Here is a 247,127-nt window from a genome sequence, read left to right as displayed (position 1 = left end):
ACCATCAGATCACATGTCTGTGGCCACAGAAATCATACATCCACTGTTTCATTCAGAATATTTTTTTTCTTGTTTTCCTCCTCTAAAAGCTATGTGCGTCTTATGGTCAGGTGCATCTTATGGAGCGAAAAATACGGTAATTTGTTCATTTAAATCGCCTTGCTTTACGTCAATCCGCTCCGACATGCTGCTGTCATACAGCAGATACTGCAATTGTAAATTCTGGTCTGGGCCCAACTTCAACCTTGAAGTCGGCGAGTTAGTGTTATACAGCGCTCTCTTCCGAGTCTCGCCTTCTATTGTCTATCCTATCCCATATTGTCAGTCTAGGATAGTCCAGACAATTTCCCCACAAGTTTTGTACTTATTTTGATGGTTTCCCCCTCCTTTGGTTTTGCTACGTATGACCCTTTCAAATCTAAGTTCCATCAGAAAGTTCTTTTGATGCAGCTGCCAAAGTTTGGGCTCATGAGGCTGTATTCCTGAACCACCCGCCCCACACCTGATGTCATACGTGACGTCAGGAGTGCGGCAGGTAGGGCAGATCTGCTGCATGACAAAAGTTCTCCATGATTCCTGCAAAAATCAGCTTTGCCAGCCCCAGGCTTGGCTGTTGGGCACTTGGGACAACTGGCCTGTCTATCGATTTCATGTATTTCCTTGCATGTGAACACATCTGTTGTATATAATGCAACTCCCTTCTTGTTTGGTCTGTTCCCTTTCAATAAATTGTAACTTCCAAACCCTACATTCACATAACGAGTCTTATTTCACTAGGTTTCGGTAATGCCTGTTAAATCTTATTCACCTTTCTCTATTAAGAGTTTAAGTTCATCCGGGTGGCGCTGTGGGTTAAACCACAGAACCTAGAACTTGCTGATCAGAAGGTTCGCAGTTCGAATTCCCGTGACGGGGTGAGCTCCCGTTGCTCAGTCTCTGCTCCTGGCAACCTAGCAGTTCGAAAGCACGTCAAAGTGCAAGTAGATAAATAGGTACCACTCCGGCGGGAAGGTAAACAGCGTTTCCGTGCGCTGCTCTGGTTCGCCAGAAGCGGCTTAGTCATGCTGGCCACATGACCCGGAAGCTGTACGCCAGCTCCCTTGGCCAATAAAGCAAGATGAGTGCTGCAACCCCAGAGACGGTCACGACTGGACCTAATGGTCAGGGGTCCCTTTACCTTTACCTTACTGTGTGAATTATAGAGGCATTGATAACGATAACCCTAGATTGAACAAAACCACAACCACATGCTTACTCTTTTTCTTGCACAGTCACCCCCCCTTTTTATCCATGCTCCTCTAAGTAACCAAAGAACTGAACAAAACTACCCCAAACGATCACAGCCTCTGATGTCTGTGCTGAAGTGTCGCTCACCAATTCATTGTAATGAGATTGGAGTTGAACTTCATGGGGTTTAGGGGTCCTCGAGCCCTGCAAAGCTGTTCATAAAACAAAGGTTCTTCTCTTCTTTCCCCCATTATTATTCCCTTCCGCATCTGAGCCTTCTCTCGCCTCCTCCCCGTTCAATCTAATGAGGTCGAACTGGAGGGTAACCATAGCCTGGCAGATTCTCTTTGGTTGCATAACTAAAGAGAGGGTCAAGTACAGGTGATGTTCTGCCACGGAAACTTAAAAAAAACTGGAGATCCTTCTGGAAGGCTGAATGCTTTCCTTCTCTCCCAACGCCTGCCAAGCTCGAGGTGATGTCATTAAAATGCCGCATGTGCAGTAGACCAGCAGTCTTGGAACTGGGTCTGAGAGGTAGAGAGGTCTGATTTGCGGTCAGTGAAAATCCAATACCATGGCATTAGTAGCCCCTGGAAACCTAATAGGGCAGCCCTATCTATTGGAGGTTAATGCGGTGAAGTTTTCATCTTATGCTCAAACCAGTGTACGTGCAAATCATAATCATAATAATTATTTATTATTTATACCCCGCCCATCTGGCTGGGTTTCCCCAGCCACTCTGGGCGGCTCTCAACAGAATATTAAAAGCACAATAAAACGTCAAAGATTAAAACCTTCCCTAAACAGGGCTGCCTTCAAACGTCTTCTAAAAGGCAGATTGTTGTTTATTTCCTTGACATCTGGCGGGAGGGTGTTCCACAGGGTGGGTGCCACCACTGAAAAGGCCCTCTGCCTGGTTCCCTGTAACCTCATTTCTCACAGGGAGGGAACCGCCAGAAGGCCCTCGGAGCTGGACCTCAGTGTCCAGGCTGAACGATGGAGGTGGAGACGCTCCTTCAGGTATACTGAGCTTTCTCTGGTGACCTTCAAAGGAAACCAAACTCAAGGTATGGGCAGGAACCCCTTAAACCATGGGTCAGCAACCTTTTTCAGCTGTGGGCCGGTCCACCATCCCTCAGACCATGTGGTGGGCCGGACTATATTTTGAAAGAATGAATTCCTATGCCCCACAAATAACCCAGAGATGCATTTTAAATAAAAGGAAACATTCTACTCATGTAAAAACACACTGATTCCCAGACCGTGCGCAGACCAGATTGAGAAGGTGATTGGGCCACATCCAGCCCCCAGGCCTTAGGTTGCCTAAAGGTAAAGGGACCCCTGATCATTAGGTCCAGTCATGACCGACTCTGGGATTGCGGCACTCATCTCGCTTTATTGGCCGAGGGAGCCGATGTACAGCTTCTGGGACATGTGGCCAGAATGACTAAGCCGCTTCTGGCGAACCAGAGCAGCGCACGGAAACACCGTTAACCTTCCTGCCGGAGCGGTACCTATTTATCTACTTGCACTTTGACGTGCTTTCGAACTGCTAGGTTGGCAGGAGCAGGGGCCGAGCAACAAGAGCTCACCCCGTCACGGGGATTCGAACTGCTGACCTTCTGATCGGCAAGTCCTAGGCTCTGTGGTTTAACCCACAGCGCCACCCACGTCCCTTTAGTTTGCCTACTCCTGCCTTTAACATTTCACTGCTCAGAGAGCGGCGTATAACATGTATAAGTTGAAACATTATTAACATTAGAAAACGTGACATTGCCAGACGGCAACATTGTGATTGATGGGTGATGGCGGGCTTCCTGCTCTGGAGGTGGCCATTAGCTCTGCTATTTCTTCTTTTTACTGGTATTGTTTTGGTTTTTACTTTGGTGTCATCGGTGCATAAACTGATGACTCCGTTTTGCTCATGTAGTGGGGGGTCTGAAAATCACCCTTTTCCGTCTCCCTAGAACACAGAGCCACAGGACTTTCTGCTTCTCCTTCTTGGGACTTCATGGTATTTCTTAATCCAAGGCTATCGTTCTCTCTCTTGGAGGGCAGCAGTGACTGAAACACCAAACCATGGTTTTGGAAAGGAAGACTCCTCCATGTCTTTGGATCTTATTTCTCCTAGGAAATTAATGCCCCCCTGTTGGTATTCCGTATGCCTTTTAGGGGTATCCTCTCACAGTCCGAAAGCCTGGGGTCTGGGGAATGAGAAAGCTCAGCAAAAGTTCAAAAGAAATCGGGCAGAGAGTTAAAAAACAACCACGGTCCAAAGCATTGCATATGCTGACGCAGGCAGCCCATGAAAGGTTACACTTCTCCCAAACGCTGAATGGAAACAAATGGAACGGCAGATGACATTAAGTGGGATGCTGTTTCATCCAAGCCAGTCGACATTCTTCTAGCAATCTCTGTCTTAAATAAAAAGCCATATCCCTTTCCCGACAAGGTATCAAGTATCTCTTGCATTCCAAGGCGTGGTGAAAAGCACGGCATCGCCCAGTACCACAACTTTGTGGCCCGTCAAAGCTTTTCAACACTTCTAACAATGCACTCGCTGTTCTACACCCACATTCTAGTGGAATACAAGCCTGGCTTCTGCGAGAGTCCGAAGTCCCTATAATTATGCTACCTGTTGTCCATTTAACTGAAGTGGGTTAATGAGTGAAGAACAATTTGCCCTGGCTGGGATGTAATTCACATTTTGTCACCTCCCCCCCAAAAAAAACAATGACATCTGTAATCACGAATGGTGACAGAAAATGTGAATGTTTGTAAGCAAGAAAGGCTGAATCATAGAATCATAGAGTTAGAAGGGACCCTGAGGATCATCTAGTCCAACCCCCTGCAAGGCAGGAATATATACGGGGATCGAACCTCCAACCTTGGCATTATCAGCACCATGCTCTAACTAATTGAGCTATCCAGGCACAGAGTTGGGTGATAAGCAACTCTGGAAAGCAGCTTCATAAAATCAGAGTTGTAGAGTTGGAAGAGGGTCTGAGGGTCATCTAGTCCAACCCCCTAGAATGCAAGCATCCATGACCTCTGCTTAAAAAGCTCCAAGGAAGGGGAGTCCACAACCTCCCAAGGGAGTCCGTTCCACTGTCAAACAGCTCTGTCAGAAAACTCTTCCTGATATTTAGCCAGAATCTCCTTTCTTGTAACTTGAAGCCATTGGTTGGAGTCCTACCCATCTTCCATGTGACAGCCGTTCAGATATTTGAAGATGGCTATCATATCTCCTCTCAGTCTCCTCTTTTCAAGGCTAAACATACCCAGCTCCTTCAACCGTTCCTCATAAGGCTTGGTTTCCAGACCCTTGATCATCTTGGTTGCCCTCCTCTGCACACATTCCAGTTTGTCAATATCCTTCTTAAATTGTGGGGCCCAGAACAGGACTGAAGTTGGGGAATTTGCTGGTTTCCTACCCCAAAGATCCCTTACAGGCCATGAGACAAGGTGAGGCAGTTGCCTCAAGGTGGTCTGCTTCGGAAAGCTGGGAGGGGCAGCACATTCAACCTGTGTGGAGGGCACCCTGCTCGATGGCTGTTGCCCCCCCCCTCCTCCTCCACTGTACCCCCCCATCGCCACCACTCGCTGTCCCTCTGCTGCTTTCCCTTTCCTCCCCCTCCCCATTTTCTTTCCCGGTTCATCCCTTTGTTTCCCCACAGCATTTATCCTCCCCATTTTACAGCATCTTCCTTTCCATAGTCCTTGTTGTTATTTAGTCATTTAGTCGTGTCCGACTCTTCGTGACCCCATGGACCAGAGCACGCCAGGCACTCCTGTCTTCCACTGCCTCCCGCAGTTTGGTCAAACTCATGCTGGTAGCTTCGAGGACACTATCCAACCATCTCGTCCTCTGTCGTCCCCTTCTCCTTGTGCCCTCCATCTTTCCCAACACCAGGGTTTTTTTCCAGTGAGTCTTCTCTTCTCATGAGGTGGCCAAAGTATTGGAGCCTCAGCTTCAGGATCTGTCCTTCCAGTGAGCACTCAGGCCTGATTTCCTCAGAATGGAGAGGTTTGATCTTCTTGCAGTCCATGGGACTCTCAAGAGTCTCCTCCAGCACCATAATTCAAAAGCATCCATTCTTCGGGGATCAGCCTTCTTTATGGTCCAGCTCTCACTTCCATACATCACTACTGGGAAACCATAGCTTTAACTATATGGACCTTTGTTGGCAAGGTGATGTCTCTGCTTTTTAAGGTGATGTCTCTGCTTTTTCATAGTCCTATGAAACCACTAACCCACAGAGTCCCACTCAAGAGCTGTGCTGCATGTGCAGTTGTCCCCGACAGGCAAGCTCACAGCTTTGCAAGAGAGCAGCGTCCGTCTTCAGCCAGTACGCCATGGTGCAAAGGCGAGAGAGAGGTCAGTTGGTGGAATGGAAAGGGGAAGCCAAGGAAGTGAGGTGAGATGAGACCCTCTCGCCACCACAGTTCCCTTTCTCCACCCACAGACACATTACAGTCAGAAAAAAAACCCCACGTCAAAGAGGGTGCAAAGCAGGATGGTCTAAACCCCAACAGAGAGGATTGGAGCGCCGCATTTGGTCTCTGAGCCTGATATTCCCTATCCAGCCCCCTTAAAGATAAAGGCACCCCTGTCCAGTCGTGGCCAACTCTGGCGTTGCGGCGCTCATCTCGCTTTACTGGCCGAGAGAGCCATGTGGCCAGCATGACGAAGCTGCTTCTGGCGAACCAGAGCAGCGTACGGAAACACCGTTTACCTTCCCGCCAGAGCGGTACCTATTTATCTACTTGCACTTTGATTTGCTTTCGAACTGCTAGGTTGGCAGGAGCAGGGACCGAGCAACGGGAGGTCACCCCGTCGCGGGGATTCGAACCGCCGTCCTTCTGATTGGCAAGTCCTAGGCTCTGTGGTTTAACCCACAGTGCCACCCACGTCCCTCCAGCCCCCTTAACAAACTACAATTCCCAGGCGGGGGACACACCGTTTTCTGGTTCAGGCAGAAAAATGTCTTGAGCTGGCCCTGTTCACTGCCTTTTGCACTTTTGCCACAAAACATAGTTTGGCTCTTTTAGGGAAGGGGAATATAGAAATCAAACCACCAGTTGCATGCATGCGTAGGAGAGTGAAGAGTAAGATCATTGAGAGGGAAATGAAGCAAAAAGAGAAAGGCCGGAATTATGTTTCGTTGAGATTCAGTTAGAGGAAGTGACATAAGAGAAGAGATAGTAGAGAGAAAATTAGAGACTTTAGTTGAGTGCAATTGTGAAACAGAGGGAAGAGAAAGATAAATGTTCAGCACAGATCTTATGAGACAAACTAAAGAATGGTATAAGTCAGAGAACTTTGAAGCAGATTAAGGAGAGAGAATAGATAGGGGGGGTGCAAAGAACAGATTTGGATGACGTGCAATGACCAAAGAATGAGAGAAGAAAATAATCGAGGGAAAGAGGGGATAAATACTGTAAATGCACATGTAAGAGTTGAACCAAGGATGGACACCACCCCCGCCCAGCCCCCCCCCCAAAAACACCCTCAGCTTTTTGCCCATGAAACAGCTAAAGACCAGAGGAAGTCAGGCAGACATGGTGTCAGAAAGCAAGAAACCATTGGTGAAGAATATATTTAAGGGGTGTGGGAAGGGCAAAATGTACCGTATTTTTCGCTCTACAGGACGCACCCGACCATAGGACGCACCTTGTTTTAGAGGGGGAGAACAAGAAATAAATTTTTCCCCCTTCTCTGCGCAGCGCCCCTTCAGCGAAGCGGCAGGAGAAACAGAGCCCCTTCCATTTCTCCTCCCGCTTAGCTGAAGGAGCGCTGCGCCTTAGCTGAAGGGGCACCTACCCTTCAGCGAAAGGAACCTGAAGCCTCTGGAATGCAGTGGGAGCTCCCGCTGCGCACCAGAGGCTTCAGGCGGCTATCTTTGAAGCCTGGAGAGCGAGAGGGGTCGGTGCGCACAGACCCCTCTCGCTCTCCAGGCTTCAGCAGAAGGCATCCTGAAGCCTCCGGAGCGTGGCGGGAACTCCCGCCGCACTCCGGAGGCTTCAGGCGGCTATCTGGAGAGCGAGAGGGGTCGGTGCGCACTGACCCCTCTCGTTCTCCAGATAGCCTCGGGTTCCTTTCGCTTGTGGGGCTGGCAGTGGGGAAAGCCGAGCTTCCCTTTTCGTTGCTCCCTGTGCTTGTGGGGCTGGCGGTGGGGAGCCGAGCTTCCCTCACTGCCAGCCCCGGGGAGCAGCAGGAAGGCTGCGTGCTGACCTGCTCTTTGGGGAAAGCCACCACCAGCCCCAAAGAGCAGGTCGGGGAGCAGCGGAAAGGCTGCACACAGCCTTCCCGCTGCTCCCAGAGCTTGGCGAAGCTGGCGAGGGAAGCCCAGGTTCCCCCCACCCCAGCCCTGGGAACCACACTTGGCTCCATAAGATGCACAGACATTTGCCCTTAGATTTTAAGAGGAAAAATGCGTCTTATGGAGCGAAAAATACGGTAGCTTGAAAAGGGTCTAGGTGGGAGTTGACAGAATTGGATTGCAAACATACTTTTGAGGAGTTTATGCTGCCCTGAGCTCTCTGGTGGAAGGACAAGATAATGAGAGAGATGGAATCAACCAAGGGAAGATAGCTGCAAAGGTAGGCTGGAAACCATAAAGGTGAAGGTAGGTGAAAGCTCATCAGCTGGAGAGTGAATAAAATTTTCATTGGTCTTGGTGGAGGGCAGCAAAAGCAGAAAACTGTGTGTGCAAATTTCTTTGACTGGCATAATTTGTACAGGCTGCAGAATTCAGTTTTTCTTAGTGTAAAGGTAAAGGGACCCCTGACCATTAGGTCCAGTCGTGGCCGACTCTGGGGTTGCGGCGCTCATCTCACTTTATTGGCCGAGGGAGCCGGCGTACAGATTCCGGGTCATGTGGCCAGCATGACTAAGCCTCTTCTGACGTACCGGAGCAGCGCACGGAAACGCCGTTTACCTTCCTGCCGGAGTGGTACCTATTTATCTACTTGCACTTTGATGTGCTTTCAAACTGCTAGGTTGGCAGGAGCAGGGACCGAGCAATGGGAGCTCACCCCGTCGCGGGGATTCAAACCGCCAACCTTCTGATTGGCAAGTCCTGGGCTCTGTGGTTTAACCCACAGCGCCACCAATATGGTGCAGAATTACTCAGCATTTCCCCTGCAAAGTACACACAAGGATAAGGGTAGGGAATAGGACACTCAGGTCAAAGTGGACGTGACTTGAGAAGGCTGTAGAGTCTCCAGGAGATGACAGTTCTGGGGAAAATGACAGTGTGGGGTAGGGGACAGTGTGGGAATAAACAAGGCTCCTGTTAACATATAAGGATTGCCTTTACTCCTATCCCTTATTAACAAAAACCAGAGCCAACAAAAACAGAAGCCAGCATGGTGTAGTGGTTAAGAGCGGTGGACTCGTAATCTGGTGAACTGGGTTCACTTCCCAGCTCCTCCTTGGGCTAGTCACACTTCTCTGAAGTCTCTCAGCCTCACTCACCTCACAGAGTGTTTGTTGTGGGGGAGGAAGGGAAAGGAGATTGTTAGCCACTTTGAAACTCCCTAAGGCATGGGTAGGCAAACTAAGGCCCAGGGGCTGGATCCGGCCCAATTGTCTTCTAAATCCGGCCTGCGGAAGGTCCGGGAATCAGCGTGTTTTTACATGAGTTGAATGTGTCCTTTTATTTAAAATGCATCTCTGGGTTACTTGTGGGGCAAAGGAATTTGCTCATTCCCCCTCCCCCCAAAAAATAGTCTGGCCCCCCACAAGGTCTGAGGAATAGTAGACCGGCCCCCTGCTGAAAAAGTTTGCTGACCCCTGCCCTAAGGGGAGTGAAAGGCGGGATATCAAGTCCAAACTCCTCCTCCTCCTTCTATCCCGCTTCCAAAAGAAACTCTTGCCTCAATTCAGAAGGATAAACTTTTAAGGTCTGCAAGGCTTGTGTTCTCTGTGGGCACTGCTCTCTTAACACTCCTCTGGGTCTGCCATGGGCTCCCTAAAGGGAACCTTGGTCTTAATTTCATAGCAGATGTTCCAAACCAAAGTACACCAAGGAGTTATTAAAGAGTGATATTTGCCCTTCCATCAAAGAGCAGTCCAATCTACACCAGACCAGCCACCAGGCTAGCGTGTGCACAACCTTCCCTCCACCTCAGGAAGTGATAAGAGGACTACTCCGAGGGTTATCTCACAAAGCTGCATGAGATCTTCAAGACATCTCGTTTCCTGTTTCCAGACTTCTTTGCAACAGTCAAAACTGGGACACACACCACCGTTGGCTTGGAAGGAATACACTCCCAGAACAACAACTCAACACATTTGATGTCATTGAATTTGATGTCAACAAATCAAGGCCACTTTCAAGGGCTCCATTATATCCTAGTGATAATTATACCAGCAGAATTAAGTGGTAAAACATTTCCAGGGTAGCACTAATGATCAGGGTGGGCTATGGTTATAACTAGAATAGTTTGAAAGGAAGATGAAATAAATGTTTCCATTGATTTGCATAAACTATGCAAATTAAGCAATCTGCAGAACGACGATTATACTGTTTTATAAGCATCAGACCAGGGGAAATAACTGACATGCAATGAAAGGCAAAAAAACTTTGGATGCTGATATTTTGAATTTTTGATAAATTTCAACCTGCAAGCACAACGCTCTGTTTACTTTTTAAGTGGATGAATTCAAAGGGGCTGCAGTCTTAGCAGAAGCAGTCTTTAAAAACTTACAACACAGAGGCCTGTGGCAACTTAAAAACTAATTTACTGCAGCGTCACAGAGCCTAGGACTTGCCGATCAGAAGGTCGGCGGTTCGAATCCCCACGACGGGGTGAGCTCCCGTTGCTCGGTCCCAGCTCCTGCCAACCTAGCAGTTCAAAAGCACATCAAAGTGCAAGTAGATAAATAGGTACCTCTCTGGCGGGAAGGTAAACGGCGTTTCCGTACGCTGCTCTGGTTCTCCAGAAGCGGCTTAGTCATGTTGGCCACATGACCCGGAAGCTGTACGCCGGCTCCCTTGGCCTGTAAAGCGAGATGAGCGCCGCAACCCCAGAGTCGGCCACGACTGGACCAACGATATGTTAGTCTTTCAGGTAACACAAGACTTTATTGCTTTTGCAGCAACAGACTAATGTGACCATTTCTCACGCTGGTAACTACAGAACTTGGAATACTGTTTTGAAAATCCATACTGTTGGAAAATCCTGCTAGCGTGATCCTAACTTGTTCCTAATCAAGGGGGCTGGAGACAGTCCCAGATTTCAGCCCAAATAACTCTTATTTATTACATTTATCTTCCAAAGTGGTGCACGCAGTTCCCCTCCTTCCCATTTCATCCTCACAACAACCTTGTTTTGCTAAGAGATGGTCACCCAGGGAGCTTCATGGCTGAGTGGAGATTCGAACCCTGGTCTCCCAGGTCATAGCCCAACACTCTTAATCATTACGCCACACTGGCTCGTTGGACACCCTGGACTTGGATTTCAGGTGATCTGAGTTAAAAAAATAAACAGCGAAGAGCTTCCTGCATTTAAAAAATACCGTATTTTTCGCTCTATAGGACGCACTTTTTCTCCTCCAAAAATTAAGAGGAAATGTGTGTGCGTCCTATAGAGTGAATGCAGGCTGCACGGCTAAGCCCAAAGCCAGAACAGGGAGACAGAGCACTGTGCAGTGCTCCGTCTCGCTGTTCTAGCTTGGGGACGGCTGCACAAAGCCTCCGCAGGGCAGCGGGGTGCCTTCACCCCGCTGCTCTGCGGAGGCTTCAAAGGCTGCGCTCCGGGGGCTTCAGGCAGCTATCCGCAAGCCTTCCGAGCGCAGCAGGAGTTCCCGCTGCACTCAGAAGGCTTGCGGACAACCACCTGAAGCCTGGAGAGTGAGAGGGGTTGGTGCACACCGATCCCTCTTGCTCTCCAGGCTTCGCTTCGCTGGAGAGGCGCTGCACAGTTTCCCCTCTCTGTGCAGTGCCCCTTCAGTGAAGCGGGAGGAGAAATGGAAGGGGCTCCGTTTCTCCTGCCACTTCGCTGAAGGGGCACTGAGCAGAGAGGGGGAGAATTATTTTTTTCCTGTTCTCCCCCTCCTATGGTCCGGTGCGTCCTATAGAGCGAAAAATACGGTAATAATCAAGAACTACACCTATTTGTGTCAAGTTTCTGCACCTGCCTCACAGTCGTGCGGTCAGTCACCATATTTTCTTTTTTTAAAAAAAAAGATCAAGCAGTTAGAACAGCTGCATGCAAGGCAGGACCCTTAGGGAATAGTTCTGAATGGCTTTCATTTTTTAAAGAAGTCAAATAAATAGGGATTCATTAGGAATTACTACTGATCCAATTGTTACCGTATTGGCTGAGAGGGCAGATATACCTATCTATATCAAGGGGTGCCAGCTTGAATAAAATATTGGGGGAGGGGGTATGTGTGGGGGATGTGATCCACGAAGAGCAGTCAAGTACAACATTCCTTGTAATGCTAGAGAAGACATGCGAGGGAATGTGTGGTCCAGTCAGTCAAAACTTCCTGTTCCTCCTGGCTGGAACATCCTTCCTTTTGTTGAAATATACATTTTTCAAAAAACCAGAAGCATTTTTACTTGGTATTATAGGTCAGGACATTAATAGGCAAGGTGTTAAATTGTTTTTATATGCAACAACTGCGGCAAGAGTATTGTTAGTCCAGAAATGGAAACAAGAAGAAATTCCGACGAAAGAAGAATGGCAGACGAAATTAATGGACTATGCAGAATTGGACAAAATGACAGGAAGGATTCGAAACCTGCGGGACCAGAGATTTACAGAAGATTGGAAGAAGTATATGAATTATTTGAAGAGCAACTGTAATCAACAAATTACACTAGTAGGACTACAAGAAGTTTTGTAAGGAGAAATATACGAAGTGTTACAAAGTAGGAAAAGATAGAGATATTGGTTATGAGTTTGAAATGTAATAGGGAAGATAAGAAATGCATACTGAGAGATTAGATTGGAAAATTTTCAGACAGGACTGATGGAAGTCAAAAATTTGAATAAGATGTAAAAGTATGTTTAATTACTGTTGAAAATGATATGTTAAAAAAACTAATAAAAAATATTTTAAAAAAAGAACATCCTTCCTTCTGCATATGATAGAAGGTGGGTGTGACTTTACCTGTCCAGGTAACAAAAGGATGAGGCGCGCAGCACTCTCTCTTTTTGGACTTCCTTTTACGTCTGACCAGCTTTTTAGCTAGGAATGCTCTGCTTGCTTTTCAGCTAGCAGAAGCACTGGGATTATTCCCCCATATGGGATAGACCCACATGAACATATTTGTAACTAAGTCTGCCTTCAGGAATCCAACTGTGAACTGATGTGAGTAAACTTCTTTTATTAACTCTGAATAAGAATGCGGTGTCTTTATTCAAGGGAATTTACCAGGAACTCACAATTCAATCTGAGACAGATTGAACTGTATAATAGTGAGAGGCTCACACAAGCCTGCAACCAGCTATCCACCGTGTAAAGGGGAATGCACTCTGTCTGCTAAGTAAAGGAACTTGCTGGTGCAAGTTAGGAAGGATATTAATAAACAATATATCCTCTCCTGCCACCCTGAACATCCCCACAGGGGGCAGATAAGCTCCGCCCTGCATAATTGATCACAAGAAGCGGCACACTCACATCACTGACCCATCAACTTTGGGGAGGCCCGGCCCCCTCAAATAATTGACTGGAGGTGGGGTGCTGAAGGGACCTTGGCCCCCGAGGACAGGCATAGGCAAACTCGGCCCTGAATGCACTTTGCTTGCAAGCAGACGCGCAGTGGATGTCGCCAAGAGTTAAGAGGAAGCTGTCATCCTTACTCTTTCACATCTAAAACATGGTTGTCCAGGTCTGATGGGACAGCACAAGCATTAGCAAAGGAGAAGCTTAAGAGAAATAAAGAGAGCTGAGTACCGTAGTTTTACAGTGGTATCTTGGGTTAAGAACTTAATTCGTTCTGGAGGTCCATTCTTAACCTGAAACTGCTCTTAACCTGAAGCACCACTTTAGCTAATGGGGCCTCCTGCTGCCGCCGTGCGATTTCTGTTTTCATCCTGAAACAAAGTTCTTAACACAAGGTACTATTTCTGTGTTAGCGGAGTCTGTAACCTGAAGCATCTGTAACCTGAGGTACCACTCTAATCACTAGCCCTTTTTGTTGTTGTTTAGTCGTGTCTGACTCTTCGTGACCCCATGGACCAGAGCACGCCAGGCACTCCTGTCTTCCGCTGCCTCCCACAGTTTAGTCAAACTCATGCTGATAGCTTTGAGAACACTGTCCAACAATCTTGTCCTCTGTCGTCCCCTTCTCCTTGTGCCCTCCATCTTTCCCAACATCAGGGTCTTTTCCAGGGAGTCTTCTCTTCTCATGAGGTGGCCAAAGTATTGGAGTCTCAGCTTCACGATCTGTCCTAGTGAGCACTCAGGGCTGATTTCCTTCAGAATGGAGAGGTCTGATCTTCTTGCATTCCATGGGGCACTCAAGAGTCTCCTCCAGCACCATAATTCAAAAGCATCAATTCTTCGGGGATCAGCCTTCTTTATGGTCCAGCTCTCACTGTCATACATCACTACTGGGAAAACCAGAGCTTTAACTATACGGACCTTTGTTGGCAAGGTGATGTCTCTGCCAATACTTTGGCCACCACATGAGAAGAGAAGACTCCCTGGAAAAGACCCTGATGTTGGGAAAGATGGAGGGCACAAGGAGAAGGGGACGACAGAGGACGAGATGGTTGGACAGTGTTCTCGAAGCTACCAGCATGAGTTTGAACAAACTGTGGGAGGCAGTGGAAGACAGGAGTGCCTGGCGTGCTCTGGTCCATGGGGTCACGAAGAGTCGGACACGACTAAACAACGACAAGCATCTTGGCAGCGCCCCCCCCCCCGCGCGCCAAGGCGCATGCTCCCCGCCCGGGGGGGGGGGAGGCGGCTTTCTGCCGCTCCTCCGCAAAGAAGCCGGCGCCCTCCCCACTCCACGCCCTCTCCCGCTGCAGCGCCGCATCCTCTCTAGGCAGGCGGCGGGGCTCGGGACCCCCACCAAAGCTGCGCATGCGCCTTGGCCTGCCAGCTGCAGGAGGGCGCGGGGGGAGACTCTCCATACCTGCAGCAGAAATAAAAGCCGGTTAAAGCAGGCGGCAGGTTGGGCTTCCAAGGGGCTGGGCGTTTTTTCGGACGTGCTCATAGGAGCCAGTTCCTAGGGGTCGAGGTCTCTTCGCCCCCCCCAATAAAATATTTGAGGGGGCTGCTAGCTCCTTCCCCCCACATCGATGGGCATCGTCATTCAAATGGAGCGTCTTGCGGTCGATAGCGCGGGGTGGGGCTTACCTTGCTCACCCCCCCCCCATATTTTATTCGAGTTGGCACCCCTGCGTCACCTGGAGTGGTACAGTCCTGCGGAGGGGGGCGACGCTTTGCCGCTGGATTTTGCGGCAGAAATAAAGTGGGCCACATACAAGAGGAGGGGGGGGCAAGGAAGGCGCAGGCAAAGCGACGGGGAAGAGGAGGCGGCTGGCGGAAGGAGGGGAGAAGAAAGAGACCCCCCCTCCCTCCCGAAGGAATGGCCCCTTCCGCGCTGGCGATTTTTGTTCTATTCCGTCCCCAAGGATGCTGGAAGGAAAGTGTGACGGGGGGGCGGCTCGGCGCCGCTGCCTGGGCTGTGGGGCGTTTCGCCGAGCAGAAAAATGTCGCTGCCTGAGGGAAAGGAGGAGATTCCGCTCGGCCCCCCCCTCCATGTACTAAGAGCTGACCGGCCGTCGAGTGTTTTTCTGCAGCCTCTGAGGGAAAGCAGGCGCGCTGGGGAGGCCGGTCCGCGCAACTCCGCGTCGCCTCAGCGCCTCGCCTCGCTCTCCCCGCGCCCTTTCCACCCCCGGCTCGCCTGCCCGTGGCCCCACCGCCCCGCGGGAGCGGAGAAATGGGTTCCCGAGCGAGGGGGAAAGCGGGCGAGGAAGAGCAGCCTCTTCTTATTTCGCTCCGGGGAGCGAAAACGCGGAAAGGGGAGCAGAAGCCCGCGCTTTGGAGAGCTGGTTTCGGGCGGGCGGGCGAGGAGGGTCCGGGATGCGTTTCCTGAGGAGACAAAGGGAGACGCGAGCTTCGCGTCGCCCCTGTGCCCGCAAAGGTCTCGGGCTCACCAAAAAGGGGTGACCCGGCGAGGTTTCTGCTGGGCAATAGAGGGGAAAGAAAGGCAATATGGTAACCTTTTTTTAAAATAAATAAAAACAACCCGCCCCCCTCTTTCTGAAGCCCGCCTTCGCCACGCGCGGAGAGGGTCTCCCGGTCTGCCTCTCCCCCGGCTCTCCGCAGCCTTGTGGAGCCTTGCGCATCAGCGACGAGCCCCGGGGATTTTTGCGCACAAGCGCAGGAAAGCGTGAACAGCCCCTTCCGAACTACCGCAGTGGTGAATGACTCATCCAATCACCGCCGAGCAGGAGGAGAGCAGCTGGGATCGGAGTCTCGGCGGAAGAGAATAGGCGATGTCACTTTCACTCGTGGGAACCCCACGGGGGTGGGGTTCATCATCCCTCAGAGGGGCGCGGATCCTAAAGGAACCCTTCAGACGAGGATCTGGCGTCTTCTGAAAGGCCGCCATCCCGGACGCGCGCTCACCTGAGATGGATTAACTTAACCAAGTGGACGCGAAGGGATCCGGGCTAGTCAAGGGCGCGCGCGGGGGTGGGGATTTGCTGCATGTGGAGTCTGGACCGGGGCAGCTCCAGATGTTGCTAGCGTGGCCGTTGATCGGTGGTGGTGGGCTTCAGACGCTACACCAAACGCTGACACCAAACCCTACATACATTAAGCAAAAGAGAAACATCTCCCCCCCCCCCAATGTCTCAACAATTGAAACTGATTTGCAAAAATGTTACACGGAAAAAATACGAGAGAGATTACACATACTTCTGTAAAACAAGAAAATCTTTAATAATAATAAAAAAAGAAGTAGTCCCATCACATCTGCAGAGCACCACTATCTGCTCTGGAATACCACCAATGTATCTTCTATATCCCCACGGCAGGAAATTAATTCAAAGCAAAAAATTTGCAAAAAAAAAAAAGGCTGCGGATCTGATTTCTATCTGAAGTGTGCATTCGAATAAATTGTCTCCCCCTCGTTCACAGAAACCAAAAGTCGCGCATGCATATATATGTATATGTATATGTGCATGTCCTCGCGCTGAAATGAAGAATGCAGTTCGTTTGCAGCATTCTGTTCCTAGATTCCCTTTTCCCTTTCTCGAGTGTCGTTTTAAGTGGAAACACGGCAAGCTGCTGGAAGTTGCAGCCCCCTCGACCCGCGAGCCTTCCCACCTTCCCCCCCCCCACCCCACCCCGGCAAGCGAAGTCAGTCGCCTTCTTCTCCCCCAGCGAGGCGCCACATCTAACAGCTTGGCACAGGATTTCTGTACGGCTCAGCAGGAAACTCGGAGCGCTGAAAGGTGACATCAAAGCGGGCGCGGGGGCAACGAAGCCTGTAGTAATTTGCCACCAAGAGCACCGGGAGAGGAGGCGTTTCCCCCGGCCCGCCACGCCCCCGGCCCCACCAGCCAGCGAACGAGCGCAACCAATGGGGAAAGGGCGCTAGGACCCGGGGGGGGGAAGACCCCCTTGCAAGCGGCAATCGGCTCTGCTGCATTATAAATACTTCTCCAAAATGCGGCGGAGCTCCTTTCTCCCTTCGCCACCGCCGCCTCCGCACCATTAAAAAAAAAAGCTGCAAGCGTAGAGCAGCCTCTTGGCAGGCGAGCTTCTCCCCCCCTTTTTTCTCCCCCCTTTTCCTTTTCTCCCCCCCCCACCCCATCCGACATTTCCTAAGCCCCCCTTTCCCCCCCTCCTCGGCCGGTTTGCATGCATTGTCTGTCTCCCAAAATGGTTTGTGAGACTAAGATAGTGGCGGAAGATCATGACTCGATTTCAGGAGCCAAAAAGGAGAGCTTGCTGGTCTCCTCGTCCGCTCAGATGTGGCCTTCCTCGCGGGCCGGATCCGGATCGCCCGCCGCGGGGCCGATGCAGCCGCAGCCTCCGCCGCCGAGCCCCGCGCCCGACGGCGAGGACAAGAAGGAGGGCGTCTGCATCAGGGAGTTTCACCCTTCCGAGCAGGAAGCGGTGCGCCGCATCTTCTACGAGGGCATCATGGAAAGGATCCCCAACACCGCCTTCCGAGGGCTCAAAGATCAGCCCTGGACGCAGATGGTCTACGGGACAATGGCCGGTAAGCGCGATCGCGGACACGGGGGGTGGGAAAGAACCGGAAGCGATCGCCTTAACTCCCCCCCCACGCATCTCCCGGTGCACAGCAGGGAGGATCGGGGGAGCCTGGATGCGCCTTCGCGGTACCGGCAGGAGGCGGCGGGTGCTCCGTTCGCCGCAGCACCGACGGCGCGCCCGGCTGCATCTCCCTCGCCGAGCCGGAGCGCGCAGCAGACGCGCACGAGAGAGGGAAGAGGGGCCCTCTGCGGGCCGGAGATGGGGCGCCTTTCCGGGCCAAGCCAAGCCGGCCTGATCGCCTCCAGATCGGGGGCTAGACTCCCCCTGCGCCGGGCACGTTCCTGCTTGCGGGTGGGAGAAAAGAGAGCATCTCCTCCGCAAGGTCCCTCCTGCGGAAGGTGCGCGCCTCCCTCTTTCCTCCTCGGCCAGCGATTCGGAGTCACTCCGCATCAGTGGCGGGGCAGGGAAACTTGGGCGAAGGGACCTTTGCGCGAGTTTCCTGCGGCTCGGCGCAGAACTCGGATTTCGCAAGTCCTTGCACCTCGAGACCTCGCGGGGCAGCGTTCACACGTGACGCGCGCCAGGCGAGCGTTGCCACTTTCCTACCGCCGGAAAGCCCAGCGAGCCTGCCTCGCTGCGCTTGGGGGGAGGGGGCAGCATGTCTGAAGAGCAGAGCAGCTGCCGGGCTGCTACTAGTCTACTAGTCTCGCATTTCCCAGGGACGTGGCTGGAGGCTGCAGACAGGGTCAGCCAAGCGGGGACTGTCGCAGGTTTCGCTTCGCGGAGGTGCAAAGTTGGCAAGCGGCCTCCGGGGGGGAGGAAGCTCCTGCAGCCAAGAGCATGCAAGCACTGCGGCCCCGAGTTAGCTTTTGCAATCGGAGCCAAATCCATGCACATTCCATTCTGGCAGGTGTGCTCAAACCGCTACATGCTCTGTGCAGCACACGCATCTTGTGGCAGGGAGGGGAGCTCTTTGGCTCTGCATGCCTCCTTTACATGTGCCCTGTGCATGCCTCCTATGGCAGGCGCCTCCCCCAGCTGGTGCAAGAGCTCAGAGAGAGGTGCTTTTTCAGCACAGACCTGAGAGGACACGCTACCAGCCAGGATGCCTGGACTATCTAGCAGTTATAAATGTCCATAGTGATCACTCAAAGTGTTATATGACCAGCAAGGCCAAGTGGTTGCTAGTTAAACAGATCAACCGTGCCCTGTTAAAGCTTATGCACACAAACTGCAGCAAGCACTAATTATCGTTGACTATTCCAGACAGTTTATCCTCTCCCCCCCCCCACCTGATTATGAACAGCAAATGAGCTTGGGTTGCTCATTTCCTTAGAAAATCCAGCCTTGCACGTTATAATTTGCAGGAAAGATCTTGAGAAATGGGACCTTCATGGTCCCATCATTCTGTAGGGGCTTTGGTGCAGTCCCCCGCCCCCAGCTGTCAATTAGTGTCCAGAACTTACTGGTTGCATTTTCAGTCTTTATTTTTCCCTCCGTTCTACCAGCAATCTTGCCTGCTTTTAATTTTAATAGACATATTTTTTTAAAGGAAAACCGAAGTTTGTAGCAAATGGCAAAACTGCTCTGAGGACTGTGGAGGGGGACAGAGGGAGAGAGGAGAATTTGTGATTGCACAGCCATTTGGCACTGACTTCCACTTCAAATTCACAGAAAATGTTTTCTCTGACCAAGGAGGGGAGATAACATTTGATAACACTGTTGTGAGGGGGAATTTCAAAACGGATCTACCCCAGCTCTGGCGCGTTCAATTCTGGGGGTGCAAAGATTTCAGATGCCTCTGATGACTGGGAAAGGATAAGTGTATTTGCATCAACCCTGAAACAAGTAAAAATGCCTCTGTCTCTGAATTACTCCCCAGCGCGTCAGTTCAGTTGTGGGCCAGGAAGATTGATTTCTTCTCATCTCTCCATAAAGAATAGTGGTAGTCTAATATTGTCATCCTTCTTGTCTGTAAAAATAAGAGGGAGCCTAGCGGATTTAACTTGGAAGAGAATAAATACCGCAACCCAGAAGACTGCATTTTTCTCCCCCATTTGCCTTAATTTCATGAGTTCATATGGGAGTTTCTGGGGGACGACAACACATTTTATTTCAAAAAACCCCATATGAACCAACCGGGCCTCTGTGAGGCCATTTAAGGCTTTAAAGGTCAGCCCCTGCATTCTAAATCAATGAAACAGATAGACAACCCCCTCCAGTTACGCTCCGGCTGCATCAGGAGTAGTGCAGTCCCGTTCAGAATAGGTAAAAATCTTCGCACAAATTTCCAATAGTGCCTCCATCTTATATGGTTCAAGTTCCGTTTGTTTATCTCGCTCATTCCTGAATTAATTGAGTGTTGCTTCTGTTACCTCCACACAATTTGTTGTTGTTGTTTAGTTGTTTAGTCGAGTCCGACTCTTCGTGACCCCATGGACCAGAGCACGCCAGGCACTCCTGTCTTCCACTGCCTCCCACAGTTTGTTCAAACTCATGCTGGTACCTTTGAGAACACTATCCAACCATCTCGTCCTCTGTCGTTCCCTTCTCCTTGTGCCCTCCATCTTTCCCAACATCAGGGTCTTTTCCAGGGAGTCTTCTCTTCTCATGAGGTAGCCAAAGTATTGGAGCCTCAGCTTCAGGATCTGTCCTTCCAGTGAGCACTCAGGGCTGATTTCCTTCAGAATGGAGAGATTTGATCTTCTTGCAGTCCATGGGACTCTCAAGAGTCTCCTCCAGCGCCATAATTCAAAAGCATCAATTCTTCGGTGATCAGCCTTCTTTATGGTCCAGCTTTCACTTCGATACATCACTACTGGGAAAACCATAGCATTTACTATACGGACCTCACCTTGCCAACAAAGGTCCGTATAGTAAAAGCTGTGGTTTTCCACACAATAGAAGATTTAAAAAAAAAAACCCTGAGAGGTACCACAAACGTATGGTTCTTCAGCCCAAACTTTCGGATAACTTCTCCCACTGTTTCCATGTAGATGTTGAAAAGCAAGGGAGACGAGATGGAACCTTGTGGCAACCTGGAAGCCAATGTCCATTGGGTGGAACATCAGGTCTCCCAGCACACCTTCTGGGACCAGCCTCCCAGGTACAATTGGAACCACTGCCAAACAGTGCCTCCTAATCTCACCCTTGCAAGGCATCCTAAAAGGATATCATATGGATAGTCAGTAGTCACGAAAGGCACTGAAAGCTCTAGGAGAATCCGACAGAGTCACATTTCTCTCCCCACACTATTCTCCCAAGTGATTGTCTAAAAATGTACCCTGACTAATTGAGCAACAATTAATTTCAAGGGTTTTATTTAATGCAAGTATCTGCAAAAGTTCCCTTTTGAGGAATTTCCCCCTTTCCTACAGAGGAGAAGACGTGTCTTCCAAAATGATGCCTGCTACAATGACAGAACATAAGAAGCCTGTTTTTGCTTTGGAACAATTCGCTTTTATTCAAGTGTCAAATTAGTCGAGTATTTAATCAGCTAAGATTTTGTTTGACTGAATGATGGATGTACTCGATTTCTTTCCAACTTCAGTTTAATATACTGTTTTCGTGTGGTAATCCTGTTACATGGAAGTAAGCCACTCTGAGTTAAACACCATTTGGACTTACTTCCAAGTAAATGTAAACAGGATTGTCCCAGAATGAACATGAAATGCATTGCGCATGTATAAACTTAGCGAGAAAATCATAATGTCTGAGGTTTTTTTTGTTTTTTGAAGTATAAGTATGATTACAAATATGCCCAGTATTAGAGATGAAGCTGCAAGTTCCCGAATAGGTAAAGGTAAAGGAACCCCTGACTGTTAAGTCCAGTCATGAACGACTCTGGGGTTGCGGCGCTCATCTCACTTTCTTGGCCAAGGGAGCTGGCGTACAGCTTCCGGGTCATGTGGCCAGCATGACTAAGCTGCTTCTGGCGAACCAGAGTAGCGCACGGAAACGCCGTTTACCTTCCCGCCGGAGTGGTACCTATTTATCTACCTGCACTTTGACGTGCTTTTGAACTGCTAGGTTGGCAGGAGCAGGGACCGAGCAACGGGAGCTCACCCCGTCGCGGGGATTCGAACCGCCAACCTTCTGATCGGCAAGCCCAAGAGGCTCAGTGGTTTAGACCACAGCGCCACCCGCGTCCACCCAAATAGATAATTGGGGCTAAACTGTACACAGAACTAATTGTAGGCCAGAATCGAAAGAGTTAAATTTATACGATAATGCTGAGGTTGCTCCTAAGGGCCTAACTATACTTGACACTAATTTCATTGCTTGCAGTCAGTTTTTCTTTGTTTAATTACAAGCATAGCCCTTCCCCCCCATCCCCATTTGATAGGCTTAGGGAAAGGCTCCCGTTGGCCCCAAAGACTTGCTGCATGCAAGCGGGAGCACTCTTCAAGATCCTGGCAAGGGAGAGGAGGGTTCAGGTTTCCTTCCCTACCAAGAGTAATCACGGGGGAGGAAGTAATAAATAATAGTGATATGTCATCATAATCAAGCAACGTATAATTAGCATCTCTTGGAAGTTAAGACCTAAAGCCCCATTGCTTTATATATCTTGGCTAGCTTTAGATGCAAAGGGATGTGTATGTGGGAGAGAGGGAGGTGGACAAATGTATGGAAAAGTGAGCTATTAATGGATACTAGGCGCAGGGGCTGTTTGCTCCCTCCCAAGTTCAGAGGCAGTGTGCCTTTGAATGTCAGTTGCCAGGGAACAAAGCAGAAAGTGCATTGCATTCACATCTTCCTTGTGGCTTCATATAGGCATCTGAAGAACTCTGGTTACAAACAAACAGTAGTTTGAACTTGGTAGGCTTAATCCAACAAGGATTTATATTCTTACTTAAGTTCTGCGTTTTAACAAGCAGATCTCTTCTCGTGTCTACTTTAGCCCTTAGCTTTTCTAGCTGGGAAAGCAGGTAAAGGTAAAGGTCCAGTTGTGGCCGACTCTGGGGTTGCGGCGCTCATCTCGCTTTACTGGCCGAGGGAGCCGGCGTACAGCTTCTGGGTCATGTGGCCAGCAGGACTAAGCCGCTTCTGGCGAACCAGAGCAGCGCACGGAAACGCTGTTTACCTTCCCGCTGGAGTGGTACCTATTTATCTACTTGCACTGGTGTGCTTTCGAACTGCTAGGTTGGCAGGAGCAGGGACCGAGCAATGGGAGCTCACCCCGTCACGGGGATTCGAACCGCCGACCTTCTGTTCAGCAAGTCCTAGGCTCTGTGGTTTAACCCATAGTGCCACCCGTGTGGGGAAAGCAGGTATTAAAAAAAATAAAATTGAAAATAGGAACTATCAACACGGTGGTTAGCAAGCCATGGCCTGTGGAACGGTATGAAGTTTGAGCCCTGGCCCGTTACCACACAGAGGCATGGGAAAGTCGTATTTTTAATTGCAAGAGTTGTCCAGGTTGTGCCAGAAAGCTAGTCCAGGTTCATCAAGTCCACGGACCACTTTCCCTTCCTGCTGAGGCACATGGGAACCAAATCTGCTTCTAGACGCGGTTTTGAATTTATTGCCAGCTACTGTGAGGTGTTTTAATCACTCCTTACTCTTGGGACACGGGTGGCGCTGTGGGTTAAACCACAGAGCCTAGGACTTGCCGAGCAGAATGTCGGCGGTTCGAATCCCCGTGACTGGGTGAGCTCCTGTTGCTTGGTCCCTGCTCCTGCCAACCTAGCAGTTCAAAAGCACGTCAAAGTGCAAGTAGATAAACAGGTACCACTCCGTCGGGAAGGTAAACGGCGTTTCCGTGCGCTGCTCTGGTTCGCCAGAAGCGGCTTAGTCCTGCTGGCCACATGACCCGGAAGCTGTACGCAGGCTCCCTCGGCCAATAAAGCGAGATGAGTGCCGCAACTCCAGAGTCGGCCACAACTGGACCTAATGGTCAGGTCCCTTTAGCTTTGCCTCTGGGGTATCAATGCTCAGGGAGAGAGAGAAGAATCTTTGAAGTGACTGGTGGCGCCATTGCAGAAGGTTTGACTCTTGGGTTCTTGGTCTTTTCTTCCATGATGAATGCCTTCTGGCCAGAGAGAGGCATATGTTTGGCAGAAGTCTTGCAAACCTGATCAGGAAGGCTTTAAACATTATCCTGAAGGGAAGGGCGATGCAATAGGCAATGTAATACTAGAAGATAGCGCGGCAACAGGTATAATAATAATAATAATAATAATAATAATAATTTATTATTTGTACCCGGCCCATCTTGCTGGGTTTCGCCAGCCACTCTGGGCGGCTTCCACAAAGACAAAAAATACACTAAGATGTCACACATTAAAAACTTCCCTGAACAGGCCTGCCTTAAGATGTCTTCTGAATGTCAGGTAGTTGTTTATCTCTTTGACATCTGATGGGAGGGTGTTCCACAGGGCGGGTGCCACCACCAAGAAGGCCCTCTGCCTGGTTCCCTGTAGCTTTGCTTCTCACAGTGAGGAAACCGCCAGAAGGCCCTTGGCACTGGACCTCAGCGTCCGGGCAGACCGATGGGGGTGGAGACGCTCCTTCAGGTATACTGGGCCGAGGCCGTTTAGGGCTTTAAAGGTCAACACCAACACTTTGAATTGTGCTCAGAAACGTACTGGTGAGTGACTGAAAACGGACACAGTGAGCTAGTGCATCTGGCTCTTAACCAGAAGGTGCGTTGCACGAGGTAAGGCTAGATGGCCCTCAGGGTTCCTTCCAGCTCTAAAGTTCTATGATTCCAGTATGTAAGGGAAAACAACCAGGTGGAGGCTGGAGTGTAGAAGCCATGGTTTGCAGTGTCTGTGCCAAAACACAGAATATGGGAGAGAAGCATATGTATACCCAGTATACCTGAAGGAGCGTCTCCACCCCCATCGTCCAGCCCAGACACTGAGGTCCAGCTCCGAGGGCCTTCTGGTGGTTCCCTCCCTGCGAGAAGTGAAGCTACAGGGAACCAGGCAGAGGGCCTTCTCGGTAGTGGCGCCTGCCCTGTGGAACACCCTCCCATCAGATGTCAAGGAAATAAGCTGTCTGATTTTTAGAAGACACATGAAGGCAGCACTGTTTAGGGAAGTTTTTAATGTTTGAATGATTTATTGTGTTTTTAATATTCTGTTGGGAGCTGCCCAGATTGGCTGGGGAAACCCAGCCAGATGGGCGGGGTATAAATATTATTATTATTATTATTATTATTATTATTATTATTACTACTACTACTCAATAGGAAGGCCATCATGATTCAGTAGGTGTTACTGAAACCTGATGGGATGAGACTCATGCTTGGAATGTAGAGAGTGAACGATACAGTGGGACCTTGGTTCCCGAACAGCTTAGTTGACGAACAAATCGGCGCCTGAACAGTGCAAACCTGGAAGTAGGTATTCTGAACGTTTTTCAGAAGGCAAATGTCTGTTTCAGCTGTCGGCACTGTTTCCGGGACCAGTCAGCCAATCAGAAGCCGCACCTTGGTTTTCGAACGTTTTGGAAGTTGAACGGACTTCCAGAACAGGTTGAGTTTGAGAGCCAAGGTACCACTGTATAACATATTCAAATAGAATAGACCCAACAGGAAGGGAGGAGAAATTGCATTATGTGGAAAAGATGTGTGTATACACACACACACACACACAGGATTCCATGGGTTTGAGAATGGAGAGTTGCTTGAGAGTATTTTGCTGCCATCCATCTGTGTGCCATTGGGGGTAAAGTCAATTCGATGGAGAGTCACAGCGCTTGATATGGATATAGATATGGGAAAGAGATGTTTTATTGCAGGTGGGGCAGATGAAAGCATCCAGTTTCACCATTACAGGTTCACCAAGGCGTTTCTTCTGTATGCACTCTGGCCATTGCTCTGGACGCACAACCCAACTGCCTGTCTCCAGGCACGGTGCTCACCTGCAATGGAATCCCACATAGCACACTTAATATTGCCCTCCTGCATGCCCCATTTGCGGGCATCTTTATAATGCAGAGTTGGTCAACCCATAGGCCTGAAGCCAGCTCCCCTTAAAGCACATTCTTCTTCCCCCCCCTTTTTTTTGGTTTTCACAATATTATAAAAAACAAACACACAAGACAAACAAACATAAATCACAGCCTTATTGAAAATTACACTTATTAACATTGTTAGGTGACTTCCTCGCTTCCCCTTGGTTGAATTTCATTGCATGTCCTTTTAACGGTCTTCCAAATCCCAATTCTTATGAAATTTAACTTAAACATTAACATCCTTAAATCTTCACATTATGGAATTAAACATATTAATTCGTCACTTAACATAAATAAAATCCTAAGCCAATCAAGTATCTGCAAGCTGTTTTCAGTTAATTTAACTTAACATATTTAACTAAATAATCATTAAATTTGATCCTCTCTTCCTGATACTCCTCCTCCTTCTGGTTGCGGACTCTTCTAGTTAGGTTGGCTAGCTCCGAAAAATCCATCATCTTCACCTGCCATTCTTCTATCGTTGGTAATTCTTGGGTTCTTAAAGCACATTCTTGTGGTTCCGGCCATCTTCCATTCTGCGTACATGACCAAGCCAGCGTAGACGTCACTGAGACATGCTGTGAACATGCTGGGAATGTAGGCTTGGAAGAGCACATCTTTGTCTGAGACTCTTCCTGCCACGTGATCCCCAAAATCTTCCTGACACAGCAAATATGGAAGACGTTCTCCCATATCCTTTTGGAGAGGCGCTCATTGCCATGGCTGGCTCAGTTACAAATACACTTGTCCACCTTGAGAGTATTTAAGGAAAAACAAAAAGAGAAGGAAATAATAGCAGCAGCATTGTGGGGATCTGCTGGAGACTGCCAAGCCGGTCAAAATACTTGGGTGGTGCCTTCCTAGATCAGATTGCCAATTTTTCAAAGAGGATAGAGATTTAAGACGTCAGTTAGATTCCTAACAGTCTGCCCAGAAACCTCAGCAGTCTCAGCAATTGCCATATACAGTGGTACCTCGGCTTACAGGTTACACACACTTCAGGTTACAGACTCCACTAACCCAGAAATAGTGCTTCAGGCTAAGAACTTTGCTTCAGGATGAGAACAGAAATCGTGCTCCGGCGGCACGGCAGCAGCAGGAGGCCCCATTAGCTAAAATGGTGCTTCAGGTTAAGAACAGTTTCAGGTTCAGAACGGACCTCCGGAACGAATTAAGTACTTAACCCGAGGTACCACTGTATCACTGATAGGGATTAGGAGTTTATATTTACCTTTCCATCCCCACATTCTATGGTAAAGTTGGGCTAAGAAATTGGAATCAGGGGAACTGTGCCTCAAAGAGTATGTCCCCCAGATCCTTAACCTAATTTTATTCCTCCAAGGTTCAAATCCCCAGTTAGCCTGAATCTTGGGCCAGTCACTACCCCAGCCTAAACTACCTCACAGGGTTGTTGTGAAGATAAAATGAGGAAACATACATGCCACCTTGAGCTCCTTGGAGGAAAAGTGGGATATATGGGAAACTGCAATTAATCCAGAATGTGGCAGCTAGACTGGTGACTGGGAGTGGCCACCGAGACCATATAACACCGGTCTTGAAAGACCTACATTGGCTCCCAGTACGTTTCCGAGCACAATTCAAAGTGCTGGTGTTGACCTTTAAAGCCCTAAACGGCCTCGGCCCAGTATACCTGAAGGAGCGTCTCCACTCCCATCGTTCTGCCCGGATGCTGAGGTCCAGCGCCAAGGGCCTTCTGGCGGTTCCCTCATTGCGAGAAGCAAAGCTACAGGGAACCAGGCAGAGGGCCTTCTTGGTGGTGGCGCCCGCCCTGTGGAACGCCCTCCCATCAGATGTCAAAGAGATAAACAACTACTTGACATTCAGAAGACATCTTAAGGCAGCCCTGTTCAGGGAAGTTTTTAATCTGTGATATTTTAGTGTATTTTTGGTTTTCTATGGAAGCCGCCCAGAGTGTTTCCGAGCACAATTCAAAGTGTTGGTGCTGACCTTGAAAGCCCTAAACGGCCTCGGTCCAGTATACCTGAAGGAGCGTCTCCACCCCCATCATTCAGCCCGGACAGTGAGGTCCAACTCTGAGGGCCTTCTGGCGGTTCCCTTGCAGCAAGAAGTGAGGCTACAGGGAACCAGGCAGAGGACCTTCTCGGTGGTGGTGCCCGCCCTGTGGAACGCCCTCCCGTCAGATGTCAAGGAAATAAACAACTACAGTGGTACCTCGGGTTACATACGCTTCAGGTTACATATGCTTCAGGTTACAGACTCCGCTAACCCAGAAATAGTGCTTCAGGTTAAGAACTTTGCTTCAGGATGAGAACAGAAATCATGCTCCGGTGGTGCGGCAGCAGCAGGAGGCCCATTATGTAAAGTGGTGCTTCAGGTTAAGAACAGTTTCTGGTTAAGAACGGACCTCCGGAACGAATTCAGTACTTAACCCGAGGTACCACTGTACCTGACTTTTAGAAGATATCTGAAGGCAGCCCTGTTTAGGGAAGTATTTAATGTTTGATGTTTTATCAAGTTTTTAATATTCTTTTGGGAGCCACTCAGAGTGACTGGGGAGACCCAGCCAGATGGCTGGGTATAAATAATAAATTATTATTGTTGTTGTTGTTGTTGTTGTTTTATTATATATGGGGTACTGATAGGATGAGATGGTGTCTTAACATTCACATACATTCTGGGAGAATGAAATAGGTAGAGCGTTCACAGGGAATATGAGGTCACTTGGGCAAGAACTAGGATCAGAGAGAGGTTTTAAAGAGGTTTTTGACCAGGTAGGCAGATTGAGACAAAGGTCTCGCTTCATACAGATTGTTGTTGTTGCCAATTGTTACTACAACTACTACTACTGCTGTTATAAAAACCATTGCATATAGAAAACTCGAATGGCAGCAAGTTTAGATTAGTAGCCTTCTCCCTAACACCTACTCTGCTGTGTGTGATGTTTTAGTGTGGTTTTATAATTTGTTGGAAGCAACCCAGTTAGATGGGTGGCATAATAATAATAATAATAATAATAATAATAATAATAATAATGTTCTTTTATTTGGTGGAGACTTTTGGGCCGCCTAATGCACTCTGAAATTGTACTCAGAAGACACAGTTAGTGTTAGCAACTCTCAGGAGATGGTGATGCCTAAGTTGCCAGTGAGGACGGGAAGTGACTTTCTCAAATTGATCTGAACTAAATGTTGCTGTTGTTGTTTAGTTGTTTAGTCGTGTCCAACTCTTCGTGACCCCCTGGACCAGAGCACGCCAGGCACTCCTGTCTTCCACTGCCTCCCGCAGTTTGGTCAAACTCATGCTGGTACCTTCAAGAACACTGTCCAACCATCTCGTCCTCTGCCGTCCCCTTCTCCTTATGCCCTCCATCTTTCCCAACATCAGGGTCTTTTCCAGGGAGTCTTCTCTTCTCATGAGGTGGCCAAAGTATTGGAGCCTCAGCTTCACGATCTGTCCTTCCAGTGAGCACTCAGGGCTGATTTCCTTCAGAATGGAGAGGTTTGATCTTCATGCAGTCCATGGGACTCTCAAGAGTCTCCTCCAGCACCAGAATTCAAAAGAGACAGTTAGTAGAGGAAGCCAAAATGATGCCTCTCAAAGACTTTCTGCAGGTGGTGGGTAGAAGAGGAGGTAGCAGAGGCAGCTAGGCATGTACCACCAAGTATCATTGTGATGTATCTTCGGAAACGGCTTGTCCTGTTGCGATGGATTTGTTTTATTTGGGATGTGGAAAACGGTTTCTGAAGGCCGGTGTCCCCAAAGCTTGCCAGTCTTGGCTGCGTAACGCAGTCAGAAGAGGGTGACTATTGCAAATTCTTGTTTCAGTGAAGTAGTGGTTAACGCCATTACTCCCTTGATCCCATCACACCAGAAACCTATGAAACCTATGTGCCATTTCTAGGTGAGCCATGAGTTGCAGCTACCCAGCTCCAGGCATTCCTGGATGAATCTGGTTATCTAGATGCCAATCCAGCAATAGAATCGTAACCTGTTTTGAAGAAGGTTGTACTACCTTTGAAAAACCAGGTTCCCAATGTTCTGCATCTGACTTGATTCTTGGATTCTCAGGTGGCAGCTGTGACCAGGAATGTTTCTGCACAGTTTCACTAACTGTGCCCGTTTCTAGGGATGGCAGACTTTGCCGCAGTCAAATGGCCTGGACCACTGTAACTTGGTCTCCTTTGTCAGAAACTGCTGCTAGGACAAAATGCTATTGCTGGACAATTGATTGGTGCTGGTTTGTTGGTGTGTGTGGCAAGTATTGATGTGATCCCACCGCTGCCACCACTTTTGCGACGATCACACAGGTCCGTGGACATTTGACGGTCTGTTGATCCCTGTGCCACCACTGTGATTGCTTTCCCGCTGCCAGCAACCCGTTTCTCTCGGGTACACACGGAGTCCAGACAGTTGTTAACATTAACAAATAATCAAGTTTATTTTTATAAGCATGAACAAGTTTAAGGTTTCAGTTAATTTTTCTTGTCAGTTTCTTAATCTTAGTTTCTTTACTGACCTATACGTTCCTAACAACTTCAAACTGACTATCCCAACTATCTGTCTCCACCTAACAGTTCCTTTCACTCTCTCACAATACAACTCGACCAACCCACAGACATATCCTCCCTCTTCCTTCTCCAACTCCCAACTCTCAACTGACTTACACACAACTCCAACTCTAACTCTAACTCCTCCCCTTGGGTTCCCACTGGCCAATCACTTCACACTCATTTAACCCTTTCCTTATGACCCACCTAGGAGGCAAATGCCACAGTGTGCCTTTGACTTCCTTTTTGCATCAATTGCACTGGCTGTTGGTCTGTTTGCAAATGCAGTTCAAAATTGCCCCCCCAAACTCCAAAGGAACCTTTAATGATGCTGCCCATTCACTGAGGTCATCTGCAGAAGATGTCCAGATGGAAAGGAACAGGGCCTTCTCAGTGGTGGCGCCCAGCCTTTGGAACCCTTCCCCAGTATATCATACCCCTATTATTGACATTCTGTAATATACTCAATATTATTTTATGTTAATAGGTTTTTTTTGCCTGCTGACACCCTTTCAGTTATTGTTGTTCTGTGTGTGTTTGTTTTAAAACATGTTTGTTTATTTTCAAATATAGAAACACATGGGCACAAATGCAGATTAATACAGTAAAGCAGACATTAAGTCAGAAGCCAAAAAAAAACCACCACCAAACATCTTTAATAGACAATTCCATGTGGCTGAATGATCCTGAAGCTAGGAGGGATATTTTCTCATATAAATATATATAAAGGCTGAGGTTATTTTTGTAGGGGAGTTGCTGTTTGCTACTCCATCTATCAGTTACTAATTATGACTCACGCTTTTATGTTTTTACACTTTTTTTTTTAGCTGCTCTGGGTGGTTCAAATTCTAAATCAGAAAGGCTGCATTTAAGTTCTTTTAATAAAAAATAATTAGGTTTTCAGAGGTGTTAACTCTCCTTCCCAGTTTTACAGATGACGTCAAACGGAGAGGGAAACATGTTGGAATAAATTAAGCGTTCAGGATAGAATGGAAAGCTGAGCTGAAACAAACAAAATCAAATCAAACAGAGAAATACAAACCTCTGTGTTATGGCAAAGCAAAACAGTTCAGTGCATGTGCATAGGATTGGGAGAGGACCTAGGTAGCTTCACAATAGTAAATTTGAACAGGATCTCAGTTTTGCAGCTGATCACAAGCTGAACATGAGTCAGCAGTGTGATGCAGCTGGGGGGGGGGAGGTTAATGCCATTTTAGGCTGTATTAATAGAACCAGGGTTTCCAAGACACATTACGCAATAGTTCCATTTTATTCCTCACTAGTCAGACCTCATTTTAATTGCTGTGCCCAATTCTTGGTGCTACACTCTAGGAGTGACCTTTGGATATCTAGAGAGCCAGAGATGTGCCTAATATAATAATAATAATAATTTATTATTTATACCCCGCCCATCTGGCTGAGTTTCCCCAGCCACTCTTGGCGGCTCCCAATCGAGTGTTAAAAACAATACAGCGTTAAATATTAAAAACTTCCCTGAACAGGGCTGCCTTCAGATGTCTTTTAAAGATAGGATAGCTGCTTATTTCCTTCACATCTGAAGGGAGGGTGTTCCACAGGGTGGGCGCCACTACCGAGAAGGCCCTCTGTCTGGTTCCCTGTAACCTCACTTCTCGCAGGGAGGGAACCACCAGAAGGCCCTCGGCGCTGGATCTCAGTGTCCGGGCTGAACGATGGGGGTGGAGACGCTCCTTCAGGTATACAGGACCGAGGCCGTTTAGGGCTTTAAAGGTCAGCAGCAACACTTTGAATTGTGCTCAGAAACGTACTGGGAGCCAATGCAGATCTCTCAGAACCGTGTTATGTGGTCCCGGCGGCCACTCCCAGTCACCAGTCTAGCTGCTGCATTCTGGATTAATTGCAGTTTCCGGGTCACCTTCAGAGGTAGCCCCACATAGAGCGCATTGCAGTAGTCCAAGCGGGAGATAACTAGAGCATGCACCACTCTGGCGAGACAGTCCGCGGGCAGGTAGGGTCTTAGCCTGCAGACCAGATGGAGCTGGTAGACAGCTGCCCTGGACACAGAATTAACCTGCGCCTCCATGGACAGCTGTGAGTCCAGAATGACTCCCATGCTGTGCACCTGATCCTTCAGGGGCACAGTTACCCCATTCAGGACAAGGGAATCCCCCACACCCGCCCGCCCCCTGTCCCCCCAAAACAGTACTTCTGTCTTGTCAGGATTCAACCTCAATCTGTTAGCCGCCATCCATCCTCCAACCGCCTCCAAGCACTCTAAGGAGAGTTCAGAGACGCTGAATGAATTACTTGCATCTCTCCCAACCATGGAAGGATATAGGGCAGACCCCAGTGTTGGCACTAACCTTTGCAGGAGGAACACGGGCAGGTGCTGGGGATGAGAGCTCAATGTGATCGGCCTATTAGGCAAAATAAAAACCGACAAATCACCAGGTCCAGATGACAACCAGATGTCCCTCAGATCAGCCCAAGAACTGGAAAGTAGCCATTGTCACACTGGTTTTCCAAAAGGGATCCAGGGGTGTGTGGAATCCTGGACATTACAGACCGATTAACTTAGCATCTGTCCTGGGATAACTGGTGGAAAGTATTTTTAAAGATAAAATAGCCACACACTTGGCTGAACCAGAGTCAACGTGGTTTCTACAGAGCATGTTCTCCTTCATGGTGGGGGCAAACAAGACATCCCTCTGTTGCTGGGCGGGTTAGTTTGGAGGGCCACGAATCTTATTGTGCACCTCTTGGTCGTTAGGGAGAATTTGATGTTGCAATTTATGATTGACAGGCCAAGGGGCTATTTATTCCCTGCACGCAGCGTTGAGCTGCCTCTTCTCGCTCTGGGCATCAGATCACCCGCCCACCCTCCCTATATTTAGGGCTGTTTGCGCTGACCTTGCTATGCCTGTCATGGGGTCGTCTGCTTTAGGGCAGGGGCCTGGTAGGAATTTTTCCATTTGGCTGATTGGCCGGGGCCATTTGGTTTTTGCCTACTGCGTAGCAAATTGTCACAACTTGCAAGGTTGTGGTTAGGCATTGGTTAAATTTGGTTGGCGGAGGGGGTATGGTTGGCTGTGCCTGCCCCTCCAGTGCTGCTGCTGCAAGCGTATTCCGTTAAAGCAGTGTTTCTCAACCTGTGGGTCCCCAGATGTTGTTGGACTACAACTCCCATCATTCCTAGCCAGCATGACCAGTGGTCAGGGATGATGGGAGTTGTAGTCCAACAAACACTTGGGGACCCACAAGTTGAGAACCGCTGCGTTAAAGGAATCCAGGAGCTTGCCATGCTCTTGTCCGAACCCCTGTCAAGGGGCTGGGGCCACGCAAGAGCCCCTGGGAGCATCTGGGGAGAGGTGAGGGTCTGGCACCCAGCTCTATTCTCTCCCCAAAATGTTTTCCCTTGACTTTCACATTTCGGATGTCAGTTCTGTTCCTACCTCTAGGTGGGAACAGAAAGTTGTGAACCAATTTTTTTTTTAAAGAAATATTTATTAAGATTTTACAAAGACAGATATACAAAAACACATAATAATAAAAATTAAAATTAAAAAAATAAGTAAAACGTACAGAAAAAAACAAAAAGAAATTAAAAACAATTATTTTTCATAACTTAAAACTCATTTGCTTGTTTCATTGACTTCCTCACACCTCCCCTTCTTGTATTACCGTTTAAATAATCAAATCAGCAAATCCTTACCCTCTTTCATTTATCTTATCTCTATAACTTAACATTTTATAACTCAGTATTTTCATCCATTATCAATTCATTTTTGCATATTCTTATTAACTTTGTTACTAATACCACTTATTTCCAATCCAACACCATTTTAGTTATTTTTTTTTAAAACCTATTTATGCCCTTCTTCCATATTCTTAAAGCATTACAGCTGGAAACCACTTAATTTCTATCCAACATCATTCTAACATTCATTAATTTTGCAATATTTCTGCAGATAGTCTTTAAATTTCTTCCAATCTTCTTCCACCGCCTCTTCTCCCTGGTCCCGGATTCTGCCAGTCATTTCTGCCAGTCCCATATAGTCCATCATCTTCATCTGCCATTCTTCCAAAGTGGGTAAATCTTGTGTCTTCCAATACTTTGCAATAAGTATTCTTGCTGCTGTTGTAGCGTACATAAAGAAAGTTGTGTCCTTCTTTGCTCACATTGTGTAATCAATAAAGTTGTGCCCAAAAATTATGCCAAAAACCAGAAACAAAAATTCTGTGTGAATTGTGTTTTATTTGAGGGTGGCTTGGGGACCTCAACACGCCAGGGCCAGTCCTGTTTCAAAAACCTATAAGAGTTCTTTGAGAGTGTCCACAAGCTGATAGCTAGAGGTGATCCAGTTGGCAGTGGAACTCCACTGAAAGGTGGTGGAATCTCCTTCCTTGGATGTTTTTGAAGCAGAGTTTGGATGGTAATCTGTCATGGATGCTTTAGCTGAGATTCCTGCATTGCAGGGGGTTCGACTAGATGACCCTTGGGGTCCCTTCCAACTTTATGATTCAATGATTTTAGAACACAATGGACTTGAGGCTTTCAAAAAGCTTTCAGCAAGGTACAGTGGTACCTCAGGTTACAGACTCCGCTTCAGGTTACAGACTCCGCTAACCCACAAATAGTACCTCAGGTTAAGAACTTTACCGCAGGATGAGAACAGAAATCGTGTGGCGGCGGCAGCGGGTGGCCCCATTAGCTAAAGTGGTGCTTCAGGTTAAGAACGGACCTCCTGAACGAATTAAGTTCTTAACCTGAGGTACCACTGTACCTTAGCAGTCAAGGAATAAGAGGAAAGTTCTTTTTGTGGATCAGGAATTGGTTAAGTTGCAGGAAGCGAAGACTAATGGACAGTAAGTTCTCTGAATGGAAAGTTGTAAAAGTGGAGTCTCCCAAGGATTGGTATATTATCAGGGGTCAGCAAACTTTTTCAGCAGGGGGCCGGTCCACTGTGCCTCAGATCTTGTGGGGGGCCGGCTATATTTTGAAAAAAAGCAGAAAAGAGAATAAATTCCTATGCCCCACCAGTAAGCCAGAGATGCATTTTAAATAAAAGCACACATTCTACTCACGTAAAAACACGCTGATTCCCGGACTGTCCGCGGGCCAGATTTAGAAGGTGATTGGGCCGGATCCGGATCTTAGTTTGCCTACCCTTTGTATATATGCTTTGTAACTTGCCCATGAATTATCTAGAGTTGGGAGTGAGCAGTGAGGTGGCCAAGTTTGCTGATGCTGCGAAGTATTTCAGGGGCGTTAAAACCAAAAGAGGTTGCGAAGAACTCTAAAGGGGCCTCCTCAAACGGAGGGAACAGGCGGCAAAATGGCAAATGCAACTCAGTGTAAACAAGTGTAGAAGCAGGCATGGTGGTGCCTAAAACCATTATTTCACATGTGCAGTCATGTGGGGTCTCAACTGACAGTGACAGGCCAGGAACAAGACCTTTGGGTTGTAGTGGATAGCTCCATGAATATGTCAACCCAGCTGTGAAAATGGCAGTTTAGCAGCGGTGGGCAACCCTTGTTCCATTGAAAACCTCAGGGTTGAGGGGGGTCACATTCTGGCACAAACAGAGCCATTGATGGGTGGATCTGGAGATTAAAGTCCTTCCAGTAGCACCTTTGTTGTTGTTTAGTTGTTTAGTCGTGTCCGACTCTTTGTGACCCCCTGGACCAGAGCACACCAGGCACTCCTGTCTTCCACTGCCTCCCGCAGTTTGGTCAAACTCATGCTGGTAGCTTCGACAACACTGTCCAACCATCTCGTCCTCTGTCGTCCCCTTCTTCTTGTGCCCTCCATCTTTCCCAACATCAAGATCTTTTCCAGGGAGTCTTCTCTTCTCATGAGGTGGCCAAAATATTGGAGCCTCAGCTTCAGGATCTGTCCTTCCAGTGAGCACTCAGGGCTGATTTCCTTAAGAATGGAGAGGTTTGATCTTCTTGCAGTCAGTAGCATCTTAGGGACCAGATAAGTTTGTTAGTGGTATGAGCTTTCGTGTGCATGCACACTTCTTCAGATACCTCCGAAAGCTCATACCAGTAACAAACTTAGTTGCTACTGGAAATATTTTTTTTATTTTGTTTCGACTACGGCAAACCAACACGGCTACCTACCTGTAACTGGAGATTAAAGTGTTCAGGACTGACTAATCTGTCATAAAGTCCACCCCGCTTCAGTTTCCCCCATAGCTCCCAGTTTGCTCTCAGACCCTTAGAGGGAAAGTCTTTGCCACAAGCTATACAACCACATTAAAAAAAATATATCCATGAATTTATTTTTATCCAGTTGTTTTGAAACTACATAGAAACGAGGGGTGGGGGGCTAGGTTAATCTAAAACAGAAGTGGAGGCTCCCAGATTCCTCCTCACAGCCATTCTGGGGGTGGGGGGCGGGAGGAATGTTCAGTTAAAGGGAGAAAGTTTTGTTTTTATAACCATTGAACAGGCCTCTGTTTTGAGATGATGCATTTTAAAAAGTAATTGAAGCTTAAGTGAACAAAGCGGCACATTTTTTTAAATGTTTAAAAGACCTCTTCTATAAGCAAAATGAAATACATTGTGCAAAGAATGTTTGCTGTATGATATCTGTGACTTTTGGGTTTGTGTTCCAAAATCAACACTGAATTCTCTTTTCTGACAGGTATCGTTTATTTCTCTTCCTTATCTCCATAGTAATGTGCTTTGTTGTGACCAAGTCCTTGCTGCTGACCTGCTGTTTGCCCTTCTTTCTAATGGGTATGAGGTACTACTTCAGTAGAAAAGTTATCCTCAGCTATCTGGAGTGCGCACTGAATACGGACATGTCTGATATTGAGCAATATTACATGAAATCGCCAGGTGAGTAATATGTCCATGGAAGGATCAGTAACTGAACATCTTTCATTGTGTCGTCATGACGGAGGGTTCTTTTAATTGCTAAGAATACGGCAGTTTCTTCTAAAGAAGAAAAGTGTTTATATTTAAACAGGATTCCAAAAATCAGTGGAAACGTCTCATCTGTTTTTTATTTGTACTTGGGTTCAAATGGAAGTTTGAAACCTCCTTGGTTTGTATTGTTGGAAAATATACATAGTTCTGTTTTATGGAACTTGACTTTCTCTCTCCTTTCAAGTGATTTGTACGTCTTTCATAACAGTAGCGCACAAAGTCTTTAAAGAAACTCTCGGGACACAGATCTATGGAAGAGCCACTCTGTGTTAGGCCTGGAAATTCCAGTAGTTAGTTCTTTTGTACATTATCTGTGTTCAGGTCAGCTTCCGCACATCTAAAAGGCATGTGAGCCAGACACAGGGAATATTTATCCATCTGTGGCACTATTCTTTGGAAATTCCTCAACTGTAATTGGGACAGATTTGTGCAACGAGTGTTCAGCTCTCATTCATTGTGGGGATAAAGGACTCCTTTGAGAAACTTGCTAGAGTAAGAACAGCTGAGTGCTTGGTTTTGAAAACATTGCTCCTCTTTTGAGAGTGCCGAATTATTTTAAAATCTCTCTCTGCTATCTATTCATGTATCTACCGATATATACCCGCTTGTATTCAGTAAGCACACTGAGCGTCTCAGGTAATTCTTGGAACACATTTGTGTGCAGAGCTATCAGCTCAAAGTCTAGTAATTTTGCTCAACCATGTTATGGATCAGGAATAAAAAAACCCTAACACTTGAATCTGTTTAATTAGTGACCAGCTCTCAAAGCATGTTCAGTTTTTCACCCTGGAAACAGCACGGACACTATCATGCGCGGAATCTGGGGGGATATGAGTTTCTTTCGCCACTAGTGAATGTTTTCAGCATCTAATTGTCGTGAACACTGATGACTGTGAATTGCTTTGCTCCCACCGAAGAGGAAAGAGATTTTGCCCTAGGGAAGGACTGCAGTACGAATGGGGATCGTGTGGTCCGGCAGATGATTTATTCCCCTAGACTACAAGGAAGGAGTGTGAATTTCTGTGGCGGGCTCTGCGTTTGATAACCATGGTTGGTAGGAAGTTAGTGTTACATCTCCAACAATGCAGCTTTTGCTTGGTCTACAGGAGTGGGATGTGGGAAAATAGTATTGTTAAGCTGTATTGTATTTAAGATATTTGGAAAAAAATAATAAAAATTATTGGGGGGGAGAGGAGTGGGATATCAGTGTAAATTCTAAACTGGAGGCAGTTTTGTCACTTGTACGTATTGTAGGGGTGTGGGGGGGTGTATATATAAAAAAATACACACACACCTACATATATATGTAGGTATATATTATAATTTTTTAAATAAATGCTTGCTGTTCCTGGAAGTGTGACTTTAACATTGCTTAGGATATAAGTTCGCTTTATTTCGGTAGAAAGGAAAGCTTGGGTTTTGTTGGCTGCAGTTTTCACTTTTGGAGGATATTTTTAATTTACAATACTTAATGTGTGAAGATTCTTATAGCATTGATTAGAATAATTCCCTGGAAAACAAATTTTATACTTCTGCTTTATCAGTACTGTATTCCGCCCCACCCACCCCCAACTTGAACTTGAATAAGGCAAAATATCTTCTAGCATAATGGACCAAATATACTAATGATCAGAACCCAATAACAATAACCCAAAAACTGCCTTTGCCCAGAATATTTGTTCTACATTACAGTTGGGGGTTGTTATGGCTCCACAAGGAGCTAATTACTTAGGGTCATTATTTATTCCAAAATATAGGAATGCATTTGCATGAAGTTGCTGTAATGTTCTTCCTCAACTATTTTGGAAGGAATGTGTAAGATTTCGGGAGGACATTTTAATGGCATTCCATGCGAAATCCTGTTTGCCAAAGTGCTAGGGAAGAGTTAGAAACTATACTGCATTTGTTACGGTTGTGTAATTTTTGTAGAGAAAAAACGAAGCGGATTTCTTTGCCCCTTGATTGCTTCCATCCCAGGATGGTCTTTAGAGTAGCATACAGCCTTCCGGGTCATGAAATTAACTGCTTAACTGAACGAGTTTTCAAAGTTTGTGTCTCAGGGTTGCATGATTCATAAAGCAACTTTTAGAGAATCCTTAAGAGTTTTTGATTTTAATTTTTACCTGCATTTTTTGACGAAGAAAAACGTGCTGCTTGCTCTTACACTTCCTTGCATTTTTTTGGTTCCTTGCCCCTTATTGTATGGAGTCCCGTCAGAGACAAGGCGGTGCATAAAAAATAAATAATAAAATCAATTTCTATTTTTTTACTTGAAGGTGTGTGGAGTATCAGTAAACTTGATCTGACAATTACTCATTAGCAAAATAAATATACCCATATTAAGCCATAACATATTGCATCTGGTCGTTACACCTTTAATCTGAGTCAGAAGACCTGGCTTTGACTGCTGGCTCCACCAAACGTGATCCAAAGCAAATCTTCATGATTTACCACATGCTTCCAACATTACAAGCCACTTACGTATACAGTGGTGCCCCGCAAGACGAACGCCTCGCAAGACGAAAAACCCGCTAGACGAAAGGGTTTTCCGTTTTTGGAGGCGCTTCGCAAAACAAATTTCCCTTTGGGCTTCCTTCGCAAGACGAAAGCCCATAGGGAAATCTCCAGGACAGCGGGGAAGCGCAGCGCGTCTTCCCCACTGTCCTCGGACCTCCTACGAAGGCTGGCGGTGGGGCGTAGAGACCTCCTCCTGCCGCCAGCCTTTGGAAAGCTGCTCCGAAGGCTGGCAGGGGGAGGAGGTCTCTCCGCCCCACCGCCAGCCTTCGGAAGGCTGCTCCGAAGGCTGGCGGCGGGAGGAGGTCTCTCCGCCCCACCGGCAGCCTTCGGAAGGCTGCTCCGAAGGCTGGCGGCGGGAGGAGGTCTCTCCGCCCCACCGGCAGCCTTCGGAAGGCTCCTCCGAAGGCTGGCGGTGGGGCGGTGAGACCTTCTCCCCGCGCCAGCCTTCGGATGGCTGTCCTGAAGACTTGCGGTGGGAGGAGGGTTTTCCTTCCCACCGCCAACATTCAGAACGCTGTTCTGAATCTTGGCGGTGGGGAGGAAAAACCCTCCTCCCACCGCAAGCCCCGGGAACAGAGGAGAAGCGCTGCGCGCCTTCCCCTCTGTTCCCGTACCTGTCCTGAAGGCTTGCGGTGGGGAGAAAAGCCCTTCTCCGCACCGCCAGCCTGGCAAGCGGTCTCCATAGGAACGCATTAATTGATTTTCAATGCATTCCTATGGGAAACCGTGCTTCGCAAGACGAAAAACTCGCAAGAAGAAAAAACTTGCGGAACGAATTAGTTTCGTCTTGCGAGGCACCACTGTACAAAGTATTCTGCTCATCCTTGGGGGCTGAACCATGGGGCACAAGGACATGGTGCCCCAGCAGCCTCCCCTGACTCCCTGCACCTTCTTTCCTTTTAACTTTTTACTATAGAGCAGATGTGCAGCTTTAGGCAGCCCCACCCCCTCCAGATGATTCTGGGGGAAGGAAAGCTAGCAAGGGTGACGGTTGTGCCTCGTGCCAACCGTAGCTCTGCGGTGAAAAGCTGAAAGAAAGTGGAATGCCGCCCTCTGCCTTGAAGCGGTGGGGGCCTCCACTCTTCGAGAACAGGAAGCAGAGGAGGATTGGGGAATGTTTTTCAGCTTGGGGTCTGATTTCCACAGGGCAAGGCAGGCCAGGCAATGTGTTGCAGCACCATGGAGAGCTCCTAAGTGAGGCACGTGCCCCAACAGAGGCTAGAGGTGGGCTGAGGCCCTTGGAGCCTCTGCCTCCAGTCCACCTATCCGTGGCTCTGTCTGCTGGGATGCGGGTGGTCTAAACCACCAAGCCTCTTGGGCTTGCTGATCAGAAGGTCGGTGGTTCGAATCCCCGCGATGGGGTGAGCTCCCATTGTTCTGTCCCAGCTCCTGCCAACCTAGCAGTGCGAAAGCACGCCAGTGCAAGTAGATAAATAGGTACTGCTGTGGCAGGAAGGTAAACAGCGTTTCCGAGCGCTCTGGTTTCCGTCACGGTGTCCTGTTGCGCCAGAAGCGGGAAGAAGCCGCATGACCCAGAAAGCTGTCTGTGGACAAACGCTGGCTCCCTCGGCCTGAAAACGAGATGAGCGCTGCAACCCCATAGTCGCCTTTTTGACTGGACTTAACCGTCCAGGGGCTCTGTCTACATAGCCTTGAAAGGCCAGCCCCTGGACTGCAGACAGGCTACTCTTCTGCAATCCCTGGCCTCCCACATGTTCGCTGTTGAACCAGCAAGGTATGTTAGGAGGCACTTGGCTCCTCGGGCTTGGGGAACGGTGGCCATGAAGGTTTCCAGCCCTGGCTCTGTGGACCTGAGTTGTGGTCCAAGGGACTTCTACTCACCAACCTCAGATCTAGTAGCCTCTTGTCGTCAGGCTCAGAGTCAGGTACCTTCTGCAACCTCTGATTCTGTGTCTTGATCATGGCTGGACCCCGGGGTCATGATTACAGTGGTACCTCGGGTTACATATGCTTCAGGTTACAGACGCTTCAGGTTACAGACTCTGCTAACCCAGAAATATTGCTTCAGGTTAAGAACTTTGCTTCGGGATGAGAACAGAAATCGTGCTGTGGCGGCTAGGCAGCAGCAGGAGGCCCCATTAGCTAAAGTGGTGCTTCAGGTTAAGAACAGTTTCAGGTTAAGTACGGACCTCTGGAACGAATTAAGTACTTAACCTGAGGTACTACTGTATTGCATTCCTTTCTGGCAGCCTTCCAGTGGTGGGCGGGACTTAGAGCAGTGAGTGTAACGTATCTTCTTCTTTTTGCTCTCACCACAGCGAATTTTTTATTGATGAGAAATACACTGGAAAACAAAAAGAAACAACTAACGGTGCTTGATTTATAACACAGAACGCAGCTACTTTATAGCATGACTATGGAACATCCACAAAGTACAAAACAGTGCAGCTGCATAAGAACATGAACCATTTCCAAAATATAAGTATAAACAACTCTGTTACATATGTACTTTAATTATGTATACAAACTCAATAAGTTTGATTTTGGTGGCTAATCTGATTTATATTAGGTCTAATTTGTTTTTTTGTTTTTTTGTATAAATTTATTTGGTTTTCAGATTAAAGTTTCACAACCACATATCCAACAAACAACATAAAGACAAGACTCTAAAAATCTCCTCCCCTTTGTGGGTCTTATTGTCAATCATTTCCTCCTGCGTTTCTTATGATAATCCAAATCTTTTACATCTCCGTTATATCATTATACTGTGGGCCACATTCTGGCATGCAAAAGTCATAATTCCACACATGCGCACACTCCCTCCAGGGAAGCAAAAATCATTACCGCAATTCAAGAAGACTTTCCAGCCAAACCAAGCATTGAGGGAAGGAGTTGGGCCCGTAATGGGTAAGTGAACTGGGGGAAGTCCCAGTGGCTTTATCAGGGAGAACAGAAGGCCAAATTTGGCACCTAGACCTAAGGATCCTCACCCCCCTATCCAAAAAAAGAAGAAAAAGGTAAAGGACCCCTGACAGTTAAGTCCAGTCACAGAAGACTCTAGGGAGATGTGTGCTCATCTCGCTTTACTGGCCAAGGGAGCCGGTGTTTGTCCACAGAGAGCTTTTCCGGGTCATGTGGCCAGCAGGACTAAGCCGCTTCTGGCGAACCAGAGCAGTGCACGGAAATGCCATTTACCTTCCCGCCGGAGCGGTACCTATTTATCTACTTGCACTTTGACGTGCTTTCAAACTGCTAGGTTGGCAGGAGCTGGGACTGAGCAACGGGAGCTCACCCCATCGTGGGGATTCGAACCACCAACCTTCTGATCAGCAAGCCCAAGAGGCTTAGTGGTTTAGTGGTTATAAACCCCTATCCTAAGGCCACCACAATAAACTTTGGCTGCCCTGATGGATAACCTTTGAGAGAGTGGAGCCATGTGCTCCTCTTGATTCTCCTTGATTTCTTGTCCACTTTTGATCCCATCAATCGCAGTATCTTGCTGAAGATGCAGTTGTAGAGCAGTTCCGCCTCAACCTGCAGGTCCAGTTCTCAAAAGGAGAATTTTGGGACCTGCTCAGCCCTGTGACATTGTTGTTCTGGGGTCTTGCAGTGTTCCATTACCTCCTCCTCTAATAAGAATATGCAGCTGCTACCGGAGGCTATTACAGGATCTGGAGCAAGATGTCAACGATGACCTTGAGCTCTTCTCAGCATCTGAGTCAGGTGAGGCTGTGCAAGTGCTGGATCAGTGCCTCCCTGACCATTGGTCATGCTAGCAGGGCTGACCAGGGTTTCAGTAAACCACAGAGCCCAGGACTTGCTGGTCAGAAGGTCGGCGGTTCGAATCCCTGCGACGGGATGAGCTCCCGTTGCTCGGTCCTTGCTCCTGCCAACCTAGCAGTTCGAAAGCATGCCAATGCAAGTAGATAAATAGGTACCGCTCCGGCGGGAAGGTAAATGGCGTTTCTGTGCGCTGCTCTGGTTTGCCAGAAGCGGCTTAATCATGCTGGCCACATGACCCGGAAGCTGTACGCTGGCTCCCTTGGCCAATAAAGCGAGATGAGCGCCGCAACCCCAGAGTCGGCCACGACTGGACCTAATGGTCAGGGGTCCCTTTACCTTTACATTAACAGAAACATACTTTTTTTGTTTTCGATTTTGTGCCTCCAAGGAAGGAATGTTGAATATCAAGTCTCTTTTACTTGCAGTCTCTCACATGTTCCCTTTTCAGTCCGAAAGCAAAATATATTGTAGGAATGCACAGGCCAATAGAGATCCAGTGTTCTTGTGTCCAATGCAAAGTTGTTAAAGCAGTTGAATTGTGGTTCTCCTAAAAGAAACAAAAAATGTTACTTCTATTAAAGGGAGTAAGGCTGTTTTGGATTATGTCGATTTGAGGGGGGGTTTTGCTGGCAATAGTCAGGATCACGGTACTGGGAAGTGAACTTGCAGCATATTAAAATGCGTTTTATAATTGATTTGACAGTGATTTCTTTCGACAAGTGCGTGAGCCCGTTTCCTGAACATAGCAAATTCCAGAAAAGGTTGTGGTTTTGAAAACAGTACTGCATTCCTGACTATATATATATATATATGGCATATAATGAAATAGTATGTGGATTTTCTTTAAAGATAGCCACCTCTAAAATGGCTTGTTCTTTTTAAAAACCATTTGCATATTTGCTCTGTTTGAGCACTTTCTCAAATTACGCGTATATGTATAGTTATCTGAAACTGCCATCTGCAACTGCTTTCAAGGTATAATTCTCCTGAGCTATTTCCTTAATGTATCTGGAATATGATTCTCTCTGCCCCCCCCCCCCCCCGTTCCAAGCCATGTTGCAACAAAACTGAGTTGATCGTTTGCACTGTATATAATGCAAGCAATCCAATTTGCTTCAGACTTGAACTTACTGTTACTGTGGTTTTATAGGCGAGTCATTAGGGGCCTTGGGCTGCGTGTGAGAGTGAGGCCCATAAGATTGCACTGCAAGATCAGGTTTTTCAGAAATCTAACAGTCTGCAGTTTTATAGTGATAATGTAAAAGGAGAAGAAGAAGTAGTAACTCGTGACCAGATACTATCCTTTCTTGCTTTCTCATACTTTCTTCCCATCTCAGTGCAAAAGCCACTGAGGTTTGCTTACTTCACTCTTTTCATGTCTCAGCCGATTGCCAAGTATTTGTATTTATTATACAGTGGTACCTTGGTTCGTTCCAAAACCAAAGTGTTCCAAAACCGAGGCGTGCTTTCCCATAGAAAGTAATGCAAAATGGATTAATTCGTTCCAGACAAAATAAATAGCAAAAACAGACAGACCTCAGCGTTTGCTTACTTCACTCTTTTCATGTCTCAGCCGATTGCCAAGTATTTGTATTTATTATACAGTGGTACCTAGGTTCGTTCCAAAACCAAAGTGTTCCAAAACCGAGGCGTGCTTTCCCATAGAAAGTAATGCAAAATGGATTAATTCGTTCCAGACAAAATAAATACCAAAAACAGACAGACTCAAAACGGAAGTGTGGCACTCAAATCGGAAGCGTAACACTCAAAATGGAGTACGTTCGGCTTCCAAAAAAAGTTCACAAACCAGAACATTTACTTCCGAGTTTGCAGTGTTTGGGTTCCAAGTTGTTTGAGTACCAAGGCGTTTCAGAACCAAGGTCCCACTGTAAATCTTTTTTTAAAAAACAACAACCCGTTTTTAAACCTTTCGCTTTAGAATTGTACATATTTGTGAAGCGTGTTTTAAAGCAAACCTAATCACGGTTGCCAACTTTTCGCCTAGAGTCGGTTGCCAACTTTTCATCTGTCCTGCTCCTGTGCCGCTTCCAGGTTGTCTATAGGCATCTGCCTAGGCAGGATGAGGGACTTTGATGGAGCTTTGGTCTTGATCCAGGAGGATCTTCTTAAATTCTTATGGCTGCTTTTCCATCTTCATCAGCCCCAGTTGTCTTCTGCGCCCTTAAACGAGTGCACCTGGTTTCTTCAGAGCCCGTTAATACCTGAACTAGATTTCGTATTTACTTGTATTTTAAATTTTTACTTATAAAATGCCTACAATTTCTAGACAGATTTGCCCACAGGCTTACAGTCTAAAAATAAACACAAGACACATCTAATTTTGTAGGGATGTGTATAGATGCAAGGAGAAGGATATACTTATTAGATGTTATTCTTCCTTCCTCATGTCTTTGAGTTCAGCAGAGTGCATCCTTTTCACAGCTTTAAAAGGGAAACTTTGAGGGGCTGGTTTTAGCCTTTTTGTTTAAGTAATCCAGGATGCTTTAACACAGATGGGATTCTCCTGGTATTTCCCCCTTAAATAACCACACAGAGAATCTTGTAAAAAGTACACAAACATTTACTCAATCAGAATACGTTTCTCTTTTGCTAGGATAGGATTTGAGAAAAAGGTCCTCCCGAGAACCTACCGTATTTTTTGCTCTATAAGACTCACTTTTTCCCCTCCTAAAAAGTAAGGGGAAATGTTTGTGTGTCTTATGGAGCGAATGCAGGCTGCGCAGTTATCCCAGAAGCCAGAACAGCAAGAGGGATTGCTGCTTTCACTGCGCAGCGATCCCTCTTGCTGCTCTGGCTTCTGAGATTCAGAATATTTTTTTTCTTGTTTTCCTCCTCCAAAAACTAGGTGCGTCTTGTGGTCTGGTGCGTCTTATAGAGCGAAAAATATGGTACTTTTTCCAAAAAAAAAAGAGAGAATACCTAGGTTCCCTTGTGCCCTTGGCAGGGAGCTATATCAGTGCCTCTGAATCTGTGAGGCACCATGAACCAGAAACCCAAAAGGTTTGCATTTGGTCACCTTTTGGGCTCCTCCTCAGCCACTGGGGTTGGGTCTACTCTACTCCCCCTTTCCTCATCCTCCTCTGTCTGCCTCCCTCTTTCTTCCCTCTGACCCGGCTCCGCTCACATTTCGAATGGCCCTGCTGGCGGACAGGAAGGGGCTGCTGCAATGCCCCACAGCCAGCGGCGGAGCAAGCCAATCGGGCGTCTGGGGTCACGTGTGTGCCCTGTGCCCAGGGGCGGGGCCAGCCGCCCGCAGGTGTGGGGCGATCCGGGGCGGGATGCTCCTCAGGGCCTCTGCGGAGTCTGCCGGCCTCCTCCCACTTAGCCGCCCTACAGCTGAGAGGGAGGAGGCAAGCAGACCTTTGGGGGCAGCGCGGAGCTTGCGTGCGCCCAAGCCACGGCGTCACTCCCAGGAGACACACGTGGCTCAGGTGCGCTGCAGGCCCCGCAGTGAGTGCCACCTGGCATTTTGTCACACTCCTCAGTGGTGACACCCCTTTCCTCCGCCCCTGCCCACACCAGTGATCGGATTTCCTCACTGAGGATCCCAGAGGAGCCTGTGCACCATGCCCAGACTTTGGTTGGATCCAAGATCTGCTACAAAGGGATCCCCACAAACTCTCCTACAAGTAATCCAGAATGCGGCAGCTAGACTGGTGACTGGGAACGGCTGCCGAGACCATATAACACCGGTCTTGAAAGACCTACATTGGCTCCCAGTACGTTTCCGAGCACAATTCAAAGTGTTGGTGCTGACCTTTAAAGCCCTAAATGGCCTCGGTCCAGTATACCTGAAGGAGCGTCTCCACCCCTACTGTTCTGCCCGGAGGTCCAGTGCCGAAGGCCTTCTGGCGGTTCCCTCACTGCGAGAAGCGAAGTTACAGGGAACCAGGCAGAGGGCCTTCTCGGTAGTGGCACCTGCCCTGTGGAACGCCCTCCCACCAGATGTCAAAGAGAAAAACACCCACCAGACTTTTAGAAGACATCTGAAGGCAGCCCTGTTTAGGGAAGCTTTTAATGTTTAATAGGTTATTGCATTTTAATATTTTGTTGGAAGCCACCCAGAGTGGCTGGGGAAACCCAGCCAGATGGGTGAGGTATAAATAATAAATTATTATTATTATTGCTCCTTCAAGAAAATACTGCTCCTTTCCACGTGGTTTCTTGGGTCCGGTTTATTTTTTAGTTCTGCTAACCTGTGAACACAACTCAGTGCTTTGAGGACCTTGTGAACCTCACTGTTCCGAGACGTGAATATTTTTTGTTCCGTGTACTATTCAAGTGGCAGAAACACGAAGCATTTCACACACACACCCCCCCCCCGTCTCTTCAGCCGGAAAATGTCTCCGGAGCCACTCACAAAGATCAGTAACAAAGCCAGACAGTCAAACTGTGGGTATCCCTCCGAGCGAGAAATTTAAAATCATATCCAAACACTTACATCAGAGAGGTGGGAGAGGAGAGTTAGGCTGCTATAGTTAGGTTGGTTGGAGGAGGTGAGAAAGTGTGGGAGCAGAGGGGAGGGTTGGTGGCTGGAAGAAGCAGAGAAAATGAGAGAAGGAGGAGGAGGAGGGTGGAAAGGGGGCAACGAAAAAAAGATGAGATGGAGAGAACAAGGAAGTGGATGGAGCTAAAGAGATGGGATGGGAAAGGCCTCTGGAGAATAGAGGGGCAGTCAGGAGGAGATACTTCCTCTCCAACCCTGCTCCAGGACCTGTGCAGGTAAACAGTAATAGTGATCATTATAATCACCATCATCCTTAATAGAACTTTGATAAATGCATCAATGGGTAAGGGTAAAGGGACCCCTGACGATTAGGTCCAGTTGTGTCCGACTCTGGGGTTGTGCTCATCTCGCTTTATTGGCCGAGGGAGCCGGCGTACAGCTTCCGGGCCATGTGGCCAGCATGACTAAGCCGCTTCTAGTGAACCAGAGCAGCGCACGGAAATGCCTTTTACCTTCCCGCCAGAGCAGTACCTATTTATCTACAGTGGTACCTCAGGTTACATACACTTCAGGTTACAGACTCCGCTAACCCAGAAATAGTGCTTCAGGTTAAGAACTTTGCTTCAGGATGAGAACAGAAATTGTGCTGCAGCGGCAGCGGGAGGCCCCATTAGCTAAAGTGGTGCTTCAGGTTAAGAACAGTTTCAGGTTAAGAACGGACCTCCGGAACGAATTAAGTACTTAACTCGAGGTACCACTGTACTTGCACTTTGACGTGCTTTCAAACTGCTAGGTTGGCAGGAGCAGGGACCGAGCAACGGGAGCTCACCCCGTCTTGGGGATTCAAACAGTCGACCTTCTGATTGGGAAGCCCTAGGCTCTGTGGTTTAACCCACAGCACCACCCGCGTCCCATCAATGTGTAAATAGGGATAAACAGTGCCAACCCTTGCGGGGGAGGCGAATTTCGGTCAGACATTTTCTTGCCCATTACAGTGTAACTCACAAAGACAAGCAAGGCACAGCCGTCTAATTTTGAAACTCCCCGACTAATCTATTCCCTAGCTGAGTTGTGTGAAGAATATGTAAAAAGAGGGCATGGTACAAATTGTCTTGGACCTGGCCCTGTTTACCTACGCAGGCAATCTTTTGTTGTTGTCACGTTAAATAGCTGCGTGCTCACAGTTTGCCATCTAAGCAGAGTAAAACCAGGTCTAAACAGAACAGGGGGTGTTATTTCCCATTGATAAGTAGTCCATTCACGGTCAGATTTAACGTTAATATACCAGATAGAGGACTTAGAATTCTTAAGAATCTTAAATCCATTTTGGCATGTTTTGTAAAAAAATTATGTAATGGAGGAAATTTAGTAACTCTGCTTTGAAAGTTACAACATTGTGCCCAAGCTTCTTTATTTGCAGGCCGGAAAACTAGAGTTTTGCTAAATATAAGTCTCACATTAGGCAGTTTTTGTTTTGTTTTTTAGTATATAATCATGGATTTATGAATGCATGCATTTAGAGAAGGGCAGCCTACTTCCGCTTAATTGTGAATTGGGTGCATTATTTGGGACTCAGCAGTGCATGTAAGATCTTAAAGGTAAAGGTAAAGGGACCCCTGACCATTAGGTCCACTCGTGGCCGACTCTGGGGTTGCGGTGCTCATCTCGCTTTATTGGCCAAGGGAGCCGGCGTACAGCTTCCGGCTCATGTGGTTAGCATGACTAAGCTGCTTCTGGAGAACCAGAGCAGCGCACGGAAACGACGTTTACCTTCCCGCCGGAGTGGTACCTATTTATCTACTTGCACTTTGACATGCTTTCGAACTGCTAGGTTGGCAGGAGCTGGGACCGAGCAACGGGAACTCACCCCGTCGCGGGGATTCGGACCGCCGACCTTCTGATCGGCAAGTCCTAGGCTCTGTGGTTTAACCCACAACGCCACCCATATCTCTTATGTAAGAACTTACTTTGGATTATATCCAGCTTGTCTCTTCTAGAGCTACCCCCAGATTGTTGCACCCAGCAAGTGGTTTAAACCTATTGCTTCTTCTAAAAAATGGTTCCCCTTGATATAATAGGATCGTGTCACCTGCATGAAGGGGAAAGCTCCTGAACGATGACATTTATGTTAGAGAATGGTTTGATTCGCACTGCATTTTAAGCCAAACTGATTACCACGAACAATCAAACATGTCCCTTGCAAAAGCTGCCTGGAGCTAGACCTGGCTGTCTTCAACCCCTTGGCCTAATTTACCTAAAAGGAAGTCACGTGCTGTATATATTTTTGGGGGAACATCAAGAAGTCTTCTTGGGCAATAGTCTTGGAGGAACATCTCAATTGCCTTTATTAAAGATGGGAACTAAAATACAAACTGTCCAGCCAGCTGGCAATATTCAAGTTGAATTTACTGTAATAAACGGAAGTGGCTCATTGGAGCCCACCAGGCTGGGTCAGTATGGAATAAAAAAACAACCACCAGGTAATGACTTGTCTCTCCCTGGTGCTTTGCCCAAGGGCAAATCTATTTAAAAGGCATTTTCCTTCTGTTTTGTTAACAGTGGTCAAATACCTGCTTCACGTCAAAACCTGCTCATAGTGTAGTGGTTAAGAGCGGTAGACTCGTAATCTGGTGAACTGGGTTCGCTTCCCCGCTCCTCCACATGCAGCTGCTGGGTGACCTTGGGCCAGTCACACTTCTCTGAAGTCTCTCAGCCCCACTCACCTCACAGAGTGTTTGTTGTGGGGAGGAAGGGAAAGGAGAATGTTAGCCGCTTTGAGACTCCTTAGGGTAGTGATAAAGCGGGATATCAAATCCAAACTCTTCTTCTTCTGTTCATTATGCAATGGATCTGAAAGATCAGGATTGTCAATTGTACATGGATAAAAGGTTCCTTGCTTCCACAGTTACCGTATTTTTCGCTCCATAAGACGCACTCCCCCCCCCCCTAAAAAGTAAGGGCAAATGTCTGTCTTATGGAGCGAATGTGTGGTTCCTGGAGGCGAATTGCCCAGGGGCGAAAAACAGATCATGCCTTTTTTTTTTTTTTTAGAAAGTGGGTAGGGGGTGTTGAAACAAAACCGCTGAGCAGCTGATCGGCAAGCGATTGGGAGGGATAAGGGACTCTAGATAATAAAGGAGGCTGCCTGGGAGCGGGGAGGTAAAAGCACATGGATCCTCAGGATTTTTGCACTGGGTCACCCCAAATTCACCATCAGATCACATAGCATGTCCATGGCTATAGCCTTCATCAAAAAATCACGCACCCACTGTTTTGTGGGGCCGCAATGGCACGGATCCACATGGATTCTCAGGATTTTTGCATTGGGCTACCCCAAACTCAACGTCAAATCACATATCATGTCTGTGGCCACAGCATAAACCACAAAAATCATACATCCACTGTTTCGTTCAGAATATATTTTTTCTTGTTTTCCTCCTCTAAAAACTATGTGCGTCTTATGGCGTGAAAAATACGGTATCTCTCAACATTAAGGGGTCTTCAGGGACTGTACAACCCTGGGGGTGGGCTCACACTCAGGGGGGAGGGGCAGCAGCTTCACACGACATTGATGCGATGCAACTGTCTCATCCGAAATGTGCAAATGTTTTCAACCCAGAACGTTGCGTAGTTGCGACCTGACTGATGGCGGAAACATTCATCAAAGGCAGAGGCACAGACTTGCCATATCAGCTCTACTCATTGTGCAGCAGATGGGCGCACCCCGTAGACATCCTCCTTTTCCAGCTTGACATAAATTTAACATGGCTGGTACGTCCCATTTCTCACTGGGAGCTGTAAAAATACACCCCCGAGCAGCAGTCGTGTTGACTGCCTTTGAAAACAAAGCAAAAAAACGAAAAGGTCAAAGCAGTTTGAAAAAGCGCCGCAGGAGCATCTAAGCATTGTGAGAGGAACTTTGGCCTTGCGACAAATGACTTGTTTGCTATGTTGCATCATTCTCTCTCTTCACACCTGGTAAAGGAGCCGTAGGAACTACCTGTGCAAAGCAGGAAAGAAATAGCCCCTACCTTTTGAGGCAGATGATTTTAGTGTGCATTGCTGATGTTGTGCAAAGCAGCAAAGGGCTATAAGCTCACTAGCTGAACGCATGCATGAATGCGGGAAACCTCTCCGGAACTTCACCTGAGTGAGCTAACAAAGAATTCCCTTGTAATTCCGAGAAAAGTGCTGTGCAGTGCTTTTCTGTTTTCGTCATTATTTGTATACTGTCCTATACTCCGCCCCCCCCCCAGGCCTCGCTGATGTGGTCCAAAGGAAAGCAGAGCAGTCCTTTTGGCACCAGCTTGGCTGTACAAGTTACTGGAAAGAGGCACCATGCAACCTTCTTGGAGCGTCTGCACCCCCATCGTCCAGCCCGGACACTGAGGTCCAGTGCCAAGGGCCTTCTGGTGGCTCCCTCCCTGCGAGAATTGAAGCTACAGGGAACCAGGCAGAGGGCCTTCTCGGTGGTGGCGCCCGCCCTGCGGAACGCCCTCCCATCAGACGTCAAGGAAATAAACAACTATCTGACTTTTAGAAGACATCTGAAGGCAGTCCTGTTTAGGGAAGTTTTTACTGTTTGATTTATTCTGTTTAATATTCAGTTGGGAGCCACCCAGAGTGGCTGGGGGAACCGAGCCAGATGGGTGGGAGGGAAAGAAAGAAAGAAAGAAAGAAAGAAAGAAAGAAAGAAAGAAAGATTATTACTGGGGCCTTCACTTGGGTTTTTTGTAGGGTTTAGGGTTTAGGGTTTCAGGTTAAGAACGGACCTCCAGAACGAATTAAGTACTTAACCTGAGATACTACTGTATTGATTACAGATGTGAAGGTTTTGCCTAAGGCATTGGGTATACCATTTTAACTCCAGCCCATCTGCTGGGAGTGTATTCTAGGGTCAACCCAACCTTGGGCGGGTCCTATGTCCTACATCAAATAGGGGTACCCCCCCCGAGGGGTCCCCATTTGAGGAGTGCTATGGCCCTAGGTCCCGCCTGGTCGTCTGGACCGAAGCAGCCCCTCAGGGATTCCTTTATCGGGATACGCTTTCCCATGGAGGGGCAGGCAGAAGCTACAACCTCCCCTCCATCCAAGACTCAGGCTTATCCAATGCCTAGCTGCACAAAGTTGTGGCGATTGTTATGAGACAGGCGAAAACCACAGGGCCAGAGCCCGTTTGCCAAGTGGAAAAATTCCTGCCCGGCCCCCAAAACAGTGGCCAACAATGTCCATAGCAAGGTCAAGCGCCAGCAAATAAGCCAGTATTGGAGGGTGGGAGAAGAGGCCTGGGTAGGCCTTCTGTTTATTCCCCGGGTGTGGACCCAAGTGAGGCCTGGGGGAGGTCCTGCACAGCAGCCGGCCTTTGATTGGCCAGTTTGCAGGCGATCCGACCAGGCCCCACACCTAGAACCACCACAGGATTGTGTGGGAGCGGGACAGCACCAGGCCGCAACACCACCTGCCCAATAGAGGCCAAGCGGACTTGTAGAACCTGCAAATCCACTACTCGGTCTCATGTTGATTCATGTAAACTAGGAACTCTTTGTTGATTTGCCATAGGTGATCCAGTGAGCTTGTGCATCCTATTGCTGTGATTCGCAACAAACGGTTCTTGAGGTTCTCCTTCAGCTTGCCATGTTTTTAAAGGTGGTTCCGATTGAAAGGGTCAATTGATCATGGGTGCTGTGACAGGGCCTCTTCTGTGGTGGCGCCCACACTTTGGAAATCTCCCCAAGAGGAGATTGCCTAGAACGTTCTCTTCTTCTGGAAGAAAGCCAGAATTGTTTCACTCGGTGAGGGAAGACTACAAGTTTGTTGGCTGGGGGTTTTTTTTTGCAAGGATATGACTCTGTTTCTGTCTTTCTGTGTGGACTTTGGCATTTCAAATCTCAGCGATGCCTCGGGCAAGGCCAAAATTTGGCAACCTCTCGCCTCCCGTTCGGCTCAGTTCACTGTGTCATAGTTGTGCCCCCTAAGCTCAGCGCCCATTGCTGTGGAACCGGTCTTAGTGCCCTACATCTGGCTAGGGGTGGTTGGGGCCTGGGGTCAGATTGGCAGAGCACACAGAGGGCTATGTCGGCTGAGTTCCTCTTGCTGAGACCATAATTGCAGCGTCAGTGAGATCAGCAAAAGAAATCTCGAGTAAATTCTGACGGGATTCAAGGACGCCATGCAGAAGGAGTACCGTATTTTTCGCTCTCTAAGACGCACTTTCCCCCTCCTAAAAAGTAAGGGGAAATGTGTGTGTGTGTTATGGAGCGAATGCAGGCTGCGCAGCTTTCGCTGAAGCCAGGAGAGCAAGAGGGATTGGTGCGCACCGAGGGATTGGTCTTCAGGGATAGCCACCCGCTCCTGCTGCACTCAGGAGGCTTCGCGTTGCTTTAGCTGAAGCCAGGAGAGCAGGAGGGATCGATCCCTCTTGCTCTCCTGGCTTCGCTGGAGAGTCAAGCCGCTGCGCAGCTTTCCCTCGCTGCGCGGCGCCCCTTCAGCAAAGTGGCAGGAGAAAAGGAGCCCCTTCTGTTTCTCCTGCCACTTCGCTGAAGGGGTGCTGCGCAGAGAGGGAGAGAACATTTTTTTTCTTGTTCTCCTCTAGAACTAGGTGCATCTTATGGTCGGGTGCGTCTTATAGAGCGAAAAATACGGAAAGGTGACTGAGAGGCAACACGATAGACGTTTGTAAAATTATGCGCAGCATGGAGGAAGCAGACAGAGAAGTTTCTCTCTCTCCAAAGACTAGAACTCATGCACCTTCAGCTGGGTGGGGGTGGGGGCAAAGGTTGGAAGATTTAGGACAGAGAAAAGAAAGTACACAGCGAATAGCCAAACTCTGGGACTCGCTCCCCCAGGAAGCAGTTTGGTGGGCACCAACTTGGTGTTGGGAGACGCTATTCCACCTTTTGTTGCAGACATGGGATTGTGGCGTGTCACATGTCTGTTTACTTTCCAGCACAGATTGCTGGGTCCCGTGAGCAGAACTTCCGCTCTGTGTATTACTTTTGTTTAGACTCTCTCTCTGAGAAGACAGCAAGGAGAGATGACATGTTTCTTTGTCCTGATTTATGTATAATAAATTCGTAGTTTTAGTATGTGTCTACAGTCTCAAGCCTCTTCTGTCATGCAGTTTACTCTGCTGAGTAAAGTGTGCTCAAGTCAGCAGGCTTGAGTCGCTGATTTACGTCGGAGCCAGAGGTCGATGTATCTCCTCAGTGGCGAAAGCTGAGAGGGAGATGATCCAGCTGGCCCATCGACCCCCAGATGCCGACACTTAGATGGCTTAAAGAAAGAATTGAACAAATTAATGTAGGAGAGGGCTGTCAGTGGCTACTAGTCATGATAGCAACAGGACCCCTATTTTCCAAAAGCAGTCACGGATTTACAGAAGCCGTCCCGGTTTCTGATTTGATCCCGGAATGTCCCGCTTTTCCTGTTTTCATTGGAGAAATGTCGGAGGGTGTGGAACTTTGCTCTTTCTCCACAGTTGGAGGTAGCAGTGCTTCTGAATACTAGCTACAGGAAACTGCAGGATGGGAGAGTGTTGGTCTTGCGTTCGAATCCTGCTTGCTGGTTTCCCAGATAGCCACTGTAGAACAGGATGCTGGCAATGGGACCTGACCCAGCAGATCTTTCTTAAGGTCTTACGTTGGCAGTGCTTCAAGTAGGTTGGCTGTCGCTGTGGGTCTGAAACAAACGACTCTAGACAAATTGCAGCAAATAACTGTCCTGATTGGCTAGATATTTCCAATCTCAAGGAGAGGGCCAGATTTAGGTTTGATGAGGCCCTAAGCTACTGAAGGTAATGGGGCCCTTTATATGTCCAGCTGTCCTTTGTCAACAACAAATTGTCGCTGTTTTTTGTGTTGAACATAGGCTATATGGTAATTTATGGACCTAATAGGTATCTAAAGCTATTTGCATGTGTTGCCATGCAACCCTACATATAAAGGTACCCCTGAACGTTAGGTCCAGTCGCAGATGACTCTGGGGTTGCGCGCTCATCTCGCTCTATAGGCCGAGGGAGCCGGTTTTTGTACGCATACAGCTTCCGGGTCTACTTGCACTTTGACGTGCTTTCGAACTGCTAGGTTGGCAGGAGCAGGGACCGAGCAACGGTAGCTCACCCTGTCGCAGGGATTCGAATCGCTGACCTTCCAATCGGCAAGCCCTAGGCTCAGTGGTTTAGACCACAGTGCCACCTGTGTCTCTACCCTACATATAGAAATGAGCAAACCAGTGATATTTTAGGGAGCAGGCTAGCATGCAGGGTCTATTACTTACATCATAGGAGCCTACACCACACAAAATACTGTTGCTGTATGTAGGTTTTATTTTATTTGTTTTTTACCTTATATTTTGGAAATGTACATCCTGTTGTTGTTTTTCCATTAAATTTTGTGCGGGACAATGTTTAATGTATCAGTGACCTCGGAGAGTTTTATAAGGTCCAGGGCCTTATAGATTTTGCACCTCTATAATAAAGTCCATCAAATAGCTTGCAAGGAGAGAGAAGAAGCAGGGTTAAACTTCACAGGGGTGTTTGACTCTTTGAGCATGCATTCATTTGTTTGCGAATATTATTACCAGTAATGTTTGCCTTCTGATTTAGCAGAAATAATATTTAAATGTACATGCATTTCTAGTTCCTGTGAATATTATTTCAAGGCCTAGCCTCAAATCTTGGGCTGTGACGATGAGAAGCGCTGGATTACTACGGCACAAGATAGCAAGAAACGGATGACAACTTTTTTTCCTGCCTTTCAAATCTATTCTAAGACAAAAATCAAATCAAATTGTGGAGTGATATCAAAGGGTCATGTTCACTCAGAGCTCTCAAAATATCATTTAGGTTGCAATGCTATCCCCACTTACCTGGGAGCAAGCCCTGTTATTTAATGACAATTACTTCTGAGTGAACATCAGTATAAGTATATTAGTTTCTGCAGCAGACCCAGAAGCGCTTAAGAAATATAAGAAATTGTATCATTCATTAGCTGAGTTCCAAAGTAACTTCTAGGAAAAGGCAAACAAACCTCAAAGCTTAAAAAAAAATTCAAACTGTGCTGTATGTACCATGATAACAGAAGGAAAACATACCTTGTGGTTTTTGTCATGGTGTACGTGGAAGTTCGTAATTCACCACTTGGTGCCATCTGTACCATCCTGCTAAGGTGTGCTGATCTCCCTTTGCTCTCCTAGATTTCTGATTATTGCAGAAGTATAGTCCTCACCAGTTTGCAGGACAGGAAAGACAACTGGTGATGACCAAGTGACTGGTTTCATCCTATGTTAAGTGAGCAATTGGATGAGGAAAAACAAACAAGGGCACCGGCCGGTCTGCCCAAAAGGACGTCTCGCTTTTGATGCCAGTTTGGCAAGTTAAATTTAAACAAAAACAAAAACAAATTTGTTGTCTCATTACAAATGAGGAACAGGAGCAAATTAATGGAAGGGAGGTCTGTCGTTCATAACAGCTAAATAGAAACAGACGATGAGGGTGTACTGTAGCGGAGGGCTGTCATCTTACGCTCTTAGCTGAAGATGAGAAAGTGGGAGCTTTGCAAACTCCACTGGACAGGAAAATACATTTTCCTGGCCTGCCGGGTCCATCATTGCAGCCCCAAGCCCCCACTGCATTATGTGAGTAAGACATTCATCAGGCCTTGCTAGAAAAAGGTTGAGGCTCTACTATACCGTAGTGAGAAAAAAACTGCAGTATACAGTGATACCTTGGTTCTCAAACTTAATCCGTTCTGGAAGTCCATTCCAAAACCAAGGCGCGCTTTCTCATAGCAAGTAATGCAAAATGGATTAATCCGTTCCAGACTTTTAAAAACAACCCCTAAAACAGCAATTTAACATGAATTTTACTGTCTAACGAGACCATTGATCCATAAAATGAAAGCAATAATCAATGTACTGTACTATAAAAGAAATAAGACAGTATTGTAGATGATCAAAATTAAAATTTTATTTATTTATTACCTGCACTGATGATAGTTGTTATTTGGATGGGGTGGGGGGCTTGTATCCATTTCCACAGTCATACAGTCAGTAGCTGAACTGGGTTCCACAGGGCCACAAAAACGAATTAACCGGAAAAGCCTCAAAAACGCAAAATAGCAAAAACAAAAGCGCCAAACTTAATCTGTTCCAGAAGTCCGCTTGACTTCCAAAATATTCGAAAACCAAGGCACAGCTTCCGATTGGTGCAGGCGCCCTGGAAACAGTAGCTGACAGCCACATCGGACGTTCGGCTTCCAAAAAGCGTTCAACAACTGGAACACTTACTTCTGGGTTTTCAGCATTTGGGAACCAAGGCGTTTGAGAACCAAGGCGTTTGAAAACCAAGGCACCACTGTAGAGGGATTCATAAGATTCTCAGGTAATGAGAGTCACACAGCCAATTTTCTAGTTCTTCAGGGTCACAGGTTTTTTTACACTAGGTAGAAAAGTGCCGCCTCCGCTTGGTTTTTGTTCTCGAGGACGAACTGTTTCGTATTGACTGTCCGTCTCTGAGCTCGGAAAGAAATAGGGAAAACGTCCGATAACCCCAGAGATGTGTATTTGAAGAAGCCTTTTGTGTTTTGTTTTCCAGATTCACATGTTGCTTTATACCTGCAGGTTCCTGCTTCTGGGTGGCCGTGTTGAACGGCAACGTGGTGGGCATCGTAGCCGCGAGGGGCAACGAGGAAGACAACACGGTGGAGCTGCGCCGCATGTCCGTCGACTCCAAATACCGCGGAAAAGGGATCGCCAAAGCTCTGGGTCGGAAGGTGGTTGAGTTTGCCATGGTCAATAACTACTCGTCGATTGTACTGGGAACCACGGCGGTCAAGGTGGCGGCTCACAAGTTGTACGAGTCTTTGGGATTCAAGCATGTGGGTGTCGCCGAAGACTACACGCTGCCTGGGATGACGCATTCTATTCTAGAGCGAATGTTTTTCCAGCTACGCTTCCACCGCTACTGCCTGCAGCTGCGCGAAGAATAATAATAATAATAAAACCCGCCCCGCGTTTATTTCGTTCCTCCCCAAAATCTTTTCTGCCTGTGTTTTGTGGGAGTTTCGCCATTGTTTATTTGCAGGTTGCCTTTTGTTTTGTTTTATTTTCCCCCCTGTTCCATCATTTCATCCCACCCCTCTTCATTTGCTTTGTACAGATGTACAAACAAAGGCTCCCTTCTTTTTCCCTGACATGCTTGTAGAGTGACGGGGCTAAATGCAGGAGGTTATGGCGGACTGCTCTAAAGGCGCGTACGTTTGCCCGACAGCCTAGGAGTTCAGGACGGACCACCCTCTCCCCTCCTGCCCTCTCTCTGTCTTGCCCAGGTTACCTACATAAGCGCAGGAACTTTAAACGCATAACAATATAGCTTGTCCGGTGTGTGTCGTAAATAGAATATCCGCGCCCCCCCTGCCCCGCTCCCCGAAATATTAACAAAAGTATAGTAATACTTCATGATACAGCTAAGTGCAGAAATTTTACTTGAACGCATTTCTCAGTATTTCATGGACAGGTATGCATTCGTTTTACCATGACATATTGATTAATAATACTGAAAGAAAAATGTGAAAAAAACCCTGCTTGCTATAATGCATGAAAAGGAAGTTTTTTGCATGCATACAAACACACAGCACTGCCAAGTAGGCTCTCTGATCTTGCACTTTTTCGATGTACCTCATTCTGTCAACTGTCTGAAAGAATCTCGGTGCATCTGATAACTATGACTTGTTCTTTTATCCTCATTTCCTTCTTAAGCCAGCAAAAAGACTTGAAGTATTTTGAACCCTGAGCCCAGTGTAATATATGTAAATTGTTGAAATATCATCTGCGCTGATGTATATATAACCTGCAGTTCTGTGCCAGACATCTGTATATGCAGTAGAAATCCTTCTGGTTTAATTTTATATTATTATTTTTTGGTCACCATGTATAGCTTTGTTTATTATTCTTTGCTTCCTTTATTCAAGCTCTAGCTTTTGCCGACTCGTTTCACAGAGGCAAAATGGAGGCTTCTATTTCTATGGCAACACACCTGTATGCTACTATGTGCACCAAAATCTATGCTTCAGAAAAGCAATATGCAAAAGACAGATAACTCTAAGTGGCAAGTTTGGCTGAAAGCAGCAGGGGAAACAAAAATGCTCCTTCAACCAACTGCTAGTGGCATAAATATAGACAGCCTGCCGTTAAAAGTAACCGCTGCTTTTTAAAGATGTCAGATTTGTGAACTGTACAGTACAATGCAAGCGGCAATGCAACACAGATTTGGCATGTGTCTGTAGCGCCCGTCACAAAAAAACAGCAACAACAACCAAGGTTACAGCTTCTTCTATAACTTACTTTAATAAACAGCAACTTTGCATGACGTATATCTCGAGGGAAATCAGAATGTTTTAAACTTTAAAATGTGATATATCAGAAATGATAAGTACATTTCTGGTTGCACTGAGTTTGGGTGGGCCAGAAGAGTCTGCTTTTTAGAGGGAAACCCCATTTAACGTATTTCCTCGTTTTGTTTTGTTTTTAAACCGCCTCGATAGAAATTAGGTAAAATGTTTGAGGGTACCGTTTCAAAGATGCGATAAGGGAAGAACTCAAAGGAGGAAGTGATTCTTTCTAGAACCAGAAATGCTCAAGGGCAAAAATTAGGTCTCTGCCCATTGACGCAAAGACGGGATGTTTTCTGTGTATGCAGAAAAATTGGTAGGGTCAAGATGAGAATGGCTGTTGCCCTCACTATTCCTCCAACCAACATGGAGAAGGCAGCTTCTACTTTCTCCGTATCCAAGAGAGGGTGTATTTCATGGAAGACAAATGTCACTGATAGGTCTCTACCAGACGACCTTTTTATTGATGTGTTTGCACAAATTCGCAGGGAGGTTAGACGTTGGTGATTTCACGGAGCATTCATTCTAATTTGTTTGTGGGGAAGTTGTACAAGATTGCATCAGGCAGTTGGCTATTCCACACTGAATTTCCCCATCACTTTCCTTACTGCAGAAAGGTTCAATCTGAGGGGAGGGGAGTTTATTGCGCAAGATCGCCAAATCAACTTTAATTGCACAACCCGAATTTGCAGGTATATGATTGAATCTCGCCCCCAAAATAGTGACATCCTGGAAGCATCCATAGTCCTATTCCTAGCACAGAGCAAGAGGAGCCATTACAACCTCCATGCACACGATAAGATCTCAGCCAAATAAAGTGGTAAGAATAATTCACAAAAGCCAAAATATTTTTATTTTTATTTTTAACTACTTAATGCCTTGTCAGTGTTGGTATTCTTCCTGCCTCAGACATTGCTATACCTAAGAATGGCAGCATCCAACTATGTCCCAGCAATAAAAACAAATTGATTAGTAATATAGATTAAATTTGATTTACAGAATGTACTTATTGGAACTGAGTGTGTGTGGACACGGAATGTATTTTTTAAAAATTTCTATGCTGTACATTTCTCCTGAAGCTAAAATGTGTATCGTGGGAAGGTGTAGAATAGAGGTGTAAAGTGTACAGAAATTGGTATAATATTTTCTAGCTGTTTTCAGTGATTTCATTAAACTGCATAACACAGAATAATATAAAGTATTAGGAAAAAAGTGAAAGAAAATGACTGCTTGTGCCTTTTAATCTTCTTTCCCCCCCCTTCTGTGTTGTCACTACGCTAAATGATTTCTGGAGAATTAAACCATGCTTTATAGCCCAATTTGAATGAGCAGGGGGTGTGGGGGTGGGAATGAGAGTGGCCCATAGTCTATAAAGTGAATATTATTTCCAACGTCATGTTAGACTAACAGCATGCTCCACATGTCATTCAGGAGAACCCATAAAAAAACACATTAAAGTCTTCAAAGACAAAAGGCCATCGGCGCCACCATTCATCTCACAGCACTCTTTTTGACGTAGTCTTCATCTGTGGTTTTGTTCATTGGCCTGATAGAAAACTGTTAACAATACCAAGCTCAGCTCACCATAACTGGAATGAAGTAGCAATGGGAGCCAGCACCTCCACAAGCAAACATTTACGTCTCAAAGGGCAAAAAGGTTCTCCTAGTGTCTTCTTCTTCGATGATGCCTCAGAGCCGAGTAAGATTGTCTTCCATAAACACGGTTTTAACAATGAGTCCGTAAGTGACTGTGGAGACCAATTCTGGACCCACACGTCCTTCCACAGTGGGGACATAGGTTTCCGGGCAGGAGTTGATCACGGTGTGGATTTGCCAAGCGTGCCTTCCTCTTAGCACGTTTCTCCCTTGCGTCCTGAGTTTGAGTGTCTTCAAAGCCCATGGCACCTTTGGTAAAGGCTGTTCTCCAGTTGGAGTGCTCGCAGGCCAGTGTTTCCCAATTGTTGGTGTTTATACAACATTTTTTTAAGATTTAAGATTTTTTTAAGATTTGCCTTGTTGACCACCAGCACTATGCTTTCCATTTTTAAGTTCTCCTAGTGTGGAACCCCTCTAATGACCCAATGGATTTTGTTCATAAAGTGCCTTCATTTTTGCATGTCTGTGTGTCATCACTGGAACAGGACCCAAATATGGGTGGCATAACAACCTCTGAACACATGCAATTCACAACTCAGCCTAGGAACCAAACCTTGCGCTTAGCTATCTCTGCTCATCCATAAGTTTGGTATAACCTCCCCCTACTTCTTCAAGAGGCAAATCTGGCCTGTAGATTCAGCAGTGTCTGCCTTATACTTCTTTAGTGTTCCGGCGATGAGCACTGCTTTTGGTTGCCATAGCCCTGGTCTACAGAAAGCGAGTGACACCCTAATAAGTCTGCCTAAATGTACGTTTGTGCCTATGGGCTTTCAGTAGTGTTCTTGACCTGACCTTGCCACTTCCACCACCATAGAACTCTAAATAATAATGTGGCTAAATTGCTGGTACTCTGAATACTTTGGCTGCGTATTGGTGGCAGAACCTCTCTCACACAATCAACTGTTGTCTCGCTAATGCCAAAGACGGTCGTGACAGCTGATGTGAGTTCTTTCTGTTGCATTGTATAGATGACATAGCCAACCAAACCCAAAGAGCCTCGTCTGGCCCTTATTTCAACCCTAAATCTGGGAATGAACGGGTTACTTACACTTACACAAGGTGTGGTGCCATGATTTGTGTAGGGCAAAAATTCTCTCTCTTTAAGAATAAATATTTTTATTGCTTTTCCAATATCATTCCAATAACAGCCTTGTTATAGCAATGCCAATTTTATCCAGTTAATACAATCATTAAAACCAATTGTTTATATACCAAATTCTACAATTTAGTTAAAGTGGCCTCCTCATGTGCTAGATTTGATGGCTTCCTCTTTGTTTTTTTTATTTTCTGCGTTCCAAGAGCTTAATAATTTCAATTACATTCCCTTCAAGATAATAATCCCTTATACCACAGCTACCATCTTATGGTTTCAATTCATGTTAATATATTAAGTACTTTATAAAGTGAGGTACTCCGACGGGATTGATGGTTCTTTCCTGAGTGTGGTAATTCTCTCCCCCCCCCCCCATGATGTTGTCCCAACATAAATGGTGTTGTGTTCTTCATTCTTCCAACTGTTGATCTTTCCCATCATGAATCGGGGGAAGCGGTTGTGTCACAGTTTTCCAAAAGCCTCTACATCGCTTTGTCCCATGATTCAGGATCTTGTCGAGACAAACTGTCCTCGCCATTATTATTTTTCAACCTAGGAAGAGTGGTCCTGATTCCGGAGGGCAAAAATTCCCATTCTCCCTGGTTGAACTTGTGAGGTCCTGTCTGGTCTGCCCCATCAAAGTTGTGATAAATGATGGTGCCTTAGAACAGTGAGCTGCCTTTGAACTGTCAGATCTGATCTGGTGCAGGATGTCAGTGCTGTCTAACCACTCAGAAACTATCACCACAGCACAATCAAACTGAACATGAGTGAGTAGAATGTTTACCAGAAATTATGAACTGAGTGGTTGGCTGCAGTGGACAGAAAAAAGCTTTTCAACCTCTTAGTATTAGAATTTAGGTCCTTCAGATTAAGTTGATTTGTGATAGGTTAAGGACTCAAAAAGAAGAGCTTCATGTGAAGCAGAATTGGCATACGGAAATCATAATCACAAAACATGGGGGTTGCCACTTGCTTAGATGGTTTCTAAACTTGGCCCTATCTTGCTTGCAAATATGTGCATGCCCAAATAACAAAACGGAAGGCTGAATCTTTCTACGAATGAGAGCTGGAACTGCCTTTCACAATCTCCCATCTTTACAGATTCCCCATAATACCATTCTTGCCATTCTTCCAAATCTCCAATACAACAACCTTTGCCAGACTATTCCTCTTTCATTATTGCTGAACCTCATTTCATAGTCCCTTGGGTCTACAGTTTTGATGCTCAGTTAGGAATAATTTTATATTTCTGCTTTAGGCAAATGGCGACTCCTATAATTGCACTGTCAATGAACAACTAGTGCATTGACTTCTAAAATCACAAAAACAAACATTTCAGGCTTGCAAGGACAACCTGTAGCAAATTGCCTCCTTTCGCACCTCATTCTTTCTTACTTAAACCTTTGAAGTCTTCCAGTGAGGGCCAAATGCATCTAACATCTTTGCCTGGATCATAGCTGTCAACTTACAGATTTGAAAATAAGGGACCAGCAGCCTCGAAAATAAGGGATCAGCAGCCAAAATAAGGGATTTTAGTCAACCAGCAGCCAAATGAAGCCTCAAGCGGTGGTTCCCACAGCGCAGCAACCCAGCAAAGGGGATGCAGCAAGGAAAACCACCGTCACCTCTCCGCTGGGAAGCGCTGAGCAAAGGCGAGTCCCCAGACAATGCGGCCGATTTGATCGGCACAAGGCATGCAAGCTCCACCCCCCCCAGTCGTTCTTAGACTCCTTATTGGGTGAGCAACGCAGCCAAGCAACGCAGTTGGAGCCTCCCTCCTCCCTGGCTGGCAGGGAGGGAGGGAGAGGAGCTGCTTCCTTTGAAACCCGGGAAATTTAAGGGACATCATCAGTCCGGGACAGCAGTGGGACACGGCGCTGGGATAAGGGACTTTCCTGCCAAATAAGGGACGGTTGGCAGCTATGGCCTGGATCTTCTGATATACTTTTCTGAAAAGCAGTCACAGATTGTCTGATTTGCATGGGGGTCATGGTATGTAACCTGTTCCCCATGCATTAGTTTCCCAAAGCAAATACATCCCCCAAGAGCTGCTATTATCACAACTCTTGAATGCACACCTGTTCACGCATTCTGGGGAGTAGTCAAAAAGAGCCCACATAGAAAAGGATCATGTCATTGTGTTTGAAGACAAAAAAAGGAGGGCAAGCATTGTTTTGATATTTTAAATCAGTAAAATTAGAGGGTTATACCAGAAATGCTTATGTTTTTCTATTCTGTATTAAGTCTGTTAGATATGTGATTTAACACATTTCCAGTAGTATTGTTCAGACCCAACTGGGAGTTCAACACAAACTTACGAAGAGATCCGCAATCAGATGATTAGTTGCAGGCAGAGGAGTTGCAAGAAAGACAGCTTATCCTCTTTTGCCAATGTTTCCTCTAGCATGCATTCTCAGTTTATGTTAACAGATCTTCCAAGCGTATTCCAAAACTGAGAATATGCTGAATTCAAAGGCTGCTGTCCTCCACCATCTGCGTTTCTCCAGTGATGTGTGGAGGGGACAATATTGGATGGATTTATGTCTGTTCTGTGCACCAGTGAAGGCGGTGAAGGTCCTGTGTGAGTGTCTGGAGGCGGAAGATGGATGGCGGCTAACAGATTGACGTTGAATCCTGACAACACAGAAGTACTGTTTTTGGGGGACAGGAGGCAGGCAGGTGTGGAGGACTCCCTGGTCCTGAATGGGGTAACTGTGCCCCTGAAGGACCAGGTGCGCTGCCTGGGAGTCATTCTGGACTCACAGCTGTCCATGGAGGCGCAGGTCAATTCTGTGTCCAGGGCAGCTGTTTATCAGCTCCATCTGGTATGCCAGCTGAGACCCTACCTGCCCGTGGACTGTCTCACCAGAGCAGTGCATGCTCTAGATATCTGTCGCTTGGACTACTGAAATGCGCTCTACATGGGGCTACCTTTGAAAGTGACCCGGAAACTACAACTAATCCACAATGTGGCAGCTAGACTGGTGACTGGGAGCGGCTGCCAAGACCACATAACACTGGTCTTGAAAGACCTACACTGGCTCCCAGTACTTTTCCGAGCACAATTCAAAGTGTTGGTGCTGACAATTAAAGCCCTAAATGGCCTCGGCCCAGTATACCTGAAGGAGCGTCTCCACCCCCATCATTCTGCCCAGACACTGAGGTCTAGCACCAAGGGCCTACTGGCGGTTCCCTCACTGTGAGAAGCCAAGTTACAGGGAACCAGGCAGAGGGCCTTCTCGGTAGTGGCACCCACCCTGTGGAACACCCTCCCACCAGGTGTCAAAGAGAACAACAACTACCAGACTTTCAGAAGACATCTGATGGCAGCCCTGTTTAATGTTTAATAGACTGTTGTATTTTAATATTTTGTTGGAAGCAGCCCAGAGTGGCTGGGGAAACCCAGCCTGATGGGCAGGGTATAAATAAATTATTATTATTATTATTATTATTATTATTATTAGCATAACATGTTCTCTTATTTTCTAGTAGGAAGACACATGCACATATTTGAGATAGCAATAATTGTAATGGTCAAGAAAACTGGTCTTGATTTTGTTTGTTTTTTACAAATGCTGGGTTCAGAAGCCAATGAAGGAAAGGATTAGAATGAAGGAAAGCTATAATCAAATGGTTGGTCTTGGTTTTATGAAAGCAGCCCAGTTATTGCCAAGAGCAACTGCGCTTCAAGGCTATAATTTCACAAGCGACGCTTACATTGGCTTTAGCTTTCCTCACACCAATAATTGAAATGTAAGATCTAGGGTTGTTAGAAAGTCCATTTGATTTTTGAACGCATCTTTGTCAACATCACATCTTCTATAATTGCGACATTCCAGGCAAAAGTCTTCCTCAGCATCACTTGTTAAAAAAACGTATTTCGTATTGTGGATTAAAACTGGCTTGCTGGCTCTGTTGTGTTTGAAATGCCTTCAAGCAATGAAGAATCTCCTCCTATAGAGCAAAAATTTGGGAGAACTTCCTGGCCATTTCACCAGGTGTCTAAGCACACAATCAAGGTACAAAAATGCCCTTTTAGCATTCTAATGTCAGGAAGGTGAATGCACTTGGAAACCTGTGTGCAAGAAACTCTTGATTTCTCAGGGTTCCCGACCAGAGGGAACATTTCTCAGTGCATTCAAGGGAACACACTTAAAGAAACCTCTTCTGTCCTTGGACCTAAAAGTACATGTGCCTAGGGATGTTGTCTCTGTTCACCGTTTCTATTCAGGCAAATGCCTGAATATAGTTTGCATCTCAACAATAAAATATCAACTGAATGTATTATTTCCTGTGGTGGAAGAGAAAGGGGGGAACTATTCTGGGAACATATTTGGACACTGAATACTGAGCAGGTATCAGTGCTATTCTGTTATTTCAGCCACTGTTCAACACGCAAGCTTTTAATCAATTTAGATGTTTGATACTTAGCTCTGAGCTGCTTCCCTCAGCAGCTGGTGGTCAGCGCTGAATCTTCCATTGCCACATTACTGAAATACTATATGTACATATGACTGAAATTATTGTTAATTTGCCTCAGCAAACATTGGGATAAATGAATTGCTTGGTACTTTTCAGTAGCCGCAATAAATGTGAAAATCAAGCAAGTTTTGCTGTGGTTAAAAATTGACTAAGGGTCATTTGGTTGCATTTTATTAAGTGGAACTGGGGAAAAATTAAAGAATTATACTTTCAAGTGCCACTTCTGTAAACAATGGGAGGGTGGAGTAGAAGAGATATCACTGATAATATTTTTTTAATAAAAATTCATTAATTGTGGCCTAAACATCTATTGCCTTCCCCCAAACAATTTAATATATATAATATATGATCTACTGATCCTTTAAATATATGTATTTAATAAAAATTGTGCCGCTGGTAAACTTCACACTCCTATATTTTGAAAACAGACAGACACTTGAGTCTTTCAGAGTTATAAAAGACGACAGTTGTCTTTGGCAAACGTATCCATAACTAAACATTAACGTTTGCTGTTTCATCATAACGGAAATTTAATTTCTTACATATTGTCCTATGGTTGAAGTGGACCACTTTCCAACTTCCTACAAAACTCAAATCTCTATATTCCTTGTGAGGCGCAGGATCTGTCAACGACAAATCTCCATCGCAGTGGGATTTCCCCACACAATCCCTTTGGGGGCCAATCCCCATCCTTTGTTGCCATCATTTTTAATGGAGCACCCGTTAGCCGTTTGCATTCCCATGTTTCCTGAACAATTTCCTGTTTTGTTCCAGATCTGATTTCTTGCAATATTTTTGTGACAAGTTCCATTGCGCAACCTGTGCATTGGTCTTAAAGCTGTATTATGGCTATTCGGGGCTCTTCCAGGGTCAAGACAGAGGAGACGATATAACAATGAAACTTGCAGAAAGCTCATGGAATATTGGTTATAATTTATCTTTAAGACTAGCTACCTCATTGTAGGAGGGACACGGGTGGCGCTGTGGGTTAAACCACAGAGACGAAGACTTGCCGATCAGAAGGTCGGCGGTTCGAATCCCCACAACAGGGTGAGCTCCCGTTGCTCGGTCCCTGCTCCTGCCAACCTAGCAGTTTGAAAGCACGTCAAAGTACAAGTAGATAAGTAGGTACCACTCCGGCGGGAAGGTAAGCGGCGTTTCCGTGCGCTGCTCTGGTTCGCCAGAAGCGGCTTAGTCATGCTGGCCACATGACCCGGAAGCTGTACACTGGCTCCCTCGGCCAATAAAGCGAGATGAGCGCCGCAACCCCAGAGTCAGCCACAACTGGACCTAATGGTCAGGGGTCCCTTTACCTTTACCTCATTGTAGGCCCATTATCTGGTGAAGTTTTGGTCTTAGTCCTGGAATGTGCACTGCATTTAAGAAGTTCAGCATCTTTCGTTAAATTGCATTCCAACCAGGGCTTTTTTTCAGCCAGAACTCACCGAAACTCAATTCCAGCACCTCTCAGGTGGGCATCATTGCCATTCCAAGAGAACAAGTTCCAGCACCTCTTTTTCTACAAAAATAACACTGATTCCAACTATTTTGAATGCACCACCAGACCATGAAGTACAGGTCCTGAGTGCAGTGGGGCAGCCAAGCACTTGGTACAGGCTTCCTCAACCTCGGCCGTCCAGATGTTTTTGGCCTACAACTCCCATGATCCCTAGCTAGCAGGACCAGTGGTCAGGGATGATGGGAATTGTATTCTCAAAACATCTGGAGGGCTGAGGTTGAGGAAGCCTGTCTTGGTGCTTTGACACTGGAAGAAGTAATGGTCTTCCATATAACAGTGAATTGATTATTCCTGTTAACTGTTCTTGTTTGAGCACAAAGAGGAATAGAACCTCAATTGGCTTTTCTTGAGAAATACGTAGCGTTGTCGGCCGTCCAGAATATGTGTACCAACAGTTTATATGGTCAAAAAACACATTTAACCCATGTTCCTCTTTCCTCTTTTGGCTGCCCCTTTATATATATTTTTGTTCATAAGTTACTTGAATTGTATTACTCAAAAACTGCCATAAAAAAAAACTTATGGAAAAGGAACAAAAAATAAATAACAACAAAGCCATAGGAAGGAACACAGCTACAGCAAAACTCTATGGAATTTGTATGCAGATGGTTGTTGGTTTAATTTTGGGGCATCTTCCATTCAATAGATAGAAGACTCCTGTCCATCACACATGGCTTGCTTGTAGGGAGCAAGGGGGGGGGACGGATGCTGGCCCCCCCAACATATCTTGCATGTGGTGCTCATGTGAAAAGTAAGCCGAACACACAAGCACTGGCATAATTGGGGGGGGGTGTTCCCCAATCACATGGACCTCCTAACCTCCACGTAGGAGAAAGGCAGCGCTCCCCCCCAATAATATTTATTGATTTTCATAAATAAACAGCATAAAAGAAAATATACAATAACAAGAGGGGGGGAGAAAAAGAAAGAATAAAGAGCTTAAAATACATCCAGCATCCCATATTCCATAACATCAAAAAAACAAAACTCAATTAGTTAATTGAAATCCATCTTCATAAACATATTGCTTGACTTCCTCTAATCTCATCCATCTGAATTTCCTTGTAATTAAATGTAGCAGTTTCCAATATCATTATTTCCTAAAACAACATTACAGTCATATTCCAATTTCCTGACTTTTCTTATCGTACATTTTCTTATTTATATATTTATTCCTAATTTAATCCTAGGCCTAATTAGTTCTTTCAAGTGATTACATATCTTTAATATTGCAATATTTATTCAAATAGTCTTTAAATTTCTTCCAATCTCCTTGGTATTCCTCTTCTTTTTGGTCGCAGATTCTCCCGGTGAGATCAGCCAGCTCCATAAATTCCATCATCTTCATCTGCCATTCTTCTACCCTTGGTAGTTCTTGTGTTTTCCATTTTTTGGCTAGTAAAATCCTTGCATTAGTTGTGGCATACGAAAGAAAGGCAGCACTTTTTGCTCTGCACACTTCAGACCTATGCAACTAAATCTAGATGCACGAGTGAGTGGGAATGGAAGTTTATCAGTCAATTATGTCTGCATATCAATTAAGCAAATAACTCTGCAGAAAATTTCCATTTCTTACATTTTGCGCACATTTTCCTGTTATCATCCATCTGCCTAATTTTGTCATAGGCATTCATGGGTCAGGAAAACCATCATAACGCCTGAGATGCGGCTCAGAGCATGCCCACATCAATGAAAGATTTATTTGACAAGCTCAATTAACGGTGTCAGAGCTACCCTAGGTCCCAGCTCACAAAGGACCAACGCTGCTTCGTTGTTAAGTATAAAAGTCTTTATTGAAGTTCAGTTTCACTTCCAGAGCCGCAGCGCGCAGCCCCACGTCTAAAGTGTCAGACCACTGATGCTCCGTCTGAGTCTCCTCCCCCTTGACACCAATTTAAGATTCTAGCCTTGCTCCACCTTCTCCGCTGCTCCTTCCTCCTCTGGGTCCGCCTGCCCGCCGGGGTTCCGCCCTTTCTAGCCTCTTCTCCCGCTGATTCCCCTGAGCCTTCTCCCTCCCTCCGGCGGGCTTTAGGAGCTGGTTCCCCATCCGGGTCTCCTGCTGTTCCGCGCGCCTGCACATTTGAACTTGGCGCGCGCGCCCAGCCAGCAGCTTTCCTCCTGACCGTTCCACTGCTGCTGTCACTGCTTCCCCCATCGGGGGGGCTAGCTGCAACTGACCTCCCCTCCGTTGGAGGCGTGGTCAGCCCTGACTCCCTCTCTGGAGGAGACACTGCCCCTGACACATGTGACTCTTCCCCCCCACTACGCTCTGGTGGGGAAACTGGTCCCGATCCTCCACTGCTGCTTTGGGGTTCCCCTCTGGCTCCTTGTTTCTGGTGCGTCCCCCCTGGGACCCCCCTTGCCCTGACCATCGGCGCCCCCTTCTGGGAATCTTCTGATTCGCTGGAGAAGCTCATGGAATCTCTCGGGCCACTGTCATACTCCCCTACGCTGCCCTCGGATTCTTCCCCTTCGCTCTCCCAATCCTCTCTCCCCAGTGCTCCTGCTCCTGATTCCCTGACAAACGGACATCGCTCTCTTTCGCCCAAATTGGTGTGCCCGTTCACATAAAGTAAATGTGCTGGTTTTCAGCACATTTTAACTGCTGGTGGTGGCGAATCTGATTAGGATTGGCTGGAAACTTAGCACACTCATAGACCACATCAATGCCAAATTAATAGTTCCACAGGTATAATGTTGAGATTCATATATCTGCTTTTCTTGCCGCTCGCTTGGCGGTTTGTGTGGCCTTTTCGTAAATGACCTAGAATAATAGAATGTTAACATTGTAGGGTCAGAGGGGGATCCTGAAGGACATCAGGGATCACATTCACCCAGTGCTTTACCAACTGCATTGGCTCCCGGTGGAGTACAGGGTCAGGTTTAAGGTTTTGACCTTTAAAGCCCAACGCGGCCTAGGACCCATGTACCTACGGGACCGCCTCTCCTGGTATGCCCCGCGGAGGACCTTAAGGTCCACAAATGACAACATTTTGGAGATCCCAAGTCGCAAGGTGGTTAGCTTGGTCTCAACTAGGGCCAGGGCCTTTTCAGTACTGGCCCCGACTTGGTGGAACGCTCTGTCACAAGAGACCAGGGTCCTGTGGGACTTGACATCTTTCCGCAGGGCCTACAAGACAGAGTTGTTCTGCCTGACCTTTGGTTTGGACTCAGTCTGACCCTTATGTTTCCCTCCCCTTATGGTTTTGATCTATGGGCTACTTTTAAAATTAGGCTGCATTTTAAATTGCATTTTAACTTGTATTTTAAATTGGTGTCCGTCCCCCCCCCATTATTTTTTTACTGTAATTTTACTGGTGTTAGCCGCCCTGAGCCCGGTTCTGGCCGGGGAGGCTGGGGTATAAATAAAAATTATTATTATTATTAATAATAATAATAATTTTTATTCATTTTAAAACATATTAATTGTCATACATACCACAAAATTTCACATCTTATACAATTTTTTTGACTTCCATCAGCACCTCTGATGATGCCCCATTTTTATGATTTCTTATGCATTTCTTAAATTCATATTGCTTTTAATAATCTTAACTAACGTCTTCCTTTTCATCCAATTATGCAATAATTCAAATTATTCACCTCACAAAACTTCCTGCAAACCTACAAATGTAATCTGATCATCACAATTACTTTTCAGATAGTCCGTAAATTTACGCCAATCTTCTGTGAATCTCTGGTCCCGCCGGTTTCGAATTCTTCCCGTTCGTTTATCTAATTCTGCATAGTCCATCAATTTCATCCTCCAATCTTCTTTCCTCGGTAATTTTTCTTGCTTCCATTTTTGTGCCAATAATATTCTTGCTGCTGTCATTGCGTATAAAAACAGCTTACAATCATTTCTATTTATATCATCCCCTACAATGCCCAATAAAAAAAGCTTCTGGTTTTTTAATAAATGTATATTTGAAATGTTGAAATATTATTATTATTATCTTGTCCAACGCCCAGCAACGCAGGAAATAGCTCACCCCTTTATTCTGATAAAGAACTGATCTCCCTTCTCTGCCTTCCCCCTCAGTCCCATCCCTGTGTGTTTTGTCTTCTTAATTTGCAAGCATCATGACAGATCTCCCCCCCTTCCCGGGGCATTCCACCATGTTTGTACTGAGCTTTTCAGCGCTATGGGGAAGAGGGGGAAACCCCATATATATTAAACAATGAGTAATAATTATTTTGCCCGGCTTGTTTCAGTATTGCCTTTCATTGAATGAAACAAGATATTGAGAAAGCTTAGGATCCTCAGGAAAGACGTGTCTTCAACCAGGGAGAAGAGGCGGTGGAAAAAGATTGGAAGAAATTTAAAGACTATTTACAGAAATATTGCAAAATTAATGAATGTTAGAATGATGTTGGATAGAAATTAAGTGGTTTCCAGCTGTAATGCTTTAAGAATATGGAAGAAGGGTATAATTAGGTAAAAAAACAAAACTAAAAAGGTGTTGGATTGGAAATAAGTGGTATTGGCAACAAAGTTAATAAGAATAAGCAAAAACGAATTGATAATGGATGAAAATACTAAGTTATAAAATGTTAAGTTATAGAGATAAGATAAATGAAAGAGGGTAAGGATTTGCTGATTTGATTATTTAAATGGGAATACAAGAAGGGGAGGTGTGAGGAAGTCAAAGAAACAAGCAAATGAGTTTTATGTTATGAAAAATAATTGTTTTTAATTTTTCTTGTTTTTTCTGTATGTTTTACTTATTTTTTAATTTTAATTTTTATTATTATGTGTTTTTGTATATTTGTCTTTGTAAAATCTTAATAAATATTTCTTTAAAAAAAAAAAAAGGAAAGACGTGTCTTCATGGCCATTCTACTCGGATTGGTTGTGTTGCCAAGGGGTCGATATGGTAATTTTTCATTTCTCGCTTGCTGTAATTCAGCCGCGTGAGGAAGCGGCTCCTTGCTAATTGCTCTGGCTGCAGCGAAATGCTACGACCTTTGGCTTGGAGCCAAGGGAAGTGGAATTAAGTTTGAAAATTCACATGCAGGGGATTATGGGTGCTGTAAGCGGTCCTGCCGAGAGCTGTTGCCTAGCGATTCGGTAAGGAATCAGCACCAGCCAATAAGGAAATTTATCTCTCCCTGAAGTACACCACCTTGATTTCCTAAGGCTTACACAAATGACGGTTGGGTTGGCTGGTCGAAATCAATATGTGAAATTCAGCTCCCTGAAACAGGGTGCTCATTCGCAGGGGAGGTGGGAAGAGAGGAATGCCAGACAGGCTGTCGAGGAGAACTGGGAGTTGAAGGAGACGGTTGTTCGGTTAGACTGCATGAAATATACTCGGAGTCGAGAGTGGATTTCATGTTCTTTTTTCAGCTCGTAGTGGTGAGGAGGAATGGAAGTTCCCCCACAATATCTGCTTTATATACATTATTTACGCAATGGGCTGCACATGACTGGCTAATTCCGGGATTCTCCTGTAGGCCAATCAGGTTGTGGATTCACTTCCACCGGGAGCTGGATTGGGTGGCTCCTGCGGACCATTCATACTGCTGCATTGTTCTAGGACCAATCAGACTGCTGCATTCTGAATCCTATTGTTCTAGGACCAATCAGACTGCTGCATTTTGGATCCTATTGTTCTAGGACCAATCAGACTGCTGCATTTTGGATCCTATTCAACTCAGTACATAACACTGCACATGTAGGAGAAACTGGCTGGGCAACAGCACTGCTGGGACCTGGACCAGCTCACCTATGAGGCAAGGTGAGGTAACTGCCTCAGGCGGCAGGATCCACAGGGGCAGCAGATCCTACTTCCACTGCTGCTGTTGCTGCCATATCTGCAGAGGGTTTTGGCGAAGAGGAGGTCCTGCTGGCCTCATTCCCTCCTTGTTTGTGGTGTAGATCTTCACTCACCCCTTATTCCCTGGCTAGGGGTGGGGTAGGGGATGCACCACTTTGTGGGGCACTAATAATAATAATAATAATAATAATAATAATAATAATAATAATACTTATACTTATACTCCGCCCATCTGGCCGGCCTCCCCAGCCACTCTGGTGGGCTTCCAACAGGATATTAAAAACACCAAGCATTAAAAACATCCCTAAACAGGGCTGCCTTCAGATGTCTTCTGAAAGTGTTTATTTCCTTGGCATCTGATGAGAGGGTGCCACTACCGAGAAGGCCCTCTGCCTGGTTCCCTGTAACCTCACTTCTCGCAGGAAGGGAACCGCCAGAAGGCCCTCGGCGCTGGACATCAGTGTCCGGACTGAATGATGGGGGTGGAGACGCTCCTTCAGGTATACAGGACCAAGGCCGTTTAGGGCTTTAAAGGTCAGCACCAACACTTTGAATTGTGCCCGGAAAAGTACTGGGAGCCAATGTAGGTCTTTCAAGACCGATGTTATGTGGTCTTGGCAGCCGCTCCCAGTCACCAGTCTAGCTGCCGCATTCTGGATTAGTTGTAGTTTCCGGGTCACCTTCAAAGGTAGCCCCACGTAGAGCGCATTGCAGTGGTCCATACTGATTTAGACTTCAGGTGCCAAAACATATTGGGTAAGCCCTGGCCAAAACCAGCAACTAAGGGAAATGGGCCAAAGAACCCGAGGGGAAAATGTGTGGTTGGGACAAAGATGGGGGAGACCTAAGGGGAAAGCAAAGCCAGGTCAGAACTTCATACTGGATAGACATGGGAGAAAGCGTGTTCTCACTAAAGGAGAGCACGTGTTGCGGATGGGGCCAGGCAAAGCACCCTGTAGTTGCCAGGCAGGATAGATTGAAGGGGCCTGGCTTGGATTGGTGGTTGGTGTTGCTGGGGTAAATTTGACGTTGCCAGTTTGGGGGTGGGAACAGAGGTTATTTAAACAAGGTTCACAGCAAGCTGCTTTCTCTTTCGCTGTGGGCACCGGATCACCCGCCCTCCCTCCCTTTTGGGCTTGTGCTTTGACCTTGCTATGCCTATCATGGGGTCGTCCGCCTTGGTGCGGGGGCCTGGTAGGATTTTTGTCCATTTGGCTGATTGGCTGGGGCCATTTGGTTTTTGCCTACTGTGTAGCAAATTGTCACAACTTGTAAGGTTGGCGGTTAGGCATTGGTTTAAATTGGTTGGTGGTGGGGTATGGATTTGGCTGTGCCTGACCCTCCAATGCTGCTGCTGCACGGGAATTCCGTTAAAGGAATTCAGGGGCTTACCATCCTTTCGTCCAAACCCCTGGAATCGGGTTTGGGCCGCGTAAGCCCCTGGGAGCATGCGGGGAGAAGCTGAGGGTCTGTGTCGCAGCTCCAGTTATCCCTGATCTTGTTCCTCCACACTGGCTCTCGCTGGAATCCGGGAGTCAGTGCTGTCCCCCAAGCCGGGGGGGGGGGGGACAGATAGTCATAACCAATGTAACTTGCTGTTGAAATGGAATACTCAGGATGAAACAGTTAAGTCAGCTATGATTAAATGGGCACAAGATGTTGGACATAACATTATGTTTGCTGACTGGGAACAGTTGTGGACCACAGGTTTGAAATTCACGGCATGTAATGCCTTAAGAGAGAATATTATGAAAATGATATACAGGTGGTACATGACACCAGTCAAGCACGCAAAAATATATCATTTGCCTGATAATAAATGTTGGAAATGTAAGGAGGTTGAAGGTACATTCTTTCACCTTTGGTGGACGTGCCCAAAGATTAAGGCTTTCTGGGAGATGATTTATAATGAAATGAAAAGGTATTTAAATATACCTTCCTGAAGAAACCAGAGGCCTTTCTCCTGGGCATAGTCGGCCATTTGGTGCCAAAGAAGGATAGAACTTTTTTTATGTATGCTACAACGGCAGCAAGAATACTTATAGCAAAGCACTGGAAGACGCAAGATCTACCCACTCTGGAAGAATGGCAGATGAAGTTGATTGACTGTATGGGACTGGCAGAAATGACTGGCAGAATCCGAGACCAGGGAGAAGAGTCGGCAGAAGAAGATTGGAAGAAATTTAAGGACTATTTACAGAAATATTGCAAAATTAATGAACTTTGAAAGATGCTGGATTGAATTTATGTGGTCTCTAGCTGTTATGGTAAAAAGAATTGGTATAAATATTGTTTAAGTTACAAAATTTAAGAAGTTGATTGGAAAATAAGGTGTTAGTTAAATGGAATGTTAAGAGATTAGGATTTGCTGGATAAACAATTTGAACTAGAAAACAAGAAGGGGAGGTAGGAGGAAGTCAAGGAAATATGTTATTGAAAATTGGTATTGAAATTGATTTGTTTTTAATATTTTTTTTCTTTTTCTTTTTTGTTTGTATAAAATTGAAAACTCTAATAAATATTTATTAAAAAAAAAAAGATAGTCATAACCAATGCCTAAGCAACCACTCACAATTTGCATGTTTAATAAAGTTGTGGCCAAAATTATGCCAAAAACCTTAAACAAAAATTTATGAGTGATGTGTGAGTTATTGGGGTAGGGGTGTTTTGGGGGACCTCAGCACGCAAGTAAAAAGACCATGGAAGTTTGGGAGACAGGGGTCTGTGGGTCAGGGAGACAAAAGGGGTTTAGGTCAAGGCTCCAAAAGGACTCATCAGCCTTGAAGTCACATGGAAGTGGTCTTTTGCTAGCTGTTGTTTATAAAGCACACAAAAGATTTCTAGAGATTTAAGTGCAACACCAGCCCTCTGCAGGCACTCTTATTTTAAATTAAGTAAACATGCAAGGGAGATGGTTTTCAGAGCTGCTGTCACAACCTCTATCGGCATGAAGAAATCCTGTTGAATTTGTGAAGCACCACTGCAATGCCTATATACCCTCAACCGTTTGGGAGAGGAAATTAATTTTGTTTCACATCTTAAGGCAGACTTGCCTAATCATCACTTTCCTGAACAAGAACCAAAACACAGCCATCCTTTGACATTTGAATTTTTGCAACCGTTTTCCAGCCATGTAAAATGCATGCATTGTTGAAGACATCCAAAAACGCACTGTTTTAGGGGAAATAAATGTGTATATTGGGGGAAATGGCACCACAGGAGAACTGCCATGAGGAGAAATTAACGCTAAGATGCTTTTGAGTTTTCATGAAGATTTCCTTTGAAAAATTCAGGAATCACAAGACAGAGAAACCAGTAGAACAATAACAATAACAATAATATTTTATTATTTATACCCCGCCCATCTGGCTGGGCTTCCCCAGCCACTCTGGGCGGCTTCCAAAAAAATATTAAAATACTATAATACATCAAACATTAAAAGCTTCCCTAAACAGGGCTGCCTTCAGAACACTTCAATCTCCCAGGACATTCTATACAAGATCTCAAAGTAGCTGTCTTATTACAAAATAATTTCAGAAATAGACTGGAAAGAGAAGTTGCTGAATTGCAACCTATTACCAAACTTAAAACCATGGAGAGACCTGGTCGGAATAGAAACATTGGATACTTATCTCATTATACACGATAAAGCTATTTTTAGCCATCTCACCCCTTGCTTTTTCCTGTAAGACCCAATGCAGTTGTTAACAGTCAACAGGTTTACCACACCTATCAGCCAATCACCCATTCCCACCACCCTTCAGAGTAATTCCCCTCCCCACCCTCTCACTATCTATAAGGGTCTGGTGACTTCTGTTTCAGTGTATGCATGCAGACGAAAGCTCATACCAATAACAAACTTAGTTGGTCTCTAAGGTGCTACTGGGACGCGAGTGGCGCTGTCACGACGCGGGTGGCGCTGTGGGTTAAACCACAGAGCCTAGGACTTGCCGATCAGAAGGTTGGCGGTTCGAATCCCCGCGATGGAGTGAGCTTCCGTTGTTCGGTCCCTGCTCCTGCCAACCTAGGAGTTCGAAAGCACGTCAAACTGCAAGTAGATAAATAGGTACTGCTCTGACGGGAAGGTAAACGGCATTTTTGTGCACTGCTCTGCTTCGCCAGAAGTGGCTTAGTCATGCTGGCCACATGACCCGGAAGCTGTATGCCGGCTTCCTCGGCCAGTAAAGCGAGATGAGCGCCACAACCCCAGTGTCGGCCACCACTGGACCTAATGGTCAGGGGTCCTTTTACCTTTACCTTAAGGTGCTACTGGAAGGATTTTTTTAAATTTTGTTTCAACTATGGCAGACCAACAGGCCTAAAGGTAAAGGTACCCCCGCCCGTACGGGCCAGTCGTGATCAACTCTGGGGTTGCGTGCTCATCTCGCTTAAGAGGCCGGGAGCCAGCGCTGTCCAAAGACACTTCCGGGTCACGTGGCCAGCGTGACGAAGCTGCTCTGGCAAGCCAGCACCAGCGCAGTGCATGGAAACGCCGTTTACCTTCCCGCTATAAAGCAGTACCTATTTATCTACTTGCACTTAGGGATGCTTTTGAACTGCTAGGTGGGCAGGAGCTGGGACCGAACAATGGGAACTCACCCCGCCGCGGGGATTCGAACCGCCGACTATACGATCGGCAAGTCCTAGGCACTGAGGTTTTACCCATAGCGCCACCCGCGTCCCAGTAACTTTGGGACTACCTACCTGTAACTTTGAAAAATTCGCACACTGATGTGGAAATGTCAAGAACAGAACTTTATAGTGACGTGGTGTTGAGACATAGTGAGAAACCAAAATGGACAAGATTCGCCTGCCCTTAGCAACCACAGGCCATGATGGTTGGGACTGATGCGAGTTGCGTATCAAAACATCTTGGGGAAGTGTTCCTTAGAAAATTCCACTTATGCGCGGAAGACTTTGCAACTCTGTGTCCTAAGTTAAGCTTTGCTACCTAAAAAGGTTTAGGGAGTTTCTCACGTTACCAATATGCCTTGGCTTAGCTAGAAGTTATCGCAGCAATGACTGAACAAGGAGAAACCAGGAAAACATTTTTATATGCAACTTAGAATACTGGAGTAATCTTTATTGAAAATATAAAAGATATACAAAGCCACTTATACCCAGCATGGAAGAGTTCATTAAATTGTACACATTCATTATTATTTTTAAAGAGTAGCATAAAGTCAACAATGTTTTACATGAGATCTCTTTTCCATTCGCTCAGATTTTTATGTTGGAAATGTTCTGTGCAAGAGCTGCTTTTTCATGAAAGCCAACATTTTACAAGCCATGAATCCATTCATTATATAGTAAAAGAAACACAACAACTCAACTGTTTTCCCCGGTAACAGTTAAAGTAAACTTCTAAAAAATATAGATCATGATTTTCAACATTAAATGCAATTAAGAGGAGCTAGTAATTAATGCTGCTTTCTACTACACACAATGCTTATATTGCTGTGTATCTTTTCTCACGAAAGGTTTTAATCATATGCAAAGTGTACAATGCAAGAGCATTAACAGAGGTTTATTTCCAATTTAGCTGCCGGTTTATAGCTTTAGGCGTCTCCCCCTGGTTAAAGGAGGGATGACTACAAAATAGGATTGCTGCTTTTGAAGCAGCATGGTTTGGTTAGCAAGTTCCAGGCTAACAAGGTCTGTAAGCTGCCAAAAGTATAGCCGACCTTTTGTTTCCTGCATTGTGAGCACCACGGGGAAAATAATACGCCGAGTATTAAAGGAAGCAGCAAAGGCTGCAATCTTAAGGTGTGTTTTGAAAATGCTTTGCCCTACATCCTGCTGGTGCTGGAGCTGGCAGAACGAAGAGCGGAACGCCAGCACGCCTGCCTCCGTCTATTCCTAGGCTGCCTGATTTAAAAAATATTAAAATTCCCACCAGTTTGAAAATAGTAGGAAGGAAAGGGGAAAGGTTTATTGATGCTCAGAAGCAGGAGCTGGCAGTGATGGGGGCAGGTCTTGCCCTACGGTGCCTCTGGGATGCGAGAAAGGCGCCCAAAATATTTTGTTTCATCCTTCTCACCAGTTCGTTGCCGTATAAAATTTAGTTCAATGCTAAAACCATTCAATTGCAGCCTTAGGTTGTAGCAGCTGACAGCATGGCCCTGATCCTGCAGTCTACTCAGTAGATCCTTGTCCCTAGAGCAAGTCTCCCAATTAATTTAAACGGAAAGAATAGTTTTCTCACAGAGTGACCCCTCTCCGTTTAAACCAGGAGCAGAAAATATCCTTATGTGCATCTGAACACATGGACTTCTGGAACAGAGTTTATATGGCTTTCTTGGAAGCCACTGATCAGAGACGCATGAATATTACACATTTTTAAAGTGGGGTTAAATTATTGGGTATAGGCATTGGAATGCTTATTTTCCCTGCACTAAAAGTGTCTTTTTTAAAAGAAAAAAAAAAGAGGTCTCAGAGCTTCACCTTCAGCAAGATGATCCACTCAAACATGCTGACTGGGGCTTCTGTAACCACATTAACGTTTAAAAAGGAAAGGAAAAGGAATAGATCAATGGTCACCAAGGCACAATTTGACTAAGGTGAAGAGTCCCTGAGACTCCGATTCAGGTATGTAACTATTCCCTTTCTCTATATGAGCAAATGGGAAGAGTTAGGAAAAATATAATACAGAGTATTTAATAGGAAATGTATTTACAGGCAATATAACATGTCTAAAGTCTATATAGCTTTTAATCTTTTTTATTTATTTAAAAAAGACCTTAAAGTAGCGATTGCAAAGATTGGTCCATTTTTAATTACCAGCAAGCCAAACTCTAATGACTTCACTAAGCTTAAAGTGTATTAAAAGGCAAGGTTGCAGTATTGCTACAATCGGGGTAATTATATTCTAAACATATTGATGAACGCTAACTAAACGGTGCAATTTTACAGCATTTTCTTTGCATTTTGTAAGGAATTCAAATTTCAATGATAGCATACAAAAGAAAGAAAGAAAAAGGTTTAATGTGAATACTGTAATTTAAAGCCATGCCTTCCATTTAAGTGTATTTGCAGCTGTAGAAAGCAATATAACATAAAAAAAAAAACTTAAGCAAACAGTTTTGCTTTCTTCTAAACAACTATTTGATAATCCAGCTCTGGTTCATTCGAGCTCTGAATCCTTCACGAAGAATACTGAAATATTGAATGGTAAACATTAAAATCATATAGGGAAAAAAGTGTGTGTTGGCCCCAATCCAGCTTGTCCCATCTGACTACATGAGACTTAAATGACCTGAATGGAGATGCATAATGCAATGTACACCTGACACTTCCATCACTTAAAATGGGAACTAGATAAGCATCATAATATATGATATGTATCAGCTGCAGACATGGGCCTCCTTTGCTGAATTGACATTCACTCGTTTGGATGTGGCACAATCATCAGAATCACGGTCTGAGAAGGCGGGAAGAATAAATGCAGATACAAAAAATGAAAATCCTGAGGCCGAGTGCTACATAACGACACGCAGTCAATGCATTTCATGGAGAGTAAAAACATGAGTACAATTAACAACCCTTGCTAAAAATCACCAAACGAGAGGCAACTAATCTTTGTGCACAATAATCCTGACCCTCAAAAGTTAGCAGAGTGTTTTGTTTTTTTTACATGTGCAAGCAAACACGATTTATTTTTTTCCGGAGTTAGTCACTATAAAAACATAGAAAGCTAGGGTCATTGCACATTAAGTCCTGATTAGAATCAGCTTTCCCCCCATCTTTTGAAGACGAACAGAACGCTTGATGATAAATCAAGAGAATATACGTTTTTTGTGTGTGTGTCTCAAAAATATCGAAAGAACTTCTCCTATAGGAATATTTGCTAACCAAAGTTGTTGGGGTTTTTTTGTAAAATGATAATGTACTTTAAAAAAAAGTATATCCTCCCCCCCTAAATTTTCAATCCTTGGTCCACTATAGCCAGAATCCAAAGAATGTGGATCACAAGCAAACCACGAGCAGAGATTTAGGGTTAAGGCTACGCTTCCATTTGACTTGTGCAAAGAAATGGTCTGAGCAGTTTTGCCTTTGCCATGCCACTTTCTCCTGGAAAACCCGCTCTTAATTCAGAGAAATCTCAATCAGATTCAGCGGTAAAAAGCAGGTTTTCCTGGGAAAGACTGTTGTGACAAGTGGAACTGTGGATGAACCTTTAACGTGCCGTTTTGGCTACAGAAGTTCCTATTGCCAAAGACAAACCCATTTTTGAGCGTCCAACAGAAAATCTCCATCTGCGTGTGTAGTTATTTGCTATGCCCACTTTGTATTTTAACATTTGGGGGGAAATCCCCTTTAAAAAAATATTTTTAAAAAGCACACACACCCAGAACTAACAGTGTGCACAATGTCTACAATAAAGGACTTTAAGCCGCAACTGTATCTAACCACATTTTGTAGAAAAAACAACATGATTTGCAATTTATTGAATATACCAATCGTCGTTCGGCGAACCCTGGGCACGAAACCTCCTTTCAGATTACTGTGGGCTGAGGTTTTCTGGAAGAATGGCAGTCCGGCATATTTCATGTAAGTGCTTTAGTCAGAACGTCCTGAGTTGAGCGGTGCCCTTCGACGCTACAGAAGCCTGGCATTGAGTCTGTGCGAATGTGTGTAGCCGCTGTCGCTCGAGCTCCCTTGCAAACTGTCTTCCACATCGCTGGGACTTCTGCTACTGTCCATTTCAGCTGGTGGGAATTCCATTCCTTCGATGTCTACTTCTAAATTGAAACGGGAGAGAAGACAGAAGTTTCAGAAGTTTTCTATTGGGAATAGTACCAGGAAGCCTAAAGGAAGAAGACAAGACATTATATTTATACGCAACAGTAGCCGCAAGGCTATTGATTGCGAAAAACTGGAAAAGTGGTATTATCCCAACAAAAACAGAGTGGCTTGCCAAATTATTGGAGTATTACAATATATCCAAAACAATGGGAGAAATTGGAAGGATCTCAAAAGAGAAGATAGACAGGGACTGGAAGGTGTATAAAGGTTACTTGCAAAACCATTTTGAAAAATCAGAACTCCTATTAGAATGAACAAGTTCCGTTTTAAATACTGAAATACTAAATAAGATGGATAACACTGTGTAATAGAAAAAGAAGCATGAAATTAGGTTAAAGGTGTGTGAAAGAAAGCAATAGAAGTGGAAAGAAATTGCAATTGAGTAGATTGGAAGTCTAACACAAAGGTGGGGTGAGGGGTGGTGGATGGTGATGCGAAAAGGAATTATCTGTGGGATTGAGTGTAGGTATGTTTGAACATTTTTAAGGATTGTATGAAATGTATGTTTGTATGCTTGTATATTCGCAATATGTGTGTATTAATGCGGAATTATTTTAATAATAAAAACTTTACAAAAAATAAAAATAGAGTGTTCAGAGGGCTTCCTACACAGTGGGACCTTGGTTCCTGAACGGCTTTGTTGTCGAACAAATTGGCCCCCGAATGCCGCAAACCCGGAAGTAAGTGTTCTGGTTTGCGAACCTTTTTCGGGAGCCGACCGTCCGCCGCGGCTTCCGCTTGAGAGCAAGAAGCTCCCGCAGCCAATCGGAAGCCGTGCCTTGGTTTTTGAACGGTTTTGGGAGTCGAACGGACTCCCGGAACAGATTAAGTTCGAGAAACAAGATACCACTGTAGCAATATTTACAACTTTGTAAGACGGGTCATTGCAGATGGTGACAGCAGCCACGAAATTAAAAGATGCCTGCTTCTTGGGAGAAAAGCAATGCAAACCTAGACAGCATCTTAAAAAGTAGAAACATCACCTTGCCAACAAAGGTCCGTATAGTAAAAACTATGGTTTTCCCAGTAGTGATGTATGGAAGTGAGAGCTGGACCATAAAGAAGGCGGATCGCCAAATAATTGATGCTTTTGAATTATGGTGTTGGAGGAGACTCTTGAGAGTCCCATGGACTGCAAGAAGTACAAACCTCTCCATTCTGAAGGAAATCAGCCCTGAGTGCTCACTGGAAGGACAGATCGTGAAGCTGAGGCTCCAATACTTTGGCCACCTCATGAGAAGAGAAGACTCCCTGGAAAAGACCCTGATGTTGGGAAAGATGGAGGGCACAAGGAGAAGGGGACAACAGAGGACGAGATGGTTGGACAGTGTTCTCAAAGCTACCAGCATGAGTTTGACCAAACTGCGGGAGGCAGTGGAAGACAGGAGGGCCTGGTGTGCTCTGGTCTATGGGGTCACAAAGAATCGGACACGACGAAACGACAAAGCAACAACAACAAGACGGGTCATTATTATTCCTATGATGCAAATGTGTGCACACATTTGCAAATGTGTGCACACATTTGCAGGGGCAGGGAGAAAACGGCTTGTGTAAGGAACCTTTCCAAATTCACAGGAAGAGCGAGATTCAAACCAGGGGCTTGCCAACCTCGGAGCTCAGTCTCTTAGCCACAGTCATATACCAGTCATATACCACAACTCTTTCCTGTGTTCATGTCTCCATTCAGATACTCAAATTACATTAGTCTAAGCACTTCTTTTTAAAACAAACAAGACCAAAAAGACACACCAAAGCTTATATAGGAAGGCAAGGCAAGTAAAAAACTGAGAAGGTGCAATAAAAATACAGTGGTACCTTGGTTCTCAAACTCCGAAAACCCAGAATCTTCCAGTTTTCGAACGTTTTTCTGGAAGCTGAATGTCCAATGCAGCTGCTGGCTATTGTTTCCAGCGCGCCTGCACCAATTAGAAGCTGCGCTTTGGTTTTCCAACATTTCAGAAGTCAAATGGACTTCTTGAACAGATTAAGTTCAAAAACTGTATTCGGCGCTTTTGTTTTTGCTATTTAATTTGTGTTTTGTGTTTTTGAGGCTTTTTCGGTTGATTTGTTTTTGTGACTGTGTGGAACCCAGTTCAGCTACTGATTGATTGATTGTGTGACTGCGGCAATGGATAAAAGCGATGACTATCATCAGTGCAGGTAAGAAAATTTTTTAGTTTTAATTTTATTATCTACAATACTGTCTTATTTATTTTATAGTACAGTACATTGATTATTGCTTTCATTTTCTAGTTCAATGGTCTTGTTAAATAGTAAATTTCATGTTAAATTGATGTTTTAGGGGTTGTTTTTAAAGGTCTGGAACGGATTAATCCGTTCTGCATTACTTTCTATGGGAAAGCGCACCTTGGTTTAGGAACGTTTTGGTTTTGGAATGGACTTCCGGAACGGATTAAGTTTGAGAACCAAGGTGCCACTGTATACAGAAATTTGCCAAATATGGAGGAGAAGTAGTGGTGGTGGTTGGTAAATCCTACCATGATATCAAGAATCTTGCTTACTGCCAGCTGGGATTCAGGTCTCTGTTTGTTGACTATTTGGGGCTGAAAAGCTTTGTTTGTAATTACAATGCAACTTGATATGTTATGTTAGAACCCAGGATCCAAATTTAAGCACTGTATATTTCATCTGCTGCATACAACCTCCCACGTATTTACTTTCGTTATGACTAACATCCTACACCAAATTGCTGACTGGCCCAAGCAAAATATAAAAGACAAAGTGACTGACAGTTTACTGGCAATCGTCTTCTGCCTGCTTAAAAGTGTTCCACAAAAAAAAAATTATTATTATTTTGAAGCCACATTGTTTTCATCTTACATCCTTAAATATTTGATTCTGGATTTTGACCAGTTCCACTTATAGGCCAGTTAATACAATGATTGCAAACTATACAGCAGTACCTTCCGAAATGGTTCGTTCCAAGTCCCTCTCAAAGCTCTGACTTCCCATGAACACCAAGAAACAACACTGTTCCAACCCCCCTCTGGTCCATAGCTGTCAACCGTCCCTTATTTGGTGGGAAACTCCCTTATCCCAGCGCCGTTTCCCGCTGCTGTCCCTTATTGATGATGTCCCTTAAATTTCCCGGGTTTCAAAGGAAGCAGCTCCTCCCCCTCCCTCCCTGCCGGCCAGGGAGGAGGGAGGCTCCAACTGTGTTGCTTGGCTGCGTTGCTCACCCAATAAGGAGTCTAAGAATGACTGGGGGGGTGGAGCTTGCATGCCTTGTGCCGATCAAATCGGCCGCGTTGCCTGGGGACTGGCCTTTGCTCAGCGCTTCCCAGCGGAGAGGTGACGGTGGTTTTCCTTGCTGCATCCCCTTTGCCGGGTTGCTGCGCTGTGGGAACCACCGCTTGAGGCTTCGTTTGGCTGCTGGCTGGGCTTTCTGCCTTTGGCTCGGAGGGGCTCAGAAGTTGAACATAGCTGTGCTCAGAATCGGATGGATACGTCATTGACATATATTGTAAAGTTGGAAGGGACCCTGAGGGTCATCTAGTCCAACTCCCTGCAGTGCAGGAATCTCAACTAAAGTGTTCATGATGGATGGCCATCCAACCTCTGCTGAGAAACCTCCAAGGAAGGAGAGTCCACCACTTCAAGAGGGGGTCTGTTGCATTGTCCAACTGCTCTTGCCACCAGAAAGTTCCTCCTGGCGTTTAGTTGGAATCTCTTCTTGTTCGGTTCGAGCCCAAGCCTCCAGAGCAGGAGAAAACAAGCTTGCTCCATTCTCCGTGTGACAGCCCTTTATGTATTTGCATATGCCTTAATGATGTATGGAAGATGTATGGAAGTGAGAGCTGGACCATAAAGAAGGCTGATCGCCAAAGAATTGATGCTTTTGAATTCTGGTGTTGCAGGAGACTCTTGAGAGTCCCATGAACTGCAAGAAGATCAAACCTATCCATTCTGAAGGGAATCAGCCCTGAGTGCTCACTGGAAGGACAGATTGTGAAGCTGAGGCTCCAATACTTTGGCCACCTCATGAGAAGAGAAGACTCCCTGGAAAAGACCCTGATGTTGGGAAAGATGGAGGGCACAAGGAGAAGGGGGCGACAGAGGACAAGATGGTTGGATAGTGTTCTCAAAGCTACCAGCATGAGTTTGACCAAACTGCCGGAGGCAGTGGAAGACAGAAGTGCCTGGCATGCTCTGGTCCATGGGGTCATGAAGAGTCGGACACGACTAAACGACTAAACAACAACAACAATATGCCTTAAAAGAAAATGTGATGAAAATGATGTATAGATGGTATATTACACCTATTAAATTAGCTAAAATGTATAAAGTGAGTAATAAATGTTGGAAATGTAAAGAAAAAGAAGGAACATTTTATCATATGTGGTGGGAATGTAAAAAAGTGAAAAACATCTGGGAAATGATATATAATGAGATGAAAAAAATGCTGAAATATACATTTATTAAGAAGCCAGAAGCATTTTTACTTGGCATTGTAGGAGATGATACAAATAGAAAGGATTGTAAATTATTTTTATATGCAATGACGGCAGCAAGAATATTATTGGCACAAAATTGGAAGCAAGAAGAAATACCGACAAAAGAAGAATGGAGGATGAAACTGATGGACTATGCAGAATTAGACAAATTAACAGGAAGAATTTGAAACCTGCGGGACCAGAGATTCACAGAAGACTGGTGTAAATTTACGGACTATTTGAAAAGGAATTGTGACAATCAGATTACGCTTGTAGGTTTGCAATAAGTTTTGTGAGGTGAATTATTAGAATTACTGCAAAAATGGTAAAGAGGAGGATTGTTAGTTAAGATAATTAAAGGCAATATGAATTTAAGAAATGCAGAAGAAATGATAAGAATGGTGGATCATCAGAGGTGATGATGGAAGTCCAAAAAGATTGTATAAGAAGTGAAGTTTTGTTGTATGTATGATAATCAATATGTTAAAATTATTAAAAAATTATATGGCTAGAGTATCTTCTTTCTGACCCCTAGATCCTTTTCACATGTACCACTGGCAATGCAGGTGTCTTCCATCTTACATTTGGCCGCTGGTTCTTCCTGCCTAAGTGCAGAACCTGTCACCTGTCCCTGCTGAAATTCATTTGTTTTGGCCCAGTAATCCAATCCGTGAAGGGAATCTTGAATCCCAATTCTGCCTTCTGCAGCATTAGCTACCCCTCCGAGTTTGGTGTCATCTGTGAATTTGATGAGCATCCCCCTCAATTCCTTCATCCAAGTCGTTTATAAAGTCGTTGAACAACAACAGGCCCAGGACAGAACCCTTGTCACGAGAAACCATTAATGGGTACTCTGTGGGTTCAGTCAGTCAACCAGCTACAAATCCACCTAACAGTTACCTCGTCCAGCCCACATTTTAGCAGCTTCTCTGCAAGAATATAATAGGAGATTTTTGTCAAAAGCCTTACTGCAATCAAGATATACTGCATTCCCGATTTATTGTTTTTTCAAGAATTGACTATTATGCTTTGAACTGTCTCTACTTCCGGCGCTGGACATTCTAACACACATGCTTGTTTTCAGATGCCCAGTATATACCCTAGAGAAATATACAGCCTAAGTTTAGTTAACAGTCCCATGGCGAGTTCTAGGCCCCACCACCTACCTTGCTCAGAATCCGTAGATATTGTTGATCCCAGGCTGTCTGTGCGAATTCGTTCCAGGCCCTGCATGGAGAGCTGTTCCAATCTGCGCTTGAGGTATCGATGTTCTCGCTGTAACTGTTCTTTAATATTTAGAGCTTTCCGGTCTTGTTCTTCCAATTTCTATGGAGTTAGAATAATTTTAACAGTAAAAACAGTGTTCTGGTTGCACTGATTATCCGGTGCTCTCATTAAAAAACTAAAACAAACAACTGTTTAAAAAGTGGAGACGTTCTCCATGTACTAAATTGTTTGGGTTTTAACCTACCACATCAGCATCGAAGACTGAAAAAATTATACCATTAAGTAAGAGCAGCACCTTTTAAATTAGGAAATCTGCAATCCCGCCCTCTCACAAAAAAAGGGGTGTGTGTGTGTCAGATTATTGTTTAAGTAAAACAAAATAAAAGGTAACTCTCTTTTTTTACCTTAATATGCATCTTGGCTCTTTTCAGCAGACTGAGTGTGGTGTGTCTAGTGCTATCTGCTCCCAAAGGGACAAGTTGTTTTAACTCTTCTAAATATAGTCGTAGTTTAGCTCGTCTGAAATTTAAAAAAAAACAAACACATTTAGTGTTGTTACAGTGCACTTTAGCTCACTAGAGTGCAATAGATAGCATATGAATTTAGGATTTCTGCACAATGCTACCTTCAAACAAGCAAAAAGGACATTCATCTCAGCACTAAAATGACAACCCTTGTAAAGATCTGAACAAAGTTCAAAGCATCAAACCCAATTTCTTGTCATTGTTCCCCCCCCCGCCCCCAATCATTGCACTCTTTGTTTTAACACATTTACCGTATTTTTTGCTCTATAAGACTCACTTTTTCCCTCCTAAAAAGTAAGGGGAAATGTGTGTGCGTCTTATGGAGCGAATGCAGGCTGCGCAGCTATCCCAGAAGCCAGAACAGCAAGAGGGATTGCTGCTTTCACTGCGCAGCGATCCCTCTTGCTGTTCTGGCTTCTGAGATTCAGAATATTTTTTTTCTTGTTTTCCTCCTCCAAAAACTAGGTGCGTCCTGTGGTCTGGTGCGTCTTATAGAGCGAAAAATACGGTATGCAGTGGTGCCTCGCAAGACGAAATTAATTCGTTCCGCGAGTCTTTTCGTCTTGCGATGTTTTTCGTCTTGCGAAGCACGGTCCGTCGCAACTGCGCCTCTTCAAGCGGCTTTAAGAAAAAAGCGAACGAACTCGCAAGACGTTTTCGTCTTGCGAAGCAAGCCTATAGGGAAAATCGTCTTGCGAAGCAACGCAAAAACCGAAAAACCCTTTCGTCTTGCGCGTTTTTCGTCTTGCGAGGCATTCGTCTTGCGAGGCACCACTGTATCCTGTTTTGATTTTCAGGGCAGCTGGCACCATGTAAAAGACTCAACACACTACAAGGACACAGAATGTTGAGAGGCAGAGGAGAAAATGCAACAAGGGCTCGGTTCCACGGCTAGGGCAGAGCCCAGGGGAAGATCGCTAAGCATTTACCCAAAATCTCAAAGTCACTCTCTCCTGCCCTTCCTACACTGATGCCAGGGCCGTCTTTACCAGGGGGTGCAAGGGGTGCAGGGCACCCGGGTGCCAAATTCTGGTGGGCGTCAATTGTATACCTACTGTATACTGGTCCCTCTCGATCGGCGGCAGTGAAAAGCAATGGAGCGAAGGTTCCCATTCCCCTCCTCTGGCGCTCTGTTACTTCATAGCATCAAATATCAAATTTTTCCGCAGCATCGTTATTAAAAGGGAAAGGTAAAGGGACTCCTGACCATTAGGTCCAGTAATGACCAACTCTGGGGTTGCGGCGCTCATCTCGCTTTATTGGCCGAGGGAGCTGGCGTACAGCTTCCGGGTCATGTGGCCAGCATGACTAAGCCGCTTCTGGCGAACCAGAGCAGCGCACGGAAATTGCGTTTACCTCCCCCCCGGAGTGGTACCTATTTATCTACTTGCACTTTGACGTGCTTTCGAACTGCTAGGCGGGCAGGAGCAGGGACCGAGCAACGGGAGCTTACCCCGTTGCGGGGATTCGAACCGCCGACCTTCTGATCAGCAAGTCCTAGGCTCTATGGTTTAACCCACAGCGCCACCCGCGTCCCTTGCGTCGTTATTACAGGTGAGCAATTCCCCCCCAAGTTAATTTGGGGGTGGCTAAACTACATTTGGAAGCGCATCTTTGCACCCCAGCAGCACATATGCTAAAGACGGCCCTGATCAATACCCTTCGATTTCCACCTAGAAACTCCCTATATCTGCCAATCAATCAATCAATCAATCACAGAACAATGTTATGGCCTGGTCCTTTCTACCCATCTCCAGGTGTATAGATGTTTTGCTTTTCAAAAATAGCGTTTGTCTAGGGCATCTGGACCCTACGATCTTGCAGACTTGCATTTCAAGCCCATCAGGATGCAAGGGTTAGCGTCTAAGATAGCCACACACTGAACATAGGGAACAGGGTGAGGGTCACGGCATTCCAATTAGCGGGCCATGCCTTTGGCTGTTGCTCCACTGAGCTTGCACAGACTGAAGCAGCAGGCTTTGAGATCCAGGTTGCTCTTGTTCGGAGCATGCCTTCTGTGTACTGTCTGCTGCTGCCTTTTGCCCTGCCTCCTGCTGAAACAGAAATAGTGGGAGTTACTGTGAGCGAGAGGGACAGCCAGCACACAAGCACCAGCCTACTGATGCCTATTTATTTGAGCTCCAGTGAACAGCAGGTCGGTTTATTTAATCTGGGACCTGTGTGTTTGTGGGGGGGGGCATGGGCATTAGCGCTAATTTGGAGGGGGAAATTAAGTTGCTGGAGCGAAATTCCATTCTCTACTGTATGTGCCCCTACAACCAGGAGCCCAGCACCAATATAGGGAGGCAATTTGTTGTACTGATTCTCTCCTTTTCTCCTCACTCCAGCCCTATTTCTCCAGCTCTATGTCTGCCCTTGCTGGAAGAATGCATTGCAAATGCCCTGTCTGCCTACCCTGTTAACTGCTCAAACTTTTTGGTGCTTCTATAGACACCCTTCAGGAGGTTCTGCTGTCAGAGGTGAGAAACCATGTGCAATTTCTCTCTCGGCTCTCTGTAGTCGCTAGGCACTGCCTTACTTTTCTAGTGTCTGTAGAAAGGTGCCATTTGTTTCTGATGCTCCAGCAAGCAACAGAGCTGCCAATTATTAGCCAGGAACGTGCCCCTTAAGAGCTACAGTAGACAAATTCAGAAATATGTTAATGTCACTGAAACCTTAAGTATAAACAGCATTATTCGCATAGTATAATTCAACGTTTAGATGCCTGTTTCTCAAAACGAGTGGTTGGAATTTGACAGCAAACACTTTCATTAACACGAGTTAAACAGATATAATTCCCTGTGATTTCCAATTTCTCTTGCAGGATTGTGCCATGGCAGAATAATAGCGTCCGTACTGGTTCTGTTTGATTCGTACTACTTACCTATGCTTTTCTAGTTCATTATGTGAAGACCTATAAAAACAACAACAGAAAGCATGATATATTATAGAGTTTTACTTGCTAATAACCCGAAGTTCAAATGAAACAATGCGCTTTCCATCAGTTCCTGTCAGAAATCCATTAAAAAAATATCTTAGGGACCTATTTTGACATGTCCAGAACACTATTAGCACATCTTATTTTCTCCCCCAAGGCTCAACCTTGAATCTGGTTGGGATTTTTATATTTCACACTTCACAAAATTAAATAACCCCTCCGCATACAAAAATAGTACAAAAAAAAGGAAGATGGTCTTGTAGGACTGAAGTCTGCACACATGTCTCTTAAACAGCACTACAGTGGTAAAAAAAAGGTAAAGGGACCCCTGACCATTAGGTTGTCGTGGCCGACTCTGGGGTTGTGGCGCTCATCTCGCTTTACTGGCCGAGGGAGCCAGCATCCAGCTTCCGGGTCATGTGGCCAGCATGACTAAGCCGCTTCTGGCGAACCAGAGCAGTGCACGGAAACGCCGTTTACCTTCCTGCCGGAGCGGTACCTATTTATCTACTTGCACTTTGACATGCTTTTGAACTGCTAGGTTGGACCGAGCAATGGGAGCTCACCCCGTCACGGGGGTTCGAACCGCTGACCTTCTGATCTGCAAGTCCTAGGCTCTGTGGTTTAACCCACAGCACCACCCGCGTCCCCACTACAGTGGTACCTCAGGTTAAGTACTTAATTCGTTCCGGAGGTCCGTACTTAACCTGAAACTGTTCTTAACCTGAAACACCACTTTAGCTAATGAGGCCTCCTGCTGCTGCTGCGCCACTGGAGCACGATTTCTGTTCTCATCCTGAAGCAAAGTTCTTAACCCGAGGTACTATTTCTGGGTTAGCGAAGTCTGTAACCTGAAGCGTATGTAACCCGAGGTACCACCGTATTGCTGATGGCAGTTAGCTATTGCAGGAGCAATGGTGCCCCCAGATGTTGTCCTGTATACCTGAAGGAGCATCTCCACCCCCATCGTTCAGCCCGGACACTGAGATTCAGCGCCAAGGGCCTTCTGGTGGTTCCCTCATTGCGAGAAGTGAGGCTACAGGGAACCAGGCAGAGGGCCTTCTCGGTAGTGGCGCCCGCCCTGTGGAACACCCTCCCTTCAGATGTGAAGGAAATAAGCAGCTATCCTATCTTTAAAAGACATCTGAAGGCAGCCCTGTTCAGGGAAGTTTTTAATATTTAACGCTGTACTGTTTTTAACACTTGATTGGGAGCTGCCCAGTGTGGCTGGGGAAACTCAGCCAGATGGGCAGGGTATAAATAAATTATTATTATTATTATTATTATTATTATTATTATTATTATTATTATTGGACCACAGCTGCCTTTGGACCCAGCCAGCGTGAACAATGTCAGAGCTGATGGAAGTTGCTTTCCAACAGCATTTGGAGGGCACCATGTTTTCTACAATAAATGCCAAATGTAGTACACTTAAGCCGTATGATCAGCAGAAGAACTCTCTCATGTTCCTTTGGGAACAGATGAACTAACGTCTGGCAATGTGAGCCTGTTATGCGGCAGATCCTACTTTGGACAAGAGGCACAAGACACAGCCTATGTCATTGCAACTGTTATCAGGAGAACATTTGCCCTGTTATGATGGAAAGGACCATCATTTCACAGTTCCAAAACCGGACAGTTTAAGAGAGAGGCTGGGAGAAGTCATCTACATGTTCTATCTTCCAAGGAATCGATCTTGGAGAAAGGGAACTGCAGCCTGGAAAAGGCCACTTGAGCGGAAGGTGTGGGAAGTTCTCGAGCCAGAAGGCTCCTGCTTTCGTAAAATATCCAGATAAGCTCCAATGGACAAGGAGGGAAGACTCAAGAACAGCAGTTGCGGACCTCAGAACACTCCAAGGTGGATTTGAAAGGCACAGCCTATAGAATGATTCCTCTGTCCTTCCTCGGCCATTTAATTCACTAGGATTGGGGTACAAGGATCCAACACAACTTACTGTTGCTCTAGGTATGTTCATACAGTTTTTAAGAACATGGATAAGGAGATAATGGCTTAGTTGAAAACTGACGTCAACGATCAGCACATATAACAACTCTCTGCACATAGGTCATGCCTGAGCTGTCTAGTTCCATCAACCGGAAGCCAGTGGCTGCTTTTGTGACCTGCCTAAAGAGTTCCCCCAGCAATGATGCTACCTGTGACCCTCACGGGCATAGCTGTGGACACAGCTTGGTAGATAAAGACAACTTGGCCGCTGGCGTGCGCCATCCTGATTTCGTTCACCAATCAGAGGGAGGCTGCTTGGCCCTCCGTAGATGAGACCAAGCCTAGGGTTTGCCCTGCGCTATTGAGTTCCAGAAAGACATCTACTTCTGCTTCATTGACTATGCAAAAGCCTTTGACTGTGTTGACCACAGCAAACTATGGCAAGTTCTTAAAGAAATGGGAGTGCCTGATCACCTCATCTGTCTCCTGAGAAATCTCTACATGGGACAAGAAGCTACAGTTAGAACTGGATATGGAACAACTGATTGGTTCAAAATTGGGAAAGGAGTACGACAAGGCTGTATATTGTCTCCCTGGTTATTTAACTTATATGCAGAATTCATCATGCGAAAGGCTGGGCTGGATGAATCCCTAGCCAGAATTAAGATTGCCGGAAGAAATATCAACAACCTCAGATATGCAGATGACACAACCTTGATGGCAGAAAGTGAGGAGGAATTAAAGAACCTTTTAATGAGGGTGAAAGAGGAGAGCGCAAAATATGGTCTGAAGCTCAACATCAAAAAAATGAAGATCATGGCCACTGGTCCCATCACCTCCGGGCAAAAAGAAGGGGAAGAAATGGAGGCAGTGAGAGATTTGACTTTCTTGGGCTCCATGATCACTGCAGATGGTGACAGCAGTCACGAAATTAAAAGACGCCTGCTTCTTGGGAGAAAAGCAATGACAAACCTAGACAGCATCTTAAAAAGTAGAGACATCACCTTGCCAACAAAGGTCCGTATAGTAAAAGCTATGGTTTTCCCCGTAGTGATGTATGGAAGTGAGAGCTGGACCATAAAGAAGGCTGATCGCCGAAGAATTGATGCTTTTGACTTATGGTGCTGGAGGAGACTCTTGAGAGTCCCATGGACTGCAAGAAGAACAAACCTATCCATTCTGAAGGAAATCAGCCCTGAGTGCTCACTGGAAGGACAGATCCTGAAGCTGAGGCTCCAATACTTTGGCCACCTCATGAGAAGAGAAGACTCCCTGGAAAAGACCCTGATGTTGGGAAAGATGGAGGGCACAAGGAGAAGGGGACGACAGAGGACGAGATGGTTGGACAGTGTTCTCGAAGCTACCAGCCTGAATTTGACCAAACTGTGGGAGGCAGTGGAAGACAGAAGTGCCTGGAGTGCTCTGGTCCATGGGGTCACGAAGAGTCGGACATGACTAAACGACTAAACAACAACAGCAACACTTAGTTCAGATCAATTTGAGAAAGTCACTTCCCGTCCTCACTGACAACTTAGGCATCACCATCTCCTGAGAGTTGCTAAGTCGAGATCTTGATGGGACTCCTGTGCTTCTAAGCTTTGCGGAGGCAAGAGTTTTGCAAGGTGTGGCTTTTCTCGCCGCCATCTTGAAAGACGTGAGAAGCAAACTTTTGGCCTATATGCATCTCTTCAAGGGGAGAGTCCTCAAATTTGGATCCAGCAACTCTATATAGCTCCTTTGCTCTGTGGTCCATGGATTCCAGACCCTTCCTGTTGTACAATGGCCACTCTTTAGTGGCCCTTCTCCTGCACCTTTAAAAACAGCCGGGCACAAAAGTCAACGGAAAAAAGCTCCCCACTTTCGCCTGTCACCTCAGAGAGGCTCATGGAGTGGCAAGGGGGGCAGGGGCTTTTGGGTTGTGGCCCCTCCACCAGTCTGTGGAATGCTCTCCCAGCAAAACCCACCATGTGTCTCTTCAGTACCAGGCATCCGAAGGCAAGTGATTGGGGTTGTTTTTAAAGACCATTAAATTTTTGTTTTGTTTTGGTTAACTGTATATTCTGCTGGTTTTGATTTTGTTAACTTTGATGGGGAAGTATCCTTTTAGTATCATATGGATTTGTTATTTTTACCGTTTGTGGTTTTAAACACTGCATGTTTTCAGGATTTTATCTTCCTGTAATTTGACCTTGGGTGGTTTCTGAGAAAGGTGGCTAAGAAATTTAAAAGGCAAATTCTTTGGGTCAGGCTGTTGTGAAGGACACAGGCAGCAGCAGAGCAGCTTTCAGCTTCTGCTGAGTACTATATGAAGCTTTTACTGGCACACAAGCCAAGCAGCGAAATCACTAAACCTAACCATGTGTAAGCTAGTCCCCATCTCACCTTTTCTTTGGCTACCTCTTTGACCCTGTCTAAGGGACGCGGGTGGCGCTGTGCTCTAAACCACTGACCCTAGGGCTTGCTGATCAGAAGGTTGGCGATTCGAATCCCCGCGATGGGGTGAGCTCCCGTTGCTCAGTCCCTGCTCCTGCCAACCTAGCAGTTCGAAAGCACGTCAAAGTGCAAGTAGATAAATAGGTACCGCTGTGGCGGGAAGGTAAACAGTGTTTCCATGCGCTGCTCTGGTTCGCAAGAAGCGGCTTAGTCATGCTGGCCACATGACCCAGAAGCTGTACGCTGGCTCCCTCGGCCAATAAAGTGAGATGAGCGCCGCAACTCCAGAGTCATCCGCAACTGGACCTAATGGTCAGGGGTCCCTTTACCTTTACCTTGGCCCTGTCAGCAAAACATCTATTTGCTCAAGTCCCAGATTTTGTCCCTACTCCTTTATCCATCCTGCTTTCTGCAGCCATCATCCTTCTCTGCCCCGAATTTTAAGTTCTTCCACGCTCCCTGTCGAAACATTTAGCTCTTCTCCTCAGACACTGCAAGAGCTTAGTCTAACCTGTCCACCATGCTTTCGTTAATCCTTTCTTCCCCCTCCACATCAACTCAGTAAACAGATGCCAGGAGGTTCTTTACGACCGCAGCTTGTGACAGTCACAAAATCTAGTGGCATATTCTTAGTATCGGCTAGTTACTAAGGCGGCCACTATCTGAAAATCTCAGCGGTCTGAAGACTGTTACTGATTCCACATGTTATTGCACACTTAGATCATTGCAGACCTAAATAAAAATAAAATAAAATAAAAGACCTCTCAAGTCACAATAAGGATTTGTTTTTTAATTTTAAAAATCACGGCATAAAAGTTGATACCACCCTTCGCCCGAAGATCACAGAGCAATTTCCAATATAAAAACACGGCTTTAGCCTCAAGGTCTCCGTTAGCAAGCCAGTGCCTTATTCTATTGGTGCAACTTTATAAGGCTGCTACCTATCAAGGGAGGAGAGTCAACAATGTAAATTTTGAAGGAAAATGCAGAAATGCCTGAGCTATATAGTCTGGAACATCAATGTATTATGAGACGGAGCATGAGTCCCACCAAAATGCGTTCAGCTGAGTGCTTTCCATAATAAATAAATAAATAAAATAATAATAATAATAATAGTATCTGCCTCTTTCTCCCTTGCTTGTTTTCCTGTGGTTAGCTTACTCTAAGGTAGGGGAAACCTTTTCAACCTGAGGGTTGAAACCTTCTCAGCAACCTTCCATGCCATTAAAGGTAAAGGTAAAGGGACCCCTGACCATTAGGTCCAGTGGTGGCCGACTCTGGGGTTGCAGCGCTCATCTTGCTTTATTGGCCGAGGGAGCCGGTGTACAGCTTCCGGGTCATGTGGCCAGCATGACTAAGCTGCTTCTGGCGAACCAGAGCAGCGCACGGAAACCTTCCCGCTGGAGCGGTACCTATTTATCTACTTGCAATTTGACGTGCTTTCGAACTGCTAGGTTGGCAGGAGCAGGGACCGAGCAACGGGAGCTCACCCCATTGTGGGGATTCGAACCACCGACCTTCTGATCAGCAAGTCCTAGGCTCTGTGGTTTAACCCACAGCACCAAAAATGGGCAGGGCAATGAATGCAGAAGGTTATCTTTGCAGAGTAAGCTTGTTTCTACACACGACCGCATACCCGTTTCTGTGAACTACCCAGGCAGAGAAGAGGTCCAAGGATGAAACCCAGCCAGGGGAGAACACTCAAAGAGGATGCAGAGCACGGCTGGGGAGGAGTGGGTTTCAGAAGGGTGAGTTCAGAGGGCCACACAGAGCGGCCTGGAGGGCCACACTTGGCCGCTGGATCTGAAGTCCCCTATTCCTACTCTGAGAAATGCCTCCTTTTTCTTGACAGCGCTCCTGCGTCTTTAAAAGCTCCATGGCTGGCAGAAATAAAACAAGCAAAGCTTGTTGTATGCTTTCCAGAGGGGTAGCCCTGTTAGGTTGCTGCAGCAAAAACAACAGTCTGGTGGTGCCAAATTTAACATGGCGCAAGCTTTTTTGAATTGAAGTCAGCTTCATCGGATGTGTGCACTGTGTTCGCCCAAGTTAGAAAGGCAGAAAAGCAAATCGTGTAAAACAATAGTGCTTAAGATGCTCAACCTACTGTCAATGAGGCCTTGCCTCTCCAATGACATTTCAATTTCTTTGATGCGTCAGGACTGGAATACCCAGCCCATGATTTGCTGCTTAACCCGCAACCCTCATCCTGTTGTTGTTGTTTAGTCATTTAGTCGTGTCCGACTCTTTGTGACCCCATGGACCAGAGCACGCCAGGCACTTCTGTCTTCCACTGCCTCCCGCAGTTTGGTCAAATTCAGGCTGGTAGCTTCGAGAACACTGTCCAACCATCTCGTCCTCTGTCGTCCCCTTCTCCTTGTGCCCTCCATCTTTCCCAATATCTGGGTCTTTTCCAGGGAGTCTTCTCTTCTCATGAGGTGGCCAAAGTCTTGGAGCCTCAGCTTCACAATCTGTCCTTCCAGTGAGCACTCAGGGCTGATTTCCTTAAGAATGGATCGGTTTGATCTTCTTGCAGTCCATGGGACTCTCAAGAGTCTCCTCCAGCACCATAATTCAAAAGCATCAATTCTTTGGCGATCAGCCTTCCAGCTCTCACTTCCATACATCACTAGGGGTTTAATTCAGATTTGTTTGTCATATACAGTGGTACCTCGGGTTAAGTACTTAATTCGTTCCGGAGGTCCGTACTTAACCTGAAAGTGTTCTTAACCTGAAGCACCACTTTAGCTAATGGGGCCTCCTGCTGCTGCTGCGCTGCCAGAGCACGATTTCTATTCTCATCCTGAAGCAAAGTTCTTAACCTGAAGCACTATTTCTGGGTTAGCGGAGTCTGTAGCCTGAAGCGTATGTAAACTGAGGTACCACTGTATAGCTTCTGTCTATGCTTCTATCCATGGTTGCTCTGCCTCTTCAGGTTTATTAGGTTGCAGACCATGAGGAGACCCTTGTACTCAGCGAGTTCCCAGGAGAAATTTCACAAGGTGAGGTTATTCCTACCCTAGTCTTCTACTTCTACAAAATGGTGTACGAAAGAAGCAAACTTGGCATTTGCAAATGAAGGACGAGGTTCTCAACCTTGCATTTCCTTGTGATGTTAGCTGCCTCGAGGTGTTTCGTGTTAGGAAACGAAAGGTAGGGCTTATTCTTCTTCAGTATTGCTAAATGAATAATATTGGCCGCCAAGCCACAATTTCTTGCATGCACCAGTGTCGAGCACCTGTTGGGGAAAGGAAATTTTAGGGGAAATTTCTTTCCCCACCCCTGCAAGCAATGCAGATTAATTAAGGGCTGGAAAGATTAATTTGAAGCAGGGAGAAGTGCACCCATTTTGTTCAGTCCCTCTCGTAGCAGTTTTTTCTTTTTATGAAGGTACATTGGGGCAACGTTTTACGGATCTATACGGAACATCTAAACTATGCGTTTGACATTATTACACCGTTACCGCTTTTATGAAGCACAAAAATGCAACAGATGCTTTTAAAACGGGGTATTTAACACTGAATATATTGAAAACCCTGCCTGCCGAGAATTCCACCCACCTCCCTAATCTGAAACGGTGACCCCACAATGCACAGAAGAGACTTTGAATTTCTTGAGGCTGTGCATACTATTTCTTGAAAGTGAAACAACTGGAGGAAGGTTGTCTATCAGGGTGACTGAAATGTTGTTGGACTACAACTGTTGACAACCCTGACCATTTGCCATGCTGGCTGCGGCTGAGGAGAGTTCGCTCCCAGGGTTCTTCCTTTAAAGTCTTCCAGCATCTACAAGGTGGACTTCCAGAAACAAAATTCAACATCAGATTTTTTGAGTTGATCCAACTACAAAGTAAAAAACAACGTTCCTTTCCGATGGCTAAAACTTCCATCTGCTGCTGTGTCTTTGAACCCAGACAGGGGAGCCGACTTGGGTCCCAGGTTACGGGTGCCCAGTGCGAGACTTTAGAAGTTGCGCGGGTAACCCTAAGGTGTGGGTACCTGAGCATCCACAACAAAAATTTTGTGGGGGCTCAGGCATCCAGAGTCCCCCATAGTTGGCACCCCTGAACCCAGAGATGGTTTGTGACAAGGTTAAGAAAACTGGGTACTTAACCCACTCTGGAAGAATGGCAAACCAAGTTGATTGACTTTATGGGACTGGCAGAAATGACTGGCAGAATCCGTGACCAGGGAGAAGAGTCGGCAGAAGAAGAATGGAAGTAGTTCAAGGACTATTTACAAAAATATTGCAATATTAATGAATGTTGAATGATGCAGGATTGAAATTAATTGGTTTCTAGCTGTAATGGTAATAAGATTATGAAAAAATGGTCCCTTTTTTCTTGGTAAATAACCAAGAGCTTAATATATAATATTATAAAAGGATGGTTAGAAAATAAGGGGTTTAATTGTAATGTTGGGAGATAAGGATTTGCTGGATAAACAATTCGAACTGGAATACAAGAAGGGGAGGTATGAGGAGGTCAGTGAAAGATGTTACTTAAAAATAAGTTTTGAACGTTATGTGGTTTTTTTTTACTATTTTTATTTTTAACTTTTTCTTTTTATTGTTTGTAAAAAATGGAAACTCCTAATAAAATATCTTATAAAAAAGAAAAAGAAAACTGGGTACTTAATTTTGATTCTGGGAGGGACAATAGTAGGGGACAGATCACTGCCTTGTCATGACGAAGGGGCTTGAATAACTCAGGGAAGCTATGAGCTATGCCGTGCAGGGCCACCCAAGACAGACAGGTCATAGCCGAGAGTTTAGACTAAATGTGATCCACATTTAAAGGAACTGGCAATCCACTCCAGTATTTTGCCAAGAAAACGCCATGGATATAAAAAAGGAGAAGCTTTGAGAAGAAAGTGAGAGTTTCCAAGGCATGATCTGGTCCATGGGGTCACAGAGAGTTGAACACGACTAAGATGACTAAACAACAACAAGGGCTTTCATGTTCTTTTTGTAGGCTTCTTAGAGTCATCTGGGTAGTTAATGTGAGAAACAGGATCTGGACCAGAGAGGCCTGTGATCTAATGCAACAGGGCTCATATGCGCTGGAAGGAGCCCTGCATTTAATTGTATATTAAATATTGTGGTGCCTTAAGTATCTAATTGGCTATAGTAATAAAAATGCATCGAAAAGTCACTAGACTCATTCCTGATTTCATTTATACTGCGACGTTTTGTTGGCTGCACTCAGGGATAGCAAGCGACTGAGAAGCTTGCCTGATATTGCGAGCGCTTGCGATTATTTCAGATTCCTTTGTAGGTAGTTTTTTCTCTCTCTCCAAGATGATATTTTGCATGAACAAAGAGAAGGATAAGCAAAGGAGGGCAACAAGAACAATGAATGGGTATTTCAGGAAGTCAAGGAAGAAGCAGGCACGTTCTTTAAAACACAGGGTGTCCTGGACTTTGTTTGGGGCAAGCCAGACAAATCTGCTGAGTCTGCAAAACAATTCTTAGCAGCTCATTCTGATCATCAGGACAGGAGTCCCTGCAAGGGGGGTGGGTTTGAAGGGTGTGTGTGTGTGTGTGTGTAGTTTGTGCTTCACAAGCTCCTGCTTCCAAGGCCTCCCTGGTGCTCTCTTCAACAACCAGTATAAACGGCCAGATGAAACTCCCTTTTCAAACACTTACTGTATATAGAACAAGCAAAGAATAAAGGCACCATCCCACACTATCCAGGCACACATCCAGTTAAGCAGAGCAGGAAACCTGAGGGTAAAGCATCCAGAGCCGGGGGGTGCACTTTTAACAATGTGTCATTATAAACCTGGATAGGGACGCGGGTGGCGCTGTGGGTTAAACCACAGAGCCTAGGACTTGCCGATCAGAAGGTTGGCGGTTCGAATCCCCGCAACGGGGCGAGTTCCTGTTGCTCGGTCCCTGCTCCTGCCAAACTAGCAGTTTGAAAGCACGTCAAAGTGCAAGTAGATAAATAGGTACCGCTCCGGCGGGAAGGTAAACGGCGTTTCCGTGCGCTGCTCTGGTTCGCCAGAAGCGGCTTAGTCATGCTGGCCACATGACCCGGAAGCTGTACGCCGGCTCCCTCGGCCAATAAAGCGAGATGAGCGCCGCAACCCCAGAGACGGCCACGACCGGACCTAATGGTCAGGGGTCCCTTTACCTTTATAAACCTGGACAAATATAAGGAGATGCAAGGAAATATTAAATAACTCCCTTTATGCCAGTCTTACAGCGTTCTGCCACCTTGCTACTCTCTTAGTGCATCCATTAAGTTGTACTTTTTATAGAGACCATGCAGAATCTCACCTGCAAGTCCCACTGAATCCAGTGGAAATCACTTCCAGGTTAAGCATGCAAAAAAAAGCAAAAACAAACAGACACAGAGGCTTACAAGTGTGGTATGTGGTAGGAACAGGGCTGGCATGATCATTAGGATGCAGACCTCAGAGGGATACAGAGGGATACAGCTTTATACAGATTAGTTTTTGTTATAAGTGCCTGATAACATTTTACTTTTTATTTTTAATGCAGCTTTTCAAAGCTCAAGCTTACATGCGATTGACAATCTTGCGAAACAGACCAGTCGGGGTGGCAACTAATTCAACCTGTATTATCAGCACTCGACCTGAAGGAACAGGTGACAAAATTTGCAAAGGAAAAGATGCACAAAGTGCAGTTTTGATGCGCCTGTAACTGATACTTTTAACACCAAGCAGTTCCCAAGATTGTTCAGAACGATCTGTGCGCCGAAACACCTTTTTGTATTTGAGAAAGATAATCAAAGATCGCTGCGCTGCTTATTCTTGCAATTTAAAACAAGTTCAGCAGGTTTGACTTTCATGCTTTTCATTCCACCCCCCCACAAGGCACCTGCTTTTGAAAACTGAAGTTGGCAGTTTTGGGGTGTTAGCAATGATCCTGCCCTCGCCGAAGTCGAAATCCCTGGAGCCAAAGAGCAAAAGGGGCCTGCGGGGTTTGGTGTTGGTAGCATCCAGTAGAGGTTGCTTGGGAGAAAGGAACCCCCGCTGTACGCGTGGCAGCTTCTCAAGGAGAGACCGAAGCATAAACCCAGCCCAGAAAAGAGGGGTCGGCAGAAGGAAATGGCGACCTCCTGCTTCTGTGCTGGTGCTGAAGTTGCTGCAAAATACCTTGTGCTAGTGCATCAACACGGCCTCTGGGTCCTATCAGGTGGTGGGCGGACTACAGCTCCCATCATCCTCAGCTAGCAGGAGCAGCGGCCAGGGATGATGGGAGTTGTAGTGCAGAAACATCTGCAGCCCAGCAATAAATAGGGCCGAGGGAAGAGCTGCATTTAACCAGAGGGCTCCTGGGTGGGGGGTAGGGGATCGCAGCCCCCCGCACTCACCGGCTGCTCTGGGGCTTCCCGGCCTTGCTTTTCCTCCTGGCGTAGCCGCTGTCGAAGGGCAGCACCGAGGCGTAGCCGTGCTCCGCTTCTGGTTGGGGGGAAGAGGCAAAAAGACACACACAAAAGCTGAGCTCGTGACAACTGCCGCGTATTGCTGCTGCTGCTGCCTGTGCAAACGTTGCAAGCAACTTATTGCAAAGGGAGGAAGCAGTTGCAAAGGGAGAGAAGGGAGCAAAGGCGGACCTGCAGCGCCACCAGACCAACGGTGGGGAGATTTCCCTTCTTTTCGTGGCTTTTGCTTTTTTTTTAAAGTCCTTTTTGCAACAAAACAAACCCATCTCCCCACCCCACCCCCACTCAAGGTGACTTTTTATTTTAAAAAAATAAATAAATCCGGGGTGCATCGCAGCCCTGGGGTGGGAGCCCCTCAACTTTTTTGCAGGGAATCTTGCTGTATGTACCTCTCTCTCGCCTTTCCAAGTATTCCGCAGCTTCCAGCAGCATCAGCAGGGAATTCCACTCCATTTTCACAGCCTTTTGCTTTTTTTGCAATTTAAGCAGCAAGGTAGGAAGGAAAAAAAAATAACAGCAAAAGTAGCAATTAGCAATGGTTTTGGTGTTGTTGTTTTTCCGCACCCGGGAGCTCACAAGCGCGCGCAGGGAGGCTCCTCCAAAGTGTTGCTCTCTGAGCCCAAGTCTACAAACCCCCACACATTGAGCATATTACTTTCCCAGCTGACGGACGGCTGGCTGGGCCAGTCGATAGCGTCACCCGCAGGGTCCTGAGACACCGCGGAGCCAATCAGAGGCGAGGTGGGTGGGAGGGGGAAGGAAGGAAGAGGGGAAAAACACGCACGCAACCCAACCAGCTGCCCGCCCTCCCTCCCTCCGGCGCAGAGAATGTTGACAGACCAAGAGCCTCGCCCCCTGATAGGCCGGCGACTATAGCAACAACTTCAGAAGCCGAAGCTTAGCAACAGCACGTGGTAGCCCGGCCCCCCGGCTCTGTGAGTGGCCGGCCGGGCTCCATGCAAAACAGGCGGCGGCCAGTGATTGGGCACGGGGAGCCCATGCAAATGAGCTTTGAAGTTGAACGCCTTCGCGGGAGGCGGCGCCTCAGTTTGGGATGGGAAAGGGCAGCGCCGGGAGCACAGCTGGGCGCGCTTGCGCAGTGAAGGAACCGTCGAGGCCGTGGCCGCCCTGATGGGGGAAAAATTAGCCTCGGGGATAACCAGCGTGCTCTGGTCTAATTGGTGCATGGAAGGGGTTAAAAGCGTAGAATAAACTATTTCATACTGATATAGGAACACAATAAAAATATATAGTGACATACAAAAAAACCCCGCATTTTAGTGGTACCTCAGGTTGCATACGCTTCAGGTTACAGACTCTGCTAACCCAGAAATAGTGCTTCAGGTTAAGAACTTTGCTTCAGGATAAGAACAGGAATCGGGCTCTGGCGGTGCATTGGCAGCGGGAGGCCCCATTAGCTAAAGTGGTGCTTCAGGTTAAGAACAGTTTCAGGTTAGTACGGACCTCTGGAACGAATTAAGTACTTAACCCGAGGTACCACTGTACTGTAAATATAAGTTAACATGAAGCCCTCTCCTCACCTTCAAGCCCATGGTCTTCCAGAAAATGACTGTGAAGAACAGCAAATCTTGAAACAAAAATTTTTTTTTCCTTCCAGTAGCACCTTAAAGACCAACTAAGTTAGTTCTTGGTATGAGCTTGCACAAGAAAGCTCATACCAAGAACTAACTTAGTTGGTCTTTAAGGTGCTACTGGAAGGAATTTTTTTTGTTTGTTTTGACTATGGCAGACCAACACGGCTACCTATCTGTAAGCAAATCTTGAGTTCCTATACGGCCAGTGGGCCCATCACCTCCTGGCAAATAGAAGGGGAAGAAATGGAGGCAGTGAGAGATTTTACTTTCTTGGGCTCCATGATCACTGCAGATGGTGACAGCAGCCACGAAATTAAAAGACGCCTGCTTCTTGGGAGAAAAGCAATGACAAACCTAGGCAGCATCTTAAAAAGCAGAGACATCACCTTGCCAACAAAGGTCCGTATAGTCAAAGCTATGGTTTTCCCAGTAGTGATGTATGGAAGTGAGAGCTGGACCATAAAGAAGGCTGATCGCCGAAGAATTGATGCTTTTGAATTATGGTGCTGGAGGAGACTCTTGAGAGTCCCATGGACTGCAAGAAGATCAAACGTATCCATTCTTAAGGAAATCAGCCCTGAGTGCTCACTGGAAGGACAGATTGTGAAGCTGAGGCTCCAATACTTTGGCCACCTCATGAGAAGAGAAGACTCCCTGGAAAAGACCCTGATGTTGGGAAAGATGAAAGGCCCAAGGAGCAGTGGCGTAGCATGGGTTGTCAGCACCCAGGGCAAGGCAAGTAATTTGTGCCCCCTAACCCGTGGATTTGCGCCCCCTAACCCGTGGATTTGCGCCCCCTAACCCTAACCCCCAGATGTTGCGCCCGATGCGGCCGGCCCCCCCTGCACCCCCCACGCTACGCCACTGCCAAGGAGAAGGGGACGACAGAGGATGAGATGGTGGGACAGTGTTCTCAAAGCTACCAGCATGAGTCTGACCAAACTGCGGGAGGCAGTGGAAGACAGGAGTGCCTGGTGTGCTCTGGTCCAGGGGGTCACGAAGAGTCGGACACAACTAAACGACTAAACAACAACATACCAATAATCTAGGGATTCACACCACTTTGGAACTAAACTGATTTTTTTTACTGTCTCTGCAGCCTTTCTGGCTCATGCACAGCAAAGCACATGAACCCCGACTTTTGAAAAGTTTGTAAGCAAGCCAATTTTCAACTAGCCAAACATCTTTTCCCTAAGAAAGAGGGACATTTTTGGACTGGCTTGGAAGGGCATATTTTAAACGTCTTAACAACCTATATTTCTACATTTTACTTTGCTGCGTATTTTGTGACTTTGAATCTCTGCTGGGGTTGTGCCACCAAAGAGTACTGGGATCTTGGAATCCAGGGAAAGAGGTGGATTCGCCCTGCCAGACCTTAAACTCTATTATGAATCAGCAGCATTCTGCTGGTTGAAAGAATGGCTGCTTCTTGAGAACATAGACACTTTGGATTTAGAAGGTTTTAATAACGTTTTTGGGTGGCATGCATATTTGTGGTATGACAAGGTTAAAGCACATAAAGCATTTAAAAACCATATTGTCAGGAAAGCATTGTTTAATGTCTGGATAAGATATAAGGACCTACTTGAAAATAAAACCCCAAGGTGGTTGTCACCGATGGAAGCAAAGGCCCAGAAAAAGCTCAATATGGAGGCCAAATGGCCGAAATATTGGGAAATTCTGGAACAAGAAGGAGATAAATTGAAATTGCAGAGTTTTGAGAAACTAAAAGATAAAGTGCGAGATTGGCTTCATTATTATCAAATAAGGGAGGCTTACAATTTGGATAAAAAAAATGGCTTCCAGGTGGAAAAATCAAAATTGGAAACAGAACTGTTAGATCCCAAAACTAAGATACTTTCAAGAATGTATAACTTGCTGTTGAAATGGAACACTCAGGATGAAACGGTTAAATCTGCTATGGTTAAATGGGCACAAGATGTTGGACATAACATTATGTTTGCTGACTGGGAACAGTTGTGGACCACAGGTATGAAATTCACGGCATGTAATGCCTTAAGAGAGAATATTATGAAAATGATATACAGGTGGTACATGACACCAGTCAAGCTTGCAAAAATCTATCATTTGCCCGATAATAAATGTTGGAAATGTAAAGAGACTGAAGGTACATTCTTTCACCTTTGGTGGACGTGCCCAAGGATTAAGGCTTTCTGGGAGATGATTTATAATGAAATGAAAAAGGTATTTAAATATACCCTCCTGAAGAAACCAGAGGCCTTTCTCCTGGGCATGGTCGGCCAATTGGTGTTAAAGAAGGATAGAACTTTCTTTATGTATGCTACAACAGCAGCAAGAATACTCATCGCAAAGTATTGAAAGACACAAGATCTACCCACCCTGGAAGAATGGCAGATGAAGGTGATAGACTATATGGAATTGGCGGAAATGACTGGCAGAATCCGAGACCAGGGAGAAGAGTCGGTGGAAGAAGATGGGAAGAAATTTAAGGACTATTTACAGAAACATTGCAAAATTAATGAATGTTAAAATGATGTCAGAATGAAATGAAGCGGTTTTAGCAACAATGTTAAAAAGGAGTATGTAAAAATGATTTGTTAATAGATGAAAATATAAGGTTATAATGTGATAAGATAAAGAAATAAGATAAAAACAAAGAGGGAAAGGATTTGCTGAATTAACCATTTGAAATGGAATACAAAAAAGGGAGGTGTGAGGAGGTCAGGGAAACAAGTGAATGAAAGGCAAGATATTGAAAGATGGACTTATTTTTTTTACTGTTTTTTTCTTTTTTCTTTCTTTTTTCTACTCTGTATTTTGTATTATTTGCTTTCTTTCTTTATTTTCTTATTATCTTTGTAATCTTTTTTTGAAACTTGAATAAAGTATCATTTAAAAATAAAAAAGGGATCTTGGAATCCAGGAATTCTCCTTTCTCTATCTATATTTGCAGCAACACAAGCCAGGAACCAGCAATTTTGGTGATTTAGTGCAGAAGGTACAGGGCAATGCACCAAATAAACACAAATATCCCGATTTGTTTAATAAATAAGGTATCTAATTGGTATTGAATATTTTGAACCATCAAATGTAATTTGGAAGCGTCTATTGCATCGCTCTTAAGTTATTCCAGTGCTTTTGACATTCACTCAACAGGACATTTCAAGGCATCGGAAAAGTTTATTTGTAGAGACCAGCTGGATATAAATGTTGCCTGCATGCTTTTACATTTCCATAAATAAAAGAGCTAGAGAGATTATTATTTTTTTAGAGAACAAAAAGCTGAAAATTAAGGCAAAGGCCTGAAATAGCTTAAGGAGATGGTAATGATGGAATATATGGAGCTGGCTGACCTTACTGGAAGAATCCGTGACCAGAAAGAAGAAGAACACCAAGAAGAGTGGAAGAAATTTAAAGACTATTTGAACAAATATTGTACCATTAAAAATTAGAAACTACTAAATAGGCCTAGGATGAAAGTAAGAGTTGTAAAATAATTGAGAATCAGAACTTCAAGAAAAGTTAAGAAATTAGAACTTAATTGGAACATTGTGTTTTAATAATGATATTAGAAAACCACTACATTTAAATACAAGGAAATTCAGATGGGAGGGCTCAGAGGAAGTCCAAACTATGTTAATGACGTTAGAAGTTTGAGCAGCTAATTAATTTGTACGGTCTGGGTGTTTGTCGATATGTATTTTTATTTTCTTATACTCTTTTTTGTTTATATTTGTGATTTTGTCTTTATTTTTTGTTGTAGTGTGTGGTATATTTGTAAGAAACTTAATAAACATTTTTTTTTTGAAAAATGAAATAGCTTAAGGAGGCCAGCAGAATTTTGGCTACAGGGGTGTAAAGGCTGGATCTACACCTGCAGCAGAATTAAGTGTCAATGCACTTGGGGGAAATGGGAGAGATGAATCAAGGATGGACAGGCTTCAGACTTGTGTGATCCACTTTAAACCACAACAGCAGCCCCACAACCTCAAGCTCTGCCAGGCAGAGTGAAGTGCAAAAAGACCTGAGCACATCTGAACCGTGGGAATTGGGTTTCCATGTTCAGAACTGAACTCCCTCCTTTTCTCCCTCCTGCCTCTGACCCGCTTTCCCTTCGGGAAGAAAAGCACGCGGCGTCTCCTTCGAACTCGGGTCTTCTTCCCTCACGCTCTCACACCCCATCCTCACGTTACATTATACACGCGAAGCGGGAAGAGCAGAGCCGGTGGGTGAACTGGGACCCGGGACCCTCTATTCCGCGGCAGCTCCCGGAGCAAGAGGGCGCGGGAGCATGGCAAGAGGGGTTGGGAAGCGGGAAGAAGCCAGCTTTCTAAATCCCGCGGCCGGGCGGCGTCGGGCTTCGTAGGCCGCCGCCGCCACCGGCTTCCATTGGTTGCCAGGCAACCGAGGCGGCGTCCGCGAGGGCGGCCATTTTCTCTCGCTCGGGACGGGGAAAGCGTCTCTCTCTCTCTGCGGAAGGTGAGAGAAGCGGCGTCTCCATCTCTCGGGTCGTCGCTCAGGTGAGTGCCAGATTCACCTGCTGGATCAGGCCGTTGGCCCAGCCAGCCCAGCCTCGCAGGAGCCCGTCGTGGGGAAGCAGCCCAGGCGGGAGAGCAGCATTTCTCCACATGAACTTCTATCAGGGCGCCAATTTGAATTTTAAATATATATATATATATATATATATATATATATATATATATATATATATATATATATAATTCAAAATATATTTTATATATATATATATATATATATATATATATATATATATATATATATATCAATGGCCATCAACCTTTTTTGGGGGGGGACAGCTTCCCCAAATATTTTATGGGGTGGGGGGAGGCAAAGGGACCTCGACCCATAGCTGTCAACTTTTCCCTTTTCTTGCGAGGAATCCTATTCGGAATAAGGAAATTTCCCTTAAAAAAAAGGAAAACGTTGACCCTTAGGTGTGGGCTCCGAGGACTTCTGTCCTGTTGCCTCTTCATCGCTTTTCTTAGTCGAAACCAAGTGGTTCCGATCCGAACATTTTTTTGGCCATGCCTCACCTAAGCATCTCTAAAATCCTGATGACTCCCCACCCCCCCGACATATAATTCTTATTATTCAAAAAGTGAACTCCTATTCACGTGGAGGAAGCCTAAAAGGCCATAAACTTGGTCTAAACAAGCCCCCCCTTAAAAATCAAATTGCCCCCCTTAAAAATTAAATTGCCCCCCTGTTGGGAAGCACATCTGCAACTGTTCCTTACAAGGGAGTCACTCCAGCCCCTTGATCATTTTGGTGGCCTTTTTTTTGAAGTTTCTCCAGCTCCTCCTTGAGATGAGGAGACCAGAACTGTACGCAGTACTCCAAATAGGTCACCCCACAGATTTGGATAATTGGCATTATGATATTGGCCGTCCCCATCCCATTTCTTTCTAGTGTGGAATTTGCCTTATTTTTTTTATAGCCACCTGACACTGGGTCAGCATCTTCATTGAGCTATCTAGTATGACCTGGCATCATGAATGTGGAGCCTCAACTTAATATTTAGTGTGTAAATATTAAGTTGGAACTTCTGCCATATTCTGAGCTCCCACGCCCCAGTTAACCTTTTCAGTGGCATCCAGACCCACAGTGGTTCTATGCACAAGGACACCCAGGCAAGGAAACTATTATACCCCATCCCCTGAAATCTGGGAGCAGGGGCTAGATACAACAGAGAGTCCATAGTTTAGGGCTTTTGAATTTTTATTTTTTTAACAATTGTGTTGTGAACTCAAGAGTACGTACTTCGAAATAAGCGAAATGGCATTAAAGAATCAAATGCAAATTTTTGAAAAGGAAGAAATTGAAATGTCACAAAATGTATTTTAATAGTAAGTGTAAAGAAACCTGGCATTTAGAATTCAACTCTGAAAGTTTCCCCCCTCATCTTTTCAAATACTACCTCCTCAGCATAAATCTCAGCATATACTAGTAGCAGCACTAGTGTATTCATGAAAAATAGTATTTATACTTAGATTAAACTGTAACTGATGACAATATATACCATACATTTAATGATTTACAGGAATCTTGCATGTGAAGATGGCCAGCCAGCTGAAGCACATTGAAATTGTAGTCCAACAGCTTAATCGTTTCAATCCTGAAAATGAGAGTGTTGGGCATTTCTTGGATGAAACAGCTGCTAAAGCATTCCAGGTATGCAGAATCCTACTTCATCCTGCACAGTTTTCACATTTTAAGTTGGCTTTCTTCCTTTCTTAGAACTAAACAAGATTAATCTTAATGTCACCAGATATCAAAATGCTTTAAGTGGATGGGGGGAGAAGTAGGAGCAAGCAAACTAGATCAAAATCCCATAGTGGTTGTGGTGGGGAATAATCTGAAATATCTAGCTTGGTATATTGTTAGACTAGTCCTCTGAAATATTAAGTGCAAGCACTTAAAGTTTGTTATTTTTAAGCCTCTAGATAAATGCATTAGTTATAGGTTGGATTTCCATTTAAACTAGTAAGAAGATCGTATGCCTGTACTTTAGAAGAAGGAAATTAATTTTAGGAATAGCACAAGAATATTGACATAAACAAGCCTGAGTGTGATGCATTAATGGATGCCTAGGTGTCAGTTGCTGGACTGTGGGTTTTATCTTAGAAGCTCCACTTGGTTTGGGATGTATGCCAACCATCCTTATCTTCATCTCTGCTACTTTATATGATGGGAAGATAAGCGGGGAGGCAGGAGCAGTGGGGGAGGAGATTCTTAAAAATAGAGTCCTCAGCCCTTTGTTGATCTTGCCATGGAATCCAGGAGAAGTGTGGATTCCAAAGTGGACCCACGTCAAATCTCATTAATCTTGGAAGTGTGGATCAAGTGAGTCTGCTTTGGAAGCTGAATTTGCCAAATTCCTTTCCTGTGCCTAATACGTTTACACAGAAATCTCATCCATTCACCTTGACAGAGCATTAATCAATCCTATTTTGTCCCCTCTCCCCACATCATCTCTGTCCACAACTGTCATCAAGTGGGTGAAAGGAATAATGCTTCTGTTTCTTATCCCAATTCCATTTTTTCACCTGCTCTTTCCCCATAAATCTCCGCCTCCTATTCTTCCCTGTTCCCCCTTTTCTGCCCATTAGCCTCCCTTCATCCTCTTCCAGGTCCTTAATATGCTTCAGAAGTGCTTCCTCCCTAGAACATGCGAGATCTTAATCCCAGACTGACTGACAACCTTCCCTCCACAGAAAGAGACTGGACTGCAAAGCTGGTTGTCAAACAAACCTTTGTTCCTTTAGCAGCTGGAACATTTGAGAGTTCAATGGCAACACATTAGCTCACCCATCCATTGTCAGAGGTTTCTGTGCCACAAGCACAGAATGTTTGCATTGTTATTTTCCACCACTGCAGATGTTGCTGCAACAGGTCAGGGGGCGATAAAAAGCTTGACCTGGCCCACAGGCCTGAGATCCGCTACCCTTCTCTAAACCCTGACTTGTTGTCTTGATAATTCCTATTAGGAAGTTCAGATTTTGCTGTGAGGAACTGTACTTCTTGATTAAATATCAAAATATATGTATTATTTGGGAACATGTATGTGTTGTTGTGCATGTGTAACAGTAAAATGCACCAGCTGTGGTTTCTTGCATTGGCACAGGGGTCAGCAAACTTTTTCAGCAGGGGGCCGGTCCACTGTCCCTCAGACTTTGTGGGGGGCCGGACTATATTTTGAGGGGAAAAATGAACAAATTCCTATGCCCCACAAATAACCCAGAGATGCATTTTAAATAAAAGCACACATTCTACTCATGTAAAAACACCAGGCAGGCCCCACAAATAACCCAGAGATGCATTTTAAATAAAAGGACACATTCTACTCATGTAAAAACAAGCTGATTCCTGAACCATCCGCAGGCTGGATTAAGAAGGCGATTGGGCTGGATCTGGCCCCCAGGCCTTAGTTTGCCTACCCATGCCTTAGCACTATGAGATGAAGGGCAACAGCACTTTGCAGAGATCTCACTTTGACAAACATGAAATAAAGTACACAGCAACTGACTTCAGAGAGCAGCACATCATGACAGACTTCACTGTAGATTTTGTTATGGGACGAAAGGAATTGTTTTTTTTAAATAATTTTTATTAACTGGCCAATCACATCAAATTAAATCACATCACATAAATTCCAAATTACAAAGCCAAATTTTTAAATTTTGTTGGGGGAACCCATGCTTCAAGATCCAAAGGGGGATTCAGATCATCTTCTTATTACTGCGTTAATGTCCAAATCAGTCCCAATCAATCCAGACAAAATTCATAATTCTATCCAGTCTTATCTTGGTGTTTCCACATCATATCTTGTTCATATAATTTCTATTTTTCCTTTACGATCTCTTCTGTTAGTCTCCTTAAGCTGATAAGCAAAATAATAATCCTGTGTGGATTTCCCGTTCCTCCACTAAGTCCAGATGGTTTCCATATATCTCCTTCGTAGATAGCATCGCTCTTTCCATCATAAATTTGGCATTTGTCGCTCTTAAGTCCCACCGAGAAGTTGATCTACGATATGTAAACAACTCTATTTCTCTCTTTCTCCTCCCAGACCCAAGAGCTCCAACAATGCCTCCCAAAATGGCGACGGCATTTTTAACTGCGTCATTCCAAAACTCTTAGCTTTCCAGCTTCATCTTGAAACATTGCTTTGGTTCGAAAGTTTATCTCCACACAGCCTTAAATCCACAGCTTAAGTCCTTAGTTTCTGACTCATTAGGGGAGGGGATTCTTGTTAAATCACATTTAAAAAAGAAAGGCAGGTTTTCCCCCCCTCCCCCCTCAGTCATTTGTAGTACCGTATCTTGACGTATCTTCTCATATTTTATTCTTGTCTTGTTATCAGAGATCTCTTCTGTCAGCAGTCTTTACTCCCCTTTTTCCTTGAAGCATGTGCAATTTATCTCGTCCAAATTGTTTCTTTTGAAGATGCTTGCAACTAGCGGCGCGAATCAGGGACGGCGTCCAGGAGTGCCGGAATCCCACAGGAGGGCTTTGTGCCTAGTGCCCCCACCCCCACAAATTCGGGGGTGGCATAGGGCACAGCAGGCAAGGGCCGTCCCCCCCACAATCCTGGGGGGGTTAAGGAGGCCAATTACCCCCATCATAGCCTCCAAATTACCTCGTGTGGGTCGGAGAGATGTTATTGTCAGCCATCTTCCGATGCGCCACCTAGTGGCCCCCCGAAAGGAATTGGTCCACCAGATGTTCCACTGTTACAGGAAATGGTTTAAAAAGAGCTGCAACATAGAGCACAAGGTATAATACAGGAAACACTCCTCTACACACAACATGTTTGTCCACTGCAAGAACGGGACTAACCTCTCTTTCAAAGTAATCTTGAACCAATGGCTGACCTCACCCAGAGTAGCTATGCTGGAGAAACTCACGAGCACAGTGCATAACAAGGAGCTTCCTTTTCCAGCAAATTATTTGTGGGCTTCATCTTGTCAGAGACCTTGGATTGTTAGCTCTATACAGTAGTGACTCAAGCCAGTGGCAATCTTTGTATAGTTCCTTCCTTAATGGCCAGTCAATGTTATCATTGGGCAGAGAATTGTGGTGTTTTGTTCCATGCGTTGGACTTTGCTCCCCAAATTGTAATCAATTTAATCTCTACAGGCTTTCAGTGTAACAGATGAAACCTTTTTGATGGCAACTTTATCTGGCTGTATAGAATATAAACCTCTGTTGGATGTGGTGGTCAATGCATTTTATACCAGAGATGGAAAACATTGCCTGTTGTCTGAGCATAATCTTTACGTTGGTAGGTATTATCTAATCAGAATATAATGATTTAGTGTTGGGTATTACATGATTACAATATAATGACATAGGAAATTTACACGGGGTTGTCATTATCATTTATTTGCAGTCAACAGACTATACACACACACACACACACACACACACAAACACACGCGTGCCATAGGTTCGCCACCACGGACTCAGAGCCTTTGAATGAGCATATTCTGCCTAAAATGGTGAGGCTGAGTCATGAAACCGCTAGACACACTGTAATGAGCTTGAGAAAAGCTGAACCAGAGAACTCCTTGCCACAAGAAAATCACTGTGGCAAAGAAGTTGGGAATTTCTAGAGGGGTAAGATATCAGTAGGGATGCTAGTGGCGCTGTGGGCTAAACCACAGAGCCTAGGACTTGCCAATTGGAAAGTCAGCGGTTCAAATCCCCACAACGGGGTGAACTCCCGTTGCTCAGTCCCTGCTCCTGCCAACCTAGCAGTTCGAAAGCACGTCAAAGTGCAAGGAGATAAATAGGTACCGCTGTGGAGGGAAGATAAACGGCGTTTGCATGTGCTGCTCTGGTTCGCCAGAAGCGGCTTAGTCATGCTGGCCACATGACCTGGAAGCTGTACGCCGGCTCCCTCAGCCAATAAAGCGAGATGAGCGCCACAACCCCAGAGTTGTCTGCAACTGGACCTAATGGTCAGGGGTCCCTTTACCTAAGATATCAATAGAAAATAATGTCTGTCATTGGCAGCTGACTATGCCAGAATTTAATTCCACCTGCTACAATTATGTGATGTGACATGCTCTGCTTCTGCACCATCATTTTGTAACTAGTGGGCCTCAGTAATTTTCATGTGACTCCTGGGGATCAAAAATTTGAGAACCCTTCTATATACTAACTTTGCACTAGTCCAGTAAAGTTATCAATTTTGTATCATTATCCATATTCATCCATATAATGCAAATCTATTTTGTTTCTGATAGTTGTTTGTTATTTGGCCACTTTTCAATTGGATGAACTTGGACTTCAGCAGTTCTCAAGAATGGTCAAGGCAGCAGATCCTGTTAAAATATGTAAGGTAAATAAAACTGATGTAGTTAAGCAATTATTATCTTTTAAAAATCCAACATTTTTGTTATCTATTATGGGTTAACTGGTTCCCTCCAATAATATATTAAATTACATATCTGGATATCAATAATGAAAAAGTTTCATTGTCAATCAACCAGACAAAGGTTGTCCACCATATACGTAATTACTTGCCTCAGCAAATGGCAAGCTACCCCTCCTAGTGGTGCAGCAATAAAACTGCTGTCCCATTTGCAAAGCTAAGCAGGATCCTTTATGGTTTCAAATTGGATGGGAGACTGTTCAGATTGCTGCATTGCAGAGGGTTTGACTAGAATCACTAGATGACGCTTGCGATCCCTTCCAACTCTACAATTCTATGATTCTTTACCAGATGGGTTGGAACCAAAGTTGTCTGTCCACAAAAGGAAGGGCTTCTTCCATTCACAGAAGGCACTGAGATCCAGTGAAGACTGTTATTTTCAGTCCCCCCTGCAGTCTTCCCCTGCCTCCTCCCTATTGCTCTGTACTTTCTCCCAGCCTAGTGAAACAGATTTCTATTACACAGGGGACTGCAGGAAGAAGTAGAAATCAGCTAAAATTACCTCTCAACTTCTTCTAGATATTTATTTATTTATTTAATATATTGCCCAATACCCTCAGGTCTCAGGGTGGTTCACAGGATAAAATCAGAATAGAAAACCACAAAGTATACAATCAAAATAAAAACAACAACCCAATAACCCCCACCCCCGATAATTCTCAATCTAACCCTGTGGTTGCAGGATATTCAGTAATCTCAACAGAATTCAAATAGACATAGGAACGGATGCGGACTGGATGCAGTCAGTGCTTTTTTTCTAAAAAAATGTTTAGGGCTACTCTCATTTTCCTACTCATATTGAGATACTGCCCCTCAATGAGGCCAAGCTTAGATTCACAAAATGTTTAGGGGTATGCATACACCTGCGTCCCCCCCTGAAAAAAGCACTGGATGCAGTTATTAGGACAAACAAAGTACAATATCTGACCCAATGTTTAAGGTGGCTACTGGGTTTTCTCTGATTTTAATTCCTTAACTAAAGCAAATTCTTTTTAGTTCCTTAGATTTTTTTTCGATGTTGTAAATTTGCACACATGGATAAAAGATGAATGGAACCAGATATATGATTCTGCCTATGTAAAAGAAAACTGGATCGAACCATTGCTAAGGTAAGCAATAATCAGTACAATCCCATTTGTGTTAAATCAGAAGTGAGTCTCATTATGTTTGATGGTGATTACTCCCAGAAAGCGGCATAGGATTGCAGTTTGTGTCTGTTAATAAATTAATGATAATTAGATTATCTTAAGCATCACTTGCATCCCAAAAAATCCAGTTCACCGTGGTTAGTTTATAATTTATATACTTATTTGTGAGGAGGCTGAACTGTTTGTATTACCAAGACTTGGGTAAGCAAACAGGGTGGAATTGGTCTTACCTGGGTAATTGATGCATCATCAGGGCAGATTTGAGGGGTAGGGTGGGGCTGTAGTCTGTAGAAATTCCATCTCTCTTCCAGTCTTCCAGTCTGCTTAAGTTGGGATCTAGTGTGTCTCTACTGGGAAGTCAGAACAGATTAGGGATTCTGTCGGTTTACCACCTGCCTTGGTGCCCAGTTGTCTTCCTGCCTGAGCCGACAGAGGTGGTCTCAGATGTGGTCTTGAGGACTCCCAAACTGTTGGTTCTGGAGAACCTCAACATACATGCCTAGTCCACTAAATCTGAGGTGTCTCAGAATTTCATGGCCACTGCAATGGTTATATGGGGTTGCTCGTGCGTAAGTTGCCGCCACTCCTGGCGAGGTTGCCTGGTTAAACCTTTTCCTGGCTGGACAGCCCTTCACTTCGTGGCTGTTTCAGTCGCTAGCAGAATCCGTCAGTGGGCGTTTCTTGAACTCCTTCCAGCAAAGAAGTTCTTTGATGCCAAGTCTACGCCTACTTTCCCTGTGCGGAAGTCTTCTGCGCAGGGTGGGTGTGGGTAGCGGAGGACCTGTGCTCTCCCCGCTGGTCTCCGGCGAAGAGTCCTGGAGCCCCCTCTCCGATTCCCCCATCCGCCCCCCTTTATCCCTGGTGTTACGCTGATTTCCTTCCCCAGACGATGAGTCCCCTCTCTCCCTGCTGGGCCCTTCTCCGGCATCGCTTCGGAGCCTTGCCTCCACTTCTGGCTCCGATGTCAGTTCCCTGACAGCCACCATAACAACCATGGGTCTGTCCCAATATCATGTGGCAGTCCTCAGCATAGTTGTCAACCGTCCCTTATTTGGCGGGAAACTCCCTTATCCCAGCGCCGTGTCCCGCTGCTGTCCCTTATTGATGATGTCCCTTAAATTTCCCGGGTTTCAAAGGAAGCAGCTCCTCTCCCTCCCTCCGTGCCGGCCAGGGAGGAGGGAGGCTCCAACTGTGTTGCTTGGCTGCGTTGCTCACCCAATAAGGAGTCTAAGAACGACTGGGCGGTGGAGCTTGCATGCCTTGTGCCGATCAAATCGGCCGCATTGCCTGGGGACTCGCCTTTGCTCAGAGCTTCCCAGTGGAGAGGTGACAGTGGTTTTCCTTGCTGCATCCCCTTTGCCGGGTTGCTGCGCTGTGGGAACCACCGCTTGAGGCTTCGTTTGGCTGCTGGCTGGGCTTTCTGCCTTTGGCTCGGAGGGGCTCAGAAGCTGAACATACCTGTGACCAGAAAATCCCTTATTTTGGCTGCTGATCCCTTATTTTCGAGGCTGCTGGTCCCTTATTTTCAAATCTGTAAGTTGACAGCTATGGTCCTCAGCCCTGATCTGATTTTCTCAGCCAGGTAGAAAGAGGATGATCTGAGAATGCAACAGGTGAGATCACATCCTGCTGAGATTTAGGGAAGTTTTTAATGACTGATGTTTTAATGTATTTTTAATCTTTGTTGGAAGCTGCCCAGAGTGGCTGGGGAAACCCAGCCAGATGGGCAGAGTATAAATATTATTATTATTATTATTATTATTATTATTATGGCTTTAGCCATTTCCCCCCTCCTCAGAAGTGGAGGCCCTGATACAATTATCTACCCTCAGAGGTTAATGGAGGCTGTTGGTTTCCAGACAGCTCTGTAGGATTTTCCATCTGATGTGACTGACAGTCTTGTCAAATCCCAGTATGACCCGTGGAATATACACCTGATCTAGGCCACTGACGTATTCATCCCTAGGCACCCTTTCTGACTTGCCTGCTTGTTTTATTCCAAAGTTTAGGGCAATGAAACAAGCTGGGCAGTGGCTTGAATGCAAGTGGATGAAAACTCAAGACGAACGAGCCCACTCAATGTTAGCGAAGACAGCGAAGAAGAACATAGCTGTTTCCATTGCATTTTCACTATGTCACCCAGTGGAGTTTATTTCTAGGTAGCAATGAGGCATTTTACATTACGGCAGGTGGAACAGACAGTGGCCTGCTTTGACTTGTTTGAAAAACATTTTGAAGATAAAATTGCTTGGACCCATCATGACTTTGATTAGGTTATCATCATAAGTGAATCTCAAGAAGTCTCTAGAGTGCAGTCTAGTCCTGTTTGGTTGCCAAAATTTTGGTTGTTGTGACTCAAGGACCAGTATGGGAAACCGTGGCTCCTTGCCCCTTATGGCTGATAAAAGTTAGCAAGGAGGTTTGGGTCAGGGAGTCTATAGAAAATGGTCCGTTTGTGTCTAAGAGAGCTAGGAAGCAGGGTTCATTGATTCCGCTTTCCTGGAGGCCCAGCTCCATCAGGCACCTCCGGGGAGCCTTTTTGGCTGAAGAGCAGGTACAAATGCTCTAAGTAAATAAAGTAAAGGCAGCAGTGGTAAGGACATTCCTTATAAATCCAGAAATTTAAATTAATATTGTCCATTTCCTGGGCAGGATTTTTGAGTGGGTGGTCACTAACTAGCTCCAGGCTTTCTTGGATGTAACTGATTTTTTTTAGCTCCATTTCAATCAGAATTCAGCCCTGGTTTTGCCATGGAAGCTGCCTTGGCTACCTCTGTGTTGTTGAGCATTTTTAGGAATTCATATTGTATTTTGTTTTTACATTTTCTGGCTTTTAATGGATTTTATCTGATTTGTATTCTATCTCTTTAACTTGCTTTTAAACCTTTGTGTATAGCAACTAACAAATGTAATGCATGATAACAATAACAATAATAACAACTAATAATAAGCAAGGAAAACAAAAGTTACTCAGAATAAAACGTAAATATGGGACTTTATTAGTGACCCAAAACAAGCAGAAGCAGAAACTTTGAACATTGAAGTTGTGAACAGTGCAAACCTATGCATATTTATTTATTTAGTAAGCTGTGTTCCATAGAGCTTACTCCCAGGTAAGTGTGCATAGGAAAGCAGCCTAAGTAGCTGTAGTGCATTGGCCCTCCTGCTTTGCCATACAGGAAGTGTCTGAGTCAGCTGTTGGGCACTGTGGTTTCCGCATCAGTTCGGTGCTGCATGACCATTTCTCTGTAAACCTCTTGTTATTAAGGTTCTTAGGAACAGGGGAAGCTGCCTTATACCAAGTCAGACCATTGGATCCTCTAGCTAAGTGTTGTTTAGACTTACAGTCAGCAGCTCTCCAGGGGTTCAGACAGAGAAATCCTGGTGGGTTATGTATCCTCTGCTTGGCCTCCTCTTCATGATACTACTTACTAGGGGTAGTGCACAGGGACCAAAATTTATCTTGTATCTGTGTTTTAAACAATAATAACAATCCAATATGTTTTTGACTCGCTCTGTCCATTTTGATTTGTAATTTAGATTCCAAGCTAGGTAAAGGGACCCCTGACCATTAGGTCCTGTCGTGGCCGACTCTGGGGTTGCGGCTCTCATCTCGCTTTATTGGCCGAGGGAGCCGGCATACAGCTTCCGGGTCATGTGGCCAGCATGACTAAGCCGCTTCTGGCGAACCAGAGCAGCTCACGGAAACGCCGTTTACCTTCCTGCCAGAGCGGTACCTATTTATCTACTTGCACTTTGATGTGCTTTCGAACTGCTAGGTGGGCAGGAGCAGGGACCGAGCAACGGGAGCTCACCCCGTTGCGGGGATTCGAACCGCCGACCTTCTGATCGGCAAGTCCTAGGCTCTGTAGTTTAACCCACAGTGCCACCCGGGTCCCAGATTCCAAGCTACTCTGTATAAAATAAAGCTCTGTGCCTCTGGGTTCACTCTTCTAGGGAATCTAGTTATAACTTGCTCCCCTTTGGGCAGAATTAGATTTTTTTTTAAGGCACAGGAATCCCATCCCTCCCGAGTGGATTAAACCTCCCAAATGGCAGACATATAGGTCCAGGGGTTGTAATGGGGAAAGTAAAAGGGATTCACTTTTCTCTGTAATCCATATTATGGAGGGCAACCCCTTCCTTCTTTAAGCCATCTAAAACTCTTAAATTCATATTCGTTTTATGTATTTGAGGGTAGGGGAGTGGTGGGTTGTCTCTTGTACTTTCCTACCTTAAAATAAGTAAGAGGTGACTGAGTGGTGTGTATTCTTGATTGTACATTTTTTTAAAGATTAGCAGCTTCAGATTGGTGTTTTTTGGTGTTGGGAGAAGACATCCTCCAATAGACGTTACAAAATAAGGCTGCCCTTTATACGGCCTGCTGGATTCTCTGACGGGTAGCAGGGAGACCTCATTATCTTGCTGTTGGGTAGTATAGCATCACAGGCACTTCCCAGAGTCCAATTGGTGCATTCCATTGGAAATTGTATGCTGAGGAAATGTGGATCTCAACATCGAATACTTGAAACTGTACTTCCCAAAAATTTACTACAAATGGGGTCATTCAGGCCACATATGATATGGTCATGGATTTCATGAAACTGGAAGACATTCTATATTAATGTTTATATTATCCTCAACCTAAAAGACAGGGTAAATAAAAATTTAAAAGGCATTGGGGAAAACTGTATAGAGTTTATATTTACCAAAGTTAACAGGCATAAATGGACTTGATTTTAACCATGTCAGACTGTTTCTCCACCTAACTCAGATGGCTTCAACTCTCAAGGGAGAGGTGTTTCACATGACCTGATTCTTTTAACTGGAGGTTCCAGGAATTTAACCTAGAAACTTCTACATACAAAAAATGTACTTCCCGCTGAACTGTGATTCCTCCCTTCCATTGTTAGAAAATAATATAAGATAAAAAATGAAAATAAGGTTATATATTCTTTTTGTTTGAAGATGGCAGCCCAAAGTGAAACAACTGATCGATCAGCTTGATGACAAATCAATTAAATGCACTGCTACAGCGTCAAAGACAACTGAACCAAAGGCGTTTAACTTGACAGTCCCTAATCCACGAGCTATTATGGTTCCTGAGCTAATTCCACAAGTAGAAAAAACGAAGCCTGTGAGTGCTGCTTTTTTACCAAAGAAAGTTTGTCTGATTTCTGATAATATCTGAACCCTAAATAAATTAACAGACTCTAAAAGGCAAACCTCAGTTGAAGAAAGCGCTACGTATTAGTTATTGAAGATGAATCCTATAAAAATCTTGTTTTTCTGTAGGGCCATTGGGCCTTGCCAGAGATACCTGCAGCTGCGGTGGACCCCAGTGGGTTTCCCTGTGGCAGACCCTATTGGGCCTCCCTGGGCCATATGTGTACACGCCAGGTACCCCCGAAGTTGGGCGATACCCGGCACCTATACTTTCTCATAATACTATAATTGGGACTGGAAGTAGATCCAGAAAAGAAAGTACACCAGATGTGCTGGTGGCCACAGCTTTAAAAGAATATTAAGCAAAGCCATGAATGATCATGGAGCTCTCAATGTCTACTTGTCACGATGACTATATGGAAACTGTAGATTTGAAAGCAATATGCCACTGAACAGGGTGGATAAAAATAAATGATTACACACACACACACACACACACATATATAATTGTTTTTTAAAATTTAAATCGGATTTTTAAAAAAAATTAAATTGGATTTTTAAAATAAAATGCTTTTGAGGGAAAAATCCTTCTAAAGATAGTTATCCATTTAAGTTACATTACAGTCCAAAGGCTATTCATCAGGAAATAAGGATTCATTTTAAGTTTTTCATGTGTGCTAAAACTCAAAGTAGTTTTAAAAAATTGTTTAACCACATCCGTTAACAAATATGGATACATATGCTATAATGTTATTGTTTTAATTCAATAAATTGTTATTAAGGAAATGATTATTTTTCTCCTTCCAATAAAGCACAGCAGAAAAGTTGTCCAGATATAAACAGTTAACTTATGAAACCTCACAATAATTTCCTAATTATCTGTCTATGTATTTCTCATAGTATAACCAAATCAGTAATTTTTAATATAACTGTAAAAACTACTCTGAAAAATTATTATTCCAAAAATGAAACCTTCATCTGGTTGTAAGTATTAAGATGATACCAGCAAGAATGAGTCTTTCTGTAAAAAAATGATTTAAATCAAGTCTTACTGACTAGTGATTTAAACCGTGATTTAAATAAATTTGATTTAAATCAAATCCACCCTGCCACTGAATACTAGTTGCTGGCAAGCAATGGGAAAGTGGTGCTTACTGTGCTCACACTTTGCTTGTGGGCTTCCCAGAAGAAATTGGTTAGGCATTGTCAAAAACAGGATGCTGGACTAGATATGCCTTTGGTCTAAATCAGCAGGGGTTTTCTTTAGTTCTAAAGCAAACTATTGAAATATATGTTATTCAAATCCTTTCAGACCTCTTTGTTACCTAGTACTTTCTAACTCTAAATTATTGCTTCTGTGTGCCTAGGTTCCTAAAAGTACTTATAAACCCCAAAAACTGAAGCAGCAGCTAGAAGGAATTAAACTGAAGAATCGTCGCAAAGCAGAGGCAAGTTCAGTATTATCTCTTTGTAATCTGTTTAGGGCTTGTCCGCACTGCTGCTTGCCCCACCACTTTCCTTCAGGGGAAACTGAACGTCAAGTAGGTTTTTTGTGGATTGACATTTGCTCCAATTCAGCGGTGAAGAGCAGAAAAGAGTGGGGCAGTTGGAAAACCACTTGTGATTCGAGGACCCGACCCCCGCTTGGGAATAATAAAGACACGTGGACACAATATAATAATAATAATAATAATAATTAATAATAATAATAATATATATATATAAGGTTAATGCGCTAGAAAAGGCCACAACTTTATTGATTACAGCATGTGAGAGGTATTGGCTTAGGCATTGGAAAACCACAAATATGACTCCACCCACTCGGAGAGGGGTGAGTCTGAAGAGGGTTAACCACCAGTAGGGGGAGCCTGCTGATGCAAACACAACTATAAGCTCTCCCCTGATGTCACTGGGGGTCGTGCCATTGCCCCCCGCCCCACAGGGCATCAGACAGGATCCACGACTGCCAGATTCCTTTAACGGAATACCCATAAGTGAAGGGGTAGGCGATGGCCACACCTTGCCCTTTCATTCACCATCAACACATTCCAATGCCTAACCGCCAAATACCAAGAAAGTTGTGACGATTGCTATGAGATAGGCGAAAAAAACCAAGAGGCCGGTGCCAATTTGCCAATTGGAAAAAACTCCTACAAGGCCCCCTAGGCAACCAGGGTGACCAACCGTGGGTCCATAGCAAGGTCAAGCGAGAAGCTACGCCCTAAAGGGAGTGGTGGGTGGGTGACTCGAGGAAAATCGGAGCGCAATGGCGGGGAGAACTGGCGCGGCTGCATTTGAGCGGCTAAACCACGCCCCCGCACTGTCACCCTATTGGGTGCCCATCCGGGGGCGCGGTGCGCCAGCGACGATAGCAGGGCAGGGGGTGGAATGCCCCCTGCGTGATGCGGGAATCGGCTCCCGGTCACAACTCCTCCCCTCCGGAAGGAGAGGCTTTCCAAAAGTTGCTTGCACGCACAAATAACCATGGATTTGCAGTAAAAATGATGTCTCCGGGGACCTTTAGACACTCTACAGTGGTGCCCCGCAAAACGAATGCCTCGCAAAACGAAAAATGCGCAAGACGAAAGGGTTTTTCGGTTTTTGCGTCGCTTCGCTAGACGATTTTCCCTATGGGCTTGCTTCGCAAGACGAAACGTCTTGTGAGTTCTTGCGAGTTTGTTTCCTTTGTTCCTTTGTTTCCTTGTTTTCTTTAAGCCGCTAATAGCCGCTAAGCCGTTAATAGCCGCTAAGCTGCTAAGCCGCTAATAGCCGCTAAGCCGCTAATAGCCGTGCTTCGCAAGACGAAAAAACCGCAAGACGAAGAGACTCGCGGAACGGATTATTTCGTCTTGCGAGGCACCACTGTACTTTGCATCTTCAATTCATCCCAGTCCTCTACCCTGGATGCATTTGATCTACTCTCCCCACAAACTGTTAAACCTTTTCACCCCTAGCTTACCATTAATATCTTCATTGATGTTTTCACACAGCCGAACATCCACTTTCACTTCATCTTCTCTTTCTCCACCCGCTGCGCCCCCACTGCACAAAGTGGGGAAGGGTATCATGTTACTGAAATTATTGTGTCCCCTTTAGGAACTGCTGCTGGAAGCAAATGTTAACCAGTTCTCCTGTGCAGCCCCCAAACCTGGATGTCACTGTGGTGCTGTAAGTAAAATCAGCATGAATATACATATTCAGTAGTGTGGGAATGAATAATAAGCCTGCCTCTAGTATTGGGATGTTAGGATCAATCATTTTATTGAGATTTCCTTGTTGAGATCATAATATTGAACTGCAGTTTTTGTATTGACTATTAAAACAACACAACTAGTATAGAATACAGTGTAATCCTGTCTTGGATTGCAGCTATGAGCCAGTTAGTTCCTAATACTTCTACTACTACTGCTACTACTACTACTAATTTTTATTCATACCCCGCCCTCACCAGCCAAGGCCAGGCTCAGGGCGGCTAACAAGCAATAATAAAAACAAGCTGAATGATTACAACTTAAAAACAAGATTAAAATACAACATTAAAATATTGAAACATTAAAATATTAAAATGCAGCCTCATCACAGGAGGAGAAAGGAAAAAGAAAAAAGAAAGAGGGGGAGGGAATCAAATTGGCTCCAAGCCAAAGGCCAGGTGGAGCAACTCTGTCTTACAGGCCCTGTGGAAAGAAATCAGATCCTGCAGGGCCCTGGTCTCATGAGACAGAGCGTTCCACCAGGCCGGGGCCAGAGTTGAAAAGGCCCTGGCTCTGGTTGAGGCTAATCTAACTTCCTTAGGGCCCGGGACCACTAGGGTGTTGCTGGTTATGGACCTTAAGGTCCTCTGTGGGGCATACTACACATCTCATTGGGGCCACAAGCTCACTAAGTGGCCTAGGCAAGACATTTCTACCCCAGCCTCAATCCCACTTTGGCCTGTAATAGTGGGGGGAAGGATATAACTCCGGACCACCTTATTGGGTTGTTGCAAACATTACATAAATAATGTAACCTACCACACATTCCCCATCCTGTCATAACCCTAAGTAAGCAAATTGAAGGCTTTCTGGGGGGAGGAAGATGGGGCACTTTGCTTCTCCAGCTAGGGTTTCTTTCTTGCCCTTCCTGATCTATCTGCTGCCACATTTTCAAGCTATCATTTAGGCACCAGGCTAAAGCATTTTTCCCCCCAGGCTTTCAAGAACTGCTGATGTTACCATTTTAAATTTACCACAGTGTGATTTTGCTGTCTATTAAACATTTGAGTTGGCTGCCAGTGCTTTAGTTCTTTTGAACTTAGTATATTAGTATAGTATAGTATAGTATAGTATAGTATAGTATAGTATTAGTAGCATCAGTGTTATTTTTCTTACTACTCTGTTAGTTACCGTCGGGACATAAATTTATGGAGAATGTGTGCGATAGAACTTACGTAAAATAAATAAATACTGACTTTTCGTATTCAGAGGCAATATACCACTAAATGAAATAATTATTATATTTATATTATATTATATTTTTAGGGTATAATTCAGACTGTTCCGGAGACCTTTCAAGCTCAGAAGATCCAAGGGGAGGTGAGCAACTTGTTTGATTATGTTATCCTGATGTTCCAACCAGCAGGAAATAAGAGGTAAAATTTCAGATTTGGTATAAAAGTTAATAGTTCTGCAATTAAAGGCACACCTCTCTTTAATAATTAAATATCTTAGTTAGGTAAGAATCCCGGTTTTAATGATATTTTCCTTGTCCATCATACCCTTAGCTCAGTGTTATACATGGGGTATGCTGAAGTGTTCAGAATACAAATTAAGGTATTACATTAACCATCTGAAGTCCTTAAAAAGTTCTTTAGAATTTTACTGGCTGGTAAAGTAAAGTAAGGTAAGGTAAGGTAAGGTAAGGTAAGGTAAAGTAAAGTAAGGGACGCGGGTGGCGCTGTGGGTTAAATCACAGAGCCTAGGACTTGCCGATCAGAAGGTCAGTGGTTCAAATCCCCTCGATGGGGTGAGCTTCCATTGTTCGGTCCCTGCTCCTGCCAACCTAGCAGTTCGAAAGCACCTCAAAGTGCAAGTAGATAAATAGGTACCGCTCCAGCGGGAAGGTAAACGGTATTTCCGTGCGCTGCTCTGGTTCGCCAGAAGTGGCTTAGTCATGGATCTTCCGGGGGCGGCGCGAACGGTAATGGCGGTCCCCTTCCACTCGTGAAGGGGAAGCTCCGCAGAAACGGGTCGTCCGCTACGGCAAAGCGGAGACCCCTGCTAGAAACCCACAGGTGGGGATAGCCTGTGGTCGTGGGACTCGGCGGGCGCCTGTAGCGCTCCTCCGCGACGTGAAGGGACCCCGTAAGGAGCTCCGGACCGTGTCGGGGGTGGCGCGGCGTTGTGAGTCGATCGCTCTTTTTGCGGAGTGATGCCGCTAAGCTGCTGCCGGTGAGCGCTGACCCTTTTCCTGGGACTATTTGGCTACAAACTTCAACCCGTAAGTGGAGGACTTTATTTGATTTATGAAGATAAATTTAAGAATTTGGCACACAAGCGGGAGACGCAACCAGGAAGTCCGTCTCCCGGGTTTTGTTTCAAGAACAAAGCAAAGACTCTTTAAAAACCCAAGCCTCAGACTTTGGGATAAATAAGTTGCAAACTCCCACATCAAGCTTTGAAGATCCCCTCTCAATTTTATTGAGGGGTGGAGGGGTGAAAAATCAGCTTTTTCCAGCCGATTCCTTTGAACTTTGGGACTGTAGAACATTGAATCCCTGGCTACTGAGCTGCCAGGGTTTGGAATTTGAAGGCTACTTTGGAACTGTTACTTTATATCTCGCACTTGGCTGAGACAACTCATCTTTGCTAAAGAGTAACTCTGTCGAAATCTAAGGAATTTAAGAGGAGTCTGAAGGTCTTTTACAAATTGGATATTGTTTAACGTCTAGAGGGAACTCTTAACTTTTATGAACTGCGTCATTTTTGAGCTTTCCTGACTACAGTATCCCTCTAGTGGAATAATTTGGTTTGGCAACCTACTGGGGGAATTTTCCATCTGTTGATTTGGGGATTTCCATGAGAAAGACAGACTGTGAGACCGACCTTGACGCATAGATAAGAAGGGTTATGAGCGGAAGGACAAGATCAGCCAAAGCCAAAACATTGCAAACTACTTTAACTTCTCAGCTGCGCAGATCCTCTGTCCCCACAATTCCTGTGGCACAAGTGGAAGATATAGAACAACCTAGGCCGGAAGGAATGGCCTCAGGTGGGGACTTTACTTCAGTGTTAAATAAAATATTTGAAAAGTTGGAAGGTTTAAGTAAACAAGTTTCTGATCAGTCAGATAAGATAGACCAAAACACCGCAAGCATTAATAACCTGACTCAACAAGTAAACTTAAATGCACAAACTATTGGAAAGCTGGTGGAAGACACTACTGCAAACCGTAAAATTGCTGAAGAGGCAAAGCAGAAAGTTGAAGAAGTTCAGGGAGAAATCAAACCTATGCGCAAACAGATAGGAGAACACCAGGCACTGCTGTCTATGATCGAACTGAAAAATAAGGAAAACAATTTAAGGATCAGATCTGTACCGGAAATTGATAATGAAAATCTAACTGAGTACCTCACGAAGGAATTTACACAATTTTGGCCCTTGGAAGAAGAAAAGGACTTTAAAATTGTGAGCGCATTCAGATTGGGAAAGGGAGGGAGGAAGATTAAGTCGAGAGACTGTCTAATCTCCCTCAGAACGAGGGAGGAAAGAGACAAAATCCTGAGTGCGCATTTCAAGACACCATTAGAGATCCAAGAATCAAGGTTGGAAATTTATAAGGATATTCCTAAGCATTTGTTGGAGCTCAGAGTGAATTACGGTGATCTGGTGCAACTTCTGAGAAGCAACAGGGTTATCTTCAGATGGGAATTCCCCCAAGGGATTTCCTTTACCTTCAGAGGGAAAAAAGTTAAAATCAAATCGGTGGAAGATAAAGACAAATTTTTGAACGACTACGGAGAAGACCTTCAGAAAGGGATTGAAGAGCCAAGCGATCCAGGATCGGGATCATCAAGTCAAATACCTGCACCTGGGGAATTGAAAGATCCTAAAGACACGCCACTTCTGGGAGCAACAGGAGGAAAATAACACCATCTCAACATGTCTCTGCAACTACTAAGTTGGAATACCAACGGTCTAAACTCCCCGGAAAAGAGGAAGAAGGTTTTTCATTTATTAAAAAAGGAACAATTGGACATAATTTGCTTGCAGGAAACACATGTGATTAGGCTGCACAGAAAGGTGTTAATTAATAAAAAATTAGGCCAAGAATTTATCTCATCAGACAAGGTTAAAAAGAGAGGTGTGGCAATTTATGCAAAAGAAAGCCTATCACCAAAGCTTCTTTTTAAAGATGAACAAGGAAGAATATTGGCAATAGAAATCCAAACACAAGGAGAGAAATTTCTGATCTTAGGAGTTTATGCACCAAATGAGGGGAAATCAGAGTTTTACAAGAAATTGCATGAGACGTTGATGGACTTTATTGACTATAATAATATTATTATGATGGGAGACATGAATGGAGTGGTGTCTACGAACATGGATAAAGCACAAAGACAGACCATAACGAAAGAGGGCAGACTACCAAAAACCTTTTTTGAACTGACTGACAATATGGACTTAATTGATATTTGGAGGACCAAAAATCCCCTAGGTAGAGAGGGAACATTCTTTTCTGAAGCCAAAATGACATGGACAAGGATCGACCAAATTTGGACAACTAGAGGCCTGGCACCTAAAATAAAAAAGGTGGAAATCTGCCCAAAAACCTGCTCCGACCATAACGCGGTAAAGATGGAAATGAAACTAACACCTATCGGTTCCTTCAGATGGAGGATGAATGACACCTTACTAAGAAACCAAGATATCGTAAGGAAGGCCCAAAAGACTCTGAAAGACTATTTTGAAATCAATATGAGAACTACGGTTGAAAAAAGAACAGTTTGGGACGCAAGCAAAGCGGTCATGAGAGGGTTCTTGATTCAACAGAATGCAATAAAAAAGAGATCTCAAAATGAGAAGAAAACGAAAATTTTGGAAAAAATAAAACAAGGGGAGAAGAAGCTAAGAGTTAAACCAAACTCAAAAGAGATTTTAAGAGAGATCAAGTTATATCAGGTGCAATACATGAAATTGATTAATGAAGAAATAGAGTGGAAAATTAAACAAATGAGACAAAAGACTTTTGAGTCAGCTAATAAATGTGGGAAATTATTGGCGTGGCAACTGAAAAAAAGACAGAAGTTAAATACGATCACAAATCTTGAGATCAATGGAAAAAACATACAGAACCGGAGGAGATTAGAAGGTGCTTTCAGAGATATTTTAAACAACTCTACACGCAAGGGCCGCAGAAAGAAACTGAGATAGACCAATTTCTAAGAACCAATGGATTACAAAAAATATCTTTAGAAAATAAATTAGTATTGAACCAGCAAATCACAGAACAAGAAATTGAAGGTGCCATTCAGAATATGCAACTGGGCAAATCTCCAGGACCGGACGGACTAACCTCCAAATACTACAGAACTTTGAAAGATCTCTTAATTCAACCATTAAAGGAGGTGTGCAATGAGATTTTGGAAGGGAAAAAGGCGCCTGAATCGTGGAAAGAAGCATACATCACATTGATACCCAAGACAGAAGCTGAAAAGACACAACTAAAGAACTACCGTCCCATCTCCCTTTTGAATGTGGATTACAAAATCTTTGCAGACATTTTAGCTAACAGACTTAAAAAAGTATTAATGGAAGTAATACATAAGGACCAGGCAGGCTTTCTCCCAGGCAGACACTTGTCTGATAACACAAGGAATATAATTGACATTCTGGAGCTGTTGCAAAGGAATATCAACACGAAAGCTGTTTTAGTTTTTATTGATGCGGAGAAAGCCTTTGATAACATCTCTTGGAGTTTTATGAAGAAAAATTTGAAAGGGATGGGAGTGGGTCAGGGGTTCGAAAATGGTATAGGAGCAATATATTCAGAACAAAAAGCGAAATTGATTGTAAACAATGTGGTGACTGAAGATTTTAGGATAGAAAAAGGAACACGTCAGGGCTGCCCTATCTCTCCATTATTATTTATCTTGGTCCTGGAGGTGCTGTTAAACATGATAAGAGGGGACCGATTTGTAAAAGGTATTCAGGTCGGAGCCAAACAATATAAATTGAAAGCCTTTGCAGATGATTTGGTTCTAACTTTACAGGAGCCGGAATCCAGTATGAAAAGAGCTTTGGAACTGATTAAAGAATTTGGTCATGTGGCGGGATTTAGATTAAACAGGGTAAAAACTAAAGTATTAGAGAAGAATTTAACTCCAATGGAAAAGGATAGGTTTCAGAATGAAACAGGTTTAATGGTGGTTAAGAAAGTGAAATACCTAGGGATTAATATGACGGCGAAAAATTTGAATTTATTTAAAGAGAACTATGAGAAATGTTGGGCAGAAGTTAAAAAAGATTTAGAAATCTGGTCTAACTTGAAGCTTTCCTTGTTGGGTCGAATTGCAGCTATAAAAATGAATGTATTGCCTAAAATGCTATTTTTATTTCAATCCTTGCAAATTTTGGACAAGATGGATTGTTTCAAGAAGTGGCAGAGAGATATCTCTAGATTTGTCTGGCAGGGCAAGAAACCTAGAATTAAGTTTAAAATTTTAACAGATGCAAAAGAAAGAGGTGGATTTGCCCTGCCAGATCTTAAATTGTATTATGAATCAGCAGCATTTTGCTGGCTGAAAGACTGGCTGCTTCTTGAAAATACAGACATTTTGGATTTGGAAGGTTTTAATAATGTTTTTGGGTGGCATGCATATCTTTGGTACGACAAGGTTAAAGCTCATAAGGCATTCAAAAACCATATTGTCAGAAAATCTTTGTTTAATGTCTGGATAAGATATAAAGACTTGCTGGAAAGTAAAACCCCAAGGTGGTTGTCACCTATGGAAGCTAAGGCTCAGAAAAAGCTCAATATGGAGGCTAAATGGCCAAAATATTGGGAAATTTTGGAACAAGAAGGTGACAGATTGAAACTGCAGAGTTTTGAAAAATTAAAAGACAAAGTGCGAGATTGGCTTCATTACTATCAAATAAGAGAGGCCTATAATTTGGATAGAAAAATTGGCTTCCAGGTGGATAAATCGAAATTGGAAACAGAACTGTTAGAACCAAAAACTAAGATTTTGTCAAAGATGTATAACTTGCTGTTGAAATGGAACACGCAGGATGAAACGGTCAAATCAGCAATGATCAAATGGGCGCAGGATCTAGGTCATAATATTATGTTTGCTGATTGGGAGCAGTTGTGGACCACCGGTATGAAATTTACGGCATGTATTGCCTTAAAGGAGAACATTATGAAAATGATTTACAGGTGGTACATGACCCCAGTCAAGCTTGCTAAAATTTATCACCTGCCTGACAATAAATGTTGGAAATGCAAAGAAGCTGAGGGAACATTCTTTCACCTCTGGTGGACTTGCCCAAGAGTTAAGGCTTACTGGGAAATGATATATAATGAACTTAAGAAAGTATTTAAAAGTACCTTCCCTAAGAAACCAGAGGCCTTTCTCTTGGGCATAGTTGGCCAATGGGTGCCAAAGAAAGATAGAACATTCTTTATGTATGCAACAACAGCAGCAAGAATACTTTTAGCTAAATATTGGAAGACACAGGATCTACCCACCGTGGAGGAATGGCAGACGCAAGTGATAGACTACATGGAGATGGCTGAAATGACTGGCAGAATCCGTGACCAGGGAGAAGAAATGATGGAACAGGACTGGAAAAAGTTTAAGGACTATCTACAAAAACACTGTAAAATCTTTGAGTGTCAATAGGATGTGGGAAGTAAAAGCAACAGGGTTTGTGTGACTTTGGTCAAAGGTGTGTGAAAAGAAGAATCTAAGAAAAAAAAGGATAAGGGGTTATGAACAGAACAATATTATGTCATATTTTATAAGATGAGGTACGGATTAAAAAAATGGAAAATGGGGACATAATAATTAGAATATAACATTAAGTATGGTTGAAACAAGGTTTTGAATTTGCTGAATCTGATTGGAGTAAAGTGGAACACAAAAAAGGGGGATGTGAGGAGGTCAAGACAGAGGGGCATGGAACTTTATAAATTTAAGAAAGAGTGTTTTTCTTTTTTCTGTTTTTCTATTTCTCTTCTTTTCTTTTTTTCTGTCATATATTTTTGTTTTTCTTGAGCTTTATGTATGGAAATGATATATTTTGAAATGATGAATTCTTTGTTTTGTAAAACCTTAATAAATATGTATTTAAAAAAAAAAGAAGTGGCTTAGTCATGCTGGCCACATGACCCGGAAGCTGTACACCGGCTTCCTCTGCCAATAAAGCGAGATGAGCGCTGCAACCCCAGAGTCGGCCACGACTGGACCTAATGGTCAGGGGTCCCTTTACCTTTTTAAGCAGTAAGAATATCAGCTGTGGATTCAAACTTTCAGCACCATTTATTAAAGCTTTTCTAAACCGCCTTTTGGGACGCGGGTGGCGCTGTGGGTTAAACCGCAGAGCCTAGGACTTGCCGATCAGAAGGTTGGCGGTTCGAATCCCCACAACGGGGTGAGCTTCTGTTGTTCGGTCCCTGCTCCTGCCAACCTAACAGTTCAAAAGCACGTCAAAGTGCAAGTAGATAAATAGGTACCGCTCTGGCGGGAAGGTAAACGGCGTTTCCGTGCGCTGCTCTGGTTTGCCAGAAGCGGCTTAGTCATGCTGGCCGCATGACCCTGAAGCTGTATGCCGGCTCCCCTGCCAGTAAAGCGAGATGAGCGCCACAACCCCAGAGTCGGTCACGACTGGACCTAATGGTCAGGGGTCCCTTTACCTTTACTTTTTAAACTGCCTTTATTATATTTAAATCATTCGAAGATTTGTTATTGCTTTTGTAATTCTTTTCGTAATTCTCTATTTATGTGCTAAATTTCCTGGCAGATTGACAACGTACCTGTGAAACTAAACACAACAGCGATCTTAAGAGAAGGTGTCCTTTACCAACGAAAAGTGGAGCAGGAGCTTAATAGGTGCTTTTTACTCCTTGTCTGCTTCTGTTTGTGCATATGCATTAACTGAAAGATGTCACAGAATCATAGAATTGTAGAGTTGGACGGTACCTCAAGGGTCATGTAGTCCACGCCCCTGTAATTCTGGAATCTCAGCATTGCATTAAAGTGAATTAATCAGTTGTTCTTAATATAATTATTCGCTTCTTTTCCAAACCTTCATGAAAGATTCCAGAAGCCAGCTCATCAGAAGATTGTTACTTGTTCAGGTGATGACAAGGCCAGAGCCCTGCTTGAGGAGAAGGCATACTAAAAATATGCCATACAGTTCTCTACAGTCCAGCCCAAATTTGGGGTGGTGAAGGACTGCAATGCAGGCCTCTTAAATAGTGCTTTACTGGTAATACAGTACAAAACAAATCAATATTTCAAATCACTGTACCCCAAGATCACACTGCTGAAATACAATCAAATATTTCCCAAAACAAAATTAAATAGGTATACGCAGCCATGACATGATAGAAGTTTATATAATTATCTGTATAAAATTATAGAGATAATAGAAAGTTCTCTCTTTCATAGTACAGTATTACGAGTTCCAGACAAATGACATTGACTGACAGTATGTTTATTATTTTTTAATTTCTTACGCTGTATTGTTTTTAATACTTGATTGGGAGCCGCCCAGAGTGGCTGGGGAAACTCAGCCAGATGGCCGGGGTATAAATAATAATAATAATAATAATAATAATAATAATAATAATAATTATTATTATTATTATTATTATTATTATTATTATATACCGCTTTATATTTTTAATAAAAATCTCAAAGCGTTTTACAGCATATTAAATCAATAAATCAATAAAACATTAGCCGGGCGATGTTCCTCCGGCCTCATGAGGAGCCTCTTCAGTAGGGCTGGTGAGTGTAGGTTGAGGACAGGCAAAAGGAATGATTTCAAGTAATACCTGGAATTCACTAGCGCAAGACTGGTGGTGACCAGGAACCTAGACAGCTTTAAAAAAAGGGATTAGTTAGGGACATTTATGGGGGAAAGCTCTATCAAATATTTGCAGAATAGATACATGTACAGTGGTGCCTCGCAAGACGAAATTAATTCGTTCCGCAAGTTTTTTCTTCTTGCGAGTTTTTCGTCTTGCGAAGCACGGTTTCCCATAGGAATGCATTGAAAATCAATTAATGCATTCCTATGGAGACCGCTTGCCAGGCTGGCGGTGCGGAGAAGGGCTTTTCTCCCCACTGCAAGCCTTCAGGACAGGTACAGGAACAGAGGGGAAGGCGCGCAGCGCTTCTCCTCTGTTCCCGGGGCTTGCAGTGGGAGGAGGGTTTTTCCTCCCCACCGCCAACATTCAGAACAGCATTCTGAATGTTGGCGGTGGGAAGGAAAACCCTCCTCCCACCGCAAGTCTTCAGGACAGGCACCCGAAGGCTGGCGGTGAGAGGAGGTCTCTCCGCCCCACCGCCAGCCTTCGGAGCAGCCTTCCGAAGGCTGGCGGCGGGAGGAGGTCTCTCCGCCCCACCGCCAGCCTTCGGAGGAGGTCCGAGGACAGTGGGGAAGACGCGCTGCGCTTCCCCGCTGTCCTGGAGATTTCCCTATGGGCTTTCGTCTTGCGAAGGAAGCCCATAGGGAAATTCGTTTTGCGAAGCGCCTCCAAAACGGAAAACCCTTTCGTCTAGCGGGTTTTTCGTCTTGCGAGGCGTTCGTCTTGCGGGGCACCACTGTACAGAAGTGGGATACCTGTGGACTGGCTACTGGAGACAAAGAACATGTGAAGGCAATTGCTCCTGCCCTACTTAGGAGCTGACCACTGCTGAAAACCGAATGCTTCATTAGATGAATGAAACCAAAACTAACTGAAGCAAAGACTTCATTATTGGACAACAGAGCAATTACCGTATTTTTCGCTCCATAAGACGCACCTTTTTCTTCCTAAAAAGTGAGGGGAAATGTCTGTGCGTCCTATGGAGCGAATGCGTGGTCCCTGGAGCCGAATTGCCCAGGGGCAAAAAGCAGATCATGCTTTCTTTCTTTCTTTCTTTTTAAGAGGGAAGTGGGTGTGGGAACAAAGCCACTAATCAGCAAGCGATCGGGGAGGGAGATAAGGAATGCTAGCAATAAAGGAGGCTGCCTGGGAGGGGGGAGGTAAAGACAGCAAACTTGCAAAGGGCGGAAACAGGAAGACTAAATCAATGAGGAGAGAAATTAGAAGAAAAGGAGGAGCAAAAAACTGCTCCAGCTAAGGAAAAGACACTAAGGTAAACAAGAGGGAAGGGAGTGTTGAAAGGAAGTAGCTGATCGGTGGGATCGGGAGAGAGATAAGGGACGCTAGCGGAGGCTGCCAGGGAGAGGGGAGGTAAAAGCCCATTGATCCTCAGGATTTTTCCATTGGGTCACCCCAAAATCACCATCAGATCACATAGCATGTCCATGACTACAGCCTGCACCCAAGAAATCATACATCCACTGTTTCGTTTAGAATATTTTTTCTTGTTTTCCTCCTCTAAAAACTATGTGCGTCTTATGGTCAGGTGCGTCTTATGGAGCGAAAAATACGGCACTATAAATTTATGAATGGGATTTTTATTTTCACTACTCGTGAACTCTGAGGTAATGTTTTCAGTGAGTTCTTTACCATAGTCCCAAAATCTTCCCAAGGTAGCCACAGACCAGTTCAGGCACCCTGATTTTAAAAATATTTTTTTTTGCCTCATTTAAACTCACTATGTTGCTATGTAATGCCATGTTCACCTTGACAGCTCTACTCTGTTCAGTTTCTCAGAGCAGCCTGTTTTCTTTTTCTTACAGGATTGAACAGCTTTTACGAGGGGCTCGGGATCCTTCTGAGTTTCTCGATTGGCAGAAAGAAATGTATGAGAGAGATCTGAACCAAAAGCTGGCAGAAGCAGAATGTAAGAGGCTGCAAGGACAGCTAAGCCACGAGGAGGCCATTCTTGCACGTCAGAATCGCATTCTGGAAAACCATAGAAAAGCTGAGCAGAAGAGGGAAGAGGTACTCTATTAGTATACTGTTCGTATTTTATCTTGCCATGACTCCTGTGTATGGGTATGCTCAGTGGCAAAATGAGGGAGAGGGTGTGCAGAAGAGGCAAAGTCCACATCGAGAGACAACATTGATTTCAAAAAGGAGTGGGAACCATCGATAAACTATATAAAAAGACAGTATAAAAATTTGGACCCATTGGCAGGTTTTGACTAAACTTTCACAACTATATAAGAGGTAAAACCAGCAGGGTACAGAATTTGTTTAATAAATCAATACGGAAATATGGGGGAAGCCAAAGAGGGGAGAAGAGAGAAATATGGATATATAAATTGTTCAATTAAGATTTGTGGAAAATTTCTACACCATGTTGGACCAACTTCCTTTATCTGCCTTTTTAATGCTGATGTCAGTACTGTTTGTGAGACAGTGGGTGGCATCACACAAGATTAGTTTTACGAGGAGTGCATCTGCCACCATGCCCAATCAATAAAGCGCATATCAATAATCAATATCAATATCAAGCATCATTTGCCACTCAGCGGCTACCTTGTAGAACATGATGCAGTCTACAGCCTCAGAAACAATACCGGTATCAGAATTAAAGTAATGGACAAAGGAGATCCAAGAATTTCATAATAAAGTTGTTAGCCTTTAAGGTACAACAGTAATCTTTGCGGATTTTGCTGCAACAGTCTAACCCAGGTAATCTTCAGCCAAGTGTAGGAAAATGGTTAAAATCAGGGTTGTTTCTTTATCTGTTGCTCAGGCTTAGGGCTTTCATTCAGATTTGAAAGAGTAAAGAATGATTAGCATTTTATGGTCAAGGAAGTTTGCTTGCTTATTTATTTATTTTAGAAATGCATGCTTGAAGTTTTTTTTTTAACAATAAAGCAAGAAGCTTTCATTGTAATTAATTTATCTGGCTTCAATTTTGCTTGGAGTTTAGGAAGCGGAAATGAGCCAGCAAATTGCAGAAAGGCGCATTCAAGAAAGGAAGGAAAGGGAAAAAATGGTGCAGCAAGTGGTGGAAGGACGCAAAAATGTGAAGCAAGCACGAATGAAGCTCCAAAAACAGAAGCACCAAATAGGTACGAGTAGTGCCAGGTCTGTGTGTCTTTTTAAAAGGTACATTTTCTTCTGATTTGCTCAGCAAAGCATTGCTATATATAGAGAGAGATTCAAGTGCTGTATTATAAATAGCTATTGAAAAGCTCCTGTTGAGAGATATACGAAATCCTGAGAAATTCCACCGATAAATATGTGTGCACAGAATTTGAGAGCCAAGTGACAAATTTGCTTTTGTTGAAGGATTCACCTAAAATATGCCTACTGTGTGTAGGCTGGCATGGGAAACATGATGGCTTGCTTGTCCTGATTCGCCAAGACCTTGTGACTTTGCAGATTAGTATAGCATCCTTTCTATAGTTTCCTTCCAGTGCTTTGTCCTTGCCCCCCATCAGGCAGCCATTCCCACCTTCCCTCATACTTCTAATATTGATTGATTGAATTTATATACCACCCTATACCTGGAGGTCTCAGGGCAGTTCACAAAAAAGGTCACAATATATAAAATCAGAATAAAAACAATAATCCTATAACACTTCCCCCCCCAAAAAAACCAGTCACATTTTAAAGGGTATAGGATGTTGATTAGGTCAGCCAAATGCCTGGTTAAAAAGGAACGTTTTTGCCTGGCGCCTAAAGGTGTATAATGAAGGCGCCAGGCGAACTTCCCTGGGGAGAGCATTCCACAGGCGGGGAGCCACTGCAGAGAAGGCCCCGTCCTCGTGTTGCCACCTTCTGGACCTCTCGAGGGGGAGGCACATGAAAAAGGGCCTCAGAAGATGATCTCAGTGTCCAGGTAGGTTCATATGGAAAGAGGTGTTCTGTTTGTTTCCCCTCCATTTTCTTGGATCCCTTGCTTCCCACAGCTATTTCTGACTCTTTCCCCCTTGATGAGTGTGTCTCTCACACATACAAAGTCTTTACCTTTCTCTCCACTCCTCCTCTTCGCTGTCTTTTCCATGGCGCCTGCAAGCAAGGACAAGCACACTGAGCCTAAATGGGTGGCTGCCAACCAAGGCGCTACAATATCTGCTTCTAGTGAAGCCATGCCTAAAACCATCTTCAGCGAGGCCACTGCTCCTCAGCTGCCCACCCTGAATACCCCCAGGGGCTTCTCTTGGATCTTAGCATGCATGGCCCAGCATTGGAAGAGTAAGTTCACCCTGCCGTGGACACTCCCAAATGATTCATCTCTTGGCTGCAAGATGCACAGTTGTGGGGAGAGCAAAGGAGACATCCTCATCCGCTCCCAGCCACAGCTTGGACCAGGTTCCATGTATCTGAAAGCAGAAGGCATCAGGGTTTTGAGCCGCCGAGACCACATAACACCGGTCTTGAAAGACCTACATTGGCTCCCAGTACGTTTCCGAGCACAATTCAAAGTGCTGGTGTTGATCTTTAAAGCCCTAAACGGCCTCGGCCCAGTATACCTGAAGGAGCATCTCCACCCCCATCGTTCTGCCCGGACACTGAGGTCCAGCTCTGAGGGCCTTCTGGCGGTTCCCTCATTGCGAGAAGCAAAGCTACAGGGAACCAGGCAGAGGGCCTTCTCGATAGTGGCGCCCGCCCTGTGGAACGCCCTCCCACCAGATGTCAAAGCGATAAACAACTACCTGACATTCAGAAGACATCTTAAGGCAGCCCTGTTCAGGGAAGTTTTTAATGTGTGACATTTTAGTGTATTTTTGGTCTCTGTGGAAGCTGCCCAGAGTGGCTGGGGAAACCCAGCCAGATGGGCGGGGTACAAATAATAAATTACTATTACTATTACTATTACTATTACTATTACTATTACTATTACTATTACTATTACTATTATTATTATTTGAGTCCACTACTCATGCTGTTCTGCGTTTACCCCTGCCTCCACATTTGGTGCAGCGTTCATTTTCTCTAGAGCATAGCTCTTCAACCACAGGGCCAGGCAGCTGTTGTTGCCATGCTGGACTCCAGCCAAGACTGACCAGACCAAAGGGACGCTATTTGAAGTGTTTGGGCAAGGATGTGTTCTTCTGATGAGACACACATTTGATGAATTTCTCTGCTGCCGTAGAGTCTCTTTCAATTAGATGCCTGCTTCTTGCCTTTAGTGAGAGAGCTCTCTTTTGAGCAGGAGCAGCCTTTTTTTTCCTCCCTTCTTATTTTGCTTTCTATGCTCCTTCTGTAGCTTTCTAGATTTCTCCTGGAATGGAAGTATGCTGGAGACTAAAATGCAGACGTTGTTGACATTTCCATTCCACCTTAAGGAACAGGCATGCTTGCAGCTCTCTGAAGCTAGCAAAGCCAAACAGGATCTGTTGTCTTGATACACCTGTAGAGGACATTGCACAGTAACCCTGACATCCTTAAACAGTTGCATCAACCATTCACAATCCATAAGTGAAAATGACAGTGCATTGAGCTCAGCTTCACAAGAACTTAGGTTAACTGTGGTTTGCCTCTTGCACAGCCAGTCAAACAGACACTGGTTGTACACGTAGCTCTTCCTGGATGTACTTGTGCCATCTTTGGTGTCACTGCCAAAACTTGCATCTGCAAAGATTTCAAGACCTCCAGACTCCTGACCAGTGAATCTGAGTCTGTATGTAGTGCATAGTACCTTTGAGATAACATGCTTGAGAGCTTTCCAATCTTTAACAGTAGGATTGTTAGCACAGCTGCAGTGTGTAGTCTGTTTGCCATCATTGGCAGCAGCTGGGGACCCAGGAAGAAATGGTAGGAGTCTGGCGGCTGCAGGAGCCAGGAGGTGGGAGTTGGAGGGAGCAGGGATGCCATATCACCCTCACTCTGCTCCCTGCTACCTGAAACAGGGCTGGGGTAGGGGGAAAGGTTCTTGGTGGGCAGAGAGGGGGATCCATTCACAGGTCTCTGTACAGTTGCCAAGTTCCTAAGGCCTCAGGTGCCTCTGCTACCATTTCCCTATTCTCTGCTTCACATATTCCCTCCTCAGTTTCAGGGTCTTTGCTCAGTCCATTTGCCCAGCTGCACAATAGCATGCTGCTCCTTAGCTCCTGTTCTGCTGAGCTGCAAAGGAAGAATGTTGTGCAGAGCTCTCTCTCTCTCTTTCTTTCTTTCTCTCTGTTGGGGTAAAAATGCAGCATCTGCAACTAACATTACCAAAGTTTGGGATTTTGATCAGTAAAAAGATTACCTGGAATGGGCAAGCGAAGATGTTACCTGTCTGCTGCCATTTGGAACCACCTGAAAGACCTACATTGGCTCCCAGTACGTTTCCGAGCACAATTCAAAGTGCTGGTGTTGACCTTTAAAGCCCTAAACGGCCTCGGCCCAGTATACCTGAAGGAGCGTCTCCACCCCCATCATTCTGCCCGGATGCTGAGGTCCAGCGCCGAGGGCCTTCTGGCAGTTCCCTCATTGCGAGAAGCAAAGCTACAGGGAACCAGGCAGAGGGCCTTCTCGGTAGTGGCGCCTGCCCTGTGGAACGCCCTCCCATCAGATGTCAAAGCGATAAATAACTACCTGACATTCAGAAGACATCTTAAGGCAGCCCTGTTCAGGGAAGTTTTTAATCTGTGATATTTTTGTGTATTTTTGGTTTCTATGGAAGCCGCCCAGAGTGGCTGGGGAAACCCAGCCAGATGGGCGGGGTACAAATAATAAATTATTATTATTATTATTATTATTATTTGAGAGCAAGGAGCCTCAGCAATGGTGACCTTCCAAACCAAACAGCTTAGCGCTAGGAAATGAGTCGCGAGTTAGCCTTTCTGTAATATCACTCCTCACTGGAATGAAATCTGGAAGAGCAAACATGCCCAGGTGTCCCATGGAAATTGTGAGTGAGACTTTAAAAAAAAAAAAAAAAAAGCTTTCGTTTTGCAGTAATGCTAAGGTAACAGCATGTATATTGCTCTGTAAATTTTAGGATTAATAACGTGCATTATAAATCAAACATGGAAGTGGTTCCCATGTTGCAGGTGGAGAGTCAGAGGGAGTCTGTTTTGTGCCACTTGCAGGTCGCTTCTCGAGGGCTTAAGAAGTACAGTATCATCTCTGACCACCAGAGGCCCACACGGGATGCAGAAAGTTAGTGGTTTTCCTTCTGCCAATCACGAAACCTCCTTCAGTACAGTACATTACAGCACAGTAGGCTTCCCTTCCCTTCTCTAAAAAGTCGATTTCTAGCTTTAAAGAGGCTTTGCTGACTGACATATCCAGCAAGCTGCAGCGTAAAATGGATATAAGCACAGAAAGAGATCTAGTCTATCTTCTTCCTCCTCCTTCCCAAAGACGCCCCTCTCCATATCACTGTAGCAAAGGGAATGGGAAGAAAAAGTTAAAACATCAACAACAACCCTGTGCAGTGCGCCTTTGGGCTGAACTCCCAGTTGTTTACCCTTCTGAGGCATCTAGATATGATTTTCCCAATCCATTTTCCTTGGCTAAAGGGCTTCACCCTTCTAGGATCCAGAGTCGCCAGAAATCAGTCATACCTCCCAGACAAGCCTTTCACCTCTTTCTCCAGGCAAAACAACCCACAGTTTTAGTGGCATCTGGGGGGGGGGAGCACCTTCAACACATCTATTATTAGTTTATCCCATAAAATTTATGCAGTGGACCCTCGGGTTATGTACCTCTCTGAATACGTAATCTTTGGGTTGTGAAAGCGGCAAACCCGAAAGTATTTTTCCGGGTTTCGCCGCTCGCACATGCACAGAAGCGGCGCCTCTCGTTACAGATATTTCAGGGTGCACACGGACTCCCAGAACAAATTAAATCCGTATTCAGAGGGTCCACTGTATAATGCTTGATTGTATGTATGTATGTATGAACAGGGACAGTGGGTGGTGCTGTGGTCTAAACCACAGAGCCTAGGGCTTGCTGATCAGAAGGTTGGCGGTTCGAATCCCTGCGACGGGGTGAGCTCCCGTTGCTTGGGCCCACCTAGCAGTTAAAAAGCACATAAAAGGGCAAGTAGATAAATAGGTACCGCTCCGACGGGAAGGTAAATGGCATTTCTGTGCGCTGCTCTGGTTCGCCAGAAGCGGCTTAGTCATGCTGGCCACATGACCCGGAAGTTGTCTGCGGACAAACGCCGGCTCCCTCGGCCTATAGAGCGAGATGAGCGCGCAACCCCAGAGTCGGTCACGACTGGACCTAATGGTCAGGGGTACCTTTACCTTTACCTTTATGTATATATGAATGAATAAATAATCAATCAATCAATCAATCAATCAATCTCCAAGTGTTTTACAAAATGTAGAAAGGTCACATATTTGCTAGGGTCTATCTCTAATTTGCTGGTAATAAATAAATAAAAAGTTGGATCTCTGTGGCTCAGCAGATCCTTCCGTTGGCAGACAAATAATGTGCAACGTTCTGCCTCCTCAGTGAAGAAGAGCCCTGCACACAGCATTTCTGTATCTCCAATAAGTCCCGTCATGTGGATGCCTCTGCCAGCCTAGGAATGAAGTACTGATGCACTTACATTGAATAGGACTTCTGTCTTTTAAATAATATTTATTGAAGTTTCCAAAATACAGAAAGAGAAGAAAAGAAATTATGAAGATACATTCAGAACCTTATTTTCAAACATCCACTTTCTGGGACTCCCCCCTTCCCCCACCCCTACCGTATTCCCCTTTCATATTGTTGTTTCCACAAGTTCTGTTTCTGATTTAAAGCACAATTTATATACCCCATTGTTCAAATTTAAATTTATACAAACCTTATGCAACACCCTTGATAAAAAAAAGCAAAAGATCTCTCCCCATAGCCCACCCCCTTTTCTTTCCACAATGTCCCCCTTTTTTCCCATTAAAGTAAAAGCACACAGAATAAAAGTATAGAAAAATAAGAAATATATTAGAAAAAAGAAAACCAATTCAGAATATAGTTGCAAGCCTTTGGATTCTAATTCTCCCTCCCCTTCCCCGGTTTAATTTCCCTTATCCTCCAATCTATGTTTCCAGCCTGTAAGTCTTAAGTCCATCAATCCCATTTTTCCCCCAACTCCTTGCAGAGTTATTTCCCATTTTTAGGATTACTTTTTAAAAATTAATTCCTAAATCTTTAAAAATGTCAAATTATAAAATTCCCCCCATTGTTCTTTCAAGGTTATAGTCCAGCTTCCTCTTGTTCCGCTGCTAAAACTTTCTTATTCAGAAGTTTAGTAACTCTACATGGGTTGTTGTTATTCAGGAACAAAAACTTGCGTTCAGTCCCTTCCTTCTTCAGTAAAGTATTCTGTTGTCTCCTTTTAGTCTAAACACCCTGTAGACGAGATTCAGTTTCAGTTTTGCAGCTTTCCCAGGAGATAACCAGTTCTGTGAAATTCCGAAGTGTTGTATTTTTCCCGGCTTACGCCCATCTTTGTAATGTCCCGAAGCTCCTCTAGGGGGGTTGTTGTAGCTTTGTTTCCAAAAATCCGATTGTTCTCCGTATTTTCGCCATTTTGTATTCAAGTCTTAACAAATTATATCAAGTTGTAACAAATTTGACCAGCAAGGTCCTTGTAATAAAATCCTCTTTAAAATTCCGACTTTGACAGCTACTTTGACAGCTGTCAAAATCACCGGCTCTTTTCACCAGGCTCACTCCTCAATCGCCCCGGTTCCCAGGGAGGGGGGTGCATTTTCCTTCTCCTTCAATTCTTCCTCCAGCACAATTCTTGTACTTCCCCATCATGGAATTCTTGATTTTAGCAAAGATACCGTTCTTTTTGGGCCTTGGCTTCCCAATCCTTGTTTTAAAATGTCTACAATAGGGAGGGGGACTGACTTCCTTTTTAGATCCCCCCCCGCTCGTCTCAAATCCAAAAAATTTTTCTTCTTTTAAACCCGATTTCCAATTTACTCACGGGTTGTTGTTAAAAGTCCAAATTCTCAATGGAAGAAGTCAGCGCTCTCTGCCGGATGGCATGCGGCTTCGCTCGGCAGGGATGGCAGAGGACTCAAAGCACCACGCTTCTCCCCGGCACCCGATCCGTAGCCTTTAAAAAGGCTCCTTCACGAGTCGGGAGGGCGCTAGCGGTGCTAGCCGAGTCTCCAAGTCCACGGCCCCCGTGGCCGTGGTTTCTAAGGGTCTCCGCATCGCCGGTGCGGTAAAACCCAGCCCCTGCCGAGCCGGCTCCCTCCGGAGCTCGGAGGGAGTCCGCCATTCGGCGATGGCGCCAACCCGGAAGTGATTGAATAGGACTTCTGGGCTGGCAGAGTGAGCCATCCCTTCTCCCACTTCTAGTTGCACTCTTCATGCCTCGGTCTCAAGAGTTTTTCATAGAATCATAGAATCATAGAGTTGGAAGAGACCACAAGGGCCATCGAGTCCAACCCCCTGCCAGGCAGGAAACACCATCAGAGCACTCCTGACATATGGTTGTCAAGCCTCTGCTTAAAGACCTCCAAAGAAGGAGACTCCACCACACTCCTTGGCAGCAAATTCCACTGTCGAACAGCTCTTACTGTCAGGAAGTTCTTCCTAATGTTTAGGTGGAATCTTCTTTCTTGTAGTTTGGATCCATTGCTCCGTGTCCGCTTCTCTGGAGCAGCAGAAAACAACCTTTCTCCCTCCTCTATGTGACATCCTTTTATATATTTGAACATGGCTATCATATCACCCCTTAACCTCCTCTTCTCCAGGCTAAACATGCCCAGCTCCCTTAGCCGTTCCTCATAAGGCATCGTTTCCAGGCCTTTGACCATTTTGGTTGCCCTCCTCTGGACACGTTCCAGTTTGTCAGTGTCCTTCTTGAACTGTGGTGCCCAGAACTGGACACAGTACTCCAGGTGAGGTCTGACCAGAGCAGAATACAGTGGCACTATTACTTCCCTTGATCTAGATGCTATACTCCTATTGATGCAGCCCAGAATTGCATTGGCTTTTTTAGCTGCCGCGTCACACTGTTGGCTCATGTCAAGTTTGTGGTCAACCAAGACTCCTAGATCCTTTTCACATGTACTGCTCTCAAGCCAGGTGTCACCCATCTTGTATTTGTGCCTCTCATTTTTTTTGCCCAGGTGCAATACTTTACATTTCTCCCTGTTAAAATTCATCTTGTTTGTTTTGGCCCAGTTCTCTAATCTGTCAAGGTCGTTTTGAAGTGTGATCCTGTCCTCTGGGGTGTTAGCCACCCCTCCCAGTTTGGTGTCATCTGCAAATTTGATCAGGATGCCCTTGAGTCCATCATCCAAGTCGTTGATAAAGATGTTGAATAAGACCGGGCCCAAGACAGAACCCTGTGGCACCCCACTAGTCACTCTTCTCCAGGATGAAGAGGAACCATTGATGAGCACCCTTTGGGTTCGGTCAGTCAGCCCGTTACAAATCCACTGAGTGGTAGCATAGTCAAGACCGCATTTTACCAGCTTCTTTACAAGAATATCATGGGGCACCTTGTCAAATGCCTTGCTGAAATCAAGGTAGGCTACATCCACTGCGTTCCCTTCATCTACCAGGCTTGTAATTCTGTCAAAAAACGAGATCAGGTTCGTCTGACATGACTTATTTTTCAGAAATCCATGCTGACTATTGGTGATCACAGCATTCCTTTCTAGGTGCTCACAGACTGTTTGCTTAATGATCTGCTCCAGAATCTTCCCTGGTATTGATGTCAGACTGACTGGGCGGTAATTATTTGGGTCCTCTCTTTCCCCCTTTTTGAAAATAGGGACAACATTTGCCCTCCTCCAGTCTGCTGGGACTTCGCCTGTTCTCCAGGAATTCTCAAAGATGACTGCCAGTGGTTCTGAAATCACATCTGCCAGTTCTTTTAATACTCTTGGATGCAGTTCATCTGGCCCTGGAGACTTGAATACATCTAGACTAGCCAAGTATTCTTGTACTATCTCCTTAGTTATTCTGGGCTGTGTTTCCTCTGCTGAATCATTTGCTCCAAATTCTTCAGGTCGGGCATTGTTTTCTTTATCGGAGAAGACTGAGGCAAAGAAGGCATTGAGGAGTTCAGCCCTTTCTGTGTCCCCTGTTTGCATTTCACCATCTTCTCCTCTGAGTGACCCCACTGTTTCTTTGTTCTTCCTTTTGCTACGAACATACCCATAAAAGCCTTTTTTGTTGCTTTTAACCTCTCTAGCAAGCCTGAGTTCATTCTGTGCTTTAGCTTTTCTGACTTTGTGTCTACACGTGCTGGCTATTTGTTTGAATTCCTCTTTGGTGGTTTCCCCCCTTTTCCATTTTTTGTACACATCCTTTTTTAATCTTAACTCAGTTAAAAGTTCTTTAGATAGCCACCCTGGCTTCTTTAGGCACCTTCCATGTTTCCGTCTCATTGGTATTGCCTGAAGTTGTGCTTTTACTATCTCCCTCTTAACAAACTCCCAGCCATCATGAACTCCCTTTCCTTTTAGTATTACTGTCCATGGGATCTCACCCAGCACTTCCCTAAGTTTTATGAAGTCGGCTTTCTTAAAGTCGAGAAATTGTGTCCTAGTATGCTTGGCTGCTCCTTTCCGCTGTATAGTAAACTTCAGAAGAGCATGATCACTCGCGCCTAATGATCCTTCCACTTCTACCCCACTAACCAGGTCATCAACATTGGTTAGGACCAGATCTAAAATGGCTGTTCCTCTTGTTGCTTCTCCCACTTTCTGGACAATGAAGTTGTCTGCAAGGCCAGTGAGGAATCTGTTTGACCTTATGCTCTTGGCTGAGTTTGACATCCAACAAATATCCGGGTAATTGAAGTCCCCCATTACTACTATCTCCCTTCCTTTTGCATGCTTGGCCATCTGTTCCAGGAAGGCATCATCTATGTCCTCCCCTTAAAAAAATAGTTTTATTGAACATTTTCTTGTGTAATAAAAAAGCACATCCACTTTCAATTCATAGAGTCGTTTTCACAGTTTACAAGCGGTAGGAGACACCGTTGTCATAGACATTACACAGTTGGGGGAAAAGATAGGAGAGAGATGGGTGTGTGGTGCTATTTTGTTCTATTGCATCATGTTTGTGCAGTGGTTTTGTGTCGGTGTCAGTCGAGAAGGTCCTTTGTTTATATATTTTTGTTGGCAGTGCGAGAGATTAGAGGATGCAGAGCTTGGTTGGTTGAGTTCAGGTGGTTGCTGTGGGGTTTGTTTGTATGCGGGATGGGGTGTTGGGTCAGATTAGGCATATCGGTTTGTATGCTGTTCACGGGGTTATGACATTGCTTTGTTGTGCTGCATATGTGATAAAGGGGAGCCACACCAGGGTGAAGACATATGCCTGAGAGCCAGTGTGGTGTAGTGGTTAAGAGCGGTAGTCTCGTAATCTGGGGAACCGGGTTCGCGTCTCCGCTCCTCCACATGCAGCTGCTGGGTGACCTTGGGCTAGTCACACTTCTCTGAAGTCTCTCAGCCCCACTCACCTCACAGAGTGTTTGTTGTGGGGGAGGAAGGGAAAAAGGAGAACGTTAGCCGCTTTGAGACTCCTTAGGTTAGTGACAAAGCGGGATATCAAATCCAAACTCTTCTTCTTCTTCTGAGTCTCACGAGTTGAAGGGGAAGAAGCCACTAGGAGTTGGTCTGTTCTGTGGATTTTTCTTTCTTTCTCTGTCATCCTTCTTCTGAATCCGACTTAGTCAGAGCTTTGTCACATACAAAAAACTGGGTAAAGGTAAAGGACCCCTGGATGGTTAAGTCCAGTCAAAGGCAACTACAGTGGTACCTCAGGTTACATACGCTTCAGGTTACATACGCTTCAGGTTACATACTCCACAGGTTACATACTCCGCTAACCCAGAAATAGTGCTTCAGGTTAAGAACTTTGCTTCAGGTTGAGAACAGAAATCGTGCTCCGGCGGCGCGGCAGCAGAAGGAGGCCCCATTAGCTAAAGTGGTGCTTCAGGTTAAGAACAGTTTCAGGTTAAGTACAGACCTCCGGAACGAATTAAGTACTTAACCCGAGGTACCACTGTATGGGGTTGCAGCACTCATCTCACTTTCAAGCTGAGGGAGCTGGCGTTTGTCCACAGACAGCTTTCCGGGTCATGTGGCCAGCAGGACTAAACCGCTTCTGGCACAAAAGAACACCGTGACGGAAACCAGAGCGCACGGAAACGCCGTTTACCTTCCCGCCGCAGCAGTACGTATTTATCTACTTGCACTGGTGTGCTTTCGAACTGCTAGGTTGGCAGGAGCAGGGACCGAGCAACGGGAGCTCACCCACTGCCAACCTTCCGATCGGCAAGCCCAAGAGGCTCAGTGGTTTAGACCACAACTGGAGGGAAAGTGGAAGAAGGATGCTAAATTAATCTGCAAAATCACATGGCCACTGCTCAGATGAATTGGGACAAATAACTCATCATGTGGGAGCTTTGCTGTGGGAGCTCAGAAGGCTCATTCATGGTAAGCGAGTCAATGGGCCATTCCCTGTGCAAAGCATGCACCTCCTATGTCACTTTCAGAGTTTACAGGATATAATACAGCACTAGCTTTGAGACAATGAATAATTGAGTCCCCAAGCTGGTGAGCTACCGAGGGATTTCTGAAAGCCAGAATCCCATGAATTGTACAGCTATATTTTGCTTGAAAATTGGAGGTAGGGGCCTCAAAATGGGTTTTGGAGCCTTGTTGGGTCCAGAGATTCCCATAACACTTAAAGGTCTCACTTTTTCCAAATTTCGGTAATTGTGTCATTAGAAAACTTCAGAAGCTAGAGGTCTCTGGACAAGCAAGGGTAGAGGGGAATATATTCCTGTAAGTCTACACTGATAGAACCAATAAGCACAGACTCCTAAACACCAGAGATTTTGGTATGATTGCCTGAAAGTGTTCTGCTTACTGAGAACCCCAAATCCAATTCAAATTCCGGTCTTGACAGAATTGGACAGCATCCCAACTTACATTACTAATCCCCTCTCCTTAACCTTATGCACTGCTATGGAGATTGCACATCTTTCCTACCATTTAACAGCTCAGGAAGTTGCTGAAGAAAGCCAGGAAATCCTACTTCAGAGTTTGAAAGAAGAAGAAGAGAGATTCAAAAAAAGATATGAACTGATTCAACAAATAAGAGCGATAGAGTATCTGCCTTTAATGAAGCAAAAATTTGTGGACTTAACCCAGGTGAGCTCATTAAGACAGATTACAAAAGTGCTTGTGTGCATTTATTTGTTACTTTCCCATCTTGTTTTTCCTCCAAAGATCTCAGTCCAGCACCTGACTTTACAGCTCCTTTGTGAGATAGATTAGGATGAGAGAGATGTTCTTGGAAATCTCCAGCTGTAGGTTGCCAGGGCTTGACTGCCTTAAAGCAACTTCTGGTCAATGCAATAACTAGCCATTTCTATACCCAGTCATAGCTCTCCATTCCAACTCAAACCTCAAATAATTTTCTAATGAAGTCAGAGTTGTGTGTCGATTAATGTGCAGGCGACTCCCCACTTACAGGGGGATTACATTCCGGGCCGCTGTGTGCATAAGCAAAATGTGTGTAAGGGGGATCCTTGTCAGAGCAGGGAACTAGGGAAATGTCTTTTCTTTTGCAACAAAAAATTCAGAGCTGTTCACAACCCTACATAACCAAACCAATCCATACTCTTAACCTTTGCCTCCAGAGCACCAGAAACGGCAGGGAACAGCACGCCCAATCATACTGCATTAGCTTCCACGTGCCATCTTGAAACCCATACATTCTTTTTTAAAGCCTTTTTGGGCTCCGGGAAGGGGTTTCTCACAAGCCACGAGGACTTTCCAGCTCTCTCCTGCCATTTCTAGGTTTGAATTGAAATCAGTTGCTTGATTCATTGATTGATTTTCTGGCGCTGCACACATACATGGTCACACGCGAGTTGATCATGCATAATTGGGGGGGACGCTTGTATAATAAAAAAAAGATAGAATTTGCCGGTTTCTCTTCTCTATAGACTCCTAACCATGGTGTTCTTGGTGAGATGTCCATCGTAGAACTGCAGGAACGCTTAGCCTTACTGAAACAAGCTCAGAAGAAGGCCGAAGAGGAGAAGAGGGATCAGATAATCCAAGAGAAATATGCCAAGGAACAGCTGCTTTTGGACAAACTTGAGCAGATCTCCATGTTCAGAGACCAATTTGGAAGAGCAGCTGCGCTGAAGTTAGTTTGAAGCACTGAAGCATTTATAATACATAATTGTGGATTATGTACTTACAGAAACAAAACAAATAATTGCTCTTCAAGTTAATACATAGGAAATAGCTGTATTCTGTGACGGATTTCAGAAGTTTAATTAATACTGCTTTTTAGTAATATTCACAAGTTGAGGGGTCCAGCAGCTAACATGAGTAAATTTTGACATTTAATAGTAAATCTGAATTCTTTGTGCTCTCACTCGATGACCAGAATCACCATTTCAGAGGTAAAGGACCTTGCATGTGGGGGAAATGTCAAAAACAAGTCTCAAGAGTAGATTATTCTGTCATTCACCCTTTCAGAACAAGAACCACTAAATGCCTTCAAAACAAAGCCAGGGTGTGTCCTTACAGAGGGGACTGAAATGGATGTTTTGGGTAATTTTTAAAATTTCATTCTATAATGTATATAAATCAGAGAGAACAATTATAACAGATGTCAATTAAAAGATGAAAACAAAACCATTGACTAGGCACGTAGAATAAGTAGTTACCGTATTTTTCGCTCCATAGGGCTCACCGGACCATAGGGCGCACCTAGTTTTGGGAGGAGGAAAACAAGAAAAAAATGTTCTGAATCCCAGAAGCCAGAACAGCAAGAGGAATCTGGCTTCTGGGATACTGTGTGGCTGTTCTGGCTTCTGGGGTAACCGCGCCAAACCTCTTCAGGGCAGCAGGATGAAGGCTCCCCCTGCCCAAAGAGGCTGCGCACGGCTAAGGCAGAAGCCAGGACAGGAAGGAGACCCTTCTGTTCCTCCTCCAGCTTCCAGGTCAGGCACGTCGCCGCAAAGCCGGAGGAGGAACAGAAGGAGTCCCTTCTGTTCCTCCTCCGGCTTCGCATGATAGGCGCGTCACTGATAGCCACCTGAAGCCTTTGGAGTGCAGCGGGAACTCGCGCTGCGCTCCAAAGGCTTCGGGTTCCTTTCATATCATACCCCTCAGCAGTCCCGAATTGAGCAGGGCATCCTGGAATTACAGAAGCCATTCTGGATTCAGATTGGATCCCGGAATGCCTTGCAGGAATCAGCTGACTCACACGAATGCCAGACCAAAAGACGCTTGGGTTTTTCCGTCTTGCAGTCTTTCACAAATCACCTGGCTCCTGCAAGAGCTCAGGACCAAAAAACAAGCATCTTTGAATTTGGTCAGTGGGATTTTGGAGAGTGTGACATATGAGTTAAGTAGCAATGTCCAAGCCATTAAAGCAAAAAGCAAAAATAAAAGTTGTCTTCATATAAAGAAATAATATTAGTGCGGTTTTATTGTCAAGTATAGTTCCAAATTTGCCATGCTTTTGATGATGGTTGTCTTAAAATGATGCATAATTTTCTCCATCATAGCTGTATACCATCGTGAATGGTACTGTGTCCAATGTAAGATTTTGGGCTGTTTTCCATTGAGTTGCAATTAATATGTGAGCTGCCAGGATCATACATGAGGCCAATTCTCACTTCTCAATTTTATATACCTTTGTATCATGAAAAATATTCTGTATCTGTAATTTTGGACAATCGTTTATTTCGTAATATTTATCATTTCTGCCAAAATTAAATTCCAGAAATCTTGTACCAATGTGCATTGTCACCAGAAACGATAAGCACCAAATTTATTGCAGCTCCCCCAAGAATGAGGTGATAGAGAAGAAAACATTTTGGGCATTTGCAAAGTAATGCGATACCATCTGTGTAGTAATTTCAAGGAGTTTCCCCGAAGGAAACTAGAAACAGATTTTAAGGGTTGTGATTCCCAAATTTTATTCTAACTTTTGGGGAGAATTTGTGTGCCAATATCATCTTCCTAAGTTGCATTAATCAACACAGAGTGCAACTTAGAAATTAATCCTTTTTGCTCTCTGCCCATTGTGTCCAATATTTTAAAATTGTGTTAAGAGTTTCAGAGCTTGTTTCTTAATTGTTATTTTATGATTGAACTATGAGTTTGATTAAAATAAACCCAGTTCGCATTAAGGTTTGACAGAGCTAATTTTATTTGGTTAATAGCTGTAGGTTGATTAGTGGTATAGAAAAATCACAATGTGTGTAAAATCTTTGGATTCCCATTGTTCAAATCACTTATTTCTCCCCTGCTAGAAAAAATGGGTGATCTGATACTGTGATGAATGGAAAAATAACAACATTTGTTCTTAGTTTTTTCTTATTTGCTTTGCAGGCTGGAGGAAAAGAAAACCAAGCCTCCGCTTCGCGAACGCATTTTGAAAGATCAACAAGTTTTGGAGCTGAAACAAAAGATTATGGAAAAATCTATGGAGCGTAAAATGCAAGCTGAGAAAATGCAGACTGCATCCCTAAAGTACGACGAAGGGTCAGTCACATCTTGGAGGCCAAAGAAAGTAAGTTATTTCTTGTTCTCGTGTAAATCACTGTCCAAACATAGCATAGAAATAAGCTCTTTGCAGCCGGAACTGGACACAATATTCCAAGTGTGGCGACACCATAGGTTTTTATAAAGACATTGCAATCTTCACAGTTTCACTGTCAATCACTTTCCTAATGATACCTACCATGAAATTTGCATTTATCACAGCTGCCATACACTGGATCATGCTCATTAAGCTGTTCACCGGGCTCCTAATATCTTGTCTGGTCAGTCACTACCAATTCACACCCCATTAATGTGCAGTGGTACCTTGGTTCTCAAACACCTTGGTTCTCAAACAACTTGGAACCCCAACACTGCAAACCCAGAAGTAAGTGTTCCGGTTTGCGGACTTTTTTCGGAAGTCGAACGTGGTCCATTTTGAGTTCCACACTTCCGTTTTAAGTGTTACGCTGAGACCCGTCTGTTTTTGCTATTTATTTTGCGTTTTTGTGGCTCTCTTTTTTGCGTGACTGTGTGGAACCCAGTTCAGCTACGGATTGATTGTGTGACTGCAGTACATTGTTTATTGCTTTCATTTTATGGAACAATGGTCTCGTTAGATAGTAAAATTCATGTTAAATTGCTGGTTTAGGGGTCGTTTTTAGAAGTCTGGAACGGATTAATCTGTTTTGCATTACTTTCTATGGGAAAGTGCACCTTGGTTTTGTAACGCTTTGGTTTTGGAATGGACTTCCGGAACGGATTAAGTTTGAGAACCAAAGTACCACTATATATTTAAAGTTAATATTCCCCCCCCCCCGCAATATATCACTTTATATTTGCTTATGCTAAACTCTTATTTGCCACTTTACTTTTTACCACCTCGAACAATTTGGTGCCTGCAGCAAACTTGCTCCCCTTACTGCTGATCCCTAACTTCAGATAGTTTGTGAACAAGCTAGAAAGTACCGTTCCCAGTGCAGGTCATCATTGACGGGTCCCACATCCGTTGTGAGAATTGTCTCTGCTTCCTGCCTTTACTGATCCGTAAGATGACCTGCCCCATGACCGCTAAGCTTACTCAAGAGTTTGGTGAGCAACCTTTTGAAGATTTGTTAGGAGCTATTTGAAAGACGGCGGAAACGCCTCTTTCTGTTCACTTACAGGCTTACTGGAGAACTCTTCAAGGTTAGTTAGAATAGGACATAACTTGGTGGAAGCTATGCTGATGATTCTTCAGAAATTCTTCTGTATGCTTGGTAATTTTATCTTTAATAATAATTTCCAGAACAGATGTTAAACTAACTGGCTTGTAAGGGTAAAGGTAAAGGGACCCCTGACCATTAGGTCCAGTCGTGGCCGACTCTAGGGTTGCGGCGCTCATCTCGCTTTATTGGCCGAGGGAGCCGGCGTACAGCAGGACTAAGCCGCTTCTGGCGAACCAGAGCAGCGCACGGAAACGCTGTTTACCTTCCTGCTGGAGCGGTACCTATTTATCTACTTGCACTTTGACGTGCTTTTGAACTGCTAGGCTGGCAGGAGCAGGGACCGAGCAACGGGAGCTCACTCCATCACAGGGATTCGAATCGCCGACCTTCTGATCGGCAAGTCCTAGGCTCTGTGGTTTAACCCACAGCTCCACCCGCGTCCCATGGCCTGTAAGGTTAGCAATTTCTTATTTTGAGTTCTTTAAGAAAGCTCAAGTGGTTACCATCTGGGTATGGATATTTGTTAGATTTTGTCAGTGCAGCTTAGAACTTCATGTCTTGCCACCACTATTTGCCTGAGTTTTTCAGACCCTTTTCCTGAGCAGTCTGCTCTAATACTGCAGTGAAGACAGAAGCAAATAATTCAGTTTCTCTGCAGTCTCCCTTTCCCCCTTAGCGCACCTCTAACTCCCTTGCTATCCAATGATCCAACTATCCCCCAGCCACTTTCCTGCTTCCAATGTTTAAAGAATTGTTTTGGCGATGGTCTTAATGTTTTTAATAATGTGTTCATTGAATTGTTTTTGCTTCCCTTATTGTCTGCCTGCATTTATTTTGCCTGGCTTTTGGTTCTCATCATTTAGGCAATACTTTCCCCCCTCAAAGAATCATTCCTGCCTCTGATAGCTTTCGTGACTCTGTTCATCAACTCTGCTAGCAACCTCTTGGACTTGCCAGTACCTTTCCTGATCTGCAGAAGCTTCTGTTACTGTAGTTTTGAATAACCACCAAACGTTCTGGAGATTTGACTTTCCCCTTTCAACTTGCTTATTCCCAGTCTCCTCGTTTGTAAGAAGCTTCCACTTTTGAAGTCAGATATGACCGTGTGTGATTTTTGATTTCCGCAATTGTCAGTTACGTTGAATTTGATAGCTCTGTGGTCACTCTTGCCAGTTGGTTCCACAGCTCTTAGTTCTTGCGCCAGGTTTTGGGTGCCCCTTAAGATTAAGTTCAGGGTCTTCATCTCCCCTCTCTCTCATCAGCTCCATAAGCAACTCTTGTAAGGCACTGTGATTTACTGTATTTTTTGCTCTAGAAGACTCTTTCCCTCCTAAAATGTTAGGGGAAATGTGTGTGTGTGTCTTATGGAGCAAATCCAGGCTGCGCAGCTATACCAGAAGCCAGAACAGCAAGAGGTATCACTGCTTTTGCTGCACAGTGATCCCTCTTGTTGTTCTGGCTTCTGAGATTCAGAATATTTTTTTTTCTTGTTTTCCTCCTCCAAAAACTAGGTGCGTCTTATGGTCTGGTGCGTCTTATAGAGCGGAAAATACGGTATATTTAGAAATGTTACCTCTTTGTTGTGACCAGAACATGCATTTACCCAATCTATGTGAGGGTGTAATTGTGGTCACACGTTACTACAACACTTACTTCTTGGGATGCCTCCTTACTTTCATGCTCCATCTCAAATTTTTGGTCAGAAAGTGATACGATGATAGTATGTCACCTGTGCCAATTTCCTTTTGGTGCCTGGTATTGCAGTTTACAATTCTGTGGAGTAGTATGCCTCTGGGGGTTTCTAGCTTGTTAGCCTCAGTGTCCTCTAAGCAACACCCACCACCTGGCATACATCTGGGATCTCCTGGACATTACTGGGATTTCAAAGGCGGAAATGATTCCTGGGGGGGGGGGGGGCGGAATCTGTGGAAGGCGGCGGGTTTTTTTGGCGTTTCCGTAAAAAAAAAGCTCAAGAACTTTGGGGTTAGTCTAGAAAAAAGCTGAACAATTTTGGGGTCTTCCTGAAAAAACCCTCAACCTTTGGGGTGTCCTGCTTTTTACTTTTTGAAATGTGACATCTCTACCTTTGCCTGTCTTTCCAATAGAATCTGTGTGTAGAAATAAATACCCCACTGGTTCTCTCCATTCTACTAGGCTTGTTATTCCCAACATATAGCCAGTGTGGTATAGCAGTTAGCATGTCGGACTAGAACCTGGGAGACCAGGGTGCAAATCCCTATCTGACCATGAAGCTCACTGGGTGACCTTGGGCCAGCCACTGCCTCTACCTCACAGGGTTGCTGCAGCCATTAAATGTGGAGGAGGAGAATCATGTATGCGACCATGAGCTCCCAGGGAAAACCAGTGGCCCCTTCCCCACAAGCAGTATCCAGGAAAGCTGTACTGATGCTGGCGACGGGAGTGTGGCTCTGCTTCTCTGCCCCACCCCACCAGCTGCCACTGCCAGTGCTAACAGTCCAATAGGACTGCCTTTGATCTACATTTGCGGCGGACGAGACCATAAAATGCTTTTCTCTTATTGAACACCTTTGTACCAATACCAGAATATTCTGTGTGTTGCTTCCACAGAAATCTCAGCGTGAGGATCACTGGAAGAAGTTGGAAGAAAGTCAACAGCGGCAGTTCAAAATGCTTCAACATGGTTTTATGGCAAGAGAATTGACTCAGAAAAGGATGACCAGTGAGACTTTGAGAACTGGAACCAAGGCTTGTATATTGCGCTCTTAAGTCAGACAAAGCTATTTCTACGTTTATTTCTGTTTATGAGACGTTTACTAGGTATTTTATACTGTAAGCACCAAGAGCTAGTTTTGGTTCACAGTCTCTCAGTATTCTTTTTCAGCTATTTCCTACCATTACAAGATTTCCCTCCCATTGATGTCAATGGGAGAGAGAATTAATGCACTAAGGCTAGTGCCTTCCCTCCCCAACCCCCGCCTCCTATTCCTGCCCCAGCCAGCACAGCCCCTTTCTGTCATTACCTCCATTGGAGCATCAGTGTCAGACCGGCAAGAGTGGTGGAAATTTCCATGTCCACAGTGGGGAGGTTTGTTCCATTAAAGATAACCCGCATTGTGAAAACGTGTCTGGCTCAGTATGTCCTCCGCATCACATGCAATTGACAATGCTCTGCTAAGGCAGTGGCCAGACCACAGATTTGGCAAGAATTCTCCTGCGCTCCTCCACTGCTTGACAATCTCTAGGTTTGCCGACACTAAAAGGAAAGTTACCAACTCTCAGTAACACATAATTCTTGGGAAGAAGCCCTCCTGAATATGATGGGATTTATTTTTGAGTACACACACACACCAGACTTTGGCGTAAAACAGGTGTTTTGAGCTGGTGGGAGTTACTTGTTTTTATTCACCCCCTTCGCTGTTCTGCCAGGCTTCAGTGCAATGCATCAAAAAGTAACCGGGGTCTACTGTGCCAACCAGTCATTCAGTCCTGCCTTTGCCAGTTAACTCCTTGATCCCTGATAAATGGTGATTCTGTAATGCAGAAAATAAGACGGTAACCTACATTGTGACGTCTTGATCATATAAGCTCTGTTAATGCATTCAAAGAAATGCATTACACATACACAGCTTACACGAAGCTGCTGGGAGGTGGGTTTGTAGCTGGTTGACTGACCAAACCCAGAGTGTGCTCACCAATGGTTCCTTGTCATCCTCAAAAAAGGTGACAAGCGGAGTGCCACAGGCTTCTGTCCCGAGCCCAATATTGTTCATCATCTTTGCAAATGACTTGAATGATGGAATTGAGTGGATGCCCATCAAATATGAAGATTGCACCAACCTTCCTCAGCTTTCAGGAACGAGTAACGATAGATATAGCATTAACTATATGCCCTGTTTAGGGAAGTTTTAAATATCTGATGTTTTACTCTGTTTTTAATCTGTTGGGAGCCACCCAAGTTTGAGCAGATGTCTTATCTGAAGCTGCCTGTCCATTTTAAAAGATACAGATGTGTTTTCTAAGCCTTTAAATTGTTTGCACTGAAACACAAGCAATAACGGAGACTTTTCACATCCCCCCAGCTCCTGCCCACGTTTGCCATGCTTGAAAGAGGCTTCGCGTTTCCTCACCAATCCTCCTGTATGTGTGGTTTTCGGATGATGCTAACTAGCCCCATAAGGCTACTTTCCAAGCCTCTGAAATAATGTTTCAAGTTTGGTCTTTTCAAATGGCTGGTAGTCTGAGGAAGACAAAAGTATATTAGCAGGATTATTGTCTCCCAGTTTCCCATTGTCTTTGTGGTCCAAGGTGTGTGCAAAATTCAAGGAAAACTATGGGCAAGGTAGGTGAAGTATCTTACTCTTTTTTTTAATCATTGGCCATTTCCATTTCTTCCGCATCTTCACAGATGTGGTATATCGCACCGAGTTTCTTGATGTACTGGAAGAGGGGAGGACCAGGGTTCAAATCCCATTTAGCTATGGAGCCTGGGCCAAGCACTTTCTCAGCAAAACTCGCCTCACAGGATTGATGTGGAAAAGGGCGGGTGGTGGTGGTGGTGGTGAGAACTTTGTACATTAGCCTGAGCCCCTTAAAAAAGCGGTGGAATCAAAGTATAATAAATAAATTCAAACTGAGCTTGCAAATGCCTTGGGTGAAATACAGTGCAACATCTTAGCTGCAAAAGGCGAGAGCTATGCCTGCGGCCTTTTAAGCCCCCCAATGCACCACCACCAGCAGCCCATTTTCTAAGGAAGTGTGGATGTGTGTTCAATTATCAGGACAAAACTTGAGCTCAGCCTGCAGAAGAGCTGACTCGGGAAAGGTGGAGAAGTGCTGTCATGAATGCGTGCTCTATCATTTCACGTTCTTTAATGTACCGAGTAGACCTGTTGCACCAAATTGCAGCCACGTTTCAGGCCTCCTGAAAGTGGCAAAAAAGGAACAGAGTCCTCATGCTCTTAGCACTCCTACACGTTGCCAGCTGCACGTATATTTCCAGAAATAAATGCAACCGCAGATAAGCAGAGGTAAGTAAAAACTTCCAGCAACTGACAGGTAATTCGGCAAAAGTACAGTTATGTTTCTGCTAAAGGAAGGGGGGGGGGGAGGAAGAAAAGACAGTGTTAACAGTCGCTAAAATCCCCTCCATATTATGGTGAATGAAAGTAGAAAGGAGATCAAGGCTGCTGGTGCCACTCCTATGTGGATTCAACATTTCTGAGAAAGCCAGAAATGTTCAATGAGGAATGCCAGAAAAAGGCGTAAGAGTCAGGAAGATGGCATGTGAAGATTCTGACGGAACCTGCAACCTAGCTGGGATACTTTGAAATTGCCTTGCAGTTCAGCACTCTCTGCAGTCTGCCAGCTTTCATATGTTTTAATGGGATAAACAATGGCATAGCTTCTTAATCATTGCTCCTACTTGCCATCAGCCTGTAAAACAGTAGAAGTCAGTTGCTCTGTTTATAACTGCATGAAAATTTAATTTTAATAGATTCCCCCCGACCCCTAGTAATAGCACTCAACATTTTTAACAAACCCAGTCTTTTGAAAAAAGGGAATTACAAAAAGGTAAAATAAGCTGTCTCTTCTATTTAACGGCAAGGTAAACTTTCTCTTTTGTAAAAATGTGAAAAGAAAAGACAGAAGAACTGCCTCCTAAGAAGTAGCAGGATTAACATGATGTTATTTGAGACTGGATCACACAATGTATGTATGGCTGACCATCTGAATGGAGCCTAGCGCAGCCGATAGAGCACTTTCTAAACTCTGAAAGGGTAAGGCTTGATGTGCTGGGAAACTTTATAGGAAAATAACTTACACCCCAGAATGGACAAAAACCAAGGTAGAACATAGAAGAGATTACATGACACCCTCATTACAGAACCTCCTCAAGTCTCATTATAAAATTTATATTAAAACTTAGTAAAGTGCATCTTTTAAAAGACTTGTCTAGTGAAAGAGCATTTTGAAAATATAAAACACTTAACACAAGACATATAATAATAGTTAAATCAGAAGGTACATTTTCAAAAACTACTTTTTAAATTTTTTGATTCACTCAAGAATAAATGGTGTCAGCTACAGTAGTGTTCACATTATTCTTCAGCATTATGCAGCCTCATAGGATTTTGTTAGTTGGCAATCTTTAGATTTGGAGCGTGGCAAAAGAAGCAGTCTAAACCACCGCTACTTCTCTCTGTGTAATAAGGCTCCTCTGGCAGACAGATGCATGCCATAAAATCATGCTCAGATTTTGGGAAGCTTTGGTGCACTGACCACAGGATTGGCCTCCTGCAAGTACCTCCGTCCTGCGTTCTTATAGTCATAAGTACACGTGTGAGTCTCTGCATAGCGGTGAGTTGCACAGAAGTTGTTTCCACATCTGAAAAGAGAAAGGCAAGTGTTAGAGATCTTCCACAAATCTCATATTCCAGATGCTGTCCCAGAAATAAAATAATGCCATTTTTGATGGTTGAAGGTCTCATCTAAACGAGTTGAGCAACACAGGAAGGCTAGTAAAACCAGAGAGACAAAATCACTAACTCCTGATGCAAGATCTGCATTCTTTGTACAGCACAATCCACTGTATGTTCACTGGAAAAAAAGTCCCATTGTGTTGGATAAGGAAGATATTGGGACTATGCAGAACTGGCAAAATCAACAGCAAAATTAAGAAAATCTAATGGTGTTTTGTGGAAGAATGGATGCTTTTTCAGACTCCTTAAATATTATAGTATGGTGAACTTGTGAGCAGGATTTCAGCTATAAGAAACAGAAGTAATTTGATTGTAATAATTTGGTTATGTTTTGACAGACGGAAGATAGGCTGCAGCAGGAGTAAAAATAACTGCATGGGGAAAGGGGTGGGGAGTCAACAAAAATATGAGAAAAGGTGAACTTGTGTTATGACTATGCATGTTAAAAATGTTGAAACTCAATAAAATATAATTGGAGAAAAGCCAAGTCCCACTGGGCTGAATGAGGCTCACTCCCAGGAAATTGTGAATCAGATTCCAACCTAAAAGGGTTAAAAGTATAGCACTAAAGGAGGAACATTGGCTTTGGATGGAAAGGGGGCGTTGGGAGGAAGAGCACGACAGAGGAGTGGAGAAGAGAGATGCCATAAGCTGGATGGGATCACGCTGGGGGTTCTATCCTTGCTTGTGGAGGCCCATGCTAACCACAAATAGAAAGGGGAAGGTTGATTTCTTTTTCAGTCTGCTCTGTCACACCTCATGTCGTCCTCCAGGGTCACTTGAGTCCTGACCTTCTGGAGCAAATTTCTGAGAGGCATTGGGATCTACAGGGAAAACTGCTGAAGACTGCCTCCCGCCCACCCCCCAAATCCATTAGTAAAATCCACCCTCTGCTGCTGTTATCAAAAGCCCTTCTGAGGATGGAAGGGCACAGTAACTTAATCTGAGGCAGCAGCACTGGTAAAGGGACCCCTGACCATTAGGTCCAGTCGTGACCGACTCTGGGGTTGCGGCGCTCATCTCGCTTTATTGGCCAAGGGAGCCGGCGTAAAGCTTCCGGGTCATGTGGCCAGCATGACGAAGCCACTTCTGGTGAACCAGAGCAGCGCATGGAAACGCCGTTTACCTTCCTGCCGGAGTGGTACCTATTTATCTACTTGCACTTTGACGTGCTTTCGAACTGCTAGGTTGGCAGGAGCAGGGACCGAGCAACGGGATCTCACCCCGTCATGGGGATTCGAACCGCCGACCTTCTGTGTCCTAGGCTCTGTGGTTTAACCCACAGCGCAACCCGCGTCCCAGCAGCACTCATACGCCGTATTAATAACCCGGGTTCAGACCAGTCAAATAGAGGTACTGAACTTTGATACTGATGAACAGCGGGCAGAGTCAGTGGGAGTGAGGCTTATGAAGGCCTTGAGAAGATCGCAGGAGGTGACAGTCTGACAAATGTATTATGTTCGCAAATGAGGAACCTAATGAGGAGATCGTATTTGCTTAGCTTGTCTGGAGCAGCAGGGTGAGAGGTAGGGAGTCAATCGAAAAGGAATACCTGAAGTTGGAGAGAGATGGAAAAAGGGGATAAAAAGGTGACGGTCAGAGACAGAGGAAAAACTACCTAGAGTGGGACCAAGTAATCAAGGCAAGAAAGAGCAGAGGAGGGGGGAAGGCCAGAGTCAATGAGAGTCACTCAGGCTTTCAAATTCAGAGATCCTGATGTCTAAGAACCAACAGCTTTGTATTTGTGGCTTTGTCTTGTGTGTCTGCTGTAGCTGCAGCTTAACAACATTGCAAAGCCATTTGAACTTGTCTGATCTGTCACTGCTTGGTTCAAACGGTGAATGGATTCCAGGTATGCACTTCAAACAGGGCGATAGTGTCCCTGCCGGGGTCCTATTATAAAACGCCACAAAAATCCCCACAACCACCACTTCTAGGTGTATATCAAACAGCTTGTAAGGAAGGAAATAGCTCATTTCACCAATTGTCTTGGCCAGCCAATTCCACTGGATTAGAGTAGGCATAAAGAACTAGTGCCTGAACACAATTTGGCAGACATTTTGCAATTCCCTTTGTCGTGTATGACTTAGCTGAGATTCCTGCATTGCAGGGGGTTGTACTAGATGACCCCTGAAGTTCCTTCCAACTCTACGATTGGGACCGCCTCTCCTGGTATGTCCCACAGAGGAACTTACGGTCTGCAAATAAAAACATCTTGAAGGTCCCAGGCCTCAGAGAGGTTAGGCTGGCCTCAACTAGAGCCAGGGCTTTCTCGGCTGCGGCTCCAATCTGGTGGAACGCTCTGTCACAAGAGACTAGGGCCCTGCGGGACCTGACATCTTTCCGCAGGGCCTGCAAGACAGAGCTGTTCCACCAGGCCTTTGGTCAGGGCGCAGCCTGACTCCCTCCTCTGGCAATCTGCACAGAATTTTGCTTAACGGTTGCCATCAATTTGATTTTAATTAATTTTTAGAATGAAATGTTTTTAGAATGTTGGATTATTTGATTGTTGTTAGCCGCCCTGAGCCCGGCTTCAGCTGGGGAGGGCGGGATATAAATAAAATTTATTATTATTATTATTATTATTATTATTATTATTATTATTATTATTATTTCTGGAAGAAGAGGGTGGCTTTATTCAGCGTAAACCCACTGAAATTAGAATCCAATTATTATAATAGTAGGGCATACATTATGGTTTCTCACCGCAGGACCAGGACTAACTCCTGGACATGACAACTTTCAACATCCAGCAGCAATACAATTCTGGTAAATTTCTGTGATTCCACGGGGCCTAAGTGTGCCCGCCCTCCCATTCACACAAATCTCTACCACCTTTAAAAGGAAGCTCAAGGTGTAACCCCTTTTAAATGAGATGCAAAATATTCGGAGATATTTTACAATGGACAGCCCTTCATCCCTTGGAGATTTACGTCAAGAAATTCCACATTTTATCAAGGAAGAAATAGTAATCATTAATAAGTGACAAACATGGCAACAAGCTTTCGTTTGAAGACAAACACATTCAAGGTGCAAACTCAACCTACCTACATTCATAGCTAGTGGCTAATCCAGTTTTCTTCCCACAGAAGAAACAGTGCTTTGTCATTTTCTTTTTAGGCTGAACTGAACCATTCACAGGTGGGAGATGAGTTGCATCACCTGCTTTCAAAAAGCAAAATGTTCTCAGTTTATATGTGCTCTCAGAGAAATGGTGTAAGAGAAAAACAGCACACAGGGAAAACCTTGCTTCACAAGTGAAAAACAGTTTCTTGTTTCAAGTGACTTTTCTATGCCCCCCAAAATTATATAATGCAAACTTTGGCAGCAGTAAACATGTTAGCCTGATACATGTTGTTTGATTAATGTGTTTTAATAATAATTAAATACTGCATATTTTTTTGTTAGCGCAATACACGCTATATAGAAAACTAAGTGGTTTTAGTTATGTGAGATCTATGCTGCCCAGAATAACTACTTTTTTTTCTTTAGAATGATTACCTCTGAAGAGTTTTGGTTCCAGAACTGCTGTCTATAGAAAAGAGAGGTTGGATACTCCCTCTTAGACCCTAGTTCAGTTTCAAATGAGACAAGCACTTTCTAGCCGATAACAGCACTACGGATTTATTACTCACCTATTCTTTTTCCTGCAGCCACAATACTTCCATTCAATCCAAGTCCAGGAGACTAAAAAGAGAGAGGGTTTTTTTTACCGTGGTATTTGTATATACCTCTTCAACTTACATTTTTTTGCTGATGTGAAATTTCATACAATAAATTGTTGTTACCAGACACACCGAACATTTCACTGGGAAAACCCATATGCCGAACACTGTTTAATGAGAACCTATTTTGAACAGAATTGCTATGTATGAAAATATATTTATACATATATTTCTGTATAAGGAAGTCAAGCAGGGCTTACTCCAGATTTTTTGAAGTTTTAACAGAAACTCAGAATGATGTTCAATGCAACAAGAAAAAGATGAAACACGTAAGTTGTTTTTTGTGGTGGTGTAATGTTTTCATTAAAGTGCTGAAATGCGGAATAATATCTCATTGTTTTCAGTAACAAAAGCTGTTGTAGGACTCCCTGCTCCTAGGTGGTCCCAGTGACTTCAGTCATTTGAGAGCACAAGAGAAACTGTGTGTATATCAGAGCAGATTTTCTTGTCCTCAGCAGCCAGAAGCCTTTTGGTTTGCAAAAACAAAAAAGGCAATGGATTTGTAGCAGGGTTTCACAAATTATGACTAGCCCTTGTGGCCAATCATTATTTGCTACTGCCTTGCCATATAGTGAATCACACTAAATCTAGACTAAAACCTAACATTATAGTCAAAAGATGAATACGGAACCACACATTCTCCACATATTTTTGGATTTTGTTTATACCATATTTATAAGGCATGGGCAGAACCAACAAAAAATGCTATAAGCAAAGCTCTTTTCATTGGAACCTAGGATCCAAGCCTAGGTGCTAACTACTTAAAAGAAATAGTGCAAAACTTAAATTTATTTCCAATATTGTGTAATTATTATTACTGTTGGGTTTTATATGTAGAAAATGTTTAGTATTGTACAGTATTTCTTATAATGGTTCCCTTTTTGTTGGGATATGTAAACGACTCAAGAGACTTTTGTTGAAATATGATGCAATATATAAATGAAATAAAATAAATCAATACGCCCTTCAAATGCCTGTTGGCATTTTAAATCTCCATGAACACTAAAGGACATGTTAGCAGCTCCCATGTTCCAATTAATGAAGTGGGGGTGGAAAGAATGCAAACCCCTCCACAATTTTTTAATGACAGCAACTTGTTCAGGGTTTAATGTCAAACTTTAAAGAGAAAGATGAGGGTGATGTCGCCCTGACTATTTTAGTTCAGGAAGGATTTTATTTATCTAAATATTTACATACCGCTATTTCATAAAACACATCAAAGCAGTTTACACCAGAAGTTACATTAAACCATATGGTAAAAACCAAATAAAAACGATTAAAACCAGACATCAATTAACTAGTGTGGAAAAATGCATTACAGTATATGTTTGCAAGATTTAGAAGAATTAAGGGTGTTAAACTGTTACACATGTCGTAGACAGCATTCCATACATCTGCTGCTGCTGCTGCTGCTTTCTACAAAACCCTAGCATGGAAGAGAAAGAAATCATTCCTCTTTTCCCCCACAAAGAACTTAGGGAACGAAGAAGTGACTGGGGAGGAAAATACCAGTGAGAAGCATTTTCACCCTTTTGCCCACAGACACCTGTTATCTCCCATTATCCCCTGCCTTATTTGGGCACCAAGATACACAGAACTCTCTTGTGTATGCCAGAACAATCTCCTCTCTTCTGCTAGTGCTGCTATGGGAGCCTTATCCTGCACCAGGCAAATTGTGCTGCTTGTTAAAACAAGGTGAACTTATGTAGGTAAGGTGCGGAAAGGGAGCAGGGCTGCAAAATATCGGTTTCATGTTCAAGAAATCATTATATTCACCTAGAGGTAAACAACTGCTGGAATAATTTTTATCAGTGCGTTTTCTGCACTGACAACTTTTGGTTAATGACCACTGTTAATAACATAACTATATCACTATAATAACATAATTATTTCACTGTTTGTACTTCTCTGCATTTCACACCCCCCTGATCTGCTTACAACCACTAACGATGAAGTGAATCCATGAAACTTGAACCAGAAAAGTTTTCTTAGTTCTTAAGGCGTTACAAGACTTTTTGAAGTTTTTGCTGCAACGGCCTAACATAGCTACAAAGTACAGCACGCATTTTCCCGTCCTTTCCCTGCCCCCCAAACACAGCCAGGCAATTTTCCCATCATCAGCCCAAACCAGGGAAGAAACGCGAAAACACAGTATCTCAGTAAGAACCTAAAGCGAATGAGACTTTTATGTACATTTTTGGTGTTTTTGTGTTGCCCTTGATATGGTTGGCATCAAAAGCTGAGCAGCTTGAATCAAAACAAGAGCCCAAGAACTCAAGAGTCATATTCATCCATCAACGCTCCCAATACAATAAGCATTTCGGGAAGGGGAGATTTCTGATCACAGGGAGAGCCTAGGGGCATTTCAGTGTCTTACTTTTTGCAGATATATCCCAACGCTTGGTTGGCAACTCAAGAGTCAGTGGTTACAGTTCCACACTCTCCCTTGCACAATTTGCTTATTGGAGTGTCTTATCTGAATGAGGCTGATGTACTGAAGATGGGTGTTTTATATCGCCTTTCAGTAAACTTCCCATGTGCAATTTGCATAAGCAAATGCAGATTAATTCATGCTCCTGGTTTCACTGAACATGTTGATAGGCGAGACTTGGAGGTTTCTAGTGGGCCACAGCGAATCAAACTAACAGTTCCCTTCTATATTACTCATAATTTGGATGTAGACAGCAGTGAACTATTAACATGCCTTAGAGGAGAGTGCAAAATATGGTTTGAAGCTCAACATCAAAAAAACGAAGATGATGGCCACTGGTCCCATCACCTCCTGGCAAATAGAAGGGGAAGAAATGGAGGCAGTGAGAGATTTTACTTCCTGGGCTCCATGATCACTGCAGATGGTGACAGCAGCCACGAAATTAAAAGACGCCTGCTCCTTGGGAGAAAAGCAATGACAGACCTAGACAGCATCTTAAAAAGCAGAGACATCACCTTGCCAACAAAGGTCCGTATAGTTAAAGCTATGGTTTTCCCAGTAGTGATGTATGGAAGTGAGAGCTGGACCATAAAGAAGGCTGATCGCCGAAGAATTGATGCTTTTGAATTATGGTGCTGGAGGAGACTCTTGAGAATCCCATGGACTGCAAGAAGATCAAACCTATCCATTCTTAAGGAAATCAGCCCTGAGTGCTCACTGGAAGGACAGATCCTGAAGCTGAGGCTCCAATACTTTGACCACCTCATGAGAAGAGAAGACTCCTGGAAAAGACCCTGATGTTGGAAAGATGGAGGGCACAAGGAGAAGGGGCAACAGAGGACAAGATGGTTGGATAGTGTTCTCGAAGCTACCAGCATGAGTTTGACCAAACTGCGGGAGGCAGTGGAAGACAGGGGTGCCTGGCGTGCTCTGATCCATGGGGTCACAAAGAGTCGGACACGACAAAACGACTAAACAACAACAACAACGAAGAACCGCATATGGCTTAGCTAATGTAGCAAAGTGTAAAACTGGATAGACAGACAGGAAGATTAAGCAAAAGCTTTTTGGATGATCAAACTGGAAGTCACAAGAAAATTAATGAATGGAATCTATCACCAAGATAGAAATTAAATGCCAAAATTATGAAGTCCTAGGCTTCTGAAAAGTATGGCTGGTACCTACCTGAAAGGGAGTTTTCCACTGACAGTGCAAGGCTATTGGGTTGGGCTTACTGCTTGAAGATGTGGTCAAAGGCACCATGAACAAGCCCAACATGCCTAGGAAATACTGATACAAACAGTACTGAACACCCCCATCTAGTTCTCAATTCCAGCTGCAATCAGCTTTGTGACTCTTAACAGAAACAAACACTAATCAAGCCTTCTAAGGAACACAAAGAGGAATCTCATCTATTCAGAAAGCTTGTGTACTTACTAGGAAGTATCCGGGCATTTCATTGTGGGGAGCGGCCACGTTGTAGCTTTCTCCTTGAAAATGTTGGAGGTTTGTAGTCCGCGCAATACCAGAAGTCCGAAACCTGCTTGTCCCACAGGAATTCTGCAAGGCATCTCTGTTTGCGCTCCGGGCCAGCGAACTTAGAAACCCCACATTATTTACAGAGACAACAGGGTCTTTGGATGCCTTGACCGCTACTTCTGTGACTTCCCGTGCCTCCATTTTAGAAAGGAGGTCGGGTCTTTTGCCAGGCGAGTCTAAACCTATGCCGTGGAATTTAGAAGTCCTTGGATATGAGGAGTCGGCTAAATTGTGCAACTCCAAGGATCGCAGAACATTTGGCGAGGCAGCGGGCCTCAAGTTACCAACCTCGAAAAACTTGGACTGAGCTTGAGGTTTCCGAGGACTGTAACGCGTCATCTGTGCGGAGCAGTGAAGAGGCGACAATTGTGTGTTCTTCTGGGGACTTAGTTCGCAAGAATTAAGAATACTAGTATCTGCTGCTGCTGCTGCAGGGGTCAGGAGTTTTGTAATGGTCTTGTTTGGAAGATCTGCAGAAGCAGAGTCCTCATCCCCCTCAGATAAATGGAGCTCCGTGTTGACTTTTCCTATTCCATATAAATCACTGCATGGTTCAGCTAACAAGGCAAAAGTGTCAGAGTTTGGAATAACCTTTTCTTCTGCAGCATACAGCTTTACATTGGTGAGATTTGGATATAAGAAAGGACCAGCTTCATTTGTTGCTGAACTGTTATCTATATTTCTCCCAGGGTGCCTAAGTGGAGCAGGGACCGGAAGAACCACGCTGTTTGTAGGAAGCTTTGAATCTTCTTTTTCCACACGTGGAATTTTAGGGGGCAGCCTAAGGCTGCTAAGTGACTGTGGAGGGGTCTCCCACCTGTCATTTTCCTTCACGAAGTCATTACTAGTGGATGGCATCCTTCTGCCAGCAGATGTTAAAAACGAAAGTGCGTTTTGAGAAAAGTCTGAGGTATTTGAATTCCTAGGAGGTAGGCACGGTTGTCCCATACAGCGGAGCGCTCGCAAAAATCTCTGGTGAGCAGCTGTGACTGAGCCACTAGATGGGCGAGGAGCCAATGGAGGGTGGGGGTTCACTTTAATCGTTTTTTTAGGCTGCGAAAAAGGAAAAAGGAGACGTGGTTATGATTACTTTTTCTGCATTGCAATATCCACAAAAATTCTGAGATGACTTTTCAAATTAAAAAATAGCCTCTTCCCACTTTCTTTAACTGCATACCTTTCCAAGCATGGCCAATTAAGAAATTAAGTGAATTTAAATGTTGCTCAGTGTCCAGATTAATAAAAGTTCAAAATTATAAGTCTGCATAGATGGCAATGTTAATAACTAATTCTTTTCTAATAAATAATGAGAATATTGGGGGGAAATCAGATACACTAAATAACACTGCTTTGCATTTTTTAAATATAAACACAGATTCTCATTTAGAAGTTGTTTACTATACAGTGGTACCTCAGGTTAAGAACTTAATTCGTTCTGGAGGTCCGTACTTAACCTGAAACTGTTCTTAACCTGAAGCACCACTTTAGCTAATGAGGCCTCCTGTTGCGCCGCCGGAGCACGATTTCTGTTCTCATCCTGAAGCACTATTTCTGGGTTAGCGGAGTGTGTAACCTGAAGCATATGTAACCTGAAGTGTATGTGACCCTAGGTACCACTGTATATAGTCATACCTCGGCTCTCGAATGCCTTGGGAGTTGAACGTTCTGGCTCCCGAATGACTGAAAACCGGAAGTGAATGTTCTGGTTTTTTAACGTTCTTTTGAAAGCTGAACATCTGACGGGGCTTCCGATTGGCTGCAGGAGTTTCCTGCAACAAACAGAAGCCGCGCTTTGGAAGTCAAACGTTTTGGAAGTCGAAGGGACTTCCGGAACAGATTCTGTTCAACTTCCGAGGTGCGACTGTACTTTATACTAAAAATGCATCTTTGTAATAAGTGGCACACACATATATTTTGGGCATATTATATAGTAAAGTATTATCTTTTGTTGGAACAATGTCTGCTATTGAAATAAAAAGTTGCTACAGGCAGATCAGGATGTTTTTGTCTCTCCCTTACTAAAGTTTTGGTCCAATAAAAGTACTCTTATTTCTATACATTTCCTTGCTTTAAGGCCAACAAAGCATTAATTCCCTCTAACAGTTCTGTGATGAATACTTGTAGTCTAGAAAGTTTAAGGCAGTCAGCTAACTCTTCAAAAGAAATGAATATGCATACAGTTCTGTATGGGGTAGAAGAATCTGTGCCTTCACCTTTTTACTCAGATTCATGTTCTCCATCTTTGCTCTAAGAAGCTTCATTTTATTCATCGTAATAGAATTCTCAATAATCTGTTCACCAGAAGGAGATGCCTCAGTATCTTCTTCATCATCCGCATACAAATTATAAACAGAACCACCACTGGCAAGGAGAGAGTGCGAATTTACATTAACATTAGGTATTTAAGTTGTAAATATAGATGCCAAACATTCAAAGCAATGGGGGGGGGGGAGTTGTCAAAAGCTTTCAAAATTAAGCAGGATAATATGCGAAGAGGTGGTACCCTGGATACATTTATGGCTTTGAAGATAAGCCCCGACACTCTGAATTGTGCATACTGGTAACCAGGGCAGCTGTTTTGAGATCAATATAACATGATCTCATGCACAAGCACTGGCCAACATTAATGCACTTGGATCCTGGACCAAGTAAAGTTTCTGAAGAGTCTTCAATGGTAGCCCCAAGCAGAGTGCATTGCAGTTAATGCAATATGGATGTGTGTTACCCCAGCAAATTTGACCTCATCAGGAACATGTGTCACTGGTGGCCCATCAGGCTGCAATGCAGAGGGAGAGAAGAAAACCAGGGCTATTCCATTGCCTCTTCTGAAACAGCCTTTGACCCTTCCTCTATCATCACTCCATCAGGCTACCTGAACTGCTTCCATCCCACCTGGTTATTATAATTTTTAGAACTGGTGCCTGAGATTGCTTTCTCCCTCCTCCTCCTGCCCCCCCAGCCTCTTTTCCTTAAGTCTCTTGTATTTTGTGTTGTAAGGACAGGGACTAGTTTTTGTCAGCTGCTCAGGAAATCTTTTCAGCTGAAGAGCAAATATATAAGCAAGCAAGTAAGTTGGGCGAAAGGCACTTCTGGCTACAGCTGCCACCCGAATCCAGAGGTGTTCCAAGCTTGTGAACCTGATTCAAAAATCCAAAACATTTTCAATCACTGTACTCTGGTTGCACGCCCCCAAGGTCTTTCAACGCCACATTTTCAGGATCCATTGTTTCATAATTTTAGAATTCTGTGCCTTTTCCTTCCCCCTCAAACCTATGGACCTGTCCGACTCCAATCTGCCTATTCAGCTGTAGCAAAAGGTTGAAGCGCTTCTTCAGAATGGGGGCCCTGCAGATTATTCCTACCAAATCTGTAAGAAAAGTTTCTATGTTAGACATTTTTTAACTTTTCCGAAAAGAAATAAAAGCCAGTATACCTTAACGATTCAGACAATGGTGTTAAAGTTCCATCTCCCTTGTCTATAATACGGAAAAAATTCAATTGATCTCCTTCGCGGTATACTAAGAAGGTAACCTGTTTGCTGGATTGAACCTTCTCCCAAATATCGTCACGACTGAGATCCATGTATTCTGTTATTTCCCTAATTGGGTCTCCCACAGGAACTAAGAGGAAAAACAACCAGAAATATTTTATTGTCTGAAAGCAAGGACGCACACTTATCACCTAGGCAATATACTGTGAAAAGATTTCTCTCCTGAAGCTATCCTAAAGTGTCTGTAATAGGCCAAATTAAGTGATTGTCCACCTAACTTCCTCAAATAAATAATTAACCTATGATCAAGTTACTGTCAAGTAAGAACCATTTTCAAATAGAAATTTAATAAATAAAATCAATAACTGGCTAGACCTTGTAATGCTTCAGCAAACTTTACGGCAGCTCAGAAAAAGAGAGAGCCCCTTTACCCTTACCAGCAAAATTGTCGACAAAAAGACTGGGCTGCACTTGCAGACAGATCTCTAGAGCTGACGCAGGTCATTGTGTGGGCCAGAGTTTGCCCATCTTTTGGGGCTAGTGGCCACATTTCAGACTTTCTGCTGTGGCTGCCGGTCATGACATGGCTGCCACAGGGGGACATGGCATAACACAACGCCGCCATGAGGGGCATGATATGACACAAAATCAGGAGTATTGTCATTGTTGCTCAAGACTACCTTGTGCTTACCATGGGAAGCTGGCTATGTCCTGCTGGTCTTGATTGTGGAGATCACACAATATAGCGCGCGCTCTCTCTCTCTCTCTCTCTCTCTCTCTCTCTCTCTCTCACACACACACACACACCACACAAATACAGACACCCCCCCATCTCTCCCTGCCCCGAGATCGCACACACATAGACCACATAGTCATGCACAGACCCCTCTCTTCCATGCGCAAACCTCACAGATAGCTCTCCCTCTCCCAGATCACACATTCCTGCGTGCACACACACGCCTCCTTCCTTCTCTCTCTCTCTCTCTCTCTCTCTCTCTCTCTCTGGGGTAATGCAACTGCTAGCTTAAGACTGGCAGGCAACAAGCAAGCAATGAGGCAGGGGGGTGGGGAAGCCTTCTCTGCCATCTTCCCCCCAAAAAAAGAATCCTTCCAAACCAAACAGAAGGCAAGGGGCAGACCCTTCCAGCTCCAGCAACCACTCTGAACTGTTCTGCCATGTAAAGAACCAAAGCAAACCAAAATAATAATAGTAATAATATATATAGATATATAGTGGGTTACCAACCCAATGGGGACGCAGGTGGCGCTGTGGTCTAAACCACTGAGCCTAGGGCTTGCCGATTGGAAGGTCGGCGGTTCAAATCCCCACAACGGGGTGAGCTCCTGTCGCTCGGTCCCTGCTCCTGCCAACCTAGCAGTTCAAAAGCACACCAGTGCAAGTAGATCGTAGATAAATAGGTACCACTCCGGCGGGAAGGTAAATGACGTTTCCGTGCGCTGCTCTGGTTTCACCAGCTTAGTCATGCTGGCCACATGACCCGGAAAAACTGTTTGCGGACAAACGCCGGCTCCCTCAGCCTGTAAAATGAGATGAGCGCCGCAACCCCAGCGTTGTTCGCAACTGGACTTAACTGTCAGGGGTCCTTTACCTTTACCGTTTTTTAACTAACCCAGTGCCCACAGGTCTGGGTGGCGGTCCCAGGTTTTGCCCACTTCCAAGGTTGTCAAACCTGTAGTAGCTACGGAAGGCCATCCCTACTGATGCATTAGCATTATTTTTGCCCTTTCCAGCCACGAGAAGTATTTCTACAGATGCAAATCAGCCCTTTTTGCTGCTGGTTATGACAGCAAACAAATTTCATCCTAGTGCATGGATTTTCCATGCAAGTCTTCCTGAAGATTTCACACATCCGTAAATAAAAAGATTTTTCTCATACAAACCTTGCAATTTTGAGCACGGATTTCACTGGAGAATAAATTTCTGAGTTATCTTTAAGGGCAGCCCCATATATAAGGCACCGCAGCTATCCAACTGGGATGTTATCACATGGATCACCATGGCAAGGCTACACTCTGTCCGGCAAAGGTTGCAAGCATGACAAGGTTGATAAAAGGAACCTGAGGCCAGGTGGGCCCCAAACTGACAATGCTGAATCAAGGAGCATCCCCCAAACTGTGAACCAACTCTTTCAGGAGGAGTGCAGCGCCAAACAAAGTAAGATAAAACACCAAAGTCCTAGGAACTACCTGCTCATAGTGCCTCTGTCTTATCAGGATTCAGTTTTAGCTTATTGGTCGTCATCCAGCCCATTATGGAGTCCAGATGATACATCTGTACAGCCTCGCTCAGTTCCAATATCAGAGGGAAATCAGTCATGACTCTGCATTCCAAGCCCTCGGGTGACCTCATGCAGATACTTCATATTGATGTCTAAGAGTGTTGGGAATAAGAAGGAGGCAGAATCCCACCCCCCCCACTATCTTCTGAAACTACCGTATTTTTGGCTCTATAAGACGCACCAGACCACAAGACACACCTAGTTTTTGGAGAAGGAAAACAAGAAAAAAAATATTCTGAATCTCAGAAGCCAGAACAGCAAGAGGGATCTCTGCGCAGTGAAAGCAGCAATCCCTCTTGCTGTTCTGGCTTCTGGGATAGCTGCGCAGCCTGCATTCGCTCCAGAAGACGCACACACATTTCCCCTTACTTTTTAGGAGGGAAAAAGTGAGTCTTATAGAGCAAAAAATAGGGTAATTTGTTTTAGAACCTATAGTACAAACGTTTTGAGTTTAGCGGCTTCATCCGCACTTTCCCAAAGTAAATTACGTTTTCTCAAGGTTAAGGAATCTTCTCATAGTTCTAGTCTTTACTGCAGTATTTATATGACCTCTCAGATGAAAGCGTCAGAACCAACGAGAGTTTCCTCCTTTATATATGTTGCTCGCAAAACTATACCGCACCCATCCACCTGCGGCCGTTTCTAGTTATAGAAAGGCCAGATGAGGGTGGGTTTTTTTAAGTACAGTGGTGCCCCGCAAGACGAACGCCTCGCAAGACGAAAAACCCGCTAGACAAAAGGGTTTTCCGTTTTGGAGGCGCTTCGCAAAACGAATTTCCCTATGGGCTTCCTTCGCAAGACGAAAGCCCATAGGGAAATCTCCAGGACAGCGGGGAAGCGCAGCGCGTCTTCCCCACTGTCCTCGGACCTCCTCCGAAGGCTGGCGGTGGGGCGGAGAGACCTCCGCCCGCCACCAGCCTTCGGAAGGCTGCTCCGAAGGCTGGCGGCGGGAGGAGGTCTCTCCGCCCCACCGCCAGCCTTCGGAAGGCTGCTCCGAAGGCTGGCGGCGGGAGGAGGTCTCTCCGCCCCAACCGGCAGCCTTCGGAAGGCTGCTCCGAAGGCTGGCGGCGGGAGGAGGTCTCTCCGCCCCACCGGCAGCCTTCGGAAGGCTGCTCCGAAGGCTGGCGGCGGGAGGAGGTCTCTCCGCCCCACCGGCAGCCTTCGGAAGGCTGCTCCGAAGGCTGGCGGCGGGAGGAGGTCTCTCCGCCCCAACCGGCAGCCTTCGGAAGGCTGCTCCGAAGGCTGGCGGCGGGAGGAGGTCTCTCCGCCCCACCGGCAGCCTTCGGAAGGCTGCTCCGAAGGCTGGCGGCGGGAGGAGGTCTCTCCGCCCCACCGGCAGCCTTCGGAAGGCTTCTCCGAAGGCTGGCGGTGGGGCGGAGAGACCTCCTCCCGCCTCCAGCCTTCGGAAGGCTCCTCCGAAGGCTGCCGGTGGGGCGGAGAGACCTTCTCCCCGCGCCAGCCTTCGGATGGCTGTCCTGAAGACTTGCGGTGGGAGGAGGGTTTTCCTTCCCACCGCCAACATTCAGAATGCTGTTCTGAATGTTGGCGGTGGGGAGGAAAAACCCTCCTCCCACCGCAAGCCCCGGGAACAGAGGAGAAGCGCTGCGCGCCTTCCCCTCTGTTCCCGGACCTGTCCTGAAGGCTTGCGGTGGGGAGAAAAGCCCTTCTCCGCACCGCCAGCCTGGCAAGCGGTCTCCATAGGAACGCATTAATTGATTTTCAATGCATTCCTATGGGAAACCGTGCTTCGCAAGACGAAAAACTCGCAAGAAGAAAAAACTTGCGGAACGAATTAATTTCGTCTTGCGAGGCACCACTGTATCTGGACAAATGTATCTGGCACATTTTCTAAAGTGAACGCACAGCCCTAGTGCGTATGGTAATACAGGAAAAGCTGTAATACAAGGGAAAGGAGACGCACTCTCCTTTTGTGCCCCCATTCTGCTGTCCTGTCACATCAAGAAATCCAAGTTTGACATCAATGGCACCACAAGATTTTATTAATATAGCACCAGTAGCTAGCAAAGTATGCTTTCACTATGATTTAATTATGGATGCAGCAAAAATGGATTGAAACAAGCAGGCTCCCTCTGACCCTTTTGATACTACTTTTGAAATTATTATTTTTTTGCCCGGGGATGGGGGAAAGGTATTTCTCAATATTTCAGAGTCCCCTAGACTGGTGCTCCCAGATGTTGGTGGAGTAAACTCCCATCATCCCTGACCATGTTGGTTACAAATAATAATAATAATAATAATAATAATAATAATAATAATAATAATAATAATTTATACCCCACCCTCCCTGGCCAGAGCCGGGCTCAGGGCGGCTAACACCAGTAAAATTACAATAGAAACATAATAGGGGGAAAAGAAAAAAAGGAACCCAATTTAAAATACAGGTTAAAATGCAATTTAAAATGCAGCCTCATTTTAAAAGTAGCCCATAGATCAAAACCGTAAGGGGAGGGAAGACATAAGGGTCAGACTGATGCGTGTTGCAGTGCAAAGCATTTGCGAAGTAACAGGTTGGGGGATGGCTGGCCTATCAAGAGACACTCTAAAATGGGTTTATCTTGTGCAAACCCTGCCGGTTTTAAAAACACACTTCTAGGCATGAGGACTCTGATAGTGCACTACAGAGTGAGGGCTGAGAGATTTCCTGGGAGAGTCGATCTGAGTCATCTCTAATGACAGAATCGTCACTCTAATGATAATCGGGGTTTTTAACATCCATGCAGGTATCTGCGCTCTCACAGGCAGTGTCACTGAATGCCTGTTTTTGACTTTGGGCTACAGTTTCAGTCACTATGGATGATTTGATTTGCTGGATACAGTGATTTGCTGTGAGCACTGCTAAAAAGAATGATTATGAAACCACAGTTGTGTCTTAGGTACTGATACTAAGACCCAGCCTCTCCTGGTATGCCCCGCGGAGGACCTTAAGGTCCACAAATGACAACACTTTGGAGGTCCCATGTCGCAAGGTGGTTAGATTGGTCTCAACTAGGGCCAGGGCCTTTTCAGTACTGGCCCCGACGTGGTGGAACGCTCTGTCACAAGAGATTAGGGCCCTGCGGGACTTGACATCTTTCTGCAGGGCCTGCAAGACAGAGCTGGCCTTTGGTTTTGACTCAATCTGACCCTTATGTTGTCCCTTCCATTACGGTTTTGATCCACGGGCTACTTTTAAAATGAGGCTGCATTTTAAATTGCATTTTAAACCCCCCTCATTATGTTTTTATTGTAATTTTACTGGTGTTAGCCGCCCTGAGCGGCTAATAATAATATTATTAAATTATTAACAATAATTATTAAATTATAATATTAATAAACATTGTTGTTTTGTTGTTGTTGTTGTTGTTATTATTATTATTATTATTTATTATACGTCTTCTGTGATAATGATAAAGGCAAAGGTAAAGGGACCCCTGACCATTAGGTCCAGTCGCGGACAACTCTGGGGTTGCGGTGCTCATCTCACTTTACAGGCCGAGGGAGCCAGCGTTTGTCCGCAAACAGTTTTTCCGGGTCATGTGGCCAGCATGACTAAGCCGCTTCTGGCGAACTGTAGCAGCGCACGGAAATGCCGTTTACCTTCCCGCCAGAGCGGTGCCTATTTATCTACTTGCACTATGAGGCGCTTTCGAACTGCTAGGTTGGCAGGAGCAGGGACCGAGCAACGGGAGCTCACCCCATCGCGGGGATTCGAACCGCCAACCTTCTGATCGACAAGTCCTAGGCTCTGTGGTTCAACGATACTTTGCAAATAATAATTCTAAGGGCTTCCAATGTGGGAACCAAGGGTGCCCCATAGTTAAAACATGCTTCCCACTATCAGGTGATATGCCCATAGAAACCAATCATCTGTGTGTCTGCCCAGCATATTGAAAAGGGGAGGGGGAGGGGAGAGAATTGCAGAACACATTTGACATTTACCCTTCAGCATTAGGACTTCTGTGTTGGTCAAACTGCTGAAACTACCTGCAGTAGTTCATTGAGTCCTTTGAACACTCATTCTCACTTTTAATTTTGTATACAATGATAGACATTTCTGTAAATACGAGGGATCAAATGCTTGACCCACTTAATAATAAAGTAAACCACCTCTCTTTCAGCGCTTGGTTCATACCACTCAGCTTCATACAATATTTACGGGTTTCTCTTGATGCAAGTTACCAAGAGTAACTACAGAGCAAATGCAGTAACATCTGAGCGAGCGCCAGGTCGGAGCCAAACAATACAAATTGAAAGCTTTTGCAGATGACTTGGTCTTGACATTACAGGAGCCAGAATCTAGTACGAAAAGAGTTTTAGAACTGATTCAAGAATTTGGTCATGTGGCAGGATTTAGATTAAATAAGTTAAAAACTAAAGTATTAGAGAAGAATTTAACATCAATGGAAAAAGAAAGGTTTCAGAATGAAACAGGTTTAACTGTGGTTAAGAAAGTGAAATACCTAGGGATCAATATGACTGCGAAAAACTTGAATTTATTTAAGGACAATTATGAGAAATGTTGGTCAGAAGTTAAAAAAGATTTAGAAATTTGGTCCAAATTGAGGCTTTCCTTGTTGGGTCGAATTGCAGCTATAAAGATGAATGTATTGCCAAAAATGTTGTTTTTGTTTCAATCATTGCAAATTTTGGACAAGATGGACTGTTTCAAGAAGTGGCAGAGAGATATTTCTAGATTTGTCTGGCAGGGCAAGAAGCCCAGAATTAAGTTTAAAATATTAACTGACGCAAAGGAAAGAGGTGGATTTGCCCTGCCAGACCTTAAACTGTACTATGAATCAGCAGCTTTCTGCTGGTTGAAAGACTGGCTACTTCTTGAGAACACAGACATTTTGGATTTAGAAGGTTTCAATAACGTTTTTGGGTGGCATGCATATTTGTGGTATGACAAGGTTAAAGCACATAAGGCATTCAAAAACCATATTGTCAGGAAAGCATTGTTTAATGTCTGGATAAGATACAAAGACTTATTGGAAAATAAAACCCCAAGGTGGCTTTCGCCAATGGAAGCTAAGGCTCAGAAAAAGCTCAATATGGAGGCCAAATGGCCAAAATATTGGGAAATTCTGGAGCAAGAAGGTGACAAATTGAAGTTGCAGAGTTTTGAGAAACTAAAAGATAAAGTGCGAGATTGGCTTCATTACTATCAAATAAGAGAGGCCTATAATTTGGATAAAAAAATTGGTTTCCAGGTGGAAAAATCAAAGTTGGAAATAGAATTGCTAGAACCGAAAATTAAGATCTTGTCAAGAATGTATAACTTGCTGTTAAAATGGAATATACAGGATGAAACGGTCAAATCAGCTATGATCAAATGGGCGCAAGATGTAGGTCATAATATTATGTTTGCTGACTGGGAACAGTTGTGGACCACCGGTATGAAGTTTACGGCATGTAATGCCTTAAAGGAGAATATTATGAAAATGATTTACAGGTGGTACATGACCCCAGTTAAGCTTGCAAAAATTTATCACCTGCCTGATAACAAGTGTTGGAAATGTAAAGAAGCTGAGGGAACATTCTTTCATCTTTGGTGGACGTGCCCAAAGGTTAAGGCTTACTGGGAAATGATCTATAATGAACTGAAGAAGGTATTTAAATTTACCTTTCCTAAGAAACCAGAGGCCTTCCTTTTGGGCATAGTCGGCCAATTGGTGCCAAAGAAAGACAGAACATTTTTTATGTACGCAACAACAGCAGCAAGAATACTTCTCGCTAAATATTGGAAGACACAAGATTTGCCCACCGTGGAAGAATGGCAGATGCAAGTGATAGACTATATGGAGATGGCAGAAATGACCGGCAGAATCCGAGACCTGGGAGAAGAGTTGATGGAAGAGGACTGGAAAAAGTTCAAGGATTATCTACAGAAATATAGTAAATTGTTTGAATGTTAGAATGATGTGGGATGTAAAGGCAACACGGCATTTGGGATATGGTTAAAAGAGGTATAAAAAAAAAAGGATCTAAAAAAGAGGGGAAATTAGAGATATAACAAGTGGGAGTACACAATTATAAATGAGATGTGAAAGAGGGTTAGAATTTGCTGAATTTGATGGAATAAAGAGGAACACAAAAAAGGGAGATGTGAGGAGGTCAGGAAAGAGGGCTATAGAACCTTGAAATTTGAAAGTGGATTCTTTTTCTTTTTCTTGTTTTTTACTAAGTGTGTATTTTTTGTTTTTTGTGTTGATATGTATTTGTTTGATTTTTATGTGTTGTAAAATCCTAATAAACATTTATTAAAAAAAAAACATCTGAGCGAGCGCTAAGAACACACGTCTCACAATGTTTGTTTCGTCATTTCACTGATTTTGGAAATAAAAATGTGGTATCTTCCCTTGCATGTAAGTGTAATAACTGGCCACTCTGCCTGCCTCTGCACCTACTATTTTATTGCAGGCATTACAATGGCAGGAAGGACGCAAAGAGTAGTTTCTCCCACTTTTCTTTAAAGAATTTGTAAAAATAAAATTACAACTATGTTGCTGTTATTTTTCCTTTTTTTTTTTTGGAAAGCAATTAGCTTTTAATATGATTGTCCAATTTAAGTCTAGATTTGAATCTAACAAGTCAAAGAAACGAATATACTTTTGAGGTTCCCTTTTTCGTTCCTACCCAACAATTGTGGCTACCCAACAATTATCCTCTTGTAGGTACACCAAGGCTTGCGCTGCAACAGCTAAAGGAAGATGCAAATGGCAGGCAAAAATTTCAGCCCAAACTACACAGCGATACTTTAGTGGTGAAGAGAGAATGATCCAATAACTCTTGGGGCGAGATATATAGGTTGGGCCTTTTACCAGACGTGGGGGCCTATTGCCAAGTTACTAAAAAGGTAAAGGTAAAGGGACCCCTGACCATTAGGTCCAGTCGTGGCCGACTCTGGGGTTGTGGCGCTCATCTCGCTTTATTGGCCGAGGGAGCTGGCGTACAGCTTCCGGGTCATGTGGCCAGCATGACTAAGCCACTTCTGGCGAACCAGAGCAGCTCACGGAAACGCCGTTTACCTTCCCGCCGGAGTAGTACCTATTTATATACTTGCACTGGCATGCTTTCGAACTGCTAGGTTGGCAGGAGCAGGGACCGAGCAACGGGAGCTCACCCCGTTGCGGGGATTCGAACCGCCAACCTTCCGATTGGCAAGTCCTAGGCTCTGTGGTTTAACCCACAGCGGGCAGAAGTATATAGAATCAATTACCACAGCACTTTAACTCTTACGTCACTGGGGTGTAATTGATTTATTACTGAACAGAAGCACAAAAAGGAAAGAAGCTCTCATTCACTTCAATAGTTAAGCATGTGATCCATAATGGGAAAGTGAAGCATGTGATTTACTCCCTCTCACCCGTCAGTGGGATCATAGTAAGTTTAGCTTTCAGGTGGATTGTACTGACTTTGCAAAAAATACTTCAGAGACAATTTAATAGGCACCTACCTCTTCTAGTATTAATAGGTCCACCTCGCATTGCCAATATCAACTTCAAAGTGCAGCCCTCTGAAATGCTGTAAACCAATCAAAAATGTTTTGTAGCCTTTTGCCCACAACAGAAATGGTATTTAGAAACATCTGTAATTGCATTTAAATACTCACTTGTAATCATTCAAGCAATAGTCGTCCTCCAGCTCTACATTATTCCAGATTAAGTGTTGCTGAGATACGGGGATACCTTAAAATGACATCGATAAATTTTAATTGGCTTACTGAGCTTGTAAAGCTGTGCCCCAAATCACCATGGTAAACCACTGAAATTAATTGTAAGTATACTTAGTTATGTAAATTCATTTAGGTTAAAGGTACTAAAGAGCTGAAAAGACGTGAATACGTAGTAGAAAATGCCTTGAAAATACAGTGGTACCTCGGGTTACATACGCTTCAGGTTACATACGCTTCAGGTTACACACTCCGCTAACCCAGAAATAGTGCTTCAGGTTAAGAACTTTGCTTCAGGATAAGAACAGAAATCGGGTTCTGGCGGCGCGGCGGCAGCAGGAGACCCCATTAGCTAAAGTGGTGCTTCAGGTTAAGAACAGTTTCAGGTTAAGAACGGACTTAACCCGAGGTACCACTGTATATAAAGGAACACCCGTACATTACTATCAAGTGAACACAAACTACTTATACCCATTTCTGTCCTTGAGATTAAATGGTAACAACATAAAAACAGAATACAGTGGTACCTCGGTTTAAGAACAGTCCGGTTTAAGAACGATTTGGTTTACAAACTCCGCAAAACCGGAAATAGTGTCTTGCTTTCGTAACTTTACCTTGGTCTAAGAACGGAATCTGAACGGTGGAAGGGCACGGGCGGTGGGAGGCCTCAATAGGGAAAGCGCATCTCTGTTTAAGAACGGACTTCTGGAACGGATTAAGTTCGTAAACCAAGATACTACTGTAGCTACTTTGCTTGAAAAGTTCATGGTTTGAACTAGCCTGCTTCCAAAAGCAAGGAACCAGATGCAACAAGAAACTTGCAAGCGACACGCTGTGCAAGGTGTGCCTTTCATCTATCTTGAAATTACCGCAAATCAATTTCACTCTACGTCCAAAGTAGGAACCCACAGGATGGCATTCCAGAGGTTAGTGCCACCACCGAAAAGGCTCCATCTCCCAATTCCTAGCTGTTTGATCTCACATGACATGCCATTCTCTAAGGTGATCTTATGCAGGTAAGAAGGAAACGACTGTATTCTATTCTCTCCAGGAGAGCTGTGTTGTGTTATGTTATGCCATGCCCCACACCAGAGTCATGATGTGTTATGCCATGCCCCCATGGCAACCATTTGAGATCACTGGACTCCTCTCCAAAAACCGTATGACCATCATTGCTATTTACTGTTGTTGCAACAGAGACCAGGCAAATTTAACCCATATGATTTGGGAAGGTTCTGTTCTTATTTCCTTTTGGGCAGAGCTTGTTGACTGTGTCAATGTAGTATTGAGTATCGTATTACAATGTAAAGAGATCAATATAAAGTTAACTGATAAGAATTTTTTTAATGCTGTCTGAGAGCACTCATGGTGGCTAAAGAGACTGATCCTAGGACACTAGAGCAACAAATCTTGGCTTGCTGTGTACAATGCTGGGGTACTGAATTTTGCACTAGCTGAAACTTCTGAGCATTTAGATGTTAAAACTACTACCAGTGAGTACTTGGGTTCTTGTGAAAGCAAGCACTAATGATGAACTCTCTGAAGATACAGTGGTACCTCAGGTTAAGTACTTAATTCGTTCCGGAGGTCCGTACTTAACCTGAAACTGTTCTTAACCTGAAGCACCACTTTAGCTAATGGGGCCTCCTGCAGCTGCCGCGCTGCCAGAGCACGATTTCTGTTCTCATCCTGAAGCAAAGTTCTTAACCTGAAGCACTATTTCTGGGTTAGCGGAGTCTGTAACCTGAAGCGTATGTAACTCAAGGTACCACTGTACTTCTATAGCATGAACAGTTGATAGATTACTCATACAGAAAAGTGTAGGTATTTTTAAGAATAAGTTACTACCAAAACGTATCAGCTATCATTTAAATTGGCTAATTCACTGTCTTTTTAAATACCTCAATGATATACCTCAATGAGAATTCTAAACTTATGTAAAAAACAAAATACCAGTACAATTCAATGGATGTTGTTGAATGGATGCTCATCAAATTTGCAGGTGACACCAAACTGGGAGGGGTAGCTACTGCCACAGAAGACAGAATCGGGATTCAAAATGACCTTAACTGATTGGAGACCTGGGCCCAAACTAACAAAATGAATTTCAAAAAGGGACAAATGCCAAGTTCCACACTTAGGCAGGAAGAACCAGCTGCAGAAATATAGGATGGGAGACACCGGGATTACCAGTTGTACACGTGGAAAGGTTCACGGGGTCTTAGTAGACCACAAGCTGAACATGAGTCAACAGTGTGATGCAGCAGCAGAAAAGGCTAATGCTATTCTAGGCTGCATCAGCAGAAGCACAGTGTCCAGATCAGGGGTCGGGAAGGCTTACCCGGCATGGGCCAGATCACTCCCACAGAGATCCTCCGTGGGCTGGACCGGTGCAGCGCTGGAAATCACGCCTGCGCATGCCCAGAAGCGATTTCCGGAGCCACGGAAGAGAATCATAGAATCATAGAGTTGGAAGAGACCACAAGGGCCATCGAGTCCAACCCCCTGCCAAGCAGGAAACACCATCAGAGCACTCCTGACATATGATTGTCAAGCCTCTGCTTAAAGACCTCCAAAGAAGGAGACTCCACCACACTCCTTGGCAGCAAATTCCACTGTCGAACAGCTCTTACTGTCAGGAAGTTCTTCCTAATGTTTAGGTGGAATCTTCTTTCTTGTAGTTTGGATCCATTGCTCCGTGTCCGCTTCTCTGGAGCAGCAGAAAACAACCTTTCTCCCTCCTCTATGTGACATCCTTTTATATATTTGAACATGGCTATCATATCACCCCTTAACCTCCTCTTCTCCAGGCTAAACATGCCCAGCTCCCTTAGCCGTTCCTCATAAGGCATCGTTTCCAGGCCTTTGACCATTTTGGTTGCCCTCCTCTGAACACGTTCCAGTTTGTCAGTGTCCTTCTTGAACTGTGGTGCCCAGAACTGGACATAGTACTCCAGGTGAGGTCTGACCAGAGCAGAATACAGTGGCACTATTACTTCCCTTGATCTAGATGCTATACTCCTATTGATGCAGCCCAGAATTGCATTGGCTTTTTTAGCTGCCGCGTCACACTGTTGGCTCATGTCAAGTTTGTGGTCAACCAAGACTCCTAGATCCTTTTCACATGTACTGCTCTCAAGCCAGGTGTCACCCATCTTGTATTTGTGCCTCTCATTTTTTTTGCCCAAGTGCAATACTTTACATTTCTCCCTGTTAAAATTCATCTTGTTTGTTTTGGCCCAGTTCTCTAATCTGTCAAGGTCGTTTTGAAGTGTGATCCTGTCCTCTGGGGTGTTAGCCACCCCTCCCAGTTTGGTGTCATCTGCAAATTTGATCAGGATGCCCTTGAGTCCATCATCCAAGTCGTTGATAAAGAGTCCCTGTGCAGCTCAGCATCGGTTTAACGTAGCGTGCGGGGACTCACTGAGCGGGCGGCTCGGTTCGGGGGTGGCTCATGGGCCAGTTAAGCGACCCTCATGGGCTGCTTCTGGCCCATGGGCCTTAGGTTCAAGGGAAGTAGTAATACTACTCTATTCTGCCTTGGTCAGACCCAACCTGCAATCCTGTCCAGTTCTGGACACCACAATTTAAGGATATTGGTAAGCTGGAACCGGTGCAGAGAAGGGCAACCAATATAATAAAGGGCCTGGAAACCAATCCTTTTGAGGCATGGCTGAACCTGGAAAAGAGGAGCCTGAAAGGAGATATGACAGCCATCTTCAAATATCTAAAGGGCTGTCACATGGTAGATCCTAGAATTGCAGAGCTGGGGATCCCGAGGAACATCTAGTCCAACCCCCTGTAATGAAGGAATCTCAACTAAAGCATCCATGACGGATGGCCACCCAATCTCTGCTTAAAACTTCATGAAGGTACACCACCTTCCAATGGAGTGTGTTCTACGGTCAAACAGATCTTACCATCCAAAAGTTCTTCCTGACGTTTAGTCAGAATCTCCTCTCTGTGGCAGGAGAAAACAAGCTTGCTCCATCTTCCAGGTAGAGTCATACCTCGGGTTGAAGTAGCTTTGGGATAAGTATTTTCGGGTTGTGCGCTGCGGCGACCCGGAAGTAATGGAGCGTGCTACTTCCGGGTTTCGCCGCTCGCGCATGCGCAGACGGTCAAAATGATGTCATGCGCAGAAGCACCGAATTGCGGGTTGCATTCGCTTCTGGATGCGAACGGTGCTCCGGAACGGATCCCGTTCGCATCCAGAGGTACCACTGTATTTCACACTGCTAGTTAGCTCTTTACACCGATCACCACTGCATTACAGATCACAATGGCATGTTTTCTATAAAATAACCGCCTTTTCAAGTGCTAAGTTAAAAACCTTTCTAGATTTTTATAACTTAAAAGGACACGAACCTTCCAATCTCTGGATTTTAGTTTTCACAGAAATTACTGTTTCAAAAGGAGATACCAGCAGCTCAAAGCATGTTCCTGTTAGAGTTTCAATGAAGAGCTCCATAGTCTCATAGAAAGCAAATTTGTAATGGCATGGTCCCATGTTATTATCATTGTAGAAAGGAGGTTCTTTCTTGTTGGCCATTCTAGGTACTTTAAAAATGCCTTGTGGGAAAGTCAGTTGGGAAGCGTTCGGCTCTGAGCTCCACGACAAGCCAAGTCAGCTCTGAACACGGGACATGGGTGATGCTGTTCATGTTTCAAAGTTTGCACCTAAGACGGACACAGAGTCAGTAAACATGGTATTTGAGGAAAACAACATTTTTCAAAAAACAAACAACAAACAAACAATTGTCTCTGAACTTCTTGCTTGAGTTGTGACACAAAATAGTTACCTGACAGGTCAAAAGAAGGGACTGTTTATGGACTGTGCTTACACTAAAATGGTAAAGGGACCCCTGACCATTAGGTCCAGTTGTGGCCAACTCTGGGGTTGCGGCGCTCATCTCGCTTTATTGGCCAACGGAGCCGGCGTACAGCTTCCGGGTCATGTGGCCAGCATGACTAAGCCGTTTCTGGCGAACCAGAGCAGCGCACGGAAACGCCGTTTACCTTCCCGCCGGAGCGGTACCTATTTATCTACTTGCACTTTGTCATGCTTTCGAACTGCTAGGTGGGCAGGAGCAGGGACTGAGCAACGGGAGCTCACCCCGTTGCGGGGATTCGAACTGCTGACCTTCTGATCGGCAAGTCCTAGGCTCTGGGGTTTAACCCACAGCGCCACCCACGTCCCTTCGTGCTTACACTATCACCCATCAAAACATTTGCTTGTCTGGGCCGTTATTTGACTCGGGAGTAATTTTCTCAGCGATATTTAAACAAACTAATAAATCGATATTAAGCACTGTTGTATCATAACTGAATTCTTTTCTATTCACACATGCAGTACATAACCACTCGCTTGCAAGAAGCTAAGGAGGTAGAATATCTGCAAAATCACACATACTGGTCAAGGCCCTTCAATGAGTTAACTCGGGTATGCATCCGTCTGCCCCGAAAAACAATGCAGTATGCCTCTGGGGATGAAGTCAACCCAGTGTTTGCAGCACCAAAGTGACCTTCCATGGTGTGCAAGCCTGGACAGTGTGTATGGGGGTCCTGGGCTGCCCCAAAGACAAGACACTCCTCTTGGTCTTGATGATGTGGTCCAAAAGAAAGCAGAGCAATGCGTTTGGCAACAGCTTGGCTGCAGGAGTTGCCAGGAGGAGGCGTACAAGACGCCATCCAATCGTCTTCAGGACTCCACTACGGATTTGTGTATGGTTTCCTCCTTAGCCTTTTCTTCTCCTGAAGATATCCCTCAAGGCAGCGGAGGTTTAGGACCAGAGTTTTCCTTCTCGTAGATAGGCTACCTTCCCAGGTTGACAAACCCCACCTGCCTCTTACTTCCCTCTACAGCACACTGGGGAAGTCCCTAACTCACTGAGGGTTTGACACCCATCAGCTACCCTCACCCGGTTTAGCTTTAAATTTGAAAGGTAGAAAATTTAATTACTGGGTTATTTATTATTTTCAAAACTGTTCTACGTTTTGCAACACATAAAGCAGCATACTTGATAACGTGGGCAGATGTTTAGCAAGCCATGAAGGCAAGCACACAAGTTAGGCACTTGGAAAGTTCACTTTCCTTGCTTCACATCTGATTTTGGGCCAAATTATAAACAGTAACCAAACAGGTACGATAAATTAAGCATACCTCCTGCTGTCCCGAATGGAAGCAGCCAGCTGTGTGCTCTAGGCTGCGCCGATTGTTTTGTCTGTCTGTCATTGTAAGGGCTTCTAGAAGTTCACACAAGAGATTGCTGTACAATCTCTAACATCCCAATTCCATGCACGTTTATTCAGAAGTATGAGCAATTGCATTCAACATGGCTTACCGCTAAGTAAACATGCACGGAATCGCAGCCTAAGTCAATCAAACATTTCAGTGGGAAGGTGGCTAGAGTACCTGGGCTGAGCAGTGGAAACAAGCATGACCTTTTTACTTCACTAGCGCAATTCAGCCCAGATTTATGAAATCCAACAAACACTGTGTGGGAAATGGGGCTTTGAAACTGAAATACTTGTGAAGCAGTTGCACAGAAAGAAGCAAAACCCACAGCTTCACCACTGCCGACCTGACTATGCTCATTAGCCTTTCAGCAAAGCAGCCTTAAGGTCGAGAGCTGTGAAGTTTAAGAGGCTGAAAACTGCTATTGCTCACTCTGGATGCCAAGGAGGAAGAGGTCTCCCATTATGAACCTGGCACTTCAAGGAGCGGCTTTGGGCTTCTGGTTCCGACTGGCAGCCTCTGGACTAACTTCCAGTTAGTGCAGTGTGCCAAAGGTAGTGCAGTGTGCCAAAGTGACAATTGCCTACAGCACCCTGCAGCTGAAACTTGAAGCCTGTATAGCATGAGTAATTTATTAAGGGTTTGTTTTTATCTATTAACAATCTCAATAATACGAATAAAGGAAATCATAAATAAACTTGGGAGGGGGAATCATTTTTTGTTTGTTTTCTATTAACAATCTCAATGATATGAATAAAAGGGATGTAGGAATAAAAATGGGGAAGGGGGTAAACTTTGGGGAAATAACCATATACACTAAGTCCGCAACTTACATTACATTCTAGGGAGCGTGCCGAAAGCCATAATCGTGTATAGTCAAAACCCAATGGCAGGCGGCGTTGCCCAAGTCATTTTCACCAGAACCCCACCACCTTTTAACATTTTTTTTTTTTGCCAAGCACATAAAGCCGAATGCACACGAGTTCAACGTGCGCTAGCTGCGGATTCAATGTGCATAAAATTCCATTCGCTGCGTTGGCATCAAGAAGGAAACGTGAACACTTGTGTTTCAACCTCTGCTGTATGAGGCTCGTAATACTTGGCCGCGGGAACCCTTGCAAAAAAAAAGTTTAAAATTCAAAGGGTGTGCACGAGAGGATGCGCTTCTCGTACTCTTTGCAAGGGAAAGGCGTGGGAACTAAACACTGAGGTGAAGCCTATACATAGGAACTATCATATATATAGATAGATAGATATCAATATATAGATATATATAGAGATAGATAGTGTTTTATATACAGTGGTGCCTCGCAAGACGAAATTAATTCGTTCCGCAAGCTTTTTCTTCTTGCGAGTTTTTCGTCTTGCGAAGCACGGTTTCCCGTAGGAATGCACTGAAAATCAATTAATGTGTTCCTATGGAGACCGCTTGCCAGGCTGGCGGTGTGGAGAAGGGCTTTTCTCCCCACCGCAAGCCTTCAGGACAGGTCCGGGAACAGAGGGGAAGGCGCGCAGCGCTTCTCCTCTGTTCCCGGGGCTTGCGGTGGGAGGAGGGTTTTTCCTCCCCACCGCCAACATTCAGAACAGCATTCTGAATGTTGGCGGTGGGAAGGAAAACCCTCCTCCCACCGCAAGTCTTCAGGACAGCCATCCGAAGGCTGGCGCAGGGAGAAGGTCTCTCCGCCCCACCGGCAGCCTTCGGAGGAGGTCCGAGGACAGTGGGGAAGACGCGCTGCGCTTCCCCGCTGTCCTGGAGATTTCCCTATGGGCTTTCGTCTTGCGAAGGAAGCCCATAGGGAAATTCGTCCTGCGAAGCGCATCGAAAAACGGAAAACCCTTTCGTCTAGCGGGTTTTTCGTCTTGCGAGGCGTTCGTCTTGCGGGGCACCACTGTATATATGTGTGTATATATATATATATATATATATGTACATAGTATATAAAACTGTAACTTGATCCATATAAAACTATCTATAACTATATTTACATCTATACAGGATCTATATCTAGATCTAATAGGTTATTGTCTTTTACTGTTCTGTTGGAAGCCGCCCAGAGTGGCTGGGGAAACCCAGCCAGATGGGCGGGGTATAAATAATAAATTATTAATAATAATAATAATAATAATTGTTATTATTATTATTATATAAACCTATCTATAACTATATATACATAGTTATATAACTCTATCTATCTATCGCTCGCTATAAAACTACTCTCTCTCTCACTCTAAATAACTAGTAGACTTCCTTGAGTCCCTGTCAGGACAATAAATATATAACAAATGACATGACAAATCCACGCGAAGGAGGGAGGCGGGGAAAGAGCGCAACGGCCGCCTCATCCTCCTCACCTGCCCGCCGGTCGCCTCCGCCTCTCCCGCTCTTCCCCCTTCGGTCGCTGGACGGGGCGGGACCAAGCGCCGCCTCACAGGACCACCGGTGCCGCCGCCGCCGCCGAACACGCGACCATCACGAGAAGGCTGGGAGGAAGGCGCGGAAGGAGAACCGGCGGCCGCCGCTGCCGTTAGCCGCACTCACTCACTCACTCCCGCCCGCCCCCTCCCCTCGCAACGCGGCGCGCAGCCCGCCTCCTCCCTCGTCCGCCCACCGGGCCTTTGTGACGCGGGCAGGCGGGCTCCGGGCCAAGCCGCTCAGAGGTCTCCGCCCTCTCGAGCGCCGCCGCCCAATCGCCGGGCGCTCCCGCGGCTGGGAAAGAGCGGGGGGCGGAACTTCCTGCCGACGCCGGGGCGCTGTTGGTCGTTAACGGAGCGTGGGAGGGACCCCGGATGTTGGGACCCGCGTTGCCGCTAGCAACGCGCCCGCGGCGCTTCCGCAAGGCCCGCAAGAGCTGCCGGGAAATGTAGTTTCGTGGTAACCGAGTCCTAGTTAAAAAAGGTGGACTACTCGCGTCTGGCATTCCAGTAACTAGGAGGGAGACATGCGGTCAGGGCAATGGGTTAGCGCCTATCACAAAAGCAACGCCAAAAAGATAAGCTCTCAGGTTTGCTTCCACCCTTGGGAGTCTTAAGGACAGGCATAGGCAACCTTCGGCCCTCCAGATGTTTTGGGACTACAACTCCCATGATCCCTAGCTAACAGGCCCACTGGTCAGGGATGCTGGGAATTGTAGTCCCAAAACATCTGGAGGGCCAAAGGTTTCCTATGCCTGTTTAAGAATATTGGGAGACAGGAAATAAGCCCCCATCTGTATGGAGAGAAAATGGAATGCGCCTTTGGGTGCTACCCAGACACAATGTGCATGGGAGTCCTGGGCTACCCAGATGACATGGGATCCAAAAGAAAGCAGAGCAATACGTTTGGCACCAGCTTGGCTGCGGGAGTTGCTGGAAGGAGGTGTACGAGACGCCTCCTTCCACTCTGGATTTGTGTAGGACCTTGTTGTTGTTGTTTAGTCGTTTAGTCATGTCCGACTCTTCGTGACCCCATGGACCAGAGCACGCCAGGCACTCCTGTCTTCCACTGCCTCCCGCAGTTTGGTCAAACTCATGCTGGTAGCTTCGGAACACTGTCCAACCATCTTGTCCTCTGTCGTCCCCTTCTCCTTGTGCCCTCCATCTTTCCCAACATCAGGGTCTTTTCCAGGGAGTCTTCTCTTCTCATGAGGTGGCCAAAGTCTTGGAGTCTCAGCTTCAGGATCTGTCCTTCCAGTGAGCACTCAGGGCTGATTTCCTTCAGAATGGAGAGGTTTGATCTTCTTGCAGTCCATGGGACTCTCAAGAGTCTCCTCCAGCACCGTAATTCAAAAGCATCCATTCTTCGGCGATCAGCCTTCTTTATGGTCCAGCTCTCACTTCCATACATCGCTACTGGGAAAACCATGTTGTTGTTGTTTAGTCGTTTAGTCGTGTCCGACTCTTCGTGACCCCATGGACCAGAGCACTCCAGGCCCTCCTGTCTTCCTCCCGCAGTTTGGTCAAACTCATGCTGGTAGCTTCGAGAACACTATCCAACCATCTCATCCTCTGTCATCCCCTTCTCCTTGTGCCCTTCATCTTTCCCAGGAAAACCATAGCTTTAACTATACGGACCTTTGTTGGCAAGGTGTAGAACCTTACTTAGGCTTTACTCTTCCCAAAAATAGCCTTTGTCCTAGATGAGCTACCTTTCCAGGTTGACGAGCCCCATCTGCCCCTCCTTTCTCTCTGCAGCACGTGCAGAAATCATTTTGACTGTTGGACTGACTCTCTAGAGGGTTTGAGACCCACTGGCTACCCCCATTAAGTTTAGCCAGCCATTCGAAGCCACATCGTGGCAGCTTCTAGGAACCACAGGTGAGAGCTGAGCGCAGGGTGGAGACCCAAGGTGCAACCCAGAAGGAGCATGCGTCCCCCACCAGAGGTCCCACTCCTCTCCCCTAACACCCCATACACAAAAACTGGTTTTACAAATTGTATTTATCAATATCAGATTTATTTTGACAGTTCTGATTAATAAAATCTATACTCTGTACAAAAGATACATTAGCAGGTCAATGCATAAGCTACTGAACTGGAACAGAAGTGCTACAGGGTACTGAAATTATTTTTGGAACACTATGTTTCTTCTGATGCCCTGGAAGGAAAAATATTTAGATGCGAGCCTGAACAGCTCCGTCATACCAGGAGTTTAATCGGAAAGCAAGGGAATTAGTACTGAGCAGGATAAGAGTGTTACAGAAGAGTCAACGGCTACATTTTCATTGACCTTCAAATACATTGAGCGGGTCTTCAAATGTACTTGATGTTCTGATTTCGGATTTAGTTCCTGAAGCTGCCTGAAAGGACTGGGCCTTCTTGATGGTTGTCTTGGACTGACTACTGGGTGAGAAGATATCATCTAAAGACACACACACACACACACACACGAGAGAGAGAGAGAGAGAGAGAGAGAGAATGGGAAATGGAAATATACAATTACTGCCAATGGTAAAAAAAAGCTACATTTGGCTGAGAATGTTGTCTGTGTGCAAGTGTGATGAACCTGGTTTATATTGCCAATGACTTCTAAAGTTTTGCCAACTTGAAATTGCTGGCTTCCATTTCACCACCACCCTTTTCCGCCCATTGCTGAATTGTTTTAAAGGCAATGGTCATGGAAAATTCCCAGCTCCTGCTGAGATTATCTCAGACTCAAAAATTACATGATCTGCCTCAAGTATTAACTAGACAATATTCTGTCTCTTGCCATTTTAATGATCTTGAAAGATACTCATCAGTGCACATTACATGGGGAGATAGTAATCTTTTCTATTTTTTCCTATTAAAAGACGGAACTTTAGTATCCATAAGATTCTTGTTCTTTGAAACAACTGCCGTTTCTCCCATTCCGTCCCTTAGCTCTTAAACTGCCTTCCAGATAGTCTCTATGGAATTTCACCCTTATTTACGTCAAATCCCTCCTCAAAACTCACAAAGCCTTTAGACCATTCCAGATGTAATTTCCTACTGTAACTAAATGTGTAGCAGAAATAATTGCATCATATTTGCCCATTTAGTTTTGTCTCCATTTGCTTCTCCATTTTCTATTTTTGGAGAGTGTCTCTAGCTATATAAAAAAAAAACAAAATATCAAGTATGTACATATTTGCTGTATTTATTTTTTTCTGCCATCCTAACTATGGATACCCCCAAATCTCTAGAAAATGAGAAGGAAATTATTACGGTTTAAATGGAGTTGTGAAAGTCAAATAATAGGTTTTGTGACTGGTGTGAATTTAACAGGATACAAAACAAGGTTAGTAGCTACTGCCTGTGAAGCAACACTGAACCTGCTGCTCATGGAATTTAGTGGGTCAGTAACGACAGATACAGGAGCTGTTGACTGTGCCAAAAGCGTTTGAGCCAAGTACTGAGATACTTGGATGTTTCACATTTTAGTCTATTGTGTAAGCAGTTAACACCAAAACTTTGTTTGAAGTAACAGAACATTTGAAAACACAGCACCCCTCTGCCGTGTATTAACAAGAAACACACTTTCACATTATGCAGGCTTTTCAAAATGCAAATTATAGCATCATCTGGGATGGGGACTGATAATTACTGGGATAGCTACAGAGGGAATTTTCTTTCAATGGGGGGATATCCTTTCAATGCAAACTGCTCATTCAGAGGAGATAATAAATTTTCTCTACCCTATGAAAACCACCACTTGGCACTTGTAACCATATTACAGACCTAATTGCTTACATTAACTCCTTACCTATCTCCTCATCAAATATAGATTTAGATTCCATCTTCTTTTTGGCACTCCTTTCTTTTGGTTTTACTGCAAGATCGGCAAAGATGTCAACGTCATCATCAAACAGGTTCACTTCCAGCTCTTTCGATTTTGCTTTGACAGGCGGCTTAAGGGCTTCTGATGCAAATATATCATCCTTGAATAAAAGAAGAGAAATTTCAGTATAGGGCAAGTTTGTGTAGCCACATTTCCCTACCCCCGCTACTTGGTGCCTGGTAATTCAGAATAAAGCTGCTCTCATTCTGCCTGGTTTGGGGTTGGAGGCAATGAGTATCACCAGTTTTTCGTCTGTGAAATTAAATGTTTTGTGGTGCCTGTGCCATTTCTTCAATTTTCAAATGTGCCTTGGGAGCCAATAAGGTTGGGGTCCCCTGCTATAGGTAATCATGGTATTTATCAAATTTCTATCCCACCCCTCCTTGGTTAATAATCCTAGGGCAGATCACAAGTCACAACACAACAACTCATACACAACAATTCAATTCAAAAATCGCAAAAACTGCAGTAAAAAGACATAAAACATCAACATTTTATATATATATATATATAAAAAATCCTTAAATGTTCACAGTACAGCAGGCAATTAACTGGCAACTGGCCTCATCAACTGAGCCCCCCCCCCCAAAAAAAAAAAATTATGGGCAAAGAGGCATATCTTCAGCTGGTGCTGACGGTAAAATATGCGTAGCTCCTTTGCAGTGAGATTTGCAAAATGTACCCATCTTTCTCCAGCATCAACACATTTCTATCAACATGAGCAAGTTACTTCTTTATATGCTACACAGCAAGGTTTTTAAAAAAATAAAAAAGAAGTGTGATGTGAGTTGGCAATGTTTCTTTTTGTTATATTTGAAAAATAATTCCAAAATTAAAAAGTGAGTTTTCAGGTTACCTCTGTATGCGATACCTGACACCGATGTCAGTGGTACAACATAGAATCTAGCCAAGTTAAATTCTCTTCCCTGCTACTCCAGTAACACATAAAGCAGCCCATTAATAACTTCTGCCAAATGTGTAAGAATTTTAAAGCACACGACACATCACAACAAAATCTGCATAAATGCTTGATAGATGATTAAAGCAACTGCCTCTTCACTGAGATCATCCAGCGGAGGGAAGAAATGGAAATGAACTGGGTGAATTGTACTCAGGAGTTGCGAAAGTATCATCGTGTTTCAAAGGCTGGCCCAGGAAAGAAAACCCACAGAGACCAGATAAAAGGAGGAGACTGGCAAGGAAGAAGTTAAACATGCCTATGTTTCCTACATCCTTCCAGAGTTACCGTATTTTCACCCTATAGGACGCACTCTTTCCCCTCCAAAAATGAAGGGGAAATCTGGGTGCGCCCTATGGGGCGAATGCAGGCTTTCGCTGAAGCTTGGAGAGCGAGAGGGGCCGGTGCGCTCCAGGCTTCAGGAACACATCCGCAGCCTAAGCAGCCCTGTGGGAGGTCCCGCAGGGCTGTCTACGCTGCGGATAGCACCCTGCTTCCCGGAGCGTCGGGCGCCCTGAAAGCAGAGCGCCCGGCGCTTCGGGAACACATCCGCAGTCTAGGCAGCCCTGCGGGAGGTCCTGCAGGGCTCCCTACGCTGCGGATAACAGCCTGCAGCCCGGCGCGAGGGGCGCCCTGAAGCAGAACGCCCCGCCCGCCGGGCAGACATCGGCCAGCCCCACAATCTCGGGGGACAGCAAGGAGGCGCCATCCTGCTGTTCCTTGGCCTGGTTCGGTTTCCCCGACCTGGTTTTGGGGGGGAAATAAAGGGAATTTTTTCCCCTTTATTTCCCCCCCAAAAAACTAGGTGCGTCCTATGGGACGGAGGGTCCTATGGGACAAAAAATACGGTAATCAACATTTCCAAATCACAACATAACCACCTCCCCATTCTACGATATGACATCACACCCTTGTGCTATCTAATTTTCGGAGGAATTTATGCAGTGGACTGTTTCCTCACTATTGGCCACGCTTACAGAGTTGCTGAGCCAGGAACAGGGAGGCTGTGGTCTTCCCTATCTTGTCTGACTCCCAACTCCCATTGGCCCCAACAAGGCCAATGGCCAGGAATGACGGGGAAATGGAGCTCAACATCTGGAAGATGCACATTCCCTATCCCTGTGCTAAGCAAAAGCAGCAGAGCACAAAAGAAGCTGTATCCAGGCCTGAAGGAACAAGATTCTAACATTCACATACTGGCAGGTCTCTTCCAACTCTAAAATTCTATGTTTCTATATTACCTCAAAAATATCTGGGACGGAAGGATCCTGGACTAACTGAGGAATGGGTTTTGGATCTTTCCTCTTCACAGTTTTTTTACTAGTGGCAAAGAGATCATCTTCATCCTCCAAGAACGGAGTGGGGTCGGGTTTCTTTGAGGGCTTTTCAGCCTGGAAGAGACCTTCACTATTTGCACCATCCAATGCCAATGGAACAGGCAAGCCTTCCCCACCTTTAGGGACCTGGCTCGAGTGGCTCTCTGCTTCCACCTTTGCCTTTGGTCTCGTGGTCGCTTTAGATGCTATGCTGTCAGCAAAAATATCGTTTGACTCAAAGAGATCATGCACATTAGGCTGGGCTGCTGATTTTGAGCCAGGGCTACCAGCTGCCTCGTGCAGCTGCTCACTGCTGTTGGTTGGTAGAGGCGATTGAGATTCTTCAGTGTTTTCCTTCCTATGCAGTTTTGCATTGGAGGGATGCAATGTGGCTGGTGGCACAGAGCTTTCTTTGAAGAGAAGTGGGGATGGGTCCTCAGCAATGTTCATGTCATTCGAGTTATCCCCTTGAGCGGCCAATCGCCTGGCACTTCTGGTAGGTGGCCTTCGTTTCCCAGTCACCTTGATTCTGCCCTGCAATAACAATGAAGCCAAGGTGACAACAGGACACAAAATGAGAAACAAGTAAACTTACTGTATTTTTCGCTCTATAGGATGCACCCGACCATAGGACGCACCTTGTTTAGAGGGGGAGAACAAGAAAAAAAAATTCTGCCCCTCTCTGCTCAACGCCCCTTCAGCGAAGCGGCAGGAGAAACGGAGCCCCTTCCATTTCTCCTCCCGCTTGGCTGAAGGGGTGCTACGCAGCTCTCCCTCTCTGCTGAAGCCGGGAGAGTCTTGCTCTCCTGGCTTCAGCAAAAGGAACCCAAAGCCTGCGGAGCGCAGCGGGAACTCGCACTGCGCTCTGAAGGCTTCAGGCGGCTATCCCTGAAGCCTGGAGAGCGAGAGGGGTCGGTGCGCACTGATCCCTCTCACTCTCCAGGCTTCAGCGAAAGCAACGCGAAGCCTCCGGAGCGCAGAGGGAGCGCTCCCTCTGCGCTTTGGAGACTTTGCGTTGCTATCGCTGAAGCCAAGGAGCCTGCATTCGCTCCATAGGACGCACACACATTTCCCCTTAATTTTTGGAGGGGGAAAAGTGCGTCCTGCAGAGCGAAAAATACGGTACATTCCAAATAGCATCAAGGATGCTGCTGCATGAAGTATTACAAAGTTATACCTTGTTGGCATTTTGCAGTGTGTCTGCTTGCATGGGATCATCAAAGCTGACTCCCATCTCCTTATTACTTTCTACAGCAGAGGCTGTTTCAACATGCTGTACGCCATGAGGTTCATGAATCGGAGTCTTTGGATACAATGAAGGTGGCTTCGCACTGGGCAGCAAAACTGCTGGGTTAATATCCAAACTTGCCTTAGAAAGGGATGGAGAGGCTATTGTTAATGGGAGCAGTAGATAAGGAAAATATAAATGTGAAATCCAAGAAAAATAAAATCACCAAGAGCATTTCCACATTTGACAAAGATCAGGAAAAACAAGAATAGTGCATGCGCACAGAAGGACATGCCCTCTCACCCTTTCCCCCTCAGTTTAGGAAGTTTAGTCCTGTCCAGAGACATGTCTTTCCCAAAAGGAAAAAAAGCACATCCTGTGAAACATGCATTTACAGAAAGCAGATGTTGCATCCACAAGAAAGGACTGAAGCCGGAAGTGGGGAAAAAAGAATTTTATTGTGGAAGAACCACAGTTAGCAGGAAAAGTACACTGAAAGCTAAAATGCCAGTAAAATAAATTACTTGTAATTTTCCAATCCTAGATGAGGACTCTCTATGTTTACTTGCACCAAGGCCAGTGGATTTCTGTATAAAAATTACATTAGATATACATTAATCCAAGTGAATAAAAGTAATGCACTCAGTATTTTACAGGAGAATCTCAGAAGCAGTATGATAGCCCATAAAGTATGGTTGCCGCCCCCCTCCGCCCGCCTGAGCCCTTACTGCAACAGCGCAGGGAGGCCTGCAACCTATGGACCTCATTAGAGTCAATAGGGGGAGGCCTGAATTTAGCCCACTATGCCATTTCCCTGAAGCCCACAAGGCACCAGGTGTGAGACAGGAAAATACATGGTTGAAAAGGAACAATCTTGAAAATGTGCTCTTGGCTGTTCCTTGACATGTGGGTCTCAGATTCACTGTCTTGTAAATCTGGCATGAAATGTAACCCCAACTGGGAACTAAAAAGCCCCACTTTGATCTGCTTGGATCTTCCTTTGCAGCACAGCGTGACTTCAAGCCATGCTGGAAAGGAAATGTAAGTGACCTAACATTGTGGCACCATGTGATTTGAGAGGTCGGAAGGCCCACTCAGCTGCCAACATAGCCTGCTGGGAGGGAAGAACTAAGCAGCCAGCCCTCCAGCAAAATCCTGTTCCTCACCCTTGCCTTAGTGACTAGGTGAAGAAGGGTGGAGAAAGGGCAGGATCATAGCTGTCAACTTACAGATTTGAAAATAAGGGACCAGCAGCCTCAAAAATAAGGGATCAGCAGCCAAAATAAGGGATTTTCCCAGCACAGGTAGGTTCAACTTCTGAGCCCCTCCGAGCCAAAGGCAGAAAGCCCAGCCAGCAGGCAAACGAAGCCTCAAGCAGTGTTCCCACAGTGCAGCAACCCGGCAAAGGGGATGCAGCAAGGAAAACCACCGTCACCTCTCCGCTGGGAAGCGCTGAGCAAAGGCGAGTCCCCAGGCAACACGGCTGATTTGATCGACACAAGGCATGCAAGCTCCACCCCCCAGTTGTTCTTAAACTCCTTATTGGGTGAGCAACGCAGCCAAGCAACACAGTTGGAGCCTCCCTCCTCCCTGGCCGGCACGGAGGGAGGGAGAGGAGCTGCTTCCTTTGAAACCCGGGAAATTTAATGGACATCATCAATAAGGGACAGCAGCGGGGCACAGCGCTGGGATAAAGGACTTTCCCACCAAATAAGGGACGGTTGACAGCTATGGGCAGGATGCTAGAAGGCAGTTAAAGGAGCAATGAGAATATCTATGTAGATTGCAACGAGAATATCTATGTGGATATTTGAGTGTCTTATGTGCTTGCTTAGATAGAAAATGGGGGTACTTCAGGAACTGCATTTAGGAACAAGAAGCTCTCGAAGCTCTCTAAAATTGGAACTTACAAACCTCAGTGGCCTTTAAGTTTGATTCTTCTCGTTTGGCGTTTTTATTACTTTCCGGAACTTCACCATCCTCTTCCAAAGAGGAGATTACTGTTTTCTTCTCTGCTACCTTCCAAAAAGTAAAATAAAGAAGTGTAAGTGAACAAGAAGAGGAATACCCTAAATTCTGCACACTTAGATATATTTTCCCATCTTCAAAATTAATACTAAGATGGGGGTAAAAGGTAAAGGGACCCCGGCGAACAGCTTCCGGGTCATGTGGCCAGCATGACTAAGCTGCTTCTGGCGAACCAGAGCAGCACACGGAAACGCCGTTTACCTTCCCGCCAGAGCGGTACCTATTTATCTACTTGCACTATGACGTGCTTTCGAACTGCTAGGTTGGCAGGAACTGCGACCGAGCAACAGGAACTCATCCCGTCGCAGGGATTCGAACCGCCGACCTTCTGATCGGCAAGTCCTCTGTGGTTTAACCCTCAGCGCCACCTACGTCCCAAGATGTGGGTGGGGAGAGGCAATTTGCATTGGGTCTGCAGTGCGTGGGGGATGGTTAATTCTCCCCTCCTGTGCTGGAACCTGTTCTGATTAGGCAACATTCAAAAGCAGAAAAGAACAGCACAGACAATGTAAGGAGCCTGGGATATTCCTTTTCCTGTGCCACATCTAGCACAAATGTGGAACTCGGAAAAGCTGCTGTGGAGATTTGTTGGCTGGTGAGGGTTTAAAAACAAACAAACAAGAGGAAGGAGAAGACTCTTGGGCTGCTTCGTCCTAAAAAGTACAGTACAGCCAACTCCCATTAACTGAAAGTATGAGGCATTTGCCTCATCTCTTCCCTGTTTTCAGGAGAATTTCTTTGTTCAAAAAGAGCTGAGCTGAAAAAAATCAGTCTAGCTTTGGTCCCAAATCTTCTTTCCACAAAAAGTGAGTCAAAATCCTGCAACATTGAGCAAGAACACTACTTGCATGAACAGTGCATCTGCCCAATTTGCTTAATTTATGTGGCTGCAGAACAGAGGTTTTTTTTTAAGCCGTAACATTCCATGTGATTAATATGCAAGGCAACGGGCAACTTTGCTCTGCACATTACTGCTCCTCAAATTCTCAGGAGAAAATGGCAAGTACCAAGGGCTTTGCTTTAGAAGGGCTGAATAGACCATCATCATCACCATCATCATCAGCTCCAAACAGCCCTCCTTCAGACGGAAGTTTTACCCTGGGCTTTGGAACCTGAAATTAATAATGGAAATAAATCAGTCTCTTATAAGTAAAATGAAACAAAATATTAAATTCCTTTACAGAACAGTAGAGGCAGATTTTTTTTGTGGTTCTAGACTTTTTTTACCTTTTCTCACAAAGAGTCACTTTCTGACTACATCCCCTTTAAACCACAGATAGGGAATATTTAGGGCCCAAGGGCCGCTTTCATGCCCAGGCAGCTTTCTGGGGGCCACATTCCAGAGGTGGGCAGGGCCAGAGGCAAAAGAGGGCAAGGTAGCTGATGCGAGTCTTATCTCTGCACAGTAGAGGCTACATTCCTGCAATGCAGAAATCTCAAGTTTCTGCACTCTGCCCCTTCTCAACACACTCCTTTCCATTCCCCAACCGGGTAAGCAAGAGCCATTATCACTGCTCAGACACATAATCTAGACAGGCAAAAGCACAAGAAAGGAATGTAGCCCAGGAAGAATCTTAAAGTCCATTTAAACCAGCTTGGAGGCTCCCCACTAAATGGGTGGAGGGCTTCTATGATGCAAGAGTCTTCCACAAAAAGACAGTGAATTGACTTAAGATTTCAACTGCTGTTAATTTTTTTATTACATGCATATGCATGGCCGCCTTGTCAAGCTGCACAAAGTCAGCAGGGTTTGAATAACATCCTTTGTAAAGTTCTTTCTGCTAGTGCTCCAAAAGGAATTGTTCTTTTTGGTTTTAATTTTTTCAAACACGAGGACCCACTTTAAAGGTATTTTGGACTGACTGACTGACCTCTTTTTTGCTGCGAGCAAAAATATCAACATCAGGATCATTGTCTTTCTGCAGCTTATGGCTGAAGAGAAGTTCTTCATCCTGAAAGACGCCTGTGCTCTTGGAAGGGATACTGTTCTCGGAGGGCTGAAAAAGAAGCAAGGCTCAAGAGGCTTTGTGGACTCCTTAATAACTTGAGTTTATAACATCTGTCAACTTGTCAACTTATTTCTAAGTCCTAAAACAATTCAATTTTCCAGATACCTGCGTGAATGCACATGACACACTCGTGTACACAACCTCACCACCACCTAGCAGCAGAGGTCCCTTATCCACCCTTGCCTGCTCCCTGATTCATGATGTTACTTAAGTAATACTGATTCAATTTTATGTGTCCTTAAGTAACTATGTTGCTGCTATGTGTTTACAGTGCAGACGTCTTTCTTCATAAGTAAAGGTAAAGGGACCCCTGACCATTAGGTCCAGTCGTGGCCGACTCTGGGGTTGCGGCGCTCATCTCGCTTTATTGGCCGAGGGAGCTGGCATTTGTCCGCAGACAGCTTCCGGGTCATGTGGCCAGCATGACTAAGCCGCTTCTGGCGAACTGTAGCAGCGCACGGAAACGCCGTCTACCTTCCCGCCGGAGCGGTACCTATTTATCTACTTGCACTGGCATGCTTTCGAACTGTTAGGTTGGCAGGAGCAGGGACCGAGCAACGGGAGCTCACCCCGTCGTGGGGATTTGAACCGCCGACCTTCTGATCAGCAAGTCCTAGGCTCTGTGGTTTAACCCACACGGCGGGAAGGTAAACGGCATTTCCGTGCACTGCTCTGGTTCGCCAGAAGCGGCTTAGTCATGCTGGCCCCATTACCCGGAAGCTGTACGCTGGCTCCCTCGGCCAAAAAAGCGAGATGAGCGCAGCAACCCCAGAGTCGGTCACGACTGGACCTAATGGTCAGGGGTCCCTTTACCTTTTAAACGCTTCATTAGGAACTTTCTCTTACCTGGCATCTTGGCTGTGAGCCCTGGAAGACGTGCTCCTTGACTTGTAGACATTTTCCCAATTGGCGTGGGAGGGCGAAGCCCTGACTGACTCCAGCTACAAAAGCTACTGAACAGACTCTTGGGTTGTAGTACTGTTTAGGGTGTTTTGGTGGTGTGTTTTTTTAAATTTTTTATATTAATTGTTGTATCTATATTTTTAGGATGACTCCAGTATCACTCACCTTTTCAATTTCCCTCTGTGTCATTTTATCAGCATCCACAGCTTCATTTTTCTCCTCTTCGTCAAATAAGCTTAATACACTTTTAATCCTTTTTTTGACATCTTTCTCCAAAAGGGGCTAAAGAGTTATCAAACAAATGTAAGTTATCCACTGGATCTAGAGCAGATTGTGCTAAATGCTCAAGCTAGATTTAGAAGTAGTTGAATTGCTTTTACACCCCTTATCCAGTAATTGGAACAACAAATTAAAAGGTTCCGTCTCTCATTTATTAATTTACTTTCTGTTTCTGTTTTCCCTACCACCATTCTGAAAATATGCTCAAGGTAGCAAGAAACTGGCTATTGAGTTGCACGCTTAAGGTGCAAGGTCACATCTGCCTGGAACACACAAATGATCATGGTTCCCAAACAAACCTCAAAACTCTCTGAAGCTTCAAATACGTGCATTTTTGACCTTTCAAAAGCCAGTCTTCCTTCTCTCTCTCTCTCTCTCTGCCCCCCGCTCTCTGTGTGTGTACACATATAAATGTACATCTATATGTAGTTGCTGAAAGTCATCTGTATATTACTTAGAAATCTGTAGACACCTTTTATATATATATATATATGTATATATGTGTGTGTGTGTGTGTGTGTGTATATATATATATATATATATATATATATATATATATACACACATATATATAGTGGGACGCGGGTGGCACTGTGGGTTAAACCACAGAGCCTAGGACTTGCCGATCAGAAGGTCGGTGGTTCGAATCCCCGCTACGGGGTGAGCTCCCGTTGCTCGGTCCCTGCTCCTGCCAACCTAGCAGTTCGAAAGCACGTCAAAGTGCAAGTAGATAAATAGGTACCGCTCCGGCGGGAAGGTAAACGGCGTTTCCGTGCACTGCTCTGGTTTGCCAGAAGCAGCTTAGTCATGCTGGCCACATGACCCGGAAGCTGTACGCTGGCTCCCTCGGCCAAAAAAGCGAGATGAGCACCGCAACCCCAGAGTCGGCCACGACTGGACCTAATGGTCAGGGGTCCCTTTACCTTTACCTTTATAAATATATAGTGACCCCAACATCAGCTGCCTTCGTTGCCAAAAATGGCTACATGGATTGACAGCTGATTTCTATAACTGGAGGTCTTTGGAGAAATTGTTACACAGCAATAGCTACCACTTACTTTCATGACCGCTGTCTTTCATTACATATTAATTTTATAGGCAGTTTCATTTTGTCAATTGATACATCACTTTTGGACTATTTTCACTGCTTTGGCAGTTCCTGTGATCTTGTCCGTGGTTTCTCTCTATACAGCGCTGCAAAGGTTCAGCTCTTCCTCTGTTCCCTCACTGAAACCTCCAATTTAGTCTCTAACTATTACAACCTTCTCTTTCACTCTCACCTCTAAGATTCTGTTTCCAAGATGCTTCACTTGTCTCATATTCATGCCATGTGAAAGATCTCTTTAAACTCCTGCATTGCTTTCTTGCCCACTCCCATATATAATGGAAATTATTTGTCCTGGCATTCAAAGCCTTCTCAGCCTTGACCCATTATACAGATATATCTCTGCCCATGACCTTTCCTTCTTCAACTTTGACATCCTCAGCTACCCAAAAGATACCATTCTCCATTAAACAAGACTGCCTATTCTACCTTACAACTCTTATTCCTAAAACACCCCTCCCATAAAGCCACCTCTCTCTTCTTTCAACTCTCCCCTCAAAGCTTAGTTTAGGCTTGAAGACGTTGTTCTCTAAGACAACTAAGCCAAAGTATATAGTGCTACACTGGTTCCTACTTTTATCCCCAACATCTCTGCCTAACTACCCCCTGGCCTCTCCCTTCAAAAAAACTCAAGACAGTAACATCCTTGGGGCAAGAGCCTATAATTTTGCTTACGTTACTTTGTATACTGTCCAATGGTGCTAAATATATTAAGACAGCGTTATTAAAATAGTGATCTTCTACTGGAAGAAAAGATTTTTGTACCAAAGGTTCCTTGGTTACTAATCACTGATTTACTGATGTCTGTATTTACTATTTATACTACTTCTCTGCCCTGCTCCCCAACAATACCATGCTTTAATATATTATTTTATTAGATTTTATTCTGATATTGTGTTTAATTTTTGAATGCTGCTTTGAGTCTATTTTAATACAGGACTTGTCCAATACAGCTAAAACAGGAAGAGCTAATGTCCAGGTCACAGAAGAGGCTAAAAATGGCAGAATATGACTTATTTAGTGAAAATCAAACCAAGTTCACAGGGTCAGAGTTTCCTAAGACCAACTCTAACAACGTGCCCACTAGACTCCACTATCATTGAAGAGATACTTGCCAAAGGAATGTTTTTCAGGGGTTTGTTCAACATAAATAGGTTTTCCTTACTTCATCCTTCCTCTGCTGCTCTCCTGCATCTCCTCCTCCAAGATCAGACCTGTGAAGTGTACCAGGTTCACCCAAAGGTCCTGCCTTCTCTTCCACTGGTTTCTTTTGACGTGTTCCCAGCAAATCCTCCTGCTGATAAATAAATGAAAGTTTAAAATCTGAAATGACTTAGAAGCTAAATGTATTTAATTAGACATATGGTGCTTCTGAAAGGGGGGATTGTAAAAAAATAAATAAAAATCAGCTGTGTATGAATCACGGTTTATGACTCATAGGTAAAGGTAAAGGGGCCCCTGACCATTAGGTCCAGTCGTGACTGACTCTGTGGTTGCGGCGCTCATCTTGCTTTATTGGCCAAGGGAGCCGGCGTACAGCTTCCAGGTCATGTGGCCAGCATGACTAAGCAGCTTCTAGCGAACCAGAGCAGCGCACGGAAACGCCGTTTACCTTCCCGCTGGAGCGGTACCTATTTATCTACTTGCACTTTTGATGTGCTTCCCAACTGCTAGGTTGGCAGGAGCAGGGACCGAGCAACGGGAGCTCACCCCGTCACGGGGGTTCGAGCCGCCGACCTTCTGACTGGCAAGTCCTAGGCTCTGTGGTTTAACCCACAGCGCCACCCGCGTCCCTTTTATGACTGATATATACTGTAAATAAAGAAAACCACAATAAAAAAGAGCTAACAATGAAGGACAAGGAACTCACCCCTTTCTCAATGGACTTGGAAAACTTGCCAATTTCAACAATGCAAAATGGAGTGTTACAGAATCACGTTCAGTTGAGAATGGCTGACAAGTTTAAGATTTTTTTACAGCAATTCATATGATGAGGTTGCTTCTGGTCCATAAATGCTTTTGCCATAATAAATTTGTCAGTATTTAATGTGCGACAAAATTTCATTTCATTTTTGCTGTTTATCTCGGATTTCTCTAAGGAGGGAACTATCTCCCACAAAGCAGCCTAAGGATAAGCTATAGACTGCAGCTGCCTGGCTTTCTCTCCAGAATCCTCACTGGATGTGTAAAGTTGGGGAACCTGTAGTCAACCAGATGTTGCTGGAATTCAGTCTTCCAGCTGTTGGAATTCATTTCCATCAGTCCCAGCCGGATTGGTCAATGGTCAGGGATGATGGGAGTTGTAGTCCAAAACATCTGGCAGGTTACAGGTTCCACATTTGTGGTGAAGAGACTAGCAGAGAGAGTTACAGCATGTCTCCATCCTTTGAATAGCAGAAATACCGTATTTTTCGACCTATAGGACGCACTTTTCCCCCTCCAAAAATGAAGGGGAAATGTGTGTGCGTCCTATGGGGCGAATGCAGGCTTTCGCTGAAGCTTGGAGAGTGAGAGGGGTCAGTGCGCACCGACCCCTCTCGCTCTCCAGGCTTCAGGAAGCTCTGCGCAACCCTCGGGAGACCGGCGCGACTTCGGTATGGGAGGATTAAAGCAGAGCGGTGAAGCCTATGGAAAAAAGACTGTGAGCAAAGTGTTCAGAAAATCCCACTTTAGAACGCTGTATTTGAGCTGTATATACCGTTACTTCTTGTACACCTGATGGGAGAGGGGATGGTTGAATGCTGAAGAATGAGTCTCCATTTACAGCATCATCTTGGAACAAGAGCGCAGCTTTGGGTGGTTTTCTTTGACTGCAACAAGAAAAAAGAAGCACCATGAAATGACACAAATCAGATTATCAAATGTTGCAGTTCTTGGTAGAAGATCCAAGTCCAGTGCCTGCTTGCTGGTTACAACACTGGTAGAATAAGTAACCATGGCCCATCCCTGAAATTTAGGCCACTGGTTCCACACAGGGAGACAAGCTTCTAGGTCATAAGTAGGGAACCTCTGGCCTGCGGTTTTATGCTTTCATATGGCTGTATACGTCTGTGATATATTTTTATGATACAGTGGGGGTGGGGGTGTAAGATAGATAGATGATAGATAGATAGATGATAGATAGATAGATAGATAGATAGATAGACTGACAGACAGACAGACACGAAGGGTGACAAAACAAAGTATTGGAAAAAAATTAAAGTCATATTTATTTATTTTTAAAAAGCCTAGTTTATAAAGTCCCCCTCCACTCTTTTCCTTTTAAATGATGGGAAAGGATTAGGGGGGAAATAGAAGAGATTTCCTATACGTTGACCACAGCTAAAGTGTTTGTTGCAAAAGAATGTGTAGAAAAATTGTGGCAGTTTGTTAAAATGAGTTAATTTGACTATTGCAACAAAAACAGAGGGATGATAGTTTTGCAACAAGGTGGAATAATTTTGTTAATTAAACAACGAAAGTTGTCACCAGGAATAAATTAGTGGTGTATAATATTTTGAATATTAACATGATGCATAGAAATTAAGTACGTTTTGTGTTTCAATTCAACATATACTAGTGGTATTTATCACTTAATAATTAACTGTTCTTATGTGTTCCCTCAATCCAGAACATATGCAAACCAGGTTTGTTGCGGGACCCCTATTGTATATTGTGCACCAGCAACATAAAGTTATGTTACTAAAGTGGCTAAACAAAGTAGTACAGTAGTTATATAGAAAGCACTGTAGTGAAATAAGGCATACAAACCAACACAACAAACTAAAACTGCAAATGTACATTCAAATAGCAAGCAAAAAGTCCAAGCTGCTTCAAGTTCAAAATTTTGCCTGCCTAGGCAGCAGACGGAGTTAATCCACTCTTGCCTGGCTTACTCCTGTGGGGAAAGTGTTCAAAAAAAGCACTATATCCATTGCCAAGGGAAGAACTAGACACAGCTGCTGCAATAGAAGATACATTTCTAATGCCCACATTTTACCTGTCTTTAGTGATAACAAACAAATCTTCTTCGCCTTCTTCCTCAAAGAGGCCTGTCTTAACTGTGTGGCTGGCAGCAGAGGCAGATTTTGTAGGTTCCTTTTTCTGGCTGGATTCAGAGGAAGGTTTGACCTCTTGGCCAATATTCCAGTGGTCCTAAAAATACAGCAATTATTTATACCTTTGTTGTACCAGAGGTTGTCTTTTTATCCCATTCCACAAATTCACTGGGTTAACCAGGGCAGCTGTCTACCAGCTCCACCTGGTACGCAGGCTGAGACCCTACCTGCCCGTGGACTGTCTCACCAGAGTGGTGCATGCTCTAGTTATCTCCCGCTTGGACTACTGCAATGCGCTCTACGTGGGGCTACCTTTGAAGGTGACATGGAAACTACAACTAATCCAGAATGCGGCAGTTAGACTGGCGACTGGGGGCAGCCGCCGAGACCACATAACACTGGTCTTGAAAGACCTACATTGGCTCCCAGTACATTTCCGAGCACAAGTCAAAGTGTTGGTGCTGACCTTTAAAGCCCTAAACGGCCTCGGCCCAGTATACCTGAGGGAGGGTCTCCACCCCCATCATTCTGCCCGGACGCTGAGGTCCAGCGCCGAGGGCCTTCTGGCGATTCCCTCATTGCGAGAAGCAAAGCTACAGGGAACCAGGCAGAGGGCCTTCTCGGTAGTGGCGCCCGCCCTGTGGAACGCCCTCCCATCAGATGTTAAGGAAATAAACAACTACCTGACATTCAGAAGACATCTTAAGGCAGCCCTGTTCAGGGAAGTTTTTAATGTGTGACATCTTAGTTTATTTTTGGTCTTTGTGGAAGTTGCCCAGAGTAGAAGGGGAAACCATAATAAATTATTATTATTATTATTATTATTATTATTATTATTAAGCATGTATGAAGTATTTCTGAACACAGTGATTAACCAAGAAGCTACCAGAACAGTGAAACACAATGATCAAGTTCAGTCAAGCCAAGCCCCCAGAATGCTCAGCACTGCCTTTCTTGGGTGCATTAAATCAAATCCAATTTAAGCTGTAGCATAGTTCTCGTATGAACATATGAAGCAATCTTGCACCAAAGCAAGTCACTGGTTCACCTAGCCTAGTTTAGTCTATTCAGACTAGTTGTTCTACAAGACCTAAGATATGGTTCTTTTTTATATAAATTTATTTATTGGGTTTTTCAAATTAAAAATTTACAGTCACAAACATACAACATAAAGACAAGATTCCAAAGAATCTCCTGGACTTCCCTCCTCCCTTTGTGGGTCCTATTATTAATCATTTCCTCCTGCATCTTTTATAATAATCCTAATCTTTTACATCTCCATCATATCTAAAATTCACCATTAAACTTCAAGTGTTATAAGATATGGGTCTTTTCCAGCTCTGCTGTAAGACAGCCTTTCAGCAAGAGATGCCAGGGATTTAACTAGCGCCCTTTGACAATAATCGCATGTAGTCTATCCATGAACTATAGACCCTTTCACGTCTCAAAGCTGATGGGTGGGTGAGCACGATTTGGGGGAAATGGCGCTGTGGACCAATACTAGCCCAGGGCCTGGAGGTTCTCCACCCGTTTTAACGAGACAACATGGATTGTGACGTCTTATACACAATTTCCAATGTTGTCAAGTTATTCTCTCACAAAACCCTTTGGTGTTTGTGCTGCACACTACTTCATAACTGTTCCCTAATTACTCAACAATGGAGCCTGGACCTGACACTTTTAGAAGTACAGAGGTTTTACTACCCAGTTATGTCAGATTCTCAACCTTTGAAAATTTGCAGGGCAACTTTTCTCTGTCAGACCTTTCCGACAGAAATTCTCTAGATCCCAGATGTTTCTTCTATGTGCCCAACTTCTCATCTTCTGAACAGAAGAACCAGTTTTCAGAAGATGCTGCCTGGAGTTTTTTTAAGAGATGTTGCCTTGAGTTTTGTAGAGGCTGTTAGTTTTGAATATGCTTATTATAGAGGGTTTAGAGTACTATCTCAGATTTGACAACAACCTTTTTTTTAAATAACTCAGGGAAAAGCCTTCCCATTACGGCTGCTTGTAAAAGCTTTGACTCTGAAGCAGTACAGCTGAAATAAATATCTTGTACAAACAGCTCTGACACATAGCAGTGGAAAACTAAACCTGAGAGTGAAAGTTCTGTATTAAATAATATCACTTTCACTTAACTGAGAGCTATAAAACCAGCCACCCTTTAACAACCTCTGCACATGTTACCTCCTCATCACTGCTGAAGAGCAAACTGGTTGCTTTCTTTACTGGTGGTTTTGAAATTTGTGCCTTAGGCGCAGACCCAAAGAGTCCCTAGAAAATACAAAGGGAAGAGATGGTTACTTTCCCCAAAGATGCAATCACTGTGGCATTCAACGAAAAACTGTAGAGGTAGGTGGGAGCCATGCCCCTTTAGTGTGCATCAAGACAGTCAAGGGTGCCCCCCCAAATGTTTAATTGCCTAGTCCTAGGTCCCAAATGTTGCTCTGAGCAGGTTCGGAACCCTTATGTGAAACTGTTCCAGATTTCCATGAATGTGCTCTTTATTGTACAATGTGTTGGAGGCACATCACAATCTGTTTGTGTTCAATTTTTTTTCATACAGACTGAGATAGCTGCTGGCTCAATAGTATTAGGAACCAGAGAAAACCAGGGAAGTTAATTTATTGGACTTGGAGCCAATGAAAGCTAGTGGGCGCCTTCAAGAAAGTGTTTTTATCCTTTTATAGATAAAAACGTTACCCAACTCCTCTTTCATTTCCAAGCAACCATGAGGACTATAAACTTCAGAAAGGAAATTGGAATTCTCAGGATTTTGTACCTATGACTAAATTAAGTATGTCTTACATTCTGTGTTCCAAGATACCCTCTAGATGTGACTTCCCATCAATGTCAGGCTTGTGTAGTGGCTCTAATGTCAAATAACTTGTTTAAGCTCCTGAACAATCAAATTCTGAAAGAATGAAGCTGAGCACTCCGCTACCCCCCCAGCTGAAGACCTATACGTCCAATGTTGTATTGGGGTTCCCCAAAAACTTTGTAGTTGCTCTCTGATTGAGATCCTGCAACTTCCATCTGTGTTAAACTCTATTTTGTTGTTTGCTTCATTTCTCAGTCACACCCGCTTTTCTTCCTTTAGGCTCCTTATTTGCTCTTACTGCCCTCCGTGCTCCCAGTTCTTATATCCTCCACTCCTCCTTGTTGAAGTTTGCGGCACACAAGGCTCTTTCCCCTACCCAGCAATTAATTCGACCTAGAGAGTGTCTCAGATGCAGGTATTTCATGCAGCATGACCGGCTGGCAGGCAAAGATGGGACCAATTCCATCCAATGCCAGCAAGTCCAAGAAAAGAGCAGTATTTCCTCATGCTCATACTCCACGGTTGTTGGGCTCGTGCTGTTAATTTCCCCACAAAGAGGTAAGAATGGGCTGCAAACAATTGATGTTTGGAAATCCCCAGCAGGGACACAAATAGGGGGAGAAGGGAAAACCACAATCAGCCCCCAGGCATTGTGTCACGCAGGCCTGCATCAGAAAGCATACTTTACTCTGAAGTAGAACCTAGTGCTTTCAGACAACACCTACTTCTTCATCCTCGTCCTCAAACAAAGATAGTGATGTCTTTGTTGTCACTTTGCTAGAAGATGAACTCTTTGATTTTGATGGATAAGAAAACAAATCCTGTTGGACAGAAAAGAAAGCTGGCATCAGCAATTTCCACCCCCAGAAGGTCATTTACTCTTCTGGAATATTCAGCATCAATGGGCAGACATGAAGGGTAGCATTCTCTCTTTGTGGACTTCTGGGAGCCTTACCTTTTCCTCCACTACTTGTAGTTTTGCTCAGCTGATTAGACAACAAGGGAGGCACAACTGCAGACAATCAACATAAAGGTGGACCAAACATCTTTTGTGGCACGCAGGCCAAATCCACTGACAAGTTTGCAGCTCAGTTGGGTTTGGTGCAAAAGTGAATGGTTAGGTTAATAACTTACTTCAGAATCCTCCTCATCAGAAAACAGGCTTTTGTGGCCTTTGGAAAATGTCTGAGTTGAAGACCGGACGTTTTCAGCAGACGGTTGACTCTTAAACAACAACAACAAAACACACACACACATTTATGTTGATTTGCAAAGGTTTTGCAAATAATCATGCTTTAGAATTGGTTCTCAACTAGTCGTTGACGAATGCCTTGCAAACATTTTGCCTCAAACATTTTGGCTCCTGAATGCCGCAAACCGAGAAGTGAGTGGTTCTGGTTTGCGAACGTTCTTTGGAACCCAAACGTCCGACATGACAAACGTCCGACATGGCTTCCGATTGGCTGCAGGAGCTTCCTGCAGCCAATCGGAAGCCATGCCTTGGTTTCCAAATGATTTGGAAGTTGAATGGACTTCTGGAACAGATTCTGTTTGACTTCCGAGGTAGCACTGTAATTGCTTTTCCAATTTTGCTACTCAAAATGTGCCCTTTTTTGCTGTCAGTTTGTTAGCTTTATCTTTCTATTCTTTTTCATCTCTGCAAAATACTGCTGCCAAAAAAAAACCAAGCCTAGAGAAACCCAATACCCGTGTCCTGCTCGTATAAAAGAAGATCATGCAGAATGTGAGAAGTAAAAAGGCCGTGTGGATACTTTCTAAGGGAAATTGGAATCATTATTGGCAATTCACTGATCCTAGACCCCAAATTGTGTCTTCCAGGAATAAATACTTTAAAATCTTTGGCAATTTTCCTTTCAGTTACACTCAAGACTGTTTGGGGAAGGATAGATGTTTCTGTTATTAATGTGAACTGCTGGTATAAGAAAGCTTTGTTCTTAGTTGTCTCAGAAAAATTAATCCATTATCTTTAACCTCTGCTTAAACCAGAGCTTTCCAAACCGTGTGTTGCAACACGTTCGTGTGTCGGCTGCAGTATGTAGGTGTGTCACACGAACACTCCCCACGCTCCTCCCAGGGATGGAAAGGGGTTAGTTTAACCTCCGGTTTGCAAGTAAAACTGAATTACTGTGTCACGAAATGATGCATGTCTAAAAAGTGTGTCACCAACTTGAAAGGTTTGGAAAGCTCTGGCTTAAACCAATGAATTGCTGCAACTTGGAGGACTTTTATGATGCACGTAAGCAAAGACCATAGAAAGCCACTTATCCTAGGGAAGTCATGACTATTTGGCATTACCTAGAACATATAACTTTGCTTAACTGGTGCAAATCATGCCCCTTTCACCTGATGCCACTTGAACAAGACTATGTTCCTCCGTTTCATTTATTGCCTTATGCCTCACTCTGTTTTCTACTTACCTTGGTTTTCTATTAAGCCATTTCAATAACTTTTTTTGTTCTTCTTCCGTACGTCTTGTGTTATTGTACAGTAGTAGTACCTCAGAAGTTGAACAGAATCCATTCTGAAAGTCCGTTCAACTTCCAAAACGTTCGGAAGCCACAGAAGCCGTGTCGGACTTTCGGGTTCCAAAGATCGTTCTCAAACCAGAACACTCACTTCCGGGTTTGCGGTGTTCAGGAGACAAAACGTTCGACTCGCAAGGCGTTCGGGATCCAAGGTACAACTGTGTTAAGATTTACTAGTGCTGCTGTCTTTTTAAAGTCTTGATAGTAAAAAGTGTTTTTTTTTTTTTAAAAAACCACAGCTTTCTCCAGAGCAAGATCTCACAATCCTTTCAGAAAGAGTAGATTTGTCAGCAGCTATTGTTTTGAATTGCATGCCAGAAATGTCCAAGGAAGAAGCCAATGGTGAACTTAATGACAGCCAAAAGTTGGTGAAACCACCCCTTTCTCTCCCTAGGCTGCTGGGTAGTGGAAGATCAATGAACTGAGAATCTGTCATTATTATTATTATTATTTAAAGTTTATTTATGTTGATTACCTTATCTCCTGCTGTAAAGTCTTTATTTTCTTTAGCTGCTTTGTTTGTAACAATGGTAATGTCAGGCTTTTCCTTGAACAGATCTTCCTCACCTTCAAAGAGATCAGCTGCAGGTTTGGCTGTTTAAAAACAAAATGTTTACTTCAGGGAAAAAGTTAACTCATTAAGAAAGAAGTCAACTATCAAAGACACTGTGTATATTTTATTGTATTTGCAATGGCTTATGGCTAAAGCACCATATCATATCATACGTATCAGAAAAACAGTGTATAGTCACAAACCCAGGTTTATTACTCAATACATGTCAAGGACCTTTCAAGAGGAGCTTGTAATTCAAACATATTACAACTGAAGCTTTCCCCATCATTTTACTTTCACACCAACAAAAGCTTCACCTGCTAGATTTATGCATGTTGAGCCACTGTCAGAGACACAAGGCACTAAAAGAAGTGGCAGTCTTAAATATAAAGAGACCTCTGGGTCTAGGGCAGTATCTAAATTCTACAAATAATAATAAAGGGTGGCTTTATTTTGCTTGGATTTGCTTGGATGATTAAATAACCAATTGCTGCCACGCTTCTCATTCCAAAGTTCTAACCAAAGACTTCTTCAGCACTTCTGTTCCAAGCAAGGGAAGAACAAGTTATCAGAATGCTTAAAGGAAGATTCCAAATGAATGAAATGCAGCAGCTTACCTGAAATGAAACTTTTCTTATTTGACCCAAGCTTGCCGCCATCATCATCAACATCATCAAAAAGCCCAACATCTTCGTGCCTAGGTGCTTTATCTGTGACAGGTTCTGTCAGTTTCTTATCCTCTTTCCCCTTTAGAAACGAGGAAGGGCTAAACACGTCATTTCCACCTATAGAGGACATATATTGTCATCTCATGTTTAACTGAAGTTCCTATTATTGTTGAAACTAATTAACTGTTGTTCCGTTTATAAAAGTTCTCTCCAAATCTCCGATGCAAATATTGGACAAGCTAATGGTGACTTCTAGACCTTGCTTTTTATTTTATTTTTTCCAATGCTTTTTATTGATTTTCACAAACATAAATAAAACTTAAACTTTTACAATCAACATTTTGTGTTGTCTTATTTACCGTGCGCAATTTCGCGCCCCGACTTCCCTCCTTCCCTGCTCCGGTTTTCCTAATTTACATCTTCTCATGCAGATTCTTATTTACCCTCTATTCACATCGCAGGATTTATATTAGCCCTGCTACAGTTTTTAAACTTCTGCAGTTAATTCGTATGTATGCAACAAATTTACTCCACTCATCTTCAAACTTTGTCACTTTTTGGTCTCAAATTTTATAGGTCATTTTTGCTAATTCTGTATATTCAAAAAAATTTAGTCTAGACCTTGCTTTTTAAAATCATTAGGAACATTATCACTTGGTATTTAACACCAGCAGCAATTAACAAGTAAATTGGAAAGGCAAATCATTACAATTGGATGGGTTTCCAGAACTATATGAATATGCAAGCTTACTGATTCCCAACCCCACTCAGTCATGACTTAACATCACATATAAAACAGCTGGGAATCTCTAGCCTACAAGCCAAATGTGAACCTGTAGCCTCCCAATTTCAGCTCCACCCAGCTAGGCTTTCCTTAGGGGAGCAGATGAGATCAAATGACCTACAGGTGTCCCAGAACTTGCCCTGGAATCCTCTGTAATGCACAGGTGTTTGCAACAGACACATTGACGTGAAGGTAGAAAGTATAAAAAACACAATTTTAAGTCAACTCTAGATTACTCATACCTGGAAAGAGAGATACCGCACCAGCAGGAACTTTCCTTGTAGGTTTTGACGATGGCTCTAAAAAGCATATAATGCGGTCAAATTGAAAATGCAAAACATTCACTTCAGAGTTACTTCTGATGAATTATAAAACGGAACACTAGAAGGAGCATTTTTCTAGTAAGTTAACCAGTTTACAAGGAGTGGGGAGGTATAACTCGAAGAAAATACAAGGGGAAATCTCACAGATGTAGTTTCTCCTATTTTTACTTTTCTAGCTGACATTAAAGTCCCTTAACCCTCCGCTCAGTAGCTGCTTCAAGGGTAAAAAGAATGACCTCACCTAGAACAGTGTTACATCCAACACTTTGGTCACTACGACATATGAGGTCCCCAGACCTGTTCAGTGAACCCAAAGAATGGATTGCAACCACACCTACAAGTCACACCCTCTAAGACAATTGCACGTTCAATGTTAACCTGAAGGAGACCTACACCGTATATCTGAATGCATGTACCGTATTTCTCATTCCATAAGATGCACCTGACCATAAGATGCACCTAGTTTTTAGAGGAGGAAAGGGGGAAAGCCCCGTTTTGGGGGGGGGTCAGCTTACAGTTGTGCAGCTTCTTTTGCAAAGGGGAAAAGCCCTGTTTTTTGGGGGATCAGCTTACAGTTGTGCAGCTACTTTTGCAAAGGGTAAAAGCCCCTTTTTTGAGGATCAGCTCAAAGTTGTTGAGCTTACTTTGCAAAGGGGAAAAATCCTGTTTTTATGGGGTTCAACTCACAGTTCTGCAGCTTCTTTAGGAAAGGAAAGGGAGCCGTTTCTACAGTTTCCAGACAGATAATCTAATCAGTCAGTCACATGTCACTGGGGAAACAAACAGTCTCCGTCTGCAGAACATTCAACAACGGAGGCCTGGGCAAGGGGGTGGGGCCGGAAAGGGAGCCAGCAATCGACCACACATTTGCTCCACAAGACGCACAGACATTTCCCCTTACTTTTTAGGAGGAAAAAAGTGTATCTTATGGAGCGAAAAATACGGTACATCCCCCTTCACATGAATACTGAATATGTAGGTACTGGGGACATGGCTGGTGTTCGTGATCATTCCCTTCACTGTATACATGGGGGAAAGTGTTAAACTCCTCTTTTATGTCCCCAAGTTTGAGGGACATAAAATGCCCTGCTCATACAGTTCTAATAATTAGGTGGATTAGATCATGTTCAGATCAAATCTCTCTCTGAAGTATTTAATCATAGATATTCCCACCACCATCACCCATGGTCTTTCCAAATATCAGTACATGAAGATGGCATTCAGCAAACTCACCCCATTCTGGTCTGCTAATAAAGGTGTGTGAAGGAGAAACACAACTCCCACAGCTGACCAGAGCAGCCTACATGTGGCTCTTGGCCTCTAACAGCTGCCGTCCTGTGGTGAAATGGGTCAGTGTGGCTGTTAAGCAGAAGGTTGGTGGTGGCAAGACTCCTGAATTGCAGGGGTTTGGACTGCAAACTCCTTCCAACTCTTAAAGTTCTATGATTCTATGAAGCAAGCATAACCCCCTCAGTTTTGCCTGCTTTCGTTTTGTATTAAAAGCGTCCCATTTTCAAAGCCTTGCTCCAGGACTCACTAGTTGCTCTTAGGGGTTTGAGCGGGCCATTCTTGTTCCTTGCCCCTGCGCTCTATTTCCCGTCCCACCCCTAACCCCTTCAAAAGACATCCTAGTATTTCTCGTCTCAACTGCTCTCAACCAAAGACTTGATGGGCAGACCGTGCAAATCAAACTTCCGGTTCCCAAGGAAGCTTCCTATGTTCCTAACATGTAGGCTCCTACCTATATCCTGAACCTCCTTAAGACTCCTACTTCAGATGTTACAAAGAAGCAGCACTAACCAACTCTGCAGTGACTGTGGTTCAGATGTCTGAGGTTGCTGCTTTGCAGGTGGGGTGAATCCTTGACTGTAAAAAGCTACTATGTCAAGGAGAATGATTTCCACATGTTTCCTCTCCAGCATGCCATTTTCCCTAAATTCAATGCGTTTTTGTGGCCTAAAGATGTACACTTGAAGGGATGCTCTGCTTCCTGAATGTCAAAACTGGCTCTTGATTTGACCCATCATCAGATGCTACTTTCAAATTTAAAAGGTTTTCTTCACCACCATAAGCACTTGGAAAGTTGCACATTAGAACTCAAGCCAAGGTTTTCTGGCTTCTAATGTATACACCATATAATCAACACTATGCTCATGTCCAGCATTCCCAATTAATATATCTCCATTACATTTAGGAAATCTCCGTAGTTCAGTCTGTTCCATATTTCAGAAATCCTCACCATCATTTATTGGGACCCGTGATTCTTTTTCCATCACATCTTCCCCTTTTGGCAATTCAGAGAAAAGATCACTCTGGATGAAAAGAGAGACCAATAGTAAATAGTTTCTGCATGAGATAAATGGTAAATAGGGTAACTGCATGAACGATGGGGACCAAATATTATAGAATAAAACAATGCTAGACTCAACAAAGGTGACATTTTGGAAATATGCTTCACAAGGACATGTAGCAAACCATCATTTTGCTTCCTGGCTATTAATGAGACTACCGGGGTAAACAGCATTAGAGAAGGAACCATTTTAATTTAGTTTTCCTTACTGGCTGCAAATTGCAACATGAAAAGTTTAGATTCATTGGGTGCAGAAATCAGCCAGTGTGAGATAATAGGACATCCACAACTTCAGGATTAGGTTATCAAACTATGGGATAATATTAATAATAATAATAATTTTTATTTATACCCTGCCCTCCCCAGCCAAGGCCGGGCTCAGGGCAGCTAACAAGCAATAATAAAAACAAGTTGAATGAATACAACTTAAAAACAAGATTAAAATACAACATTAAAATATTGAAACATTAAAATATTGAAATGCAGCCTCATCACAGGAGGAGAAAGGAAAAAGAAAAAAGAGAGAGGGGGAGGGAATCAAACTGGCTCCAAGCCAAAGGCCAGGCGGAACAACTCTTTCTTACAGGCCCTGCGGAAAGAAATCAGATCCCGCAGGGCCCTGGTCTCATGAGACAGAGCGTTCCACCAGGCCGGAGCCAGTGTTGAAAAGGCCCTGGCTCTGGTTGAAGCTAATCTAACTTCCTTAGGGCCCGGGACCACCAGGGTGTTGCTATTTATGGACCTTGAGGTCCTCCGTGGGGCATACCGGGAGAGGCGGTCCCGTAGGTACGAGGGTCCTATGAGATATCCGGGAACGACACTTTGTTGCCCATTTCAACATACCATTTTTATTTATTTATTTATTTATTTATTTATATTTATTTATTTATTTCAATCTCATAACATTTATATACTACTTGATTGTAAAAAACAACAACCTCAAAGTGGTTTAATATCCCTTATCTTCAACCCAAGCAGGAATTCTGCAAGCCACATCTAAAAGGTGCCACTCAATTCCTGACTTTGGAGAGTTGCCTTGGTACCAGTTTCACCTGCTCTTCTTCCTTTCAGCACTGCAAAAAATGCCTGCCTGTGTGGGCTGAACTTTATTCGCCAGATGCTCAAACAGCATGCAACAGCCACTCAACGCTCTACAAAGACTTAATGATATGAAAAAGTAGCGGCAGCATTATATACTTGTGGTCACCTAACTGTGTTTGAAGAAAGCAAAAGGACAGGATTAGATCCACTGCCTTTAAACTCGATCGCCTTGAACAACCATCTGGATCACCTGAAGCCTTAAGTGGTTTCCTGCCATTTACAATGATATTGAAAGTGGCTATACCATTCAACAATGGCATGGAGAATGCTACTAGCTCAGAGATGGAAGGAAGGAGAAGTACCAACGAAAGAAAAATGGCAGATGAAACTGATGGAATATGTGGAGATGGCGAAACTGATGGGGAAGATCTGACACCAGGAAGATCAAGTATTTACTAAAGACTGGAGTAAATTTGTAATTTACTTAAAAGACCACTGTAAACAGTTAAAACCTTTGGCAGGGATGCAATGACACTTGTAATGTGGAATTATTTATGATAACTATAGTTAATTAATAGATTGATAATGGTAAAAGATGTGGAAAACTTAAATTTAAATATGGAATCCGTGGAGGGAGGGAAGGAGGTCCGAAGGTTCAAAAGAACCTTGTATTTGAATGTTTGAAAAGGTTATGTTTTTTATGTATAAAATGATCAAAAACCTAATAATTTTTTTTTAATAAAAAAAGAAAAGTGGCTATACCATGAGGATGCCTCAACTGAAGCCAATGGTGCAGCATAAGATTTGGGGAATTGTAAATGGGCTCAGCATATCTAAGAATGCTGAATATGAGAGATATAAATGACTTCCGAAAAATGTTCAGTTGATGATAGTAATTGAGACGCTGTGTTAGGTATCACCATCTAGAGCAGAAGGGTACCATCTCTGAGCTCTTTGTTTGATTCTGTACATGGATTAATACTAATACTACTACTACTACTACTACTACTACTACTACTACTACTAATTTATTATTTATACCCCGCCCATCTGGCTGGGCTTCCCCAGCCACTCCGGGTTGCTTCCAAAAAAATATTAAAATACTGTAATACATCAAACATTAAAAGCTTCCCTAAACAGGGCTGCTTTCAGATGTCTTCTAAAAGTCTGGTAGTTGTTGTTCTCTTTGACATCTGGTGGGAGGGTGTTCCACAGGGAGGGCGCCACCACCGAGAAGGCCCTCTGCCTGGTTCCCTGTAACTTAGCTTCTCACAGTGAGGGAACCGCCAGAAGGCCCTCGGTGCTGGACCTCAGTCTCCGGGTAGAACGATGGGGGTGGAGACGCTCCTTCAGATATACTGGACCGAGGCCGTTTAGGGCTTTAAAGGTCAGCACCAACACTTTGAATTGTGCTCGGAAACGTCCTGGGAGTCAATGTAGGTCTTTCAAGACCGGTGTTATATGGTCTCGGCGGCCGCTCCCAGTCACCAGTCCAGCTGCCAATTTGAATCATACCAACCTCTTCATCATCAAAGAGTCCCGTCCCACCACTGAAGAGGCCATCTTTAGAGCAAAATGGTGAGAAGTCTTCATCCGTCAACTTGGGGGGCTTAAAAATATCCCCATCGTCTAGGAAGAGGGAATACGTGTATCAATGTATTTGACAGTTGCTGGAAAGAAGTTCATTATGTGTCACAGAGCAAGCCAGTTAGTAAATTACAGTTCCAAATTGGAGTTAACTCTTTATTAGCAAAAGCAGGATCTTCACAGACTTGCCTGTTTCAGGCCTAACTGGCACAGCAGCTTATTCCCTGTAGGCCTTACTCCATGAAATGAGTGGCCAAGACTAAAGGTCCCTGCCTACCCATAGCCATTTAGGTGTTCTCCTTTCCAGGGCTTTCCCCAAGCGATCAGAGGCTGTGCTTGTATGCAGTCTGTCTTTGCTCTTCCCATTTCACGCCTCTCCTCATTCTGGGAGTCAGGGGGAGGGAGGTTTGTTGCAGCGGGAGGGGGAGACACCCATGACTCTTCACCAAACCGACCCATCTCTGTCTCTTGACCTCCCTATTCCCACTCGCCTGCTTCAGCTTCTGCCTCTGATTTTGGCCTTCTCTCTGCCACAGACTCTCCCAACTCACTGAGCCCTGTTACTCCTTCAGCTTTCAACACTTCCTCTTCCTAGTCTTCTCCCTCTGACCACTCATCGTTGTCCCACCATCACTCCCCAGGCTCTGAGTCTTCTTCCCTTGGTGGCTCCCCAGCTGGCTCTGCCCACCATGCCTGTGCATACAACCAGCCCATGACATTATGAAGCACTAAGTCATCTATCCCAGAAAGAAGCCAAGAACAACTCTGACAAATTTACTGTCTGAGGGCCACAAAGACTCAAGTTTCCCACTCTTCCCATTTGATTCACTTTGGTGTCAAGCTCTTTTGTAGTTCCTTGCTATGTGCAAAAGGAGCAACAAGGGTCTAAAAACGCAATAAAGGGCATCCTCATCTCAGAGGAAATGTTTTAAAACTTAAGAACAGCAACAAGACTGCGGTCACAATAAGACATGCAGAAATTGCTCAACCTTCTCCGTATGCCTCTTCTATCTTGGCACTAAAAAAAGGGAACGTTAAACTTCCAACCCACAGTAGTATTCATTAAGATTAAGAACATCAAAACATTTAGAATAGGAATGACTAGGTGATGCCCCCATCAATTTCACCTCCATACGTCCAAAGAAAACTTAACAACATGGAAAAAAACCAACACTTACCATCTGATGAGACACTTTCTTCCTTATTTGTCACTGTGGTTTTATTTTTTGTATCTACCAATGGTTGAAGTAGAAGAAAGTTAATTGATTATTAATTGTTCTTTGCCAATGCATCATTTATAGAAACATTTGACAAGCAATAAACAGAAAGCCAGGAAAAAATGAAATATTTATAAATCACTTTTTATCACAGTTCCCCTCAAAGGGCCTTCCATAACAGTAAAATACCATCTCTCTCTCTCTCTCAAAGCCAACATAAGAATCAATCAGCATCATATCACTGAAAACCAGAAAGAAACCATGATGTTGTGCTCTTATGCCTGGGTCTGTTAGGGTATACCCACTTTTAACAAAAATAATCTAATCAAGTGCTATAACTTTTCATTTCTACCTCTTAGGGGTGGAGGGAAAGGGGAAAGCTATTTTAATAACAGAAAGACTTTACCCAAATGGAATATTTTTCAATCTTCTTTCTAGTCCCTGATTTCTCTTTGATAGCAGCTACTGATGGGTTTTTCAACATTAGTAAAAATATGTAAAATGACAGGCTTATGTGGTCCAAACGGCAGCAGGTACACACAAGAGGGAAGTGTCAAGAGATTCAGGTTAACCTCAGGGTTTGCAGAAGAATGAAGTATCTTAGAAAAAGGCCAGGGGTGGAGGGACCTGAAAGAATGAGCATGTGTTCTGAGTAATCATGGTGGGCTGACTGTTGAGAGGAAAAACACTGGGAATTGGGTGGAAATTGAACATTGGAAAAGGACAAAGAAGCACACCGATATGAATGATACTTGTCCATTCTCTAGTTCTGTCAACAACTTGCTCTGCACAGTCTCCTGCCTGAGAAGAGAGAGATCTGAAGGCTCACATTTGTTCCCTTTATTTCCAGAGTTCAGGCCAAAAGTGAACATCACCCCAATACAAGAGGGAGGGGACAGGAGCCTTGGGAGAGAACTACCAAAAAATCCTTAGGAAAAACCTTATGGGTTGAACCCCAAAACTGCCCAGTGAAGGTGAAGGATGTTCAGTGGCCATGGAATACTGACTGATTAGTTTGGGAAGGGATGAATGAGAATGAAATGGGAGTAGCTGAAATCCCCAGCAACAGAATTCCACATTGCAACGTTTTGCTGCAAGTCACACTTGTTCTGCACGTTTCCAAATGCCAACAGAAAATGTTTTTCACACCGCACACATGCACAAAATTCAACTTTATCAAAGAAAAAAGCTTTGAGAAGCAGCTTACATGATTGCTCTTCCTCTTCCCCTTTGATACGAGCGGCAAGCTCATCCGTAAATGATGTAGGCCTTTTCTTTTTCTGAAGTAGTCATATGGGAATGGATGGAAGAAGGAAAGAAAAAAACATGCACACATATTTCGTTTCAATTTGGTTTCATAACTTTTTAAAAATTGCTGTTGAAAAAGGTGTATTTTTTTAAAGAAAACTGACCATTTTTTCAGACTATGAAAGGAATAGGAGATCCTAAGAACAATTGCCCCCACTTCCCAAAAAATGGGTCAGGCGCCCTACTAGTTAACATCACTTTACCATCTAGACTGGAGATTCTTCCCTGGATTACCAAAAGAGTTAAATTAGTCTTAAGAACGCTCTCAGAGAACAGTCAGTGGAAAGCAGATTTGTAGAAATAGCACGCATGTGAACAGAAAACTTGCAGTTCCAATGAGCAACATTTTGTATGAAAATAGTCTGTTAGTATTATTTTAGATGATTTTCTGTTTTTTTGAAAGCTATATATACGACCAAATGCAGGTTACTCATGATCGTTTAGGTACGTAGTAGGGACTTTTTGGTCCTGTTCTTGGCTGCAAAACACATGGTTGTGTTAAAGCCTTAAACAAAGAAAAAATGTAGTACAAAACTACTATTATGATTTTTACGAATAAGCAGTCTTCAGTACAAATATATTATATTGAAACATTCCACTGGGTCATATGCCAAGCAGAAACCAAGCAGATTTTACTTAGTGTACTTTTAGATGTCATAACTAGTCTTAGCCTATCTACAGCACCAAGAAAGAAAGCCCTGCTTTGAGCCAACTGAATTGTATCAGAGAGTTTTCTGTCCTTTTCTAAATATTTCCCCTCCCCCCCATGTCTTTTTTTTGTCCGAAGTTTTTCTGAATAAAACTAGAAATGACGTCAGGCAGCAATCACTTACCAGCCTTGCGTTCTCTTCTAAGTCACCTTCTTCATCATCGTCTTCCCCTTTTTCAGAGTCACCAAAAAAATCATCTTCGTCACTCATCAGTGCCGTTCTCTGAAAAAACAAACACACACCACACTTCATGCTCCAGGACACTTGAGACAGAAAGTAGTACTTTATTTTACTATTTTTCATTTAATGGCTTTATAATCAATCTTCATCAAAAGATCTGAGAGTAGTTCACAATAGAAAAATACAACATAAAAAAGCACAAATAAATAATTAAGACAGAAAGAACAAAACAATAACCCTCCCTCCCACAACCGCATTTAAAAGTCTGCAGAATATTAATCAGCCAAAGGCCTGGTAGAACAGGAACAGTTTCACGTGGCAACAAAAAATATATAACGAAGGCATCTGATGAAGTATATTGAGCCAGCTTTAGAGTCAATGCTTGTCAGGGAGTAGCTTTCCTTTCTGACAACAGGAGCATTCAACCTGATGTCGAAAGCTGTATGACAAGTAGAGTATTCTTCTCTCACACAGTCTTATGTTTCATTTCCATGAAAGCCTTTCCCAAGGCAGATATTGTCAGTTGAAGTGCCTGGAATCACTTTAACCTGCTATGCTATACAGAGTCAAGCAGGGCCAGTGCCACTGGTCAGAACAGTTGGGCATTTGCCAATGAACCTAGGGTTCATAAGGTTCCCCCATTAACTGTGCTCACCAGATGGCCACCAGTCTTGGGGACTAATCTGATCTTCACAACTGCAGCAAAAGCTGTAAGACCATACCCTTGTCCCCATTATCAGGAAAATCAGTGCTCTGTGTGTGCAAACGTAGCGTGCCATAAAATAGCATCCATGTACCATTTTCAGGAGCATCCACTGCCAACCTAACCCAACCCTGAAGCAACTTCATGATTTGCCTTTCTCCCCGCCAGAAATCAGCTGAGAACACTGAGCATACCTAGTATTATTTAGAGCTGGGTAAGGAAGCTGCAGGTATGTGGGCGGCGCTGTGGGTTAAACCAGAGCCTAGGACTTGCCGATCAGAAGGTCGGCGGTTCAAATCCCCGCGACGGGGTGAGCTCCCGTTGCTCGGTCCCTGCTCCTGCCCACCTAGCAGTTCGAAAGCACGTCAAAGTGCAAGTAGATAAATAGGTACTGCTCCAGCGGGAAGGTAAACGGCGTTTCTGTGCGCTGCTCTGGTTCGCCAGAAGCGGCTTAGTCATGCTGGCCACATGACCCGGAAGCTGTACGCTGGCTCCCTCAGTCAATAAAGCGAGATGAGCGCCGCAACCCCAGAGTTGGTCACGACTGGACCTAATGGTCAGGGGTCCCTTTACCTAAGGAAGCTGCAACAGTGGTCACATGTATGAATATGAATACACAGAGCTGTATTTTGGCAGGCTGATTTTGCAAAACAGAACCTCCACTGATTGTGCATCATGTTTGGTTGTTAAAATTGACAACTTCTCTACTTTTATAACAGTTGCTGCCACTTGTTCTCAGTGCTGCTTGCAGCTTTCTTAAGATCTTCCATTAGACATGTGGAGGAATAGTTTGTGTCTCTGCTCAGAGCTGGAGCTTATCAGGTTCATTTGCTTTTTTTTTTTAATCAAACCTAAATAATCTAGCAGGGAGGAAGGCAAAGTAGAAGAAGGAAACTCCTTCTTTTCTCTCAAAGCCATCAGGGCTTGCTTGCTCCCATCCATTTTATAGTTAATTCCCCCAATCTCATACAAAAGGAAAATTTATTAAATATCACATTTAAAGTTGAAATATTTAACCAGTGAACTCTGAGCAATTCTAAATATATACTAAATCTATTGGAAACATGTTTAGATTCTTTGATAGTCACTTTTACATCTCTTTCTTTTGGTTTAACAAAAAAAAAATGTTTTCTATGAACAAAAAGCAACGAATTAGTATGGACTCTATTCTGTAAAGAAAACTTAAGTTAAGACAATAGCTACCTAAAATTATTTGTAGAACCCTTTAAGAAAAATCAGTTTCCATTTGTCTCTTTTTAAACACACACACATTTTATTAGGTTTGACCCATGATCTATGGGTTGCATTCAACATAGCACAAAGGCTAAGGTTCTGTCAGCACAATGATTTTCTCAAACAATGAAACCTTCCCCCCCTTCCCCCCCCAAAAAAATTTGTTCCAGGGTTTCCCCCAACCCTTCAGAGAAGTTTTAGGGATGGCATGTAGCACATGGAGGGGAGGAAAGGGGGGGGAAACCTTATTGCGCTAGCAGAAATCCTTGTGCTGGCTTCTGCTAGAGCAACAGTTTAGTTAAATACAGCCCTTTATCTACTTTGTACTTTTAAAATATTGGAGTTCAGTAGTCAGATCTAACAAGGAAGGTGCATATCTTAAAGAACATTGGAAATATTACTATTTCCAAGATACCCCATGAGGCCATTTGTACACTTATGCCACGGTTAGATTTCTAACATTCAAAATCCATGGCCCACTCCCTACCCTTGGAAAAGCTGAATTTTTACGTTAGTAAAGAGTACACATGGTGGACTTCTTACCGGTTTGTGGTCTTCCTCACTTGCATTTTCAAATTCTTCCAGGTCCTGAAAGGCAAAAGCAGATTCAGACTAAATTAAACAGCATTTATACAGGCTTTAGAATGTTCACTTCTTATGTCCATATAATCTTATGGTCTATACCGCAGATAAAGTCGGGTATTCACCAACATGAAAATCCATAAATCCCTGTAATTTCCTCAAAATGTTTCAATTTTACATTTTAAAGCTGGGGGGTGGGGGTGGATATCCAAGGGAAAAAAATTGTCTTCATGCCTTCTTACCTCTTCATCTTTGCCTTCGCTGTCAATCATGCTTCCACGATCACTGTCTACTGAACCTTCTGTATCATAGAACGGAAACAAAGAAGACTTATGTGCATATCATCTTATTCACTATATACCAAGATCCTTTCCCCAGGTAATAATTATACACAACTATGCATTCAACTTTCCACCTGACTCTTCTGTAACAATATGAAAGAGCTGACACCTGATTTACTTTTCCATTTGTATCATGTTTCCTACATTATTAAAAATATGAACCGTTTTGAGTGCTTTAGCAGAAAATCAGTATATAAATGTAGTAAATACATAATCAGACAATCCTTTTCACTCACATAATGATCACTTCCCTATTCACTTGCAACTTCAATTTTTCAAACCCAGAGACATTGAGTGGAAGAGCAGTCCTCTTTGGGTTCCTATGTCCAAGATGGGAGTGACAAGAAAAGTATTTTCCTTGCAAGAAAACTAGCAGTGGCTGCATGGATTCCCACAGAAAGGTTTCTGTGGATATCAGCACTCTGAATTTCCATGAGGGAACCATTTTTTTTTTTGTACGCTTTCAAATTCATCCCTACAGAAATGAAATTCTGGATCCTGCAACACAGTCCATTTCCATCCCTGCAGTAAAGGTAAAGGGACCCCTGACCATTAGGTCCAGTCGTGACCGACTCTGGGGTTGCGGCGCTCATCTCGCTTTATTGGCCAAGGGAGCCGGCGTACAGCTTCCGGGTCATGTGGCCAGCATGACTAAGCCACTTCTGGCGAACCAGAGGAGCGCACGGAAACGCCGTTTACCTTCCCGCTGGAGCGGTACCTATTTATCTACTTGCACTATGACGTGCTTTCGAACTGCTAGGTTGGCAGGAACTGGGACCGAGCAACGGGAGCTCACCCCGTCGCAGGGATTCGAACCGCCGACCTTCTGATCAGCAAGTCCTAGGCTCTGTGGTTTAACCCACAGCGCCACCTGCGTCGGTTTCCTTTTTAGTTTTCCACTAATCAGGAAACAGAACCAGTGGAGCAAATGGGAAAACCAGGATTTCTTTTTACAAAGAACGTATGTGAGAATATACAGATCTTTATTCTTGAATGTCCGAGCACTGTCTTTATAACAATTTACCGTATTTTTTGCTCTATAAGACTCACTTTTTCCCTCCTAAAAAGTAAGGGGGAAATGTGTGTGCGTCTTATGGAGCGAATGCAGGCTGCGCAGCTATCTCAGAAGCCAGAACAGCAAGAGGGATTCCTGCTTTCACTGCGCAGCGATCCCTCTTGCTGTTCTGGCTTCTGAGATTCAGAATATTTGTTTTCTTGTTTTCTTCCTCCAAAAACAAGCTCCAAAAACAAGGTGCATCTTGTGGTCTGGTGCGTCTTATAGAGCAAAAAATACGGTAGTTTGTATTCTCTGACTGCATTTGCTTTTGTTTCTTTTTGGAAAATTTAATAAGAGCAACAGTAACAAAACCATGTGAGGGAGAAAGCTCATCAGAAGATACCCTGATAGGTTCCATAAGGTGACAACTGAAAAAGATATGGTTTTGGGTACTCAAACATATTCAGTAGCCATCTCACACTTAAGTCATAACCAAAGTATCTAGTGGATTGTTCAAAATACTAAGATCAAAAAGCGACACATTTTTCAAAGCGTCAAAAATTAGCCATAGACTTAGGTTTTCCAAGCTAGTTAAGATTTTGTCAGGCACCCTTACAACATTTTTTGTAATGAAGTATTTGGCCTGCCTTAAGTCAAACACAAATCAATATTTACCAATACTTTATTAATCCTATCACACACCTTCACTGGAGAGATCGCCAAGCCCAACATCATCTTGCTCCATGAAGAGCTGAGAGCCAATTAAATACGGTAAAGGCCTGTCAATATAAAGATCCTATAAAAAAGGCAAAAAAGTGTTTTTAGATTTGAAATGAATATGCCACAGGTCAAAATTACACATTTCATAGATAAAACTCCAAAACACATTGAATGATTTGTAGTGTCTTGTCTTGATGGTAACTCCCAATTCCAGGTTTGAAATTTGGTACTCGGATACCACCAGGGAGTACAAAATTACCTCTAGGTGAGTCTCATCTTAGCAGATAAGGATAGAAGGAATAATGAGAGTGCCTCACTGAATTAACTCCCAATTGGGATCTTCCTTCTAACCGTAAAGTACAGTGGTACCTCGGGTTAAGAACTTAATTCGTTCGGGAGGTCCGTTCTTAACCTGAAACTGTTCTTAACCTGAGGTACCACTTTAGCTAATGGGGCCTCCCGCTGCCGCCGCGTGATTTCTGTTCTCATCCTGAAGCAAAGTTCTTAACCTGAGGTACTATTTCTGGGTTAGCGGAGTCTGTAACCTGAAGCGTCTGTAACCCAAGGTACCCCTGTATATCAGCTCCCTGATATACCAAGCAGCAGGAGGCCCCATTAGCTAAAGTGGTGCTTCAGGTTAAGAACAGTTTCAGGTTAAGTACGGACCTCCGGAACGAATTAAGTACTTAACCCGAGGTACCACTGTAGTTGCTCTGCAAAGTTTGAAATTAAAACATTGTAAATTTACTCTTTTAGAGACAAAGTTACATTACCTTTGGCTCTAATATTAGTTCTATCCTTTCATTAGTTTCTTCTTCAGAGTCTGAGTTCCCTGCTTTGATGTCCAGCTGTTCAAAGGCACTGTCCAACACCTGCAGCCCATAATTCACAGCTTCTTGGATTTTGGGAATCAGATCGGCTTCTTTCTGTTCACGGGTTTTCTCCTTTAGAATCAAAAGAACCACATTTCATTGTTAATTTCCCATTATACTCATTTTTCAAAAATGTGAGGGGGAAAGTTGGGATTTAGGTCAACATGGCTTGGCCACTCTTAACAGGCTGCATTACTAAATCTGGAGCTAAAACATCCTGAATGGAATGCCTTCATAAAGCTGGACTTTTTTTTAAAAAAAAATGCCCTCCTTTTCCCTTCTATGAAGAAGGCACTCAAAGTGGCTAACAAATAAAAAGCAAATATGAAAGCAATAATAATCCAATCATAAAAACACAAATAAGCTGAACTTAAAACTGCAGCACTAACTAACCATGATAAAAGAAGTCAACAGAACCTGATCACCAATAGTCATTTCCTACAAGACATGGAAGGGACGAGTACTCAGAATTGACAGTAATGAGCAGCAATACTGACAATCATGAGGCTGGATCAGAAAAGGGGAACCTGTGACCCTCCAGATGTTTTTGGCCTTTAATCCCCATCAGCCCCAGCCAACAGTCAAGGATGACAGGAAATATAGTACAATAACATCCGGAGAACTACAACTGCCCCACCCTGGGCTAAATACACAAGGTTAAGGCATATACGGCAAGACTGACTTTAAAAGAGAGAGATGGGGTGGAAAGAAAAGCTTTCTTGAATCACAGGACTGCAAAGTACCTTGGAGATCATCTATTCCAGGGGTAGACAATGCAGTGCCAGTGGTCAAGGAGGATGGGAGTCCAACAGTTTCTCAAGGGTACTACATTGGCTATCTCTGATCTAGTCTGATCCTTGTCTCAGTGCAGGATCTACAGGAAGCAACTACAGTATTCCTGACAGATGGCTATCTAGTTTCTATTTAAATACTTACAGTAAAGGAGAGTTCACTACCTCTCAAGGGGGTCTATTCCTCTGTTGAACAGCTATTACACTAGGAAGTTTCTCCTATTGTTTAGTCAAAATCTGCCTCCCTGGAATTTTGGCCCATTGATCCTGCCCTCTGGAGCAACAATGAACAAGTTTTAACTCAAATACAGACAGATTTTACAAGACTAGGGCCAGTCCTTGAAAACAGCCCTTCTCTAATAAGTCAAAAGATTGTAATGGACAAAAAGAGCACTTGGAGCTTTTAAATTCAAAAGCGGCAGCTTGAATTGTGCCTAGAAGCCAGCAGTTTGCCAATTAAGTAGACTCAAGCCAAGTTTAATAGGCTTAGATTGCAAGAGGACATTCTGCACTGTACAAACAGCCTTTGATGGCAGCTCTACTTAACTGCGTTCATTTTCCCATCAAAAGTGAAAAACAAAAGGACCCCAAATAGCATTTACAGTTCCCAACTGCAGAACTACTGCTTGGCTTGAGTGATAATTATTATATCTAACTGCAGCTTGACTAGTTGATGACCAGGTTTAGACATTTGCTGGGGTGAGAATTTTCATGTGGTGGTTAAGTGGGTACCCCTCTTTCTCACCACACAAATAACTTCATGCATGTCATGGGCAATCCACATGGGTTCTCAAAACTGATGTTTCCCCATTTGCGATTGTGCAGATAAGTTATCCACACAACTGGGAGCATGAATGGAGTGTGTATATCATATATCATGTTGGGGAGGGGATGTGATGAGCTCAATCCTGAAACAATTCACTGTCTTTGACACGTCTGCCTTTTAAATTGCACTCTGTGAAACTATCAAGAATGATAACACAACACGGCAGGAAATTCCAAAGATGGAATTACAGTCTCTCTCGAAGACTAAAGCCATAAAAAATAGGATCTTTAGCACTCAGGAACACCGTTCATCTGAAGGCTTTCAAATGGAATGATTCACCTGTGCCTCAAGCACATGAAATCCATTATTACACATTAGAGAAAGGAAGTGGGAAGCTGAGAGGGGAACAAACTACCATTGGACACCACCCTCTGAAACTATAGCTCATCCTCCTGAACCTTTCAACAAGCAGATTCCCACCCTCCCCACCTCAGAGAAAGGAAGAGAATGGTGGAAAGAGAAAGGTAATTTGGGAGGTGTAAGGAGGCAGAGATTGAATGTGCTTGCTTGGCAGCTCCAGAGAGGACCCAGGAGCTGGTAGGCAGGAGGTGGTTGACACACACTGACTACTCTCAAAATATAACAATGGCCTGCAAATATTGCAGTTTTGCTCTTGCAGAGGAGAAGCTTCCTATCAGCCATCACTGCCCTCTGCATCTGAATCCTCCATGATTAAAGCAGAACTCATTTTTTGGCAAGTGTGGGGAGAGTCTGCCATTGATAAATACCTCCTCCCACCCTCCCTGAACTTTCAATTTGTAATCTTCAGCATTGCAAATAAATATTGAAGGTTACCATTACCAATATATTACATATTCTTATGTATTATTACATATTCTTATGTAATCCACTTGCCTGTTCTGGCCTGTCGCTCACTTCAGATTTGGATATGGCTTCTTCCACTTCATCGTCATACACTCTCTATAAAATTTAATTCAAACATTTTTTTATTAAGTTTCAGCATCCGATACAAATAGCCTTCACAAGCAAAGGCAAGTCACCATGCTACCTGTACTATTAATACTTTTCAGTGGAAGAGCTGAACAGCAAGTGCCAAATGAAACCAGATTATGGCATCTGTTTAGCCTGCACCATCACAGATAACGTGGGTGGGTGGAGCTTTCAAGCCAAAGAGCCAAACAATACCCCCTCCCCCATAGCCCCTCTCCTAAAATGATTCATTCACTTCATGCATATGATCCCCAAGTGGAAAAAATGATAGTGAAGAAAGGAGCTGGGGGTTGTAAATCTGGTGGCCTGGAGGTGTGTTCAGCTCCCCTTACCCACGTACTTTGGCTCCCTTTCACTTAAAACTAGTTATGCTATAGCATAATCTGAAAATTCACTGTCCAACAAGTCAGTCATTCCTCAGTTTTCATGTTTGCATCCCGTTTCTTACACATCTCAGAGAGCAAGAATCTATCCTTGCATTATGGAATTCAAAAGCACCCAGTAATCAATTACATGCTTACATGATATTGTACTCAGAGGTACAAGGGATAGGCACACAAATCAAATCTATTAGAACCATTTTGTTCATTATGAGCACTTCCTTCTATGATGCCTTCTCATACTACACCAGAGTTGGCTTAAGCATATCTCAGTTCATATCATAGTATTCAATTACTGCACACTCACATTTTCAATGAACTGTGTATTTGAAAGCATGAGGAAGCCATTGAAGACATTGTGCAGCCGGCAATCTACACTCTTGGTTTCATGGATCAGCCTGTCCATTTGCTTCTTGATTTCATGTGTCCTGGAGATAGTTTGCTGGGAGAATTCTTGCAAGAACCGCAACAGCTACAAAAACAGAATATGCACTTGCTCAGACTTTTAAGCCATAGCTTAGAAACTGAAGTAATGTTGTAAGACAAGGAGAACCGGAAAGTGTTCTTCCTACAAAATAATTAAGCTTGCTATCCAGCAACTAAAAAATGCAACACAGGTAGCTAGAAAGCAGCTAAAAATATACTACTGACTGTGTAACAACCATATTCTTGGAGAATGAACCGAGAGTAGAATCTGAACTGTAATAAACAAAGTTGAACCTCATGATGCTCTATGTACTATAGAAGGTGTGAGGAACCTCCAGCCCACAGACCAAACTTGGCTCACAGGCCCATTTGGCCCACAAGGCTGTTTTCCCCAAGGAATTCCACAGGCAGAACATGGCTATTGGGAAGACCTCTTATACCCTACCACACCCCACATGTCTGACATTAAGAGGGTTCAGATGACCACCACTCCCATACACATTGTAAAAACAAGTACGTGCTTGCAGGGCTGCATAGGTCAACCCTGCCACTCCCACCAACACATCTGGCAGCTAGCTATCCTTCTGGCATTTATTGAGTGCAAGGATGGACCCTAATCAGATCAGGATTACTTGCAAGGAGGAGTATTATGTTCAGAACTCTGGGTGGGGGGGGGGGGGGAGATGGCTGCTATGTGAAGTGGGGTAGGTATGCATGGATTTATGTTGGGCTGCAGGACTTTTGTTGTGGGGGGGCAGAACCAAACTATCTGCAACATAAATGGTCAGTTAGTGTAGTATTTTTATTGTTCTACTTGATTGGGGGGGGGGCAGCTGCCCCCCTGCAACTCCCTGGCCATGCCCATGTGGGCAGAGCTTGCCACACACACACATTCTTTCCATGGGTGTAAGAGATCATCTCTTATGATGCACAAAGCAATGGGGTGAAAGGCTGCGTCCGTCTCCTGGGTGATTTGCAAATGTCCACACACTTGCAACACACAGGTGGCAGTGCCACAATTTGCATCCCAACTGCCTTTAGGCACCACCACACTTAAGGAAGAGAGGTGGGGCACTAACATCGCACCACTTTTGCAACTCCACCGCCAGCAGAAGGGTGGCTCATTTCTGAAAGGAAGACACAAGCCACTTCTTCCTTCTGTTCCGACAACAAAATGGGACTTGCTTAGAAGGTGGTGGACTCTCCTTCATTGGAGATTTTTAAGAAGAGGTTGGATGGTCATCTGCCATGGATGCTTTATAGTTGAGATTCGGGGTCCCTTACCCTACAGTTCTATGATTCCTCTTATTCTTCTGGCAGTGCATGCCTGCTACCTGGAGCATGTTGTGCCCTTCTCCCTATAGGCAAGAAAGAGGTGACCGAGGCTTTTAAAGCATAGGAAGCGGAAAGTAGGGTTTGCCATCTTTGTTCTGGCAAAACATAGGACAGAGCCGGGTGGGTTTTTCTTTTCATCTGGCGCTGAAGTGACTTCAAAACAATCCATTACATTACAACCTAGTGCAGCCTAACAGGATGGCCCCTCTGGAATTTGTCACACATGCACACAAATTCGCAAATCTTGTGCTTGGCTATCTGGAGCTTAAACACACGACATTTCACACCCCCTTTAAAAAAACACATGCTTTTGGCCAAAGAAGATGAAGAAGATTGGCAAAACAAACTATTGAACAATGCAGGACATATTACATAATTGAAACCCAAGAAAGAAAAGGACTTTTTTTAAAAAAAAGGAAAAATGTTTAAGGCATATATTGCAAGCTTTGTGTATAGGTTTCTACATTAGGCAAACTTCTAAAAGTCACTTGTAACAACATGAGTAAGATTTTAAAATTGGACTGTGAAGAATATAAGATGCTACAGACGTGCATGAATTAGTATAAAATAACGGAACCAGGATTGGGATTGGAGAGAAGTCAATTAAGATATATGAGTTAAATTTTTGATATGATGTTATTTTGGTTTTGTTGTTGTTGTTATTATAAAATTTATAAATTGTATCTTAAAAAAACAAAAAACCAAAGTTAGGACCCCTAACTTTGCAAAGAGATAGGTAGCCGTGTTGGTCTGCCATAGTCAAAACAAAAAATTTTTTTTCCTTCCAGTAGCACCTTAAAGACCAACTAAGTTAGTTCTTGGTATGAGCTTTCGTGTGCATGCACACTTCTTCAGATTCAGGTATCTGAAGAAGTGTGCATGCACACGAAAGCTCATACCAAGAACTAACTTAGTTGGTCTTTAAGGTGCTACTGGAAGGAATTTTTTTTTTTGTTTTGCAAAGAGAGAGAGAGAGACCTGAAATACTGGACGAATATTTATCAGCACAGGACGTAGCATTTTATATTGAAGCAGGAGGCCATCCCGTATTACACAGGATAGGTGGCGACCCTAGCAGGGCAGGGCAAGGGGAACGACAGAAACGCCCCCCCGCCCTCCGCAGGCACCCTGGTCACGGGCTGCGCTCTCTGCACGCGCTCAGGAGCGCTGTTGCCGCCGCCAGGGTGGCAAACGCCTGGCAGCCCCCTCACGACGCGTTTATCCGGCAGCGGCCCCGGCCTCTCACCCCCGCGTCGGCGGCCAAGGACCAGCAGGGGCTCCCGGCTCGGACCTCCTCCAGGGACCAGGCTCGCTCCCACAGCAGCAGCGCCGCCGCCGCCGCCGTAGCCCCGGGGGGAGCCTCCGCCGCCGCCGCCGCCGCCCCCGACGAGGACGACGACGAGGACGACGCGGGAGGAGAAGCGGCCGACGACGACATGGTCGCTGACGGGAAGACGCTGAGGCGCCCCTCGCGACGGCGGTTTAACTGCCACCCTCGGTCCAGCGGTCAGCTGACTCCTCCCGGGCGGGTCGCGTGACTGGGCTGCCGGCTGTTAGAGGCATGGAAAAAAAAGGGAAGAGCCGCCCCGCGCGCCGCGGCTTCCGGCCTCATTTCGAGATTTCGGAAGCGCAGTGGGCGGGGGGGGGGAGGGAGGGAACCGTGAGGGCGCATGCGCGAGAAAGGGCTGGCGTGCGCGCACGCGCGCACGGCGAGGCTGTACGTTCCACATAGAGCCCCGCCCCCTTCTCATGGAATCGTTCAGAAAGGGGAAAGGGGCCCGTGGGTCATCTAGTCCACCCCCGCCCCGGCATAGCTGTCAACTTACAGATTTGTACATAAGGGATCAGCAGCCAAAATAAGGGATTTTGCTTGGCTTATGCAGAAATCCGCCACTGATGGAGCCATGCTGCTTTGGCTGCCACTGACTGTTTTGCAGGGGGTTGGACTAGATGATCCTAAGGGTCTATAACTCCCACCAAAGAAGAGGGGCAGACAAAACTGATGAACGACGTCCAGATGGCAAAGCTTACAGGCAGAATTAGAAACCAGGAAGAGGACCTCTTTAATAAAGAATGGGGAAAGTTTATAATTTAGTTGGAAAGCTATTGCCAAGAGTTACATACATTGGTAGGATTGACAGAAAACTTGTAGTAAAAATTTGAACTATGGATGGACAAATGATTGTTAAAAATAGAGTTATGAAAGGGATGCAGAGGGGGAAATCACTACATTAAGATGCTGCACTGGTTGGAGGGGATGCTAAGCAGCACGTCCTGGGGCGAGGAGTTCCATCGGCCCTTCCCTGCCTGAGGGGGGGGGGAGGGAGAGAGACTCTCGCCCATGCCGCCTGCAAGCCTGGCATGAGGCGCGCCGAAACACCGCCCTTCTGCATCCCTCCCCATCCCCTCCTCTTCCTCCTCCCTCAGGCTGCCTCCTCAGCCACCTCCGGCTTCCCCTGGCAGCGCGGCGGAAGTCTCGCAAGAGAGGGGCTGCCTGCCCGCCCGCTGCCACCCGTCTCCTCACAACGTGCCCGGGGGGAAAGGGAGAGACGGAGATGCGGCAGCTCGTGCGCGCTCTCTCTTGAGGCGGAGGACCCCGAGCCGCTGCTTCCCTCCCGAGCCGGGCGAGCATGAAACCCGGTCAAGCTTGCAAAAATTTATCATTTGCCTGATAATAAATGTTGGAAATGTAAAGAAAATGAAGGCACATTCTTTCACCTTTGGTGGACGTGCCCAAGGATTAAGGCTTTCTGGGAGACGATATATAATGAACTGAAAAAGGTATTTAAATATACCTTCTTGAAGAAACCAGAGGCCTTTCTTCTGGGCATAGTTGACCAATCGGTGTTAAAGAAGGATAGAACTTTCTTTATGTATGCCACAACAGCAGCAAGAATACTTATTGCAAAATATTGGAAGACACAAGATCTACCCACTTTGGAAGAATGGCAGATGAAGGTGATGGACTATATGGAATTGGCAGAAATGACCGGCAGGATCCGAGATCAGGGGGAAGAGTCAGTGGAAGAAGATTGGAAGAAATTTAAAGATTATTTACAGAGATATTGTAAAATTAATGAACTTTAGAATAATGTTGGATTAAAATTAAGAGGTTTCTAGCTGTAATGGGTTAAAAGAATATGAAAAAAATGGGTTTATAAAAGTAAAATTTCAAGATCACAACAATTTAAGAATAAAGATTTGGGTAGAATAAAGAGGGAAACAAATTGCTGAGCTAATAAATTGAATTGGAATACAAAAAAGAGAGGTATGAGGAGGTCCAAGAAACAAGTAAATGAAAAATAATGTGATGGGAAAAAAAAAAGAAACCCGGGAAATTTAAGGGACATCATCAATAAGGGACAGCAGCGGGACATGGCGCTGGGATAAGGGAGTTTCCCGCCAAATAAGGCACGGTTGACAGCTATGCGCCCCGGCAGTGCAGGAATCTCAACAAAAGCATGTGGGGTTCTGAGAGTGAAGGTGATGAAGAGGAAGATCTTTATTTATAACCCGCCTTTCCCCCCTGGCAGCTAAAATAAGAGCAGCTCAAAACATAGCTGCTCAAAACAAACGGGAGGACAAAGAAAAGAAGAAAAACCCAAGCTATATTATATATATTACAATTTAGAATACTCATTTTACATTCTTATAAATGACTTCTTCTCCTCTTTCCATGGTTCGTTTGACATATCATAAATCCCTGCATATTTTACAAAAACCATTATTGCATCCATCAAAACTCATTTACACTGTTGAATTTACAAGAAGAAGCAAGTTTTTGTTCTGTTTAATTTGACAACTTTTTACAAATCCGTTGCACTCCATTGTCGACATTTACAACAGCGGTTTTGATTCAAGGTCTCTGATTTTTTAAAATTAAATGTAACCTTTTATTGATTGTGAAAATTGTATAGAAATGAACAAAATGGTATATTATTTTTACAAGGTACAAAAAAGAAAACTCACATAACAGTAGGTTGCAAAACTCTTCATGATCAGTGTACCAGTATATACAATATCTTGTAATAAACATGTCAAGAATTATTCCAGAAGGTCTCGCCAGCATGATTCCAGTATAACATCTGCACTCTCAAATCCGCACCCTCAAATTAATTGTAATTAATGTTGGAATCAGCAGTTCTGCCCTTTGGAATCCAGAACTCAGTTTTGTGATCTTCCGGTACCTAGTTAATAGCATACTGGACTAAAACCATTTTATGTGGTGTATCTTGCAAGTGTTAGGCTGAACTCCTACAGCAATCCTGCAGAGTATATGAAGGCCAAAAAGTTTTTGTTTTTAAACCAGTTGGGTTTACATGAAATTACCTAGTCTTGGCCACAAGGTGGGGCAAAGGAACATGGAACCTCTGGAAGTGACTATTGATGTGATCATGAATTGGGCAACTTGCAAAAAGCAGGTGCAAAAATCCTTTCTTGGGCTGACTGGCAAAAGCAGTAGGTTTGTAGCCCTTTCCAATGCTGTTCTCTAGCCAGTCCCTCACTGAATTACTCTTGGAAATGCCAAGCAGTCTGGAGTATCAATTTGCTCCGATTTTGAGTAACATTTCCCCCCAGAGACATAGGTTAATAAACATTTCCTTGGGCTGTACTGTATTTGATACACTGATATATAGATCTTATTGGAAAGGGGTTTACTTCATAAACACTCTCCATCAGTTCCAGTTGAAAACTTACCTTTAAAAGCCTGAAAAATAGTAAAAGATTACTAGAATCCTCTCTAGCCTTACATCACCGGAGTGGGGGGGGGGTGTTGTGTTTCCACAATCAAGCACCCAAGATTATTTTATCAAGACAGCTTTCCTCACCCTTGAATTAAGTAAGCCTCAAAAATGTGTTTCCCTGTCTCCCATTCTAGCAGGCAAGAAAAAAGGACCAGCTGTTCAGACATTCAGGCTCCTTTCATCCCGTTCTTCTGACATAATTAGTTGTTACAAGGGGTGAAATGGTAGCGTAGGCATATTAACTTGTTGATTCTCAATTCTTTTTTCCATTTCTGAAAAAGGTTAGACACTCAGGCTCTTCAGGCTAAAATAACCAAAGCGGACTCTTCCGACAATGCAATTAAAATCTCAGCTCCAGCCACGGAGCTATGAAGGCTCTGGCTCAACTATCTCCCTGCCCTAGATCTCAGTCTAACAAGTGAGGGATCAATAGGTTCATGGCCGGACCAAGAGATTTTGGCAGCCAAGGCGAACGACAAAATGGCGCCTTCCCCATCTTTGGTAGAAGGGGTGAATGAACCTATACATTGGGAACCGGGTGCGGGGATAAAGATCTACTTTGGGAATGAGCAGGAAGTGGGATTCAAAGGGCATTGCAGAGGAGAAAAGGGGCCTGCTCTGTATTATACAGGACAAGTGGCAACCCTATGTGTAGATCCTGCTGCCTGAGGCCCCTTGCCTCATGGGTGGGCCGGCCCTGAATATGTTAGTTCAAATGTAGCCTAGGTGACCCAGCCATAGTTGCAAGCATATTGGGAGTGGGGAACATCAGGAGCATACCTGTCAACTTACAGATTTGAAAATAAGGGACCAGCAGCCTCAAAAATAAGCGATCAGCAGCCAAAATAAGGGATTTTCCCAGCACAGGTATGTTCAACTTCTGAGCCCCTCCGAGCCAAAGGCAGAAAGCCCAGCCAGCAGCCAAATGAAGCCTCAAGCGGTGGTTCCCACAGCGCAGCAACCCGGCAAAGGGGATGCAGCAAGGAAAACCACCGCCACCTCTCCGCTGGGAAGCGCTGAGCAAAGGCGAGTCCCCAGGCAATGCAGCCGATTTGATCGGCACAAGGCATGCAAGCTCCACCCCCCAGTCGTTCTTAGATTCCTTATTGGGTGAGCAACGCAGCCAAGCAACACAGTTGGAGCCTTCCTCCTCCCTGGCCGGCAGGCAGGAAGGGAGAGGAGCTGCTTCCTTTGAAACCCGGGAAATTTAAGGGACATCATCAATAAGGGACAGCAGCGGGACACGGCGCTGGGATCAGGGAGTTTCCCGCCAAATAAGGGACGGTTGACAGCTATGATCAGGAGCTACTCTGGGAGCCAGTAGCATACAATAGTGATGAGAAACCTTTTGCATTATTATCGAGGGTGCCATTTCCTTGGGACCCACATGCCTTGGGTAGTCCAGAGCCTGCGGTGGGTGAGCCCAGAGCCCAGAGGGTAGAACAATCCCTTTTCTCTCTTGTTTTCTGCTTTCTCCTTCTCTTGCTTCCTCCCATCCAACAGGCTGGCAGGAGAAGGACCAATTGCTCTTTCCAGAGAGGGGCCTTTCCCCTTCCTTGTCCCACCATCCCACTTTAGTCACACACACCCCCTTTGCCCTTTCTCTCTCCCTCAGGGCTCCCAGGCGGTTATATACTGGAGTTCTCATTAACGGTTTTCGGCAATTCTCCATTTTGTTTATCAAAGGCTGCTTCACTCCACCGACTGATGTGACTCAAGGGGTTAAGTGTTTCATTTAGGAAATTGCACTGTTCTCTGTGCTACTTAACATCATTTCGGACTCCATCTGGCATTAAGCTTTGACATCTGGGCTTATAGATGGACACTATCAAGGATTTAATTGGATTTTGCCACCAGGGGAAGAAATGCTCAACTTGCTGTAGCAACATGGTGGAAAGGCAGTGATGCCCGATCAGAATCCAGCACCAGTTTAAAGATTCCTGCATTTAGGATTCACCCTAGTCACAGATTTCCGAGATATTAAACGGGTTGGTGCAGACAAGGCTGCTGAGCCAATGAATAACTTGCATGCCCTCCATGGCTTCTCCATTGCTACTGCTGCCTGCCTCCTCCATTGGGCTACAACCACCACAGCCCATCCCCATGCAATGCACCAGCTCTGGGGGGCAGGCAGAGAGCAGAGCCCCCAGGATGGGAAGAAAGGGGGAGTGGAGCACAAGGAGTCTTTATTTTATTTTATTTTCAATGCTTTGTGCATTCAACGCGGCAGCCAGGCTGGTGACTGGGAGCAGCCACCGAGACCATATAACACCGGTCTTGAAAGACCTACATTGGATCCCAGTACGTTTCCGAGCACAATTCAAAGTGTTGGTGCTGACCTTTAAAGCCCTAAACGGCCTCGGCCCAGTATACCTGAAGGAGCGTCTCCACCCCCATCGTTCTGCTCAGACACTGAGATCCAGCGCTGAGGGCCTTCTGGCGGTTTCCTCACTGTGAGAAGCCAAGTTACAGGGAACCAGGCAGAGGGCCTTCTTGGTAGCGGCACCCTCCCTGTGGAACGCCCTCCCACCAGATGTCAAAGAGAAAAACAACTACCAATAATGGAGGCATACAATTTGGACAAAAAAGTTGGCTTCCAGGTGGAGAAATCAAAATTGGAAACAGAATTGTTAGATTCAAAAATTAAGAATTTGTCAAGAATGTATAACTTGCTGTTGAAATGGAACACTCAGGATGAAACGGTAAAATCAGCTATGATCAAATGGGCACAAGATGTTGGACATAACATAATGATGGCTGACTGGGAAAAATTATGGACCGCAGGTATGAAATTTACAGCATTTAATGCCCTAAGAGAAAATTTAATGAAAATGATTTATAGGTGGTACATGACACCAGTCAAGCTTGCAAAAATTTACCATTTGCCCGATAATAAATGTTGGAAATGTAATGAGACTGAAGGTACATTCTTTCACCTTTGGTGGACATGCCCAAGGATTAAGACATTCTGGGAGATGATTTATAATGAAATGAAAAAGGTATTTAAATATACCTTCCTGAAGAAACCAGAGGCCTTTCTCCTGGGCATGGTTGGCCAATTGGTGCCAAAGAAGGATAGAACTTTATTTATGTATGCAACAACAGCAGCAAGAATACTTATCGCGAAGTATTGGAAGACACAAGATCTACCCACCCGGGAAGAATGACAGATGAAGTTGATGGACTATATGGAACTGGCGGAAATGACTGGCAGAATCCGAGACCAGGGAGAAGAATCGGTGGAAGAAGACTGGAAAAAGTTTAAAGACTATTTACAGAAATACTGTAAAATTAATGAATGTTAGAAAAATGTGGAAATGAAGTTGTATGGCTTTAGTAGAAATGCTATAAGGAACTAAGTATAAATAGATTATTAGAGTATTAAAGGAAAAAATAAGGTTATAATATGTTAAGATAATTATAGGATAGAAAACAGAGGAAGATGGAAAGGAATTGCTGAAACAATTAACAGAAGTGGAACACAAAAAGGGAGGTGTGAGGGAGGTGTGAGGAGGTCGTTGAAATAAGTGAATGAAAGATAAGATATTGAAATTGTTTGATGTGTTTTAAATTGTTTTTATTTTGTTTTGTTAGTTTAATGTGTTAGTGTTATGTAGTGTTTTTGTATTGTATTGTATTGTTTATTTTGTTTTGTTTAAATTGTTGGAAAAGTAATAAATATTATTTAAAAAAAGAGAGAGAGAGAAAAACAACTACCAGACTTTTAGAAGACATCTGAAGGCAGCCCTGTTTAGGGAAGCTTTTAATGTTTGATGTATTACAGTATTTTAATATTTTTTTGGAAGCTGCCCAGAGTGGCTGGGGAAGCCCAGCCAGATGGGCGGGGTATAATTTTTATTTTTATTATTATTATTATTAGTTTCCTTCTAAAATTTATTGATTGGCGTGTGTTTTCCTTTTTGTAAATCTACCAAAGAACAGCACAACATAAAATAAAATCAGAATTAATGTGTTTTCTCAGGACTGGGAAGGGGGTGCGTGTGTGTCGTTGGTATAAGGGTGGTATAAATGCTCTGGGGGGGGTGACAAAAAATGGAAGGGTCAAGGAGGGTCAGTTGGCAGGGGGGGGAGTGAGAAATGTCCCTATTTTCATCTGAGGAAAGTTGGCAAACTTCTCAGATGAACTTGGCAAACGTGTTCACAGATATGTGGTTGTTGTTGTTGTTTAGTTACTAAGAATGACAGGGGAATTCCATACAAATCTGGGGTGGAGGAGGAGGCTAAATGCAGGGCGATTTCCAGGAAAATACGCTGCTGGTGTTGCATTGGGACCAAGTGGAAGGAACCTTGCACAAGGAATGGTTCTTGGGTTCCATAGATTTCAATATAGAAGCTTTGCCACCCGCAGAACTGAGTTCGGTGGAATTGTCCGCATAACACGCTCTCAAAGGTTGCTGGGTAAAGAATAGAGGGCAAATACATCATTTTCTCAGAACTAGCAGGAACCTTTTCTTTACCCGTCCTGTTTGTTTAAAGCAATTTTTTATTTTGCAACACTCCCACCATTGTACCAAGCTTTAAGGCTGCAGTTTACACTTGTCTTGTTTTAATTAAGTAGAAGGTCAAATCGCAACTAACACACTGAGCCAGAATTTCAGGGCAGCAAATTCGCTTGCATCAAAGAGCTCAGTTGCTGAAGCCCATGTGCAGATGACACAACCTTGATGGCAGAAAGTGAGGAGGAATTAAAGAACCTTTTAATGAGGGTGAAAGAGGAGAAGGCAAAATATGGTCTGAAGCTCAACATCAAAAAAACGAAGATCAGGGCCACTGGTCCCATCACCTCTTGGCAAATATAAGGAGAAGAAATGGAGGCAGTGAGAGATTTTACTTTCTTGGGCTCCATGATCACTGCAGATGGTGACAGCAGCCACGAAATTAAAAGACGCCGGCTTCTTGGGAGAAAAGCAATGACAGACCTAGACAGCATCTTAAAAAGCAGAGACATCACCTTGCCAACAAAGGTCCGTATAGTAAAAGCTATGGTTTTCCCAGTAGTGATGTATGGAAGTGAGAGCTGGACCATAAAGAAGGCTGATCGCCGAAGAATGGATGCTTTTGAATTATGGTGCTGGAGGAGACTCTTGAGAGTCCCATGGACTGCAAGAAGATCAAACCTCTCCATTCTGAAGGAAATCAGCCCTGAGTGCTCACTGGAAGGACAGATCGTGAAGCTGAGGCTCCTGTACTTTGGCCACCTCATGAGAAGAGAAGACTCCCTGGAAAAGACCCTGATGTTGGGAAAGATGGAGGGCACAAGGAGAAGGGGATGACAGAGGACTAGATGGTTGGACAGTGTTCTTGAAGCTACCAGCATGAGTTTGACCAAACTTTGGGAGGCAGTGGAAGACAGGAGTGCCTGGCGTGCTCTGGTCCATGGGGTCACGAAGAGTCGGACATGACTAAACAACAACGTGGCATTTCACTGGTCCATCTGGCCTGACATTGCAAAGTTAGGTCCCCCAGAGTATGGGACTTATTAAAACTGATTTTCCTTCAGTTTTGATCACATATTTAACTTCTCCACCAGTAGGAAAATTGACTTTCAGATGTACCCCAAAGAAAGTCACACAGATAAAATGTCTCTTGAAAGTTTTTAAGCAGGACACCATTTTCAATTTAAAAACAAAAAAACCCACGACTTTATCATCGTAAGACCTTCCGTTTCCCCAAAAGATAATATAATTACGCATGAATCATCAGGGTCAGCAATATGCCACAATACAAAGTACAAAAAACCTATTTGTTGTCTAAGTAACCTCACAGTTTTAAAAACACAAACAATGTGCTATTAACATCCATATAATTATAACATTAAGGGACGCGGGTGGCACTGTGGGTTAAACCACAGAGCCTAGGACTTGCCAATCAGAAGGTCGGCGGTTTGAATCCCCACGACGGGGTGAGCTCCCATTGCTCAGTCCCTGCTCCTGCCAACCTAGCAGTTCGAAAGCACAAAGTGCAAGTAGATAAATAGGTACCGCTCCAGCGGGAAGGTAAACGGCATTTCCGTGTGCTGCTCTTGTTTGCCAGAAGCGACTTAGTCATGCTGACCACATGACCTGGAAGCTGTACGCCGGCTCCCTTGGCCAATAAAGCGAGATGAGCACCGCAACCCCAGAGTCGGCCACGACTGGACCTAATGGTCAGGGGTCCCTTTACCTTAACCTTAATTATAAGATGGCGAGATGGTTGGACAGTGTTCTCGAAGCTACCAGCATGAGTTTGTCCAAACTGCGGGAGGCAGTGGAAGACAGGAGTGCCTGGTGTGCTCTGGTCCATGGGGTCACGAAGAGT

General features: G+C 44.5%; 5 protein-coding genes and 1 long non-coding RNA gene across 22 annotated transcripts; 3 read left to right on the top strand and 3 right to left on the bottom strand.

Annotated features, from left to right (window-relative positions):
• Positions 1-16,571: 16,571 nt before the first annotated feature.
• On the top strand, positions 16,572-61,275 carry NAT8L (N-acetyltransferase 8 like). The gene is made up of 3 exons (XM_083615997.1): positions 16,572-17,435; positions 36,587-36,751; positions 58,188-61,275. Exons 1-3 carry the CDS (start codon positions 17,072-17,074, stop codon positions 58,553-58,555), a joined length of 897 nt encoding a protein of 298 aa, XP_083472123.1. The 5' UTR covers positions 16,572-17,071; the 3' UTR covers positions 58,556-61,275.
• Positions 61,276-79,537: 18,262 nt separating this feature from the next.
• MXD4 (MAX dimerization protein 4) lies at positions 79,538-105,819 on the bottom strand. Its single transcript, XM_083616026.1, has 7 exons — positions 105,768-105,819; positions 104,616-104,694; positions 104,155-104,242; positions 92,384-92,413; positions 89,380-89,494; positions 88,915-89,074; positions 79,538-83,230 (listed from the first exon to the last, which is right to left on the bottom strand). Exons 1-7 carry the CDS (start codon positions 105,777-105,779, stop codon positions 83,088-83,090), a joined length of 627 nt encoding a protein of 208 aa, XP_083472152.1. The 5' UTR covers positions 105,780-105,819; the 3' UTR covers positions 79,538-83,087.
• A 4,374-nt stretch (positions 105,820-110,193) lies between these two features.
• CFAP99 (cilia and flagella associated protein 99) lies at positions 110,194-162,769 on the top strand. Its single transcript, XM_083615639.1, has 16 exons — positions 110,194-110,323; positions 111,865-111,995; positions 115,464-115,608; positions 116,576-116,670; positions 117,760-117,872; positions 122,880-123,048; positions 124,445-124,525; positions 126,174-126,245; positions 127,595-127,648; positions 135,077-135,165; positions 137,975-138,179; positions 139,120-139,261; positions 151,107-151,258; positions 152,059-152,264; positions 154,469-154,649; positions 158,416-162,769. Exons 2-16 carry the CDS (start codon positions 111,882-111,884, stop codon positions 158,572-158,574), a joined length of 1,977 nt encoding a protein of 658 aa, XP_083471765.1. The 5' UTR covers positions 110,194-110,323; positions 111,865-111,881; the 3' UTR covers positions 158,575-162,769.
• On the bottom strand, positions 161,831-192,396 carry ZFAND4 (zinc finger AN1-type containing 4). 7 transcript variants are annotated; one of them, XM_083615620.1, is made up of 10 exons: positions 192,035-192,396; positions 187,813-188,124; positions 183,385-183,460; positions 183,229-183,296; positions 173,416-173,602; positions 172,196-172,343; positions 169,881-171,035; positions 165,923-165,974; positions 165,335-165,449; positions 161,831-162,193 (listed from the first exon to the last, which is right to left on the bottom strand). In XM_083615620.1, the coding sequence occupies exons 2-10, from the start codon at positions 187,994-187,996 to the stop codon at positions 162,058-162,060; spliced, it is 2,121 nt and encodes a 706-aa protein (XP_083471746.1). In that variant the 5' UTR covers positions 187,997-188,124; positions 192,035-192,396; the 3' UTR covers positions 161,831-162,057. The 7 variants fall into 7 exon arrangements, with proteins under 7 accessions (XP_083471746.1, XP_083471744.1, XP_083471745.1 ...); XM_083615618.1 differs by having other exon boundaries at positions 165,339-165,449; positions 192,035-192,386; XM_083615619.1 differs by having other exon boundaries at positions 165,335-165,452; positions 192,035-192,297.
• A 132-nt stretch (positions 192,397-192,528) lies between these two features.
• On the top strand, positions 192,529-194,344 carry LOC310763607. The gene is made up of 2 exons (XR_014548712.1): positions 192,529-192,684; positions 193,853-194,344. It is a non-coding gene; the product is annotated as an uncharacterized lncRNA (long non-coding RNA).
• LOC310763403 (WASH complex subunit 2-like) lies at positions 194,098-237,740 on the bottom strand. 11 transcript variants are annotated; one of them, XM_083615516.1, is made up of 30 exons: positions 237,311-237,740; positions 234,611-234,775; positions 233,828-233,893; positions 231,257-231,427; positions 230,466-230,559; positions 228,668-228,726; positions 228,387-228,431; positions 225,851-225,949; positions 224,917-224,989; positions 223,671-223,724; positions 222,425-222,534; positions 219,754-219,826; positions 217,434-217,490; positions 216,357-216,524; positions 215,662-215,780; positions 213,775-213,864; positions 213,366-213,461; positions 212,007-212,093; positions 209,762-209,916; positions 208,481-208,592; positions 206,948-207,079; positions 204,564-204,680; positions 203,358-203,483; positions 202,494-202,598; positions 201,373-201,477; positions 199,983-200,045; positions 199,408-199,599; positions 198,156-198,764; positions 195,882-196,056; positions 194,098-194,519 (listed from the first exon to the last, which is right to left on the bottom strand). In XM_083615516.1, exons 1-30 carry the CDS (start codon positions 237,500-237,502, stop codon positions 194,380-194,382), a joined length of 3,849 nt encoding a protein of 1,282 aa, XP_083471642.1. In that variant the 5' UTR covers positions 237,503-237,740; the 3' UTR covers positions 194,098-194,379. The 11 variants fall into 11 exon arrangements, with proteins under 11 accessions (XP_083471642.1, XP_083471645.1, XP_083471648.1 ...); XM_083615519.1 differs by having other exon boundaries at positions 206,948-207,076; XM_083615522.1 differs by lacking the exon at positions 199,983-200,045.
• Positions 237,741-247,127: the final 9,387 nt, after the last annotated feature.

Source organism: Podarcis filfolensis, assembly GCF_964270895.1.
Source record: "Podarcis filfolensis genome assembly, chromosome: 5".
NCBI lineage: Eukaryota > Metazoa > Chordata > Lepidosauria > Squamata > Lacertidae > Podarcis > Podarcis filfolensis.
This window is presented reverse-complemented; position numbering and strand designations above follow the sequence as displayed.

Excerpts from the sequence above, each read along its gene's own strand:
- NAT8L (XM_083615997.1), top strand. The coding sequence starts at position 17,072 with ATGCATTGTCTGTCTCCCAAAATGGTTTGTGAGACTAAGATAGTGGCG. Across the intron at positions 17,436-36,586 it reads GGTCTACGGGACAATGGCCG|TAATGTGCTTTGTTGTGACC; the intron begins GTAAGCGCGATC and ends TTATCTCCATAG. Across the intron at positions 36,752-58,187 it reads ATATTACATGAAATCGCCAG|GTTCCTGCTTCTGGGTGGCC; the intron begins GTGAGTAATATG and ends TTATACCTGCAG.
- MXD4 (XM_083616026.1), bottom strand. Across the intron at positions 104,243-104,615 it reads CTTGGAAAGGCGAGAGAGAG|AAGCGGAGCACGGCTACGCC; the intron begins GTACATACAGCA and ends CCCCCCAACCAG. Across the intron at positions 92,414-104,154 it reads GGGAAGCCCCAGAGCAGCCG|GTCTTCACATAATGAACTAG; the intron begins GTGAGTGCGGGG and ends TTGTTTTTATAG.
- CFAP99 (XM_083615639.1), top strand. The coding sequence starts at position 111,882 with ATGGCCAGCCAGCTGAAGCACATTGAAATTGTAGTCCAACAGCTTAAT. Across the intron at positions 126,246-127,594 it reads CTGGATGTCACTGTGGTGCT|GGTATAATTCAGACTGTTCC; the intron begins GTAAGTAAAATC and ends TTATATTTTTAG. Across the intron at positions 127,649-135,076 it reads CTCAGAAGATCCAAGGGGAG|ATTGACAACGTACCTGTGAA; the intron begins GTGAGCAACTTG and ends ATTTCCTGGCAG.
- ZFAND4 (XM_083615616.1), bottom strand. The coding sequence starts at position 187,996 with ATGGCCAACAAGAAAGAACCTCCTTTCTACAATGATAATAACATGGGA. Across the intron at positions 183,297-183,384 it reads TATTGCTTGAATGATTACAA|CATTTCAGAGGGCTGCACTT; the intron begins GTGAGTATTTAA and ends ATTGGTTTACAG. Across the intron at positions 165,453-165,922 it reads GGCTGCAGGAAAAAGAATAG|CAGGTGATGCAACTCATCTC; the intron begins GTGAGTAATAAA and ends GCTTTTTGAAAG.
- LOC310763403 (XM_083615516.1), bottom strand. The coding sequence starts at position 237,502 with ATGTCGTCGTCGGCCGCTTCTCCTCCCGCGTCGTCCTCGTCGTCGTCC. Across the intron at positions 234,776-237,310 it reads CCTTGGCCGCCGACGCGGGG|CTGTTGCGGTTCTTGCAAGA; the intron begins GTGAGAGGCCGG and ends CTGTTTTTGTAG. Across the intron at positions 194,520-195,881 it reads TATATTTGATGAGGAGATAG|ATGATATCTTCTCACCCAGT; the intron begins GTAAGGAGTTAA and ends GTGTGTCTTTAG.